Here is a 288,358-nt window from a genome sequence, read left to right on the forward strand (position 1 = left end):
TAATAGGTTATGTCTCTCATAACAAGAACAAAAACAAAAGTTCTGTTGGTCCCGTAAGAATGTGACTCCTAAGTGAGCAGATGGTGAAGAGAACGTCATATGTAGCACCACGCTGGAAAAAAATTTGCTGTATTTCAACGAATACAGCAAAAAGGAAGAAATTTTACACCAACTTGCTTTTCAAATACCATATTTTCCGGCGTATAAGACAACTTTTTAACCTAGGAAAATCTTCTATATGCCCAGTCGTCTTATACACCAGAAAATACGGTATTTTATTTTACCCTGTTCTCCCCTGTTTTTAATCAGCTTACAAATCAGTGGTCTTGACTGTTTTAGTAACTTTTAGATATGGGACCCCACAGTATTTTGGCCAGTATGTCAGAAAACAGGGTCAAAACAAAATGTTTGTGTCACAGCATAGTTCCTCATCCATCAACTCTTCTGTAATTGCGTATTACTTTATGTACCATGAAATAAAACCTTTGTGGCATATTGGCTTCCTATTCCTGAGATATATATACAATCAAATGAAGGTTGAAAGTAGGTATTTTACAGAGTTAATGTTTTAACAGACCAGACTAATTTGATATTGCTAGGTGAAATTTGACAACCCCTTTATGTATACATATATATATATATATATATATATATATATATATATATATATATCCTATATAATAAGAGTCTAATATGCTAAGTGTCTGATCATCCAGTGAGCCGTTCAACCAATCAAAGTGTAATATGTTAATGATATGCTAAGGCCACTTAACTGCTCATTATGACGTGCACTGACCACCAGAGGGCAGACGCTCTGACCATTAAGTTAGCTTGCTGCTGGGGTCTGGCCAATCAGGACTGAGTGAGATGGCCAGACACGCCCTGGAGCCCTCCCATGGTCCCTCCCCGACTGGCCAACCTCCCGCATCCCTCCCCAGCCCCGATTGTGCACCAGTGGGGTCCCTCTGCCTGGCTTAAGCCCTCTCACAATCCAGGACCCCCTCGGGGGATGTCAGAGAATCAGTTTTGGCCCAATCCCACAGACCAGGCCAAGGGAACCCATTGGTGCACAATTCGTGCACCGGACCTCTAGCAATATATATATATATAAATTGATTTCAGAGAGGAAAGGAGAGGGAGAGAGATAGAAACATCAATGATCAGCTGCCTCCCGCACACCCCACACTGGAAATTGAGCCACAACCCAGGCATGTTCGCTGACCGGGAATGGAACTGTGACCTCCTGGTTCATAGGTCTATGCTCAATCACTGAGCCATGCTGGCCAGGCTGACAACCTCTTTAAACACAACAGAGTCAGGAATCTACAACATTCATTCAATTATCTAGTTGGGGCTGCTTATATTGGAAAGAAAGTAGGCAACTGTGTTAATTTTTTAATTAGCTTAACAATTCATTAATAAATCCCTATTAGGAATAGAATTGCATTGAATCTATAGATTGGTTTAAGAAAGATTGTCAGGTTAACAAAATTGAATATTATAAGTCATAAAAAATGGTCTTGCAATTCATGAAAATATCCCCCCTCATTTGTTTAGGTCATCTTTATTTCATAAAGTTTATTTTTCAGTTATTGAGATTCCATTTGGTTCTGCTTAAGGTTTTCATTTCTTTGCTGAATTTCCATTTCTCCACTGAGACTTTTATTCATTGAAGCATGTCTTCTGGCTTTATCTTTTTTTGTTTGTTTTTTTCACATTATTGAGGATAATTATAATATCACTTTAAAATCCTGGTCTCATAGTTTCAACATGTAATTAATCTTAGGTTGAGACTGAATTTTCTTTTCTCTTGAGAATGTGTTGTGTGTGTGTTTTTTCCATATTTTGGGTAATCGGGTAATTTTGGGTAATCTTCATATTTTGGGTAATCTTGTCTTATATCCTAGATATCATAAATTTTAAGTTGTGAAGATTCTGTTACTTTTCTCTGACCATTGTTTCTTTTGTTTTAGCAAGTAATTTTCTCAATAGATCTTGAAATTCAAACTTTCTGGATTTCTCTGGAGTCTCAATTCAGTTATTTTGCCTTTAGCTGGACTGTTCTGAATCTGCTTTATGTATGCATGGTTCAGGGATCAGTAAAAAATGTGGGCAGACAAAATTCAGGGCTCCCATTTTTTTGGCTTTTACCCTTGTGAGGTTTACTCTCTTTTGTTAGTGGGCCAGGTTTTGTGGCTACATGTTTCTAGTTTCCCCGGCCAGGAAATCTGGGTCTTTCTCTGTGAAGCACCCTCTGTGAGTAGCCCCTGGACTGCATTCAACCCAGAATAAATCCATGGAAAGGCGAATTTACTTGAAAAGAGCCCCCAATGTTCCCTACTCCAAGTGAGCATGAACTCCCCACTAGGTCTGTCTGCTGTTTACTGCCCACTAACTTCAAGTACTTGTTTTATGTGTTACTTACTTACATTATTATTTTATAATAATGATCTACCAAACTACAAAAATATCATTGAGTCTATGAATTCAACTTGGACTTGAAATATCTTCCTTTTATTTTTAAATTTATCTTTATTGTGGAAAATATTAGATGCCCACTTTTTTTTTTTTCCATTGACTCCCCTCCTCCTTATTTCTGCCTCCTCCCCCAGGCTGCCTGTGTGCATGGGTTATGCATATATGCATATAGGTTCTTTAGTAAATCTCACCTCTCACCCCCACTCTTTTCCCTCTGAGATTCGTCAGTCTGTTGCATGCTTCCATGTCTCTGGATCTATTTTGTTTGTTAGTTTATTTTGTCATTAGCTTCCACATAAAGATCATGTGATATTTGTCTTACCCTGACTGGCTTGTTTCGCTTAATATAATGATCTCCAGGTCCCAACCCACTGTATGGGAGAACATATTTGCCAATGATACATCTGATAAAGGATTAATGTCCATAATATGTACTCATACAACTCAACAAAAGAAAGACAAACAATCCAAATCAAAAAATGGGCAGAGGACCTGTATAGACTCTTCTGCAAAGAGGACATACAAATGGCCAAGAGACATATGAAAAAATGCTCAATGTCACTAATCATCAGAGAGATTCAGATTAAAACGGCAATGAGGTTCCATTTCACTCCTGCCAGAATAGCTACCATCAATAAACCAATAAACAACAAGTGCTGGTGAGGATGTGTAGAAAAAGAAACCTTAGTACAGTGGTGGTGGGAAAGCAGACTGGTGCAGCCACTATGGAAAACAGTATGGAGTTTCCTCAACAAATTAAAAATGAAACTTCCATTTGACCCAGTGATCCCACTTCTAGGAATATACCCTAAGAAGCTTAAAGCACCAATCAGAAAGAATAAATGCACCCTATGTTCATAGCAGCTTTATTTATAGTAGCTAAGATCTAGAAACAGCCCAAGTGCCCATCAGTAGATGAATGGATAAAAAGGCTGTTGTACATTTACATCATGGACTTGAAATATCTTCTGTACCCAACTAGAGACAACTCCCGTTATTATTAGTGAGTCCAACACTACTAGACTCTCTCAATTAGTCAGTGTTGGCCAGTCTTGAACATCTAGATTCCAAGAATTCCTTATGTTGCCATTATACCATATTCTTGCCTTCATCAGTATGGCCATTAACCTACATCAAATGGTAACATTGAAAAAATAAACTCCTAGTCATTGCTTTTTTAAAAAAATAGAGAAACTGGGCAGTTTTGACTGTGGTAAGATTTAGAAAATTCCATAGGATCTGTTTTACCATAGTAAAACTTGCCCCTGTCCCTGTTTTAGGGAGTACAACTTTCTCCCAAGTTTTCTCTTGAAACTGACTTTAATCTATTTTATTTGGTGAATTCATCAATTTACTCATTGTATATTTGCTAAACTCTTACTTCTTCTCAATTGCAGTTTTTCTCTGCTACTTATCACTGTTTCCCATGTTTACTTCTCTCCTAATGGACCACCCACTGAGCCTGTGGCCTACCCTTAATATAACTTCTTAACTGAGCAATTCTTGTATCTTTCTTTTATTCTCAAATTTCTACACATTTATGGTAGAAATAGGTTACCAAAGCTTAAATTTCTTTTCTTCCTTGACATGGTCTATTTTCACATAACAACTGACTGACTTAGAATTTTCTTGAAATAGTATAAATATTTGCTTAGGATTACATCCTCATACCCCACTCAGTGAGACATCAGTGCTAATAAAACAGCAGGGACATGTCACTGAGCATTTTCTACATTCTACAACTTAACTACTAAAGGGAATCTTTATCTAATTAAAATTTTATATCTGTCTTATTTCCGCTTATAAACAACACTAAATTTCTCAGGGTCCTTATTTGCATTTTCCATTTCCTTTATGTTAATGATGTCTTGAATTTTTTGCTAGACCTCATCAGAAAAGTCATTTTCCCTTGAGTTGAGTAACAAATGGAGTATACCTCATAGACATACACTAGATTTCCCAACAGTTTCAGAATGAAGCAGGTCACTGCCAGGGCCATTATGTAGACGTATCTAAAATCCCACAGGTCTAGACATCTAATCAGAGAAGTCAGGCAAGATACAAATAAGTTGTCAATTTAAAAAAATTTTTTTTTACCTGCAGGTTAAAAGAAAAAATAATTTGGTTTTCTATGTGGATATAAACTAGTTCCATAATACTTATTCTGTGTCAAACACTGTTCAAGCACTTTATCCACATTTACTCAACTGTGGTGGTTTCTGTTATTATCCTCCTCCTGCCAAAGTTCAGGAACTTGTATATACTTTATCATATATCTAGATTTAGGCTGTGTGGGGATTTGAACCCTAGGGTCTGTGCCCTCAAGCACAATACAACACTGTGCTCTCTTAGCATTTAGGTCCTAACAGAGAAGAGGACTCAAGAAAGGACTCACCCCCAACAATAAATACAATAGAGATACCAGCCTGAAATAAGCTGCTTCAAATATCTTAGACTGTGTAGTTAAATACAAATGAATGATAAATAAAGTGCATGGAAATGCATCATATATTAGATTAAACCATATAAAATTGCTATTTTGTATATAAAAGTATCTTTAGATCAATTTCAAATGGTTCAATCAAATATTAAATAAAAATACTTGAAAATAGATACTTAAAGGGAAACCCTAATAGTAGGTTGAAATGAAAACCATTAACTGGTTTAGTACGATCTATACATTAGTGAGATGTGGCCGGGTGAGAGGCATGAAGAATATTCTTACAGGTCTCCTCTGTTAGTGAGGAGCCTGGGAAGTAAACATGTGCTATAGGTCTTATCTTAGTGAGGAGGCACACAGCTGGATACAAGAATGCCTTAGAGCGGTGGGCAGTGGGTCAGTGTCTTATTTTTGTAGAAGAGTGGAGAAATATGTGTTTGATTACAAACTTCAAAAAAGGAAGTCTTTCTGGGAAACTGACCTTCACTGCAGGCATGTAGCCAGAGTCTACAGAGCGGGCAGGTCAGGAAGGGTGGTGGGTGTTCAGGATCCCACCCTGTACAAACCCCTTTGGGAATGGCGAAAAGGAATTTCTCACACCTGGTCAGAGCTTCACTCTCTGTGGGTGGTATCATTCACAGCTGTACATAATCTAAATATGCGAGTGTCTTTTATGAGCTGCCTCTGGTGGAAAATAGCATAAAAATATTGTGACCTGCCCTAGCTGATTTTGCTCAGTGGATAGAGCGTCAGCCTGCGGACTGAGGGGTCCCGGGTTCGATTCCGGTCAAGGGCACATGCCTGGGTTGCGGGCTCCATCCCCAGTGGGGAGGTGTGCAGGAGGCAGCAAATCAATGATTCTCTCTCATCATTGATGTTTCTATCTCTCTCTCCCTCTCCCTTCCTCTCTGAAATCAATCCTATCTAATAAAAGAGAAATATTCAAATTGACTGTACCTCTGCTACACCCACAAGCCATGCCCAATAGCCAATCAGGAGCGAGTATGCAAATTAACCCAACAAATATGGCAGCGGCCAGGGAGCTGGAGCAAGCAGGAGGCTTGGGTTGCCCCCGGCAATGGAGGAAGCCAAGCTTCCCACTCATGCTGGCCGGCCCTGGCCTCCGCTCAAGGCTCAAGGCTACAAAGTTTCAATTTTAGAAGATAAATAAATCCCCCAAAAAATGGTGCCATCCACAGAGCTGGAGAGAGCAGGAGGCTTGGGTTGCCTCTGACAATGGAGGAAATCAATCTTTCTGACCTCCCTGGCCTGCCCTTGCCTCCGCTCAAGGCTACAAAGTTTCAATTTTAGAAGATAAATAAATCCCAGATCCCAGGGCATCCGCTTGGGTTGCCGGGGTGTGTGGTCAGCCTGCAAACCACCACAGGCCCCTCGCCCAGGCTGCCTCATACCCCAAGGGAACCCCCACCCTGTTCCGGGACACCCTTCAGGGCAAACCAGCTGGCCCCCACCCATGCACCAGGCCTCTATCTTATCTAATAAAAGAGTAATATGCAAATTGACCGTCACTCCAACACAAGATGGCTGCCCCCATGTGGACACATGATGGTCTCCCCAAGATGGCCAGCAGGGGAGGGCAGTTGGGAGGGACCAGGCCTGCAAGGGAGGGCAGTTGGGAGGGACAAGGCCTGCAAAGGAGGGCAGTTGGGAGCAATCCAGCCTGCAGGGGAGGACAGTTAGGGGTGACCAGCCCAGGAGAGAAGGGAAGTTGGGGGCAACCAGGCCTGCAAGGAAGGGTAGTTGGGGGGGACCCAGGCCTGCAGGGTAGAGCAGTTGGGGGGGGGGGGACCAGGCCTGCAGGGGAGTGGTAAGGGGGTGATCAGGCTGGCAGGCAGAAGCGGTTAGGGGCAATCAGGAAAGCAGGCAGGTGAGCAGTTGGGATCCAGCAGTCCTGGATTGTGAGAGGGATGTGCACTGGGCCTCTAGTAAAAATATATTTTAAAATATATATATATATATATATATATATATATATATATATATATATATATATATATATATTGTGACCTAAAGAAATTGCCCTAGTATGAACTCTAGGCAATGTTGTAAATGTTGCTGACATTTCTTGATGTCAATTTGATTGTAGTTTCTGGCATTCTTTCTTAATTGGTTTTGCCTGTACCAAGTCATACTTATGATTAAAGTATTCTTAATAATTACATCTACAATTGTCCAAAAGTTTTTAAGAAACTAGAGCACACTACTAAACTGCTTGAGATAAAATTGACTTTGATGTTCATGAATATGAATAATTAGAAGAGAGGCTTAGGTAAAATCTGAAGAACTGTATTTTCTATGGTGTCCATTTTATTTCTTTTGTCTATTGAGCAGGGTGCTCTCTGAGCTATTGGGAATTTTATGCTTGTGTAGTATTTGGAGTGTGCTTGGAGAGGCCTGGGATTTCCTCCCCCACCCCCCAGCCCCCACCACACACACACATAATTAGCATATTGCATGGCACACCTAGTTACAACTCCAGGGTTATTGAAAAGTGAAATTTAGAAGGATTCAAAATTAGGGAAAACACTAATTTGAACATATTGTTTGCTAGGTTTATTTTAGCATGATATACCAAATTTAGTGAAAAGAGGGGAAATGTGTGAACGCCTATATTAGAGCAAAATGGAAAAGAAACTTCCTTGAATTGGAAATAGCAACATGACATTGGAATCAATTGATCCTGTGATGGGCTACCTGTGCATGAGGCTGCTTGAAAAAGACAAAAAATACAAAGTATGCGAGAGTTAAGTCATACCTACCGCTGGGAGTCAAGGGATCAGTGCCCAATTTTTACTAAAGATAGAGGGCAGTTCAAATCATTCAATTATAACAATGTTGAAATACTTTGTTGGAGATGTTTAATTGATGACATCATCCTCCCTATACTCTTGGCAAGATGTAAAAAAAAATGTTGAGGAAACAAAGAGAAATATAATAAGGAAGAAAAGGGTTACTGAGTTGATACAGGTGGAATTTGGGGCCCTGGAATGAGCATAGAAAGGTCACAATCCATATAAACCCCCCCAAAATAGCAGATAAATATGCAAAACATAAATATATGTAGAATTTAATAAAAATGAACTTAGAGTGACAGAATTCACACATCTCTTTCAGGATCATATATAACTAGTAGAATACAAAAAAAAATGAATGGTATAAAATAATTTTTTTAAATACCAACCTAATTGACTTAATATGTGTGTGTGTGTGTGTGTAGCATGAGCATGAGAAAGGGAGAGGGAAAAAATGTTGCTTCCTGATATTAGACGATTTCATTTTTAAATTTTACTGATATAAATACAAAATCAATTTATTTTGAATTTATTTTGCCACAATGGAAGTCTAGATAAAATCAAAATAGTAGAGTTTTTTACAGGCTCCATCTTCTGATCATAAATCAATAAAATTTAACCCTTTGCACTTGCTTGCTTTTTTCTCGATTCCTTTATTCTACTCGGGATTTAATTTTTTAAATACCCCAGATTTTACAAAGCGCGGCAGTAGAATAAAAAACTGGAGTTTCTTTTCATACAAACTTATTTATTTGGATTTTTTATATTTCAAATTATTGATACATTCAAAGAGTAATTTTAATCTCGACATCCGAGTGCAAAAGGTTAAAAAGGTAATGAGGATGATTAGTGACTTTGAGCATGTTTTCATATGTCTCTTGTCCTTCCTTATGTCTTCTTTTGAAAAGTATCTATTTAGGTCCCTTGCCCATTTTTTGACTGGGTTGTTTATATTCCTTTTGTTGAGTTGTATGAGTTCCCTGTAAATGTTGGAGATTAAACCCTTATCGGTGATAACATTGGCAAATATGTTCTCCCATGCAGTGGACTTTCTTGTTGTTTTGTTTATGGTTTCTCTTGCTGTGAAAAAGCTTTTTATTTTGATGTAGTCCCATTTGCTTATTTTCTTTTTAGCTTCCATTGCCCTAGGAGCGGTATTAGTGAAGAAATTGCTTCAGCATATTTCTGAGATTTTGCTGCCTTTGGATTCCTCTAGTATTTTTATGGTTTCCCCGTAAATCAAAACGACAATGCCATCTCAGACCTGTCAGAAAGGCTATCATCAACAAATCAACAAACGACAAATGCTGGCAAGGATGCGGAGAAAAAGGAACCCTCTTGCACTGCTGGTGGGAATGCAAACTGTTGCAGCAATGTGGAGAACAGTATGGAGTTTCCTCAGAAAACTAAAAATGGAACTCCCATTTGACCCAGTGATCCCACTTCTAGGAATATATCCCAAGAAACTAGAAACATCAGAAAGGATATATGCACCCCTATGTTCATAGCAACACAATTCACCATAGCTAAGATTTAGAAACAGCCTAAGTGTCCATCATCAGATGAGTGGATTAGAAAACTGTGGTATATCTACACAATGGAATACTACGCTGCGGTAAAAAAGAAGGAATTCTTACCATTTGCAGCAGCATGGATGGAACTGGTGAGCATTATGGTAAGTGAAATAAGCCAGTCAGAGAAAGATAAATATCGCATGATCTCACTCATTTATGGAATACTAGAGGCCTGGTGCACAAAATTTGTGCACTGGGGGGTGGGGGTTGTCTCTCAGCCTAGCCTGCACCCTCTCAAATCTGAAACCCCTTGGGGGATGTCCAACTACCGGATTGGGCCAACCGGCAGTTGAACATCCCTCACACAATCTGGGACTGCTGGCTCATAACCACTCACCTGCCTGCCAGCCTGATAACCCCCTAACCGCTCCCCTGATGGCCTGATTGACACCTAACTGCTCCCCTGCTGGCCCGATCACCCCCAACTTCCCTCCCCTGCTGGCCATCTTGTGACAACATGGAGGCGGCCATCTTGTGATGATGTGGGGGTGGCCATTTTATGACAATGTGGGGTGGCCATCTTGTGATGACGTGGGGGCAGCCATCTTGTGATGACTTGGGGATGGCCATCTTGTGACTATGTGGGGGCAGCCATCTTGTGAGGGTGTGAGGGTCAATTTGCATATTACCTCTTTATTACATAGGATAATGAACAACATAAACTGATGAACAAAAATAGATCTAGAGACAGAGAAGCATTGATCAGACCATCAAACCTCAGAAGCAAGGTAGGGGCAGGGTGGGGTTAAGAGGGAGAGATCAACCAAAGGACTTGTATGCATGCATAGAAGCCTAACCAATGGACACAGACAACAGGGGTGTAAGGGCATGAGTGGGAGGGTGGGAGGAAATTGGGGGATAAGGACACATATGTAATACCTTAATCAATAAAGGAAAAAAAATACGTAAAATAAATAAATAAATAGGAATGAAAAGAAAAGAAAGAAAAAAAAGGTAATGGGGAAACAATTATGGAACTATCTAGAAATTCAGAAGTAATCTTTCACCCTAGCCAGTGTGGCTAAATGGTTAGAGTGTTGGCCCATTAACTGAAGGGTTGTAGGCTTGATTCCTAGCTGTACCTGGGTTGCGAGTTGATCCCTGGCCCTAGTGGGGTTCCTGGGCAAGAGGCAACCAATCACTGTGTCTCTCACATCCATGTTTCTCCCTCTTCCTCTCTCTTTGTCTCTCTCTCTCTCTTTACCTCCCTCCCTCCCATTCTTTCTAAAAATCAATAGAAAAAATATCCTCAGGGGAGGATTAACAAAACAAAAAAAGAATTAATCTTCCTAAAGAACCTTTAAATCACATGCTAAAGGCTAAAATTATAAAACTATGTATATTACAAAGAGAGAACATTATACCAAAATCTGTAGGAAATAACTAAAGCTAGAATACCTCCAAATTTAAAGAAGGAATATGGTGTAAACAGTAGAAAAAGACCAGCAAAATCTACCAAAAGAAATTACATAAACAAAATTAATAACATTTTTGGATAAATAGAAACAAAACATTTATTAAAATATAGATATGCCCAAATTGCATTGTTTGAAATGCCAAGAAGAAAACAAGAAATCCTAGCAAGCTTGATTTAGGGAAAACTACAAAAAGAAAAATGATACAAGTTTAGAAATGAGAAGACATAATGCAGTTGGTAATATAGGAAAATATAAAATAATGCCAGCTCTAATTTAAATATAAAATAATGCCAGCTCTAATTTATGGTTGGCATTTCTAAGACCCAGAGAAAATTGATTATTTCTATGCAAAATATAAACATTTACCCAAGAAGGAGTAGAATGGTTGCTTAAACTAATTTAAAAAGAATGGGTTTAAAATGTGATGTAGCTTCCTCATGCTACATATACCCACACCCTGGTCATTGTGTACTTCTTCACCACTTGACTTTGAGCTTAGCCATAGGACTTTCTTTAGCCAATAAAACATGGGTGAAGGGAGAGGGTGGTGCTCTGAGCCTTGACTTTGAGAGGCTTCAGGTGTTTCTCTGTTCCTTCTCTTTGCTTCTGACACAACCATGAAAAAAGTATGCCCTGGCTCACCACCTGCCTAAGGAGACGTGACACAGGTCCAGCGGAGCCCAGCAGACCTCAGGGATCCCCAACAAATGTGTAGATGAATGAGCAGATCCACTGAGATAAGCAGAGCTGCCCCAGATGATCCGCAGACCTGTGAGAGAGAACTGTTTTCTTTTAAATTTCTTTACTGATTAAGGTATTACATATGTGTCCTTATCCCCCCATTGCCCCCCACCCCCCACCATGCCCTCACCCCCCTGTTGTCTGTGTCCATTGGTTAGGCTTCTATGCATGCATACAAGTCCTTTGGTTGATCTCTCCCCCTTACCTCCACCCTCCCCTACCTTTCCTCTGAGGTTTGAAGGTCTGATCGATGCTTCTCTGTCTCTGGATCTGTTTTTGTTCATCAGTTTATGTAATCTCTGTTACCTATGAGATGAAGAGCCCTTGGTTCTTGTCTTCTTGAGGGAAAAATTTTCAATTAAGAGACAAAGTGCAGAAAAGCAAGCGAGAATTTATTGACCATAACAAAAATACCATGGGGTCCCTTAAAGGTTAGGGGACACATTCCTGTGGGGGTAGGAGAGGAGGAAGAGAATGACACAGGCATGCTCCCTGGCGGGGGAGCACACTGGGGCTTTTATTTTCAGGAGTTTTAAAGGCTGGGCATTTAAGAAAGGTCTTAGGGGAGAATCAATAGAATATTCATCAGCTTTATGCTGAGGTACCAAAATGAGATTTGATCCTCTAATTTGTATGTCCTTGGGTGTGTTTTGTAAATGGCACTAATTGGATTTCTGTTATATCTCCCAGAGTAGGGTGATTTAAGCTATTTACCCTCTGGTTGGGGAGGAGAAGTACAAAACATTTACTCTTAAGTGTCCTTAGTTTAGGGAAGATAGGATTTACTAGGTGGCTGCAAACTGTTGTTTAACTATCTGTCTTGGTTTTTCTATTCTGCTTGTCCTGGAATTTTCCTAGCTTCCTATTATTCTATAACATAAATATGGGGTTAGTTTGTTATTTAAGAAGAAAGAGATATACAGACATGGAGATAGTGAGAGAGATAGAAATAGAGATAAAGAGAGGAAGCGAGGGAGAGGCAGAGAAAGAAAGGGAAAGCAGAGAGAAAAAACTATAGGCCAATCTCATGTTTTAATACAGAGCAGAATTTGTAAATAATTTAGTTTTAAAAATCTGATTAGTAGCTGAAAGTATTAACATTTTATGCCCAAGAACAGTTTGTTAAGGAATGCACATTAGTTTCATTCTTTCTCTCTTCTTCTGACAGACTGGTTCTATGTTTCTTGGATTAGTATTGTCCTACAGCTTTTGGGAGTGTTCTGTTGTATTCTTTTTGTTCCTTGTTCTCATTGTGTAGCAGTTTGGGTAATGTGTTTTGACCTATCTTCAAGTCACCAATGCTTTCCTTCACTTGTTGAGTCTACCACCGGGTGCCCATCGGAGGCATTCTTCTTTTTCCTGATCATGCTTTCTATTTCTAGCATTTCCATTTGATTTGATTTTGATAAATTTCCCATGTATACTTGGAAAAAAATGTGATTATGTTGTTGTTAGATGTTGTCTTCTATGCATGTAAACTACATTTTCTGTGCCTTCTGTATCTAATTGAGAAAGGTGTGTTATGGTCTCCCACTAAGATTGCAAATTTGTTTGTTCATATTTGAAACTATGTGATTGCATGCATACATATTTATGATTGAGATCTTTCTGCTTGTAAGACATCATTCTGAAATGTTCTTCTTAATCTCCTATATATTTTGTGCCTTAAAGTTAACATTTTCTAGGACAAGGGTAGTCATATCAGCTTTTTCGGTAGAGTTTGTGTGATACAGTTTTTCCCATCATTTTCTTTTTAACTTTCAGTATACTTATATTTAAGAGTTCTCTTGTAAGCTCCCTATAATTGTTCGGCTCTTTATCCAGTCTGACAATCTTAATCTTTTACTTGGACTACTTAGTCCATTTACTGGTAGACAGGAACATGTATTTTTCAGATCTTTAAGAAAGGCCTTGTTGCCCTGCTGTGGGGAGTGTTATCAGCAGACAGCCTGATAACAGGGTCTGCCCCCACTTCAGAGAAGCAGTTCATCCAAAGTCTTCTGCAGCTTCTAGGGCAGCATGCATGTGGTTATTGAGCACTTCTGTAGGCCTAGCCACTTCAACTGGCACAAGACAACTCTGATGGCAATACCTGCTCCCGAGCTCCCTGCCAGGTTAGCAGAGAATTTACTGGACCTGAATTTCAGCCTCTTCTTCTGCCCATGCAGTCTACCTCCGGGTCTCCCGTATTTCTAAGAATTACCCTATGATGGAAGCCTAACAAGTCTGTCACCTCAACCCTGACTATTGAAGACCATGCTCTGCTGTTCAGAGTTTGCAGCCCCCTACTCAAAGCAGCTTCAAAATCTGTCAGACGCAAGAGGGAGGCCTGTGGAATGGTTTAAAGCAGGTCTTCGTTTCCTGAGCACTAGGATATCATAAGATATTCATTCTGCCCTTAGGACTGTAGGACCAGCTCCTGGCCTCCTGAACAGAGCAGAATTCAACAAATATGCCCTCTGCTTGGATAAACCCTCAGTTTGCCTATAGCCATGTTCAGAATCAGCAAAACTCCTAGTAGAAACAAAGAAAATAGCTAGAGATCTCACTTCAGGAAGTTTCTTTCTCTTTCACATTTTAGTTGTTCTAATAATCCTTACTTATATAGCTGTCCGATGCTTTTAAAATAGGATTTTAAAAAATCATCCAGCTTTTCTAGTTGTTTCAGTAGGAGCATTGGTGTACTGTGACCTCCTGCATCCTACTCAAAGTAGAAGTCTGTTTCCTATTAATCCTCCCTTTATTTTTCTTCATCCATTCAGCTGCCAAGTCCCATTGATTCTATTTCCGAAAGGTTGCTTGGACCTTGTTCTGTCTTTTTCTTTCCATGCCACTTTCCCCCACTTTAGTTTGGTTGTTTTGGGATCATAACAATTGCAGTAGTCTCTCTCCTTCACATCCCACTAGACTCTGTGGACTAACCATTATTAGGCACTGTTCTAGTGATACTAGTTTCCAGCTAGAATTTTTCTGTGGCTTTTATCAAATTTTGTCCTAAGATATCTCTTGTTTTGTGATTCCTATTACTTATGCTTCACCCAAAGGAGACTATTTAGTGCTCCATTTACATGCTCCACAAATTGCCACTGTGTGCCCCTTGTCCATGCTACTTCCTCTACTTGACAAGTTATATTTAATCATTTTCCCTCTGAACACCTGCTTGTGAAAATCCTACCCATGGTTCAAGTCACCAATTAAATGTCACCTCTCCCATGAAAACTTCATTTATGCTCTAATAAGATCTCATAATTTTGTCTGCCCCTAACTCTGTTGCATAGTTTTATCTTATCTTTTGGTGCTTACTAAATTCTGTCCAATCTTATATTTATTTGTGTATCTCCACTATTAAAAATGCAAGATTTCAAGGTCAGATACCTACTTGTCCTATCCAGTAAAATATACATTTATTAAGCACATTTTGCACAACAAAGAATAAACATTTGTAAATGAACAAAAGAGTGCGTCACATAAATGATAAAAAATAAGCTGCCCTGGCCAGTGTTTCTCAGTGGTTAGAGCATTGGCCTACATACTGTTTGAAGGGCAAGGGTTTGATTTCTGGTCAAAAGTATGTACATGGGTTGCAGGTTCAAACCCTGGCCCCTGTCAGAGTGAGTGCAGGAGGCAACTAATCTGTGTGTCTCTCTCACATCGATGTTCCTATCTCTATTTCTGTCTCTGTCTCTCTCTCTATTGGTCTCTGCCCCCTCCCTCTCACTCGCTTTTTAAAAAATCAGTGGAGCCATAACCAGTTTGGCTCAGTGGATAAAGTGTCAGCCTGCGGACTGAAGGGTCCCAGGTTCGATTCTAGTCAAGGGCATCTACCTTGGTTGCGGGCACATCCCCAGTAGGGTGTGTGCAGGAGGCGGCTAATCGATGTTTCTCTCTCATCAATGTTTCTAACTCTCTATCCCTCTCCCTTCCTCTCTGCAAAAAATCAATAAAATATATATATTTTAAAATCAATAGAAAAATATCCTCAGGCGAGAATGAACAAAAATTAAATAAAATAAATAAGCTGATGTTGAATTGTATGAAGAGATTTTCTAATGGGGGAACCTATTGTCTCCCTTCTCTACTTTGTCTTTCATCCTATTTCTGCAGTGTTGGGGTGGGAGGTATTTAGATTACCGTTATTTTATTTATTTTTTAAATAACAACTTTATTTTACATATTATACAATTAGATGTTTTTAGTATATTTTTTCAATTTTATTCAGACACATAAATTGCCAGTTTTAGAACATTTTCATCACCTGAAAAACAAACAGCCCAGCCAGTGTGGTTCAATGGTAGAGCTTTGACCTATGAACCAGGAGGTCGTGGTTTTTTGTGTGTTTTTTTTTTTAATTTCTTTATTGATTAAGGTTAGATTACCTTTCATAAATGCTGAGGTCCAAGTAAACCTCCTTCTTGTGTTTCCTGTTTTAGCTTGATCACCTTCACAGCCATTGTATAGAGAGACATGATTTGGAGCAAGTACAAAAGACGGCCCTAAGCAGCATAATTTGTTTCTTCATTTACAAGTCCATTTTAAAGTTTAAAAAATAGAGTCCAGAGAGTGCTTTTAGCAACTAAGAAGAACATAATCCAAATACAAAGTGCCATTATGTTCTCTTCAGCTTCTCAGTTTATGGATCACGCTTGTTACTCATGTGGTTGGATACTTTACATTTCTCCAAATCCTTCCCAGAAACAGTCCCGCCCTAAATAAAACTGTTCAAAGTGAAGATCCTCCATTTTAGAGTAAAAATAAATAAATGATGTAACTGGGTAAAATGACCTGTTAAGCCCCATTGGAACAAGAGAGCATCAATAGAAACTATAAATGGTGCAGAGCAACATGTATCTGTTCATCAGTAAACTTTTTTCTCTATCGCCTGCAAATTATCAACTGTCATGTTCTATAAAACTCTGTGAGTCATGAGTTTCCAGCAAGCACTTATCATTGCCCTTCATCGGCCTATGTGGACTTGGAGTTGGGGAAAACCAGTACAAGGATCTCAAGCTTGAAAATATTAATAACATACTTGAAAGTGATTGTATAAGGAGTTCTATCTGCTATCATTGAATAATCTGATATTGTAAATAAAACTACTTAATTCAATAAATCAGGTTTAAAAATGGGTAAACAAATGGGTAATAGAAGCTGTGTAGCCTATATTTCATACATGTAAATAATGTAACCAAAACAACATAGATGTTGTGATATGCATAATTTTAAAACACACATTCTCTATTGCTAAACTCCAGGATTAAATTGAAAAGCAGCTTAAGGTGAAGAGCAGGGTCAAGGTTACAGACTCGAAACCAGAATCCCTAGGTTCAAATCCCCAGCTCAATAATTAGCAAGTTAATTAAAATCAAGATTTCTCTATATTTCTTACTTTAATTGGGTATATTCATTTGTCAAACCTCATTTAATTGAACATTTAAGATCTGTGGATTTTATTTTATACTAGAGGCCCAGTGCACAAAATTCGTGCACTGGGGGTGTGGGGGAGGGCCCTCAGCCCGGCCTGTGCCCTCTCGCAGTCCAGGACCCCTTGGGGGATGTCTGATTACCAGACATCTTGCAGTCTGGACTCTTGTAGTCCAGGACCCCTCGCTCCTTATTGCCCACCTGCAGTGGAGGCGGGAGAGGCTCCTGCCACCACCGCTGCACTTGCCAGCCATGAGCCCAGCTTCTGGCTGAGCAACGCTCCCCCTGTGGGAGTGCACTGACCACCAGGGGGCAGCTCTTGCATTGAGCATCTGCCCCCTGGTGGTCATTGCACATCATAGCAACTGGTTGTTCTCGTTGTTCTGCCTTAATGGTTGCTTAGGCTTTTATTATATAGATACATTTTATTTCAATAAAAAATTGTTTGAAAATCAGCATTCCTACAAGAAGGGAAAAATCACAGTAGTTATTGCATATGTTTGCTGTATGGATGAAATAAGAATGCATATAAAATGCCTCATAAATCTTAAGTATTATCATTTGAATAAGTGATCAAATGATTTGAGTAAGTGATGTTTTTGTTTTAAACCAATGAGGACACAGAGTCTGAGAAATCTGTACTAACTTGCCAAAGATTTGAAGCTGAGCTTTAACCCTGGTCTGTTTAACATCAGAATTTTCTCCACTGTAAGAGAAAACTACAGTGTGGACATTTTAAAGGAAGTTTAGCTGGATTGAATGAATATTTAGTGTAGATGCTGTTTTTTTCTTATAGTTCAACCATGGGAAAAGAGTTCACATGATTCCAATGTATTAGTTTAAAATATTCTATTCACAGAAAATTCAAATTTGAAGATTTACAATTAAAAATTTTACAATGGATACAATAGGGAGGGATAGTAACATTGTGGAAGATGGGAACTCCGTTCTTGCTTTCTGTTAGCTGCTACGGGGATATTTTGTTGTTTCAACTGTGTTTAGAACTGGTGCTGTTCAGACTGAGAGCCTAACGAATATACTACAAAACATAGAGACTTTGTGTACGTCTTCCTCAGGCAGGGTGGGGAAATATATGCATAAATATACTGACGTGGCTAACAACATGTTAGTTATATGGTCCGAATAAAAAGAAACCATCATGAGCTATATAGTTTGTTTTTGTGTACTATTTCCAAATGACATTGTAGGTTATAAAATATTAATCTAACGTTATCATTTCAAATATAAAATATTTTCATTTAAAATGTTTCCAAATTTCTGCTAAGTCACAGTTGAATGTAGTTCCACCTTTTGCCATATGATTAGTGTAATCTTGAGAACTAAGTAACATTTTAAGTAATGAATTATCAGCTTTGATTCTATGTACCTTACAAAGTTATTCATATATATAATTCATTCCCTCTGATTTTTGAAATTATAACATTTTACAGAAATTATATAAAAGGCTGACTGTTCTTTTGGAAACCTCATTTAAAATACTTAAGTAGCCAGCAGCATAGTCATATAAAAAAATCAAGACAGTTTTTATTTATAGGACTAACAATCACATTTAGAAAGAAAAATCCTATAATTGTCAATAATTGCTATACAAAGGCATTGTCAAAAAACTTTCAATTTAGCAAAGTGAAATAAAATTTATGCTGAAGTGATTATTATAGAAGTCAATATTTAAGGACATCTTAAGTATTCTAAGCAGTGGTTCTCAAAGTGTGCTCTAGGGAACCCTGGGGCGGGGGGTGGGGGGGCAACATGAAACTTTCAGAAAGTCCATGAGGTCAAAATATTTTCATAATAATACTAAGACATTAATATCCATTGTTACCCTCATTGTCTCACAGTTTACAGTGGAGTTTTCCACGATGTGTGACATAGCAAAAGATTGAATGCAAAAGCAGATATAAGAAGCCAGGTGTTTTCTCTTAAGCCAGACACTAAAGAGATTTATATCAACATGAACAAATGCCATTCTATACAATAACAATGTCATTGTTTTAGAGAATATAGTTATTTTTCATAAAAATAAGCCGCAACCTTTTGCAGCAAGGATTCGGGATCTGGAAAAGGGGTCAGCACACAAGCGAATGCAATAGACAAGAAATATGAATTTAGAAGGCATGGGGGCCAAGTGGAAACCTTTCTCTAGTGGAGAGGCTCTCCAAAGCCCTGGCCCTGTTAGCTTTTATTTAATTTTAGAATACACATCTTGCCCTCAGTTAGGCAGGCAATCCAGTAGCAGACAGACTATCTTAAAGGTCAGTAAATATTAGTAAAGATTTACTTTGAGACTATTAGGTCAGGAAATTGCTTGAGCCACCACTCTCTCGACAGAACAATCAGTGCATAGCTTTTAGCTCTTTCTAAAGCTCAAGGTTCATCAGCCTTCCTAGTTCCTTGTTGCACTTTCATAATAGTGTTGACAATGGATAGTTTCCAGCAAAAATATATCAACATATTATAGTTATTTCACAATAAATTAATAAATATTTTTAAAGTTTTCCATTTCCTAACACAAAACATAGTATATACAGGTATGGGCAAAAGTAGGTTAAATCACCAGCTATCATTACTTAAAAGATACACCATAAGTAAGGATATGAAATAACAACAATAATAATAAGACAAATAATACATAATACAGTAATTAATAAATAAATAGTAATACAATAATAAACTGTTTTGCCCTAGCTGGATGGCTCAGTTGGTTGGAGTGTGGTCTCATACACCTAAAGGTTGTGGGTTTGATTAGGGGAATATGGGAGGCAACCAATCAATGTTTCTCTCTCTCTCTCTGAAAAAAAAAAAAAAAAAAAAAAAAGTCTTACCATCCACACTTTCCTCCTCAATGAAAGCAGAGTAGTGTTTGATGAATTAAGGTCTCACCAGGGACCCACAACACAAGCACTTTTTCTCTGAAAAAGTTTTCCAAGCCTAGCTTTTCCACCCCTGTATGTATAGCTCTAGTTCTAGCTCTATCTCAGTAGATATAATTTGCCAATGCAAAGCTCTTTGGGGTCTTCATTAATGTTTAAAAGTTTATAGAGATCCCGAAGCCAGGTTTGAGAACTATTTCTTTAATAACAGTTTGGCCTTGTTATAGACTCAATCATGACCTCTTGTGGATACATCCAACAATTTTGTAAACTTGTAGTAGTCAGATTTAACAGGACATCATTTGAAATCCATTCTTTTTGAGACTTCTTTCAAGCTCTCTGTCAGAGGTGCCAAGTTCAGTTTCATCCAGACTGGCTTGGGCCAGGTCTCCCAAGATATCCTGGGCTGCCTGCTGCAGAATCACCTGTGAAGCATCTTCAAAGGAAAATTCTTGGGTCTTACCCAGAACTTCCAATGAGCTTTTGTGGTAGAGCCCATCTGCTTTCTATCAGGAGTCCTGAATTGTTCCTGTGAACACTGCTGTGTAAGTGTCTTGTTTTAGTATATTTGTGGTGTACTTAGAGAAAAGAAGAGACATCATAAAATGGTGGATAAATCTCACACAGAGTCAAACATTTCCACTCAAATGGAATTTCTGTTGCCGCAGACGTAGGTGCTTTTCCATCAGAAGGTATCTTGTTTTCAGGCAAAAATTGAGAGTTTTGTTGTTTATGGAACTTGTCCAGAGAAAAAGTGCTCGTGGGTCCCTGGTGAGACCTTAATTCATCAGACACCACTCTGCTTTCATGGAGGAGGAAAGTGTGTATTGTAAGACTTTAATGTGTAAAGGAATTACCAGAGATTGCAGAGCCTAAAATATTTACTATCTGGTCATTAACAGAAAGGGTTTGCTGACTCCTGTTCTAGATCAGTACTTTTTCAACATTACCAAATTCATCTTCCAAGATCTTGTTAAAATGCAAATTCAGATTCAGTGGATCTGGGGATCCAATTAACTCCCAAGATGCTGCTGACCCACTGGCAGTGAAATGCAGAAGAGTGGGCCCAGCTGTAGTCCCATTGAGTTGGAAGCTATGTTTCACTAGGATCCACAGATGATCTCATGCCCTTTAGTGATTACCCCAGAAGCACTAGTGTAGGCTACAGAAAAAGAGTGTGACTTTAGACAAAGCTGGATTGGAATCCCTCTCTCTCACTTATTAGGCGTGGGGATGTCAGCATGCAATTCAAGCTCTCCAAACCTCTTTATCTCTAAAGTGGGTACAAAAAAGTTTGTTCATTCACCTCATAATTGTTGGGAAAATCAAATGAAACAAGAGAAATAACTTATAAATAATAGCTGATTCATATTGAGGGCTTACTATATGTAAGCAGTTGTGGTGAATAATTTATAAAGAAATTGATGTTCAGCGAGGTGAAACAATTTGTTCAAATTCACGCAACAAGCTAGAGAAGGGTAAAACTGGCCAGTAGTTGCCTGCTCCTGAGCTTTTTATGACCACACTAGAGGCCCGGTGTCCAAATTTCGTGCACGGGTAGGGTCCCTAGGCCTGGCCGGCGATCAGGGCCAGCCGGGGCCTTCCTTCCAGCTGCTGGCCGGGGCCTCCCTTCCCCAGCTGCTGGCTGCCAGCCCGGGGCTTCCTTCATTTGCACTGCCTCCTGATGGTCAGTGCATGTCATAGCGAGCAATCGAACTTTTGGTCAAACTCCTGAGGGGACACTTTGCATATTAGCCTTTTATATATATATATATACTAGAGGCCCAATGCACAAAAATTCATGCAAGAGTAGGCCTTCCTTCCCCCAGCTGCTGGCATCAGCTTCCCTCTGGCACCCGGGACTCGGCTAGTTTCCCTCAGGCAGCCTGCAAGCACCCAGGACATGGACTGGCTTCCCTCCGGCCCTGGCTTCATCAGGAAGAACATCTGGAAGATGTCTGGTCTAATTAGCATATTACCCTTTATATATATCCTAATATATAAAACGTCAGGGGCCATCACGACCAAAACAACTGGATGGACGACCGAACACAGGCTGCGTGGGGCGACCAGGCAAGCGGGGGGAGGTGGTGGGGGGGCAGTTGGGGGTGACCAGGCTGGCGGGGGGGGGGCAGTTAGGAGCAATCAGGCAGGCAGGCAGGTAAGCAGTTAGGAGCCAGCAGTCCTGGATTGTGAGAGGGATGTCTGACTGCCAGTTTTGTGATGTCCAACCCCCTCCTCCTGTGCACAAATTTTGTGCACTGGGCCTCTAGTATATATATATAAAATTGCGCCAACTTGAGGATTTTCAAGCCATATTCAAATGTCTATATTGATGACTTCTATTGTTTTTTTGCAAACATATTCCAAGACACATCTCCATGCATAAATGAGAGAAATGTATAATCTAAACCAATAGGGGAAATGCTGCAAACCATAGTATACACACTTGACCTTGTCAAAAGTCCAAAAGCAATGGAGTAAATCAAAAGTTGTCTAAAGCCATATCCTTTGTTAGGGCAACGTTGTTTACTAGTACTAGTAATTAACATCAAGCTTCCAGAAATCAAAAAATGGTCGACTCCTATGATGACTAAATAATATATTAAAGGAGATAGCAATGTACAAGTGCCTCAATTATATAGTTTCCTTGTCTTTAAAATCACCTTAGAACATTACTCCCAGGACAGTTTTGGCACCAAAGCCTCCATCTGCTTATAATTTCCCCTGCATTTTCATAGCTTTTTCAGTCCTTGCTCTCTTGCTCAACAGGAAGTCAAATTGGGTGAATCATTTCACCAGGCAGTCTTCATCTTTGCAACTCAGTTTCATTTTCCCTTCTTGCCCTTAGTAGAGGGTCACAGCCCTGGGAATCTTTCTTTGAAAGAGCACTTTATAAAAGATGCAACAGCATCCTCTACTGACTGTGGCTCGTAGTGCCAAAGGGGCACCAGCTCATTTAAGTGTCTGAATAAAGTTTGGATCGCCCCTTCTTTAGTGCACTTACCGGTGATTTTTATTTCCTTACGTTATGCTCTTTTGGAGTGGAAAATAAAATGTTTGTGTTTAAGCTAATTTAAAAACCACTTTATTGAAGTAGGACTAACATAAAAAAGTTGTACATTTTTAATGTATACAACTTGATGAGTTTGGTATCTATGAAACCATCGCCACAATTTATTCCATATACATGTCTATCACATTCAAAGCTCTCCTTCCTCCCTCTTTTTTGTTGTTGTTGTTATTATTTGTGGTAAAAATACTTAACATAAGATCTACCCTCTTCGCAAAATTTTAAGTATGCAATACAGTATTGTTAACTATATGCTCTATGCTGTATAGTAGCTCTCTAGGACTTATTCGTCTTATATAACTGACTCTGTATCTTTGACTGATACCTTCCTGCTCCTCTCACCCCACCCCTGGCAATCCCCATTCTATGAGCATGATTATTTTAGCTTCTTCATATAAGTGGTATCATGGAGAATTTGTCCTTCTGTGTCTGACTTATTTTAATTATCATAATGTGCTCCAGGTTTATCCATGAAGTTTGAAGTTATAAATGGCAGAATTTTCTTCTTTTTAAGGCTAATATCCAATTGTATGTATATATCACATTTTCTTTCTCCACTCATCTGTCAATGAACATTTAGGTTGCTTTAATGTCTTAGCTATTGTGAATAATGTTGCAACGAACCAGATGGCTTCACTGGTGAATTCTACCAAACATTTAAAGAAGCATTAATACCAATCCTTAAACTCTTCAAAAAAAAAAAAAAAAAAAGAGGAAACTTTCAAACTCATTTTATGTGGCCAGTATCATTCTGATATCAAAGCCAGAGAAAAAAATCACAAAACTACAGGCTAATATCCCTCATGAACATGTATGCAAAAATCCTCAAGAAAATATTAGCATACTAAATGAAACAGCACATTAAAAGGATCATACACAATGATTAAGTGAGATTTATCCAGGAATGCAAAAATGGTCCAAATAGATCAATCAATGTATGATTTATTGATCATTTCAATAGATGCAGAAAAATCATTTGACAAAATTCAACACTCATGATGAAAACTTTTAACAAATTATGTATAGAAAGAACTTATCTCAACACAACAAAGATCTGGAACAAGACAAGGATGCCTATTCAACATAGAACTGGAAGCCCAAGCCAGAGCAATTAGGCAACAGAAATAAATAAAAGGCATCCAAATTGGAAAGGAAGAAGTAAAATTATGTTTGCAGATGATACTATCTTGTGTAGAGAAAACCCTAAAACTCCACAAAGAAACTAATAGAACTAATAAACAAATTGAGAATATAAAAATCAACACACAAAAATCATCTGCTTTTCTCTACACCAACAACAAACTATTCAAACAGGAAATTAAGTAAATGGCTTTTGCACAGTGAAATATAATGGCTTTCAGCAGAATAGCATACCAGTTGTTTTTTAAAAAAACATACTTCTCTCCAGCTGGCATAGCCTTACTCCAGAATCTCAGAGCCTGGCATTCTGATTCTTCCACTAAGTCTTGTCACAAATTCCTCACATCTTTTTCCACCATTGACCCCTCCAACACCATAGGGTCTGTCAAATCTCATGGTCCAAGTGGCAGGGCTGCTTGCATCCCAGTCCTTTCCTGCCCTGGGCCACATCACAGTATAAGGGCCATTTGTATTTTTACTTGTGGAATATGCTGCCTCCAGAATCCAAAAAGCCCAACTTGCATGTTTACTATAAGGTCACGGGCTTACTTATGGGTTCTCTATTCTGTTCCATTTATCTATATGTCTGTTTTTATGCCAAGCCCTGCTGGGCGGGGGGTGCACCCTCAGGTCCCCTGGCCTGGTGTTAGGTGGGAGGCACAGCCTCAGGTGCCCCAGCCTGGTACAGGGAGGGGGGCGCAGCCTCAGGTCCCCCATCAAGCCCTGCCAGGTGGGGGTACAGCCTCAGGTCCCCTGTCAAGGCCCGCCGGGCTGGGGGTTTAGTCTCAGGTCCCCCAGCGCAGCCTCAGGTCCCTCGCCCCGGCCCAGCGCCACGCAGCCTTAGGTCCCTGCTGATCACTCGTTATGGCTCCTTACGGAACCCTGCCTTCCCTGTGGGTGCAGCCATCTTGTGATCTTGTGATGGCATGAGGGTCAATTTGCATATTACCGCTTTATTATATAGGATTAGTATACAATATTGGATTGACCTTTTCATCCCTATGTACTATTAGCTTGGCTGTGCATTTTGTTGCTGTTCTGTCTTATTCAGCATCTTTGCAAGTCTGTAGTGAGGGAGAAGTCTGTGTTACCCCAGGCCCACAGAGTGGCTATACTCAGAAGTTCTTTCTAATAATGATTGAGCCACTTTGAGTTTTTTTCTTCCATACAAAATACATCCTAATGTATAAAGTTGGCTTTATCTTATGTGGTGAGGATGTGAGCAGGCTTTGTGAACTTTCTCCCACAACACAGCCCTGAGCCCTGAAGAAACTGACTAGTTACTTCTCTTTGCACCCTTGTATCCTGGATCCACTTGAATCACAGCACTGTTAGAAGTCTACTTTGTAACTGGCCAGTTTCCACATTAGAGTGTAAGCATCATGAGGGATAGAGGGTGCCTAATTCAGGTGTGTCCTTAGAACTTTACATAGCACCTAGAGAATAGTAGATATGTAAGCGATGATTCTTAAATGAGAGGATATTGGATAAATGACATGTTTTTAGGGTAGGAAATCTTAGGTCTATTTCTGAAATTTGGTGGTGGTTCAGACAGTTTTCAGACTTTCTTATTAAGGTGGGTAGAATAGAATCTCAATATATTTTTAACTCAATAAAGGGGAGCAATTCATAACCTTCTGTGTAATAATAACAGTAACACCATAACTAACATTGTAGCCCTTCACGAGGAGCATTTATATTTGCATTTGATATGAATCCTCAAATGTAGTTGTAGAACTGCTGTCCTTAGAACTGACAGTATTGGCAGGAGGCATGTCCCACTAAAAATGTACAATCAGATATTAATGTTTTTATTTTTATACAAGACTCTATCTGTTTTTAACTTTGCTAAAACCTACGAGAGACACAGGCTTTTTCTTTTGCATTGTTGTGAAATTCATGTCTTTAACCCCAATTTTTATTTAAGTAAGAGTGTAAAAGACTCAAGAAAACTATGATGACAAAGAAAAGAAATGTAACTATTTTATGTGGATTCTGATTTGCCATAAGATTAGAATTAGAAACAGACCTCTATCTCTAAATTATTGAGAGGACTACCTCTAGCAACATTGAACATAGATTGACATGAACTATGGTTGCCTGCATAGCAACCATTTTTTGTTTCTTTCCTTACTTCAGAAATTGTTCTGGTTCATTAAAGATAAAATAAGGTATCAGAGTGTATCTAGTTGAAGCCAGGGGAAAAGGTCAAAATCACTCCAATAGTTGGTGTGCTGAAGATTTGCTGACATACTAGCAATGCATCGGATGCCTCAGCTTGCTCTGCTGCTGCAGGATGCTGCCAGGAGAGCTCCTGCTGCTGCCCCTGAGTCCTGGATGTAGCCATCAGCAGTATCACCAGCTGTCACTAGTCTGAGTTCCGCACACAACCTCTCCTTGGAAATCACTAACTTCTGACTAAACTCAGAGATGGTCCTTCTGATTGCGGGAGTCGAGGTTATATGCCTGTGTCTTAGCCACAAGGAAGGTCAGGAAAGCAAATATCTGATCTTTTCAGTCTCCATACTGTGAAGCATGGTTCACTTGATAAGTTGGGGTATTCATGAAACATGAGAGGCTGTGCACCAAAATAAATGACAATTGTCCTCCAGTATGTCTCTAACAAGATTTTAAAGCAAACTCTCTTTGCCATAGATTGTCGAGAGCTAATTCCAGCATGACAGCAGGGCTGAATCATCTGGATGTCTGAGGGCATTTCCCCAAACCTGAAAGGGATGCATAAATGATTGCTTGCTGCCAGACAGCTGAGGGCATTTCAATCTACATGTTATTGCCTCCTACTGGCCAAACACCTGAACAGCCAAAGGCAGTTCCCCCAAAATGACAATGGATTCTGTATACTAAACCTTGGCCTTTGATGTGTATATCTACCTTGCCTTAGGACAAATTGTGCTAATAAAGAGCAAGGGGTCCTGAGACAAGGAGAACTTGGTTCCTTTAGCTAAGTCTTCTCTGGCTCCCCAAAATGCCTTCCAAAATTATGTTTTGTCTCTGGACTCTTGATTAATTTACTTGCAGCGCCTTCTCCAGATTCGTGAACCCTTCTAGATGCTGAGAAACACACACCAGCACTAGATTGCATGCAATTCTCAGTTACTCTTTCTCATACCACCTTCTAAATCCCAAGTCTAGGATTTGCCCTCCCTATACCCCAAAGGCACAATGCTTCCTGTGTCGGTCCTAACTAAAATGAAAGAAAACTAAAAAATATCTCCACTAGTAATCACTTCAGTAGTTTCTGAAAAATTATGATCAAACTACATCCTTTGTGATTGCAGGGATGGTGTCTACATTCTCAACTGCTAAGGTGTTGTGTTTGGGCCAGAATTGGTTTCAACAAATATATTTCTAATGACTTTGGAAATTCATCTCTCCCCACCTAATTAGCCCACTAAGCTAGGCTCTGGAGAACTCCATTGTTCCTGGTTTGTTACACCTTTTTGTCAGAGAGAGCAGAGATATATCCCATCATTGGGCAAATGTAATAAAGAGGTAGCAGTTACCTGGGAAACTATACTAAGGACAATTTTGATGATACATTGAACTGATAGCAGGAAATGTCTTTTTTTATTATTTAAATGTAGCTGGTATAAAATATTATGTTAGTTTCAGGTGTATGAATAGTAATTTGATACTTATTCACCTTATAATGTGGTCACCACACTAAGTCTAGTAAGCATCCGTTGCTGTGCAAAGTTATCACAACACTGTTGACTAGATTCCTCTTCTCCGTTTTTACCCATCCTCTGCCACTCTCTAGAAAACATCAGTTAATGTTCTCTGTACCTATGAGTCTGTTTTTGTTTTGTTTTAGATTCTACATACAAGTAAAATAATATTCGTCTTTCTTGGTAGGACTTGTTTCATTTAGCATAAGACACCTATGTTGCTTCCATATCTTGGTTATCCTATCTAATAAAGAAGGAATATGCTAATTGACCATGATGCCCTCACAAAGATGGTGGTGCCCAGTCCCCTCAGCCCCGCAGCCACCCAGGGCTGGCCTGAGGTGCAGGAAAGCCTCAGATGGCGGCTGCCCAGCCGACGCCTAAGGCACAGGCAAACCTCAGATGGTGGCTGCCCAGCTGCCCAGGGCAGGCCCAAGGCGCAAGCAAGCCTTGATGGCAGCTTCCCAGCCACCCAGGGCCGCCCGAGGCTCAGGTAACCAGGGTCGGCTGAGGTGCTGCCGGCAGTGGCAGCAGCAGAGGTGTGATGGGGGTGTCGCCTTGCCCTGATTGCAGGGTCTCCTCCCACCCCTGAGGGCTCACGGACTATGAGAGGGGGCAGGCCAGGCGGAGGGATCCCCCTTCCAAGAGCATGAATTTTCATGCACCAGGCCTCTAGTTGTAAATAATGCTGCAATGAACATAGGAGTGCACATATATTTTCAATTTAGTGTTGTTGTTGTTGTTGTTTTTTAATAAATATCCAGAAATGGGATTGCGGGGTTATATGGCAGTTCTATTTTTAGTTTTTTGATGAATCTCCATACTGTTTTCCATAGTGGCTGCATAAATTTATAGTCCTACCAATAGTACACGAGGATTCCATTTTCTCCACATTCTTGAAACACTTATTTGTTGACTTTTGATAATAGCCACTCTGACCGGTATGAAGTAGTATCTCATTGTGAGTTTGATTTGCATTTCTCTGATGTTTAGTGACATTGAGCATCTTTTCATATATCTATTGGCCATCTGTGTATCCACTTCGGAAAAATGTCTATTCCTGCCCTCTGCTCATTCCTTGATCAGATTGTTTATTTTTTTTATGTTGGCTGTATGAGTTCCTTATATTTTGGATATTAACCCCTTATTGGATATATTATTTGCTAATATATTCTCCCATTTATTAGGTTATCTTTTTGTTTTATTAATGGTACTAGAGGCCCGGTACACGAAATTCGTGCACTGGGGGGTGTGTCCCTCAGCCCAGCCTGCACCCTCTCCAACCTGGGATCCCTCTCACAATCCAGGACTGCTGGCTCCCAACTGCTTGCCTGCCTGCCTTCCTGATTGCCCCTAACTGCTTCTGCCTGCCAGCCTGATCAACCCCTAACCACTCTGATGCCAGCCTGATTGATGCCTAACTGCTCCCTGCCAGCCTGTTTGCCCCTAACTGCCCTCCCCTGCAGGCCTGGTCACCCCTAAATGCCCTCCCCTGCAGGCCTGGTCACCCCTAACTGCCCTCCCCTGTAGGCCTGGTCCCCCCCCAACTGCTCTCCCCTGCAGGCCTGGGTCCCCCCCCCAACTGCCCTTCTCCCTGCAGGCTTGATCGCACTCAACTGCCTTCTCTTGCAGGCCTGGACCCTCCCAACTGCCCTCCCCTGCTGGCCATCTTGTGGTGGCCATCTTGTGTCCACATGGGGGCAGCCATCTTGTGTGTTTGAGTGGCGGTCATTTTGCATATTACTCTTTTATTAGACAGGCTAGAGGCCTTGTGCACGGGTGGGGGCCAGCTGGTTTGCCCTGAAGAGTGTCCTGGATCAGGGTGGGGGTTCCCTTGGGGTGTGGGGTGGCCTGGGCAAGGGGCCTGTGGTGGTTTGCAGGCCAGCCATGCCCCCCGGTGACTCAAGCAGAGGCCATGGGATCTGGGATTTATTTATCTTCTATAATTGAAAATTTGTAGCCTTGAGCAGAGGCCAGGGCCAGTCAGGAATTTTGGCTTCCTCCATTGCCGGGGAAACCCAAGCCTCCTGCTCACTCCATGGCCACAGCTATTTTTGTTGGGATTTATTTTTCTTCTATAATTGAAACTTTGTAGCCTTGAGCGGAGGCCTGGGCCGGCCAGAGTATTCAGGAAGCTTGGCTTCCTCCATTGCCAGAGAAACCCAAGCCTCCTGCTCGCTCTGTGGCCACAGCCATCTTGGTTGGGTTAATTTGCATACTCACTCCTAATTGGCTGGTGGGTGTAGCAGAGGTATGGTCAATTTGCATATTACTCTTTTATTAGATAGGATCCTTCCCTGGGTAGATATTTAGTTTGATGTAGTCCTATTTGTTTAAGTTTGCTTTTGTTTCCCTCATTGGAGGGGAATCTAAAAATATTAAGAGTGATGTCAAGGAGTTTGTGGCCTATGTTTTCTTTCTATGCATTTTATAGTTTCAGGTCTTATATTTAAGTCTTTAATTCAATGGGTTTATTTTTGTATATGGTGTAAGGGCATGGTCCAGTTTTTTGTTTTTGCATGTATCTGTTCAGTTTTCCCAAGACACTGTCATTTCTTCATAGGTTAATTTACTATATAAGTGCGGGTTTATTTCTGGACTCTGTATTCTGTTCCATTGATCTATGTCTGTTTATGTGCTGGTACCATATTGTTTGGATTATTATAGCTTTGTAATATAGTTTGAAATTGCTGTTAATTTTCCCTTTATCTCCATCAATATTTTCTTTACAAGTATTGCTACTTCAGATTTCTTTTTGCTTTTATTTGTTTGAATATCTTTTTCCATGCCTTTCCTTTTGGTGTGTGTGTGTCTTTCAATGAAGTGAGTCTCTTGTAGGCAGCATATACTAGTAGATGGGACTTGTTTTTTCATCCATTCCACCACTCTGTGTCTTTTGCTTGTAGTATTTTGTCCATTGATATTTAAAATAATTATTGATAGGTTATCTATTTATTGATGTTTTGTTGTTTTTCAGTTGTTTTTATATTCTCTATTTTTTTCTTCTTTTGAGTTCTTTCCTTTTGGTTTACTGGTTCTTTTTAGTATTTTGTTTGGGTTCTTTTCTCTTTATTTATTGTGGGATTTTTTTTTTTTTTGTATTTTCTTGCTTTATAGATGCCATGAGGTTCCTATATACCAGTGATGGCGAACCTATGACACGCGTGTCAGCATTGACACGCATAGCCATTTCTGATGACACGCGGCTGCATGCCGAGGATGAAACACTTGCTGCTCCTGAGGATGAAACATTTGCGACTAGAGTCTTGGAGTTAGATTTTTCCTCAAAGTGACACACTACCCGAGTTATGCTCAGTTTTTTGGCGAAGTTTGACACACCAAGCTCAAAAGGTTGCCCATCACTGCTATATACCCATCTATATCTATTGCAGTCTATTTTAAGGTGGTAGGTGTTTGAGTTCAAACACATTATAAAAGCACTATATTTTCACTCCCCCTTCACACTTGGTATTTTTAATGTCACATTTTATATATATATTGTGTGTATCCTCTATTTATTATAGTTATAGTTAATTTTGCTGCTTGTGTCTTTTAACCTTCATCTTAGCTTTTTAAGTTGCTTATTTACTGTGCTAATTCTGTGCTTGCTTTTACCTGCAAGATTTTTCCTTTCGTGTATTTTCTTATTTCTGGTATGGCCTTTTATTTCCTGCGTAAAGAAGACCCTTTAACGTTTCTTCTACAATGTTTTAGTGGTTGGTGAAGAAATCCTTTAGTGTTTGCTTGTCAGAAAGATTAAGTGATTTTTCCTAAGGTCACAACGCTTACATAAGCAATAGACCTAGAATTTAGACCCCCCAGAACCTACCTTCTACTGCCTACATTGCTTTCAAAGCTATTTTCTCTATTTAAAATGAGGAAATGTAACTAATTTGGCACTTTCTACTAAACAGAACATATTTACAAACATTCATTTAACTTCATAATTTTTATTTTGGGAAGGTAAGCAGGGCATTTTTCTTCTACCTATTTAACAATTTGCAATATTGAGGTTCAGGTTGTGTGTTTTGTTATGAGACCCCCACAGCTAGAAAGTGTCAGAGCATGTGAAAAACTCGGGTCTTCTTAACTCTGAAACACCAGGTATTAAACTATGAAAGGAGCATATCTTTGCTTTGTTGGGTAAGCTGAACTCTTTCTGTATGGCAAAATGGAAGTGGAGAGTGGTGTTTTTTGTTGTTTTTTTTTTTTTAACTCAGATTGAATAATAAGTAACTTTATTTCTATAAAAAATAGTAACTGCAAAATAATGCACCAGACACAAATTATACATATAAACTTTTAGAGCTGGAAAATACCTTATAAGTTTTTTCAGATCTCTAATTTTACAGCTGAGGAAACAAACCTGCCTAAAGTTTAATATATCACTATTTAATATTAGTGCTTGGTCTAGAAAGCTGGGTATCCCCAAGCACTTGTTCCCAATCCAAGTTTCCTCTATTTATAGCATAAAGATCATCCCTCCAAAACTATAGCACTAAAGCAACTTTTCTATTTGCTCCTGGAGATCGAGAAAGGTTTTATATTGTCAAGAATATTCGCAGATTGAAGTAGTGAAAAGAACACATGTATGTCTGTATGCTGGAGATATAGCTATGGAGATGACATGGATATATAGGTATTAATGTTTTCAGTTAGATTAAGGAAAACACAAACACAGGTTGCCTGTTGCATTTCATGCAATCACTCCTCAAGCTCTTCAGAAAATTGCAGAGAAAATATTTTTTTTCTTTATCTTACTGAGGAATAGTTAAGAGTGGCCAGCAGATGCCACTATTGTCAGTTTTAAGTAAATTTTCCTGTTTCAAATAAAGATGAGTCATTACAGGGGTAAAAAATGTGGCAGGTAAAGTGTAACAAAAATAGGCATGTTATCTTAAAATAAATGACAAAACTAATGCACAATTTGGTCTTCTTATTTTCCTTTAAACAAAACATTTAAATAGGCAGTTGGCAACTAAAACACAAGCTAAATTATTAGAAAAAAATTGAATAAGAGTCATTTGTGTTTGAAAATAATAATGTTTACAAATCAAAATATGTTGAGTGATAGCTATATTTTCATGGCACAAAATATATCTTATCCTGATGTGTGACATCAAAGAATAAATAAAAATCAATTCTGTTCTTTTTAAATGATTGTGGCAACTTGGAACATTTATATTTATCAAAGCTATACTAAGTTATGAATGAGTTGTCACTGAAAAAATGTGGTTCTGTAGTGTGTTTGAAACAATGTTTGTAGGTGTGAAGTCTTTTAAAGTAATTTAAAATATGTTGACCAATGTCACAACAATAAATTTAATAAATTTTTTTAAAAATAAAGTAGACCTATAAAACTTACTCCTTGAGAAAAAGCATGCATGGTGGCTATTGTTTACTTCCAGTCTGGACTCCCAAATCCTGCTCTGGGGCATGATTGAAATCTTTAGGAATACCTGTATCTTCCTGAACATATTCTTGGGATGACTCTTTATTTTTCAAAAACATCAGTCCCACCAAATATCTCTAAATTATAGTTCATATAGATGTTTTCATATATCTTCTTGTGGAAGTGAATTGCTAACTATTTTAATTTATTCACAATAAAATATTAAATCTCTACTGTATAGACAACACTCTGATAGTTGCCATGAAAGATTCCAAATAAAGTAATATAGTTTCCATCATTAAGCGAAGAATATGATTGAGTAAAAAGTAAGGCTTTGTGTCTTACAGATGTGCACTGTGCTAAAAAGTTTCTGCCATTATATAAAACTAGAGGCCCGGTGCATGAATTTCATGCATGGGATGGGGGGTGTGCCTCAGCCCAGCCTGCTCCCTCTCCAATCTGGGATCCCTTGGGGGATGTCCAACTGCCAGGATCGGGCCTAAACCGGCAGTTGGACATCCCATTCACAATCTGGCACTGCTGGCTCCTAACCACTCGCCTGCCTTCCTGCCTGATTGCCCCTAACCACTCTTCCTGTCAGCCTGATAGCCCCCTAACTGCTCCCCTGGCGGCCTGATTGACACCTAACTGCTCCCCTGCCAGCATGATTGTCCCCAACTGCCCTCCCTTGCTGGCCTGATCACCCCCAACTGCCTTCCCCTGCAGGGCTGAGTGGACTGGGGGACTCCAGCTGGATTAGGCGGATGGTGGCTGCCACCCCCCAGCAGGGCTGAGGGGACTGGGGGACTCTGGCTAGATGAGACAGGGCTGAGGGGACTGGGGGACCGAGGCTGGATGAGACAGGGCTGAGGAGACTGGGGGACTCTGGCTGGATGAGGCAGGGCTGAAGGGATTGGGTGCTACCATCTTGTGGCTGTGGGCATCGCCATCTTGTGAGGGTGTGACAGTCAATTAGCATATTCCCTCTTTATTGGCTGTGGGCATTGCCATCTTGTGAGAGTGTGATGGTCAATTAGCATATTCCCTCTTTATTAGATAGGACTAGAGGCCCTATGCACAAAATTCATGCAAGGGGCTCGGCCCCTACCTCCACAGTGGCTGCCTCAGCCCCTGCTCACCGCAGCTTCATCCGGAAGGACGTCTGGTCTAATTAGCATATTACACTTTTATTATTATAGATGATCTTTAAAATGGTGATGCTTCATAAGGTTGTTGTAAAGATTAAATTACGTCATGATGTAAAGTGCCTCTCCGTATGTGGTATAAAATAGAAACTAAGCAAGTACTAGTTTTTACTCAAATAACCATCTTGGAGAGCAGGTAAGATGGGTGGTCAAAATCATAATCACATACCAGGTAGAAAACAATAAGTGACGTAAGAAAGGAAAACAATACATGAAGAATTTAAAATAAAATATTCCTAACAGAATGGTCCAGGAAATATTTATGGAGGAGGTCACAATGAGCTATTACTTGAGAGAAAGTAAGCATTTATAATGTAGAATAATATAAGGTTGAGAAAGAATGGTATATAGAAGGAGTACTAATTAACCATGACACTCAACCTATCATCTTTTCTACCACTTGCTTATCTGAAATAAACTGTTTCAGAGTCTGTTTAGAAATTAAGTGGTGAAATTTCAGAATTTCAGGATTGTACCATGGTTATGCAAGAGAATATCTTTTTTCTTAAGTACATACTAAAATATTATGGAATAAAAGTTCATGAGATAATCAACAACTCTCAAATTAAGAATAAATATGTGGATAGATATGTCTGTGTATATCTATACTACCCTATATAATAAAAGCCTAATATGCTAAGTGTCTGTTCCTCTGGTGACCTGTTGACTGTTCAACCAATCAAAGTGTAATATTCTAATGAAATGCTAAGGCCACTCAACCACTTGCTATGATGTGCACTGAGCACCAGGGGCAGATGCTCCAACCAGTAGGTTAGCTTGCTGCTGGGGTCCGGCAGATCGGGACTAGAACCCTCCGTGGTCCCTTTCCCACCCCAATCATGCACCGGTGGGGTCCCTTGGCCTGGCCTGGGCCCTCTCACAATCCAGGAACCCTCAGGGGATGTCAGAGAGCTGGTTTTGGCCTGAACCCACAGGCCACTCCACTCATGAGGGTGTCAGACGCAGGGCTCATGCCTGGGGAGTGCTGCAATGTTGTGAGCCTCTCCCAGTCTGGATACTGAGCCTCTCCCACAGCAGGCACAGTGGGGCTGGGATGAGCGGGAGTAGCACGTGGGAGCTGCAGGTAGCATTGGACTGTGGGTTTCAGCCAGATCCCCGCAGGCCCCCCCGAGGGACCCCACGCGTGCACAAATTCGTGCACCAGGCCTCTAGTATACATACAAAAAAAGAGAATGATTTAGCAAATGTGACAAAATGTTAAATTTGTGATTCCAGCTAAAAGACATATGGTAGCTATTTGTACTATTCTTGCAATTTTTTGTAAGCTTTAAATTATGTCAACATTTATAGGTAAAGTTTAAAAATGTGAAGGTGAATTATGGACATTTTGATAAATGAAAGCTGGATTTGTGCCAGCCAACTCACACTATAAGAAATAATAGAAACACAGATCTATAAGAAAGAATAAAGAGGGAAAGAAATTTTAAAAGACACTTGATAAGCAAAAATTTATATGAAAATATATTCGGAGTTTATAACACTTGACATATATTGTGATAGGTTAAGGACACACACACACACACACACACACACACACACACACACATATGAATCCCTGGGGCAAACAAAGAACTATATGTAATATATATATTCTAATATATATATAGTATACTTTCTTGCCCCATTATATATAAATACAGTGGTAAACCTTGTATGAATGGAAGCTTTTGAAGACATTGCAAGTTTTTGTCAACCTCCTGCCCATGTTTCCTTTGCCATCAGAAGGGTGAACAGCTGTTTCCATCCCAACTGCAATAATTTCAATTAAAAATTCCTTAGAATTTCTGAAGTAATTTTAGATTCACAGACATTTTTTAGAGAAGGATTCTTAAAGAAGGAAAATGAAAACATGGTGTTAATGTATAACACAAATATTTTTATTATTTAAATGTTTATAAATTTAAAGATTTTAATTATGAATGAAAACATTTATAGCAAATGTTACACATTTCATATTAATGTTTGTAACTGATTTAGGCACATAGTGCAAAATACTTTATTTCTGATACAGAGATCCCTAAATGTTTAGCCACATTGGCACAAAATTGCTTTAGTACCTTATATGGTACAATATACCTCTAATAAATGTTTGGGGGAAAACTTTGTGGGTAAAATTAATATTCTATTATTAACTGATAAAATTCTATTAGTAGGTTTCCATAGAAAAATATTATTTGTCTATGATTAGTTTAAAACCACATTATTATATAATACACAATTATCCACCTGAAAAAAAATTTCATACCTGAGAATTTGTCCAGGGATAGTTAATTTTTACTATCTTTTATGTTCTGGCTTTGAGAAATCTTGGGTATAAAATAACATGAACATCTCTAATACAAATTTTGCACATGTAAAAATAATTTTGTTTATTGAATCTTCAAAATCTCAATAATTCTCACTTCTGTATTTAATAAAATACAGTATAAACTTTGAGAAAATAGATTTTTAAGAGTAGATATATACACATGTAAGAGTTATAAAGACATAGAGAGCATACACATTAAATTAGAGGTAGGTGTTTTAAAATTCTACTATATTATACCTTCTTTTGTATTATACCCACAAAAGTTATTTAGTATTTAACCCAAGCACACATTTTTAGGATTTTTAAAATTTGAAGCACCATAATTCACAATTAAAGGAATATAAAACAAGGTATCTATGCTGTATCAGTAAGTATAATGGCTATGTACTGTTTCAAAGTAGCTATTGATTTACTACTATTCACCTGACATGAAATAACGTTTATGGTAGTTTTAAATAAGTTCATTTTCCACTTAACAAGCAGAACAAACATTTCATTGTACAGTAGGATACTGAGTAGAGATTTACATGTATGTTTATAGGTTTAACAGTGGTCCAGTCCAAGCTGTTAACTGCAATATTATCTTGGTATAATTCATTCAGACATCCCTGTATATTCTACCATAAATTATGTACTTTTAAAAAAATATCCTGATTAGAGTTATATACCTATTAAGTTGAAGGCCTTGAAAAATTAAGTGGGGATTTGACTCCCTGGTGAGCACCCTAAACAAAGTCACAGACCTTTTGGACACGGAAATCTCAGGAAGGGAAGATGAAAGAAACGAGCACCGGTTATTTGCAGGTTCAAAGACTGTCTCCTCTTTGGGATGTACTTCTCACTTCTGAATGCTCAGATCACTTGAATTGGGAGACCAGTCATCAGGTGAGGAACGCACTTCCCACAAAACCCTCCACATCTGCCGTAGACTTTGGTTCCATCCTGAAAATAGGAAGAGGCAGAAATACAGGAGAATCTAACACATGCACGAGACAGAAAAAGCCAATTAGCCAAGGTTTCCTATGACAGTTACACTTGAGGTAAATGCCATGTCAGGATTGGTGGTTATGGCAATGAGATAACCCACCTGAGATGCATATTAGCTTCTTGATGATTATATACCACTCTATAATTTAGATGATTCATCTCAATCCATATATTTTTCATCCAGGCATCTATTTGCTTTAGTGAGTTTAAGATATTCATAAACTAAATAAAAGATATTTGTAGAAATACAGCCTGAAGAAAAGTATAGAAGGGGGGAAAATTGGACTGAAAGCAATAATTAGAAGAGAATTTTTTTTATTTTTTTTTTTAAGAAAAGCAAAGCCATTCACAGAGGAATGATCAGTAGAGGTAGGTGAAAGGCATGGTCAGGACAAGACAGATGTTCTTTCTAGACTGCCTTCCATCTTTAAGTCCAAAAGTAAAAAAAAACAAAAAACAATTGAAAACATTTTGATTGGATGAGGCAAAAATAGTTTAAACTCCTGCAGTTTTGGGAAAGGTAAAAGTAAAGTTATTTTGTTATTGTTGTTTTTGTGGTTTTTCTTTTAACCTAAAGAGGGAGGTTTCCTGGAACATTTGGGGATGGATTTCAAAGTTGCCTTTTGTTTCAGAAATTTTTTTAACTCTCAAGAATCTGAGTAAGCAGAAAAAAGGGAATGGAAGTAAAAATTCCAATTTACATACGTTCCTATCCCAGATTAAGTAAAAACCTAACCTTGGTTAAATATATTGTGTCTGCATTCCCATAAGTATATTTGGGTTTCAGTTTCACATCAGATTTCAGGAAAAACCTTCATGTGTAACATTTTGATTAAGGTAGAAATTTCAGTTAATTGATCTTTAGAATAGAATTAAATAGAAGCAAAAGGAATGATTGTATGAGATATTCATATCTACTGGTGATGTCAGCCAGAGTTCAGTCTTCACATTTAACCAAAAAAGATTTAAAAGATGGATAAATAAGGTCAGAATATTTCACTGAGCTCTATGAATATACCTGCTCAGAATATATTTTAATTAACTTATTCCCATTCTTCTACCAAAATGGATTAGACCTAAAAATGTCAAATGCAAATAGCTCTTTATTTTAAATATGTTTTAAAGCCTACTGCTTACCAATATGTAGAACAAAAATTTAATTCTTTATTAATTAAAACAATTTCAGTCTTCAGAAATAGACTGTTTAAACTCTATAGTATCAAAAAATTGAATTTCTTTACAAATATTCATAAAAGTAGGAGCATAGCAGAAATCATTTTTATCAAAAGAAAGCAATCAAAACAGTGGGTAGAGGCTATTGGTGGTGTTGATTTATGTACAATAAAGGTGGGAACAGTTATAATGTAGATGCTAGTTTACTATGTAGAGAGTCATGCTAAGACATGGTAACTCTAATAGGAGCCATCTCCTAAAGTGTATGTGCTAGTACATTGTACTAGCAGCAAAATTAAATGGATTCTATTTTAGAGAAAATACAGGGTGGGGTAAAAGTAGGTTTACAGTTGTGGGTACATGAAACAGTTTATTTTTGTATTATTTTCAAACAAACCACTGTAAATCTACTTTTGGCCCATGCTGTATGTGTTAGAGGTGGACGCAAATAACATTGTTTTCTAGATAGAGGAAAATATGTATAAAACCATAAAAATAGACTTAAAGAAAGTCTATAGAGGTTATGTTTTTAAATGACATATGGCTGTAGCACCATCCCGTCACTAAATCAAAGCAGTGAGATAAATAAACTAAAAACTTACTTTTCACTTGGAAATATTAAAACCTACAAACCATTAAAGTTAAAAGCACTACCTCTTTCTGAAGTACCTGCCTTTCAAGTCATTAGCCCTAAACTTGAGGTGGATAAAATCTATATGCCCTGACATTATTATTCATGCTCAGATACCTGTAGCCTGTACAATAATTTGTGTGTATATATAAAACCTACTTATGCACATAAATAAAAATGAACCCTATTCCATAATTTCATAAATTAATGTTATATTCCATTATATGCAATAACGCAGTCACTAACCTCATATAACTCTACATTGAGGTAGATGCCCTTTAATGCAAGTTCACCACACAGATGTATTTCAGAAAGGCTTCCCGGCCCAGCAGGACTTACTTGTGATCTGTGTATGATGACAGAGGTGTAGCTGCCCTGAGCCAGCCACCTTGCAGTGCTGGGTATCTTCATCCCAGTTCCTGCCAAGTTAATGCTGAACCGTCCCTGGGTGTAAACAAAACAAAATAAAAATAGATGGAAGTTATCAAATATTTAAGAATGCTCTTGATTGGAAACACCTGAATGTGAGTTATATAAGAAAGGACTCAAATTGTTTCTTAAGGGTTTTCCTTTATAAAATGAAAGAATATTAACACAATCTTGCTCTAAAGAAAATGAACTAGCTAAAAAACAAATTTAAATTGATGACAAGTCTTCTCATATGAGAGACAAGTGAATTAATACCACATAATGTTGTTTGTGCAAAAGTAAATGCGTCCATCCCTCGGACTCTAAGACGTGACAGCTAGAGCCAGTGTTCCTGTAGCAACAGGCCAGTCCTGACAGTGGGACCTCCTCCAGACTTGGACATTTCTCCAGGTGCGGTTTCTGACCTCTAGTTGCTAACTTCCCCGGTAAGTTACACCTGGTTTGATGAATTTTCTGTTACTGTATACTGGCAAATACTTTCATGAGAACTAATTCTAAGGGTACATTCTATTATTTAGTCAATCAGATATAATTTTGCACTGTATACCTTTGGTGTTGAGAATATCAGGCCCTAATCCACCACACAAAACAACTGAATGTGGTATTATTTATTGTCCCAGCTATTAACGTCCTTTGTAAGTACCACAAGTGTATGTGGAGGTGATGCCACATGATTTACACACGTGGTGTGTGAGCCCCCTAGTGGCTATATGATCTAATTCTTTTCAAGAAACAGAACCAACGAAGTAAAAATATTTCTATCTCCATTGATATTTAAACTTTAACTGAGAAAATGCATAAAATTGGTGTCACATTTACATGATCTTGCAATACAGAATTATACATTGAAAAGTAGTACTTAATGCTAAGTACATCTGCTGCCAATGTTCAATACACATACAGATATTAAGACATTCTGGGATCACATCACAATAACCTGTGGATAAGACTCATGAATTTTGAGCAAGACTAATAAAACACTGGGGGTTATATTATGTGAATGAAAGGCTAAATGCATTTTAAATATATTTATAATATGAATTAATACTATTGCTAAAAAACAAATACATATCAATTTAGTTTATTGATTTTGTTTTCTGAGCAATCTTATATATTTCATATTTAAAAACCAAAATAGAGATTCAAATACATTTTAATACAATGATAACATGGAGGATTTTATCCCTAAAAGAAATGATTTGATTTAGATAAATTCCAAAGAAAACTTATTACATGTATCATTTGGTTATGAAATGTAGAATATGACCTGTATGTTTGCTTCATTGCTGTATTCTCAGAGCCCAGAAGTGGAACTACATTGATACTCAGTAAGTGCTTTTGAATGATGAATTCAAAAGTAAAGATATATACATCTAAAATCTTCATACTCCATAATGAGTGACAATAACACTAGACACATTAATATTTTATCGGCAAATACTTGAATGAGAACTAATTCTAAGGATACATCCTATTATTTAGTCAATCAGATAAAATTTTGCACTATATGCCTCCATCTGATGTTAATAAATAGGCTTCTCACCAAATAACATTTCTTAAATATGGAAATATATTCTGTGAGGTAGGTTTCCTATCACCAGCCACTTACTGAGTGTCCTGGCTGGGCCATGTGATATTTTCAAAACCAAATATTATATTCTTCTATTTATCCTTTACCTCCCTGCTCAAGGTTGCTTGGACGCATTCAAATATATATTCACTGGAAGTGAAAGGAAAATAGCTGACAGGAGACGTCGCTATTTCTAGACCCAACTGATTGTGTTAATGAAATGACAACCTGCTTTTCCATTTCTCTGGACTAATTTTCATAAAATTTACTTACGTCCTTGTTAAAAAGCAATATAATACAATCTGAAAGAAATAGTAAAGCAATTCATCTAAAATTGGGGATGATATTGCTAGAGGTGAAAATACAGTTCACTCAGTCAGAATGGAGTGGCCAACCTGGTGTCAAGTACTGGGGGAGACAGATCTCACTATAAATCTGATGAGTGAAAAACATTGGTGGGGAAATGGACAAGGGTGGTCAAAAGATACAAACTTCCAGTTTTAAGATAAATACATTCTGAGGATGTAATGGTCACTATGATAAGTATAGTTAACAATACTGTATTGTATATTTGAAAGTTGCTAAGAGAACAGATCTTAAAATTTCTCATCACAAGAAAAAAAATTTTGTATCTATGTGAGGTGATAAATGTTGATTAAACATATTGTAGAAATCATTTTACAATATGTAAGTAATCAAATCATTATGCTGTATGCCTTAAAATGTTACATGACAGTTATATTTCAGTAAAACTGGAGAAAAATAAATAAGTGAAATAGTGAAATAGCATATGAGTATAAATAAATGTAATGCAATGTAGAAAATTGTAAGTGTCATGAGAAGGATACTCATAGGTACATTCCTATGGGACTTCAGAAGTAATAAGTGATTGAATAAAATTATTAAGTAATAACTTCCATTCCAAATACTTCATTTAAGATTAAAATGTAAACCTCCTCAAACCTAGTTTTTAACTTGAAAAATTAGTTCAACATAGGAACTGCATAAAAAAATGTTTTTTAAAAGTAGTGTAAGTTTACCTCCTCTTCTACTCAACATTTTTTTAGAGGAGGCCACTATAAGAAGTAAAATTCTTACCATTGTTAAAATGTTCATACTACTCAAAGGAATCTACAGATTCAATGCAATCCCTACCAAATACCAATGACACCTTTTTCACAGAACTAGAACAAATAAACCTAACATTTATATGGAACCAGCTAAAGTATAAATAATTGATTTTAAGAATTTATAAGGAAAGACAAAAATTTAAAGTTACACAAATTTTTTCAAAGAATAAAGTTGAAGGACCACACTGACTTATTTTAATGCTCATTATAAAGGTATCATAACCAAGACAGTGCTGTGTTGGCGAGAAGAGAGATATGTAGATCAATGTAAGATAATAGGGAGTCCAGAAATAGATACTTATTAATATGTCAATTGATTTTTGACAAAGTGGGAAGACAATTAATTGTATTTTCAACAAATGGTGTTAGGACAATTGGATGTCTATATTCAAAAGCCCTCTCAGACTTCAAAATAAATCAATCATAGGTCTAAATGTAAAATGAAACAGGAAAAAAAATCTTTGTAGCTTTGAGTTAATCAAAGAGTTCTTTAATCTGATACTAAGTGCATAACCCATAAAGAAAAAAATAATAAATTTGACTTTATTAAAATTTAAATTTTCCTCTTTGAAAGACACTTAAGAGAAAGAAAATATAAGGCTCAGATTAAGAGAAAATATTTGCAAATGTCCTATCCAACAAAAGACTTGTATCAAGAATTCTAAACACCTCTCAAAACTAAACAGGAAGCAACCTGATTTTTAAAATGAACAAAAGACATGAACACACACTTCACCAAGGAGGATATAAAGATGGCAAGCAAACACAAGAAATATGCTTAACACCATTAGTCATCAAAGAAATGCAAATTAAAACCACAGGGAGATACCACGGAAGATGGGGAAACAAAAAACTTGGCAATACTAAGTGCTGACAAGGAAGCAAAGCAACAGGCACTTTAATCTTTGCTGCTGGGAATATAAAATGGTACAGCTACTCTATAAAACAGTGTTGCAATTTATTTTAAAGTTAAACATACACATACCATATAACCCTACAATCCTACTCATAGGTGTGTATCCTAGAGAAATGAAAATGTATGTTCAAAAACCTGTACACAAATGTGCATATCAGATGTGTTCATAATCTCCAAAACAGTTAACACATTTTCTTCCAATGGATGAGTGGACAAACTGTGGGACAACTATAAGATGTCCATATGATGGAATAGTTCTCAGCAATTAAAGAGGAACAAATTATTGATAACATGCAACAACACAGATGGATATCAAAGACATTATGTTGAGTGAAGGAAACCAATCCCAAAAGGTTACATACTGTATGATTCTATTTCTATGACATTTGTGTGACATTTCAGAAAAGGGAAAACTATAGCAACAGAGTTTACCAGGAGTAAGGTGGGAGGGAACTGTTCTATATTCTGATTATGGTGATGGTAACATGAATCTGTACCTATGTTAAAACTGTATACCAAAAAAGGCAGTTTTATTGCATGTTATTAAAAATGTATTTAATGTGAATGGGTATGACATCTATTTAAAGAAAAATATTTTCCAATTGGATTGCAAACAAAACCCAACTACACACTATGTGATAGAGAGACACTTAAAGCAAAGAGATTCACAAAGGCCATAAGAACAACCTAATAATAGGAAATTTTAATATATCACTTTTAGTAACAAGACAGATCAAGTAGGCAAAAAGAATGAGAAAGATCTAAATAATTGAAAGGTTAGATCTACACTCTGATAATAAAGAATACAGGTTCAAAATACTTTACAGTGGGTTCTGAATACACAAAATGAATGCTGGCCATGATTCACTGGCATTGGCTGAATGTGGTTCTCTTCCTCTTATATAATCAATATTAATTACAAAACAGCTAAAAAGATACACTTTTTAAAATTTTTGTGGTTCTGTAAAAAGAACCACTTTATTTCACTATTGATATATGTATTCTAATGTCACACCACACTCCTTAAACTTCATCTTATATTGCAACGTGGCAAAGTTTATTTTCCCTAAAGAGTGCCATATGTGTCCCTTCTCTTTTTAGCATTCATGTCCTGGGGTACCCTGTCATATGCAAACACAAAGGATGTGGTTTTGATGAATCCCAAACAGAATAACTTCTTTCTGTGACATCAAACATCTGGAGAGTATCCATGCAAATGCTGTGTAACTCAACACAGAATCTGGTTTATATATTTGACAGAACATCTCTAAGAATGTAGGGCAGTGTGTATTTTTTGTAACAGTAACCTCAGGCAGTTGAATAAAGACTGAATGAGTATAGCTCCTTTTGGCAGCTTATATCTTTGCCCAATAATGTCTAATTTTGGAACTGAGTTTTGTATTCCACAAATGGCTAGAGAACTATGTGAGGGTAGCATCTCACCTTGATGGGCAGAGAGTATTTTATTGTACTGGTTTTGCCTCTGACTTACTCAACAACACTGGACAGGTTATTAACATGGAGTGTTGTGTTTCTCCCACTATAAACTAGGATTACGTAGTTTACAACTGAATAACTTTCTCAAGATATTGTAGGGGGGGAATGCAGTTACATGAAAGTTGGAAAAAAAGTATTAGAAATTAATGGGCATTGCTGTCTTATTTTAAAACCTGATTGTGGTAATACCTCTTATTCAGATTCCACGCTCACTGAGAAATATTGTTGATAATAATTAGTTTTCTGTTATTTCCTATAAGGAAAGTTCACTAGTGAGATATAAGGAGTTTTGATTCCACTTGACAGTTATATGATTTACTTGTATATCAGTCTCCTATAAATTGCATTGTCTCATTGACCAGACCTTACTCAATGCAACATGTAATGCAATAACCAGAGTCCCAGAACTTGGTGGTCTTCCCAAAGTAATGGCATCTGTGAGATCTCGTAGCAGACTCTTCACATCTCTAGGTGGCATTCTCAATTGACTTCTTTCTAATTACATCAAGTAAATGACCAAAAGGCATACATTAGAAAGAGGATGAGATGTTGGATAAAGTTAACCAGTCTTGACATGTGTTGCTCATTGGAGAATGAATACTCTCCAGTTAAGAGGGTCACAATGGAAGTGTTATTTTAGAAATCCATATGTGAGGGAAAATATTCTTTAGAATTCTAGACGTTTTATATTACCCTCCTTGACTTTAGAACAGGTGTCCAAAGGACACAGTATCAGACTTCAGAAAGGGGAGTTCAAAGGGGAAGGACAGTCCTGGGAAAAGAACTGACTAGAAGATGTTGATCAGGGAGTCTCCAGCTCCCAGGGAGGTAGACCAATATGACTGAAGTAGGGAAGGAGAAAAATGGACGTGAGTATGGCTAACTAGCCTCAAAGATTAAATGAGATTCCTCTGCAAAATTAGCTACCTTTAAAAAGATAGCCAGTTAAATAATCATAGATGATAAAAATTATAAGATAAATAACCATTTAAAGTCTCTGGAAATTGTCCTAAGGTTATATAATAGAGAAATATTTATGCCTCCCCCCCCCAAAAAATCTATGAACTCTAGATAAGAACAGTGAGGCTCTGTGATATTTGAACAATGACCTGTCATCTCCTCCCCCTACCTCAACAAGGTGAGAGTTATACCCTTGATGGGTGCAGTGAAGAACACAGGACTTTCTCTGACTGGCTTATTTCACTTAGCATACTGCTCTCCAGTTCCATCCATGCTGTTGCAAATGGTAAGAACTCCTTCTTTTTTTACCATAGCATAGTATTCCATTGTGTAGATGTACCACAGTTTTTTAATCTACTCATCTACTGATGGGCACTTAGGCTGTTTCCAAATCTTAGCTATTGTGAATTGTGTGCTCTCACTCATTTATGGAATATAATGAACAACACAAACTGATGAGCAAAAACAGATCCAGAGAAGGGAAGCATCGATCAGACCATCAAACCTTAGAGGAAAGGTAGGGGAGGATGGGGGTAAGGGGAAAAGATCAACCAAAGAACTTGTATGCATGCATATATACCTAACCAATGGACACAGACATCGGGGTGGGGAGGGCGGTGAGGGCATGAGTGGGGGATTGGGGAGGCTAATGGGGGGATGAGGACATGTATGTAATAACTTAATCAATAAAGAAACTTTTTAAAAAGAACAAAAAAAAGAACACAGCACTTTGTTTTCCCCAGATTCCTGTTAGAAGTGCATTTTCTCCCTGGGAAAGCAAGCCACCAGCACTTCTCATATCATCTAGCTCTGTGCTAAAGAAGATATAGTATAGGCAAGAGTGGCTGAGAGTCTGAGCTCCCTTCTGTCACTCAGGCCTTACTCACACAACAGAGAAGCTACCCCAGGCAGGGCAGGCCAAAAGCACAAGGCCTGAGTCATCCCCCCTCAAGTAACTGTTGGGGAAGTAACTGTTAGGGAAGAGGTTCCATGCTGAGAAGGCCAGCTAAGAATATAGGCATTACTGTGACCTAGTAGCATGCTTACTGAGTGGGGATGTTAACTCTGAGAATGGGCCAGATCTCTAGATACACAGAATTGGTCCAAGGCTTCTTCCTTGGGAGAGAATCAAGGTGTAAGAAAAAAAAAGCCTCATTGATTTTTCTAAGGGGACTGAGCTTATTTGGGACAGAGCATGGGGAATTTCAAGCCTAAAGATGCTGTTGTAAACACAATTTTAGTGGTGCACAGTTAGGAGGATGGTGGTAGTTTAGTGGAGCAATAAGCAAAGTGTTAGATCAAATTAAAATTTAAGAGAGAAACAAGGAAAGGGACAGCTAAGATGGGCTCATCTTGAGGTCTGACCTGACCTTAAAGACTGACCTATAAGACTACTCTGGCCAAAGAGCTTGAACTGGATCAACCCATGGAGTAATTTAGCATAGACCAATCATATAGCAGTTAGTGGAGGCTAAGAGCTGAGTGTGATATCCCATAGAGGCAGATAAACTACAAACTTTTAAAGAGGAGTCAGAAAAAGAGACAAAGAGCCCAGCTTAAAAAACAAAAACAAAAACCTGTCATTCCAGGAGAATCATGATGACTGTGTTCATGTTCAGAGCTGCACCCTCTGAGAAGTAATTACAAAGACTGCAAAGGAAATAGATGTCACTGAGACAGTCTAGCCAAAGAACTAAACAAATAAGCAAGCAAACAAAATTAAGTCCTAGAGCAGTGGTCGGCAAACTCATTAGTCAACAGAGCCAAATATCAATGATACAACGATTGAAATTTCTTTTGAGAGCCAAATTTTTTAAACTTAAACTTCTTCTAATGCCACTTCTTCAAAATAGACTCGCCCAGGCTGTGGTATTTTGTGGAAGAGCCACACTCAAGGGGCCAAAGAGCTGCATGTGGCTCGCGAGCCACAGTTTGCCGACCACGGTTCTAGAGGATAGGGGAGACTTAATATATTTTAGCAACTATGGATACTATCTAAAATGCCCAGCTTTCAACAAGCAAACTGGAAAGTATGACTCACATACAGGGCAAAAAGGCAACAGAAACAAATTTTGAGAGGCTTCAGATGTCAGACAGATAAGATTTTAAAGCAGCTAATATAAATATGTTCAACGAACTATAGAAACCCATGTTTAAAAAAAGTAAAGGAAGGTATGATAGTGTCTAATCAAATAGAAAATATTAGTGAAGAGATACAAATTATAAAAAGAGCTGAATTTATGTTTTTAGAGAATGTAAGAGAAGAAATGAAAAAATTACATATTCATAGCTTTTTTAATGAGTTAAAAAGTACAATAACCAAAATAAAAAAATCACTGGACTGACTCAAACAATAGATTGGAGTTGGCAGAAGAAAGAATCAGTATACTTGAAAAAATATCAATAATGATGATACAATCTCAAGAACCGAGAGAAAAAACAAATCAAGAAAAATAAACAGGCTCAGAGAAAAGGGGATATCATTCAGTGCACCAACATATGCATAATAGGAGTGCCAACAGGAGAGGAGAAAAAGGAGGAAAGAATATATTTGAAGAAATAATGGCTAAAAACTTTCCAAATTTGATGAAATGCATTAATCTACACATCCAAGAAGCTCAATAGACTCCAAGTTGGGTAGACACAAAGAGATCCACATCCAAATATCTAGAGAAAAATATCTAGAGAAAGCATCTAAAGAAAAATGACCACATACCTGGAACCCCAAAAAGATAGTTGCCTTCTATTGTTTATCTAGAAGCCAAAGGACAGTGAATGACATATTTAAAGTGCTGAGAAATAAAACTATAAATCACAAATTTTATAACAAGAAAATAAATCTTTCAAGAATAAAGGCATTTAAACAAAAGTGAGATTTGTTACTAGTAGACCTGTCTTACAAGACATAGTGAAGGAAAATTTTTAGGTTGTAATCAAGTGACACCAGGCATTAATACAAATCAACACAAAACAACCAAAGAGTACTGGGAAAGGTAATTATAAAAGATACTATAATTGTATTTTTTTTCTCTTAACTGACTTAAAAAGCAACTATAAACCAATACATACATAATTGTATTATTATCCTGTAATATATTTGATCATAATGGCACAAATGAGGCAGGTGGAAACAAAGCTGTTTTAGAGTAAGAAAATGACACCAGCTGATATCAAATCTATAAGAAGAAATGAAGAGAATCAGAAATGTTAAATAAAAGATTCATTTAAAAAAACTATGGATATGTAATTTTTTCATTTCTTCTCTTACATGCTCTAAAAACATAAATTCATATATAGAGTAATATTATAAAAATGCATTCGATTTGTTACATATGTAGAATGTATATGTTTAACAAACATAACACACAAAATGAAGAAAAAATAGGGCATCTAGAGGACTAATGTTTTTATATTTCACTCAAATTACATAGTATAAATCTGAAGTAGATTCTGCTAAGAGGCATACTGTAAGCCCTTGAGCAACCATTAAGAAATAAATTTAAAATAATGAAAATTATTAAGGAAATGAAAATGTTACACTAGAGAACATTCACTGAATAAAAAAGAAAATGGTCAAGAAGGACCAGAGGAGCAAAAACAAAATAAGATATATAGAAAACAAACATTAAAATGGCAAGTATAAATTCAGACATATCAATAATGACACTGAACAATGCAATCAAAAGGCAGAGATCCAAGAAACTGCTCTCTATAGGAGACAAAGATATAAATAGACTAGAGGTCCAGTGCATGAAATTCGTGCATGGGGGAGTGTGTCCCTCAGCCCAGACTGTACCCTCTCCAATCTGGAACCCCTCGAGGGATGTCCGACTGCCCGTTTAGGCCCGACCCCAGATCGGACATCGCTCTCACAATCCAGGATTGCTGGTTCCCAACTGCTCACCTGCCTGCCTGCCTGATTGCCCCTAACTGCTTCTGCCTGCCAGCCTGATCACCCCCTAACCACTCCCCTGCCAGCCTGATCGACACCTAACTGCTCCCCTCCCAGACCGATTGCCCCTAACTGCCCTCCCCTGCCAGCCTGATCAACCCTAACTGCCCTCCCCTGCAGGCCTGGTTGCCCCCAACTGCCTTCCCCTACCGGCTTGGTCACCCCCAACTGCCCTACCCTGCAGGCCTGGTTAACCCTAACTGACCTCCCCTGCCAGCCTGGTCCCCCCCAACTGCCTTCTCCTGCAGGCCTGGTCCCCCCCAACTGCCCTTCCCTGCAGGCCTGGTCCCCCCAACTACCTTCCCCTGCAGGCCTGGTCCCCCCCAAATGCCCTCCCCTGCAGGCCTGGTCCCCCCAACTGTCCTCCCCTGCCAGCCTAATCAACCCTAACTGCCCTCCCCTGCAGGCCTGGTTGCCCCCAACTGCCTTCCCCTACAGGCTTGGTCACCCCCAACTGCCCTACCCTGCAGTCCTGGTCCCCCCCAACTGCCCTTCCCTGCAGGCCTGGTCCCCCCAACTGCCTTCCCCTGCAGGCCTGGTCCCCCCCAACTGCCCTCCCCTGCAGGCCTGGTCCCCCCAACTGTCCTCCCCTGCCAGCCTAATCACCCCTAACTGCCCTCCCCTGCAGGCCTGGTTGCCCCCAACTGCCTTCCCCTACAGGCTTGGTCACCCCCAACTGCCCTACCCTGCAGGCCTGGTTAACCCTAACTGACCTCCCATGCCAGCCTGGTCACCCCAACTGCCTTCTCCTGCAGGCCTGGTCCCCCCCCAACTGCCCTTCCCTGCAGGCCTGGTCCCCCCAACTGCCTTCCCCTGCAGGCCTGGTCCCCCCCAAATGCCCTCCCCTGAAGGCCTGGTCCCCCCAACTGTCCTCCTCTGTTGGCCTGATCACCCCCAACTGCCCTCCCTTACAGGCCTGGTCCCTCCCAACTGCCCTCCCCTGCCGGCCATCTTGTGGCAGCCATCTTATGTCCACATGAGGGCGGCCATCTTTGACCACATGGGGGCAGCCATCTTGTGTGTTGGTGTGATGGTCAATTTGCATATTGCCTCTTTATTATATAGGATTCTACCCAAAGACAGGTATAAATAGGTTAAAACTAAATGGGATGAAAACGTATATACCATGTACTATAATCAAGCTGAGTGGCCATTCTAATATCAGATAAATTATATTTTAAAACAAAGTTATTACAATTAAAGAGCAACATTTTATGACAAAGGGAAATATATCAGGAATGTATGACAATTATAAACATATAATCATGTACAACAAAACCCCAAGGTAAATGAATCAAATACAAAGTAAGCTAAACAATAAGACTGAAGTGAGAAACAGACAATTCAACAATAATAGTTGCAAAGTTTCAGTGTATAGGACTACTAGGCAGAAGATCAACAAGAAAATGTAAGAGTTAAACAAGACTGTAACTCGGCCTGACAGACTTCACCCAACAACAGAACATACATTCTTTCCAAGCACACATTGAACATTTTCCAGGATAGCCATATGCTATGTCATAAAACCAGTCTCAATAGATTAGAAGGATTAAATATTAGAAAGTGTGTTCCAACAACAGTGGAATGAAAGTGAAAATCAATAACAGAAGGAAATCTGGGAAATTCACAAATAACCAAAGAAGATATAAGTTATAATAGAAAAATTAATGAAAATAAACACACAACATATCAAAACTTCAAGGATGCAGTGAAAGAATTGAAATTGTGTAGCTGTAAATGCCTATATTAAAAGAACTGTCAATTAACAGACTTTATGACGGACTAAATGCTTTCTCCCTAAAATCATAAACAATGTCTACTCTCACCACTTCTATTCAACACAGTATTGGAGTTTTAGTTAGAGCAATAAGGCAAGACAAAGAAATAAAAGGTGTCCAGATTGCAAAGAAAAGAGTAAAACTATCTTCATTTCTTAATAACATTACTGTGTATATAGAAAATCCTAAGGAATCCAATAAAAAACTATTACAATTAAACAATGAGTTCAGCAAGTTTGTAGTATTCCAGATTGATTTATAAAAATATAGGCAAAGATTAGTGATTTGTGCCTCATATTTAGGGGGAGGAGTCTCTTTATGGTAATTCTCCCAGTCAAAAAGCCTTCTTTATCTTGAGCTGGAATTTGCTGCCCTACTAATGTCTCCCGAAGTGACACACACTGACCTGTTTCATGGATCTCTTTAATTATTTAAAGACAGTTATAGCATTCTACTCCTTTCCTAGCCACCCTTTTCATTTTCCTTATGTGACATAATTTAAACCTTCTTTTGCCCCCCTGGTTTCCACCTCTTACTCCTAGATAGAGTAAAAATTTATTTTTCCCAACAGAAATTTAAAAATAAATATAATATTTCATTGTCAAGTACAAATAACATTTTGGTCTCAATATTGTTTTTTGGTACCTTATGATTATATTAGGTTGTTTAGAAATCATTCCATGTTCTACATGTGTTATAATGAACTTACAGTGCTTGAATAAACACCTGTCTTTCATAGGACATTGCCAAGTTCAATTTGCATTTCTGGACCTAAGACATATGTATTTATTATAACCTTATTTGGTTCAGTCCATAGAGCTAGTGTCTTTTTATCTCCTTTAAGTTTTCTTCTCTAACATAGAAAATGCCCTTTTTTTTCTAACATAAGCATACCTTCTGTGTCAATATTGAGAACTGTGAATAGACACTTCCAAGAACAGAGAGCTATGACAAACCATTAGCTACTTTCTTCAATATGGTATATTAAATTATAATTACTACCTCTTGGCATGATTTTTTAAAATTAGCTAGGAATCTACCTAACAATGCTATATTTGTGTAAGCTTTACATCTCTCCATCTATATACACAGTAGGTCCTCGGGTTATGTCAGAAATCCGTTCCTATGGCACGACATAATGCAATTTTCGCCGTAAGTCGGAACCCACCTGCATAAGAACCTATGTCACTCACATGGAGCACATGCACAGCAGTAATGAAGTGAAATGGTAAAAAAAAATTAAAAGAAAGATAACAATTCCTGACCTTTACTTGTGGTAAATAAATAATAAAAAAAACATAAAGCACAGATGTACATATGTTGAAATGATGGAACATTTTTTTATAATTAAATGGGAGATGACAATGTAACCACAAAACGACATACATCGAGTCTGACGTAACCCGAGAACTGTCTGTATTAAAGCTTAAGCCACCATTCGACCATCCAACGGGTAGCTATGACGCTCTGACTAGTAGCTATGATGTGCACTGACCACCAGGGGGCAGACGCTCAATGCAGGAGCTGTGGAGCTGCGGTGACTTGGCAGCTCTGGTTCTCAGGTGACGCACCCAGAACCAGAGAGGAGGGAGCCCAATTCTGGGGTGCATCACCCGAGAACCACCCTCTCGCAATCTGGGACTCCTCGGGGGATGTAGGAGAGCTGGTTTCAGCCTGATCCCCACAGGCCAGGCCAAGGGACCCCATTGGTGCACAAATCCGTGCACTGGGCCTCTAGTCTTATCATAAAAATGTTGTTCACATTTTAAAAAATGAGTATGTTGTTTTCTAGAAAGCATACTCTATTCTGGAAATCACAGATGACATAGAAGGGTGTGTATAGAGAACTTCTGAAATGAAGGCCTAAAAAAGAATAAAGATGTGGAAATGTATTATTCCACAGATGATAGAAAGTTATTCTGGTAAGTTATAGACCCAGGTCACTGTAACTGATGTTAGCAGCGGTGTAGAAAGTCACATGCTTGTGATCCATTCCTTATACTATATGTCCATTCACTTCCATGGACTTAGTGGAAAGAATAAAAATAATAAAGCATCATGGAAGATGAAATAAGATCTGAACAACTTAAAACTCTTGTTTTACACCTTTCAAACAAATCCAACATTGGCAAAAATCCTCCAAAGCTTACTATAACCTTTAAAATCAAGTTCATATAGGAAGCCTGCATTTTCTATTTACTTATGTTTCTTATAATATTATGATCAAGAAAATGAGTTAAGGGAAACAGTATCACTTTCTTTCACAGTTAGGGAGAAACAAACAAATCTAAAATACCTGTGGGCATCTGGCAGCACTGTAGCAATCTCCAGCAGTGGCAAATGGAACTGCTTTTCCAAATATTGTCTGAGTAAATAGAAGGTCTGTAGCTAGAATGCAATATATAAAACTCTTTAGCAATGAGACCCTATATGTTTTCCAATCTTCATTGCAAAACATAGTATTCATATTATCTTCTTAAATGCATTTTATAATTAATTTAAAAATTTAAGCAAAAATGCTATATAATTATAGATTGGGCTCTCAATAAATAATTCTTTTCTTTTCTTTTTTTTAGAGAGAGAGAGAAACATTGATTGGCTTCCTCCTGCACACACCCCAACCAGGGATTGAACCCGCAACCTGGGTATCTGCCATGTCTGGGAATTGAACCAGTGACCATTTGGTGCATAGGACGATGCTCAACCAACTGAGCCACACCAGCCAGGGCAAATAATTTTTCTTTAATACAAAAATGTTTATCCCATAAATTTCCCTAAAAAATGGCAGGCACATCTGTAACTAAGCCAGAAGTGGGTTTTTTTGTTTGTTTGTTTGTTTTATATGTTTCTATTGATTTCAGAGAGGAAGGGAGAGAACAGAAACATCAATGATAAGAATCACAATTGGCTGCCTCCTGCACTCCCCCTACTGGGGATCTTGAAACCTAGGCATGTACCCTGCCGGGGAATTGAAACCTGACCTGATTTATGGTTCAATGCTCAACCAATGCACCACACTGGCTGGGCAGAACCAGAAGTTTTTTAAACTAAGTGAGTACTTTATTATATTGCACATCATAGTGAATATCTAAGATAGATAAAGTGAGGTCAGGAGCAAAATTACAGGTTTTGATTACCACATTTAAAGGTAAATACATTATTATAAAGCAACACATGGGTGTTTATAGACAAAATTATATATACTAGAGGCCTGGTGCACAAAATTCGTGCACTGGGGAGGGCGGGGTGGTCCCTCACCCAGCCTGCACCCTCTCCATTCTAGGACACCTCAGGGGATGTCTGACTGCCAGTTTAGGCCCGATCCCTGTGGGCCTAAACATCCCTCTCACAATCTGGGACTGCTAGCTCCTAACCACTTCTGCCTGCCAGCCTGATCACCCCCTAACTGCTCCCCTGCCAGCCTGATTAACACCTAACTGCTCCCTTGCCAGCCCGATTGCCCCCAGCTGCCCTCCTCTGCCAACCAATTTGGTTCTGATTGGTCGGTTTCTATGCCAGTTAGCGTCAAAAGCTCTGCCTCCTAGGCAGCCATTGGCTCCTCACAGTTGACCCAGATTTGGTTCTGATTGGTCGGTTTCTATGCCAGTCAGCATTTCTGGGCCTATCAACGGGGCCTGATCAGAAAGGCGGGGTTGGTCAGCAGCCCTGGTGGAGGCCTAGAGAGAAATGGAGGCGCGGCTGCTGGAGAGAAAGAGAGAGGCAAGTGCTGATGAACAGCTGCCACAGAGGCTACGGTTTAGCCCCTGCTTCTCTTTTCAGGCCTCTCTCCAGGCCTGATTTGCAGCCCCCTCAGCAGTCAGTGCTGGGTCACCATGCCTGCAGCAGCAGCAGCTGACTGCAGGACTGACTTCTGGTTTGTCGAGCCTCCAGTTGTGATGGACCCAGGGTTTTTATATATTAGGATATATATTTATATGTACGTGTGTGTATATATATATATACACACACGTACATATAAATATATACATATATATACATACATATACACGCACATACGCTAAAGGTCAGCTGATCTAATTGCTTATTCATGCTTGAGTGATTTCGATAATATCCCAACCAATGGTCATCTAGTCAGTGGCTCTCACCTCCACTAATGTATTTTGAATCACTTCACTTTTCAAGAGGACTACAGGATTATTGCATGCTACCATGATGGCAACCCCTAAAGGTAGCATTTATAGAAATATGATCATATCTCCAAGGACAGTTTCCAAAGCAATAAGGCCTACCATGGTGTGCTGGAGTCAGCTGTTACCAAATCTATTGTGTATGAATTTTGGGGGACACAGTTCAATCCACAGCAGCAGGTTTGTTGAAGAGTCACTTGACAGAATTTGATGGATTGCTTGTATGTGTGAGAGAAAGGGAGGATTTAAAGATGTTACTAAGTTTTAGCTAGAATAACTAGAAAATTATAGTTGCTACTTATTGAAATGGCAAATATTTGGGGTAGAATGGTTGGCGAGAAATATTGAAAGTTCAGTTTGAGATTAACATTGAGTCTGAGATGCCTATTAGACAGTCTCATGGATTTGCTGAATAGGCAGTATAATATTGGAATTCAGGGTAGCAGTCCAATTTGGAGATAAATATTTGGGGCTGTCATCTAACAAGTAGTATTTGAAATCTATAAATTGAATGCAATCCCTAAGGGAATGACTGAGTCCTGAAATTCTTTTGTACTTACTATTGTGGCCGATGAAGAATAATTAGCCAAGCTGAGAAATAGTGAGAAAGAGTGGCCAGAAAAAGAACAAAAGAATGAGAGTGCAGTTTCCTAAAAGCTAAATGCTGCTGATGGATCAAGTTAGATAAAAACCAAGAATTTTTCACTGGATTTATGAAATGGATGAAGAATTGGTGATGTAAGAGAGAAAAGAAAGTTTGCTGAAATAATTTTCTTGCATAGATACAAAGTGATGAGCCTAGAACACAAATAGAGAGGGTGGCCTTCCATGGAGTGGGAGTGTTTGTCCACAGTAACCAGGATAGAAGGAAAAGTCTGTAGGTGAACATTTGGGTAGGTTAGTAGATGTGGCAGTGGTAGCTGGTGGAAATTCCCTCTGGCTCTTATTTCTTCAGTGAGATAGGAAGCAAGATCATTAGCAATGAGTGACTACAGAGGAGTATTAGAAGTTGTAGAAGTCTGAAGCTAGAAGAGAAGATGTGAGTTAGATATTTAGGAGAGGGGGGAGGGAATGAACTAGGGAAGTGCAATAGGATTACTCAGCAGCATGAAGTGTCCATGTAAGCTCAGTAGTCATGTGTTTAAAGTGAGTTCATCCATGAGGACAGTGTATTATTTGCCACCCAGAAGATGTGTGGTGCAAGTGCAGAGTAGGTGAAAGGTGTAATTTAGTCAAGACTGGGTTTTTGCCACACAAGTTTGGGGAAGGAAAAGAGAGACCAGGAAGCTAAAAATGTAGACATTTAACATTGTATCCTCAGGGCCCAGCCCACTGCCTGGCAAAATGCATGTTTGTTTGATAAATTAATGAAAACCAGCAGCTTACTAAACAACTAACTTACTGAGTGCCCATTATGTGCTCAGTAATGCTAATTACTGGACACACATACTAGTACATCCTATATAATAAAGAGGCAATATGCAAATTGACCCTCATACCCTCGCATCACAAGATGGCCGCCCCCACATCATCACAAGATGGCCACACCCATGTCGTCACAAGATAGCCACCACAGATGGCTGCCCCCACGTCATCACAAGATGGCCACACCCACATTGTCACAAGATGGCCGCCCCATGTCATCACAAGATGGCCATCACAAGATAGCCACACCCACATTGTCACAAGATGGCCTTCAGGGGAGGGCAGTTGGGGGTGACCAGGCCAGCAGAGGAGCAGTTAGGTGTCAATCATGCCGGCAGGGGAGCAGTTAGGCATCAATCAGGCCAGCAGGGGAGCAGTTAAGGGTTAAGGGCTATCAGGCTGGCAGGCAGGTGAGTTGTTAGGAGTCAACAGCTCCTAACAACTGTGGGATCGGGCCTAAACCGGCAGTCAGACATCCCCCGAGGGGTCCCAGATTGGAGAGGATGCAGGCTGGGCTGAGGGACCCCCCCCCAGGGCATGAATTTTGTGCATCAGGCCTCTGGTCATTAAATAATAATGATTATTTATAGAACATTTACTGTATGCAAGGCTATTTGCTCAGAATTTTACAAGTATTATATCTTAATTCTACTATCTCCCCACATCCCTCAAAAAAGCGGTCAGTGGCAGAAGGAGGGAGAAAAAAAGAAAGGGGGAAAAAAATAACCTAAGAGGGTTTTTCTCACTTTAAGGGAATTTAGGCTTAAAGAGATATGTCCAAGGTCACATAACTGGTAAGTGTATGCAGAGAATTTTCACCCAGTGTAACTCCAGAGTTCATGAGCATAACCATAATAGTATAACACTTCCCCACTGCAGTAATGATGGGTTTTCAGTAAATGCTAGCCATTATTACTACTAATACCAGTCATTATCATCTGACTGTGGCTTAGAGATTATGTATTCATGCATTCACTATCACGAAAAACATTGTTTCTTGCTATGGCTTAGGCACTGTGGAGGCACTGGTGATTCAATTGTGATTTAGTTTCAACTTCTAAAACTAACTAATTTGCCTTTTCCTGTAGGTATGTAACCTCTAGGGTGGCAGGCTGCTCAGTGTCTATTAGGTTTCATTAATCTGTTTGGACTTGACCATACTATAAGTTGCTTCCTAAAAGGCAGCAGTCCACAGTCTGGGATCTGTGAATAGGAATTAATTGCATCACTTGCAACAGTGTGATGCAATTCTGCCTTAACTAATTGTTTAAAAGATTAAATGAGAGAATCTATGGGAAAATGTTTTACAAATTGTAATCTGAAATTACTTTAAGCCCTACAAAAAGTTTATACAATTATGTTAAGATATTAACTTTATCCCTAATGTAATGGGGAATTTGAAGGTAGAGGGTCATATCTTGGAAGGACACTATGTATCTTATCACTATCATTACCACTACATTTTTACTAAGGTCCCTACCGCCCATGTCATTGAAGGCGAAGTTTATGGCTAATAACTTTAAAAAGCAATTTAAGTAACTATCGCCCAATGCTAGGGCGTTCGCTATACCCTAGCTATTCTACATACCAGAATACTGTTGGGCTTTAATTAGCAAAGGGAGGCTCTTCATTTGGCAAATAGAGATCTGGTACTTACTTTTAATTTGCATAGAAGTGAGATCAATTCTTATTTTGCTGAAAACAGTGTGTCCAGCAGCCAGGTAGTCATTTGTACATTCACAGTCTAGCCTCCTGCTTCCATTAAAAGGACATTCGTATGGATTTTGTAGTCTGTAACCACATTAGAATATTTTCATTATTAGATACAGCTATCATCCCACAGGGTAGGTAAACTTTGGAAGTGGAAGGTAAAAGATACACTCTTCAATATGACAATGTCTACAAGTTAAATGAGAAAGAAGTAAAAATCACTCAAGGTTAACATGAAATTATCAATGGGGAAATTCAAGACCGGTGGAAAAATAATCCAGCTCTAGTTCTCTGAGCTTTTGTTACTGGAAGTAATATGACTTCTATGAAAATACACATAGCTCTTAAATTCTCCCCTTCTCTGTTCTCCCACGGCTCACCCACAGTATCCTTCTTAGCCCATCTCTCTGTGAGTACATGTTAATACTCAAGTCTTTGGGCTTGAACAGGCATGGGCAACATTAGATCCTAATATGTCCACCTACTTTTGAATTACTTGTCCCACTTGCAAGCTATTCAAGTATCACTCTGACTGCTAGAACTTCTGATTTTCTTGAAGGACCATAAAAAATGCACTGATAAGCCAAAGACACATCTCATACCTGAAACCATACACTTCAGAAAAGTTGTCTTCTTCACCTTTGACCAACGATATATATTCCTTGGGGTCCTCCAAGTGCATATCTGCACAATAAACCTAAAGGGGAAATGCAAACACCTAGAAAAGCTTTTCCCAACGTCAACGGTCACTGTTAAAGTCAAGTAGTAAACGTGTTCACAATACCTTTATTATTCTTCCCTCAATGTTAAGGTAATAGTCACCATCCTCGGTAATGTTGTTTTCCCCTTGGATTTCTTTGCAGCTGGTAAATGTTTTGCCTTCAAGGATGAGTGAATACAACTTATCAACAATGAACAAATTAAAAACACAGCATGAATTTAACTCAATCATGCAAATATTATGCTAAAAACTAGGCACTTCATTTTGTGCAGCATATGATTACTACAAATATTCATTTTCAGAATTTTAATTAAAACTCTTAGGAACACTAGGTAGATTTTTAAAGTCTGTTACTTACAGTCATTGGTATAACATTTCTTTTGAGCATCTGGCTTTAAACGCTTTAAACATAAGTCACTGGACCAACCGTTTTCAGCCATGCATTCTACTCTTCTCTCCATTATCCCCACTCCACAAGTCACTGAGCACTGTAAACAGAGTAAAATTTGAAAGTAAAGTGTATAATGGGTAATAAGGCCAGTCAATCCACATCTCCTCTCAGACTAGCTCTTTTTGGAACATAATAATGGCTAGACCTAATGCAAATACAAAAATACCCTGTAGACTGGACAGTCACAGATGGGAGGAATTTGTTATTTCTCAGTTACTGGCTTTGTTTCATTTATTTCATATAGTTATATCAATGTTATATTATAAATATTTGATAAACATTATCAATGTTAGTTTTTAAGACTACTTAGTTTGTTCTCATTGTTATATGCTGTTTGGAAAGCAATATTTACTTGCTTTCTATCCATTAAATTTGAAATGGATTATGGTGCAAGTAACTTTTATTACTCACATATTAGATTTATTTATTTCACTTAAAATAGTCATCGGTTAAGTATCTACTCAAAATGCAAGTCACTGTGCAAGACTTTCAGAGGAATAGATATAAGTAGGTTATAGTAGGCATGGAAAAAGAGATAAGATATTTATACAAGTAACTGACAAAGTAAGTGGTTTTTAGACAACAGGGGTATGAAAAAATTCTGGGATCAAGTTAGACATGCAGCTGTACAGGCATCCACACCTAGAAAGTCTCATTCAGAAGGTTTTAAATTCATAATGATATACTGACCTTGCTCCATTTTCCAACTTTCCAAGTGGCCATGTGCAAACAGCTCCTTAGATTGCACTTGTAAGCCTGTGGCGAAGGCAGCACGGGGCATTCTCGATAATCTATAGGCCGAAGCTGACGGAGCTTATATCTGTCAGTAGACTGAAGCTCAACGCAATATGTAATCCTTTGTCGGTAACTAAATCCACAGTTACCAGCACACTGAAAAATAATTGCCAGGGGGAGAAGATATCCTTAAACTTAACCAGGCCTAATACTCATCAGGGGTGTGTGTGCGTGCGTGTGTGTGTGTGTGTGTGTGTGTGTGTACACACATATAAGTATACATGAACACACTATACAATGTTATACCCACAGCAATCCTATTCATTAGCTTCATTTACAGATGAGTTAAAAAAGTTTCAGAGACATTACATAACTTTCCCAGAGTTGTACCAATAAATGGAAAGGATCCATATCCAGGCTAGATTGTCTAGTTGTGGTGTCTGTTTTGGTTTTTTCCCATTGCACTACTAAGACTATCTTAATTGAATGAAAAATTTTCTCCCAATAGGTGCAGCTTTGGAGAAATAAAACGTATGTGAGGGTTCTCACCTGAAATAAAAGACATTAATTAGGGAACAGCAGAGTACTGACCAGTGTGTACACACCTGTGAGGACACCACCTGAAGTCAAGGAATGAACCAATCAAAAGACAGAGAAATGACTATATCTATATAGTCTGGTCCCTCCAGCCAGACTGGCAAATCTTACATACATGTATTCTACAATATGTGGAACACTCAGAAGGGTCTTGGCACAATAGAGGGGAATAAATTAACCCTAAACAATGCACTGGTCTGATGTGACAAAGCTTAATAGTGAGATAAGAAAGGGTCAAACTGCATCCAGACAGAATACATTCTAGAGCCAAGGTCAAAATATATGGATAGGAATAAAAATTACCCAGTAGCTAAAATAGTAAAATTTATAATGTCTGACATGCAATAAAAAGTTAACTGTCAGCCCTAGCTGGTTTGGCTCAGTGGATAGAGCGTCGGCCTGTGGACATAAGGGTCCTGGGTTTAATTCCAGTAAAGGGCACATTCCTGGTTTGCGGGCTTGATCCCCAGTAGGAAGCGTGCAGGAGGCAGCTGATCAATGATTCTCATCATTAGTGTTTCTATCTCTCTCTCCCTCTCCCTTCTACCCTAAAATCAATAAAATAATTTTTAAAAAGTTAACCATCATGCAAAAAGCAAGAAAATATAGCCCATAATAAAGAGAAAAATCCATCTATCAAAACAGACCCAGAGGGAAGAGTAAAAATGCAAAGGAAGGATCTCTGAAAATTCTCTTCTCCATAAAGCCATGAGAAAACTGGCAAAATTTGTCAGAATTAACTTTTCCACAACTCTGGAAAATCACCAAATGCATCAATCCAGGAAGCATTTATTCAATAAACAAGGCTAAATCTCAGAAGAGGGAGCTTTGTGATGTTTTAACTTGCCCTACCCCCATTCTCCCCTCAAGCTCCACAGTAGCCTTGAAAATCAATAGCCCCGCAAACATGGTGGAGCCAGCAGCCTGGCGGCCACAGGGGCAGAACAGGGTTGGGCATCTTTCAAAGACTCTGTTGCAGAGACTTGTTGTTATTTGAACTGTTTGGTGGGTTTTCTAGAAGACTCCACTTACCAGGCTGTCATTATTTAACTTAACTGGAGCTTACCCACTGCTAAAAGAATTTTCCCTCCAGGGGCACTTGTTGAATTGTTTAACTTTGAAGCTTCCAGAAGAGGTAGATCACAGTTAGGGTAAGCAATAGGCTCATAAAAAAAAAAAAACTCTTAAAAGGACAAGAAGAGATGTTCATAGGGCTTTGAAAAGCTTCAATATATCTACAGACTCCAGAAGGCCATGGACATGCACAGGGTTGCTCACATGTCCAGGACTGTGCACATGCTCAGGAAGCATCTGGAAAGCACCTGCACACTCACCTCTGGCCAATGTCAAGGCTCTGTACAAGCAGGACTAAGGTTAAGGAAGAGTTTTCAGCTGCCTGGCTGAGTGTTAAACGTACCCAAACATACACACAGAAGCCCCAGGCAAAGGAGATGATTGTTTCCAGGTAGCTAAGGGAATCACTGTCCAATCATTAATTGAAAACTTAAATGAATCAAGCAGAGACTTCAGTGACTGAATGTGACAGGTAATACAGACTTTACAGTGAATTCTGGAAAGTTACTAAATAAGCAAAAACAAACAGCTACAGCAATGAACCCTGAGGAGGAGGAAGAATCTGAATACACCTATAACAAGTAAAGGGATTGAACTAATAATCCAAAAACTACACACAGGGAAAGCCCAGGACCAGCGGCTTCACTGGTGAAGTCCACCAAATATTTAAAGAACTAGCATCAACTTTTCCAAAATTCTTGCAAAAGAAAGAAGAGTAAGGAGCACTTCTTAATTCATCCTATGGAGCCAGTATTTCCCTCATACCCAAACCAGGCAAAGTCATCACAAGGAAACAACAGACCAAAATCTTTTATGAATGTAGATGCAAAAATTTCCACCAAAATACTAGTAAAAAATTCCAGACATACATAAAAAGGATTATACACAATGACCAAGAGAGATTTATTACAGGAATGTAAGATCGTTTCAATATATGAAAATGAATTAATGGAACACATCTATTCTAATAGAATAATAGACAAAAACCACACAAGAATCTCAAGAAATGAAGAAAAAGCATTTGACAAAATCCAACACATTTCATGATATAAGCCCTAAGCAAAACAGGAATAGAAGAGTACTGGTAAAAGGAATCTATAAAAAAATCTATAGCTAACATATTTAAGTGTGAAATCTGAGAGCTTTCCTCTAACAAGCAGGAACAAGACCATGATATTTGTTTTCACCACTTCTGTTCAACATTGTTCTGGAGGTTCTAGCCTGAAAATTAGACAAGACAAAGTGAAAGGCAACCAGAGTTAAAGGAAGAAATTAGCATTCTCTGTATTTGCAGATGATATATATTTGTGTACAGAAAGCCCTCAATAATCCACACACAAATAAGAATTAGGTCCAATAAATGTGTTCAACATATAAAAATCAATTCTATTTCCACATTAGCAATGGACAATCAGAGAATAAAACTCAGTACGTTTCTATTTATAGAAGCATAAAATATTAATAAAATTTTTAGGAATAAATTTAACAAAAGAAGTGGAAGTTCACATGTACACTTAAAACTAAAACATTCTTGAAAGAAATTAATAATACCTAAATATGTGGAAAGAAATCTCACATTCATGGATTGTAAGACTAGTTTAGATGGTAATATTCCTCATATTGATCAGGGTTCATTGCAATCTCTAACAAAATCCCAGCTGGTTTTTATACAGAATATGACAAGTTGATCCTAAAATTCATAAGGAAATGTAGGGAACACAGAATAACCAAATAATTTTGAAAAGGAAGAACAAAGTTAGTCCCCGCACACTTCCTGGCTTCAAAACTGACTGTAAAACTATAGTAACCAAGACTATGGTTACTATAAGGATAGAGACATAGATTAGGCAATAGAACTGAGTTCAGAAATAAACCGATACATTTATGACCTATATTTTTTTGATAAGTATGCCAAGATAATTCAATGAGGAAAGACCAATCTTTTCCACAAATTGAGTTGGAACAATGGGGTAGCCACATGCAAAGGATTAAGTTGGACCCCACCTCACAACCTATACAAAACTTAATTTGAAATGTATCAAAGAGCTAAAATTACAAAATTCTTAGAATAAAATATAGGCATGAATTGTGGCCTTAGATAGTCAATAGTTTTTTAGGGTTTTTTTAGATATAATACCTAAATACAAGCAACCAAAACAACAGATAAAATTGACTTCATCAAAATGAAGCAAGTTTGTGCACTATCAAGAGAGTGAAACACAACCCACACAGAATGGGAGAAAATATTTGCAAATCATATAACTTATAAAACTTGGTACTCAAAAGTCTATAAAGAATTATAATTCAACAATAAAAAGATGAATCACCCAATTTAAAAATGGGCAAAGGATTTGAATAGATATTTCTCCAAAGAAGATATAGAAATAGCTACAAAGCACAATAAAATGCTCAACATTATTAGTCACTAGAGAAATGAAATTCAAATATGCAATGAGATTCCATTCATACCCACTAGGATGTGTATATTCAAAATGATGGACCATAACAAGTGTTGATGAGGATATGGAGAAATTGGAATCCTCATACATTTCTGGTGGGAATGCAAAATGGTGCAGCAATTGTGGAAAACAGATTGGAATTTCCTCAAAATATTAAACAGAGTTACAATATTCAGGAATTCTACTCCTAGCTATATGCCCAAGAGAATTAAAAACATATGTCCATACAAAAAGTTGTACACAAGTGTTAACAGCATTATTCATCATAGTCAAAAAGTAAGCCAACCTAGGGGGCTGGGAGAGGAAACCAAGATGGCAGCATAGGTAAACACCTGAAATTGCTGCCTCACACAACCAACCACTTCAAAACTACAACTAAAATACAAAACAGATATCATCCAGAACCATGGGAAGGCTAGCTGAGTGGAAATTATACAACTAGAAAGAAAAAGAAAAGCACACTGAGACTCGGAGGAGGTGCAGAGGTATGGAAGTGAAATGCGGAGGTATGGAGGCTTGTGAGGAAAGGGGCTAGCAACTGAGTACGCTGTTGTCTTTTTTGATTGGGAAGGAGACACAAGCTCCTGACTGCTCTCATCTCCAGTTCCAGGTGAGACTCTGGGGACCCAGACTCATACGGGGAGAAATTGGACTGTCTGGCATTGGGCCGGAACACGAGGGCAGATTTCTCTCAGAGGTGCTTGCAGCAATCATTGTTCTTGTATGGTGCCGCAAGACACAGAGACCTGGGAACCTCTTTGGGGCAGGGCTGACGATCAGCCATTGCTGTTTGCTCCGCCCTGGTGATTCCCTGAGACCCCGTCCCACCCAATTTACAACCCCACCCAAGCTGTGCACAGAGGCTTTTGCATATAAATGGCCTGGCCCTTTGCAATCTGAAACCTAACCTACTGAAGCTGGGTCAGAGAGCCCCAGAGCCTCCAAAAGAAGGCCCAAGGCTCGACAGCAGCTTGCATTGCTTCACAACTGGGCCTCATCTGGGCACCTCCAAACCCCAAACAAAGAGGAGGAATCTGCAGATCTCTCTGTAGCTCCTGCTGGGTGGCCTCAGGCAGTGGCTGGCTTTGCACCTCCTTGGAGATCCAAGAGCCAGTGTACCCAGTGGTCAGAGTAAGACCATCCAGATTACAACTTTTCAGATCCATAAGAGACACACTCAGGGGGCAAACTCAGTGATTGCCAAAGCCCAACTGAAGCAAGTCTTGCCCCATAAGGGTGTCTCCAGTACAGAAGTTCTCCCATCGTAGACACAACTGATCCTCACAGCCAATTGGCTTGGAGGTCAATTCCTCCCAGTGATACCAACAACAATCAAGGCTTAACTACAACAAGATTGTGCACACAGCCCACAAAGGGGTGCACCAAGAGTGTCCACCTCAGGTAATTGGGGAGGCTGAGCCACTGGGCCCTATAGCACACCTAGCACACAAAGCCACTCTATCAAAACAGGGAAGCAGCCAAAATGTAGAGACAAAGAAACAGGTCACAAATGAAAGAAATGGAGGAAAGCTAACTACTGGATATAGAGTTCAAAACCACGATTATACGGTTACTCAAGAATCTTCTAGAAACCTCCGAGAAATTTAGTGAGACCCTCATGGATATGAAAAAGGATCAACTAGAAATTAAGCATACACTGACTGAAATAAAGAATAATATACAGAGATCCAACAGCAGACTAGAGGATCCCACGAATCAAGTCAAAGATCTGAAATACAAAGAAGCAAAAAACACACAACCGGAAAAGCAGAAAGAAAAAGAATCCAAAAATATGAAAATAGTGTAAGGAGCCTTTGGGACAACTTCAAGTGTACCAACATCCGAATTATGGGGGTGCCAGAAGAAGAGAGAGAGCAAGATGTTGAAAACCTATTTGAAGAAATAATGACAGAAAATCTACCCTACCTGGTGAAAGAAATAGACTTACAAGTCCAGGAAGCACAGAGAACCACAAACAAGAGGAATCCAAAGAAGACCACACCAAGACACTTCATAATTAAAATGCCAAGGGCAAAAGACAGAGAGAATCTTGAAAGCAGCAAGAGAAAAACAGTTAGTTACCTACAAGGGAGTACCCATACGAATGTCAGTTGATTTCTCAACAGAAACTATGCAGGCCAGAAGGGAGTGGCAAGAAATATTCAAAGTGATGAATAGCAAGAACCTACAACCAAGATTACTCTACTCAGCAAAGCTATCATTTAGAATTGAAGGTCAGATAAAGAGCTTCACAGATAAGAAAAAGCTAAAGGAGTTCATCACCGCCAAACCAGTATTATATGAAATGCTGAAGGGTATTCTTTAGGAAGAAGAAAAAGGTAAAGATAAAAATTATGAACAACAAAGTGACAACAAATACCTATCTATCAACAAGTGAATCTAAAAATCAAGTGAATAAAAAGTCTGATGAACAGAATAAACTGGTGAATATAATAGAATCAGGGGCATAGAAAGGGAGTGGACTGACAATGCTCGGGGGAAGGTGGTGTGGGGGTGCAGGAAGAGACTGGACAAAAATCATACACCTATAGGATGAGGACAGTGGGGGGTGCGGTAAGGGCAGAAGGTGGGGTGGGAACCGGGTGGAGGGGAGCTATGGGGGGAAAAAAGAGGAACAACTGTAATAATGTAATAATATGAACAATAAAGATTTATTTTTAAAAAAAGTAAGCCAACCTAAATGTCCATCACATACTGAATGAATGAACAAAATGTATAATAGTTTTACAATAGCATATTATTCATTCATAAAAAGGAATGAATTACTGATATATGCTAAAACTTAACAATATCATGCTAAGTGAAAGAAGCCAGATACAAAAGGTCACATATTGTATGATTCCATTTATATGAAAGGTACAGAACAGGCAAATCCAGAGAGTAAAAAAACTGGTTGTCTGGGGTTGGGGAAAGGAGAAAATGTGGAGTGACTTCTAATGGGTATGGAGATTCTTTTATGGCTGACAAAATATTCTAGCATTAGACAATGGTAATGGTTTCACAAACTTGTGACTATATTAAAATTCCCTTATAAATGCACACACAAAGATGTTAGAATTAGCAGAAAAAGACATTAAACAATTATTAGTAACTCCAGTATGTTCAAAAGTTAAGTAGACATGGAAGATATAAAAAAAAAAGCTGAAATCAAATTTCTAAAGATGAAGTTTATACTATCTGAGATGAAAAATAGATTTATGGGGAATAATGGCAAATCAGACATCACAGAAGAAAAGTTTAGTGGACATAAAGATAACCATACAGTGAGATATTATTCAATAACAAAATGAAATGAATTATTGATACATACAAACTGACTGAATCTCCAAATACTTATGAGGCATTAGACAAAAACAGTGCGTACTGTATGCTTCCATTATATAAAACTCAAGAATGTAAATTAATATGGTAATGGATAATTTCAATGAAAATAAGATTAGGGATTGGGAAGGGAGAGGAGGAGAGGAGGGAGGAATTGCAAAGCAAAACAAGGAAATTTTGGGTAGTGATGGAGATGCTGTTTATTTTAAATATGGTAATGGCTTTATGGGTGTAGCTGTATCCATACATCAAAACTTATCAAGCTGAACACTTTAAATATATGCAGCTTATTGTTTGTCAGTTATACCATAATAAAGCTATTTTTATGCATTTAAGCATAGCTCATAGACACAGACAACAATGGGGTGAAGGCTGGGATGGGGGGTGAGGGCTGGGTTGAGGAGAAAGGGGAGAAGAAGGGGACATCTGTAATAGTGTCAACAATTCTCTAAAAAGCTGTTTTTAAAAAGCAGGCAACTCTTCTGCCTTCCCTCATAGGTTGGGCAGTCTGTTCAATGCATCTATGACTCTGGTTCTATTTTTGTTAATCAGTTTATGTTGTTCACTATATTCCACAAATGAGTGAGATCATGTGATATTTATCTTTTTCTGACTGGCTTATTCACTTAGCATAATGCTCTCCAGGTCCATCCATGCTGATGCAAATGGTAAGAACTCCCTCTTTTTTTACAGCAGTGTAGAAGGGGTGGGGAGGGTGTGAGGGGGTAAGGGATCAACCAAAGGACTTGTATGCATGCATATGAGTAAGCAATGGACACAGATGGCGGGGGGGTGAGGGCATGTGTGGGGGGTGGGGGTGGCCGGGGAGAGGTCAATGGAGGAAAAAGGAGACTTAGGTAATACTTTAAGCAATAAAGAATTTAAATTTTAAAAAAAAGAAAAGAAAGAAAAAACAAGAAAGAAAGAGAAAGGAAGAAAGGAAGGAAGGAAGGAAGGAAGGAAGGAAGGAAGGAAGGAAGGAAGGAAGGAAGGAAGGAAGGAAGGAAGGAAGGAAGGAAGGAAGGAAAGAAAGAAAGAAAGAAAGAAAGAAAGAAAGAAAGAAAGAAAGAAAGAAAGAAAGAAAGAAAGAAAGAGAGAGAGAAAGAAAATAAAAAAAAATAAAAAGCAGGCAACTCTGCAGGGCAAGTTTGCCAAACTGTTCCTGGTAGTTGATTTCAAGTAGGCACTAATTGACACTGGAACTGCACTGAGTTTAATATCCATATGGCTCTTATTCTATTTGCATATCCAACCGTAGGTGGCTTTATTCTTTAGATTAATATGGATACTGTTATCTGCCCCCATATTCCAATTTAGACTCAGTTTCAATTGCGTCAAATGTTAGACTCAGGTGTTTTTTCCAAGAACAAAATTCTTTGTCTTACCTGAGATGAGTCTCCTGTTACCACAATGTACTTGCAAGGAAGGTTCTTGCACTTTTTGATGGAAAGAGGTCTGGTTGAAGGGTCACAGAAACTTTCATTCACTTGAATGTTTTGTGCGTCGATGCACCACACTTGCCGATGCGTCTCCTTCATTTTACATGATGTCAGACACTAGAAATACAATGACCAAGTGAGTAACACGCCTTTATGCAGTGTCTTTGAAACCTGACTGGTCGATACTCACATCCGACCACTCTCCTGCCACCCACTGGGACTGTATGCAGTCCTGACGCCAGCACTGCCTCTGCGAATGAGGCCGGGTGGACCGGTCACACATTTCTTCAGCCACCGGCCCAATGCCTCTCAGTCTGCAGTACACATCCCTTTGCTCAACGCCAGGGCCACAGGTCACGGAGCACTGCAAAGAAGCCCAAACGACTCGAACAATTCACTAACAAACATTAAACTATGTAAAAAAAGCAAAATGGTGTCATGACATATTTTCTTGTTTCACTTAAACATAGCTTGATGTTATATCATGTATTAGACAGAAAATACATACAGTAAGTATGTTCAAGACTGTCTGGTGTGAAGCATCTATAGAAATAGGCAAATAGATTTTATTTTGCAATACCTACTCAAGTCTTCTGGAAACTATGACAGGTTCTACAAGACACTCCAGCCCAATTAATAACACTCTCTTCCTACTTAAATGTACTTAATATCTATAAAATCACACAAAACTAATCTACATTGTTTTTTCACATCACTTAATTCCTTACACTGTCTGCATAACCTCCCTGAAAGAAACAGTCATTTCCAAGATTGTGTTATATTCATCTTTATAGCTGCAGTACCTTCTATACTTTGGGGATCCAATAATTTGCCAATTTGGTGGTTCATGATTATATTTCAATGGACAGGTTTTGAGAACCTGGCTGTATACACATAAACTGAGACAAACTTGTCATTACCACTCCTGGCCTTATTTTTCTGATCTATACAATGAAGGTTTTGTGTTATTTGTAAAATTTCATAGAACACTTCCCAGACATTTATTCCTGGCAACAGCTCTACAATGGAGGTACCTGGGCTGAGGACGGCAGACACAGAGGTGTTAGGTGTTAGTCACTTGCCTGAACTGCTGCCTCTGGTTATCGGTGAAGCAGGTGCAAGCTCAGTTCTTTCCCAGACTCTGAGCTCTCACTGGGCTGCCCCCAGGAGATAGGGACAGACCTGGTAACCTTTAGGGCTCTTTCAGCTCTAGGATGCCAGTTTATATAACAACAGAGGTGGACCATAACCACACTGGGATGCTAACATTAGTAAAGTGTGGAGAATATCCAGTGATATTTAATTTGTGAGTTTGGATTTTTTTTTATAGCTACTCCTTGTTATTCCAGAAGGGACTGAAAGTCACATTGAGTGATAATTTGGGGACTGAGTAATATTTGGGGACTCATCTGATATTACAAAGGTAAAAAAAACAACAACAGGTTCTTCATTAAATTCTCTATATCTGTAGGGGTTCCAGAGTAAGTAAAATTTCCCACAACAGTAAATATATATCTGCAGTATATGGTTTTACCACGAATGAATATTAAAATCCCACAAAAGCTAAGGATTTAGCTCACCTGGTAAACTCAAATTCCTCTCACAGACTGTGCAGCATTTTTTTATTCTAACGGCTCTTTAAAATTGTTTTCTATCTTGTATGTATAAAGCAGAAACAGACTAGAAAGATAATTTGTAATTTTTAACCTATGGAGAATATGATGCATGTCTACATACTTATATTGACTTTCATTTTATGCTTAGGCAGGCGAATTGTGCCAACTCATTGAATCTTTTCACAAAAAACATACATCTCCTTTCTATGGAGGCAATAGTAAGGAAATCTGTGCTTTGTGCGGGGCCATATCAAGTAGACTAAAAAAATCTGTATGTAGGTTAGCTTATCTGAACCTCTTGTGAAAATGATTCGTCTACAAAATAAGACTCCTGCAAACATTTTCCAGAGATAATTTCAGAAATGGAAATTACATTTGGAAAACTTCCTGCCTCTAAACCTGAAAAAAAAACAAAAACCTGGAAAAAAATAGTTCACAAAACAGCTTAGCAATAAGTCCTATCAGACAATATAATTTTCTATAATTCAACAAACCACAATGATTTATTGCCCCTTCCATCACAGCATGCATTTAGAAAAACCCCCTGCAGACCATGGGTAACTGCTATTGAGAGTCCACTTCCCTGAAAGGAAACAAAATGGACTACTGCTTGGAATAAACAAATAACATTTGTTTTTCAGGGTTTTTTTTAGAGATAGGAGTATAAAAGAGTGAATTGATGCAATTTTAGATTTGAACAGATCACTTAGGGCTTACATGAAATACTGCTTAGCCTGATCTCATCAGTAACCCTAATTGCCAAACCCAATAAGAACTTTTCAAATCTTTCCTTACTCTCCCTGACACTTGCAGCGCCACTGACCACTTTCTGCAGCGCCATGAACCATGCTGGCTTCTGGGATTGAAATCCCTCTGGTCCCAGAGCTCTCTCTCCTCTTCTGAGTTTGCACCTTCTCAGAGTTCTTAACTGACTGTCTTCTCTCTTCAGCCCTGAAACGTTAGCATATTTCAAGGTTCTTTTTATAACTCGCCTCTATACATGCTGAACTCACTCTGAGCAATTTCTTCTATGCACCAACAATTTCTAAGGCTGTTCTCTTCAACCCTGATCATATTCTGAGCTTTACATTTATACTAGTACTAGAGGCCCGGTGCATGAAATTCGTGCACGGAGAGGGGTTGTCCCTCAGCCCAGCCTGTACCTTCTCCAATATGGGACCCCTCGAGGGATGTCCGACTGCCCGTTTAGGCCCGATCCCTAAACGGGCAGTCGGACATCCCTCTAACAATCCAGGACTGCTGGCTCCCAACTGCTTGCCTGCCTGCCTTCCTGATTGCCCCTAACAGCTCTGCCTGCCAGCCTGATCACCCCCTAACCACTCTGCTGCCAGCCTGTTTGCCCCCAACTTCCTTCCTCTGCCGGCCTGGTCACCCCTAACTGCCCTCTCCTGCAGGGTTGATCACCTCCAACTGCCCTCCCTTGCAGGCCTGGTCTTCTCAACTGCCCTCCCTTGCAGGCCGGGTGCCTCCCAACTGCCCTCTCCTGCTGGCCATCTTGTGGTGGCCATCTTGTGTCCACATGGGGGCAGAATCTTTGACCACATAGGGGCAGCTATATTGTGTGTTGCAGTGATGATCAATCTGCATATTACTCTTTTATTAGATAGGATAGAGGCCTGGTACAGGGGTGGGGGCCAGCTGGTTTGCCCTGAAGGGTGTCCCTGATCAGGGTGGGGTTCCCTTGGGGCGTGGAGTGGCCTGATCAAGGAGGGCCTGTGGTGGTTTGCAGGCCGGCCACGCCCCCTGGCAACCCAAGCGGAGGCCCTGGTATCTGGAATTTACTTTCCTTCTACAATTGAAACTTTGTAGCCTGGAGCAGAGCCAAGCCTGGGGCTCCCTCTGCGGCCGGCAGCCATTTCTGTTGGGGTTATAATTGAAACTTTGTTGCCTTAAGCGGGTGGGCCCGGCCAGGGTGTGCGGAAAGCTTTGCAACCCTGGCCTGCTCTCTCAAGCTCCATTCTGCCGCCATTTGTTTGAATTTGTTTACCTTCTATAATTGAAACTTTGTAGCTTGAGTGGACGCTTAGGTCTGGCAAGGGCAGGCAGAAAGCTTGGCTTCCTCTGTTACCTAGGAAACCTTGCTCTCTGTGGCTGTAGCTATCTTGGTTGGGTTAATTTGCATACTCGCTCTGATTGGATAGTGGGTGTGGCTTGTGGGCGTGGCTTGTGGGTGTGTCGGAGGTATGGTCCATTTGCATATTTGTCTATTATTAGGTAGGATGTTCACTAGAGGCCCAATGCACAAAATTCGTGCAAGGGGCTTGGCCTTCACAGCCACAACTTCATCCAGAAGGTCATCTGGGAGGACGTCCGGAAGGTCGTTCGGCTGTCCGGTCTAATTAGCATATTACCCTTTTGTTATAATAGATATGTTTACAAAAACTTTTTATGTATTTACCAGAATTTTCATGTATTTTCTATATGGATATGTCAAAGGCACCTCAAATTCAACATTTCTAAAACACAACTTCCTGCCTTTGCCCAGCCCATTTCACCTGCATCATGCTGGGAAGATAAGATCAGCCACTCTTAAGTCACTTACTAGAAGAACCTCCAAAGGTACATCTCTAACCCCAAAATATGCACCCTTACTCAGTAGCTTTATAAAACTACATATTTATAAGCATTTAACAATTTTTTTAAATCTAGGCAACACATATGAAGCCAGTGTGAGGCTATTGTTACAAGTATAACACAAATAATTGATGGGAATGCACTAACTCACCAACACTGTATAACTAAATTCGGACAGGAAAAACCAGCCAAGTATCCTATTTATACACAGATATACTGTAACATTGCAAATTCTAGCATTTTAAATACTTGACAGTGGAAGTGGAGAAGGTGAATTTTATCCCATCCACAGGTACTGTAGTTAATGTAGCTATATTATAGAGCAGAGGTAAAGAGATGTTAGAACATGCATTGCAAAAACAGACTCATTGAGGCTGACTCACTCTGTTTAATAAGGTTACTTAAAATGCAAATATTTGCTCTTGATACATTATAATTTCTTATTAATGGAATAGGATTTTGGTTTTATTATAGTTGGTTATTTGTAACTATGGCTCATTTTAAATGGATCAATAATGTAGCAGAAGTAGAGCATTTTGAGTTAGAAAAGACTCTAGGAATATCTAATCCTAATTTCTCTTCAATTCTGAAATCCCTTTTATACTTGTAGTGAATAAATGACCATCAAAACCACACATAATTCTATAGCCTCAGTCTGGGTATGTTCACAATATCATGAACGCTGTTATTCCATTTTTGGGTAATTCTAATGTTAACAAATACTCACTTATTGGAGCTAAAATATTCTTTGAACTTTTACCCACTGTCTGGAATCTTTCCCCCTTACCAACAGAACAAATACAGACTTTTAACATGAATAGCATGCAATGAAGTCAGCACAGCACAGAAATTCAATTTCTGTTGAATGCTGTAACAGTCTGCAGTTGTTGACTTCAGGTGCCCTTGTGAGAGGGGCAATATGTTGCCAAGGAAATAAAGAATGAGTTATGTATACTGATAATAATTTAATAATTATGACAGCAACTACAGTAAGGAAAGTTCAAATAGACCTGTGTTTAAATGCGCCCCCCTCCCCCCGCCGCTCCCCCATTTCCTGGCTTGTGACCTGCACAAGCTAGTTAACCTCTTAAGCTGTATTTTCCTCATCTGCATAATGAATGCAAGGATACCTAGGTTGTGAGAAACACAGAAGTTTCTCACACAATGTAAGGAAATGACTGTCCCTTTCTGCTCCATTCTTAGTCCCATTTTTTCCTCTTTCTCATTTCTGCCTTGAACAGTTTCTTGTGACACGCCTCAAGCCAAACAGTGTTAGTCATCTCAGCCCAGTCAAAGAAAGGCCATCTTAAGTTTCAATCAAGATGATAAGGAAAGTTACAGGCAGCATAGAAATGCAAAAACAGAATTGTTGGCACTAGCTAGAAATGACTGAGAGGTACGGGTCATTCACCCAGCCCCTGAGCAAACACACATCCTCCCCATCCTCTGCTGCTGCCTGGGTTCACTGGTAACAACACTAAACCCAGGTGTAGAGATGAAAGGTTCTAAGCTCTTGCTCAGGGGATGTGGGGCTTTAAGAAATATCTACTATCTTTTCAGACTATAAGACACATAATATGTATACATCAGAAATTTTTGAAATATAGGAATTTATATATGTTGGAAGTATAGAAAATATTAAATTACAAAAATACAAAATCACTTAAATATGCTAGCATTTAGCATATAGGTTTTTGTTTTTGTTTTTCAAATGAGGGGCTTTGGGAAAGAAGCACACTGGCCAGCAGATCTGTGAGATTTTAGTTCCAGCTCTGATCTTAAAATACTAGAAAGATAATGATGGGTCTCAGAAGGGGACCCAGGTAAGTGGCTGATGTCATGTGGCTCTAGATTCAGTAGGTTACTTGTTAGGTAGTCAGTGAGATTTTTTTCATGTATCTTTATAGATTTCCAGCAGGTTTGCCATCATCAAGGGGAGGTAGAATTCTGGATTTCTTTTTTACATAAAAAAATTACATTGGATGAAAAAAACAAACAAACTCGTAGACAGACAAAAGTATGGTGATTACCAGAGGAAAATGGGGTGAGGGGAGGTAGAAGGGGGATAATTGTGATGGAAAGAAACATAACATGGGGTGGTGAACACAATACAAAGTACAGATGATATATTATAGAACTATACCCCTGAAACCTATATAATTTTATTAACCAATGTAACACTAATCAATTCAGTTAAAAAGATTACATTGGATGGCACTGAACTAAGTAGATGAGGCATGAGACAATGAAGAATCTAGCACCATTTTAGCCTTAAACACTTAAATTTATAAGTGAAGCTGGTATTCCCAAATAGGTAAAATTAAGTGGGGGAAAATCTGCCAGAAGCCAATTCCAGCATGTCATAATTACAAGAGTTTTATCAAAAGGTTGATGAAGCTTGGGGGCTCAACAAGGGCTAAGTCACATATGTAATCATCTGTTGGAACTGCTAAAAAGCATCTCCCCCAAACCTGAATATGATAATTGTTTGCTGCCAGACCACTCAGGGCATCTTAATCTACATGTTATTGCCTCCTGTTGGCCAAACACCTGAACAGCTGTAGGCTATACCCCAATCTGACAACGCTTCTGTACCCTACCCTTTTAAGTGTATTATCTCCACCTTGCCTTAGGACAAATTGTGTTAATAAAAAGCAAGGGGTCCTGAGACAAGAGAGTCTTTAGCTCCTTTAGCTGAAGCTCCTCTGACCCCCAATGTCTTTCAAAATTATCTTTTGTCTTTGGACTCCTACTTAATCATCTATGCACAGCCTTTCTCCAGATTGCTGAACCCTTTGTAATGCTGGGACAAGAACCCTGGCAAAAATCTTTTTGGTTCCAGAAGGGGTGGGGTATATGTTTAAAAAATAATAATAATTATAGTATTTAATTTTCCTCTAAAGGTATACATCTGGACCCAGAGGACAAATGGCCCTGGGATAGCAATGTTTGTTCCTGTTTAGCAGCAGAGATTAAAGTGTATTACTAAATCCTTTCATTAAAAAAATGATATCAAGCACTGAATAAAGGTGTTACATCAAAACTCATTTGAGCCCATGTCTGGTCACAATTTGCCGAATGAGTCTCTCCATTTGAGGTATAATGTAAAATAGTAATAAAATAAAATTATTTTATAGTGAGCGATTGTATTAAAGCTCTGTTACAATTTATGCAGTCAGAACCAAGTAGCAACCAGTGATTATCTCCTAACTACCTCTGAAATTACACTTCTGTTGGACATTATTATATGTAGTGCAATGACAGCCTGCAATTGTTAATTAGCTTCATGTGGGTGCTTTTTATAGCATAAATCAAAAGCCAGCGGCTTCACAAGTGGTCATTTGTTTCTGGCAGAGATGTGGGGACTGTGTGGGCGTCTGCAGCTAATTTCTGTGGCGAGGAAAACCAACTCAAAGAGAAGAAAGCGGGGTCTGTACAAGACCATCCGTGTCCTATGGTCTCTGACTATTCCTAGCTGTATCTTAGAAACCCCTGAAACATGCTCCTTTAGGGAATCCTACAGAATGTCATACTTGATGCAGGCCAAGGCCAATGTGTTAGCACTGACGATTGATTTACTGTTTCGGGGTTGGAGGTCAAGAGTCAGAAAGGGTCCCTCCTGAGTACCAACCCCAGCAGCTGCAGAATCTGGGAGATCCACAGGAATGCTGGTGGGGAAGAAGAAGCAAAAAGTCTCTCTCACTTCTGCTCCCATCCCCAGCAGCTCCTGCCTGATGTCTGAATTGGGAGGTATCTGCCCCAAGCTGAATTCAGTGCCTTAACTCTGCTCCACCCTCTGTGGGAGCTTCTTTGCCATTATTCTGCCACATCACGGTCCAGATAAAGAAAGGCAAACCCCCACTTCAAGCAAAATCACAATATGACAAATATAACTAATAAATTATGAGTTGGCAAGTCCTTTTTGCAACTAAACTGAGGTATTCAAAGCCAGAGTATTAAGCTAGATACTCAGCGAAGTGCTTAGTGAACAAGATATCCATTGATGTCCAAGGTTCAGTGGCCCAGGATAATGCAGGAGAAGTAAGCATAGGTTACGCTTTAGATTCACCCTCTGAAGACAAGAGTAAGTCATAGACGGTACCAAGTGACATGGTCACATCCGAGTTCTTCTAAAGCTCACACTACATGCAAGTAAATAATGGCAAAGATATGTGCAAGGAGACCATTGTACATTTGGGAATAGATTAGGGTGAACTAGATAGGGGTGGTCACAAGGAAGATACAAGAGTTGCCTGGATAGAATTGAGTGAACCTGTTGAGTGACTAACTGTGGGGTCAAGGGAAAAGGAGGCAGATGGTGTGGTATTTCTTTCTTAAGTCACTAATAGGTAGTAGTGGCATTCACTAAATATAACAGGTTAGTAGAAGATCTTTTAAATCATGGCCTCTGCTAAACCATTAAGAATGGTGTTATTTCCTTTACTAAAGTTACATGTAGAAGCAAATGCTTGAGAATGTATGCTCTGAGGGATTAAAAAATAGAGGTGTGTCTGCCCATACTTTTCAGTCAAATGTTAACCCCATTTCTCAGTGACTGAGGCTGCCTCTCCTACAAAGGAACCTGAGATGCTCACTGCATTTGGGTTGTTGTTTTTTTAATTCAGTGACAACACTTTGACACCGCGGCACTCAAAACCTGGCGTCCTGCGCCAAGGCTCTGAACCCATAGAGTAGATGGTGATGACTTAGAAGTCCAGGGGAACCCCTATTTTTCTAATAGAGTTCCAACATCAGACAGAGACAAGGAAGCTCCATCAGCAGAAAATTGGTTTCTTTTTCCTGTTGCAGGACTAGGCCCTTTAAGGAATGGGCAAGCACCCTAAGGTACCGCTGAGAGCAGCCAGAGGCTGAGTTGAAAGCCTAAACTCATTGGAATCAGACCTCGGACAGTTCTAGTTAAAGTTTCTAACTTCATTCGTGGCCTTGACTCTTACCTTTCCCAAGCTGGTCTTTTCTTGACAACCATGCTGAAAGGTCTGCCTCCCCCAATTTAGATTTTTGAGCTTACTTCCCCGAGTCTGCCAGGGCAGGTATTGCTCATCCTTCTTTTTTAAATTGAGTTCTCAGCCTGGATGCCAGCTGTGTACCAGCTTCATTTTTTGCTGAGTTTTTTTCAAGTGTGTGTGATTCTAGTCTTAGTTAGGGCTGGGCACCCAGTTCTGTCACTTAACTTTCAACCTCCAGTTAAAATTCCTCTGGAACTTAACATTCCCTTTTCCAAGATTCAACATTAGCTCAAACCCAAGACTTTGGTGTGGAAACAAGGCAGTTACTAAATACCTCATCCTATGTATTTCCTGTTAAGGTACCTGGAACAATATTTTGATCATCAGTAACCCCACTAGTATTCAGTAATAGAATTTCTTATAAAGTTTACAGCCACACACACAAAAAATAAATGACTAATTTGTTACTTAACCAGAGTCTTAGCAAATGTGGTTAACACTGTACAGCATTAATTCAGAGATTAGTACAAAAATGTATAACAGAAAAAAGCACATTTTGGTGGAGTAAAACTTCCAAGGTTATTCAAAGCATATTGAATAAATTAAGATATCCTCTTTAAATGCAAAGATATTATCTTTAAATTTATATAATTACAAAAATACATCACATACCTCCTTCCATCTTTTGGCTTTCCATGCAGGGCACCTGCCAGATCTACAAGCTTTGTGAGTTCGAGGTTTCTGGAGATGACTGCAGTATTTTTCTTCTAATTTCCCTTGAACTTCGTCAACACAAAGCACCTCACGGTACTTTAAACCTTTACCACAAGAGGCTGAACACTAGAAGACAGATACGAATGCATTTGATTCATTTTATCTTAACTTAAATTTATCTACAAGAAGTATGTAACATAAAGCAATCAAAACCTCATTGCTTTGATATTTCTAATTAGAATTTAAAAGTTGCCAGTACACCCTGGGTTAATGTTGATATCATAAATTATCCCTTTATTCTATTGAAAATATTGTCTACAATATGCCAAGCACTTTTCTGGCACATAAGTCCTTTTAGATCTTTTAAGATTTAAGACTATCTGAGGTTAACTCCTGTTATCACACATAATCCAACAAAAACTTGCTCTCAGTTTTGTATAGTCACCAGCTCTTCTATTTTTAACCCCATATGCTTTTTCACACTGCAAAGTATGTTTGGGATGTTTAAAAAAACGCAGTGATCTCTTGATGCAGACCACTGTAATTGAGAAAGCTGAAAATGTGTTTTTAAAGAGCAATTCGGTTCTGGCTTGGTTTTTGCATCAACCTGGAAGATGTATCTCTTTACCATCAGCCTTCCAATATACTAGTGTTTAGTACAAAACAAAATGAATAAAATCTCTGTAAAGATATAGATAAACAATGGTTTGAATTTGTTTCAGCCAGTTGCCATTTCATGAATGAGGCCAGGGCAATGTAGTGGAGAGAGCTTGGGCTCGGCATTGAATACCAGCTCTGCCACTTACTAGTCCTAGTGGGGTAACTTTAGGCACATTTAATCACCTGCCCAAGCCTCGGTTTCTTCACTTATAAAATGGGGATAACGCTACCAATATTATAGGTTTATTATGAAGATTAACGTGATACATGAGATAAAGAATATGAAATGTCTAACTCAGACCCATCACCCATGGTGCATCTTCAGGAAATATCAGCTTCCTCTTCTATTGTTTTCCTTTACATAGTCTCAGAGAGGACACTCACATGTGCGAGCATGATATATGCACCAGGGAAAAGTTAAGCAAAGAAGATGCAAATTCCAGACAAGTCCTCTTATAACTCTGAGACAGCTGCTCACATATGGTTTCATTTAGAAACATATCCCAAGTTCTGAGGACCTCAGATAATATATTATACATTTTATGTATATTCTGAGTTCAAAGACTGTTAGACTAATACAGATTATTTGATGCTTAAAACACTGTAAATTAAAAATAGTTTGGGAATAATTTACCTTTTTATATTACCTGCAATACTAAATCCCACTTGTGTAGACAATTAATTTAAATTGTTGTCTTGAGTATTGACTTATTGTTATCATATCTGAGATGTTCTCTTCTCTTCCCATTAACACATACAGCCTTTACATTCCACTAACACACTTAATTTGTGAACATATCTACAGGTCTCCTAAACTGTATTATGTGTACATGCTTTCCTGCGATTGACTATCTTTTTCAGACCTATCTATATGCTCTACTCATTTTGGTCACTTATCTTGGGCACTTCCCTGCTTGTTTCTTTAGTTCACTGTTTATTTTTCAAAGAGTATAACATATTTTATACCCAATACACCATATATCATCAAGTATTAAGCATATACTATCAGGGAGTATACATGCATATTCACACAGAGAAGAGAGTTTTTCTCCTAAGGTGTGTTGTTATTTTTTCTAACTTTAAAATTGTAACCATTTGAACAAAAGAAAATTCATTACTCTCCATGTTAGCCCATCTTTAAAAAGTAGTAATTATTGTGAATATTAATTATGGCAACACAGTAGTACTTGTGAAAAATGAAGAAATATTATTTTATTCATTATAAATATCACTTTCTACAATATACCAAGAATTGCAGATTAGTTAAACACCATCTCTTGCTTTTGCCCTAAATTTGCCCTCAAAGTACTCATAATCTAAATGACACATACACCTATTAAGTTAATAATGGCAGGGTATATCTTAAATATTAAACCCAATAAATATTAGAGAAAGACACAAGACACTAAAGACCATTAAAATGACACAATAAAAATTATAATAGATTTAAGAAATTCACAGGAACTGGTCATTTCTTTCTGGGTTATTTTATAAGTACTAAAGGAGAAAGTAATATTTAAACTCAGTCTTGAAGAAGTAGGTTTGTTGATGAACAAAGATGGATGGTTTTATATATTTTGATATGCCTTATCTAGATATTGCTCCTGTGTGTCTGTTTTTGCAAACTTCTGAGTTCTTTAAACAGTGCCAAGAATCCAAGAATCACTCAGTAAGTGTGCAGTAAACTCTTTATAAGAATAACCAATTCATTTACAAAACTATGTAACATAAGAGGAGACATTAAAGATTTTTCTCTATAGGCAGTATCTGTGAATGGCCTGTAAAGCTGGACACTGCAATACACTATCAAAATTAAGATTATTCTCCACAAAACTGCATATTCTAACTTGAGGCCATCTTTGATTCTTTCTCTTCTTCGTCCCTTAAGAACTGGCAAAGGCTCTTTCTTGTCTTTAATAGTAAAACCCAAAACTTAGTATTCTTCCTTGCTTTCTTCATCCACCAAATTTCAGTTACACCTTTCCAACCTTACTTTCTATCATCTACCTTTGCTCTACTCAGGGATGATATAATCACTTCTCTTTAATGTGACATAGTCAGTCAAGAGCAGTGCCTTATTCAGATACTTCTTTTTACCTCGACTAATCACGTCCCAGCTTTCTAAATCTTATCCTTAAAGCTCTGAGTCAACCCCATTTCTAGGGCAAACACATATCCGTCTTCCATTTCTCTGAACTCTTCTGTCTAAGGCTCACTCTGTTTTTATCACTTAATTTTTTATTTTTGCCACATGCTTCATCTATCCAGGCTTCTGTAGGTCAAGGAACTTTTAGATCACCCACAAAATGTCAAGTACAATAAATATCAGCTGATTAACTGAGGTCAATCCTTGGTATAAACAATTCTTATTTGTTTTTAGTAAACTATAAAATAACTTATTAAAACATTTTAAGTTCCATGAAAAATATTTATTGGTTAATTAACTCAAGTTCCTCTAGAAGAGAGACAAAAAAATAGAAAATTAAAGGATTGCAACATAGGTTATATCTTTGTTTCGCTTTTAAAGCAGAGCTCGCTTTCTCCAATATTAGAAGAAAAATAACTACGTTATCATATCTGACTAAGTCCATGTAGGGATTTAAGAAAAAAAAAGAACATGTTATACCAAGAATGATGTATTCATTGGAATGAGGCAATATTAGTGTAAATAAATAGTGACTTGCTACCTTCCCTCTCTCAAACCATAGTACATTCTGAGCTGTAAAGATTCCACAAAAATATCCCATTTAGTAGGAATACCCAACATGCCAGTTCTTTTTTCTTGTACCCTAGCAATCTTTTGTTTATTTGTTATGCCTCTGAAACCATCCTATTCCCTTGAAGTTTTATTAATACTGTATAATTCATTTAAAGTATTCTTGTGCAAAGAATTTTTCTTAAAAGTCACCTCTATCATTCTTAGTTGACATAATCTTAAATTCTCAGATTTTTTTTCATAACTACTATGGAATAGTAGATATGCTCTTCAGAAGTGGCAACATTAAATGCAAGCAACTTAACATTAACCATTCCTATAAATTAGGTGACGACAACTGTCTACTTATGGAAAACAGGACATTCTAAACAAATACAGAATTTGTAAGCCCTCAGACTATAATAGATTCTGCAGTTATGTAGGTTACTGGCACTTTCAATAACAAGGTGAGAACTGAAATCAATCAGTCCACTCTTAACATGATTAACTTTGAGACAACTCTATTCTTATTTTAAAGTTTAGTTGTATATTACAGAATAAGATTACTTTTGATATTTGAAATGTGGGTTATTGCTTCATTTGTTTACATATAATACTACAGCCTTACCAGTGTGCCTCAGGGGTTGAGTGTCAACCCTTGCACCAAGAGGTCACGGGTTCAATTCCTGGTCAGGGCACATACCCGGGTTGTGGGCTCAATCCCCAGTGGGGGTCATACAGGAGGCAACCATTGATGTTTTTCTCTCATCGGTGTTTCTCTCCCTCCCTTCCTCTCTAAAATCAATAAAACTATTTTTTAAAGGAAAGGAATTAGAAAATAATCACTACAGAAGAGTGAATGAATTGACTTAATTTGTGAGACACTTGATTATCTCTGGAAACTTAAATTGCTAAACAAAATAAGGAAATAAAACTTATCTTCAGGTCTAGAAAATGGAAAACCTTGTGTGTATGTGTGTGTGTGTAGACTATCATAAACTATTATGTTCATCTGATTTCCCACCCTCTCTGACAATAGTGGGAAACACACTAAGAGAATTGGTATATAACTTAATAGGCAATAAAGTAGCCTGACCTTAGTTATGCATAAAATGGCTTTTATAGACTTTACAAGCTGGCTAACCATAGGTAATTTATTTAACCTCACTGAACCTCTATTTTTCATATGTAATTTTGGTAAAATAATATATATTTCATATAAATATTTAGGTAAGGATAAAGAAAACAGCCAAACTCAGAAAACTCTAAAAATAAGAATACCTATTCTCACCACTTTTATTGAACATTGTATTAAATATCCTAGGCACAGCAATCGGATAAGCAAAGGAAATAAAAGTCCCTATTTGAGATAGAATGATACTATATAACCTTAAAGATTCCACTAAAAAACTATTTATAACTCAGTAAAGTTGTAGGATAGAAATTAATATTCAGAAATCTGTTGTATGTTCATATACTAATAACAAATGATCAGAAAGAGAAATTAAGAAAACAATCCCATTTACAATTGCATCAAAAAGAATCATAGCCAAGCAGGTGTGGCTCAGTGGTTGAGCATTGACCTTGAACCAGGAGGTCATGGTTCAATTCTCTGTCAGGGCACATGGGCACATGCCCGGGTTGTGGGCTCGATCCCCAGGAGAGGGCATGCAGGAGGCAGCAGATTGGTGACTCTCCATCGTTGATGTTTCTATCTTTCTCTCCCTCTATGAAATCAATAAAAATATATTTTTAAAAAGAATCACATACCCAAGAATAAATTTAACTAAGGAGGTAAAAGACCTATTCTCTGAAAACTATAAGACATAATGAAAGAAACTGAACAGGAAAACAAATAACTGGAAGGATATACTGTGCTCATAAACTGGAAGAATATTTACCCAAAGCAATCTATAGATTCAATGCAATGCAATCCCTATCAAAATATAAATGGCATTTTTCACAAAATTAGAATAATCCTAAAAATATATGGAACCAAAAAAAAAAAAAAAAACAACCCTGAATAACCAAAGCTATTGAGAAAAAACAAAGTTGGAGCTATAACACTTCCTGATTTCAATCTATACTACAAACTATTATAATCAAACAGTATGGTACATAGATCAATGGAATGAAATAGAGGGCCCAGAAATAAAACCATGCTTATATGGTAAATTAATCTATGAGAAAGGAAGTAAGAAAATACAATTGGGTAAAGGCAATCTCTTCAGTAAATGGTGCTGGGAAAACTAAACAGATACATGCAAAAAAACAAACAAACAAACAAAAAAAAACTGAACAACTGCTTCCTTACACCATACACAATATAAACTTGAAATGGATTAAAGACTTAAATATAAAACCTGAAACCATAAAAGTCTTAGAAAAACATAGGTTATAAACTATTTGACATTGGTCTTAGCAATATATTTTTGGATGTGCCTCTAGGGTAAATGCAACCATGTGAAAATAAAAAATTGGGGGACTACATCAAGCTAAAAAGCTTTTGCACAATGGAATAAAGACAGTCTCTTCAATAAATGGTGTTGGGAAAATTGGGCAGATACATGCAAAAAAATGAAGCTAGATCACCAACTTACGCCATACACAAAAATAAACTCAAAATGGATACTGGACTTAAACATAAGACGGGAAACCATAAAAATACTAGAGGAATCCACAGGCAGCAAAATCTCAGACATATGCCAAAAGAACTTCTTCACCGATACTGCCCCTAGGGCAATGGAAGCTAAAGAGAAAATAAACAAATGGGACTACATCAAAATAAAAAGCTTTTTTTACCGCAAAAGAAACCATCAACAAAACAACAAGAAAGCCCACTGCATGGGAGAACATATTTGCAAATGGTATCACTGATAAAGGTTTAATCTCCAACATCTACAGGCAGCTTATACAACTTAATAAACGGAAGATAAATGATCCAATAAAAAAATGGGCAATGGACCTAAATAGAATCTTTTCAAAAGAAGGCAGAAGGAAGGCCAAGAGACACATGAAAACATGCTCAACGTCACTAATTATCCGAGAGATGCAAATCAAAACAACAATGCGGTACCATCTCACACCTGTCAGAATGGCTATCATCAACAAATCAACAAACGACAAGTGTTGGCGAGGATGCGGAGAAAAAGGAACCCTCGTGCACTGCTGGTGGGAATGCAGACTGGTGCAGCCACTGTGGAGAACAGTATGGAGTTTCCTCAAAAAACTGAAAATGGAACTCCCATTTGACCCAGTAATCCCACTCCAAGGAATATATCCTAAGAAACTGGGAACACCAATAAGAAAGGATATATGCACCCCTATGTTCATAGCAGCACAATTTACAATAGCTAAGATCTGGAAACAGCCTAGGTGCCCATCAGCAGATCATTGGATCAGAAAACTATGGTACATCTACACAATGGAATATTGTGCTGCCATAAAAAAGAAGGAATTCTTACCATTTGCAACAACCTGGATGGAATTGGAGAACATTATGCTGAGTGAAATAAGCCAGTCAATGAAAGAAAAATATCACATGATCTCACTCATTTATGGATAATAAAGAACATTATAAACTTGAACAAAAAGATAGATACAGAGGCAGTAAAGCATCAAACAGTCTGTCAAATTACAGCAGGAAGGTTAGGGAGAGGTGGGGAAGATAAGAGATCAACCAAAGGACTTGTATGCATGCATATAAACATAACCAATGGACGCAAAACTCTGGGGGGTGAGGGCATAAATGGGAGTGGGTGGGGGGGGGCAATGGTAAGATATGTACACATATAATACCTTAATAAAAAAATTGAAAAAAAGCTTTTGCACTGTGAAGAAACCATCGACTAAACAAAAATGAAACCTACTGAATGAAAGAAATTTGCAAATGATATATCCAATAAGGGGCAATCAGCCCAAATACAGGGTGGACAAAAGTAAGTTCATAGTTGTGAGCATGCAAAACACAGAGTTTATACTTCTATTATCATTTATTAATTACTAGAGGCCCGGTGCACAAATTATGAAAAAGCCTCAAAAATTTAAAAATAGGACTACCATATGACCCAGCAAACCCACTTCTGGGTGTTTATCTGAAAAAGTCCCAAAAACCCTATGTTCACTGCAGAATTATTTACAATAGCCAAGATATGGAGGCAACTTAAGTGTCCATCAACAGATGAATGGATAAAGAAATGTGGTATACACAATAGAATACTACTCAGCCATAAAAAGAATAAAATCTTTCCATTTGCGACAACATGGATGGACCTAGAAGGTAAGATGCTAAATAAGTCAGTCCGAGAAAGAGAAATATATGATTTCACATATATGTGGAATCTAAAATAAAAAGTAATGAATAAACAAAAGAGAAACAGATGCACAAAAAACAAATTAATGGTTGTCAGACAGGAGGCGGGTAGAAAATGGGTGGAAAATGTGAAGGGATTAAGAAGTACAAACTGCCAATTATAAAATAAGCCACAGAGATATAAAGTATAGCATAGGGAATATGGTCAATAATATCATAATAACGGTGTAGGATGCCAGGTGGGTGCTAGTCATATTGTGGCAATAACTTTGTAAGGTATATACGTGTCCAATCACTATATTGCACATCTGAAATGAATACAATATTGTATGTCAACTATAATTTAAAAATTGTTAAAATAAATAAAATCAACAGAGGTCAGTTAGTCATTCAAGGTCAATTAATCAGAACTAGAGGTATCTTATAACAATAAAACTACTGCTCCTTTTAACACTCCTATCCATTTGATGATCAGGAAAATATTTAAAGTTAAACAGAATATTTCAAAATGTGACAATACCATTGTAAACATTTTATTCAATCTTGCTTAGTCACAAACCATTTCGTGGATGGTTAAAAATTATGGCATTTAGTTTTTCACCTATCCTAAATAATCTAACTAGACATAAATATAATAAATTTTCTCTCAGTAATTTGCCTTAATTTTAGTTTTCTAATGTTGCTATTAGACAAAAAAAAAAATGACTAACAAGAAAATACTAAACCATATAAAAATAAGTGGTGCATTGCTAATAACTTTCACATTGCTTTTCAAAATATTTGGAATTTTCTAATTGCTTTTTCAAAACATAAACCTCATAAGTCATAAATCATGTAAAGAAACAAATTTTTACTTTATTTCTAGATATGACATCTGTCACAGTCCATAGTCATCTGCCCCCACTGGTTTAGCTCGGTGGTTAGAGCATTGGCCTGCAGACTGAAGGGTCTCAGGTTTGATTCAGGTCAAGGGCACACACCTTGGTTGCAGGCTGGATCTTCCAGCCCCGGTCTGGGTGAATGCGGGAGGCAATCAGTAGATGTGTCTCTCTCACATCAATATTTCTCTCTCCCCCTCCCTTCCACTCTCTAAAAATCCATGGAAAAAATATCCTCAGGTTAGGATAAACAAAAAAGCATAAAAGCTCACAGCATTTTGGCTGGGTGTCACACCTACCCAACTGTTCACTGCATGGCAGATATTAGCTAATTTCTTCAGACAACCAAGGAAAACGTACTACCCCGTGACAAAGAATTCACACGACTTTTGCTTTAAGGGAGCTAAACTCACAGAAATGTAATTATCACACAGTACAAGTCTAACCCTCTCTTTACAAACCATAAATCATTTCTATCAGAACAAATTCATCTGAATAAGAAGCATCAGTTTAAAATGCATAAAATGAAGTGATTCTGACTTAAAAACAAACATATTGGAATAGCTAAAACATAATTAGGTATAGAGTGTCTCTCTTGGAATAACTCGAGGGGATTAGTTAGTGTTTTCCTTCATTTCAAGGACATTCCCTAGTCTTCAGGAAAAGTCCAGAGTATCAATGAATTTCTCAGTATAGGTACATGTAGTATTTATTTTTGTTTTGCACTTTTTCTAAACCTAGCTATTTTATGTTTCTGTAGCAAAGTTGAATTTTTTTAATGGAAAAATAATCGTAGCTATTTTGGTCAAGATTTTATTAAATGATGTTTTGGTGATTATGTTAAATGCCTTTATAATACTACTAGTGGCCCAGTGCACACTAAAAGGGAATTAATTAGAGAAAATATTTTAATATTGCTATTTGCCCTTTCTCTATAATAGAAGTGTCAGAGATGAAAGAAAATTAGTAAAATGTGTATGAAAATAATATATAAATTTATTAAGAAATAAACAATAATAGCGTCACATCCCTGGCCAGCACCGGGTGGGGGATGCAGCCTCATGTCCCCGGGCCTTGCCGCGCACACAGCCCCGCCCACCCATGCCTGCAGCGCACGCAGCCTGCTGCTGATTGGTCGTTACCACATGAGGGTATCACGACCATTTACATATTACCTTTTATTAGTATAGATTATGAAACAAGAGGTATGTCTATGAAATGACAAATTAAATAGGGAATTGATAGAGTTTCAGGTCAATATAGACCAGAAATTAGATATTATGTATTAAAAATTAGATATTATACTGCATGTATGCATCTATGCATATATGTGTTTTTTCTTTCTTTATACTTTTTAAGAAGCCTATAACATTTTCTAAATAAAATAGAGGCTATATCTAAGCCCCAGGAACAACATGGTTTTGAAATCTTTAGGAAACTAATAATACCTACATATCTAAGAGAAAAACCTGTCACTACAGTAAAATCTTAGATAGAAGTTTTATACAATTGCTTCGTAATCAATGGCATTATCTACAGTGGTGGAACACTTTTAAACTGAGCTCCTCAATTATTAGAGAAGTAAGACATTAAAGTAGTTAGACTAGAATAAAACATCCACAGTAGAGTAAGGTATCTCTCTGTTTAAACAAAAACAAACAGAAAAAGATAAAATATGCATATTAAGATAGAGTGTCAAATCTGTAAAATACTGCTGCTACTGTTCCTTTAATTCAACACATATGTGCACTAAGGAGTGAGATACCAAATCTATCAACAGGGACCCCATTCATAGTATTTCCTGAAAGATTATACTTAGAGTTTTAAAGTTTAATAGAGTTTGAAATTTACCTTTTTAACCTGTTACAGACATCCTTTGACTATGCAGCTTTAATAAACCAAGACAGCATTTGGTTTTAAAAATATTCATCACTAAAATATTTTATTCTATTGCATTGCATCTGATTATATGTAAAACTGGCACCTTCAGACATTTAAAAAATTTTAAGGCAGATTCATTTGAAAAAATGTTGAGTTCCAACTTAATGGTCAAAGAAATATATACTTAATAACATCCTGTAAACTTTCATATCTTTATCATACTGGAATTGTAAAATTATCTTCTATTTTATGTTCTAAAATTTTACTTTTGAACATATATGTGTATAGATTTATATTCCCACAATAGATTTAAAGTTTTAAGCTAGTCAGTGCAATATGGCTTATTCAACTGGCAATAATATTTAAAGATATTTTATAATCTAGTTGTTAATATTGTCTAAATTATGACTTTGGAAAAGTTTTGTGATTATTTTCATTTTCAAATATAAAACCTGGGTGAAAGTTGCAATAACTCATGCAAGTACTTTATACAGAAATTTTCACTTATCATACAATATTATTTCCCACACATAAAATAAATCAGCATAAAAAAGTCACACAGTTATCTGATAATTACTCTATTATTAGATTAGTTTTGTCCAATAGTAAGATTTGATAAGCAATCATTATAAACCTGCAAACAGTACTGAATGAAGATTTATTTGCTAGAAGCAACAGAAATTGTGATTCTAATTCAAAATGTTAAGCACCATCTGCAACAAGAAAGACTCAGAAAAAACTGCCATTAGTTTAAAACTTGTAATTTATTCTTTTACCTTTCTAATAGTATGTAGTTTGTTTGTACTACAAAGGGGTAATACACATTTCAAATTCCCCTATAAAATCTGTTTAGCAAGTGGAACTAATCTAAAGAGTTCCTGTTTGGAGTTTTTATTGACTCATTGAATAACACAAATCTTTATAATTATATGATTAAGAGGGAAAAAAATGTTATTGCCCGTATGAGAATAATATAAATCTTGTCTAGTTTTAACTATCCTTTTGGGGCCATTACTGTGAATTTACTCTTTCTGGATGTCTTTATACAAACCACAGCACACGGGACTTGTAAGACCATATGGCACATCCCATGATGGAAACCCCATTCCTGTCTCACCCCCTAGGAGCCTCTGTCAGAATCACGAGCATCTGCCTTCCTGTAGAAAACAGAGCACATCCCTCTATCCAGTGTGGGCAGACTATGGAAAGGTAAAGAGACCAGGAAAATGACTAAAGCATACCTTTTAATTTTTTATTTTATTTTTTTACTTTTAAGGCACTAGTTACTATGGTAACATTTACAAAATTCTTAAAATCAAGTGCCAGCAGAATAGCAGGATTTACCATTCCACATTTCTACAAATGTTTTCGTACTAGCTGTGGGAGTTAACAGAAATAAAGCCAAGAAGTTTGCTTTTAAGTAGGGCTATAAAGATCTGAAAGGAATATGCACAGAGAACTCTCAGATGAGAAATAAAAAGGGAGCTCTATGAATACTTTGACAAAGGAAAAGTCAGAGCTGAAATTAAAATGCGCCATTCCACATAATTGTGTCTCTTTATCATATGCAATAAAAATGTTGAGGCAAGAATGTTTTAGGGATTGATTTAATATTTCAGGGAATTAAAGCTAATTTAAAAATTATCTTAAGATAAATATGAATTATTTGTGTTAAAATTTAAGGTGGGGGTTCATATTATTTACTACTAAGGAGTAGAGGATAGAATAATAAAAGGGGCCTGGAATCTGGAATAAAAAAATTTACATTTGACTCTCAGTTGTCAGTGGCTGAGCAGCCTTGTAGATGCTTATACTTAATTTTGCTGGTCCTCGGTCTTATCTTAAAGTGGCAGTAATAATACATACACCTCAGGGCAGGTGTGAGATTAAAGAGAACATATGACTGAACCTAAAACAGTGCTTGACTCAATATTCCACATGCCTGTGAAACCTCCATTCTCCTTTCTTTTTCTTCCTTTCCCAAATACTGAGGAAATATAAAAGCCATAGTGGAAATATAACTGTGGCATGAATTCCTCTAGTAAACACTTGATTGGAACATGATCAAGACTTTTACAGTGAGACTCATTCTGTGGTGAGATAAGGAGGATAAACACTCCAATGGAATTTCAGTAAGATCCTGTCTGTTTCCCTGGGGGGAAAAACTGTTTACCTAGATGGTGAAAAACACATCAGACATACTTCAAGTTATTTCCAGAGTGTGGAGAAGGTAGAGAAAGTGAAACAGAAGGTGAATAGATATTGGGTTAAAAAACAACAACAAAACAGTTTCAGTTAAAAACAGTGGAGTGACTGACCATACATATTCATTTATTCTCCTCAATTGTTTTCAACCCACAAAGTCAAAGTAAATAAAATAGGTTTCAGTAACCTCAGAAGAAGCAGAAAGGATAACAAGAATAGAGGTCAATGTGAAGCAAGGCCAACTTGTACCCCAAACCCCCCGACAGACTCAGCACCAAGTAGCGCTGCGACTCCTCTACTCTGCAGCCAGATAGAGGCCTGTTTCCTGGAGGACTTAAACTGGTTGGGCTTGCGTTGGGGATGCTGGGGTAAAAAGAAGGGAATGTCTCACACTGAATCTTGACCCATCATCTCTCTGCCTGTACCACCCTTCCTCACAAACAGGGCATTAGGGGTTCTTCTCTGACAAACTGGGTCTCCAAGAAAAAAAGAACTTAAAATATTGATTCGCAGGGAAAATCATCAGTCACTGAACTCGATGCAATTGCAGAGCTTTCAATGAATTCCCTAGCGTTTTACTGTTAAACAAGAATGAGCTGCAGAGGTTCATCAACTTTTGAAGAAAAGCTTTAGTAGGATTACTAGAAAACCACTCACTCACACCCTAAAGAAAGGGTCCCAAGGATGAGGAGGCAAACGAGAGAATTTCCCCTCAAAATAGAACAAAACTGTAATTAACAAGACAGAGAGTAGATGTTGTTTGGATAAAACAAGAATACAATACTGTGACCCCCCCCCAAAAAAAACAAACAAACAATCAGAATGCAAGAAAAATATTTTGATAGTTAAAAATAAAATAAATAATTCAGCAGTTAGTTTAGGCACTGACATTTACCATTAAGTAAAAGCAAGTGACAGGGATATTAAAATGGGGAAATAAAAACAAGAGAATTAGAGAATCAATCCAAGAATACTAATAATTAACCAGAAAGAGTTCAAGAAAGAACAATAAAAATGTTTGCATAGAGCTCAATTAATATCTAACAAAGGAGGCATGAACATACAATGGAGTCAAGACAGTCTCTTCAATAAATGGTGTTGGGAAAACTGGACAGATACATGCAAAATAATGAAACTAGACCATCAACTTATACCATACACAAAAATAAATTCAAAATGGATAAAGGACTTAAACACAAGACAGGAAACCATAAAAATACTAGAAGAATCCATAGGCAGCAAAATCTCAGACATATGTTGAAGCAATTTCTTCACCGATACCGCTTCTAGGGCAATGGAAACTAAAGAGAAAATAAACAAATGGAACTACATTAAAATAAAAAGCTTTTGCACAGCAAAAGAAACCATCAACAAAACAAGAAAGCCCACTGTATGGGAGAACATATTTGCAAATGTTATCACTGATAAAGGTTTAATCTCCAACATTTACAGGGAACTCATACAACTTAATAAAAGGAAGATAAATGATCCAATAAAAAATGGGCAACAGACTTAAATAGAAACTTTTCGAAAGAAGACAGAAGGAAGGCCAAGAGACATATAAAAACATGCTCAAAGTCACTAATTATCCAAGAGATGCAAATCAAAATGACAATGCGGTACCATCTCACACCTGTCAGAATGGCAATCATCAACAAACAAGTGCTGGCAAGGATGCGGAGAAAAAGGAACCCTCGTGCACTGATGGTGGGAATGCAGACTGGTGTAGCCACTGTGGAGAACAGTATGGAGTTTCCTCAAAAAACTAAAAATGGAACTCCCATTTGACCCAGTAATCCCACTTCTAGGATTATATCCCAAGAAACTAGAAACACCAATCAGAAAGGATATATGCACTTCATAGCAGCACAATTCACCATAGCTAAGATTTGGAAACAGCCTAAATGCCCACCAGCAGATGAGTGGATTAGAAAACTATGGTACATCTACACAATGGAATACTATGCTGCTATAAAAAAGAAGGAATTCCTACCATTTGCAGCAGCATGGATGGAACTGGAGAACATTATGCTAAGTGAAATAAGCCAGGCAATGAAAGAAAAATACCACATGAACTCACTCATTTATGGAAAATAAAGAGCATTATAACCTGATGAACAAAAAGATAGATAGAGGCAGTAAAGCATCGAACAGACTGTCAAATTACAGCAGGAAGGCTGGGAAGTGTGTGTGTGGGGGGGGGAAAGAGATCAACCGAAGGACTTGTATGCATGCACATAAGCACAACCAATGGACATAAGACACTGGGGGAGTGGGATGAGGGCATGCGACAGGGGGTAGGTGAGGCTGGGGGAAGGTCAATGGGGGGAAAAAAGGAGATATATGTACTACTATATGTAGTACTTTAAACAATAAAAAAAGGAAAAAGAAAATGTTTGCATAGAAATTATCTAAGAAATAATACAACCAATTTCTCAACACCAGTCTCCTTAATGGAGGGACCTACAGAATGCCTGGCAAACTAAATTTGAAAACATTAAGTCACTTCATCATGAAGTATTAGAACACTAGGGATTAAGAGAAGAAACCAAAGCCTCATTGGCTCAGGTGTAGATAAAAGGTATATACAACAGACTGGGAATTAGATTACCAGATTTCATAATAGCTGAGATTGCTAGAGGATAAAGTAATGCCTTCCTTAGAAATTCTGAAGAAAATTTTCAATCTATAATCATCAAAATTATTAATTAAATGTGAGGGTCTACTAAACACATTTTGAGATTTGCACAAATGGAAAAATGTAACTTTTTAAAAATATATTTTTATTGATTTTAGAGAGGAAGGGAGAGGGGGAGAGATAGAAACATCAATGATGAGAAAGAATCATTGATTGGGCTGCCTTCTACAAGCCCTACATTGGGGATTGAGCCTGCAACCCGGGTATGTGCCCTTGATGGGAATCGAATCTGAGACCCTTCAGTCTACAGGCCAATGCTCTATCCACTGAGCCAAATCGGTTAGGGTTTTACCTTTTTTGGGTTTTTTTTGTTTTGTTTTTTAAGAAACAGGGAAAAGAAGTAGCTATTTCTTTTTAGGAAAACTATATGATTATTGTTCTTCATTTTGAGCTGAAACTGATATACATATATGAAATATTCACCTGTAATTCTTATTCTGCACCTTGAAGTAAGACTACATCCAATTTCACAGGGCAAATATTTGAAAACAGCTGTTTTTCTCTTTTTGTTTCCCTGGTTAAATTTATCTATCTAGTCCAACTCTTTAATTATTCCAATCTCTTTTGTTATGACCCTCTCAAAATGTGGCATCTTGAGTTTCATTCATTAGTAAAAACATGGAAAAGCATGGTCTAACTGGAAAGAACATAGCTGTAAATGGTTTATATCCTTATTATGAACACTGCACCCAACATAATCAAATTGCATTAAATTTCAGTTTTTAGTAGTCACCTAGTTTTCTTAAATGGTCGATTATATATGACAAAGAAGGCAGGAAAATACAATTATATAAAGGCAGTCTATTCAATATATGGTGTTGGACAAATTGGACTGATAGATGCAAAAAAATGAAAGTAGACCACCTTGTTACACCATACATAAGAATAAACTCAAAATGGATTAAAGACTTAAAGCTAAGTCTCAAAACCATAAAACTCCTAAAAGAGAACAAAGGCAGTAAAATCTCAATCATTTCTCTTAGTATTATTTTTTCTGATATATCTCTTTGGGCAAAGAAAACCAAAAAAAAAAAATAGGGCTACATCAAACTAAAAGTCTTTGCACAGCAAAGGAAACCATCATCAAAATGAAAGGACAACTACTGAATGGGAGAACATATTTGCCAATGATACATCTGATATGCAGTTAATTTCCAAAATTTATAAAGAACTTACACAACACAACACCAAAAAAAAAAATCCAATTTAAAAAATGGGCAAAGGATCTGAATAAACACTTCTCCAAAGAAGACATACAGGTGGCTAATAGACATATGAAAAGATGCTCAAAGTCACTAATCATCAGAGAAATGCAAATTAAAACTATAAAGAGATATCACTTCACATCTGTAGAATGGCTACCATCAATAAGTCAACAAACAGCAAGTGTTTGCAAGGATATGGAAATAAGTGAACTCTTAACTGTTGATGGGACTGTAGATTGGTGCAGCCACTGTGGAAAGCAGTATGGAGTTACCTCAAAAAATTAAAAATAGAACTACCTGTGACCCAGTGATCCCACTTCTGGGTATATATCCAAAGAAACCTAAAATACTACTTCAAAGGAATATATGCACCTTTATATTTATTGCAACATCATACATAATAAAAAGGTAATATGCAAATTGCATCACTCCGCTACGCCCACGATTGGGCGGGCTGGAGGCGCGGGGGGCGGGACTCAGGGTGGCCGATTGGCTGACGGGAGGAGTGGGGGGCGGGGACTCGCAAGTCCCCGTCCCCCGCTCCTCTCACCGGCCTAAACGGCCAGCTCTGCGGGAGGACCCATGGGGCCGTTGGAAGGCGCTGGTGGTGGAACTCGGGGTGGCCGATTGCGTGGCTGCTGGCATCAGTTTTCCGACGATACCAGTTTTCCTCTAGCCACCTGCCGATTGGAGCGCCTCCAGCCAGTGCCATTGGCCACCCCGAGTCCCGCCCCCAGCCTTCGGGAGGCGCTCCGATCGGCGGGTGGCCAGAGGCCAGAGGCCAGAGATTGCGCTGGCGGGAGGCGCTCCTATTGGCAGGTGGCTAGAGGAAAACTGGTAGTGGCGGAAAACTGATGCTGGCAGCCAGGTGAAGGAAAGTCTATTGCACGAAACTTCGTGCAACGGGCTTCTAGTTATTTATAATAGCCAAGATATGGAAGCAACCCAAGTGCCTATTAGTAGATGAGCGTATAAAGAAGAAGTACATATATACAATGGAATATTACTCAGCCATAAAAAAGAATGGAATCTTAACATTTGTGACAGCATATATGGTTCTAGAGAGCATTTTGCTAAGTGAAATAAGTCAGACAGAGAAAGGCAAATGCTATATTTTACTTACATGTCGAATCTAAAGAACAATATAAAAAACAAAACAGACCATTAGATTCAGAGAACAAATTGATCGTTGCCAGGAGGAGGGTGTTGTGGGACTGGGTGAAAATGGTGAAGGGTTGGAGAAGTACAGATTGGTAGTTACAAAATAGTCATGGGGATGTAAAGTACAGCATAGGAAATAGAGTAAAAAATGTTGTAATAGCTATGTTTGTGCCAGGAGGATACTGGAAATATTGAGGGGTAACACTTTGTAAAGTATTTGATTGTCTAACTACTATGCTGTACACCTGGAACTAATACAAAATAATATTTAATGTAAACTATAACTATTAAAAAATTAAAATAAAAACTGTGGTACTTCAGTCAAAAAACTTGTTGAAATAGTATATTCTTTTGTAGAAGAAATATTATATTGTTTATTCAAATGAGAAAATGCAGATTTCTGTGTATCTGAATTATGGGGCTTTATTTGGTAGGAGAATATGCCATCGTTTAGTTCTTAAAAATTATCAAATAAATCTGATCATTTTATATTGCTTCTTTTATTGAGATATCAGGTACCTAAATGAAATTCTAAAGTTACTCCCAGACTTTTAAATTTTAGTTTCTGATAAAAGAGATTTCCAAAGAGGAAGCTGCTTTTTGTTTTAACCACAAGCTAAAATCTTTCCAATCAATTTCCCTTTTAAAAAATTCTTTAGACTTCCTAAGAACCAACAAATATATAAGAAAAAATTTCCCAATCTATGAGTATCATTCATAACATGGTTTTCTCCATATTTTGAATTTAAAAGTAACCATAAAAAATCTTCATAGTTTGACAGAAAAACTTAGAGATAATTTTTAATTATATAAAACACAAAAAATATCTCTAAAGCACTCCTCACTATAGACCATACTCTTAACAGTCTACTTTGCCATATCTAAGTAAATAGAATACCTACTAACACAATAAAAATTAGGATATTAGGATGAGTTTCATGTATAAATTACATATCAACTATAGCTAGACTTTCTACTTTTATATGCCCAAATACTACAGTTGGTGAAGTGAATTATAAGTGAGAATTCTAAACTCAATAAAGGCAGAAACCATATCTATAAATGTTTACAAATGAATGAATGAATGAATGAATGAATGCCATGTAGAAAAAATATATGAACAGCCTGGCCAGTGACTCAGTTGGTTGAGTGTAGTCCTATACACTGAAAGGTTGCCAGTTCAATTCCCAGTCAAGGCACATACTTAGGTTGTGGGTTCAATCCCTGGTTGGGCATATACAGAAGGCCCAATTGATGTTTTGATGTTTCTCTCTCCCATTGATGTTCCTCTCTCTCTCTTTCTTTCACTCTCCTGGCCCTTTCTTCCTCTCTCTCTATATATATCCTTGGGTGAGGGTTTCATATATATATATATATATATATATATATATATATATATATATATAATCAAAAATAGCTAGACTTTCTACCTTTATACACACACACACACACACACATCTACACTAATAAAAGATTAGTGTATTAACCATCACTCCACTACACCACTCCATGCCCACCAGCCAATCAGGAGTGAATATGCAAATTAACCCAACTAAGATGGCGGCCGGCCACGGAGCTGGAGCAAACAGGAGGCTTGGGTTTCCCCGGAAATGGAGGAAGCCAAACTACCCACCTGCCCTGGCTGGCCCTGGCCTCCACTCAAGGCTACAAAGTTTCAATTATAGAAGATAAATAAATCCCAACAAAAATGGCAGTGGCCACGGAACTGGAGCAAGCAGGAGGCTTGGGTTGCCCCTGGTGATGTAGAAAGCCAAGCTTCCTGGCCGGCCCTGGCCTCTGCTCAAGGCTACAAAGTTTCAATTATAGAAGACAAATAAATCCTAGATACTTGCTTCCAGCTGGCCCTGGCCTCCGCTCAAGGAGGTGCAAAAAAAAAAAAAAAAAAGGAAAAGAAAAAAAGGAGGGGCTGGGACCTTGGGTCGCTGGGGGTTGATCAGGCCAGGATGGGATGGCAGGGGCCATTGGGGGTAAGCAGACCAGCAGGGGGGCCAGTTGGGGGTGAGCAGGCCATCAGTGGGGGTCAGTTGGAGGTGATCAGGACAGAGGGGGGGCAGTTTGGAGTGAGCAGGCCAGCAGGGGGGCAGTTGGGGGTGAGCAGGCCAGTGGGGAGGGATGGTGGGGGTGAGCAGGCCAGCAGTGGGGGCAATTGGGGTGATCAGGCTGGCGGGGGGGCATTTGGGGGTGAGAAGGCTGGCAGTGGGGGGCAGTTGGGGGCGAGCAGGCTGGCAGGCAGAGTGGTTAGGGGCGATCAGGCAGGCAGGCAGGTGAGTGGCTGGAGCCAGCAGTCCCGGATTGTGAGAGGGATGTCTGACTGCCGGTTTAGGCCCAATCCCTGTAAACCAGCAGTAGGACATCCTTCGAGGAGTCCCAGATTGGAGAAGGTGCAGGCCGGGCTGAGGAACACCCCCCGCCCCCGTGCACAAATTTTGTGCACCAGGCCACTAGTATACATATAAAGATATTTTAAATATACAATCTGTTTTATCTGAATGAGGTAGAGTTGAATGATCTTTAGTTCTACAAAAAGGTAATACAAAACGGAGAGCTTTGTGTAATAGATCTTTCTTCATAGTTTTTGCTGTTGTTGTTCTAATTCTACGTGGCACCCTGTAGAGATAAGAAGGGCCTCCTCCTGGTTTCATCTAAGATTGAGATATTTCCAAGTTTAGCAGAGAAATGCTGACATGGACACAGGATCCCCTATGAACTACTATTTTTGAGCTTCTTTCCTGACTCTGAAGAAATGTCCCAGAGTGAGGGAAGTGCCATGCCTGATTATCTTCCCTATTTCTAGATGTGAAAATTCTTGTAAGGCCCATGAATAAACAGTAAAGAAGTTTCCCTCAGATGGAAGAATGTGAATTCTATCTGGTGGCAGAACAGAGTTAGTTTTTATTGGTGTGGCAATATAAATTTCCTTTTATTCTTTCAGTCTCTTAAAAATATGTTCTCACATTATCATTTATACATTACTAGAGGCCTGGTGCACGAAAATTCATGCACTTGGGGGTGGGGGTCCCTCAGCCCAGCCTGCATCCTCTGGCAGTCTGGGACCCCTTGGGGGATGTCCACCTGCCAGCTTAAGCCTGCACCCTGGGGGGATTGGGCCTAAGCTGGCAGTCAGACCTCCCTCTGGCAGCCCAGGAGCCCTCAGGAGGCCTGCTGACAATTTTAATTATTGCATCCAAGTTTTCCTTCACAGAATTCTGTTTAATACAGTATTTTCAATTATGTTGTTAGTTTAGTTTAGAGTAGTACTTATTGCCATTAATAAATATTTCATTAAAAGAAGGTGGGTAGGTAGGAAGAGATCAACCAAAGAACTTGTATGCATATATGACACAGACAATAGGGTAGTGAAGGCCTGGGGTGGGGGCAGGTTAGAAAAGGTCAATGGGGGAAAACTAGGAACATATATAATACTTTCAACAATAAATATTAAATAAGGAAATGAAACATTAGTTGCAAAAATAATTTGATTGTCATCTGTTTTAATATATCTTAAAAAAAATTTTTTTACCTGCTGTATAATGAACTTTATGTCCTGATTTACTCTCCACACCTAGTAAATATCACTAATACACAGTAACTGCTATATAAATATCTCCTGAATGAATTAAAATAGAAACTCATGAAGATTATAAATTGGGATTTTTAAAAAAAATAATTGGAAAAGAAATTGGCTAATTGTTCTTCTCTTAAAATAGCAAAGTAGGAAGTTGTAACTCTTCAAAAAAATTTGTTATTAAAAATAAACATTCACTATGGACACAAGCCATTAGCCACACTGTTTTCCTCATATTTGTTTATTTTCATTTTCTTTGAATCACTCATCTACCTACTTAATGGCAAGAAGTGGAAACTCCTTTACTATTGCTACTTCTTAGGAGCTATGGCTGAGACTGAATGACAGTAGAAGACTGAAATGTAAGCTATTCTTCAATACATATATCCCACAAGGGACTTATACTCTGAGCAAAAACTTAACTCTTACAAGTCAATAAGATAAAGCAGAAAATTCAATAAAAATACAGACACAGGACTTTAATTGGTACTTCAGAAAAGAAGAATTCCATGGTAATAAATAAGGAGAGGCACTTTAACGGGGCATCACAAAAATACAAATTAAAACCACACAAAAAAATACCACCACACCTCTATTAGAATCACTAAGATTTAAAAGTCTGATAATACCGTGTTGATAAGGATGTGGAACAATTGGAATTCTCATACAACCACCTTAAAAGTTGTCTGATACAATTTACTATACCTAAACATATCCATACATTAAGATCCTGCAATTCAACTGCTGGCTACAGATCCAATAGATCTACATATGCATGTTCACCAAAAGACATTCCTAACAGCATTATTTGTAAGTCCCAAATTAAAAACAATCCCTACTACTTGTCAAGTAAAATAAATATTCATACAAATCATATTCATTCAATTTATACAATAAATACTAGACTGCAATGAAAAACTAAAATTACACACATGAATGAATCTCACAAACCTAACATTGCTACTCTCACTAGCAAATTAAATCCCATTTAGATAAAGTTCAAAGGCAGGCAACTTACCTATGATATTTGATGTCAGAAAAGGGGTTACCTTTTGGGTGACTTTAAGGGGATACATGGATGAATTTCTGGGGCCACTATTTTCCGTTTGGGTGTAGGCTACACATATGTGTTCACTTTGGGAAATTCATTAAACTGTACCTTTATGACTTCAAATTCTGCTGGATATCTTATTTCCATAAAAATTAAAAAAACAAAAACAACTCCAGTTCAAACTGATTTCTCTCATACTAGACTATAACTTGCTTCAGTGGCTCTCGTGTTATTAGCTTTATCTACTATATTTGGATTTTTAGCTCCTGGGTGAATTCCTAGGAAATATCTACTTATTATTGGGTAAGTGATAATGACAAGCAACATATATTGAGCCTTTATGTAGCACGCTCCATGCCAACCACTTTACCTATTGCTCCATTTAACCCTAATAAAATGTCTTCTTTAGGTAGCTACTATTTCTAGCCTATGAAAATAATCTCTAAGAAATGTTAAGTAATTTGTTAAAGGTCACTCAGTTACATAATAGCAGTTGACTCAAGCCTAGGCATTCTAACCCCACAACTCACTCAACTACAAGATCTAGGATAAACTTCATGGTTAACATTTCAGCAGTCTTAAGAATATCTTCAAATTTTTTTAGTAAATGTAAGTTTACATTTCTCTTGGTGAAAGCAAAATTACATCCTCTTACATGAGACTAATATATAAAATCAAGTTACATTCCATCAAATGGGCCCTGAACCTGCAGTTTGTAATCCCAATGCTCTCAAATAAACTCGGCTCGTTGTCCAAGTTTTTTACTCTCTTTAAACACAAACTTGACTGATCTCATAATTATCATGACTTTTCTAATTTTTTCACTACAAAAAGAAGCTTGTTCCACATTTGCTAATTTTTTCCTATGATAGTGACAAAAATGTGATATTTAATAGATAATTTTTTTAAAAGACCCATCTTGTATCCTTTAAGGTAAAGGAGATATTTAAGAGTGAATGAGAAAGCCTCTGCTTTTGGAAAATTTTACTAATTTCTAGTATTATGTGATGTTATCATTAACAGCATGCCAACTATAAAAACTCTCAGAAATGCATATATTTAAAACTTTGAAGGAAAATTTTCTCATCTGTTTAAATAGCTCCCAAATCTTTCAAAGTTGTATGAAACATGAATGCCATTTTTTAAAATACAAAAATATTACTCTTTCCAGTACTTCAAGAACTGAATGACATCAAGGAAAATTGAAAATTTGTGAGACATATTTCAGCAAATGTTTTGAATAATTAGTATACTGGATTTAAAATCACTTATTAGTATATGAAAGGAGCATTAGTGATGAACTTGGCTTTATGAAGGTATGTATTTTAGCAAGGTAATTTTCAGCTATGGAAGCTACTGATATCACATATTGAAACAACCAGATTTTTGAACTGCTATAATAGTGTTGATAAAAGATTTTCAAAATTAATAAAACATTCTATCATTTTCTTAAAAATGAGGTAATTATAATAATACTTCAGTGAGAGAAGTGTTACTCATAAATTAAAAATTATGTTTAATCCTACCTAATAATAGACAAATATGCAAATTGACCGCACCTTTGCCACGCCCACCAGCCAAGCCACGCCCACCGACCAATCAGGACGAGTATGCAAATTACCCCAACCAAGATGGCGGTTGATTTGCATATCATGACAGCGTAGAAAGAAGCCAAGAGCTGCAGAAGGGAGCAAGCTGCAGAGAAGCAAGCAAGCCGGGGGGAGGAGAAGGGATGAGCGGAGGCGGGGCCGGGGAGAAGGAAGGAGAGCAGGCAGGCTGGCGGAGAAGGCGGGGTGGGGGAGAAGGGAGGAGAGCAGGCGGGCTGGAGGAGAAGGGAGAAAAGCAGGCAGGCTGGCGGAGAAGGCGGGGCAGGGGAGAAGGGAGGAGAGCAGGCGGGGCGGGGTAGAGTGCAGCAGGAAACCCTATTGCAGGATTCTTCCTGCAATGGGAATGCTAGTATTACATAGTCACCTAATATTTTTAAATCCACATTTGCATATATTCTACAAATCACAAAATATACTTACATATTAAATATGTTTGCAATGTATAAATATATTATAAAAATATATAAGGGTCAGTCAATTACATAATAGCAGTTAACTCAAGCAGCCTAACCCCTCTTTTCAGATCCTCAATGTTCTTTTGTTACACAAAGCTGTTAAAATCAACAAACTGCAGATTTACTGGGTGTGTGCTGCTACCACTAATCACTTCTGGAAGTACTTTTGTTGCATTCTGTATATATATTTAGTATACACACTATATTTTATATAGAGATTTATATACATATATATATATATATGTATACATATATATATATACAGGTTATATATATATGTATATTATATATATATATATATTACAAAAAGTTACAGAAGTCTATTCTTTAAAAAAAAAAACACTTTGAGGGAAAGTGCCAGAATCAAGAGGGTTCAAGTATTGAGATTTCATTTTTTAAAAACAATTTTCTTATTTTTGTGTGAAAAAAAAAACAATCTTTAATGGAAAAGAATACTCTCTTTACTTCTTCTAGGTCATCACCAATCCCAGAACACACTGAAGTACTCATTATTTGTCTTACCAAATATGATTTCATTCTATGTAGGGAATAAAAACATGTAGGAAAATGAATCACTTAAATGAGACTTAGTGGGAAAATAGAGATTAATATAAATTTATTTAAAGAACATTTGTTGCAACAGTTTGATTATGTTATGTGTAATATTCCATAATATATATATATATATATGAAAAAGGAAAGTAAAACTTCACTTACCTTTTAAAGGCTATCTTGATCATAAGCACATTTATTTTTAATGTACTAAGTAACTTTGTATCATAAATTTTTATTGTTTATAACATATAAAAGGAAATTATAAAATTTCTAGTATTTAAAAATTGATAACTAAACAAATCATATATTTTAATATCAATGTTAGTTTCTAAAATTATCTGAAAAATAGCAGCAGCTTATACATATACTAAGTAAAATTATAAAAACATGTACTATTTAAACAATTAAATGTTTAATTATAGAAATGAAAAGTTGTTATTTAAGGAAAATATAATACCAAAAGAAAAGAGGCATTCGTTACAATAAAAGATTTGTTCAGTGACTTAAAACATTTTGGGTATTAATCCAAGGAGTAAAAATACAACATATACATATGAATTAGGCAAAGCACAAAGCCACAACACATGTTATTAATAACAAGGGTTAAAATACAATCATTTTACATTGACTAATCCAAAAAAATAATCATTAAATTAACAGACATAGGTTAAGACTTATTTATTCCTTTCCTTAATCATAGTTGTAAGTTATTACAAGATTTCCCACAACATGGAGAAAATTTAAATGTACAGTAACAACTTTTCTTCTCAGTTACATTTTAATGATTTAGCATTTCATATTTTTAATTTTGCTTTAAAATGAAAAGTGTTTCTGAAATTTCATGACATTGATATATATGTATATGTATACACATACGTATACACACACATTCTTAATTTTCTAATCTAGTGAACAGGACCTGTTGAAATTAAAATTATCCATGAAAGAATATTAAACTGATATGTTAATAAGAGGTATTTTGAAGTTTGGCTAATATGTAGCAATACTGAAAGAGGTAAAAGGTTATATATAACTTTAACAAAACTTCAGATCCCTTAAACTCTTTTAATATAAAAGGTTAATTTAAGGAGTGAAATTCTTCATATAATAAAAGGAATCCAGGAACTCTAATGACATTATATATATATATATATATATATATATATATATATATATATACACACACACACACACTTTATACATATAAAGGTAAATAAATAAGTTTGTAAAAATTCTGATATAAACATTTGTGATTTTTAAAATTCACCTTCAATTTATCAGAAAAATAAAGATTACATTTCTTCATTAGTGCAAAGACTGAATTATTCAATGAACTCCATTTGGAATAGATATGCAGTAGGCAATGAATTGTGTAATTCTGTCTTACTATTTATAATTTGTGGCTGTTATTGTTTCCTTGTTCATTTATTTTTGTGAGATTGAAGAAGTCATCTATGCACAGGACTTTAGTGAACATTCAAGGTTTTTCTCTTATGATATCATTTACATACAAAAACAAGCATGATACAAATAAATATCTTGGAATATCATATATTCCAACACAATATGTAAATGTGTGATGCTGTTCACATTAAAATTATGTGATGATATAGACCAATTATATGTCATAAAGCTGGAAAAAATTCTGTGAATACCACAGTGAATATATAGAGAAGATTGATAGACCTTAAGTTGTTTTAAAAAATGAAACAAAGAGTTAAAAAATCTAAAACTGACCCCAAATGAACATTAGTAATTCTAATATTCTATAACTATAATTACATTTTATGTTAAATTTTAAAAGCATTTTAAAGTTTACTAAATAAAACAGAAGTCAGCAAACTTTTCCTAGAAAGGGCCAAATAGTAAATATTTCAGCTTTGAGGGCCATACAGTCTCTATTGCAACTAATCATCTCTGCTTTATAGTGCAAAAGCAGCCATAGATAACACATACAAATGTGCTTCACTGTGTTCCAATAAAACTTATTTACGAAAGAGGCCATAGGCCAGATTTAATCCATTGACTGTAGTTTGCTGACCCCTTAAGTAGAAAATCAGACTCCAAAACACTGAATTTTAGTTACTTCAATAACTAGCCCAAAGCAGAAGACATTATGTAAATGTTTAATGCTCTGAGAATTAATGAAGCCATGAATGAGTAGGGAAAATAAAACCTTGTGCTTGGAAACAAATGCCATTACGATTCAATGTCTAATTAGTGGCTAGGAGTCTGCTTTCCTAATTGGGGCAAAATTCCAAGAGGGCAATCCATAGCCTTATTAAGACCTACGCTTGCAAACTAAAACCAATAAAATGAAAGAAAATATAGAGATCTAGAAAAGAGAAAGTGAATTTTCAATCTAAGATGGCTAACAAAAAAAATGATACCTTTCTGTGTTGTTTCTAGAGTATTTTAAATCTCTCCAACTAGATTGTAAACTCCACAGGAGTAAGAAACATCTTTACTATCTCTGTAGCCTAGAGCCTAGGGTATAATAGATGGTCAGTAAACTTTATATGAAGTATACATGTAGATGCTTCCTATGGCAAAATATGTCTTTTGTTAATTCCCACAAAATGATGGTACTCTGATGCACAACTTAACTTTAAGATCCTCCTATGAAGTTAAAATGTTCTGCTGTTTTATATCATCAGTCACACTTTGATTGTAAAGATGAATTTCTGCCTAAATTAGAACATGACCTACTAGTACTTTTCAAATAGCATGAGTGGAAACACCGGTTTACTTATCACTGTAACGCTTTGAATTGGACAAAGAAAAACAACTGTACACATCAAAATTGGTTATAAAACCAGAGTTATAATTGTTTTTCAAATGCAGAACTGTTTAGTTGTATAAAGTTAATTATAAATTATAGACTCAAATCAGTTTTCACCTGAAAGAAGTGTACTTGGTTATTCATGATTTAAAATATCAAAAGTGACCAAAATGCTCATTTCAATATATATATATATGTATATATATATAAATTAATTATTTTTCAAATATTTGAATATTTGAAAAATACTAGAAAAAATAAACCATTCACAAACAATATTTATGAATTTTGTCTATGGCTCCAAAAAATAAACAAAAAATTTAAAACATCCCCCAAACACAGTAACTCCACACAGTGGAAGAAATGAATTTTCATATAAATTACTATATAAAATCATACTTTTCCATGATGTATGTAACAAACTGTAAACAATTAATTTACTTTAGCAATGTAAAATTCTCTATCTTTACTTTTATATAATATTTTCACATTTCAAAGCAAAATACTAAGTTTAACAATGATAAAAAAAAGTTTTAAAGAATGTTATTTGCTTTTGGATCAGTAACTAGACATTGACAGACAAAAGAAAGCCACATACAGTTATGCACTCAAACAACACACTGCCTTAATTTGCCATTGTTACAAGCACAACATTAACATTAGATACAAATGTAAATAGTAAACATTTCTGATTAGAGGGCAAGCGAAAGATGTACCAGAGTAAAAAATTTCAATTAGAATAGGACTATGGTTCAAAATTCACTTGTAAAAAAATAAATACATATAAAACTATTATATATATATATATATTACAGTACTTGAAATTGAATGGATTGTTCTTCCAAACTATCATATTTAATAACACAAGCCAAGATGACCAATGGTCTCCTTAAAAACATAATGAGAAGACATAGTGTGCATCACAATTTATAAAAAAAGGAAGTGAAAGTAAAAGGGATATGGTGAAACAAAACAAAAAGGTTAAGAATAAGAATACTATCGTACCGATTTCCATGGTCCCCGATGCCATGAGACATCATCAGGGCAAGCATGCACATGACATTGTGCCACACTAGGTGGCTTGTTCAAAATTTCACAGTTTTGCTCCTGTGACACTTGGCCGTTGGGAAATTGACATATTACAAATCTTGATTTTATTCCTCCTCCACACGTTTGTGTACACTAAAAATAAGAAGAAAATTTGAAACTATGTGGCTTTAAAGAGAATATTATATTGCTTTATTCAATGTTTAATACATAATTAGTAATGCTACAGTTTAAAGTTTATCATTTCTTCATAATTGTCAACATTTCTTCCTGGGCAAAATGTAAGTAAAAGTATTGCTTCCATAATTTAAAAAAATAGAATTTTGAGAATTAGTACCATAAGATAGTACAATAAAATATGAAGGATCTATAATATAGACTCTTGGTAGATTAAGGGCCTGGCAAAACTGATTTACTTAAGTTTTAACTACATAATGTACAGTGTCTTATCAATAGACTAGAGGACCAGCGCATGAAAATTCATGCACTGGAGAGGGGGTCCCTCAGCCCGGCCTGCCCACTCTGACAGTCCGGGACCCTCAGGGGCGGGAGGTGACCTGGCGATCAGGGGAAGGTGACGCCCCCATCACACCTCTGTTGCTGTCACTGCTGGCAGTGCAAGCGTCGGCCGGCCCTGGTTACCTGAGCCTTGGGTGGCCCTGGGCAGCTGGACAGCTGCCATCTGAGGCTTGTCTGTGCCTTGGGCGTCGGCTGGGCAGCTGACATCCAGCCGAGACTTGCCTGCACCTTGGGCCGGCCCTGGGTAGATGGGGGGCTGAGGGCAGATCTGGCCCCACCATGCGCCTGCTGCCCCCCTGGCTGGGCTGAAAGGACTGGGGGACTCTGGTGGGGCTGAGGGGACTGGGCACTGCCATCTTGTGGCTATGGGTGCCACCATTTTTGTGATGGTGTGATGGTCAATTTGCATATTCACTCTTTATTAGATAGGATTACTCTGTAGCTATGAAAGCTAATAAGGCAGATCTAAATTTATAAACATGGAAAGATGTTCAGTATATATTACATAAAGATAGCAGGTGGCAAAGCAGCATGGGTAATATGACCCTATTTCTAGTCCACTATAAAACAGAAGTCTGGCAGGAAATGTATCAATAGTTAAAAAGTTCTTATCCTATATAATAAATATGCTGTGTCCCATCATCTGTTCAACCAATCAAAGCATAATATGCTAATTATATGCTAAGGAAGCTATGACATGCACTGACCATCAGGGGGCAGACAGTTGACTGGTCAACCAGTCGCTATGATGTGCATTAAACACCAAGGGGCAGACACTCTAACCTGTAGGTTAGTTTGCTGCTGGGGTCTGGCTGATTGGGACTGATCAAGATGGGCCGGACACACCCTGGAGCCCTCCCGTGGTCCCTCCCCAGCTGGCTAACCTCCCGTGTCCCTCCCTGGCCCCAATCGTTCACCGGTGGGGGTCCCTCAGCCTGGCCTGCGCCCTCTCACAATCCGGGCTGAGGGACACCCCCCCCCCCGAGTAAATTTCATGCACCGGGCCTCTAGTCTCTACATAATTTTTCATATTACTTGAATATTCACAATAAACATATCTAAGTTGAGAAATATAAATGTTACTTGATATATATAAGCTATTGGTCAGAAGTGTATCTTTAAAAATAATTTCCAAATTTCCTATGAAGCAAAAACATTTGACTAATTAAATTAGGTGGTTTATTTTATTCATCCAATGCCAATTTCTTTCTCATTCTTCTTACCCATAATACAGGCAAGACTGGTATCATTATAACTATTTTAAAAATTATCTTCAGATTCAAAGTAACTAGAAGAATGCCAGGACAAAAATAAAGTGCTCAATAATCGTCAACTCTCTGTTTAAGAGATTCATCAAATAATGGTTCAGTAATAAGATATAAACATGGCCTATATGTCAATCTAATTTTCTAAGAAATTAAGACAATATATTAATTTTAGAAAGACATTAGATTCATAGACATATTGGCTAGCCTTATTAGATTCTGTTTTAAAATCTGGATTATGTATTTCCTGTCATGAGTGAGTAATATATGCCATCCTATATAATAAAAACCTAATATCCAAAGTGTCTGGTCGTTCAGTCGGCAGTTCAACCAATCAAAGCGTAATCCTATCTAATAAAGAGGGAATATGCAAATTGACCATCACACCATCACAAAAGCTGGCAGCGCCCATAGCCACAAGATGGCAGTGCTCAGTCACTTCAGCCCCACTGGAGTCCCCCAGTCCTTTCAGCCTAGCCAGGGGGCGACTGGCACATGGTGCAGCCGGACCCGCCCTCAGCCCCCAGCCGCCCAGGGCCAGCCTGAGGCACAGGCAAGCCTCGGATGTCGGCTGCCCAGCCAACGCCCGAGGTGCAGGCAAGCCTCGGATGGCGGCTGCCCAGACACGCAGGGCCGCCCGAGACTCAGGTAACTAGGGCCAGCCGAGGCTTGCACTGCCAGCCATGGCAGCAGCAGATGTGTGATGGGGGCGTCGCCTTCCCCTGATCGCCAGGTCACCTCCCGCCCCTGAGGGCTCCCGGACTGTGAGAGTGGGCAGGCCGGGCTGAGGGACCCCCTCTCCAGTGCAGGAATTTTCATTCACCAGACCTCTAGTATGTTAATAATATGCTAAGGCTGCTCACCTGCTCACTATGACATGCACTTGACCACCAGGGGTCAGACAGTCGACTGGTCAACCAGTCACTATGACATGCACTGACCACCAGGGAGCAGATGCTCCAACTGATAGGTTAGCTTGCTGCTGGGGTCCAGCCGATTGGCACTGAGCAAGACAGGCCAGACCCGCCCTGGAGCCCTCCTGCGGTCCCTTCCCGGCTGGCCAACCTCCCATGTCTCTTCCCAGCCCCAATTGTGCATCAGTGGAGTCTCTCAGTCTGGGCTGCTCCCTCTTGCAATCTGGAATCCCTCGGGGGATGTTGGAGAGCAGGTTTTGGCCCAATCCTGCAGGCCAGGCCAAGGGACCCCACTGGTGCACGAAATTGTGCACCGGGCCTCTAGAGATAGAATATCTATGAGTAGAACATGGTTGTAGTAACTCAATAAAAAATAAAAAAAATCTTTCTGCATAGTGTAGTATAGTAAGATTACCCATCAGCTAACAGTGGGAAGTGCTTAACTTCTGGTCTTCAGAGATGTCGTACTATCTACAAGTTTAAGAAATGCTTTGACTTACTTCTCCCCAGCTCCCGTAGTTCCACTGTGGACAGGGTCCTGAGTCACAGTGCTTTGCCTCGGGGGGTTTGGCGGCTACATCACAGTAATGGGCATTCTGTCCGTTTTCATCCTGGCAGACCACAACCCGACGCTGAACGCCGCCAGCACAGCTGCTGGAGCACTGACAAGACAAAACACAACTACAGATCCACATCATGAAGTTATATAGTGAAAAAAATTGTGATTTTGACTCAAATTCAAACTCCCCACCTAAAAACTCCCTTCATTGGAATCATAATTTCAATTGAGAAAATCTGTCAGAACACTTGAGTTTTAGTAGGGGCTGCATTAGAGTTTGTTGATGAAAGGTTGACTGTGTTTTTATGTTTATTTTTTACTATTCTTGACTTTTTAATTTTCATATACATTTCAGAAACAAGTTATCAGTCTCTGTCCCCTACAAGGAGTGAAAGTTTGACTGGTATTTCATGGAGTCTACATGCCAATTTGGGGAGAATTTGCATCTGTATAATGCTGAGTCATCCAATCCGTGAAAAAAGTGGTGTCTTAAAAAAGCTTGCAATAGAAAATTCACCTTCTTCCTAAGTATTAAATAAAAAGGAATTAAAAATTTTAAGGTCTCAATATGAAGAAATAACTAGTGTTAAGTTACTTAACTTTTATATTGTGTGTTTCTTTATTTTGTGTCAATAATTTCATGTTATATATGAAATACAATCGTACCTTCTGTAGTTTATCATATTTTTACACCAGCCTGCTGCACTGCTACCAATTTCTGGGTTTGATTTTTTCATAAACCTTTGTAGTCTTAAAAGATTTTCTTTTTGCTTTTATTAAAATGGACTGTAATCTGATTGTTTTTAAATGCATTCTTCTGTAAGCATAACATCACATTAGTATAATTCAATAAGAACTCTGGGGATTTGTTATCTATATCAAAATTTGCTTAATCCCTTTAAGATTTAAACTATTGATCTTCAGGTAAACCTAGCATTAAAAGCATTTGATTGTCATTACATACATATCCGTTAAAAGGCTATAATATAACAAAATTACAGAATTAATATAACTCAATAAAGATGGCTTACCGATCCCCATGGTCCTGTTCTCCATTGGTTTCCTCTGATTGATGGATGGACCCCCCACTTTTCATTATCTTCTGGTTTGTGAGTTAATGGAAAATTCCTGCCTGGAAAATGGTTTGGCTGCTCAGAGGAACTCGGAAAGTTGCTGTACGAGGGCTGGCAGGCTGCCACATTGCATTCTTGTTCTGCTGAAGGGCGAACTTCAGGGTCACAGTGATTCTCATTAATTGGCTGATGGTACTTGATGCATAAAACTTGTCGATTTGTTTTTCCATGGCCACAGGAAGCTGAACACTGATCACAAATTTAGACAACATTCATAACGTAGTAAACTACAAGATTATACTCAATATTAAATTTTTTTATTTTTCAATTACAGCTAACATTCAATATTATGTTAGTTTCAGGTGTACAGCATAGCGGTTAGACATTTATATAACTTATGAATTTATCCTCCCCTGCCCCCACCCTCATAAGTCTAGTACCCACCTGGCACATTGAGAGTTATTACAATATTATTGACTATATTCCCTATGCTGTATTTTACATCCCCCATCACTATTTTATAACTTCTTAATTATATTTAAATTGCTCATTTCATTTTTTTTCTCATAAAAATACTTACAGGAGACCAATCCCCTGTTTGCCACTCCCCACAAGGGCTAAAACAGATGGAGATTTCAGCAGGTCGAGGTAAATGTGCACAATATGATTCATCTGCTATTCCGTCATGAGCATCGCGGCAGCTTACATAGCGGGCTTGGTTGCCTCTTCCACAAGATGCGGAGCACTTAAAAAATTTAATGATACCCAGGTGTTATGCAGTGCCTCTCCTACTTCCCGCACACATAGCTATCGCTCCAACTTCTAAAACATCAAGTTTCTTGAAAAATCAAATCACAATGCTATCACCTGGCATCCCTTCTGAGTCAATGACAGGGCAGTGAATACCTGAGTCAGTTTAGATCATAAATTTCACAAATTAAACATTTATGGTAATGAGAACAAAACAATCAACTTCCTGGAATACTGATTAATTATTTGCAAATTAGAGATATTAAAAGCATTTTATATAAGAAAACACTAAGATACTTATTTAAAATATCTTGGAAAGCCTAAATAATAGATATGAACCCATCATTGATTCAGAGAATATGCAAAGCTTTAAAATATATACCACATCTGCTTAAAGCAAAGCTTTCAGTTTTGAAAAACATGAAAATGTCAGTAGTTTAAATAAAGGTGGATAAAAAGTTTCATATCCCATCTGCTTCTCCTCACAACCTGTGACATATTACCCCCATTTTGTAGATTAGAAAATAGTCCCAGAAAACTTAAGTTTCTTGCTTAGAGACACAGAGTCCTTGAAGGGCACAGCAGGATTTGGCCATTAAATACCTATTTCTAAATCCCAAACTCCTTCCAACCATCAAAATACCTGAGAATGAATGCATACATTAATTTGGCAAATCTGTAGCAACCACTGTGGCGATGTTTAAAAGCCTCCAATAGTAGAAATACTGTACCTCCTAATAAAATTCACTTACTGGAGTCCAAGAACCATATCGCCACTGTGCTATCTTTCCCATGGGAATAGCTGGTAACGAAGTGGTCCCAATTTTAGGGATAACTGGGCAAGGTGTCACGATGCAGTCCTGTTCAAAAGAAAAATGGATCTTATAAAGCATCAATTAACTAATCAGTCTGATGTATATTAAATCCTATGCTTCATTTCTTCTTGCACATACCTAATTCAAGTACAGTTACTACTCAATTGCAAACAAACACTGTAAAGAGTTGTCCCCCCCTCACCCCCCCAAAAAAAGTATAAAGTACATCAAGGGCTTGAAGTGGATAATATGATTCTGAATCCTAAAGTTTGGGTTGTTTTGTTCTGATGGTTGAAAAAGAAAAGAGCAATAGTCCTTCAAAAATATTGCTGAACTGAAACATTTTGAATGAACACACACTACCTTAAACAGTACCACACACTTCAAAAGTTCATGATATTTATGAACTTTTCTACAATCCCTGCTTCTACAATTCAAAGGATGGAAATATACGTTAAATGAGTGATCCAATGGCAGATAAAGAATTTAAAAAAGCATTACTAAAGCTATAAGGCTGGCAAAACCAACAACAATAAGTTCTCTCTGACGAGTATGCACACACATGTTCATAAGGTATAGAGTGGGGAAAATACACGTGGAAATAATTTTAACACATCAATAATCCTCCTGTATCATAAATCTTTCTTTTCTAAAATCCAGGAAGAGGTGTCCTTTACCTGCCTGTCACTGGGGCGACTAGCTCCATAGCACACTCGGTCATCCAACATGGCACTGAGCAGCTCATCGACACACTTCACAGCTCGCATCTGATACCCATGTCCACAGGTGGCTGTGCACTGAAGGACAGAAGCAGATATCAAACAGCTTCATTATTTAAAAATTACAGAAACTTACATTTTTAATAAATGCAATTAATATACTTTCAGTAGATCTTTTTATTAGTTTTTGATACCAGATTCTAGACTAAATATTAGTAAATTTACTCTCTTTATATATTTATTCAAACTTATATACATACTAGAGGCCCGGTGCATGAAATTCGTGCATGGAGGAGTGTGTCCCTCAGCCCAGCCTGCACCCTTTCCAATCTGGGACCCCTCGAGGGATGTCCGGTAGGATCGGGCCTAAATGGGCAGTCGGACATCCCTCTCACAATCCAGGACTGCTGGCTCCCAACTGCTCACCTGCCTGCCTTCCTGATTGCCCCTAACCACTTCTGCCTGCCAGCCTGATCACCCCCTAACCACTCCCCTGCCAGCCTGATTGATGCCTAACTGCTCCCCTGCCAGACTGCCCCTAACTGCCCTCCCCTGAAGGCCTGGTCACCCCTAACTGCCCTTCCCTGCAGGTCTGGTCACCCCTAACTGCCCTCCCCTGCAGGCCTGGTCCCCCCCAACTGCTCTCCCCTGCAGGCCTGGGTCTCCCCCAAGTGCCCTTCCCTGCAGGCCCAGTAGCCCCCAACTTCCCTCCTCTGCCGGCCTGGTCCCCCCCAACTGCCCTCTCCTGCAGGCTTGATCGCCCCCAACTTCCCTCCCTTGCAGGCCTGGTCCCTCCCAACTGCCCTCCCCTGCTGGCCATCTTGTGGTGGCCATCTTGTGTCCACATGGGGGCAGCCATCTTGTGTATTGGAGTGATGGTCAATTTGCATATTACTCTTTTATTAGATAGGATAGAGGCCTGGTGCATGGGTGGGGGCCAGCTGGTTTGCCCTGAGGGGTGTCCTAGATCAGGGTTAGGGTTCCCTTGGGGCGTGGGGCAGCCTGGGCGAGGGGCCTGTGGTGGTTTGCAGACTGGCCATGCCCCCCGGCGACCCAAGCGAAGGCCCTGGTATCTGGGATTTATTTATCTTCTATAATTGAAACTTTGTAGCAAAGGCCAAGGCAGGCCAGGGCTGCGGAAGCTTGGCTTCCTCCATTGCCGGGGCAACCCAAGCCTCCTGCTCTCTCCAGCTCCATGGCTGTCGCCATTTTTGTTGGGATGTATTTATCTTCTATAACTGAAATTTTATAGCCTTGAGTGGAGGCCTGGGCCCGCCAGGGTGTGCGGAAAGCTTGGCTTCCTCCATTGCTGGGGAAACCCAAGCCTCCTGTTCACACCGTGGCTGCAGACATCTTGGTTGAGTTAATTTGCATACTCGCTCCTGATTGGCTGATGGGCGTAGCAGAGTGATGATTAATTTGCATATTACTATTTTATTAGATAGGATTAATGAAGTATTGACATTTAAGTTGGCAGTTATTGCTGTATCTTTAAAACATAATCATGTGAAAATATCAATAGAGACCTAACACTGTGGAGGCAGAGTCAATAGAATTTAGGTAAACTAAATACTTTTCCCCCAAAATCTAGCTGGTGCATGTATGTCATCTAGTAGGCTAAATTGATTATCCAAAATACAGTGTTGGAGAAGAGGTCTGTGGATATCCTGGGCAAGGTGTCAGAAAGATACACAGGTGGGTCCCTAGAGTAAATTAAGCCTGAACTATCACTAGAGGCAAAATGACAAAACTGAAGCTATATTACTCTGGGCACATCATGAGAGGGCAGGGTTTTTTTTGGAAAAGAATAATGCGGGGAAGAATGGAAGGCAGCAGAAAAAAGTGGAAGACTAAATATCAGATGGGTTGACTCCATAAAGAAGCCATTGATATGTGTCTACAGAGCTGAGCAGGACTGCTAAAGATAGTCCATTGTGGACATCACCCATTCATAGGGTCCTCGGGAGTCCGGGCTGACTCACTAGCATGTAACACACACATGCTGAGTAAATTCCAAAGAGACATAGAAGGAAGAGCATTAAGACAAAGTCAAAGGGAAGATGGGAGAAGGTTTCCCATCAACCGTGGCAACCTGCCACAGGATAATAAAGTGCCTCCCCTCCCCCACCCGCGTCCAGCCTGACTATGCCTCATCCTGCACATTCCTAGCTTCCTTGTTGGCAAACCTTCTAAACAAGGCCTGTTCTAAATACAGTAACGATAGTTAGAAACAACATGAAAATATTTATAAACAAAGCTGATGAAAGCACAAAATTTGTGGCATCTTGGTTAAAAGTAAATTCAAAGCCAAAGCTGAAATAGTTACCAGAACAAATTAATAGCACTACTGAGAAAATTTTGCAGATAAGGGTTTACTGTTGCAGTGGTATTTTTCCAACAAATCAATCAAATTTAGCTGCATCTACTAAAAGAATAAACATACCACATTGTTTGTGCTATTCTGTAAAGATAGATTAAATCAGAAAAACCCTTATCATATACTCACAGAACCCCAGGGTCCGACTTGCCAGGAAGCACATGTATGAAGCTCACATGGTCTCAGGGATTCAGGTTTGGTACTTGGATTACAGAAGCCGTCACTCAAATGATCTTCATTCAGTTCACACCACACCTGCCGCAGCTTTGTTCCTTTTCCACATGTAACAGGACACTGTAAGAACATCACTGACCATTACTTATTTTCAATATTAATCAATACAATGACTTGCAAAACGATACAATGATTCATTTGCATATTAAAATGCAGCTGAAAGACCATTCCTAAGGACGTTTTTTTCTCTTCACTCCTCTAGAGATATTCACTGGGTGAGACCAGCCACCAACACTTGCTGCCCAAATCCCAGTGCAACATCTATTTGGCCTAGAAACAAAGGTACAAAGATAACCTTAGAACACGTAGGTATCTTATGCTACGGTGGACAGCGGGGCTTTCTTAGGAAAATGGCTACAGATTAAACACCAGTTAAGGTTACTGTTAGCCAGATACTGTAAATATTTTGAGAACAAACCAAACCACTTACTAGTTTTTATTGCCATGACAACCATGTTATTTGCAAAGTGAAATAAAGTAAAATTAAGTAGTTCTGAATTACATAAAGCCTTATATTGCAAAGCTTTCCTACACAATATCATAATAATTCTAAGCCTCGTATGTTAAATGTTACCTCACTCCACTCACTGGTAGCCCAACTGGGACAGGGAAATTCATTGCAATTCTCAGTCATCACTTGGGGAAGCTCTTGGCATTCTCTGTCAGCAAGACGGTGGCCAAAGTGATTTATACAATAAGATTCTCGAGACCTTTCCCCTCCTCCACAACTCCTGGAACACTGAAAAACAAACAAAAAAGTGGAGACAAATGGGGGTGGGGGAGACCTTAATAAAAGTATGCTTTAGAGAAACAAATATTTAATTAGGAAAAAAGGAGTAACTTTTCTTAAGTAATACTTTTTCTTTGTACCTGGGACCATTCTGAATAATGCCACCTTGTTAACACGCAGTCGCCATGGCAGGGCTCTCGGGTCGGAGGTTTCAGTTGGTCACTGCAGTAGTGGTCATCTACTGGGACAGTCTGTCCTTTATGAACGGAATACTTCATGCAGTGGACATCCAAGGACCTGTATCCTTGACCACAGTGGGATGAACACTCACTTTTGCCGATGATGTGCCACCTAACAGGAAGGATGCTAATACACTTAGGAGGTGTGACAACTGATGCATCTTAAAAATCAGACTCAGAGAATTGTGTGAAAGTCGATAAGCAAGCCATCTGAAAATATTTTGTATGTCATTGAATTCTAAATAAAAAAATTCTTAGAGATCACACAGCCCAAACTTTCATTTTACAGATGAGAAAATGAGTCCCAGAGGTGTTGTGTATTCAAATGCTATAAGCACTTGAATTTTTTTTTTTTGGTTAGAAATATTACTTTTTTCCCAAGAAAATGAACTTGCTCTCCACTTAGATAAAAATGTAGCTGGCCGGGTGAAAGCTGAAGATAGGAGCCAGCACTATACCTATTGATCCTGGCTCAGGGGGGTGGCTTTGCAACCCCAAGCTTTGCCAGAAACTTTTGAAAAGGACTGATTTAGATCAAGATTACCCAATTATTTTGTAGATTACCCAATTATTTTGTAGCAATAATTGTATGACTAAGTCAATAACTGAATATATTTGACTCATAATCAGGTAGTGTCTTCCTAGGCAACCCTCTGTAGTTGTGATCAGGGGATACTGAGGGTCTGACTATGTAGACAAAGCCTTTAAAAGGTGGTGAACAGGTTTTTGTAGAGCATGCCACATTTCCTTATTAATTCATGTGATCTATTTTTAGACATTTTCAGAGAAAACATTTTTTTTCCACAAGTAAAATCTTCAATTTTTTGCCAAATTATTCCAATTATAGTCCAGCAACCTATCAGGCAATAGTTGCATTCCAATATGACAAAGCATAGAAGACACGAAGTTCATCTCCATCCCCAACAGTATCTCAAGAATGTCTTTGTGCCTCACTTCACTGCAATGCAGAAATGCAACTTACACGCAGTTCTGCCACTAGGCTTTCACTACATGACTTCAAAACCATCATAAACATATAAAAATGTTCATCCTTGCTGAGTGAAGGAGGTTCTGACCATCCCAATGTTAATTGTCACCTACTAGATGGGTTATTGTTCTTAGCTTCATTCTAAGACTAAACACACACACACACACACACACACACACACACACACACACACACAAACACCATACACACCAAAAAAAAAACAAACACAAACCCTATTGATGAGAAATTTAAGTTAGAAATGCAAACTTCTCCACTATGGTCATGTTTCTTAAAGCTTAATGAAAAAAATGCTGACAAAATTGATTTTTTTCTCTATTGATTCTCTAATCCTTAAAAACTTTGAAAGTTCATTGGTTTATCAGTTATATGAGAATTACAGAATCATGCTACAAAATTTATTGTTTCAGATCCTAAACCATGGGTTTTCATATTAGAGTTTATTTGCGTATATTTTAAAGACAAATTTGTTCCTATTTCCTACACACATATTCAGGCCTCTATACTGGTATTCAGCAAATACTATGAACAAAAATTCAAACCAACTGCTGAGTTCCCCATAAGACAGTGAGCCTGAAATTTCATAATGGCATGGCAGGAACAGAAGATAGATATTAACTACATGTCCACTCTGTGCCAATCACTGCATATCTTCTCAATAATTTGATTTACTCTGGTTACATTATACATTGCTTACATTATTGCTCCTTTACCTTAGTTCACAGTCTGTATTGCATCTTTCCGTCACAAACAATGGAAGTGGTAGGTGGTCACATCTTTGATCGGGTGCTACCATAAGATCACTCTTACGTATACAGGTAATTTTTCTTCTATGAAGACCTTGGCCAATGTCAAATGAAAATTAAAGAGAAAACTCATATTAAGAAGATGTTCTGCAATTATTTAATTCTTCTAATAGTCTAAAGGATTCAGCCAAGAAAGCAAAACAATTCCACTCAGTATATAGGACAGACTAGCATATTAATCTAGTCAGGAATGACTTTCTATAATAAACTCAATCCTGAAAGACTGAGGGGTGTGCTTAGTGAAGAGATAAGAAAAGTGGGCATGTATTAATGGAGCAGATAGAAATGTATTATAGCTGGAAGGAGTGTTTGTGAGAGGAGAACTGAATGGCCAGGTTGGTGCTGATGCTATATGGTACACTATATTATTATTCTCCATTATTTGCTCCCCTTTTCCCTGTAATAGAATTACACCTCTCCACTTGCCACAATGTTACTGTAACTTCCTATGGGAGGAGCATACTTCCCTGCCCATTGACATCAGGCTTATGCCAACCTACTGTAAGGGGATGTGGCCTATTCCAGTTCCAGGCAGACGCTCTAAAGCCCTACATGGGTCTGCCTGCTCTTTCTTTCCCCTCCATCTCCAAGTCAGCCTTCCCCAAATGGGCTGAGCTTTCAGCCTGGAGTCATGAATGAAAAAAGCATGGACAGACACCAGAAAGATCAGTGGTTGTCACAGGTTGGAGAGGAGATGGAGGGAGGGATTTCTTAGAGAGTGAAGGTATACTTCATGATACTGTAATAGTGAATACATGTCTCCATACATTTGTCAAAACTCATAGAATGTACAACAAAGACTAAACCCTAATGGAAACTATGGACTTTAGTTAATAATAATGCATTAATTGTACCAATTGTGCCATGCTAATACAAGATGTTAATAACGGGAATGGAGGTGGGGAGTGGAAGAGGAAAGACAGGAAATTTATGCTCTATTTTTCCATAAACCTAAAACAACTCTAAAAATGAAGTCTATTGACTTGTTGTTGTTGGTAATCCTCACCTGATATTTTTCCATTGATTTTTAGAGAGTAGAAGAGAGGAGTGGAAGGGAAGAGAGGGGAGGGGGGGGGGGGAGAGAGAGAGAGAGAGAGAGAGAGAGAGAGAGAGAGAGAGAGAGAGAGAGATGTGAGAGAGATCCATCAATTGGTTGCCTCCCACACATGCACTGACCAGGCCTGGGATGGAGCCTGCACTGGAGGTACTTGCCCTTGACCAGAATTGAAGCAAGGACCCTTCAGTCCACAAGCTGTCTCTCTATCTCCACTGAGCCAAATCATCTAGGGGCCTATTGACTTTTTTTTTAAATGAAGTGGACACAGATACCAAACAAAGAAGAGTCAGCCAATTAAGAGCCAAAACAGTATAAGCAAGAAATAAACCTTTGTTGCTCTAAGCCACTGAGATTTGGCAGGTGCTTGCATGTAGCATAATCACAGCAAAAGTAAACTAAGAGAAGTGGTTGTAACGCGCCAGAGTACATTAAACTTCACACTTTCCACACGGAGGAGACAGGAAAGAGTCTAAGCAGTCAGTGACATGATCAGATTTCTGTTTTATCAAAGTTCAAGGGCATACTTCCAGTTAGCTAAATGTGAACACACATGCTTATCTCCGCTCCTTCCTAAACACTAACTGAAATAACTCTTAAAGGCATTTTGAAAAGGCACAAACCTAAAAGAACACAAAGACTAAAAAAGGAAACACAGTAGTCAGGAAAAGGAAATTCTGAATATGAAAAGTAGATGGAAATAGCTGTTTAACAAAGTCAAGAAAGCTGAAACTTAATCCTGAGTGGAGGGGGTAGGTGAATAAGAAACAAACCATTCATTCCATGGAATCCAAGAAAAGCCCAGGAATAAAAAAGACCAGGTTCCTCTGAGGAGGTGTGTGAGGGGTAGGCCTGAAAAAAAATGCAGAATTGATGGAAAAGTTTTTTTTAAAATATATTTTATTGATTTTTTACAGAGGAAGGGAGAGGAATAGAGAGTTAGAAACATTGATGAGAGAGAAACATCGATCAGCTGCCTCCTGCACACCTCCTACTGGGGATGTGCCTGCAACCAAGGTACATGCCCTTGACTGGAATCGAACCTGGGACTTTTCAGTCCACAGGCCGACGCTCTATCACTGAGCCAAACCAGTTAGGGCGATGGAAAAGTTTTTACAAAGAATGGTTCCACTCCTACCCTTCCAGTTGAAAGCAGCACTGTCCCACAAATACAGAATGTGAGCCACATACGTATTTTTACATTTTCTAGTATTCACATTAAAAAAGTAAAAAGATAAAGGTGAAATTAATATTTATATTTAACCCTTAAATATCCAAGAGATAATTTCAACATCTAACTATATATATAAAAGGCTAAGCAACCAGCCGACTGTCCAACTGCCAACCGGCCGGTAGGTATGACACGCATTGACCACCAAGGGGCAGATGCTCAATGCAGGAGCTGCTGAGCAACAGCAACTTTGCAGAGTGCACTCTCACACTCCAGGATCCCTCAGGGGATATTGGACAGCCAGTTTCGGCCCAACCCCGCAAGCCAGGCCAAGGGATCCCACCTGCTGGAGGGATCCTGCTCACTCCACAGACTCCCTTCGAGCCCCGGTGCTGCCCCAGGTACAGCTGGCTGAGGAGGGATCATGGGAGGCTGGCTCCAGGGCATGTCTGGACTGTCTCACCCAGTCCCACCCTGCCGGCCACCTTCTAATTAATTTCCTTTCAATGTGCACAAATCCGTGCACCAGGCCTCTAGTATCAATATAAAAATTATTGATGATATATTTTACGTTCCTTTTTTATGATAAGTCTTCCAAATCCATTGTGTATTTCATAGAGAGCACATTTCAACAGACTAGCCATGTGTGCCTTGTGGCTATCATAGCTCCAGAGAAGGTGAACTTGAGGGCATAGACCCAGCTGAAGGAAGCTGGGAAGCACTGCACTGAAAATAGGGAGGTAAAAGTCTTCCTTCTGAATGATGAGATCCAGACTGGACTGTCTTCATTTCCTTCTAGCTCCAAGCCAACTTTTATGGTTCCCTGGTCCTCTCATTGACCTTCAGAAGATGGGAGCCCTAGCCAGTTTGGCTCAGTGAATAGAGCGTCGGCCTGTGGACTGAAAGGTCCCAGGTTCAATTCCGGTCAAGGGCACACGCCCAGGCTGCGGGCTCGACCCCCAGTAGGGGGCATGAAGGAGGCAGCCAATCAATGATTCTCTCTCATCCTTGATGTTTCTATCTCTTTCTCTCTCTCAAAAGAAGAAGAAGAAGAAGAAGAAGAAGAAGGAGGAGGAGGAGGAGGAGGAGGAGGAGGAGGAGGAGGAGGAGGAGGAGGAGGAGGAGGGAGAATTTCTCTTTTGGGAGACTCTTCAGCCCAAGAGAAAAGATCCACTGATAATGACACTTGGGAGCATATTCCCAATGACATCTGAAAAGGCTATTTAGTGACCCAATTACTCAATAATGAAGCCCCTACTTGACCTGTCTGACCCACACAAGACTTTCAGCATTTTAGTCTTAATAATGAAAAAGCAAGAAAGGATCAGCAGACATTTTAGGAAAACCAGTTATACAGTAGAAACCAAAATAAAAATGGAACTAAAATGAAACAGGTATGTCCCTTCCATCCCCATCACCTGTGGTCACTGCTTCTGGCCACCCACCTTCTCTCAGCTCATGTCCACACTGTCCTTAGTAGCATCCTCTCCTCTGACCCACTGCTCCCCTAAATCCCAAACATCTCTAGTCCCCACGGGAATCCCTTTTCTGATCTACACACACTTTCCTGTACCTTCAGATGTAATCTCCTCATGGAGTGCTCCCTCTACCTTTTCTGTGGTCCTCTCTGTCTCTACCTGTAGCACTGTATTTACCATTATAAAGTAAGGTCATCTACTCAGACTCTATTTCACCCACTAGACTTTAAAACTTGAACACAGAATCGCGGTCTTATTAACAACCTGAAACAAAGTAGTCTCTCAATAAATGTTTACTGATTTGAACAAACAGTATTACACAAATTACTTACCCTTAATGACAGAGCATTAAAGGCGCCAGTCTTTTTATTTTCTGTCCCTACTGTAAACTTTCCATTTCCCACTATGCTCCTTTCAGTGATTCGTGCTATCAGTACAAACATATATTTCTTGTGGCCACAGAAGGAAAAGAAAAGAATGAAAGAATGTTTGGCACTCTAACACTGAAAGAAGGAGAAGGGGCTGGGAAGTGTGTGGAGGGGGGCTATTTCACTGGGAAACAAGTTAGAGAAACTTTCTGTGACTGTGAGACAGAACCTGTGAGGAGAAAGGAAAGGAATGGTGATGCAGAATGTTCAAATGGGTAGAGATAAGTGAGGCTAAGTATAAAAAAGAATGAGCGAAGAGAAAAATGGGAAGGGGAAAGACGGGGAAGCTTTGTATGACTGTGTGGTGTACATGTGTGTGGACAGTGGGGAGAATTCTGCCAGACCCATACAAGTCAGACTCCAAAGTAACCCAAATTATACCCGCCTGCACAAACTTTTGTCTCTTTTAATGCCAGTGTACCTTGGCACATTTTGGTACAGTCTTGCCATGGTCCATATGGGTCCCAGGTGAACTGGTCTCTCTTCTCTTCCACAGGGATATTGAAGGAATAACGTACATCAGGGTTGTACAAGTTACCCACACACAAAACCTCAATACAAAAGCACAGGAGCATACAATTAATTCATAAAAAGACATATTCCTACAAGATATCATTTTATTTTTAATAATAACCGCAAAGCACTTCATCACCACAGTTTACTAATATGATTAAAGCTGAGCCTTTTTAATGACTACTGAGAATTTACCTGCAAAACAAGTTCTTCTTCTAGCCGATCAGTGCTGTTGATTCGTTCGGTTGAGCTGTTTGAACCACTGTATTCAAAAATGGCTCCCTGTACATGGATTTCTTTCTTTGCCATACTTACAACAAAATTTCCATTCAAAAGAAAGTTCCCTTGAGTGTCAGATAATGCTGTAAAAGAATGGTACTCATGAAACAGCAAAACCAGTCACCAGCGCAGAAAATTTTTTAACTTTTAAAATTCAAATCCTTTCTAAATGAAGAAAGTAAATAACTGAGTCGATAAACTTTGTTACTACAATGTGGTATCCTTTATTTTACTGCATTTAGGGAACCGTCAGCCCTACACTTTTCTATCTGAGGTGGGACCTTCTTCTGCAATCGTGCAGCTTCGGGAGGGACGTACAGAAGTGGGAAAACAGAAAGAAGCCATGAGCCCAGCAGCAAGATCAGCTAAAACCATCCTGGCCATCAGGAAAGGAAGAGCCGCTGGACTGCAGCAACAGTTCATTTACACTTATCTTGGAAAAAATGTACACAGCTTTAAGACTGTAAGGTCAAAAAAAATTATTTTTTTTAACTTTAGGGTCAATGTTCGAAAGGCATGTGATGACTACACGATTCTCTATATAAATGTCTGGATCTTTCTTATGGAGACGCATGCTATTATTGTGATAAATTGCCCTATGCATTTTTAATTTTCAAGAGGGTATATAATTTTTTAAATTTTACACTAATAAAAATGGCATATTTACCAAATCCTTTTTGTGGCTTTACTTATATTATAGTACTCAGTTGAACAATAACCTGTTTGGAAAACGTTTGTTTGGTCTTTCAAGGAATCTCATCTAGGGCATACAAGTTACCTATGGCTAATTTCATAATAAATTCTACACCCCTTGAAAAAGCTACCTAGGTATTTATAAATTTGATATTTCTATGTCTGTATGGACTATGATGAGTGTCTTTATATACTCCACTAAATTCAATGAAGAACCAATAAAGTTCTACATTTATCCTACAAAATGGAAATTGCTCCACATAAGTCTGCACTTTGGCCAAAGTGTGTAGGCCTATTTAAGGGAGTATCAGTTACATTAAAACTAAGGGAAATGAGTAGAACATGATTGATAAATACTGTATACATTTCACCACTTTTAGTTACCAAAGCAAATTTTATAAATACATATGTTTTAGAAATCCCTTCATGTTTGTTTTTGTTCATTTCAATTTAGATTTTGATATTGTCACTAGCAGTTCTCTTGCAAAGCATTTTGCTATTTTACTGGTGAAGATTTCTAATTTTTAAACTTGGGCATTCTTAGGGAAGATACAATATCTAAATTTGGAACCTAAGAGAGAGATATTAACTAAATGTAAAAGGCTAATCAAATTATTTACACTTGATTTTCTTTGAGAATATTTTTGCAGTTTTACAAAAATTTACATAACATAAAATTAACCATTTTAAGTGAACAATGATGCACAACCATCATCTCTATTAGTTCTAAATTTTTTTTTCCTCCCCACCCCAAATATCCTGCATCCACTAAGTTGTTCCCTTTACATTTGATTTTATAATGCCAAATGCAATTCCTGAGATAAGCTGTTCATTATAGATGCAGATCCTCAGTTATAAGCATTGATTACGTGAGCCAGTGTTTCACATTTCATTAATGTGAAGCAGGTACTTTCTGAATTTCAGCTCTACACCACCTACTCTAGCTTGGTGAGTCATACATAAGTCAATATTAAAGAATTTTTCAGGCAGAAGAAAAAGGATTGTACAGCATTCACTTCATCTTTGGGCCTAAATGAAATTCCTTAAACCTAAAAGCTACTTTCTAAAAATAAATAAGAAATGAAATCTATACTCTAGAAATAGCTAAAGGATAATATAGTATAACTAAATATTCATTAACATCTAAAAATAAGAATCCATAGTTCTTTTTCTTTAATGTAAGAACTTTTTAAAAACTGTATATAAATCCTATTACTACATGGCAAAAGAGAACTTAAGAAAATTCTTTAAAACATCAAATCTCAAACAGGTCTCTAATTTTATATTAAAAGATAGAAGATGATTTTATTTTAAATACACATGCAACTTTAAATATAACCTGTATGGTTATTTAAAACACTCTCATGGGGGAAAATTCAAATTTACTTTTCAGAATTTAGTTCCATATTTTTCAAATAGGAATCAGTGTATAGTTCAGAAGAAAACATGTATCTGGAGTCAGATGACTCAGCTCAGTATGAACTGAAATTGCATGTTGTTTCGGGGGTCTCTGCTTGCCTTCCAAGAATTTACATCAACCGCAGACCTCCATGAAATCGCACACGAACCACATATTGGTGCTGTTTACTAGAAATGTTTACCAAGGTAATTGTCATCTGCTGGTGTTCCAGAATAGCTGTGCTGAAGAATATCAATGTTGGTCGCTCCTGCGGGAATCTTTATGACAACATTATAACCTACAATATAATTTTATACATGTTAACTTTCACACACAAAAACAGATGGTCCAGAGGCTATTACTGCTGAATGATTGAAACACTTCAATAGTATAGTCAGACTTAATTTCATTTTATCTTTGATAAATGATACCAGTGCTTACTCGTTTTAAATCAATGCCTTATACAAATTGCTAAGAATTGAGAAAAAGTGGTTGTCATCTAGAAACGTAAGAGAGTTTGGGGTTCTTAAAAAGTACATTTCCTAATTTTTCTTACTTCTAAAATTCTGAGTATAGAATAAGAATGAAGCTAGTATACTAAATGTTATATTTCCTAATGTGTTTTTTTAAAATGCAATATTCCAAATGCTAGCCACAAATCCAAAAGTTATCAAAATAGTTGGGCATTGCTATATGTGTACACAGAGACTTAGTAAAGAGCAAAATAATGTGAGTTAATGAGAAGCATATTTTTTAAACTTTTAGTCTCTAATATAAGCAGAAATCCCTATAGCTACCCCCAACATTTTACATTATTGTCAAGAGAAAAGTAAAAAATTTACTTGAGAGAAATGAAAATAATATTACTATTTTATGAGACTTAATTCACCAACACTGGCACTGCTCAAAAAAAATGAGGAAACACTATATTAAATATATATTAAGAAAGTGGAAAGTTTTCCCTATGCTAAAAGTACTCATGTTACACAGTTCATAGTTGTCCAAACATTCTCATTTGCTCTAGTGATATTAATTCTAAGTTTTTTCTTTTCCTTATAGGATTTTCCTTTCTCTATAACACATGAATAAAAGGAGTTGAAATTTTTCTTGTACACTCACTTTGATAAATATGGAATGAATTTAAGAAGGGGAAGTTTAAAAGAGCTTAAGTCCAACATGAAATTACCTTGCATGTTTTTAGAGCAGCCTTATTTATATCTCTCTAAGGCATCACATTTAAATATAAGGTTTGATGATTCTGTATACACTATATAGATATGGTTGCAGGCCATAAATATAGAAGAATAATTTTAATTCATGATTTTTTACTATAAAATATTCCTATGACCTTCACTATTTGTCTTTGCTATTATATATTTTTCAAGAAGGCAATTCCTAAGCATGGCAAAAGTGACAAGATGAAGGCTACCGCCAGGGGGCAGTGATGTGACAATGCTGTTCAGAGCATACAAATGTATTTAACATCTTTTTCTATTTGCAAACTGATCAATTCATAGTACAATTTGGTGCATGTGGTTTTATACAGAAAAAATGTTTTCCAGTGAATACAGATCAGACTGATAAATATGGGCCATTTATTATAAAAAAGGGATCAAATATGTATGGCTCCCATGAAATAATGAATCATAACTACAAAAGTAAGTCAGGTTATCTAGTAACTAAAATTTATAAGTATCATCATAGTATGAAATGTACTATACTTTTAATATAAATAAAAAAGTAAATTTTGTTTTAAAATATACTGCTTTAAATGAAGCAATTCATACTAAACTGTGCGCAAACATAAGTGAACATAATTTAAAGCTGAACAATAAAACTGTAAAAGTAAATTTTTATTTTGCAAGGAAAGTTTTAAAGGGCTGCTTTTATTACCATAAAAAAGAAAAAAAAATTACCCAGAAATTTTTAGAATAGAAAATATCTGCTATATTCTCTTAACAAATTTGAAGAAAAATGAAATCATGGCCAAATATCAATTACATCTTGTAATACAAATACTTCCTGGAAAACCAAATGTAATAATAATTCAAAATCCACATTTAAGTTAATGTTTTCATCCTTCCACCTTCAATCAACATTTTCAATATGTCATCAATAAGAAGCACAACAGATGGGCCAGGTCATACAAAAAGAAAAATTTTATTCAAATAATGAAAAATAATTAAAAGCAAGTTTCCTGGAAATATTATAAATACAGTGTACATTAGGGATTATAGGAACTGCAATAAGAACACACCGGTAACTAAGGGGACTATTCACACTTCATTGTCAAATAGCAGTGGATTTACTCTGATAAAGGCACCTAATAATTTTTTTTTAAATGCATTTGCCTTTAGCAGGTGAATTCACTAATTCAAGGATAAATCTGGTATAAGATTTAATCTTTTATATTTAGGAAATTTTTTAAATGTCTTTTTTTTTAAAGTTTCATGGCTTGTATTTTATATTTTTAAATTCATCTTTATTGTTGAAAGTATTACAGATGTCCCCTTTTTTTCCTCCATTGACCCTCTCCACTCTGCTCCCACCCCCTAACAATCAATTTTAATTAAGGGTATAGAGTAGACAAAACAATAACAAACCATTACTAGTATACCTTCATCATATATACCATTATTACACTAAATAAAAGGGAAAACTAGAACCAGAAACACAGCTTACCATAATGAGCACTGTTGAAGACCCCTGACATTGTCCTGCATGATGAATTATCCCCACCACACACACCACATTTGTCTCTCCTGGCCTTCGAGTTTAACACATGATCACAACCAGCTTGCTTCAAAATATAATAAATCAAATCAATGTTATAAAAATGACTAATGATAAACATGGTGCTTTACAAAGTTCTTTTCATAAGTATTCTTTCAATTAATAGGTGATTTGATACTGCAGGATTTTTTTTTCATAATATCTACTGATCTTTTCATATGTCAATATTTTCACATATCTGTTCACCGGGTTGAAAAAGCAGTGTTTTTAAAAGAGTCATCCATATACCTCCTGCATCAAAATCACATAGGGTGGCACTTAAAAAGGCCACCCGGGGAAACCTTGAAGGTGAAACTAGGAATCCACATTGTAACAAACAATGACTGATTGCTATATCCCTCATTTGAAAACCTCTCTTTAAATAAATGTCATTCAAAAGGCACAAAAAATATGACTATTTAAGTAACACTTTAAAATAACCCCAGCCCTGGTCAGGTGGCTCAGTTGGTTAGAGCATTATGCTGTACACCTTTAAAAAGGTTGTAGGTTCAATTCCCAGTCAGGGCACATACCCTGATTGTGGGTTCGGTACCAGTTGGGGTGCATACAGGATGCAACCAATCAATGTTTCTCTCTCACATCAATTTTTCTTTCTCTCTCTCCCCCTTTCTCGCTTTCTCTCTAAAATCAATAAAAACATATCCTCAGGTAAGAATTTTAAAAAGTAACTCCAAAAAGATGTCTTTCATGATTCATTTTATTTTTAAACTCACGACATTAGAATTCCTAATAAACTGAGTACAGTTGAAAGAAAGTTTATTTCTCCAAAATTAATATACAGCATAATACACAGGGTTTATGAAAAGAATGAATACATAAGAAAAGGTAAAAGTAAATGGTTTGTTCCAGAGGTTTAAAAGAACAAATGCAGAAGGTGTCTTCTACGTATGCAGCAATAACTTTTAGCTCTCTGGACAAATCCTCTAAATTTGGTGATTGGAAAAGTAAGAAAATTTCATAAACCTCATAATTTTTATATATAGGGCAAATATTTGAATTTTTAAAGTTTCAAGCGGATAGTTTCTAAAAGTAGTATGCATCTATACATGTTCAGGTAATCATATTTTTTTTCATTTTATATGACTTTCTGCTGATAAATTAGATTTTAAAAAACTTCAGGCCACTGAATACCCGTTTTCTAGTATTTAAGGTTTTTCCAATGTGTAAGTTACTTTAAGTTCCTTTGAACATCTCATTAGCACCTTGTGTGCAACCCCTCTGTCACCTGGGTAACTGGTAATAGATGTTTGGTTATAGGGAGAACTTGGTCCTATTAAGTTACACTTAACCAAAAGAATGAGTTCATAAAATTTCACATGTATTCTCTAGACAGCATTCACTATCCTGGTTTTCAAGTTCATCACCATTTTTAAGATCACCATGTGCAGTATGTGTGCTTGAATTCAGGGTCTCATCTGCTCTCACCAAAAATCCTGCTAAATGGCCCACCAATCTCCAATCTTCTCCTAACCCAGTGCATTCTGAAGATTCTGACATGCAAATCAAATCACATCTCTTTCTCAATTCCAAATCCTAAAGATCTCCAAGGACTTTAGGGGAAAAGTGCATAGAACAACCATTAGTTAGCCCCTATCTCACCTTACATCCTCACCTTTCTAAAACCTACATAATTAGCTCAAGCCTCACACCCTCCATGAGCATTCTTCAAAACCTTTACCCACCTTCCCCTAATTAAGACATTCCTTCCCCAATATCCCCAAGCCTCCTTGCAGATGACTCCATCGCAGTGCATTATGATTGTTTGCCTGCCTAGCTCCCTCACAAATCTGTGACCACCTTGGAGGTTAGTACTCTGTTCCATCCTTTTATCTGAAATCTAGTAGGTTCTCAGTAAATGTCTGAAGCATTTACCCAAGAATTAAGAGACAAGAATGGACAGAGGGAGGGAGGATACCACCGCTTCTAACATTGAGGGGATAAAAAAAAAGTCACCACAGCAGGTCACACTTGAAGAATAAAAGGACTTTATAACCCTTGTGTCTTAATATTTTTATTGTTTTAGAAAGTTGACCTCATCTCTTATCTTGATTTTGAGTATCATACACAAAACAAAATTGGCAGACTTACCTTAATGCTTCATGAGTTTCTCTTCATGGCAGAAAATCACCTAGTAAAAAAGTCTCCTAATGATACTCCTACAGATAATGTGATTATCACCAAAGGTTGCAGTATTGGATTCATAAAAATGTGTTCTGAAATAACAGAAGTCATAGTCTCCTGAAAGCCACATTAAACAGAATAAGTTTACGCACCCGACACAGGCCTTGAACACAGATGTCGTTAGTTTCAGTTCCACAAGGGGTACCATCGGCAACCCTATCCTTCAATTGGTAGAAGTTAGTGGTTCCAGCAACCCGACAGTAGAGTTTACAGCGATCTTTTATGGCAACTGTAAGAAAAAAGTCAACGTTTTGGCATACAATAATGCAACTGTTTGTTCCTAGGTTTCAAAAAAGACTCACATCAATAATATTCTAACTACTTACTCCCACTGTACTTTGGAAGCCATCTCACGTTAGGGGAAAGACCATTGATGTTGAAATGTTTACCATCAAAATCAGAGCACTGCTTCTCACGAAAGTCTTGCTTTCCTTTTGGACAGGAATCAGTATTACATGATCGAAATTTCATCCTGCGGCCCACACAGTACTTTCCTCCGTTTCTTGGCCTAGTCAAATTCATTACATTTTAAAGCACATCAGTACAATATTATTTTTGTCGTTTACCTCTAAAATTGTTCTATTCCTTTCCATGAGGTCCCACTAACACTTTGAATATAACACAAGTATGTAACATGGTGTTAAGCAATCCCCTGGCTAATAACCTAAAAATAAACATCTTGGTGGATGCTGTGGCCTAGAGGAGAGAAATGATTCATGATTTGATTAACTAACAAGGAACTATGATGGGGATTTCTTTTAAAATTTCAAAAAATGGTTCGTTGGCCCAGCCAGTGTGGTTCAGTGGTTGAGTTTCCACATAGGAACCAGGAGGTCACACTTTGATTCCTGGTTGGGCACAATCCCCAGTAGGAGGTGTGCAGAAGGCAGACAATAGATGATTCTCTCTCATCATTGATATTTCTATCACTCTCTCCCTCTCCCTTCCTCTCTAAAATCACTAACAATATATTTTTTTAAAATGGTTTGTTCATATTCTGGGGGAAAATGAGCCAAAGATGATTTAAAAAAGATAATACCACGTTAAAAAAAAAAAGAAAAATATATATGTGTCTTTTTCATAGATCTCCTAGTTATCATTTAGTTCAACAAGTTTCATGGTATCACTCTATATCCATCCAACTTATTCTGGAAAACAAAAACTCTTTTCTCAGCACTTTTAAATATGAGGACTTCTAGAATAATTTAGTTATTCTAAAGTTCAAATGAATTCAGATTTTATTCAGAATATGTCATATTTCTGCATTAAAAATTCATGGTAATAGATTTTTTAAGTGAAAAGTGTCATATTGCTTACCAATTTATATATCACATAACAATAGGAAAATTATTTTAAAGTATTTATGGAATCTCTAAGTTCTTTTAAATAATGAGAGGAGATATGTTTCAGTAGTTATTCAAGCTAAAGACATGGATGCATCTATAACATAATAGGTAAAGAAAGAAATAATGGCTTGTTGAATTACACAAATGAGTAAAAAACTGGTAATGGAACTACGTGTCTTGTCCAGGACAGCCAAAACATAGTTAAAATGAGAAAGTAGCTTTCAACAGAAACACTAAATGTAAAAAATGCCATTATATTACTGTCATTATTTATAACTATTTCTCAAATTCACACTAAATCAGGAAAAAAAGGCTCTGTCTCAATTCACATTCCAAAGATTATTTTTATCTATCAGCTTTTTAAAGGTCTGAATCTACCAAGATATAAAGTAATATGGCTTAAGTGTCCCAGAAGTTTTCTGAATCTCAGAAACTTACAGACTGACCTCCAGTTTAGAAGTGAATGAAACTGATGTTTAGTTTCTGGTGCCTTGAGATAATCTTAATTTACAGTGACATAAAAAGGACATACTCGGGGCGATTACAGAGCCTGGTTGTGCTTTTGATTCCACCTCCACATGTTCGTGAACAAGCACTGTAAGGTCCCCATGGTCCCCATTCACCATCTACAGGACGTGTTTCCATTTCTTTGTTTACACACAGCCCATGGTGGCAATGCTATAAAAACAACACAAAGAAAAGTGATTCATGTAGATCTAGTGAGAACACCATAGTAACTATAAGAGCAGCAGAAGATCAATAGAAGAACAACATGTATACAATTTAAAGCAAAATGTTCATTCAGATGTGATTACATTTGATGTCATGTTGTTGAATATTTACTGAATGTCTATCAAGTAACTGTAAGACTTATGGAAAGCAAAAAGAATTTAAAAATTCCCTTGCCTTTAAGATTCAGAGTCTCCTTAGGGTAGGGAAGACCTATACATCTTGGAAAAACTTAGTAAAATTAAAAAAAATTTTAAAGCAAATATTAGATTAATACGGTATATATCCATACTTGTTTTTTACACAGTTATCTATCCCTCACTCTTTGACCTAACTTCCCAGTCTATCTCCTTCAAAGTCTCAATGATCACTTGTTTTTTACTTTCATCAAGAAAATTGAAACTTGCAGAAAAATCTGTCATAATCTCCCAGCAGCCCTTCTACCCACCCATCAGCGTCTGTACCTACTTATATACAAAATCCAGGATCCTAGTCAAAATTAATCCCTCCATTTATCCACTTAATCTCAGCCCTTCTCACTACTCAGAACATGACTCAACAATTATCTCATCTCCCCTATGTCATTGCTGTTCCAATTTCTAGGACATGAAAGCTAATGCGGTTCATGTTCTGATGCTGGTCTATGAATTAGTCACTATCAGCTTGTGAGGAGATGAGCACAGAAATTGTGAGTGAGCATTTAGAAACTTTTGTAAGCATTTTACAGAGTAAGTTTATGTTTATTAAAGTTAATAATTTAAAAATAAGCTTATATTGTGTTTTGTTTATAATTTAATGTTTATTTTTATTATTAAAATAAAGTTTACTATTTTAACCATTTTTAAGTGTACAGTTCAGTGGTATTAACGATCTTCACACTGTTGTACAACCATCCAAAATGAAATCTTCATCTTCCCAAACTGAAACTGTATACCCATTAAATAATAATTCCTCATTCTCTGCTCCTCCCAGCCCCTGGCAACCACCATTCTATTTTTGTTTCTATGAATCTGACTACTCGGGATATCTCATATAATTGAAATCATATTGTGTTTATCTTTTTATGACTTGCTTATTTCACATAGCATAATGTCTTCAAGATTCACACACATGGCATGTGCCAAAATTTCCTTCTTTTACAAAGGCTAAATCTGGATGGTGGGAACACAGTGCAATATACAGATGATGTATCATAGCACTGTATACTTGAAACCTATATAATATTATTAACCAACTAGAGGCCTGGTGCACAAAATTTGTGCATGGGCAGGGGGAGTGTCCCTCAGCCCAGCCTGCACCCTCTCCAATCTGGAACCCCTCGAGGGATGTCCAACTGCCCATTTAGGCCCTGGACTGCTGGTTCCCAACCACTCGCCTGCCTGCCTGATTGCCCCTAACCGCTTCTGCCTGCCAGCCTGATCACCCACTAACTGCCACTCCCCTGCCAGCCTGATCAATGCCTAACCACTTCCCTGCCAGCATGATTGACACCTAACTGCTCCCCTGCTGGCCTGGTTGCCCTTAACTGCCCTCCCCTGTTAGCCTGGTCACCCCTAACTGCCCTCCCCTGCAGGCCTGGTCGCCCCCAACTGCCCTCCCCTGCTGGCCTGGTTACCCCTAACTTCCCTCCCCTGCCAGCCTGGTCACCCCTAACTGTCCTCATGTGCAGGCCTAGTCGCCCCCAACTGTCCTCCCCTGCAGGCCTGGTCACCCTTAACTGTCCTCCCTTGCCAGCCTGGTCACCCCCAACTGCCCTCCCCTGCAGGCCTGGTCCCCCCCCCCAACTGCCCTCCCCTGTAGTCCTGGGTCCCCCTCTCAACTGTCCTCCCCTGCAGGCCTGGTCACCCCCAACTGCCCTCCTCTGCCAGCCTACTCAGTCCTAACTGCCCTCCCCTGCAGGCCTGATAGCCCACAACTGCCTTCCCTTGCAGGCCTGGTCCCTCCCAACTGCCCTCCCCTGCCGGCCATCTTGTGGCGGCCATCTTTGACTACATGATGGCAGCCATCTTATTGTTGGAGTGAGGGTCAATTTGCATATTACCTCTTTATTATATAGGATGTCACCCCAATACATTTTTAAAAGGCTGAATTATATTTCATGGTATGTAAATACCATATATTGTTCATTCATCTCTTGATTGACAGTTGGGTTGTTTCACTTCTTGGCTACTGTAAATAATGCTGCTACAAACATGCATGTGTAAATATCTCTTCAAGACCCTAATCTCAATTCTTTTGGATATGGTATATCCAGCAGTGGTATTTGGGTCTCATAATAATTCCGTTTTTAAATTTTTTTAGAATCCACAATTTTTTTCCAGTAGGAAAATCTGGCTTACATTTTGGAGGTCTTCTTTTGTTTCATTTTCCTAGTCAACCATTTTTATCATTTTGTACAAAAAAAAATCTGAAAATGTTTTATTTTAAAGAAGACTGGTTCTGTAATTGAGACAGTTTGAAAACACTCCACTAGAATATTCTCTTTAACATATAAACATACTCCTTTTCCTCCCACTTTAACAACAATAACCAAAAAACAACAACTTTTCTTAGATCACACTTCCCTAATCAGCTATGGTTCTGTTTATGCTCATTGTCTATCTCTCTCTGCCTATTTTTTCACAATCTCACCTTAGCCAAGCTTTATACCAACTTCCATGGCTCATGTATAGGTCACCAATGGCCTTCTACAATGTATAACCAATGGCTAGGTTTCAGTCTCTGTTTTCCTTGACTCAGCAGTATGTGAATAGCTAATTATGATTCCTGATACATTACTTTTCTGTTAGTTTCCAGAGCTCCACACTCTTGATTTTCTTTCTTCTTTAATGATTAATTTTTCACAGTTTCTTTTACTATTTCTTTTTCTTTCCAACCTCTTAACATTGGAATGTCCCCAGGCTTAGATCTTGGCCCTTTATTCTTCTCTATCAACAATCACTCCCAGTCCAGATCTCTCTCCTGATCTCCTGACTGTATACAACTGTTTCCTTCTCTTCACTTGAATGTCTAATAACCATTTCAAATGTAGAAATCAAACTCCTGCCCTGCCCCTTCAAAACAGCTTGAGTTGATCTAAATTGATCATATAGCAGACCCTTAATAAATCTTTGCTGAATGAGTGAATACTATAAGCAATTTTATTAGGAGAAAAAATACTTTGTACCTTTCATTAGAACAAACCATTCAATATAAAAAAGCCATATTAGGAGTGAACAAAAGCAAAATCTCAGTATAGACTATACTATGTGCATGTAAATTTTGTTGGTATCTTCCAGAAATAGTTCAATAGTCCCTGCATGCATTCTTGTGTGTGTGTGTGTGTGTGTATGATGGGGGGGAGGGAGGGGAGCAGAGAGAGAGAGAGAGAGAGAGAAAGAGAGAGAGAGGTCAGAGAATGGAAAGGATAAAATGTTATACTAGACACCATGTAGTAAAATCAACTCACTGTCAGAGGGGTTCATCATCTATACAAATAAAAGGGTAATATACTAATCAGACCAGGAGACCTTCCGGATGTCCTTCCGGACAAAGCCATGGTGGTGGGGCTGAGGCAGAGGCGGTTAGGGGCGATCAAGCCAGCAGGGGGGGGGGGGGCAGTTGGGGGCAAGCAGGCTGGTGGGGAGGGCAGTTGGGGGTGAGCAGGCCAGCAGGGTGGGGGCAGTTGGGGGTGATCAGGCCAGCAGAGGGGGGGGCAGTTGGGGCAAGCAGGCCAGCAGGGGGGACAGTTGGGGGTGACCAGGCTGGCAGGGGGAGGGGCAGTTGGGGGCAAGAAGGCCGGTGGGGGGGGGGAAGTTGGGGGTGAACAGGCCGGCAGGTAGAGTGATTAGGGGCAATTAAGAAGGCAGGCAGGTGAGCGGTTAGGAGCCAGTGGTCCCAGATTGTGAGAGGGATGTCCAACTGCCAGTTTAGGACCCATCCCATAACTGGCAGTTGGACATCCCCCGAGGGGTCCCAGATTGGAGAGGGTGCAGGCCGGGCTGAGGGACACACACCCCCATGCATGAATTTCATGCACCTGGCCACTAGTCTATAATAATAAAAGCATAATATGCTAATTAGACCAGACATCCTTACGGACAACCTTCCGAACGAAGCTGGGGCTGTAAGGGAAACCCGGGTCCTGGGTGCCTGCCAGCAACTGGAGGGAAGCCTGGGTCCTGGGTGTCAGAGGAAAGCTGGTGCCGGCAGCTGGAGGAAGGAAGGCCTACTCTTGCATGAATTTTGTGCATCGGGTCTCTAGTGTTTTCATAAAAATGAATGTATTAACAGACCATTTCACATGTAAGACAGTCACAGGATAAATGGACTAAAGAAGAGTGTTAAGGCAACACTATAGGACATTTGTTTAAAATTTCCCTTTAATAAATAATCCATTTAATACAGGGCATTGCTAATGCTAATGCAATATAAGGGCTCACTACTTTCAATTAACTAAAAAGGGAATTTATACCTATCATGATCTGCATGTAGTTACCCCAAACACCACCTCTGCTTTCAATCTACATGGGCTTTAAAGCAGGTCCTGGTGTCTCGTCACATTTACCTTAATTCCAACAAATTCATGCCCACCATATCACAGCATAGGGAGATATATTCAAATGGCTAATAAGCACATGAAAAGATTCCTAAGATTGGAAATAATCAGTGAAATATAAATTAAAACCAGAATAAGATTCCATTTTACACCCACTAGAATAGCTAAATTTTTGTTAAAATACTCCTAATATCAAAAATTGGCAAAGAATGCCGAGCAACTAGAACTTTCAGACATTGCTTATGGGTTCTAAAATGGTACACATATTTTGGAAAATTGTTTGGCACTCTCCTGTGAAGTCAAACACACACCTGCCCTATGACCCAGAATTTTTACTCTGGATATTTACCCAAGAGAAATGTAAATATATGCTCATAAGAAAACCTGTATGAGGATGCTCATAGCAGCTTTATTCCTAACAGCCAAAAGCTGGAAATGATCCAAATGTCCATCAACTGGAGACTGGGTAAACAAATTATGGTGCACTTGTACATTTGAATTATACTGCAACATAAAGGAATGAAGGTCTGATGCATACAATAATATGGATGAAATTCAAAAACATTACGTCAAACAAAAGAAACGACCCAATCTCCACCCCAAAGGGGTATATTACATAGTTCCATGTATATTAACTCAAGAACAAACAAACTAATCTATGGAGATAGAAACATGAACAGGAGCTGGTTCTGGAGAGAAGGGAAATTGTCTGCAAAGAGTTAAGACTGAACTTTTTTAATGGGGATGTTGGCTATGTATGCATCTACATTTGATAAAACTTCCAAACTGTACATTTACGATATGCGCACGTGACTCATAAAATGTTTATGCCTGAACTGGATTTAGGCCGTTCAATAAGTTAGTTATACATAGTGTATCTCTTGATATTTATGAATATATCAATTACTATTTTAGCCACATGAAATCGAGCCTGAAGGTCAATGGGATATAGTAACTTTAACATTTGTTAGGGCACTAAGGCTCAATTCCAGATTTGAATCAGGTGAACATCTTAGAGTAAGTTTTCTTTCTGATATCAACAGCCCCATATTCAAACTTTAGAGAGGTCTTTTTCTCATGTTCAGATCATCAGTAACTCTTACAAATGCCACTTCCTCCCCCCAAAAAAGAGCTAGTTATGAATACTGGTCACAAAAAGTGAGAAAAATAGTCATTTTAATAATTCTTACTCTCAAAATATAAATTTTAGATAAAATTCAAATTTTAAAATTTAGTTCCAGTTTAAATCTATAAACTGAAGAATTCCAGTAGAATTTTGATCCTAAGATAATTTGAGTGCAAAACCATTTCATGAGTATTTCAAGGTACTACAAAAATTGCTGAAGTTTCAAGTGAAACTTTAACAATTCACTTGTAATCTAAGTAGTATTCATGGGAAACACATGCCTTTGGATGGCAAAGTGATGCAAGAAAAGGGCAGTAGCTGGTACAAACATTTCACTAAAGCAGCAGGTAGTAAAGACACAAGGTCAGCTAGTGAACTGAACTTAATTTGGAGTTCTTACTTTTGCATAATGTGAGCCTCGGCAGCACTAGCTAACCCATTGCCAAGAAGTGTTCCTTTTGCATGGGGTAGCTCAGAGGAGGCTGACTAAAATTTGTTGAGTACAAACAATATTTGACTTCACACTGGAGCACCAAGTACAATCTGAATTCACCATCACATACAACACGTTTCATGATCATGGTGAGCCCTGTAACTGGACATTATGCTGGCAGATTTACTGATCTTAGAATGGTAAAGATGCGGTATGGTAGGCAGTTTATTGTAGGAATATAATGTATTTCAATATAATTAGAACCAACATAATCCAAAGGAGACACTTATAACTTTCAGTTATACTTAACTGAATTTTATGGGAGAAAAATGTATGAAATGCTAACATCCTTAAATTTGGAGATTTGCTGAAATATTAGGGTCTTCATGCCTATATTCATCCTATATAATAAAAGGGTAATATGCAAATAGACTGAACAGAACAACCAAACAACCAATCAAAGCATAATATGCTAATGATATGCTAAGGTTGCTCAACCACTTGCTATGATGTGCTCTGACCACCAGGAGGCAGACAGTTGACCAGTCAACCAGTCACCATGACGTGCACTGACCACCAGGGGGCAGATGCTCCAACTGGTAGGTTAGCTTGCTGCTGGGGTCTGGCCAATCAGGACTCAGTGAGATGGGCCTGACACACCCTGGAGCCCTCCTGAAGTCCCTCCTGGGCCCGATCGTGCACCAGTGGGGTCCTTCAGCCTGGCCTGCACCCTCTCGCAATCTGGGACCCCTCGGGGGAAGTCAGAGAGCCAGTTTCAGCCTGATCCCACAGGCCACTCCCCTTGGGAGGGTACCAGATGCAGGGCTCATGGCTGGTGAGCACTGCTGCAGCAACAGGAGCCTCTCACAGAGCCTGCGGCAGGCACAGTGGGGCCAGGAGGAGCAGGAGCGGCAGGTAGGAGCTGCAGGCAGCGTTGGACTGCAGGTTTCGGCCAGATCCCTGCAGGCCACCCAGAGGGACCCCAACCATGCACGAATTCATGCACCAGGCCTCTAGTCTTAAATAACAAAACTATAATAAATGTACTTAGATAACTATATGTACACATGAATTTATCTTTATGATAACTATACGTAATTTTAATATTCATCTGCTAGATCAGGTGTCCTCAAACTACGGCCCGCAGGCCACACGCGGGTGTTTTTGCCGTTTTGTTTTTTTACTTCAAAATAAGATATGTGCAGTGTGCATAGGAATTTGTTCATAGTTTTTTTTTAACTATAGTCCGGCCCTCCAACGGTCTGAGGGACAGTGAACTGGTTCCCTTGTTTAAAAAGTTTGAGGACCCCTGTGCTAGATTTTGAAAAACAGGGGAAATTATAATTTTAATTCATTAGACACTATTCTACATAAAAAAAAAAACATGGCAATAATATTAAATCAACTAGCAGGACAAAAGTTGACAGCAAATGATGAACAGTGCGGAAATGCAGAGCAATCACATCCTCGGATAATCTCTCGATACAAGACTCACCCTTGGAGAAAACCTACCATCCCAGGACCACAGTGGGTTCCGTCTGCCAGTGGCATGTGCTGAGTACGACAGCCCTTGTGGACTCCTTCTGCGCTTGTGCACCAGAGGCGCCTGCACTGTTTCTGCAGAGGAACCAAGAGTGAAAATGATGCCACAAGCAAGAGTGAAAATGATGCCACAATTACCCGATCAAGTCAATATAAGGCATCAGTTCACCAACTGATCTTATGCAATTCCTGTTTCATGGTCACAGCTGGAGATAATCAGCAAAACATCTTTACTGCCCAGCCAGTGTGGCTCAGTAGTTGAGCACTGACCTATGAACCTGGAGGTCATGGTTTGATTCCCAGTTGTGGGCTCAATCCCCAGTAGGGGGTGTGCAAGAGGCAGCCTATTGTTACTGATGTTTCTCATCATTGGTGTTTCTCTCTCTCCCTCTCCCTCCTTCTCTGAAATTTATAAAAATATATATTTTTAAAAATCTTTACTAAGTTTTAGCTCTTGATTTTCTTCTAAATATAGAAAACGGCAGCATTTAGTGTCCTTTCTTTAACTTTTAGATTTTCATCATGCATTGAACAATGGGATAGATGAATTGGAGTGGAAATATTCAAAATTATGTGAGGCATTTTTCTCTCTTTGCAAGATATTTTTCTAAAGGACTTTTTGTTGTTAAATGTTATTCACAAAGAGTTTCCAAAAGCCCTCTTTGATCCAATGGAGGAATGTATGAATAATGTGCATAGAAATACTGTATAATGTATACTGGTTTCCTATTTTGTGAATATAATACAGACTTTCAACTTTTAAACAAAGGGTTCTGAAGTTTTCACAAGAAACAAAAATCTATGGAGGCTCACAGGAGCTATACACAAGATAATTCCTTCCTTTTTCTGAATTTAAATTCAAAGTTTGTTTAGTGTCTAAATCAGGTAGGAAGAAAGAAGAAATGTGGCTTCTATGTAAAATATTAAGGTAAATCTTCCCCCTTCCATAGTGAATGTTTAAAGGCTTTTGAAAAACTCTGACTATGAATTTAAGACTTTAGGAACAATATTCACTATGTGGAGTATGCTTGTATGTCCCTACACTCACTATTAAGTAACTTTCATTCATTCATTCAACATTCAACAAGCATTTATTCTATGGCAGCTATTATGTAGCAGATCATTATCTTTACTTAAATGAATGAATATGGTTGCATTTCTGGGTCAATGATTCTCACAACCTAGTACTGTATCTAACTTATGAAAAATCTTAAAAACAACTTATAAATAGTTTAATGAAAACTAAACAACAGACCCCAAATTTCATTTCTTTTGATTCAAATCAACATAAATTAAAATGCAGTCTATTATATTCCTGGGTCTTTTAATACAACTAATCAAAATACAAAAATGTCTCACATAATTTTCTTCCCACATCCGCAAAAATAATATCATTTGAAAGTAAATATTTAAATCCCGTTAATTTTCAAAACCTCTCTGTGGCTTTGTTTCTAAATGAGAATACTTCATAGGATTTTGTGAGAATTAGAGATAACTTTTAAGCACCTAATACAGTACCTGGCTTATAATAATTACTCAATGAGTTTTAGTTTCTCTTTTTTTAAGCCCCTTTCTGACAAACACCAGATTTTTCTAACACTTAAAAATGTTTAAGATAGATTTAATTTACCTTCTGTTCAAGAGAATATACACTTTGAAATATATTCTAACTACAACTTTATGGTAGTTTTCAAACAAAAAGATAAAATTTTTCTTACCAAATAGGGACACACTTGTGATCCAGGACCAAACATGAGTTCACACTGCTTGTTTACATCATACATTAATCCAGGAAGTTGTGAGGACAGATCATATATTCTCCCATTTGGTTTGTCAAGGAGGCAGTCCCCATGACCAGTGCTGTACCAATGACAGAAGATGAAATATTGTGAATATACACAGATGCATGTCAGTATAAGATTCTTCATCACATTTTTTGTAGTTCTTTATTTCCAAAGAGAATATCAGTATTTTTTCATAATTTAAAACCCAGCTCAAATCAAAGTTAGTAAGAAAACCTCAGAGTTTACAAAGGACTTCTGATGTGTTTGTTCTCATTGAAGCCCCACTACTTCTTTAAAGATACAATTAAAAAAAAAAAAAAGATCTCGACCAGCATGGCTCAGTGGTTGAGCATCTATGAACCAGGAGGGCATGGTTCGATTCCCAGTCAGGGAACATGCCAGGGTTGTGGGCTCGATCCCCAGTAGGGGGCATGTGGGAGGCAGCCGATCAATGATTCTCCCTCATCATTAATGTTTCTATCTCTCTCCCTGTCCCTTCCTCTCTGAAATCAATATATATATATTTCTAAAAAGACAAAACCATCAGAATATAATTTATGAAACCAACATTCATATGTTGATCACATGATACTTTTGGTCTACTTTGCCATCCAAAAGTAATGCCTTATATCTAATGCCCCAAAAGTCAAAATGTAAAAATAGAACTAAGCTTTCAAATCATTTGAAAAAATACATTTATAGATCTGAGCAACAAGGAAACAAAGGAATTTCAAACTGAATTATGCCTTCTCCATCTCAAAGGGGTTTTTTAAGAAAGGAGTACAACACAGAGACAGAATGGCAGTTTTGGGAGTTGGCTTTCGATTCCACCACTTCCCAGGATGCATGGCTATGGACAAGCTATTTCATCTCCCTGAGCCCTAAGTCTCCTCATCTGTAAATTGAGAGTGATAATAACTACCTTGCAAATTGTTATTAGAGTACATCATATATTTAGAGGATTTAGGAAAGTGGCAAATGGTAAGGGGAATGCTAGATCTGAATTGTAACTCCTCAAAAAAAAAATGTTAAGACTGAAATACAAACAAAACTTTCCATGTTTTTAAACATCCATTTGTACAATGAATGTAAGTTTGAATTTAAACAATGAAAAACTAAAAATAAATTGAATCTCTTAAAAAGATACAAATTTCAAATTTTATAATCTAATAAATGTGCAATACTTAACTAAAGTAACATAAAACCAGACTTACTCTAGAAATTCAGTGATATATTTCTGACTACATTTTGACCAGGTCCAAGGACTTGTGTGGTAATTTAGAGTTGGAGCCATCACATGATATTGATGTTTAATTCCAGTTTCCTTACATTTAAAACTATCATCATGTGGAACATTAAATCTAAAAATAAAAACAGACACTTAAAAAATACTAAAATATGCATACAACATAAGTAACAAATCTCTTATATCTATGTTATATTATAATGTAAAATGCAGATAAGTCTGATTTCATCATAATTTGTACTCTTGATCTCTCCATAAAGCCTTATAAACTAGGTTACTTTCACCTTAAGAAGCACATAATCTCTGAAAATCACTAGGTTATAACTTTGATAAGATGCAGTCTGTTAATATGATATCTGAATCTACACAATCAAAATATTTGGATTCTGGCTCACCTCCTCACAATAAGGACAAAGCATTCACATAAAAATGCTGGCAGTTTTCAACATGCATATCTTAGATGTGTGGAAAGATTAGGTAAAGGCAATACTACACTAAATTCCAGACCACTGATTATTGGTACAGTACCAAAAGAACTTCTTTGAAATAAGCCAGTCAGAGAACGACAAATACCATATGATTTCACTTATATGTGGAATCTAATGAACAAAATAAACTGACGAACAAAATAGAGACAGAGGCATGGATACATGGAACAGACTAACAGCTGTCAGAGGGGAGGGGAAGAGGGGACTAGATGAGGGGAGGTGAAGGGATTAGCCAAAAAACATATATGCATAACACATAGACACAGACAATAGTGTGGTGATAGCCAGAGGGAAAGGGGCGTGGGGGGTAGGTGGAGGTGGGCAAAGGAGGAGGGGAATGGGGAGGGAAAGAGACTTTGCTTTGGGCGATGGACGCACCATGCAGTGTGCAGATGATGTTTTGTTAAGTTGTACACTTAAAATCTGTATGGTTTTGCAGACCAATGTCACCCAATTCAATTTTTAAAAGGGACTTCTTTAATCACTAATTCCATATTATTCTATAATATCCACCTATTTTATATGAAATAGGCTAAGTTTCTAGTCTATAATTACTAAGTGATGATGAATAGACTAGAATAATAAAACATTCCTAAAAGGCAACAACATTTCACAACAAGAGCAACATTAAATAATTAGCTGGTCAGCAACAGATCCTATGCATTCTTTGAGGACCCAAGTACAAACTCACAATTAAAAGGAACATTGAAACTAACTTGCAGGCTGAAATCTGTACTTAGATCAGTCTTTTAGTTAAACTACTTACCCATATTCTGAAGCCACCTAAAGAGTTTCTCAGGAAAATAAATATCTAAGATGGTGCTCTCTGCAAGAACAGTCTTCTAAACCAGCAAATAGTGCTTTTCTGATGTCACTGCAATGCATCTATGGCCCTCAGTTATATTCCTAATCCTACCCCCCACTTCAGGAAACAATTTTAAAAGATCAGAGTGTGCATCTTGCTGATGCTCATGAGATAGAACCATCCTAAAAGGGAACGGACAAGGTACTAGTTTATTAAAAATGATCTCCACTTGGAATTGTCTCAGCTGAATACTCTAATTATGTCAAAGCATGACCAGGAAAAGAAAATGTAGTTAAACTAAGAGGCAACTTAAGCCTCCATTTCTTATAAACCATTAACCGAGAAATCCCAGGTGTTCTGGGGGTTCATCGGAATCATTTTTCAGAGGATGAGATTGTATAGGGGTTTCTGACTTTCCATGGGAGCTACAAAGGTATCATTAGACATTGCAGCCTCCATTTTTACAGCATAGAACCCTATTAGAATTTTTAATAATGTAGGAACAGATAGGAGAATTCCAAATTTTTACACACGCACACACACACACACACACAACCTAAAACAAAACAACAAAAAACTATGGATCTCAGAGAAAAAGTTTTTCTTTTAATTATTAAGCAATTTCCACATACCATATTCTCTGCTGGAGCTCTGAGCTATAAGGGCAAGAAATGAGTTGGTATTACAAATATTTTTGGGAGTTGCCCATAATCAGCAGCCCTGTAGGCCCTCCCATAGGATGGAAGAGGACAGTACCTGGTCATGTATAAGATAACAAGGGATAGAGGCCAGAAGTGCTTGCCATGTAATCCAATACAGTAAATGAAATAAAAGAATTCACAAGTTCTAGTTCTTTGCTTAGTCTGTTGATCTGTGCAGCCTGTCTGACCTAACATAGATCACAAAAGAGCCAGAGTTAGCATTTCGGGGATAAAAATTACACTAAAATATTTTTAAAGACATAAAGGTGCTAATTATTTAATTGAAGATGGACATTTAGACGCGCAAAGTGGAATGGAGAGAAGGCATATTACTGAGGTGACAGAGGTACTTACACATGTCCCAGCTCGTGGGCTATGGTAAAGGCGGCGCTGAGGCCATTTTCTTCACTAATAGAGCAGCTCCGTAAAGGATCACACAGGGTGCCTAATTCTGCCAAGCCTGAAAAATTTCACATTCGTATTTCATCAAAACAGGAAATACCAAATCATAAAGTAAGAATTCAATTTTAAAGCATTTACCAATGGCATTACTACCTAGAAATGAATGCAGAGTGGCTGTTAACAGTGCATGAACATTTTATAAGGTAAAGAAAGAAAACAATGATTTGTCTCTAGTTTAAGTCTTTTAAAGAAATTCTTGGATTCGTTTACTAAAGAAAATAATCTAAAAATATGGGTGACCAAACTATTTTTCTAAAACAGGAAAAAAAAAAAGAATTATTGTTGTAGGAAGAATAAACTTTTAGACCCACAATAGTGTAGACCATAAGAAAGGCAATGAATGAAATTGATAATAGGATAACTGGTAAAGAAAATAGCATGGGACACAATAATTTATGAATTATCTATAATTTCCTTAAGTTTTCAAGCAGCATACAATTATTCAATTGCCATGATAACTAAATGAGTGAATACAGGGTGGAAAAAAATTGTTTTACAGTTGTTCATATGAAAAACACAATCATTAATAAATAACAATACAAGAATAAACTGTGTTTTTCTGTGTTTAACATATTCACAACTGTAAACCTACCTTTGCCCCACCCAGTATATGTTGCAAGCTTAGAATGGCACCTAGCATTTAATATCTATCTATCTATCTATCTATCTATCTATCTATCTATCTATCTACATCTGTATCTCTATAATAGAGCCAGGATGTAACGACCGATCACGACCAAAGGCTGACCCAGCACTGACTACTGAGTCTGCAGGCCCAGTGACCTAGCAGTGACTGCTGAGGGGGCTTTGAAACAGGCCTGAAAAGAGACCTGAAGAGAGAAGCAGGGGCTGATCTGTAGCATCTGAGGCAGCTTTTGAGCCTCAGATGCATCTCTTTCCCTCTGAGCCTGGCCAGCAGCACATCCATTCCTCTCCAGGCCTCCACCAGGGCTGCTGATCAGCCCTGCCTTTATGATCAGGCCCCGTTGATAGGCCCAGAGACACTGACTGGCATAGAAACTGGCCAATCAGAACCAAATCTGGGTCAACTGTGAGGAGCCAATGGCTGCCTAGGAGGCAGAGCTTTTGACACTGACTGGCATAGAAACTGACCAGTTAGAACCAAATTGGCCAGCAGAGGAGGGCAGTTGGGGGCAACCAAGCCAGCAGGGGAGGGAAGCTGGAGGTGAGATCAGGCCAGAAAGGGAGGGCAGTTAGGGGTGATCAGGCAGGCAGAGGCAGTTAGGGGTGATCAGGCAGGCAGGCAGGTGAGCGGTTAGGAGCCAGCGGTCCAAGATTGCGAGAAGGATGTCCGACTGTTGGTCAGACATCCCCCAAGAGGTCCCCAATTGGAGAGGGTGCAGGCTGGGCTGAGGGAACCGCCCCCTCTGTGCACAAATTTCGTGCACCGGGCCACTAGTCTATATATAAAAGCCTAAGCAACTGTTATGACCAAACAACCAGAACGACTGGTCTACCAGTCACTATGACACACACTGACCACCAGGGGGCAGTACTTAATGCAGGAGCTGCCGTGATGCACACTGGCCATTTACTGAGAAATGGCACCATGGACCTGGTGCCCACAAAGCAACATTCGGCTTCCCCGAAGTGGGACACAGGTCCCACCATCATCCTGGAGTGACACCCCACTAAATAGCAGACGATGCTGCTGAGACCCCATGGCAAAAATGTGGCCCACAGCCCAGCCCAGCCTGGAAACAGTCGCTGTGGGCGCCAGGTAATGACATCACGTAGCAACGCCCGGCTTTCTCTCCCTACTGACTAGCCTCCTTGGAGTTTCTTCAGCTTAGGAACACAACTTGCTTTATAGCCAAGTGCAAACATTTTACACTTTAACCAAATGTCTGTGAAGCATTTTCCTGTGCCTCATCTCATTTGATCCTCACAGAAGTCCTAGAGTAGGTAGATAGGAGACTCGGTGGAATCCTATTTTCTTTTCATTAGCCAGAAAAAGGAGATTTAGAAAGCTTAGGAACTTGACCTGACTGAAAAGAAGTAAGAAGTGGTGGACCTTGAAAATGACTTCAGGTTTTGCCACTGTGCAGAATATAGTCAAATACTGCTGCAGTTAAATATTTTACCCTTTGTTCTCCCTGCGTGATCTATAATAATAATCTGCTTCGTGTTGATATTTACTGCTGTGTTGCTGACAATTAACTGAAAGAGAAGTTGGGGTGCTTCACTGGGCTGGAAAAAGTTTAGCTACATCAGAAAGCAGGTCTAATTAAGCAAGTTTATTCTATATATATAAAAGGCTAAGTTGACTCGCGCATGCACAATACAGATAAAGCTCTCGCTGGTGCCAATCGCACACGTGTGTTTCGATCTGTCATTGTTGATTGTGAATTTGGTTGACACTTCTATTATAGAGAAAAGGCGAATAGCGATATTAAAATAGTTCTTCTGATTAATTTCCTTTCAATGTGCACAAAATTATGTCCCGGGCCACTAGTATGTTAAATAAAACATGATTGCAATAATTATTGCAAGCACTTAATTTTGTAACTATTTCAGCAATGGAAAATGTATCATATATTAGCACCTATTCATGCTTATATAAAGAACTAGAGGCCAGATGCATGAAATTCATGCAAGAGTAGGCCTTCCTTCCCCTGGCTGCTGGCACTGTCTTCCCTCTGGCACCCAGAACCCGGGTTTCCCTCCAGCCACCAGCAGGCACCCGGGCTTCCCTCTGGCCACTGGCAGGCACCCATGGCACAGGCTTCTCCCACAGCCCCAGCTTCGCCCAGAAGGATGTCCAGTCTAATTAGCATATTATGTTTTCATTATCCTCACTAATAAAAGAGAAACATGCTAATTGACTGTACCTTCATGACGCCCACCAGCCAATCAGGAGTGAGTATGCAAATTAACCCAACAAAGATGTAAGGTTAATTTGCATATGCAGGTGCCCCAAGCGGCTGGGAGCAGGGCAGGACGCAGGAGTTCCGCACCACCCCAGCCACTCTGGGCCTCTGGGCAGCATGGGAAGGCAGAAAGGCTGCTCTGGGCTGGAGCGGAAAGGGGGCTCCAGCCAGAGCGAAGGCGGTGCCGGCAGCCAGGGGAAGGAAGGCCCAATCTTGCATGAATCTTCATGCATCGGGCCTCTAGTTATATATAACGTGCAACGAATGTGTTGCTGAAAGATGAAGGTAGATTTGTATTATCTACTGTGTTTAGCTGTCTACTCCTATGTATTCTTTTATTCATAAAAATTCAAAACAGACATTTTCCCAGCATTTAAGGTAAGTATCCCAACAATTAGAATGGCTCTGTTAGGATTTAAAAGAAATAGAGGTTAAACTGAAGAATCTAAAAATGCTGGAAAAATTCAGACTGAGTTCATTCGCCAATACTTTTTTTAACAATAAGGAAAGAGCCCTAGTCAGTTTGGCTCAGTGGACAGAGCATCTGTCTCTCCCTCCCTTCTACTCTCTCTAAAAATCAATGGAAAAATATCCTCAGGTGAGGATTAACAACAACAACAAAACAATAAGAAAAGATCGGCTCTCTTTCTGACCCTTTTCTGGCAGGGAAAAAAACCTACTTGGGCAAAGCCCCTCCCACTCTTCGCTCCCCCACCCCCGCCATCACCAAAGAACTTTTTCTTAATTAGAATCAAGACCAAAAGCAAGAAGAAGAAAAAAAAGAAATAAAATTTCTTTAAAAGTCTTCTGTCCAAAATATGAGGGAAATTAATATTGTATGTGAAATTCTTCAGTCAGTTTTAGTCAATACTATATTTCTTCTTTATAAGTTATAACTGAACAAATTTTTCCATGAATTTCTGCTATTTTCTCTGTCTTTATTAGTATTTTCAATCTGTCAAATGGCTCAAGTTCCAATATGTTTATTTATTTTCAGGGACATGGAGATATTTGGAACATGATATCGTCTCTGTTACCACTCAAACTTTGTTTCATGCTTAAGGATATATTCTTATATGGCCATTTTAGTCACATAATAGACTTGTGAAAATATGCATTGCATGTGAATAGAAACCACATTCAAGTATGCCCATGAACAGTCAAGACCAACAAAAATCAAACTGAATGTATAGCATTGTGATACCAAGCTGCTTGTTGACGGTTTGTGCCTAGATTCACTCAAGCTGGTACTGGGTTCTCTAAAGTGGCCAAAGATAGAATAAAGTAGCATGGACCCAAATTTGATACAGACTCCCTTGTTTGTTAGTGCAATAAGCTACACAGAGCCATCTAATCCAGCCATTTTGAACAATAACCACCATTTTCAACACACTTTGCAAAACATGCTTAGAGACTGGGGCAACAGTACTTGCAAAAGAAGATATAGCAATTATTACCAACATTCTTTATTTGTCTTAAGAACTATCCTTAGTTTGTCATTTTTCCATGTATTTTAGATTAGAACATAAAATACTATATCTTGTGTAAATACAAGATGGGCAACCTTGGGAAAATCATTTATTCTCATCTATAAAATTGGAATAGTTCTTACTTCATAGATTTGTTGTAAAAATTAAGAGTTAAATCATGTAAAACTTTAATATTGGATATAACATATAAAATCCATTCAGATATATCAGTTATCATTATTATCATTACCCTTCCCTCAATAGAATAATAAGAACACTCTCATTTTCAGTTTATGTTTCTAAATGGCACTATGATTTATGTGCATAGGGGAGGCTGGAAACTACCAAAAAAAATGAATGGAGACTAGGAGACCACCCACTTCTACCTGAATAGTCCAGAATATTTAGCATTAAATCATTTAAAAAACAGTAAAATGTGGCAGACATTTTCATATTTAACTTTTAGTATAAAGATGTGAAAATAGGACATAGATAATATAAGAAATTATTTATGGACTCTTGTTAGATTGGCTGATAAAATACTATACCTACCATAGCCAGAGAATAGTTTTCGGAGAGAAGAGAACAGGGTCCTGCTGTAATAATTACAGTAGTGGATGTCTATTTCCACATTTGTAGAAGATTACAGTTTCTAAAGAGTCCTCCTAACACAAAGAAACTAGATCATTAGTAAAAACGACGTGTTAATGAACACTGACTTGACGTGTTTTACAAGAATGATCAAGTCCCAATCTCCAAAATCTAACATATATTGTTCCCCTGCCCCTCTTATACAACATGCATGCATACGCACACACATTTATACCTGAGCTAAATCTTAAGGGGTAAGCAATGAATAGTAAGGATAGAAGATACGCTGAGGGCAAATACTGATGAAAGTAATATGATCCAGAGACTAAGAGGTTGGTAGAAGAAGCCTCAAAGTACAGCAGCTGATCCTGAGTTTTCCACATTAAGTCAAGGACCCTGGTTAGTAACACCCTTTGGGTAACAGCAAAACACCAGAAAATACTCTCTGAAAGAAAGTACATTCTTTTTAAGCAGATCACCTCTAATCTCATGGATTAATATTAAGTAAATATGAGCTCACAATCAAAGATCGCCAAACATACAAACAAGTCAACACAAGAGAAAGCAGAAACCACATATTTGGCCCTCAACTGTTTAAGATATGGAAACTGTCAGAGATGGATATAATATTACTCCAAATGAAATGTTTAAGTAAACATGAAAGGCAATTACAAATATGAACAAATATAAAAAGAATGTAAACAAAATGAACACAGATTTTGAATAAGAGCTAACTAGGATCTATTAAATTGGAAAACATATATTAAAATGGAAAATTCAGAGGATGGTTGAAATATCAAATTAGAAGCAGCCAAAGAGAGAAATACTAAAATGCATGTTAGAGCTGCTTGAATGAAACATGAGGAGAAAAAGAAATGAAAGCATGGGAAACAGTATGAGAAGAGCTAATACAAATGTAATTAGGGCCCCATGAGAGAGCAGATAGAATATAAGGAGACATTTTGAAGAAAAAGAAGGATGGGCATTTTCAGAGTTGAAGATATTAATCAATGGATATAGGAATCACAACATATCCCAAGCAGAATAAATAAAAAGAAAATCATATTAAGAAACAATTTTAATGAAACTGTATCATATCCAAAACAAAGATAAGATCTTATAAGCAGCCAGAATAAAAAACAGATAACCAAAAATCTACAACTAAACACACTACAGATTTCTCAATAGCAAAAGTCAAAAGCGAATGCAATTACATATTAAAAAAACTGACATAAAATAACTGTCAACCTAGAATTGGTACTAGAAATACACATGGGTAAATTAAGGAAACTTCCAGAATAAATAAAATAGAGAATTTTTCACTAATATATCTTCACTAAAGGAACTTTTAAAGTCTATAATTCAGAGAGGTGGATGAAATTATGAAAAAATTGTGAAGGTGGGCACAAATTTTAACAAATATTAAATATAAAACATTATCCTTTAATACACAAAGTTTACAATGTGATAGAAAATAGACAATATCATATAAGATAGGAGAAAGCTGAACAAAGTTTAAGAAATCTAATATATCTGTTTAGGAGAGAGGTTTAGACAACGTTAAATATGCTAGTAAAAAGCCAGAGAAGCCTCAAAAATAATAAAATAGTATATACAATTTCAACCTTCAAAGAGAATAGAATAAAAAAACTGATTTAAAAATGTAATTACCCAAAGGAGGCCAAAAAAAATGAAGGCAGAGAAAGGAAGTATAGTGCAAAATGGAATAAACAGAAAGAAAATCAAAATGGTATATATAAGTCAATATATAACAATAATTACAATTAGTGTAAATGGACTAACTTTGCCAGTTAAACAGAGTATAGATGCTATTTTTATTTTTTTTTATTTTTTTAAAATATATTTTATTGATTTATTACAGTGAGGAAGAGAGAGGGATAGAGAAGGGATAGAGAGTTAGAAACATCAATGAGAGAGAAACATCGACCAGCTGCCTCCTGCACACCCCCTACTGGGGATGTGCCCGCAACCAAGGTACATGCCCTTGACCGGAATCGAACCTGGGACTTTTCAGTTCGCAGGCCGACACTCTATCCACTGAGCCAAACCGGTTTCGGCTAGATGCTATTTTTAAATCCAATTATATGTTGTTTTCGAGAAAAACTCCTAAAGTATAAGGGCACTGGGAAATTGGAGGAACAGATATATCCAGCAAATACTATATAAAAAGTTCGGGTAGCTACATTATTACCAGAAATATCTTAACTATACTGATTTTTTTTATTTAAAAGTATTATTAAGTGTAGAGTCACTATACAATTGTAAAAGGTTCAATTCAAACTTGTATGTACCAAAAACATTAGCCTGAAAATGGTCGAAATGAAAAATTATAATACTATATGGAAAGAGTGACAGATATATATTCATGTTTCAAGTTAGTTACTAACAAGCAAAACATTAGTAAGTATACAATTAAGCAACTTTGATTTAACAGACATAGAGAACCCTGTGTACCACAGTTAGGGAATATACATTCTTTTAAAAAATACATAGAGCATTTTTTTAATTAACTACATAAGAGACCACAAAGGTAATATCAAAAAATTTCAAAGAATATGTTTTATCTAGATCATGTTGTCCAACTACAATGAAATTAAATTAGAATTTAATACGAAGAAAATTTTAAATGCTTTTCTAAATAAGTCAAAGAAATCATGATAGAATTTACACATACTTAGAATTTTTTTAAATTTTGAATGACATGAAAAATATCTACCAAAATGTGTGGGACACAACAACATGATACATTAAGCTAAATTGATAGTTTTAAATAGTAAAATTAGAAAAGAAAATAGCCTGGATGCTAACCAGCTAAGCAGACAATTTGCATTACAAATAGAACAGTAGGAGTAAAATTGGAAAAAAAAAATAGAGCAGAAATTAATGAAGTAAAAACAACAGAACCTTGGCCAGTATTTCTCGGTGGTTAGAACATCAAAAGAGGTTGATTCCCAGTCAAGGACACATACCTAGGTTGCAGGTTCGTTCCCAGGGCATGTGCGGGAGGCAACCAATCAATGAGTGTCTCTCACATTGATGTTTCTCTCCCCCAACCCCCAACCCCCGTCCCCTCCACCTTTCTTTCTCCCTTCTACTCTATCTAAAAATAATGGAAAAATATCAAAATATCCTCAGGTGAGGATTAATAACAACAACAAAACAGATAAAAAGCCAATTATTGGTTTTTTACAAAGACAAGCTCTACAGACAATATTCATTAGTAATCAAGGAAGTGAAAATTATTACTGCAATAGAATATATTCAGATTGGCAAAAATAAGCAATCTGAACATAGCTTGTGTTGATAAGGACATAATCAAAAGGAACGTTCATATACTATTTATAAAGGTCTAAATTAGTAAAACTACTTTAGAAAATAATTTGGTAAATCTTATAACAATTGAACATTAGCACATTTACTGACATAGCAATTCTAATCATAAGACTATACCCTAGCTCTTATAGTGAAGTCTGTAATAGAACACAGTTGGAATCAGGCCAATCCACTAGCAGGTATAGGACAAAATATTATACAGCAGTGAAAAGGCATGAACTACTACTACAAAGCTCAAAACGAAGCAAAACCAATTTCTTTTAGGAACACATTTACATATAAGTTAATAAAACTTTTTCAAAAGATGGGAGGAACGGGCACATACAAAATTCATGTATTGGCTACCTCCTGGGGAATGCAAGGACTTAGAACAGGCCATACAGCAGTATCGAAGAAATGCTAGTTCTTAAATCTGGTGGTGGGTTCATGGCTATTCATTTTATTTATTATTTTGCTTTAAATTTTCATATAGGTTACTAAGTATTATTTTGCATGAATCAAATATTATAGATTAACCAAAGAACTTGTATATGTATATGCATAACCCATGGACACAAACAATAGTACCGTGAAGGCCCGGGGGGCAGGGGAGGAGGGGTACAGGGTAGAAAGGGGTCAATGAGGGAAAGGGAAAGGGGACATCTAATAGTTTCAACAATAAAGATAAATTTAAAAAATATATTATAAATGAAAACACAAAATATGTCAAGCTCTGCACAGCAATTGATATTTAGTAATTGGCATATATTAGTTCTTATTAGTCTTTAAAATTTATAGAAGCAGAATCAAATAATAGTGACAACAATAATCATTAATCAAGATAATTGATCAAAATGATTAAAATGTAAAATAACCTAAACAGCACCTTAAATAATTCAGTAAACAATTATATAGACTATACTTAATTTATAAAATAACTTACCTAATGTGTCACATTTCTCTCTAGCTCCACAAATGTCTTCCCTTAAAAAAAAAAAAAAAGATTTTGAAGCATTTTCAGAAAATATTTTTGCAACAAGCCAAAACAAAGATAAACAAGCTTTTATCTATTAACACAAACCAACTTCTAAAATCCAGTTCTTAATAAGCTCTCAATAAGTTTAAACTTAAGAGCTGTGCATAGCAGTAAGCAATGGGTGCTATATAAAAGTGATGGCTATACTGTAAATAGATGAAGCTTAACCAAGTTTAGGAAAAGCTTTCTAAGTGTATTTTTCACCTCGTTGCCTTTACTTATACAGTATATGTAATATAATTCACTCTTTCCTTGATGTCTCAATGTCATTATGAGCCTCAGCGATTATTCTCTGCTACAAAATAATGATCTTCTCAGATGTGATCTTACTTAGTCCCTACTTAACTGAAAAGTTCCCTTATCTCTTTCCTTATGGTCTCCTCTTATAGCCCTTTCTCCCTGCCATGTTTAAGATGTTATCCACAGTCTTTGTTGCTTGGCCTCTAAAGTATAATCCAGAGCAGAACCATGGACTGATAATAGCCTACCGTGTATAAAATTAAGTCAATTCTGCTTTAGTTTTGCAAAGATATAAAGCACATGAACTATATGTCTCCAATTACATCTCAGGGTTCTCAAAGGTGAGGTTTCTACAAGTCTGACCCTCGAATGAGAGATTTCTTTCCTTTGAACAACCAACCAACAGAAAACACCTAACAGACCTGGGATGTAAATTTTCTGGTGGCATCAGAGGTGCTGAAACAAAGGTGTGATTTAACAATGGATAGTGGTGTTTGAAAATGGATCATCACTTTATAATAGCAGAAGCTGTTTTCCACAGGAGTAAATAAGTTTGAGAAACACCCCAGCAAAAGTAGCCTAGTAATTAAGACATGCACTGAGCATCAAAATGAGAAACCAATTTTTTTTAAGTAAAAGGATCACTTTGATTGGACAAGCAAATAAATTCAAAAGCTCTTCTTTCCAAGTGACTGAATGATCAAGTGGGAAATGAACTAAGCCTGTTCTAAGTGCCCTAAATTAATTTATAAATATTTTTTCTAATTCTCTTCTGCCACTAATAAAATAAGATAATTATTTTGTTTAGGTCATACCATTGCTTAATAACCTAACATTGCTAATTTCCTAAGGAATAACCTTGTGTACTAGTCTGAAAAAAGAGAAGAATGCTTTCATTCAATACCACCTTTTGTAATACAAGTTCTCATAGGACACTGTTGTGTATCAAGAAGTACCAGTGAGCATGCAGGAGAAAAAGGATAAGCAATTACAGTTAAAAGTGTTATATTTCTGAAACTGTACCTTGTGATAAGAACAGCAGTATCGTGGTGGGAAGGGTGAGCATCATCAAGAACATTCTGAGTTTGTTGCCACAAACAAAAGTTACGTAATGTTGTAGCTGCATTAAAACTGATGACTGGTCCTTCCTGTGCAAAAGAATATGCAAACCAGTATTACGCAAAACATTCATGGCCTCTTTATCCTCAAAGCCTATCAGCATCCATGCAATATATCAAAAAACATTTTAATAGGCAAATGAAGTAGCAGTATCTTTCCCTGGTATTCAAACATATGTTGGCAATACTTACAATAGTGTGATCAAAGCAGAATCTAATTAGACCTTCTCAATATAACATCCAGTATTTAGGATCAAAGCACTACCTTCTAAAAACTACCATATTCTAAGTCCTTCAACAAGCCTATCCTATATAGTAAAAGCCCAGTGACCTAACGGCAGAACGACCAGTTGACCAGTCGCTATGACGTGCACTGACCACCAGAGATCAGATGCTCAACGCAGGAACTGCCCCCTGGTGGTCAGTGCGCTCCCACAGTGGGAACGCCTCTTGGGTGACCAGGATGAGTGGTGCTCCCACAGTGGGCCAATCCTTGCAGGCCATGGCCCCACCAGTGTACGAATCCCATGCACCAGGCCTCTAGTAGGATTATAAAAGTGAATACATGGATGCTTTTAAGCTTAAATTTTTTGTTTATTAATGTGTCTTACTCCCTCTGCTATTATTCCATTTTATTTCCATCACAACAGGACAAGTTAATCTCACTCCAAATAAGTTTTTTAAACAAAAATTGTTAAACTATCTCATTTCTAATAAGGTTTGTAATCTATATATATTTATACTAGGAGCCTACTACAACTAAGATTACTAATTTTAGAACTGTTTCTTACCTGTTCATTATGAATTACAATTAATTTTACAATAACTATGTTTATAAGATTTCCAATACTTGAGTCCTTGTAGATTGCTGCAACCTGCAAGAAAAATGATATGTAGGATTAAATGTCTAAAATGAATATTTCTTTTCAAAAGTAAACTGAAACCAGTCCAAGAGCATCAATTCTCCAACTTAGCTGCCCATTGGGAGCTTTTCACAAATTCTGATGCTCAGGCCACAGCCCTTAACAATTAAGTCAGAATCTCTAGGGATGAGACTCAGTTATCAATCTCTCTTAAAATTCCTCAGCATTTATTTTTAATGATTCCAACATGAAGCCAACTTTGAGAACCAGTATCTTAATCCTTGCTGCTGAGATTGGTCCCTGAATCAGCAGTATCTATATCACTTAGAGATGATAAGAAATATAAAACCCGGGCCCCACCCTGGACTATTGAGTCAAAAATCTGCATTTTAACAAGATTTGAACATGTATCAGAGCTTGGAAAATACTGTTCTGGATGATTCAAGAAGAAATTCACTTCATTCTGTGTCATAATCCACAATCTATATGCCATGATACTTCATAATAAATATGTAAGTTTCACCTACTCTTTTACCTGATTTCTTCTGCCATGGTTGAATATTTCCAATTCTGAGCTTATGGTTTTTAATGATTAGCATTACTGGAGTCCACGGAGATGGATTCATCCAGAATAATATAAAGAGCCGTAGGAGAGGTTATGGGTCACAGCCTGGTTCTAATTCTTCAAAACTGAAGAATACAGCCTATGAGGCACTCTGCCTGGGCTCAGTTTGTGGTTCATAATCAAGGTGCTATCCAATTCACTAATTCATATCCTCTCCTTGGAGCCACCATAGAGGTTACCACTGCAGTAAGAGTGTCTTCCATGGCCTATGCCTCTGCTTTGCATTCCTTTAATGACATAACTCTACAGACCTGGACCTCCTGCGCAATAAAAATTGCTTCTGACACCTGGGTCACCATCTCTAGGACCACTGCCCAAACCAAGGCAGCAGTGGCTTCAGGAAGTACTCCATTATTTAGTAAACACTCAGCATCTACTCCTGGCTTTGTTGGCTAGAAGACATGGTCACTGATCTTATGGAGAAAAAAATTTGCTCAAAGTACAGGTAGTGGAGCCCTCACTCCATCAGCACAATGAATAACATAACTGCTTCTGTGGCTTCTAGCGCCACACGGAGCACTACCTGAACAAGAGCCAAAGCATCTCCAGAGATGCCGACAGGGTGGGGTCAGCATGGACTGACACGTTCCAGCACCTTCCCTACTGTTTTTGTGGTGCAGCCACAAACACAGGTTTGCCATCTCTCCCTGAAGTGAGACCTTTAGCTTTGGGGGTGGCATTTTTTGGCAAGAGTGGTGGTTATCCCAGTGGGTTTGAGAGTAAGTTAAGATGGGCCAATCAGATGATTTCTGATTTAAAGGAGGTCTGTTAGCCTTGCAGTATTGCTCCCTTTAAAATGGGAGCTGTGGGAAAACTATAGCTGAATTGATAAATGTTCATTTTCCATGCAACTATTAAAAATATAGCAAAGTAAGCCAGTCAGAGAAAGACAAGTGCCACATGATCTCACTCATATGTGGAATCTAATGAACAAAAACTGATGAACAAAATAGATCCAAAGACATAGAAGAATTGAACAGACTGTCAAACCTCAGAGTGAAGGTGGGGAGGGTAGGTGGGTGGGAAGAGATCAACCAAAGGACTTGTAGACATATAAGCATAACCCATGGACACAGGCAATAGGGTGGTGAAGGCCTGAGGACAGAGCGGGCTAGAAGAGGCCATTGGGGGTGGGGGGGGGGAAGGGGGCATACAATAATACTTTCAACAATAAAGATTTAACTTAAAAAATAAATAAAAATATATCTACTGTAGATAGCAAAGTAGACCCATATTTGTGACTTCAGAGTTATGCTTTAATTCTGTAAGTTTAAAAGTAGTTGCTTTTATAAGTCAAATTACTAGGTAAACAGTGCACCTCAAAGGTATGCACAAAGGCTTCCTTCCTCTCTCATCCCCACCTAAACATAAAATGGTTGTGAAGACTTCTATGTCACAGGGAATCTTCCTTTCACAGTACTCCAGAGAAAAGAGCTGAAGACTCTGAAGTATCGAAATGCCTTCTTTCTCTACTCATTACCCCAAATATGTTGACTACAAATGACAATCTGGATGTTAGAATATTAGCTATAAAATATATAACCACAAAAATGTTTCCGTTTCAGAAGGAAACAGATGCTGCATCTTTACTGAAAAGTGACCAGCCTACTGGCTGGAATTTGAAAACATATTCCCAGTGTTCTGACAGTATTGGTTGCCTCTGGCACCTATCCTGACCAGGACCGGGGACAGAGCAAGTGGGGGTTTTTAGCTGATAAATGCCTCTAAATAACAGTAACAATGTTTTAATAAGTAGGGTTGATTCCGGAGTATCACATGATGCTCCGTAAATTTACATCAAACCTATAACAAGGTGAATTTTGTAAAGTCAAACCTTTGTAAGCACAATGGAGTATGGAGGCTTCTGACATAAATGTTTTCAAGGTTTTTAAATAGTAAGTCATTGAATATCAAAATCAATCTGTTGAAGAAAGTAGTTGCCTTAGTTTATACATACTTTGGTTGCCTTAGTTTATACATAAACTAAGTTGCCTTAGTTTATACATACTTTGGTGGTTTAATAATGCATATGTAAATGCCATTTTAATATGATAATGTCACCTAAATTCTATAAGGATAGAAACTTTGGGATAGCAAATAATTGAACATCTCTGCTCATTTAAAACACTTATTTCATTAGACATACTCTACACCACAATTGTGTTCTTCCCAGCTAATTTTAATGTTAATTCCAAAACCCTTAGAGATCACTAACTTATTTTTACCACATGAGTACACCATTCTAAAAAGTGGATAAAATCACACAGATTATTCCTAAATCACTGATCTCAGACATTTTGTTAAATTGTTGAAAGCAAAGAAAAACTTTAAGATAGCACTATTCTTGACTGTGTGCAGGATGGGTAAGGATAGATAATCTCTTCAAATTATAATCCATTAGCGCAATGCTGAAAGTATTCGGCAATTTCCTCCTTATACGTGGAACTCAACACACAACTCTTTTCATCACTTTGAATTTTAAATGGCTCTCAATCATATTCCAAGTTTAAATCACAATTTCTTGTGTGTTTTTTCCCCTAAATTACTATGACCAAAAACATTACCAATATCCTGAGTATGTTTGAATAAATTCAGTCAGTTGATGCCTTCTTATAAATTAGGACAAAATATGTAAAACTTGAATCGGCCCCTGCCTCAACTGCAGACATCTGGGGACACTTAGGTGGAGACAACATCTCTCTGAACTCTCTAGAGCAATTTTGGAAATGGACTTCACAAGTGGAGATAAAACAATTTGGACTACATTTTGCTATCTCTCCCTAGTTCACCAACTGTCCCAATTTGCCCAGGACTTGAGGGGTTCCCAGGGACACAAGACTTTTAATACTACAACTAAGAAAGTCCCAGGAAAAACAAGTGTCGCTTTTTCTCCAAGTTTACTTTCACCTTTACTTGTTTATATCTACAAATATTTCTGTGATCACAGGTTTTCACTAATAAAAGAACCATGTATGTGCAAAGCCCTAAAGTCTGCTGACTTTCTTGTATCTTTATTGAACATTATTTCAATGAAAGAAAAAAACAAAACACTAAATTCAGGTAATTTAGAATTCACCTGAAATTTGACCTCTGAGGAGGAAAAAAAAAAAAAGCATATAAAAAACTCAAACTATCTCAAACGAGAGACTTAGCCTCCTAAACTTTTTCTGCTACCCCATCTATATTTGGAATGCGCCCTCGTCCTCAATCCTGCTGCAGTATCTATCTCCCTGTGAATGAAAGCTTGATACAAACCGGCTGACCCTGTCTACAAACATCTTGTCTCCAATTGTCATTGGCTTTCCTTCTAATGGGACTAAAACTCTAAGAAATGACCTGTGCAGGCATTGGTCTGTTGCTTCAAGCAATCGCAGAAGCAGATTTATTTTTCATGAAGTCAAAAGGTCTGCTTTTGCCCTTGATAAACTCTGGCTTTAAAACTCCCATGGATGCCCTGGCCAGTGTGGCTCAGTTGGTTGGAGCATCATCCTGCAAGTGAATTCAATTCCCAATCAGGACACATACTCAGGTGGCAGGCTCGATAGAGAGTTTGGGTATATGTGGGAGGCAACCAATTGATGTTTCCCTCTCACACTGATGTTTCTCTCTTTCTCTCCCTCTTCTTATCTCTCTAAAATCAATAAAAGCATGTTCTTGGGTGAGGATTAAGAAAATAATGAAAAGTAAAAACTCCCATGGACAACTTCAGCCATGTACAACTTCAGTTACCTCAAGGTATGCCACAATATCTTCTAAACAGTGATTATATTAATTGATTTTTAATGTAAAATATAGATAATAAGCACTGGCTGGTATGGCTAAGTTGGTTGAGGGTTGCCCCATGCACCAAAAGGTCTTCGGTCAGGGCACATGCCCGGGTTGCCACTTGATCCCCAGTGGGGGGCGTGCAGGAGGCAGCCAATTGATTTCTCTCTCTCTCTCTCTCTATCTCTCTCTCACTCTCTATCCCCTTCCTCTCTCTCTAAATCAATAAAAACATATATTTTTTTAAGAATACAGATAATAAAGCTTTTGGAATATGGCATTATCACCAAAACTGCGTGTAGCTATTCCAAAATTACTCTTTTGTTTGTATACTCCTAATTAGCATTTCCAAAGCACTGATACTGGGGTTATATGTCATTTAACATACTTCAAAACCTGCTGTGTTTACAAAATCTAGTATTTTCCTTCAGTATCACTATCTCCTCCCTAATTTTCTTAATGATTATCATTTTCTTTAAACATTTAAAATGGCAAAGTTTACCCCACTGTGTTCTATATAATTGATACAATTTTCTACATATCAATTGACATCTTACATGTCACTGTTCTCATTAGAACCCTTCATAATGAGCATGCCACACCTACATTTAGATAATAATACATCCAGATAATTACATATCTAGATAATTACTTCAGATTCAGAAGTAAAAATAAAGTGTCATCGGGATAAATTTTTATGTGTAGCTCTGTTGTCATTTTAAAAATTAAATTCAATTAAGCAAAAAAGTAGATGTCTGTATTATATAAATTTCAGAAAATGATTTTGAATCATCTCTTTTGTCTATTATAATGTCACCAGTGGCCTGGTGCATGGATTTGTGCACACTGAAAGGAAATTAATTAGAAGAAAGATTTGTGTGGTAATTACATTACTGCAAAAAATTACATGTCAAAATAGTATATATAATATCTATATATATAAAAGCCTAAGCAACCAGCTGACTGGCCAGTAGCTATGATGCACAATGACCACCAGGGGGAAGATGCTCAACGCACAGGCATGGAAACATGGAACAGACTGATGAATCTCAGAGGGAAGTGGGGTTTGGGGGAGGATGGGAAGAGATTAACCAAAAATCTTATATGCATACTAGAGGCCCAGTACACAGATTCATGCACTGGTGGGGTCCCTCGGCCTGGCATGTAGAAATTGGGCCAAAACTGTCTCTCTGACATCCCCCGAGGGGTCCCGGATTGCAAGAGGGCACAGGACAGGCCAAGGGACCCCACCAGTGCACAAATCCATGCACCAGACCTCTAGTAGTATTGTAAAATTAAAACATGTGTGTGATTGGCACCAGCAAGAGTTTACGCGAGTCAACATTTATTTTTAAACTAGTGGCCCAGTGCAAATTCATGCACATTGAAGTTAATTAGAAGAAATATTTTAATATCGCTATTTGCCCTTTCTCTATAATAGAAGTGTCAACCAAATTCACGATTGACAATGACAGATCAAACACACACGTGGGATTGGTGCCAGAGAGAGCTTTATCTATATTGCGCATGCGTGAGTCAACTTAGCCTTTTATAGATATAGAATAAACTTGCTTAATTAGACCTGCTTTCCAATGTAGCTAAACTTTTCCAGCCCAGTGAAGCACCCCAAACTTCTCTTTCAAGTAATTGTCAGCAACACAGCAGTAAATATCAACATGAAGCAGATTATTATTGTAGATCATGCAGGGAGAACAAAGGGTAAAATATTTAACTGCAGCAGTGTTTGACTATATTCTGCGCAGTGACAAAACCTGAAGTCATTTTCAAGGTCCACCATTTCTTACTTCTTTTCAGTCAGGTCAAGTTCCTAAGCTTTCTAAATCTCCTTTTTCTGGCTAATGAAAAGAAAATAGGATTCCACCGAGTCTCCTATCTACCTACTCCAGGACTTCTGTGAGGATCAAATGAGATGAGGCATGGGAAAACACTTCACAGACATTTGGTTAAAGTGTGAATTGTTTGCACCTGGCTATAAAGCAAGTCGTGTTCCTGGGCTGAAGAAACTGCAAGGAGGCTAGTCCTTGCTAGAGAGAGGAAGCCAGGCATTGCTACTTGATGTCATTACCTGGCGCCCACAGCCACTGTTTCTGGGCTGGGCTGTGAGTTGCATTTTGCACCATGGGGTCTCGGCAGCATCGGCTGCGATTTGGTGGGGTCTTGCTCTGGGGTGGTGGAGGGGCCTGTGTCCCACTTGGGGGAAGCTGAGTGTTGCTTTGTGGGTGCTAGGTTCGCAGTGCTGTTTATTGTTAAATGGCCTGTCACGAGGGAGAGGAAGCCGGGCATTGCTATGTGATGTCATTACCCAGCGCCCACAGCCAGCATTTCCAGGCTGGACTGGGCTGTGGGCTGCATTTTGCACCATGGGGTCTTGGCAGCATCAGCTGCAAACTGGTGGGCTGTCACTCCAGGATGGCAGTGGGGCCTGTCTCCCACTTGAGCGAAGCCAAGTGTTGCTTTGTTGTCACCAGGTCCATGGTGCTGTTATTCTGTAAATGACCAGTGAGCATCACGGCAGCTCCTCCATTGAGTGTCTGCCCCCAGTGGTCAGTGTGCATCATAGCAACTGGTTGGACAGTCGGACACTTAGCATATTAGTCTTTTATATATATATAGATTGCCAGTGCACGTCATATGTACTGGACGGTCGGTTGGACAGTCAATGAATAAATTGCAATATAGTTCATGTTGAATGTCAGGAAAAACAACCAAATTCATGATGGACAATGACAGATTGAAACACACACGTGCAATTGGTGCCAGTGAGAGCTTTATATGTATCGCGCATGCGTGAGTCAACGTTTATTTTTAAATTGCCAGTGTGCCTCATATGTACCTGCCGGTCAGTTGTATGGTTGTATGGTTGATCACTTAGCCTTTTATATATAGAGAGATGCATTGTGGAGGGGAAAGCATTATTTTAATTACCTATTCATTTTTTTTTCAATAATTTTTTATTGAGTGCCCATTTTGTACCAGATAGTGTGTTTAGGCAACGTAGACCATCTATACTTAGCACTTACAAGAATTTAAGATAAAAGATTATATGTAAGAAAAATAACTGGGTCTTATGCTCTTTAAGTCAAAATGAACTTATTTCTAGCAAAGAGAAATTGCCAATGACCTACAAATGTGTTCTGGGCAAATCTCTTCAACCAAGTGGCCTAAATTTCCTGTATGTGAATAAAGGTATTTCCAGCTATGAGATATGTTCAAATACCCTGAATCTGTATAAATATGTGACCATATAAGTCATCAACTAAACCAGGATACTTATGAGCATGTAAAGGGAGTGCTTTTAATAATCACTCCAAAATAGTAGGCCTAAACCTAAAAATGTCTTAAACAGTGGATGTGTGTGTGTGTGTGCGTATATGTGTGTGTATATATACACATATATATATATATACATATATATATATATATATATATATATATATATATATATATGTGTGTGTGTGTGTGTACATATGTAGGATACAGAGCGATGCCACTAACACAGAAATGGTATCTTCACTGGCATTAGAATTTGGGCACCACCGCAGCACAACAGAGATATTAACATTAGATAGGGGATTCTTATAGCTACCGTGGTCTTACATCTCAAAGTTGCTAAAGCAGCTCTATTAGTAATAGCCTACACTTTTAAAATATCATGTATTCTAATTTCTGATTTGGCCAATGTGTCAGTAGTAAAAATAACATACCCTCCCCTCTGTGCAAAAATAGAGTAAAATTTTAAAAATTCAGATTTCAAGGGCAAAAGATCTTCCCTGTCACTAGGGGGCAGAAGACATTCAAGTGATGAAGTAAATGAAGTATTTTCTATAAGTAGCTTCAGAGAATTCTAAATGTTTTAGAAAGCCATCCAGTTAACAGAATGGGATACTTACTATACAGCTAAACTAAATTGAACAAATTATTTTTGCCTTAAACCTAGATACAATTTGTTTGGGAAAACTTTAAAAATCAAATGTGAGAAAATATTACATCAAACATTTTAGGAAACGGAAAAGACTTCAGTTTACTTACAATTGATATCAGAGTCAGTACGTAGTGCTGCAAATTCGGCCCGTGATGATGAACCATTTTAGCGTCAGCTGTCACCATAACTTCCACGTATCTTGGATATGATAAAAACCGTTTTTTCCTGGAATGTAATTGACTTTTTTCATTTTCCAGTGACACATTTTTTGAAGGGTGTCCTAAAACTATTTCTGTTTTAAGATCTTCATTCATGTTGCTGTAGTTATGAAAAGGTAAAGTGGTTTTCTTTATTTGACTTTCTGGGGGAAAAAGAATATAATGTGCAGTCATTAAGTTATGTGACTAAAATATGGAGCAAAATAAAATAGTCAAAAATATGTAATACTTACACATCTGCTTCCAATGTGAAACAATAAAAGAACATAACTTACTATTTAAAACAATGTTCTACAGCATTATTATGAGCATTACTGCTCACAGTAAAAAAATGTTCATATTTTCATGGATTGCACTATGAAAACTGTGACTAAGTCTTACTAAAACTTATCTAAACCTATGAGTATTCAAAAATATTTTGAGAACATTATGCTAAGTGAAATAACTCAATCAAAAAAAGCTAAGAACTATGTTATTTCACTCATATGTGGGATATTCGTGAACACAAATGAGGCGCAGGCAAGCCTCGGATGGCAGCTGCCCAGACACCCAGGGCCGCCCGAGGCTCAGGTAACCAGGGCCGGCCAAGGCTTGCGCTGCTGGCAGTAGCAGCAGCAGAGGTGTGATGGGGTGTCACCTTCCCCTGATCACCGGGTTGTCTCCGTCCCTGAGGGCTCCTGGACTATGAGAGGAGGCAGGCTGAGGGACCCTCCCAGTCCAGTGCATAAATTTTCATGCACCAGGCCTCTAGTATATTTATAACATTTTATATAATGAGCAAACAAGTTAAGGAAGCACACACCTCAAAGTTTTTTAGCTGTATTAGACAGGTGTAATTGAAGAGGGGGATAGTAAAACTATCAAACTATTGCCCGGGCCGGTGTGGCTCAGTTGGTTGAAACACTGTCTCATGCACTGAAGGGTCTTGGGTTTAATTCCCGGTCAGATACACAGGTTACAGATTCAGTTCCCAGAGATCCAGTCTCTCTCTCTCTCTCTCTCTCTCTCTCTCTCTCTCTCTCTCTCTTTTCCACTCTCACATCCTCTCTCTCTCGAATCAACGAAAAACATATCCTGGAGTGAGGACTTAAAAAAAAACAACTATCAAACTCTTTTTCAGTGCCCTTTAAATCATTGTAATGAACTTGTTTTATTACTGTAATTTTTAATTATAATATTTTTAAAACAGCATCTATAACTATTTTACAAGCTAAACATTTAATTTCATTACCTTTTTTATGTTTATACTTAAGCAGAGTAACAAATGCTGAAGTGACCTTTCCAAATACCCTAAATAAATGTGCATATTCAAAGCTCATTTGCCAATTCAATTACATCATCTTATGCAATGGTTGTCTATTTATGTTCCATCAAGTCAAATGCTAAAATGATTTCTTATCTTTTTTAATAACAACTGTCAAATAAACCAAAACTAATTTAGACCAAAATAAATAATGAACATCATGCAACAACAATAATCAGTGAATATAATCCTCATTATAGCATACTGTATTCTGAAATGCAAGGAGTTTGTTAAAAGTTAATAATCCATAAGAATATAAATTACTAAAAATTGTTAAACAATAATGTAATTAGAAACATGTAATTCTACTTAAATTTCCCACACCTTAGAGGGAAAAAAATGCTGTAATACATGTCATTCAATAGAATTTAAAAATACCTCTGCATTTATTTAAGAAAAAAATAAATTGGACATTCTGATCAACTTAGTTTCGGGAATTTGTGCTCCTCGACATATGCTGTTCAAAAGTGATTTATTCAATGTACCATTAAGTTCAGTCGACAATCCTTCCATAGCAAGACTTTCTTGATAATGAGGGCAGTATGTTGATTTACATTCTGGCATGATCTCCTTGTCTCATTGCCGATGGGCTCTTGGATGAGCACGCGTCTAGCATACCATACCATTAACATGAAACAGCTACCAGCCACTTTCCTAGACCAAGAATCTGATTGGCATGCTTGAACAAATTTCTTTAAGCTACAATAGGATCCTGTGCCAACTTTGAGAATTACAATGCATGAAATGAGGCTCTTAATTATATTCTGTCACAGAGTGGTACTCGAAACTTGGCCTTAATTCTCCATCAGTGGCCTGGAACTGAGCTAGAATTGACATTAGAACTGAACATGATATAAATCTAACTATCTCTGTGCTTATGGCTTAAGGATTTAATGACAATATAAATACCTAACATAACTGGTTACTTATTTTAGATGTAGGTAACTGTTATAGTTTTCTCCTGCATCCCTTCATTCATTTCTCACCATCATGGGAAGAAATTATCATTAACATATTTACTTTATAGATGGGAGAAAATATAAAAAGGGAATCCCTGCTTTGTGGAAAAAAATATTATAGAATATAATTAGAAGCCCATAATTCCACTTGAAAATCCTACCAGCACCTCATACTCAAAATTGATAAAACTCAATATATCATTTTCTTCTCCTATTCCCAGTTTCCCTATTTCTACAACTATGAGCAATAATCTCCTAATATCCATAACTAATACTAAACTGTATATTACCATGGGGTTCTTCTTTACTCTTTGTATATGGTCACCAAGTTTTTTTCCATTTCTCCTTCAAAACATCCCTAATATTGCACCTGTTGTCAACAATGCCCTTGCCTCTAAATTCATTCAGGTCTTTTTCACCTATTATTAGAATCATGAGTGCAAAATTAGACATAAAGTCTCCCAAATAGTCTCACCATCTTCAGTCTCTTATCCCTCCTGTTCATCCTATGTTTACGTCCAGAAAAGATTAATTTTTAAGAATATATCTTTTATCTCACCTTAATTTCCATGGATTCTCATTGCCCGTAAGATGAAGTTCAAACCCCTGACCACCACCAGCTCACCACTAAACATGCTCATCACCACCACTACCATCAAGCAATAAACCCTCTAAAGACTGAGAGCACTGTTGGACAATGTGTTCTGCCCTAGTAAGTGCTGAATAAATGTTCATGAAAAGGAGCAAAAAGGATTAAGAGGAAGAAAGAAAGAATGATGAAAGTTGGGAAATGGGTAAAAGGAAGAGAGAGAGGGAGACTGAAGAAATGAATATACTGAGGAACAAGGCAAAGGAAAGTTTATCAGACCAGAGCTTCAAGGTAAGTGTAATACTAATTGTAATATACAACCACAGCAATCCAAAGATGAAGAGGTTGCCTTGGATTTTCCTGATATGAAATATAAAATTCATTCTGGTCTCTGTAGAGGCCAGAATTGATACTAATACTCTGTATTTCATCAGATGAGAAAACAGATTTTATACCTGTCCAATAGCATGTAACCACCCATTCTAAACATGAGGGCATTAAATCAAATGAAGCATATTCTAGACCAGGAGTGGGGAACTTTTTCTCTGCCCAGGGCCACTTGGATATTTATTAACATCATTTGCAGGCCATACAAAATTATCAACTTACAAATGTGCTTGCTATATTTGGTCAGATATTTAATTAACTCACCCTTATAGCCTTGGCCATGCTAGACCAAATGATTTTTCGGGCCTTATACGGCCTATGGACTGGATATTCCACACCCCTGTTCTAGACTATCAACATTTCAAACCACTTGTTAAATGCTCAACAAGACTCCCAGCTCAAAGAACTGGCTGTGCTTTGAAATAAAGAACAATCATATCAGATATACTGTGAAACCTAACTTATGTTTTCTTATGATTTAAACTGTTTTCTGTATTTATTATATGCCCTATATTGCCACATTGAATTTTGTTACTAATACTACTATTGCCAATAACAAACACAGTACTTAATGAGTGCTTGCTATGTACCAAGTACTGGTACACTTCATTTAAATTATCTTCTTTACTATTAACAACTCTATAATGTAGATATTATTATTCTCACTTTGTACACGAAGAAAATGAGGAACAGGAAGGTTAAATAAATTGTCCATGGTCACTTAATAAAATATAATTTGGAACCTATTAAGTTTTTAAAACAACAGTATTCTATGGCAAAACTTCTGAAAATCTATAGTCCTCTATGATTGGTCAATATTATTAGAAATCTCAACCACTCTTACAGAATTGTGGCACAGAGCTTATAAAATGCTTCATGTTAAAGACATTCACAAGTTAATAATTAGAACTGCACCTACTGCTACTAATTGTGCAGAAGATTGTGGACTTGCCTGTGGTCAGCTGAAACTTGAAACAACATAAAAGAATCATTACATCATTAGTCCTTATTGCATCCCTGAATCAGTCACTATTACAGTGCAGATTTTGAAACGGACGTGACACAGGTTACATGAAATTTCATCAGCCACCAACTAAGTGGCATAACAAAGAAATGAATTCAGATTTCCTCAATATCAGTTATTACATCTGAATTCCACATTGCATGACTCTTCTAAAGGTCATATGTGGTAATACATGTAGAATGTGAAGAATTTAGTAAGCAGGATCATAATGGAAAATGCTGCCTCCTCCAAAACTAAAAGAGGAACTAGCTACTCATATTCATGAAAATATGGGTCTAGTTCTCATTGCATTACAGAAATATAGAGCTGAGTCAAGATTTGAATATAAATCCATTTATTTTTTCCCCTGCACATTTTTTTCTATTTCTTTTTCCCCCCTTTTTAAAAAATTAATTGGGATAACACTGGTTAAAAAATTATATGGGTATCAAGTGCACAACTCTACGACACATCATCTATACACTGTATTGTTTGTTCACCACCCCAAGTCAAGTCTCCATCCATCACTATTTTCCCCCCATACCCTCCTCCACTTCCCCCAATCACCTCCCCCCGGCAATCACCACACTGTTGTCCATGGATATAAATACATTTAGCTCTACGATGCACAGACTTGAGAAAAATCTGCTACTGTCCTATCACTCTAATGGCCTTAAAAGAAAAAAAAAAGGGAGGGCACTGGAAACCTCCCAAATTACTCCCATTATTCCTACATCCAATAAGAAATTCTAGTTCCTTTTGCAAAGTGTGCTAAAAGGGCAAAGAGCACACTGGTCAAGTATTACAGAGTAAATACCCTTTCTTCCACATTCTCAAGAATCCAACCCATGGGGATTGCTCTAAAGATGTGTAAGATAGATTTGCCTAATAAGCTGAATCAAGGATTCTTGCTCAGATCATGAGTTGAAAATAAGCACACATTCATTAATAAATTCAAAACTGTTAACATTTCTTTCTTAGGTGAGAAGAAATATTCACTAGCTGTCTCTTTCCAGCTTTTGGCTTCCCAACCTCTCCACTGGAAGAGTATAGAAGGGGAACTGTGTATCCCTTTGCACTTTGCAAAGTACTTTCCACATCTTCAAATCCTATCCTTTGACAGAAAATCTAAGCAAAATGAGACTAAGACAAACTAGCCAAATAATAAAAGTTAGGTGACTTTAGATGGACAATTGTACATATAACAATGTGATACTCCAAACTCCCACTCTAGTACTTCTTGAAAAGATGTTTTAAAATCTTATAAGGTAAATTCATTCTTTAAAAAAAAATCAGTTATTCAGAATTCATGCTTAGCACATCTAGTAAGCTTATTTTGCAAGTGTGTGTGGCTGCTAAAGTTAGAGTACAGCATAATGTTATTAAAACTGACAACAGTACAAGACTCTACCTACCTATCTTATCTTGTTACTGGAGGCTCGGTGCATGGATACCTGCACCGGTGGGGTCCCTAAGCCTGGCCTGCGCCCTCTCACAATCCGGGGCCCCTCAGGTCGGACTGCCAGTTTCAGTCCAATCCTAGCCTGCAGGAATCCAGCCGAAACTGGCAGTCTGGCATCCGCCGAGGGATGTAGTAGTGCATGAAGCAGCAGGCAACCAGGGAGGAGCCCGAGCCAGGCACTGTGCTGCTCCCGCTCATCCTGGCCCCACTGCACTCACCAGCTGTGAGCCCAGTGTCTGGCACCCGTCAGTCAGCTGAGCGGCACGCTCTCTGTGGCAGCACACTGACCACCTGGGGGCAGCTTCGGCATTGAGCACCTGCCCCCTAGTGATCAGTGCACATCATAGCGACTGGTCAAATGGTCAACTGGTCGAACAATTGACCAGTTGCTTAGGGTTTTATATATATAGACTAGAGGCCTGGTGCATGAAAATTCATGCACTGGAGGTGGGGGGTCCCTCAGCCCAGCCTGCCCCCTCTCACAGTCCAGGAGCCCTCAAGGATGGGAGGTGACCCAGCGATCAGGGGAAGGCGATGCCCCCATCACACTTCTGCTGCTGCCACTGCCGGCAGTGCAAGCCTCAGCCAGCCCTGGTTACCTGAGCCTTGGGCAGCCCTGGGCGACTGGGCAGCCGACATCTGAGGTTTGCCTGCACCTCGGGCTGGCCCTGGGTGGCTGGGGGGCTGAGAGGACTGGGGGACTCCGGAGGCAGGCGCGCGGGGCCGGCCTGGTCGTGCCGCTGCCTGCTGCCCCAGCGGGGCTGAGGGGACTAGGTGCCACCATCTTGTGGCTGTAGGCACCACCATATTTGAGGGCGTGGCAGCAATTAGCATATTCCCTCCTTATTGACTGTGGGCACTGCCATCTTTGAGGACGGGGCAGTCAATTAGCATATTCCCTCCTTTTTCGCTGTGGGCACTGCCATCTTTGAGGGCGTAGCATTCAATTAGCATATTCCCTCCTTATTGGCTGTAGGCGCCGCCATCTTTGCAACAGCATGAGGGTCAATTAGCATATTCCCTCTTTATTAGATAGGATTTTTGATGAGCCTTCAGGGCAGTGCATTTCTAAAATATATCCACTTACTATGATTTAACAGAAAATATAACTCCCTTTGTTCTCCAGACTTTCACAAGGTTGCTCCTGAGCTAGAAGAGTTCCCACATTATCTGACAATCTGCCTCAGGTATGTGGAATAATTCCCAAAATGCTTTGAGGTCCTTTTAAGTACTAAGCACCCTCAAAATGCAAAGTCAGTTTCAAGTGGGAATTTACAAATATTATAATCTCCCTATTTGCTCTATCAATTCAAGTTTTGGTATAAGATTATTTTTCCACACAAAGTAACTTGTTTAAATCAGTATGAGCATTTCCTATTATGTTATTAACGATAACTTCTGTTATTTTTATTGAATATTTTTAAAACTAAGTTATAACTCATAAAAATCTAAAATGTAATCTAAGCTTAGACTCTAACTCACTCTTTATTCTAATGTTACTCCAGCCATTATAATTGACTCCTCCGGGTTCTGTAATTCCTAAAACAGCTTTTGACTGAAAATAGAATTCTCATGTGAAATACTCTTCTAACTATTAATATTTGCTTAAAAGATTTTAAAAAATAAGAAAAAAGTATTTTCCAAAATAAATTTAACATTGAAAAGCTTAGTTCTAATTAAAAGCCCTCACTAAATGAATATAAAATGTTAAAAATAAAAATACTATGTTATCGTAGTAGCACTAATATCTTTATTATGGAATCAGTTTTTGTCCACATTGCTTTTGTCAGCTTTTATCAAGGCCACTATTTTTTAGTTTTTGACAAAAGTGGGGAAAAAATCAAACTCTAAGATCACTGATAGATTGAACTTTTATTTTCAAGTGGGCATTTTGTTATTTGATTTTATGCTACTACAGCGCAGAATAAAACACCACCTTTTAAAAGAATGTTTTTGTCAATCTTACCACCATGTTCATCTAACATCCAGGCACATTTGTGTATATACAAAAGAAGTTGCAGACTACAGACTCGCAGGTCAGACTGAGGGAGTTTTTCCCCTTCAGAGGTCTGGCTCTCTTCCAAGGAAGAAAAGCCCACGGAAGCAGCCTGCTCGGGGGAGATCCAGAGGTCTGGATGTTCTCCCCATGAAATAGTGTGTCTGTCGCCTGACCTGGCAATGGGCCCGACTCTCACTCCCGCAGTAATGATCTTCCCCAAGTGAGGAATATGGACCATCATCATCCTTGTGCAGCTTTCCCTGGCATGTGTACTCATTGTGAGAGCAGCCCCGTCTGTCTCCGTGTCTTTAAATAGGGCTGCTTTTGAATGCTGCAATACTGAATCAGATTCTAATTGCAAATAATTAAAATCTTTGCTTCCTCTTCAGGAGGAAAGCATCACATGGCTAAGCAGGAGGGAGCCAGAGATTAACATTTACTTCACTAAGCATTTGCAATTAAGTTGTGTTTGCTAGAACAACCAGAGGAAAACTGTAAAATGAACTATATGGCTGATTAATGATCTAATACCTTAGATAGAAAGTTTCACATTTTATTGCTCCTCATAAATATATTGAGTTATTTTTCACTTCTGTTCTTTACCTGACGAGTAAATCTAAAAGGCTATTGAGTGTATAAAATAAAAATAATAACATCCTTATGCAGCCCATATACTATGGCCCATTATTTTAATCAGTCTCTTCCAATAGGCACTAATTTTCTTTGCTCTTTTCCTATACAACCAGAGAAAATTTTAAACCAAATTCACTCATAAACATTGATATACAAATGGTGAGAACCCAAGGTGGACTTGCCATGTGAAAATCAATTGGCTGAACAAAGGGAAAAATACATGTTCGCCTCAGTATATGCAGAGGAAAAGGGTTTTGATAAAATTCAGTATCCATTCATAATAAAAAATATTAACCTAGTAATTTAGGGGAACTTCCTTAATCATCTAAAGGGCACCTAAGAAAAACCAACAGACATTGTTCATATCAGAAAAGGTTGAAAGCTTTCCTTTTAAAATTCATGATGAGGTAAGAATTTTCACTACTGCCATTTTCATTCACTGTTGTTTTAGAAGTCTTAGCCAGTGCAATAAAGAAAAATAAATAAAAGACTGAAAGATTGGAAGGGAAAAAATAACTGTCTACATGATGTTCACATACAAAATCCAAAAGTATCAATAGATAAACTATTAGAATATATGAGCAAAGTTGAACATAAGTTCAATATAAGAAAAATCCCTGCATCTGTATGTAGAAGTAATAATTCAAAAATGCAATCTATATATATAAAAGCCTAAACGACCAAACGACCAGTCGCTATGACACACACTGACCACCAAGGGGCATATGCTCAATACAGAAGCTGCCTCCTGGTGGTCAGTGCACTCCCACAGCGGGAGCGCCGTTCAGCTGATGGACCCGTCCTGGTGGCCCACCAGCCCAGAGCAGCCACTCACTCCCTCAGTAGTCCTATAGGTCCAATCTCCAGAGAACAGGCCAGGTACTGACGGACCAGTGCTGCTAGCACGATCCCAACAGTGTCGCTTGCCTCCTGGAAGTCAGCCTCGGCCAAGGCCGCTTACCCTCCCTAGACACTCCACAAGGAAGAAAGGATATAAAAGCGGCTGCCAGGTGGCTTCTGACAACCAGCTCAAACATCAGTGGGATGGATCCGGATCCTGGGCCGGCAAGGGCATGCCACCACCCACCCGGAGGGCTGATCTTTTCCTGGCCTCCCTCCCCCGCAACCCTCCCAGGGACCCCACCCATGCACGAATTCATGCACTGGGACTCTAGTTTTAAATAACAGATCAATTAAAAACTAACTAAATATCCAGGAAGAAATATAAATAATGTGGGAAATTAAGGCAAAATGGATAATATACCATATTGATGGGTTGGAAGACACATTTTAAAGATGTCATTTCACCAAATTAATCTATTGAGTCAATAAAATTCATTCATATTATTTTCCTTTTATGGAAACCAACAAGCCAATTCTAAAATTTATATGTAAATGCAAAGGTTCAAGAATAACCAAGACAAACTGATGGCTGCCAGATGGGAGTGGGTATTGTGGACTGGGTAAAAAAAGTGAAGGGATTAAGAAGTTCAAATTAATAGTTACAAGATGGTTATGAGGATGTAAAGTACAGCATAGGGAATATAGTCAATACTATTGTAATAACAATGTATGGTGCCAACTGAGCACTTGAATTATCAGGGAGACCACTTTGGAAATTTTAAGGTCTAACCATATGCAATACACTTGAAACTAATATAAAATAATATTGAATGTCAACTGTAATTTTAAAAAAAGAATAACCAATATAATCTTGAAGAACAAAGTCAAGGGCTTCTTCTACTACATTCCAAGACTTACAATCCTACCTAAGAAAAGAGTAATATGCAAATTGACCCTAACTCCACTACACCCACAAGCCACGCCCACCAGCCATGCCCACCAGCCAATCAGGAGCAAATATGCAAATAAACCCAACCAAGATGGCTACACCACAGGGAGCAGGAGGGAGGCTTGGATTTCCCCGGTAACAAAGGAAGCCAAGCTTTCCACCTGCCGTTGTAGGCCTAAGCCTCCACTCAAGGCTACAAAGTTTCAATTATAGAAGGTAAACAAATCCAAACAGAAATGGCGGCAGCCACTGAGCTGGAAAGAGTGGGAGGCTAGGGTTGCCACCCGCAATGGAGGAAGCAAAGTTTCTGCAGCCCTGGCTGGCCTAGGCCTCCGCTCCAGGCTACAAAGTTTCAATTATAGAAAAACACAACCCCCCCAAAAAATGGCTGCCAGCCACGGAGCGAGCAGGAGGCTTGGCTCCGCTCCAGGCTACAAAGTTTCAATTGTAGAAGGTAAATAAATTCCAGATACCAGGGCCCCTGCTTGGGTTGCCAGGGGGCATGGCCGGCCTGCAAACCACCACAGGCCCTTCACCCAGGCCTCCCTACACCCCAAGGGAACCCCCACCCTGATCCGGGATACCATTCAGGGCAAACCAACTGGCCCCCACCCGTGCACCAGGCCTCTATCCTATCTAATAAAAGAGTAATATGCAGATTGACTATCACTCCAACACACAATATGGCTGCCCCCATGTGGTCAAAGATCCTGCCCCCATGTGGACACAAGATGGCCACCACAAGATGGCCGGCAGGGGAGGGCAGTTGTGGGCAATTAGGTCAGCAGGGGAGGGCAGTTGGGAGGGACCAGGCCTGCAAGGGAGGGCAGTTGGGGGCAATCAAGCCTGCAGGGGAGGGCAGTTAGGGGTGACCAGGCCAGCAGAGGAAGGAAGTTGGGGATGACAAGGCCTGCAGGGAAGGGCAGTTGGATGGGACCCAAGCCTGCAGGGGAGAGCAGTTGGGGGAGACCAGGCCTGCAGGGGAGAGCAGTTAGGGGTGACCAGGCCTAAAGGGGAGGGCAGTTAGGGGCAAACACACTGGCAGGGGGGCAGTTAGGCATCAATCAGGCTGGCAGGGGAGTGGTTAGGGGGTGATCAGGCTGGCAGGCAGAAGCGGTTAGGGGCAATCAGGAAGGCAGGCAGGCGAGCAGTTGGGAGCCAGCAGTCCTGGATTGTGAGAGGGATGTCGACTGCCCGTTTAGGCCCGATCCTGTAGGGTCGGGCCTAAACGAGCAGTCGGACATCCCTCAAGGGGTCCCAGATTGGAGAATGTGCAGGCTGGACTGAGGGGTAACCCCCCTCTCCCCCGCCATGCACAAATTTCGTGCACCAGACCTCTAGTAGAGCTATAATATTTTAAGGCAGTTTTGGCACAATGAGTAAAAGTAGGCCAGAGGAAGAAACGACAATGTCTAAATCAGATCTACAGGCAGGGAAACTTTTCTGAATAAATGTTATATACACTAAACATTTTTAATTCCTATGAAATATTTCAATTAACTTTTACAAAATAAGGTTTCATTTACTATGTTTTGATAGTTTTATGAAGTCCACTATTTTTGAATTTTGCAAAAGAAATAAAATTTGAAATTGATACATTGAGTTCCTTTTTCAAACAAGTATTTTATTTCATTTTATTTAATGCTATATCTCAAAGTTTAATATATCGCCTTTTTAAAATGAAGGTTTTCACAACAGGATTAGTCCCAATAAAGAGGCCTAAAGATAGTTCATCTAACTGTCCTTTATAATATCTTAGTTTTATAACTTTTATTCATACAAATATTCTTGAACCTATTCCAAACCACACAACATTTAAGGTCACCAATCGTTCCTAGTTTGCAAACTTCAATAATCAGCTCCAAATCATGGTCTTTGAATTCTCAATACCACTTAGCCAATTAATTAGTCCTACCTTATTGAAAATCTTTCTTCACTAGGCTTTGGAGAATAAATTTCTCAATTGTCTTACTATCCCCCTGGCCTCTACTTTTCAATCTCCTAATTTTCTCCTCATCTCTCCAACTACTAAACATTGATATGCCCCATAGTTAATCCTTGGACATTTTTCTCTTCTATATCTAATCCATTCCCAATAAAATTTCAAACAGCCATCTATCTTTAAATATAATTTATATTCTAACTCCTAAATTGTTATCTCAAGCTCAGACCCCCATAATGACCTTCTAACTCATGTATTCTATGTCTACTTGACTTTTCCTCCCTTTAGATTTCTAATTGGCACCTCAAACTTAAAATGTCCAAAACCTACTCCTGATACTCCTTCCTAAGCTTGTGGTTCCCACAGACTTCCCAATCTCAGTAAATGACAACTCCATCTTTCCAGTTGCCCTGGGAGGAAAGGGAGAACCACCTTCGAATACTCTGTGACAACTCTCTTACTCTCAACCTCAACCCCCAACCTCACCCACCCACCTATCAGTTTGATCATCAAAACGGACAGTGTCAGGCCACTTCTCACTAACTTCATGGCTACCACCCTGATTCAAGACCTCATCATTTCTCAACATGATTATTTCAGTATCCTCCTAACTCTCTTTGCTTATGCCCTTGTTCTTCTAGTCTTTTCTTTATCCAACAAAATGAATAATCCCTTTAAAACATAAGCCTTTCACCTGGCTGGCATGGTTCAGTGGTTGAGCATCAAGAACCAAGAAGTCATGTTTGAATTCCCGGTCAGGACACATGCCCTGGTTTCAGGGTCAATCTCCAGTGAGGGGCATGCAGGAGGCAGCCAATCAATGATTCTTTCTCTCTCTTCCTCTCCGTTCCTCTCTGAAATCAATAAAAATATATATTTTTAAAAAGAATGTGAAAAATGAAATAAAATGTAACCTTTTACTTTACGAAACATGAACACAAAATCTTAAAATTAATAGGAGGGATAGCACAGGCATATTACAAATTTAAAAACAATGCAAGATAGTGTAAATTATATGCAGAAAGAATAAATATGTCCCCTAAGTTGTTAGATAGTCTTTGACCAGTGGTGACAAAGCCTACACTCTTAATATTATTACATTGTGAGCAAGTACATTAACCACAGGAGAATAAGATACTAATTATAAAACAATTGAATAGAATTTTTCAGTAAAGCGTCTGTAATAAGATACAATTGGCAAAAGAGCTAAAAACTAATGACTCCATTCACATTTTAATCTCAGTAAGTGGAGAGTACCTTAAGTATTTAAATAAACACATTTAGAGCAAAGGATTTTTTAAAATTTCTTTATTGATTAAGGTATTACATATGTGGCCTTATTCCCCAATTACCCCCCACCCCCACCCCAAAGCATGCCCTTACCCCCCTGTTGTCTGTTTCCATTGATTAGGCTTATATGCATGCATATAAGTCCTTTGGTTGATCTCTCCCCCTTATCCCAACTGTCCCCTACCTTTCCTGAGGTTTGACGTTCTGATCGATGTTTCTCTGCCTCTGGATCTGTTTTTGTTCATCAGTTTATGTTGTTCATTATATTCCATAAATGAGTGAGATCATGTGATATTCTTTCTCTGCCTGGCTTATTTCACTTAGCATAATGCTCTCCAGTTCCATTCATGTTGTTGCAAATTGTAAGAACTCCTTTTTTACCGTAGCGTAATATTCCATTTTGTAGATGTACCAAAGTTTTTTAATCTAGTCATCTGCTGATAGGCACTTAGCCTGTTTCCAAATCTTAGCTATGGTGAATTGTGCTGCTATGAACACAGGGGTGCATATGTCTTTTCTGATTCGTGTTTCTAGTTTCTTGGGATATATTCCTAGAAGTGGGATCAGTGGGTCAAATGGGAGTTCCATTTTTAGTTTTTTGAGGAAACTCCATACTGTTCTCCACAGTGGCTGCACCAGTCTGCATTCCCACCAGCAGTGCACGAGGGTTCCTTTTTCTCCACATCCTCGCCAACACTTGTCATTTGTTGATTTGTTGATGGTAGCCATTCTGACAGGTGTGAGATGGTACAGCATTGTTGTTTTGATTTTCATCTCTCGAATGATTAGTGACTTTGAGCAGGTTTTCATATGTCTCTTGGCCTTCCTTCTGTCTTCTTTCAAAAAGTATCTATTTAGGTCAGTTGCCCATTTTTTTATTCGGTTGTTTATCTTCCTTTTGTTAAGTTGTATGAGTTCCCTGTAAATGTTGGAGATTAAACAATTATCAGTGATATCATTGGCAAATATGTTCCCCCATGCAGTGGGCTTTCTTGTTGTTTTGTTGATGGTTTCCTTTGCTGTGCAAAAGCTTTTTATTTTGATGTAGTCCCATTTGTTTATTTTCTCTTTAGTTTCCATTGCCATAGGGGAGGTATCAGTGAAGAAATTGCTTCGGCATATGTCTGAGATTTTGCTGCCTGTGGATTCCTCTAGTATTTTTATGGTTTCCCGTCTTATGTTTAAGTCCTTGATCCATTTTGAGTTTATTTTTGTGTATGGTATAAGTTGGTGGTCTAGTTTCATTTTTTTGCATGTATCTGTCCAATTTTCCCAACACCATTTATTAAAGAGACTGTCTTGACTCCATTGTATGTTCATGCCTCCTTTGTCAAATATTAATTGAGCATAGTGGTTCTGGTCGATTTCTGGGTTCTCTATTCTATTCCATTGATCTATATGTCTGTTCTTGTGCCAGTACCAGGCAGTTTTGAGAACAGTGGCTTTGTAATACAGCTTGATATCTGGTATTGATATCCCACCTACTTTATTCTTCCTTCTCAGGATTGCTGTGGCTATTCGGGGTCTTTTTTTTATTCCAGATGAATTTTTGGAAAGTTCATTCTAGGTCTGTGAAATATGCCATTGGTATTTTAATGGGAAGTGCACTGAATTTATAGATTGCTTTGGGTAGTATGGACATTTTGATGATGTTGATTCTACCAATCCATGAACATGGTATGTTCTTCCATCTGTTTATGTCTTCCTCTATCTCTTTTTACAGTGTCCTGTAGTTTTCTGCATATAGGTCTTTTACGTCTTTAGTTAAGTTTATTCCTAGGTATCTTAATTTTTTTGGTGTGATGACAAATGGGATTGCTTTTTTAGTCTCTCTTTCTGTAAGTTCATTATTGGTGTATAGAAATGCCATAGATTTCTTGGCATTAATTTTGTATTCTGCTAACATTGCCAAAATCATTTATTAAGTCTAATAATTTTTTGATGGAGTCTTTAGGGTTTTCTATGTACAGTATCATGTCATCTGCAAATAAGGACAGTTTTACTTCTTCTTTTCCAATGTGGATGCCTTTTATTTCATCTTCTTGTCTAATCGCAATGGCTAGTACTTCCAGCACTATGTCAAACAGGAGTGGTGAGAGTGGGCATCCCTGTCTTGTTCCTGTTCTTAGGGGAAATGGTTTTAGTTTTTGCCCATTGAGTATGATGTTGGCTGTGGGTTTGTCATATATGGCTTTTATTATGTTGAGGTATGATCCTTCTATTCCCACCTTGCTGAGAGTTTTTGTCAAGAAAGGGTGTTGGATTTTGTCAACTGCTTTTTCTGCATCAATTGATATGACTATGTGATTTTTATCTCTCAATTTGTTTATGTGATATATCACGTTTATTGATTTGCGAATATTGTACCATCCTTGCATCCCTGGGATAGATCCTACTTGGTCATGGTGTATGATCTTTCTGATGTACTGCTGGAGCCGATTTGCTAGAATTTTGTTGAGGATTTTGGCATCTATGTTCATGAGGGATATTGGCCTGTAATTCTCTTTCATTGTGTTATCTTTATCTGGTTTTGGTATTAGGGTGATGCTGGCTTCATAGAAGGAGCTTGGAAGTGTTCCTTCCTCTTGAATTTTCTGGAATAGTCTGAGGAGGATAGGTTTAGTTCTTCCTTGAATGTTTGATAAAACTCCCCTGTGAAGCTGTCTGGCCCCGGGCTTTTGTTTGCTGGAAGCTTTTTAATGACTGCTTCAATTTCTTCCATAGTTACTGGCCTATTGAGATTTTAGATTCTTCCTGATTGAGTTTTGGAAGGTTGTATTTTTCTAGGAATATGTCCATTTCCTCCCGGTTGTCCAGTTTGTTGGAATAGAGTTGTTCATAATATTTTTTAACAATCCTTTGTATTTCTGTGGGGTCTGTTGTTATTTCTCCTCTTTCATTTCTGATTTTGTTTATTTGGGTCTTCTCTCTTTGCTTCTTGGTGAGCCTGGCTAGAGGTTCATAAATCTTGTTTATCCTTTCAAAGAACCAACTCTTGGTTTTGTTGATCTTTTGAATTGTTTTTTTGGTCTCTATGTCATTTATCTCCGCTCTGATCTTTATTATTTCCTTCCTTCTGCTTACACTGGGCTTTTCTTGTTGCTCTCTTTCTAACTCTTTGAGTTGTAGTGTTAGATAATTTATTACCATTGTTTCTTGTTTTTTGCAGTAGGCTTGTAGAGCTATGAACTTCCCTCTCAAGACTGCTTTCGCTGTGTCCCATAGATTTTGAATTGTTGTGTTTTCATTGTCATTTGTTGCCATGATGTTTTTTATTTCTTCTTTGATCTCTCTGGTAACCCAGTCATTATTTAATAGCATGCTATTTAGTCTCCAGGTGTTTGATTTTTTTTTGATTGTTTTTATTGTAGTTGATTTCCAGTTTTATGCCATTGTGATCTGAGAAGATGCTTGATATGATTTCTATCTTCTTGAATTTGAAGACACTTTGCCTGTGTCCTAATATGTGGTCTATCCTTGAAAATGTTCCATGTGCACTGGAGAAGAATGTATATTCTGTAGCTTTGGGGTGAAATGTTCTAAAGATGTCAATTAAGTCCATCTGATCTAGTGTATCATTTAGGATTGCTGTTTCTTTGCTGATTTTTTGTTTAGTTGATTTATCCAGTGGTGTCAGTGGGGTATTAAAGTCCCCTACTATGACTGTATTGCTATCAATCTCTCCCTTGATATTTTCCAGAAATTGTTTTATGTATTTGGGTGATCCTGTATTGGGTGCATATATATTTATCAGAGTTATATCCTCTTGTTGAATTGCTCCCTTTAGTATTATGTAGTGGCCTTCCTTATCTCTTATCATGGCCTTTACATTGTGGTCTATTTTATCAGATATAAGTATCGCAACCCCAGCTTTTTTCTCATTTCCATTTGCCTGAAAAATGTTTTTCCATCTCTTCACTCTCAGTCTGTGTGAATCCTTTGCTCTGAGGTGGGTCTCTTGCAGACAGCAAATATATGGGTCATGTGTTCTTATCCATTCAGCTACCCTATGTCTTTTGATTGGTACATTTAATCCATTTACATTTAATGTTATTATTGATAAGTACATGTTTGTTGTCATATTTTTCCTTAATGTTTGTGCTTTTTCTTGCCTTTCTCTTTCTTCTTTTTACATCAGTCCCTTTAGCATTTCTTGCATTGCTGGCTTGGTAGTGATAAACTCTCTTAGCCCTTTTTTGTCTGTGAAGCTCCTGATTCCACCTTCAATTTTGAATGATAGCCTTGCTGGGTATAGTATTCTTGGATTCAGTCCCTTGCTTTGCATCACTTTGTAAATTTCATTCTGGAGTGTTTCTGTTGAGAAATCCATTGATATTCTAATAGGAGAACCCTTGTAGGTAACTTTCTGTCTCTCTCTGGCAGCCTTTAAGAGTCTTACTTTGTTGTTGGTGTTTGCAAGTTTAATTATGATGTGTCTTGGTGTCGGTCTTTTAGGGTTCATCTTGTTTGGGACTCTATGTGCTTTTTGGACTTGCATGGGTTTTTTTCTTGCCAATATCAGGGAAGTTTTCTGTCATTATTTCTTCAAATAGGTTTTCTATTCCTTGCTTCTCTTCCTCTCCTTCTGGTACCCCTATTATGTGGATGTTGTTTTGTTTTGTGTTGTCCCAAAGCTCCCTTAGGCTCTCCTCTTGCTTTTTAAGTCTTCTTTCCAGTTGCTGCTGTGTTTGTGTGTTTTTTCTTACCTTGTCTTCTAATTCACTGATGCGGTCCTCAGCCTCTTCTAGTCTACTGTTTAATCCTTCCATTGTGTTCTTTATTGCAGCAATGTCGTTCTTCATCTCTTCTTGGTTCCTTTTTATGTTGGCGACATTCTCATTCAGCTCCTTATAATTCTCATTGAGTTGTGTGTATTTGTCATCCAGCCATTTGAGCATCCTTAGAACCATTACTCTGAATTCTTTCTCTGGTATGTTGCTAGCCTCAATTTCATTTAACTCCTTTTCTGGTGATTCCTCTTTGTCTTTCCTTTGGGGATTGCTTTTTTGTCTTCCCCTGTTTTCCTGTAATGTTTTAATTGTAGATCCCATTGCTTTGCTACCCAGGTTCTTTTGGAGATGGTGCTACTGGTGTAATCTCTCAGGTCTCCTGGCTTGGTAATCTAGTGTAGCTCCCTACTTGGGCTATTTGGGTTCTGTTGATGTAGGCCTGCGAGCTGGAGAGGCACAACTGTGGTGTCTAGAAGTCAGCAGCCATGGAGAGGGGTGTGCCAATTTTTGCTGTCTTGCACCCTTGATTGAAATCACACGTGCCCAGCAGGGACTCACAGTGGCACCCGGGAACCATCTGTTGGGGTGATGGGGCTCAGGGGGCCTGCACTCTGGAAAGGTGTGACTGTGGTGTCCAGAGTTCTGTAGTTGTGGGGTGGGCAGACTCAGCTTTTGCTGCTGCACCTGTGGTGGCTAGGCGCTCGCTCCCAGTGGCGGCTCACAGGGGCACCCACGGTACATTTGCCAGCGAGGCACACTAAAGCACTCTGAAGGGCCCTGGCAGTGTAGCCGCGTAATTGAGGCGTCTGTGGGCAGGTATCCAGGATGAGTGAATTCAGAATTTCTACTGTCAGGGGAGAGTGCACCCATTTGTCCAAGATCACACCCAGGGAGAGCTCACAGTGGCTCCCACGAACGCCCTGTGGATAGATGGGCTCAGGGTGCCTGCCTGTTGGAAATTCACATCTGTGTAGGTGCATTTGCCGGTGCAGCGCTCTGACGCACTCTGAGGGGCCCTGGCACTGAGGTTGAGCAGCTGGGGTGGCTGTGGGCAGTTATTCAGGAAGAGGGAATTCAGAATTTCTACTGCGGGGCAGAGCACCCTTGTCTGTGCAGAATCACACCCAGCATAGTCTCACAGCTGTTCCCCAGAGCGCGCTGTGGATAGATGGCTCAGGGGGCCTGCTCCCTGACTGCCTGCCACTTCACGCACTACTTCGTGCCATGCGTGATCCACATGAACAGCAAGCTGGAGCCCTATGAGCTGGCAAGTAAGGCTGGGCTGCAGCAGCAGGGAGATCTACTGATCCCTGCAGGCCAGGCCGAGGGACCCTAAGTATAATCATAAATAAAATAGGACTTCAAAGCTCTAGGGCTTTCCAATGACAGAATGACAACACAAAGTAAGGAACATATAGAAAAGATTGATTTTTCTCTTGGAAGTACATTATTAAATACATATACCATTTCATTATCATGTCAAACAGTACAATTGGCAAACTAGGTCAGCTAAGATAAACCTGAATGCATGCAACAAACAACTGTCACACCATCCCTGAGTTTCTTCCCCTCACAGAAAACAAATATAATTTGAGGATGATTTTATCTCACAGTCTTACTCTAGGGATCGATGAGCTATGACTATGAAGAGTGCTTTGAAAATTATAGAGTTTTTCATAATATAGATGAGGTTGTTTTGTTGTTGTTGTTGTTGTTTTGGTTATTTTAGATAAGCATCGATGTGAGAGAGACATAGCAAGGGCCAGGGCTCAAGCCTGCAACCGAGGTATGTGCCCTTGACGGGGAATCAAACTCAAGACCCTTCAGTCCAAGGAATGATGCTTTATCCACTGAACCAAACCAGCCAGAGGGCTATGAGGTAGTTCTAATACCAGAGGATTCACAATCTCAAAACCTTAACAGGTCAAATTTCACATTTAAGATTTTTCTTTGGTTTGGGACAAAATTTAACTTAAGAACATTACTAATACAATAAGACTGAAAATAGCTCCTTAAAAAATAAACTACTCATGCACTTTAGAATACTAATTAACAAATAAAACAAAAGGGTAGACCTGAGTAGTTGAGGCAAATTTGTTATTCAAATCTAAATCAGTCTTCTTTAGTTAATAGAGTAGGATTTTTTTTAAAAAATTAACACTTAAGGTGCTTAATTTAGATAGATATTTGGACACAAAAAGAAGAAAGGCTTCTTTTTAGGGGTATGAGGGAAGAGGAAGGTGAAGAGAGAGAATGTTTCAGATTAGATGTATTAACTCTAGGTGCCACTGGGACATCCAAGAAACATGAGAATCAGACAGTTGTAGACCTGAGATTTAATCTTAAAACAAGCTGAAGTTAAATCATTTTTAAAATATGTAGCATTTAAATGAGCAATTAAATTAGGGAAGTAGAAAAAAATAAATCATGTAGACTCTATATAAAAATGTTGTAAAATGGTGGCTAAGAAGAACACTTAAAAAATGCTTAGAAGATGGGAAAGCAGTAACAACAACCGGGAAGAGAAATGGGAGAAATAGTAAGAAAGAAAAGCAGCAAAGTTGGAAGCAAAGTGTATCAGAGAAGCCAAAAAAAAAAAAAAAAAAAAGGAAAATTGCCCTAAAATGAAGTAACAATAAGAGATATTGCTTTTGGCAAGTAGGTCATAAGTGATCTTTGAGAGAGTAGTTTAACAAAGGGTGGGCAGAAGAGGGAAATCTCTAGAGTCATGTTTGTATGTATTTAGAAGCTTGAGCTGACTCTTAAAATCACCAGTAACAAGTTAATAGTTGAAAATATTGGCCATGGTCATGGCCATATTTATAATCCCCTGTCTCTAGATTAATTGATGGCACCTCTTCCTCTGCCCAAAAATTTTAAAAAAAACTGTTTTTACGTGTCAGAGACCTTAGAAATCATTAAATAAGAGATTGCAAATTGGTAGTTAACAAGCCAAATTCAGCTCTCATGTTTCAAACTTTCCCCCTCCCACACACATTTTTAACTTCTCCATAAAATTCAAAGTTCTGGTAAAACTGATCCCACATTCCCAATGCACCTTTGGCAAGCATACATATTCCGTTGACCTGTGGTTACCTGGATGTCCTAATGACACCCCACTTCACTCATTTCTGATAACTGCCTGGTTCCTATAGCTGTGAGGTATTTAAGTTAGAAACCCATAAATTTGCCATTTCTATAGGAAACATTAAATCCATTAACCATCCACTACCTATGCTTATTAAGGTCAGTATTTTCAGGGCTCCCCTTCCCTTGGGTTTTAATTTTGTTAGTGTGTGCGGGGTTTTTGTTCACTTTTTAGGTTGTGTGTGTGTGTGTGTGTTACCATTTCCACTGGATATTACTTAGAACATGTCTGATATCTACCTGGGAGCCTGGCAACCTCAATGGTAGGTATGGCTACCGAATATTAACTAGTATGGCCTCATGGCACATGGTGAAATCTGATGTTGAATATAATTTGAACTAATTCATCAAAGCTGAGGCCACTATGAGTTACAAAATTTTAGGGTCACAATAAATTAAAACCATCAGCCCTGGCCAGGTATCTCAGTTGGTTAGAGCGTTTTCCTGATATGCCAAGGTTACAGGTTCCATCTCCAGTCAGGGCACATACAAGAAGCAACCAAATCAATGCATGAATAAGTGGAACAACAAATTGATGTTTCTCTCTCTTTCTCTCAAATCAATAAATAAAAATTTTTAAAAAATTTAAGCCATCAATAGAAATATTTTTAAATGACTTTTTCCCCCCACTTAATCCTTTTGATTCATATGCTAATTTTTAAGCCTACCTATTTGAAGAATTCTTCTGAATAAAGGTTTACCTAAGGAATATATAAGATTCTGCAAGTATTTCTGACCGAGACGTGTGAATTAGGGGGGAAAAAAGCCTTTAATAATATTTTACTAAATACATTCAAAACTCTTTATTTTTATGAACAAAATGATGATAAGCAGCTAATTACTTAGACCATTAATTGATTGCCTTTTTTAGTGAGTAAAAATATGTATGTTAGTTATACCCAAAAATGAAGGCAACTTAAGAATCTAAAAGAAGGTTACTACCTTTAACATTTTAGTAGATAAATATTGTGGAAAAATATATTGCGAATAAAAGAAAACTAAATCTGATAGCTTTCTATTTGCTTTTTATTTGTAGTTTCTATAATAAATCTTAAGTATAAAAAATTTTTAAACCAAAGAGCCTGGCCTCTCTTGAACCATTTCTGATAATGAACACTGACTGTGAATGCAAAACCCTGCATATCATTAGGTGAAACATTTATGCATTCAGAGTGTCTACTTGGTGGTTTTCTTCTTAAGGAGCTAAACAGTTCGTTAAACAAGCTGCTCCTGAATGGTAGATCAGAACAAGCATATGCTGCCTTCTGTAGAACTCTATTGTGAGGCTGTGCCCATTTGTGTTTTCTTTGAAACCATGAAAATGAAACCCTTATGCTCATATTAAAAGCATAAGAAAGGCATCTATTATGTCAATAGATTTAAAACACGGCCTGAGACACAGTGAGAACCATTCCAAAATGGCCCTCTTATTATAGCAAAGGTTAAGAAGTGCACTCCCAGGAAAACCTTCAAAGGCCTACGTGTCATTATATCCCCAAACAGATGGCATCTCAGTGCTTGGAACTATAGTTTATGGACACCTACAATCTCAAATAAATCCTTCCTAATCCCACTCTTTTGTCTAGATTTCGTACTTTGATGATAACCGCAGGTGCCTTTCTCCATTCTTCACAGAATGATAGACAATGATATGGTGAAGATTCATGTTCATATGTGGACACAACTCTTAAAATGAATCCTATGCAACATACAAGTAATTTACCAACACCAGATTCTCATTTTAAAGATATCTATGATTCCTAGGTTCTAATTTACTACAAGTCTTCAATAGTCTGAATTTTAGAGGACAAAAGATGAAAACCTAGCTCTTGCGTATATAGCTGAAGTATATATAAATGGATAAAAACCACTTTGCAAAACTCTGGAGAAACTCAAACACAGGAGATGGGGACAAGAATATCATAGCAACATTGTTTATAACAATGAAAAACTGCAAGCAAACAATCCAAAAGTTCAACGGGAAAAATGAACATATGAATCGTGATAGAATCAAATACTGTACAGCAATGAAAATGAATGATGTAGATGAAACTCAGTCACCACACAGAGCAAATGGATAAGTCACAGAAAACATTTCCTTTACATAAACTTAAAAGCCTGCAAAATTGAACATGTGATTATTACTTAGTTCACTTTTAACTATCTAAAATTCTGCTAGAAAAATTAAATCATACTCACCTAACACATTGAAGTAAAAACTTTATACAGTTAGTTGCTACATACCTCATATACTAAATACTTTTTTGAATTTAAATTCAGTCTGCCACAACAAAGTTGCACACGGACATTAAATGATTTCTAATGGGTCAAGAAAATGTGTTTAAAATGTCATATACTTCAATATTTAAAGAAAATATGCAAACTCTAAATTTAACCCAAATATTTTTACTTCATAGTTTACCTGAAACATCACAAGGCTTATGAGGATGCAGAAAATAGTTCCTCTTTAACTCCTGTCTGTATATAAGATGTGGCTTGTTATGATCATCTTCATGTTCACTCCCATCTGCCTTCATTATGGGTTCTAAGAAATATTCACCATCATGTGCTTTAAATGTTCCCATCTGAAAATGTAAAAAAATAAAATAAAAATTAACTATTTTTTTCATCATTAAGAGAAAATAACACAGTGTGCCATAGGTTAAAATTAACACACACAGCAGCAGCAAGACAGCCAGGAGTCTGTCTGTTTACTGAATGTCATCAATTGAACATAAAGTTTCCGTTCTATGGCTCACCTTTTTCTCTCAACTCATATGTATAAAGTCATGAACACTGGACAGTATTCCAATGGGCAGAGTTGAGATGAAAGCTATTCCAGATATAAACAATGGCACAGGCAGCAGCATCAAAATGGCAAAAAAAAAAAAAAAAAATGTCTACCACATTCTAGGAATAAGAAAACCTGTTTGGCTTGGTCTATGTACAGTAGTAGTATGAGACAAGATGTAAAAGGGAGGCTGGGGTCAGAAAAAAAGAGATGTTAAATGTAATGCTAATAGATTTGAATTTGTAAGCAATGGAGAGCCACTGAAATTTTCACAAAAACCTGTCTTCTGAATTTCAGAATCCAATATCCAACTTACTATTTGATATCTCCACTTAGATAACTAGTAGTATTCACAACCTTTACATGTCCAAAGCCAAACTCTTGATTTCTGGTTCAAACATGCTGTTTCTAAAACTCTCTCTTTTTCAGTAAATGGTAACATTATTATTCAGATTGCCCAGGACAAAATTCCTTAGAGAAATATCAAGGATGACTCTTCCTTTCACATCGCACCTTCACTCCACCTTCAAGATCCTGACTGCTCAACCTTTAAACTGAAATCCAGCCACTCCTCCCAAATTTTACCACTACATCTATGATCTCTCTCGAACTAAACCAATAGCCCTTTATAGTCTAGTCTCCACAGAAGAGTCACAGTAATTTCTCTTAAGTCTATATCATGTCATTCTAAAAAAACAAAAAACACTCTAGTGACTTTTCATGTCACTCGGTAAAATTCAAAGTTCTTTCAATGATCTACAATATCCTGTGTGATCTGTCCAACCCTTTTCACCAACCGTCCTTCCGAGTACACAGGTGACTAATAGTTTTGACTTCTTCTCCCGCTTGCACCTTGGCTCATCCTAGTGTCTGCTATTCCTCAAACATGACAAGTATACTCTCCCCTCAACACTTCTGTACTTACTAAACCTTCTGCCTCTCAATGTTTCCCTGATGGCTCTCGCTACATGTCTCTACTCAACATTCATCACCCTATATAAAATGGCACCCAAACTCCTACTTTATCTCTTTTATCCAGTTTCATGTTTCTTCATAGCACTTATCACTAGTGGATATGTTTTTATTTATGTTCATTTGTTCCTTGTTTGACACTATCCACTAAAATATAAACTCCATGAGAGCAGAGCTTTGCCTGCACTCTTTTCTGCATGCCTCTCATGCCGGCCGTGTACCAGATATTGGATAACATATTAAATGAATGAGTAAGACTGTAAGGTATGCAATGTAATCTAGCAACATCGAGTGTTATATATGGTAGCAAAAAAAAAAAAAAAAATACTAGCAGTTATAAGACAAAGGCTATAGCCCAGTAGAGAGGTAACAAACCTTGAATAACAGTGATAGTGACGGGAGGATAGTTGGAACAAAAAAGTTACAAGATGCCAATGCCTGAGGAAAGCAGAAAACCAGGGAGAAAAAGAGTTTATGATAAAGACAATTTCCTTGGAAAATATAATTTACCAAAATAACTCCAGAAAAGTTAAAAATCTCAACAGACCCCTTTTCTACCAAACAATAGAAAAGGTTATCAGAGTTATACCACGAAACCTCTTGGCCTTGATGGTTTCACAGAGAAATTCCACCAAACCTTGAAAGAGCAGATAATTCCACTGTTATTTCAACTGTTCCAAAATATTTTAAAAATAAAACATTCAAGTTAATTTTATGAAGCTAGTGTAAACTTACAGCAAAACATGATAAATATGGCAGCAAAATTAAACAAAAAACATACAGTTAAGATAAGCTCATATATGAATATTAAGATAAAAGTCCTAAATTTTATTAGCAAACAAACTTCAGAAACACATGGAAAGAAAAATACATCACGAGATGGAATTTATCATAAGAATGTAAGTATGATTTAATATTGGACACCTATTAATATAATTCATTCTAATTGTTTATATGAATAGAAAAAATCATCAAGGCATTTATAATAATAATAGTTAACTCCAATATGTCCAGAAGACATCATTTATACATATTTTGCATCTATTTTCAGCTAATAATAACTCTTTGGGGTAAAATCTATTATTGTCCCCACTTTAAAGGTGAAATAAATTAAGAGCAGAGGTTACGTAACTTGCTTACATCTTTTTTCCAGTAAGTGACAGAACCAAGATATGAACCCACATAGCCTGGCTCCACAATTCATGCCTTAATCCATTACACTGGACTAGTTATCATATTCCAATTTTTATAAACCCTGCAAAATAGTTAACAAATATTTAAAGAATACCTATACCATGTACTTGGTACAGTTCTAGAGGCTATATACACACAGGTGACCATGACAAAAATCTCTGCCTTCAAGAATTTAAACTTATATGAGAAAAGATAAACAATAAATAAAAATATAGCATGCCAGGTGATAACAGGTGCAATGGAGAAAATAATTATTTGGAGACGAAGAAGATTTGATTTTGGATGATAGGCCCACAATGCAGTATATACATGATATTTCATAGAATTGTATACTTGAAACCTATATAATCTTATTAACCACTAGAGGCCCAGTGCACGGATTCATGCACCAGTGGGGTCCCTTGGCCTGGCCTGTGGGGATATGGCTGAAACCAGCTCTCTGACATCCCCTGAGGGGCCCCAGATTGCACAAGGGCACAGGCCAGGCCGAGGGACCCCACTGGTGCACGAATCCATGCACTGGGCCTCTAGTATGCATAAAAGATCTTTGGTTAACCTCTTCCCACTCTCCTCCCTCCTCCTCCCCCTCTGAGATTCATCAGTCTGTTCCATGTTTCCATACCTGTGGTTTCCGCTCCTGCATTGAGCGCCTACCCCCTGGTGGTCAGTGCACATCATAGCTACTGGCCAGTCGGTTGGTTGGCTGGTTGCTTAGGCTTTTATATATATATATATATATATATATATATATATATATATATATATATATATATATATATATAGATTGTCACCCCAATAAATGTAATTAAAATTTTTTAAAGAAAAATTAAGGCAAGGAAACAGAATGATAGAGGGTGCTGTGGGGAGGCTGAAACTAGAATAATGAGGAAGTAGCCATGGAAAACTCTGGTAGAACATTCCAAACAGAAGGAGCAGGGACTGAAAGGCCCAGTGATGGGGAAAAACTTGGCAGGTTCAAGTGACAGAGAGAACAGTGAGGCGAAAGCTGTGCCAACAAGCGGATATGCAGTAGGAGCAGGTAGACAGGCAGGCTATGGTTGCACTCACTATGCTTGACATCAAAAAGCACTCATCACACTTCAGAACATACAGATATACATTTATCTGCATCTAAAACCTTGCAATTTTTCACATAGAAAAGCGAATTTCTGTGAAGAACCAATCTAGAAATAAATATGAATTACTGAATTCTAGATGCTATGATAAGCCCCGTTTTGGTGAAGGAGGTTTCACTTCCATTTCCTACTTGCAAATATCTTAAAATTCCTTAAAGATAATAATGTTGAAATCAATGCTTTAAATTCATTGTAAATAATAAACACATTTTAAATCACTTTTAACTGAATAATCACTTAAAGCCATTTATGACTATAACTAGCGTTCCCGTTGCAGGAAAAAATAAATATAGTAGAATATCTGTGTTTTCCCCCACATACCCTTTAGAAACCCCTTTATTTCCTCTAACATTCTTAAGTTATAGTAGCTTGGAAACTTGTCTTGAGATATTTACATAATTTTATCTCAGTGCTAGAAAGTAAAATGTCTAGGCATTCCTGGTTATATAATGTGCTAATATGTTAAATTACACATTTTTTAAAGCTGAAAAATAATTGAAATTCCATCATACTGAAATTATAGTCTTCTATATTTTCGGATTTCATCTAGCATATTTAATTCTACCAGTGCCTGTTTTCTAAACCACTTCTTTCCAAGATTTCAAAATTCAAGCTTTTTCTGCCTTCCCAGAAAGATAAATTCAGCTATGCTTACAAATTACAGACACTGGCTTCGAAATGCCCGTAAATGGACCCAAGGAAAATCACTTTCTGCCTTTTTGGAAAAGCATGCTGAGGATGGGAAATGTGATAGCATCTTGGTAAAAGATACAAATAGACATGAGGCAACTTGTTACTTATCTAAATCCACCTAGAAAACTACTTTGAAATCATGTGACACTTTCCCAAGAATATTGAGAATATTTATACCTGGGGAATTTTCTGTACTCCTTTAAATCAAAACCTGACTATGAAGTACTTTTATTATAATGTTCCAATAAAGCTGCACATGGGTCCAATCTGTAATCCCATGTGGGAAATGAATATAGTTCTACCCAGAGGCCATCAGCATCTCCTTGTAAGTCATGCTAGAGCACCCCAGCCTGCTAAGAATATTGCTTTTACCATTCAAAGGCCTTTTCTCCAACAAATCCTTTATGTTCTAAAATACTAAGTTCAAGAATAAAAAGGGAAAAACTAAAATAAAAAAGAATAAATGGCAACTAATTTGTCCTCCAAGTGATTTCCTTGTATTAATCAGTGAAGGAGTTAAGAGTATTTTACTTCTACCAATTTTTCTGTAATCCACTCCATTGCAGAGAACTTTCTGTTCAAAGAATAAAAATATTAGAGCTCTGCCTAAAGGCTACTGAGGAAGCACTTAATTTTTTTTTAACTTGGAAAAGAACCTGGTAAGGAATTGGAAGACTTAACAAAACAGGTGGTTCATAGAATTATATTTAGATCACACCATATTTTTAGTAACTGCCTATCTACAGATGGGCACTGCAATTTGATTCATAAGAAATGCCAATCAAATACCAAACACTTTCTTTTTATAACTATTAAAAGCAGCAAAACCAGTATTCACTTGGGCAAGGGTTTCCCAATTATTTGGAGCAATGATATTCTATTTGCCAACTGTTTTGAAAGGCAGTAAGTGATTGCACAACTGGTTTTAATTTATTCTCACAGGCCAAAATTTTTATATGTTTAGAGGTTTTTTATACAATTGTTTTTCCAAAATGTTCTTATTTCAGTATTGTGGCATTCAACCCATATATTTTTTCCATTCATCCATATTTTTTTCCCAAATACATGGTGAACACATGTACTATAGCAACAACCAATAATGTACTCTCAGATTTCATTGAGGGATAAAAACAAGTACAAAATATAAACCATTTGGACTCTTTTCCCAAGTCATTTATAGGTATTACATTAGGTAACTAAAGAGCAAGATTCAAAAATAAAATATTGAACAAGACAATTAGAGTCCATACTGAGAAATTATTTTAGTAACAAATTGCTCCCAACTATTACTTAAATTGGATTTGCACTTAAGGGCTAGATCGCTGGTAATTACTACCATGAAGACTAAAATATTTAGTTTTTCAACCTTCAATCGTGTCATGTAGTGAGGATCAGTTTAATGTTATTTGAGAGCCTACGTATGAGTCTTGGGTTTGCACTCATGCAACCTCGAACAAACCACTTTATATATCTTGGACCCTCAAGTTCCATAACTTGTAAAACAAAATAGAAATAATTCTACCCACCTAATTTCCTGAGAAAGGCAGTGTGTGTTAAAATAATGTCAGTAACTGTTTTGAAATTGAATATATTTTGAAATAGGATAAAGAACTCTTCACTAAAAACAGATGTGGTAGCCACCCTTTTTACCCTAGGCAAAGTATAATTGTTATGCAAGAAAGGTCATGAAGATTAACTCTGAGATTCATTTTTATTTTGGGATACTCATTTCAATGCAAAGGGTTTATCACCCTGACAGTTTCTGATTACAGCACCACTGACCACGCCTAGGAAATACTGTAGGGCATATAAGCACACATTGAGTGAATGACTCATTAAAAAAAAAAAAAAAAAGCATAATTGGCTCCAGAAGCAAAAAATTCATTGTAATATTTTTGAAAAGATGAGTCTTCTCTCCTCTAGCAGCATTCTTTACCTCCCCCCCTCCTATTCCATAGCACAGTTCCAGATCTCCAGTATAAAAGTGAGAGACAATAGATGACATGTGTTGCTGATACCTCACCTAAAAAGAGACTGCTCTCTTGTCTGGCCTGTGTGGTTCAGTGGTTGAGCATTGACCCATGAACCAGGAGGTCACTTATCCAAGTTGTGGGGTGGGCTCCATCCCCAGTAGTTGGCATGCAGGAGGCAGCCTATCAATAATTCTCTCATCATTGATGATTCTATCTCTCTCTCCTTCTCCTTCCACTCTCTGATATTAATAAAAATATATTTAAAACAAATAAAAAGAGACTGCTCTCTCACCAAGTCCTTGCCCATGAGGATCAAGAAAATAAGACAAAAACTTGAGACCTGTCTACCAAGATTATGTTGCCAAATGACTCAGGTTCAAATAGTATTCCAGCAACATCAATAACTATATTCTGTATTATCTCTCTTTATTGTAGGCACTGACGTGTTTTTTGAAGTCTTATGAGCTCACTAACAGTGGAGAAAACTGTCAAAAAATGGCCGCGTTCTTGTGAATCCTGGGTAGTGATTCTCAGGACAGCCTCTCCTAACCTCTTACTAAATAAAGTATTTGTGAACACATAAAATATAGTGATCACAACAATTAGAAATTTAACAGTAAACCATTAAGAACTAATTTGCAGGTGTACAATGGAAATATGTTTGTTAAACGTTATAAGCCAATATTACTTGAAAAGATATATATAATATCTATAGAGACACAATGCCAGGTATCTCCCAGACCATCTATCATATTTAGAGCATATATTTTCCTAGTCTATATTTTAATTTAAAGTTATTGTGACATATGATACTCTTCAATTATCATGTAGGCCAACATTTTTCATTTGTTATGTCTCCCTTTGTATTTTTCCCTACCTGTAGGTTATAATATATGTAATGTGGTTCTACATCTTTAAAACAGCTGCTAATTTTATTTGGTTTACTAGTACATGAGAATCCAGTATTTAGTTTTGCCTTATAAGAGATTCTTGGCATTCACTGATTTAACATAAATGCCTTTTAGGCTTTGGCAACTGTCACAGGAAACTAACTTGAAGCAATTATCAAAACTTGATCTACCATCAGAAGTCAATGAGGTTTTTTTTTGATGGATTATACAGAGTGAGGCAAAAGTAGGTTGACAGTTGTTCATATGGAAAATAATACAATCATTAATAAATAATACAAGAATAAACTCAGTTTCTGGTGCTCACAACTATAAACTTACTTTTGCCCCTTCCTGTATTGTCAAAGAAACCAGGAACCTGGACCTAAAAAAGCCTTGACTGCTTTCATTGTAACCTATAGACTCTCAGAATTCCCTCAGCATTTCTGAATTCCCCCAGGATCTATGTTAGATGTGGGCATGGAGGATAGGCAAGACCTTTCCAGAGAACAGAACCAGGGACCTTGGTGACTGGACTTCCCAGAAAGGAGAATCAAGAAAGATAAGAAAGAAACTCTCTTCCTACCAAGTTAGTGGGTCTGCGCAATCCCCAGAAGTCCAGAATTGCTATAAATCAGTGACTACTAAGTGTCTCCCCCGCTATCCATAGGAAGTTAAGATTAGGGTTGCAGTCATGCTGATCGTGCAGTACATTGGCTTGGTGGGAGGTGCAGATGTTGTCCTATTCGTTCATTAGTTGCTAAACTACAAAGAGCCACATCTAAACTTTATGAAGAAGACCAAGTTACCCAGAGATCTTGGAATTTGAGCTGGGCAAGATGAGCATGTTTGATGTATAGGAAGAGAAAGGAAAGGGATATTTGGGGAACAGCCTGTAGTAGAGACTATTGGTAATCACCAGTACCTGTTCTCCTTTCTTCCTCTTGGGCATATCACTGTCCCTGCTTTCCAGCCTTTTGCATCAAGGTAGAACCAGGCAACTAGCTTTCATCAATAGAATGTACATAGAAGTGTGTCTCCTTTGAACTGAGGTAGTCAAGAACTGGTATGCTTTCTCCATGCTTTTACTATGGTAATAAAGGATTTATGTAGATCATGAATATTTTAATTAATAAATTTTATACTGTTGTACTAAGGACATCATGCACCAATATGTAAAGATAGCTGGTACATAAATGACTGAAAAATATTTGTTGAGGGAGTGGGGTGGGGGGGGGGCAATGGTAAGATATGTACACATATAATAGCTTAATTTAAAAAAAATAAATAAAATAAAAATATTTGTTGAAAAAGAATGAACAAATGTGTCTTCCTCTGAATATTTTTTTAAATATATTTTTATTGATTTTAGAGAGGAAGGGAGAGGGAGAGAGTGATAGAAACATCAATGATGAGAGAGAATCATTGATTGGCTGCCTCCTGCATGCCCCCTACTGGGGACCAAGCCCGCAACCCGGTCATGTGCCCCTGACTGGAATAGAACCTGGGACCCTTCAGTCCACAGACAGATGCTCTATTCACTGAGCCAAACCAGCTAGGGCTCTCTGAATATTAATATGAATCAAATAGCTTAATTAACTATATTTTGTAGAAAACAGTAGTTATAAGCAAAACAAGAATAAGCCACAAGTAACAAGAGTGCAATGTGAGCCCATATGAACACAGTTTAGCTATCATCTGAAAAAGATTTAATCTATACCAAATTTTTAGGTCTGTTCAAGGACTTAAACTAAAATTGCTAATATAATTTTCCTGCACTGAATGACTGATGTAAAGAAGAGCTAGCCTAATTATTTGGCACATATTAATAAAATCTGCTTTAACTCATTCTTTCAAATATGTATTGAGAATTTCTTCTATAAGCTGTATTGGATGCTAAAATGAATATCATCCCTACACTTAAATCTACAAATGAGATACAAGTGTAGACAAATAAGTACAATTCAATATATTATGCATAAAATGTCCAGTGGTAGAACAAAGAAAGGCCTGGTCAGCTCTGTCTAGGAAAGAATAAGGTGGGAAGTGGGGGGCAAAGGGCGGGGAGAAAGGCTCAAAATGGATCTGGAAGGATGGGAGGCAGTTAAGGGAAAGACATTCTAGACAAAGAATAAATAGAAATTCAAACAATTATGAAGATTAAAGTAAACCAACAATAGAATCAAACAAATGTTTCTAGAATTATATATTTCTTATCTCCTGTTCCTCTGTCCTTACCTCTCTTGGTTAATAGCCACAGGATCCTCTCTTGGTTAATAGCCACAGGATTCTCTCTTGGTTAATAGCCACAGGATCCATCGGTCATTTAAGTCAGAGTCATTACTTGGTCTCCTCTTATGGTTTAAAATTCTAACAGACCTCCTAAAAGTTAGCTCAGTTCAACACCATTGAAATTTTGATAAATTTTTGTTGTAGATTGTTTGGGGCAGTGGGTTCCCCTCCCCTATCCCTGCAGAACTGTGACACCCAAAAATGTCTCCCAACATTGCCAAATGTCCCCTGGGGGGCAAAACTGTCCCTAGTTTAGAGCCACTGGTCTACACAGTAGTGCACCTTCCATAGGCACCCACTCTTCTTCACCTCTAAAACCACATTACCTTAAGTGGCCTCTCTTCCTTACCCATAGGAGACTACAACAGTGGCTCTCAGTGACTCACTGCCTCCCTTGTATCCTACATGGTATTGCATAAGGAAAGACCCCTTCAAACACATTGAACTTACCTACCATCTTCAGTTTAAGCCCTCATCCTTCACAATGCATTTCAGTCTCTAACAATTGGATTTCAACCTCCCTTTTCACCCTACTTTTTAGCTGCACAGACTCACTATGTTTAGTCATCCTTCAAAGTCCAGTTGAGAAGCCTTCTCCAACACAGGTCTCATAACAATCTCAATCACTCCTTCCCCAAAGTTCACACAGCACTTTTTGTACTCCTCAACTATTTTCATTAAGTGTTTGTGTGCCTGGTGTCACGCTGTGGTGGCCCTCAGAATGCTGGGCATAATTGGTCAGGGGCCCCAGATGCTGGGTTTTGAAATCCATCATTCTAAGAGTCTACAGGTTACAACAAAAGCAGTCAAGGCTTTTTATAGTCCAAGTTACTGGTTTCTTTGACAATATAATCCCTCAAAAAAACCTAGTGTTTGTGCCCCAGCCATGGCTCCTAAGTGCTACACCAAGTCAGTGCCTGAGTATGGCAAGGCTGTAAGGGTAAACTCCTTCTTAGGAGGCATGGGACTCTTCTTCCAGCAAATTTAGCTTGAGGCATGCTTTGTTGAGCCTTACTTAGACTGCCCAGCAGCCTGGGGTGCTTCTAACGAACATTCTCATCATCTTTCTTCATCTGTTTCAGACTTCATCATTCTCTTCTTACTTTCTCTAACACAGGCACGTCCCCTAAATAAAATCCTTTGCATATCTGCTTCTAGAAAGATACAACTAACACTAAACTGTTAAAAGTAGAGGCATAAGAAAGTCTCCCTAATGTTGTTTGACTGAGCACATAAATTACTAAAGGAAGTCCCTATGCATTTTTCCAATAACAAAAAAAATATGAATACACAATGTCATGTGTAATGATCTGGGGCTATATTAATTCTTTGTAAAGAGGAAGGTTTTTAAAAATAAAATTAGAATTTTCCCAGAATAGACAAAAACCAGTAAAGACACTGATAGTTTCCACACAATTATTTCTTGTCTGAACAAGAAGTTACTAGAGCAACTCAATAATCAGTCATCAGAGAGCATTAGTGTATGACACGCTGCAGAATGGTTCACACAAGGAACTTCAAAAAGTACACACAGCCCCTGTGAGCTACTCCGTGAGAATACTGCACAAGCCAGATGCAATGTCTGGTTTTATGACATCTGGAAACTGTTTCTTTCAACCAAAAAGATTGTATTGCTTTAAATCCCACCAAGAAATGGGGACGTTAACTGTCTAGGTGGTCAGCTTCATCCCTGAGGGCCTTTGGAAGAAGGGAACCCACCGGGTAATATGAGAAGAGGGTGAGTAGAGCACAGAGAGTGTGGCCTCTGTACAACATATGCATGCTGTTGTGACAACTATCCACCAAAAACACACCAACTTATTAAATACTGACCTCCACTTTGGCAAGAGTGTACCAGCATTAGGAGATCAATAATATGACCAGGAAAATGAAGTTTATAGCTGAACATAGGAACTATTAAGACCTGGTAACTATGTACCACTGGATATCAATGGACAAAAAACATAAAGTCTCACTAGCCATAACCTTACCGGTAATCCTAGGATTCAGCTCTATTTTCATATATGCTATAGATTTTAGAAATGTGTAAATAAATTTCTATTCAAAAATGTTTAAATTCTGTGATATATACTTATACTCTTAAGAAAAATATAGAGGTTTTAGAAAAGCAAACGTTATGCACACACAAAACAATTTCTGGCAGACTCTTAGCCCCTTCTGGTTCTTGGGCCCAAAATACTTAAGAGAACTAAACAATACTAGTCATGGTTCAGTGATTTAATGACAGAGAAAAACATGTAATTACCAAGACTTCTAAAAGTGGAAAACAATTAACCATATAGAAATCAAAAGAAAACACAGTTCACATGTTTGGGATTAAAGCAACATTAACAACTAAATAGAATATACATATGTGTTGGGGTGTCAATTTTCTAAAATGGTTGCATTAAAGGGATATTTTTAAAATATTAATTTGTTTTTTATTCTTTTCCTCTAAAAGTCACATTCCTCAGCAGCCACCAAAGAAAGGAAAGGTAGATGCTACCTGAAGTAGAAAGCTGGAAAAAGAATGGGCTAATAAATGAGATGTGAAAGAGGAAATGAGCATTTCTGTTCTTACAGCACCAGCCTGGGAGTGCACTAACTCAGACCTCCAACTGCTGGTGACACCACCCTGCCAAGCTCCAGTCCTGCAGAAAGGTCTGTGGGCTGTGCCCAACAGGGACCTTTGGTATACTCTCTGGAGAAACTCTAGGCAGACACTTGGACAGTCATTAAGCCCTGTGGCTTTGGGACAGGGGCCATTTTTTCCCCCCTACTGCAGGATTGGCTGGCACCAGCCCCAAATAGAGACTGTTTTGATCTGTTCTTCCAAGTCCTGGAAGCCCTGCCTTGATCAGCTCAGTTCCATAGGGTTGGGAGGGGAGGGAGTGCTGCTGAGAGCTGGGACCTTTGGAGCGTGTCTCCCTCAGAGGCTCTGGTCGGGACTTGGATGGACACTGGGTTATATGATTGTGGAACAGAGAGGTGGTAAAGTACTTGCCCCACTCTGGCAGGCTTGGCCGGCACCACCCCCAACAGGAGACTATTTTAATCTGTCCTCCCAAGTCCCAATGGCTCTGCCTTGCTGGGTTTGCTGCTGCAATGGGGACATCTGGCTGCACCCAACCTGAACCTGTGGTGTGCTCCTCCTGAGAAAGCTGGAGCTGGAAACTCTGGCAGAGACTGGGTGGTATGGCTTTGGAATAGGAGCCACTTTCCCTTACTGAGTGCCTGACCACACTGCTCCCAAGTAGGGGACCCACTAGTCCCATCCTCCCAAACTAGGTCACCCCGCCCTATCAAGCTCATGCCTTGTGGAAGGATCTGTGGGTCATGGCCAGCCTGCCCACTCTACAGTCTTTCTTTGGACAGTTTTGGGGAAGTCCAGGCAACCTCAAGGGGTGGCGGAGTAGCTGACTGGTGGAGGCAGGTCAGGAAGCCTTGGACCTTTTATTGAACTAGAGGAAGCTGAACTCTGTACATGGCTTGGCCCTTCCCTCTCACACCCAGGCCCAATAGAGACAGCTACAAACAGTGAATAGCGTGGTAGCTCCAGACAGGCAGCCCAAGGCTGGTTATACACAATATCTGACACCGACCTGTTCTAGAACTCTGCCCAAGTAAACCCAGAACCAACACAACCAGTGGTAGGCTTCAGAACACATCAGAGCTTGACACAACCAGCCACACAAGCAGCACACCCAAAGGGGTGATTCTGGCAAGCACCAGACACTGCTGGGAATAACGCTGCCTCACAGGTGCAGCACCCACACAGCGATTCACACATGGTGATCGAGGTCTGTCCTTATAGTCAGCCAGCCTGAGGGTTAACTCCACCCATGAAAGAGCCAACAGCATTCAAGAATCAACTGCAACAGGAGGGTGCACATACGCCACACAAGAAACATTCCTTGGAGAACCTAGCTCGGGTAATCTCGAAGACTGCAGCACCGAGCCCTAAGAGACACCTACATCATAAAGCCATCATAACAAGTTTGAGAGTCATAGCAGATCTACCTAATACACAGAGTCAAACACAAAAAGACGGACAAAATGGGGAGACAAAGAAATATGCCCCAAATTAAAAAACAAGAGAAATCTCCAGAAAAAATAATGAAATGAAATGGAAGCAACGAAGATACCAGATGCAGAGTTTAAAACAATGGTTATATGGATGCTCAAGAACCTTAGGGGAAGAGTGGATGATATCAATGAGAACTTAAAGAGATAGTAAGAATTAAAAAGGACATAGAAACCATAAGAACCAGTCAGAAATGAAGAACACAATATCTTAAATGAAGAATACACTAGAAATAATCAACAGCAGTTTAGATGAAGCAGAGTATTCAATCAGCGATTTAGAGGACTAGATAACAAAAAATACCCAAGCACAGCAACAACAACAAAAAAAGTATTTTTTAAAAATGAGAAAAATCTAAGGGTCCTTTGGAACAACATCAAGCATCACATCCACATCATAGGGGTACCAGAAAGAGAATAGAGTGAGCAAGGAATGGAGAGCCTGTTTGAAGAAACAATGGCTGAAAATGTACCTAGCCTGGTGAAGGAAAATGATACACAAGACCAGGAAGCACAGAGTCCCAAATAATATGAACTCAAAGAGGCCCACACCAACTCATCATAATTAAAATGGCAAAGATTACAGATAAAGAAATTTTTGAGCTGCAAGAGAAAGACAGTTATCTACAAGGGACCTCCCATAAGGCTGTCAGGTGATTTCTCAACAGAAATACTTCAAGCCAGAAGGGAATGGCATGATATATTCAAAGTGATGTAAAGGACCTACAACCAAAATTACTCTATCCAGCAAGGCTATCATTTAAAACTAAAGAAGAAATAAAGAGCTTCCCAAACAAGCAAACAAACAAACAAAAAAGTAAATGAGTTAATTACCACCAAACCAGTATTGCAAGAAATGTTAAGGAGCCTTCTTTAAGAAGAAGAATAAAAAAATGAAAGAGAAGAACATAAGTATAAAATAAAATGGCCATAAGAAAGTACCTCTCAATAATTAGTTAAGATGTAAATGAATTAAATGTTTCAGTGAAAAGACATAGCATAGCTAAATGAACAATAACATGATATATGTGCTGTCTACAAGAGGCCCACCTCAGAACAAAAGATACATACAGACTGAAAGTGAAGCGATAGAAAAAGATATTCCATGAAAATGGAAATGAAAAACAAAAAACTGAGGTATCAATACTAACATTAGACAAAATATACTTTAAAACAAAGGTCTTAACAAGAGACAAAAGAGGTCACTATATAATACTAAAGGAATCAATCCAACAAGAGGATATAACCCTTGTAAACATATACACCCAACATAGGAGCACCTGAATATATAAAGTCTTGGTAGACATTAAGAGAGAGATCAATAGTAATAATATAGTCATAGTGGAGGATTTTAATACTCCATTAACATCAGTGGATAGATCTTCCAGACCATTAAAAAAAAGCACAGCAACCTTAAAAGACACACTAAACCAGATGGATTTAATTGATATTTACAGAATACTTCCTCCCAAAGCAGCAGAATATACATTCTTTTCAAGTCCACATGGAACATTCTCCAGGATAGACCACATGTTAGGACACAAAACAAGTCTTAATAAATTCAAGAAGATTGAAATCATATCAGACATATTCTCCAACCACAATGGTATGAAACCAGAAACCAATTACCATAAAAAAGGAAAAACACTCAAACATATGGGGGCTAAGTAACATGTTATTAAACAATAAATGGGTTAACAATAAGATCAAGAAAGAAACCAAAGGTTACCTTGAGAAAAATGAAAATGAACATACAATAACCCCAAATCTATGGGATACAGCGAAAGCAATCCTAAGAGGGATATTCATAGCATTGCAGGCCTACCTCAAGAAACGAGGAAAATCTCAAATAAGTAATCTACCCCTATACTTAAAACAACTAGAAAAAGAACAACAAACAAAGCCCAGAATAAGTAGAAGGAAGGAAATAATAAAGATCAGAAAGGAAATAAATGAAATAGAGAATTAAAAAAAACACACACAAAAGATCAATAAAACCAAGAGCTGGTTGTTTAAAAAGATAAACAAGATTGCCCTGACCAGTTTGGCTCAGTGGATGGAACGTCAGCCTGCAGACTGAAGGGTCCCAGGTTCGATTCCGGTCAAGGGCATGTACCTTGGTTGCGGGCACATCCCCAGTAGGAGGTGTGCAGGAGGCAGCTGATAGATGTTTCTCGCTCTCTATCCCTCTCCCTTCCTCTCTGTAAAAAATCAATAAAACATATTTTTTAAAAAAGATAAACAAGATTGACTAACCTTTAACCAGTCTCAAAGAAAAAAGAGAGCAGACTCAAATAAATAAAATCGGAAATGAAAAGGAGAAGAAGAAACAACGACATCACAGAATACAAATAAATGTATGAAAATATTATGAACAACTATATGCCAAAAAATTGGACAACCTGGGTGAAATGGATAAATTTATAGAAGCATACAATCTTTCAAAACCGAATCAGAAAAAAAAAATCAGAAACTCTGAATAGACCAATTACAACTAATGGAATCGAAGCAGTAATGAAAAACTCCCCCAAACCAAAAGTTCTGGACCGAATGGCTTCACAGGAGAATTTTATCAAACATTCAAAGAAGAACTAACACTTCTCCTTCTCAAACTATTAAAAAAAATTAAAAATGAAGGAAGACTCCCAAGCTCTTGAAATTAGGATAATGAGGCCAGCATTATCCAAATTTCAAAACCAAATAAAGACACTACAAAAAAAGAAAATTATAGGCCAATATCCTTGGTAAACTTAGTGCTAAATTCTTCAACAACAAATTACCTAATAGGATCCAGCAAGACATTAAAAAGACCCTACACATGATCAAGTGGGATTTTTTTCCAGGGATGCAAGATTGGTACAATATCCACAAATCAATAAGTGTGATACACCACATAAATAAAATGAAGAATAAAAACAACATGATCATATCAATAGATGCAGAAAAAGCATTTGCTAAAATCCAGCACCCATTTTTTATAAATACTCTCAGCAAAGTGGGAAAAGAAGAAAAGTATCTTATCATAACAAAGGCCATATATGACAAATCCACAGCCAGCATCATACTCAATGGGCAAAAACTAAAAGTGTTTCCTTCAAGGTCAAGAATAAGACAAGGATGTCGGCTTTCACCACTCTTATGTGACATAGTACTGGAAGGTCTAGTCACGGCAATCAGACAAAAAGAAGAAATAAAAGGCATCCCAATTGAAAAGGAAGAAGTAAAACTGTCATTACTCACAAATCTTTAGAAAACCCTAAAGATTCCATTAAAAAAACAAACTACTAGAACTGATCAATGAATTCAGTAAATTAGCAGGATACAAAAATTAATATTCAGAAATCAGTGGCATTTTTATACACCAAAAATGAACTATCAGAACGATAAATTAAGAAAACAATCCCATTTACAATTGCAATGACAACAAAAAAATAAAGAAGCCAGAAAAAAAATGTAACCAAGGAGGTAAAAGACCTATACTCAAAATAATAGAATATGAAGAAATTGAGGAAGATATAAATAAGTGGAAGCATATACTGTATTCATGGATAGGAAGAATGAATATCTTAAAAGGTGATACTACCCCCAAATGATCTATAGGTTCAACACAATTCCTATTAAAATGCCAATGGTATATCTCAGAAAACTAGAATTAACATTCCAAAAATTTATATGGAAACACAAAGACACCAAACTAGCCTCAGTAATCTTGAGAAAGAAGAACAAAGTTGGAGATCACAATACTGGATATTAAGCTACAAGGTCATAGTAATCAAAACAGCTTGGTACTGGCATAAAAACAGACATATAGATCCATAGAACAGAATAACCCACACCTTTGAGGTCAATTAATATTTGACAGAGGAGGCAAAAATACACAATGGAGTAAAGACATTCTCTTCAATAAATGGTGTTGGGAAAATTGGACAGACACATGCAAAAAAATGAAACTAGACCACCTTCCTACACCATCCCAAGAATAAAGTAAAAATTGATTAAATACTTAAACGTAAGTTGTAAAACCATAAAAATCATATAAGAAAACATAGGCAGTAAAATCTCCAAACATTTCTTGTAGCAATATTTTTTCTGATATATCTCCTCAAAGGAAACAAAAGAAAAAAATAACTAAATGGGACTACATCAAACTAAACAGTTTTTGCACAGCAAAGGAAACCATCAGCAAAATGAAAAGACAACCCACTGAATGGGAGAGCATATTTGCCAATGATACATATGATAAGGAGGTAATTTCCAAAATGTATAAAGAACTTCTACAACTCAACATCAAGAAAACAAACAATCCAATTAAAAAATGGGCAAGGGACCTAAATAGACACTTGTCCGAAGAGGATATACAGATGACCAACAGACATATGAAAAGATGTTTAATGTCACTAATCATCAGAGAAATGCATGTTGAAACCACAATAAGAGATCACCTCATGACTCAGAATGGTTATCATCAATAAATCAACAAACAAGTGCTGGTGAGGATGTGTAATAAGAAAAACTTTGTGCACTGTTGGTGGGAATGCATATTAGTGCAGGCACTGTATAAAACATTATAGAAGTTTCCTCAAAAAATTCAAAATGGAACTGCCTTATGACACAGCAATTTCACTTCTGGGAATAAACCTGAAGAAATCCAAAACAGTACTTTGAAGAAATATATGCACCCCTATGTTCCTTACAAACTTATTTGGAATAGCCAAGATTTGGAATCAGCTCAAGAGCTTATCAGTAGATGAGTGGATAAAAAAGCTGTGGTTCATTTACACAATGGAATACTTCGTGGCCGTAAAAAAGGAAATCTTACCTTTTGCGGAAGCATGGATGGACCTGAAGAGTATTGTGCTAAGTGAAACAAGCCAGTCAGAGAAAAACGAATATCATATGATATCAGTTACATGTGGAATCTAATGACCAAAATAACAAACAAAATAGAAACAGAATCATAGATACAGAGAACTGACTGACTGCTGTCAGAGGGCAAGAGGGTTGGAAGAGCTGGGTGAAAGAGTTGAAGGGATTAAGCAAAAAGAAAAACCTCATAGACACAGGCAATAGTATGGTGATTGCCAGGGAAAGAGGGGGGGTGAGGGTAAAGAGGGGATAAATGGTAGTGGAAAGAAACTTGAGTTTGGGTGGTGAGTGCACGATACGGTATACTGATGACGTGTTACAGATTGTACACTTGAAACCTGTACAGTTATTTTTTTCAATTCATCTTTATTTTTGAAAGTATTACAGGTATCCCCTTTGGTTTTTGTCCTCATTGACCCCCTTCACCCTGCACCAGCCTCTCCCAGGCATTCACCACACTATTGTGTCCATGGGTTATGCATATATGCATAAGTTCCCAGGTTAATCACTCCCCACCCACCTCTTCACCCCTGCTGCCTTCCTTCTGAAATTCATCAGTCCATTCCATGCTTCTATGTCTCTGGGTCTATTTTGTTCATCAGTTTATTTTGTTCATTAGATTCCACATGAGTGAGATCATGTGAGATCTGTATGGTTTTATTAATCAACTAGAGGCCTGATGCACAAAATTCGTGCAAGAGTAGGCCTTCCTTCCCCCAGCTCTGGCACCCAGGACCCCAGCTTCCCTCGCAGCCCTGGCTTCGTCTGGAAGGTCGCCCAGAAGGATGTCCAGTCTAATTAGCATACTACCCTTTTATTATTATAGATGTCACCTCCAACAAATTCAATTAAGGAAAAAAACACACACATATTGACCATGTCAAATTTATGATAGTAAATATAGAATTTTCTAGAAAAGCTAAACATTAATTTGAAAGGTTCTATGAAAGAGAATATTTTTATTTCCTTTGCTGTATAAGTAGCTATGTAAATATTAGTGTTTCTGCCATTTTTATGTTGCAAGCATTTTACATTTATCCACAGCAGAAAGAAAATTGTTGAAGTCATTCCATGTAAATGTAGCTCAAGAAAACAGCATGAAAAAGACCAAAGAGACTTTCCAAATTTATTTAGTAATGACCTATTCACACCCAGAAAGACATCTTACATCAATTAACCTGAAAGGAAGTATTACATGTGGCCTGGTGAGCACTATTATCCATTCATTTTACTTAATTAAAGAATAAACAGTGTTGATGTTCTACAATTATTCTTTTAAAATTTGTTCCAAAAAAGAAAAAGCTAAACTACTTGTGAAGAACACTAGAATCCTATAATCAAAGTCCTAGTGATTGTCTCTTCTTGAACATGTATTTATTGGAGGAGTTAATGATGAAGTGAGCTCAGATGTTTTAATAGAAGTGTTATTTACCTTGGGTTCCATGAACTCGTCTGGGAAAGTATTACATCTTTATTTTTACTAACCTCTGATACCTAACATTTCCTAAAAGTATGATTGGAGGTTAAAAACCACAGACATTGTTACTTTGTCACCAATAAACCGATACTTCTGTATTACATTAGACTTGATGTAGCTATCTGGATCTTTTATAGTCATCACCACTGGAAAAGAATTGTAGTAAACAGACCCCTCCCAATAGATATTGAATGAATTCTTAAAGAAGTATACATCGCAGCACCACAAATTGTAATAGTTGTAACATTTTGATTACTGTTAGTATTTACAAGGGAGCCAATTAGATCATTTTAACTGTGTAAAATAACATATGAGTTATTATTTTAGGAGAATTTAGAGAAGATGTTTCCCCCAGACTGAAGAAAATCATGGCAAAAAGATTTACAATCTGTTTTAGAGGGAGAGAAACAAAATACTGGGTTCTATGTGTTTCATTTCATTTCCTCTCTCCCCACAATAAGGTTTTTCTTACAAAGTCTCCATCTTTTACTCTTGTCTCACTCTAATGACCATTTGCTGGCACCAGGCCACTGTAGATACTCATATTTTGTTTAATGCAATGTATTTAAACAGTCAGATTCAACCTCTTCCCTATTCTGTACTGCACCGATTAATGAGCATCCACCTACTACTGAAAACGCACTCTTCCTTTCAAACCTTCTCGTTATATGTATACATTCTTTTCCTTCCATCAGCCTAAAACTTAAAGAACAAACTTAAGTCCAGGAGGTTCTGCCTCAACCGATGGTCAGGAATGGATGTGTCGGAGTGAAAACCACACTTCCCTCATAGCAGAGGCCATACGGCCACTCCCTGACTCACTCACTGGGCCTCTCTCTTGTCTGACACTTCCAAGAGTCTTCTCAGCTTTTCACAGTAGAGTTCATTTTTGCCCAGCAGGTAGACATGCTGTTCTTCCAAGCCCCTCACTGCAGGAAGGAGCGGCCTCTGGCTTGGGTTCACTTAGGTGTTAATCCCTCCAGTGACCCCCTCTGATCTCTTGGGTCACCAACCACTAACTCAGAAAAACCCATTACATGGCTGCCTGAATGGAGCCTTTAGACTGGATCTCAAGAAAACGTCAAAGGACCGGAGGGCGCTTACCAGGCCTCCACAGAGGCTGAAGACCGCTACGTGATCCTCCCGGGCATTGACCTGGCCCCGATAGAAGCAGTGGCGCAAGCCGGGGGACACCGCCCGGCGCTCCTCCGCCCCGCGCGCGGGGGCTCCCAAGTGCACCTCCGTGTAGCTTTCGGCCAGGAAGGCCGCGTCCGCGCTCAGGTTCAGCTGGAACAGCTGCCCGTAGGCGCTGATTCGGTAGTGGGTCCTGAACGGCGTGGGCTCGGGCGCCTCTGAGCTGCGCTTCCTCCGACTGAAGTGATGGCTCTGCGGGAACACTTCGCCGAACTCATTGACCCGCGCGGGGGTCACCACTTCGTACGAGGCCAGTGTCCTCACCAGCGCTTCTGCAACCACAGTGAAATGGCCATTGAGCCCTCCACCCCCCACCCCACGTGTTTCCAACTCCAACCCCCAAACTTCTTCAACCAAACGTCCCCACCAAAGGTCCCAGGTCCCAACTCCCCATAACACCCTGGAGCGCGACAAATGCACACAGGATGGCGAGGGCGCGCGCGCGCACAAACACACACGTGTGCTCGGTGAGTGTGAGCCCCCGGCTTTCCCACACCCCCGACTGGCTTCACCCTCCCCAAGCAAAGACCCTGACACTCAAGGCCCTGAGCAGCCCGCCTCCTTCCCCAAGCCTCTCGGCTTTCCCCTCCGCCCCCGCCAACTCGTGCCTGAGGGGCGCACGCGCCCCCCTGCCCCACGCGCCCTCCGGCCCCCACGCGCCCCCGCCGCATGGTCCCTGGAGGGAGTCCCGTCCCCCGCGCACGATTCCTCGAAACCCGACCCAGCGACAACCTCCCGGGATGCTTGGGAGGCCGACTGACCCGGGAGCCTCTGGAGCCCCCGCAGAGCCAGGGTTCCCCCAACGGGCTCAGCCGCTCACTCCCCCCAGCTCCGTCCGGGGGTCCCACTCGGGCCCTCGCCCCCACCTCGCTGCTGGCGGCGCCGCGCGGTGACCTTACCTTGCCTGGGGTGGAAGTGAACTTCCCAAGACCTGGTGATGAAGAGCGAGAGCTGGTAGAGCAGCCCCGTCAGCCACTTGGCCACCCGCATGGTTCCACCCGGGAGATCCCTGCCCGGGAGGCCAACCCCAGCCAGCCGGCTGCCCCCGCGCTCCGGCGCCTCTCCTCCCTCTCGCCCGCCGCTCTCCGCGCCGGCCGCCGCGGCGCCTCAGCAGCCTCCCGAGCAGCAGCCCCGGCCCCGGGCCGGCCCGTCTCGCCACGCCGCCAGCCTCCGCTCCCTGAGCCGCTGCTTCATCGCACTGCAGCCCCGCAGCCCCCGCCTTTTCCTCAGCAGCCTCGCTCCGCTTCCCGCGCCAGCACTGCCCTCAGAAGCCCTCAGCTCAGGTCCAGCTCCGCGCGAGGAAGCGACTCGACCCAGCAGGAACGGTGCCAATATAGCCACCCCGAGCCGGGCCAGCGCGGGGGAGAGCCCGCCCCGGGGGCCGGCCCCGGCCAATCAGCGGGAGGCGCGGCCCGGGCTCGCCCGCAGGCGCGCAGCCCGCCCCCCAGCTCGGAGCTGCACGCGGAGTGCGGTCCCCGCGGGCTCCTGCTGTGGGCGTGCAACGTGGGATTGCCCGAGGTTCCGCTGGACACCATCCCGGTACCTGTAAAACCCAAGACGGATACGAGCTGCGAGGCCGAGGTGGAGAGATGATAAGTGTGTGAGGTTTTTCAGTTCTTGTAATGAAATAAGCATCAGATGGAAAGTTTCTGTTATTTATGTTTCACGGTCATTTTAGGCTTCTCAAGCAAGATAAAATAAGCTATAGTTCTTGTAGGCAGAGGATGCTACCCATGAAGCTTACTTAATAGCCTAGGTCTAGGAGATGTTGGAAATTTAAGAGTGTTGTAAGTGCCGAGGAGAAGCTAAGGTTGCAATCAACAAACACTTCTGAGTGGGAATTTCTGGAAATGGTTTAAAGAAACTCAAAAAGAAAAGGCTCTCAGTCTCCAAAGTCCCAGACAAGTTATTGTGATTTTGTTCTTTTAATATTCATTGTTTGTACTTAATGGGTATACAAAGGGGCCCAAAATTATAAAAACGTCAAGTCCCACAAAATTTGGATCTGCCCCTGCCTATGAGTCAATATTTTTATGAAACTTTCTGATGATCATTTTACTTTTTAAAAACTGGTCGTATTTTCTTATATTTAAAATATCTAAATGACCCTCAGTATCCACAATGACCTTTCTAAAGAATTACTGTAGCTCTGCATCCAGTTGTGTCACCTGGTGTGTGTGGAATCGGATGGACCTCAGGGGCAGCAGAAAGCAATCGTCATTTCAGAATTGCTTTCTCATTTCCCAGGTCCACCCGTTTGATATGCAGGTTCCATAACTGCTTCTCTGTATAACCAGTATGAAAACAAAAGGGAAGAGAGTAGTCAGATTGCCTTGAAATCCAACCAAAGGAGAGAAAGAATGTGAAAGAAAAAGGATGTGTGGGTAAATCTCCACAAACACAAAGGAATACCCTCTCAATTTAGTCCCTGGCTGTCCTTCCTCCTCTGAGCTCTCAACAATGAGATTTCTGTTTGCTTTGAATTGACCTCTTGTGGCATACCTCTTTACTTTTACATCATACACTTTGGTCCATCTGTTATTCACAAATGCGGAACAATCTTATTCAGGGAAGGAGAGTTTCATCTTACTTTTGCCAAGGAAATTACCCAGCTTCGATGGTAATTCTTCCACAATCAATCCCCTTCTTTTGTACCCCTTCCTCACAAGTGTCATTTTATTCATCACAGAATTATAGACTTCTGGTGTTTTTATAAGTTAAGCGTACTGTTACTCTAAACCAGTGGTTCTCAACCTTTCTAATGCCGCGACCCTTTAATAGAGTTCCTCATGTTGTGGTGACCCCCAACCATAAAATTATTTTCGTTGCTACTTCATAACTGTAATTTTGCTACTGTTATGAATCGTAATGTAAATATCTGTGTTTTCCGATGGTCTTAGCCTCTACAGCAGCGGTTCTCAACCTGTGGGTCGCGACAGACCATCGTATTAGAGGGTCGCGGCATTAGAAAGGTTGAGAACCACTGCTCTAAACAAACAAACAAACAAACAAAAAAATGGAATTCACCTACTCCTGTCTATTTAGTGGTTACCTTCAGGACATTAGAGTTAGAGTCATTTTAATTACATTGCAGTTCTGAATGCATCTTTACAGTAGAGCCATGCCTTCCCCCCACAAATAACAGAAAATAGAACTGCACCTGTTTAATTGGCTATCTGACTGCTGGCTTCAGGCAAAATAGATATTTCATTTCCATCACTGGATGTCACTCCAAGTAGTGTTTGTAATGGAGTATTTGATTTTCAACCTGCTCTATTTGAAAACACTGTTCTAAGAATAGGGCTTTTTTTATTTTTTTTGCTTTTTTTTTTTTTTTTTGCTTTTTTAAAGAAATGGGAAAATGTATGGAATGTGTATTCTATGCCATTATAATCTTTACAATCTATAATAATAAAAGCATAATATGCTAATTAGGCCAGACGACCTTCTGGATATAGCGGGGCTGCGAGGGAAGCCCGGGTCCCGGGTGCCAAAGGGAAGCCAGTGCCAGCAGCCGGGGGAAGGAAGGCTTACTCTTGCATGAATTTCATGCATCGGGCCTCTAATGTTTAATGAAAAGCATTATTTCCCTCATTTAATAGAAGATAAATGTTACATTTTCATATAGTATCTAAGGTGGAGTTACACAAATCCTTTTAATCCAATTCCTTTTCCTTATTCTAGACCAGTGGTCGGCAAACTCATTAGTCAACAGAGCCAAATATCAACAGTACAAGATTGAAATTTCTTTTGAGAGCCAAATTTTTTAAACTGAAACTTCTTCTAACGCCGCTTCTTCAAAATAGACTCGCCCAGGCCGTGGTATTTTGTGGAAGAGCCACACTCAAGGGTCCAAAGAGCTGCATGTGGCTCGCGAGCCGCAGTTTGCCGACCACGGTACTAGACTATAACTGTTAGGATATTCACATTGTTTGTCTCTCTTCCCACCTTCTCCCCTACTAATGAATATGTCATCCATAAGCTAATCTATGCCATTTAAATCAAGCAATTTCCTCACACTGATCATTATAGCTACCACTTATGAAATATCATTAACAGACTAAGCACTATACATGGGACTTCAGAAAGATTAAACCATTTAAATTGCACATTCCCTCTATAGTACCAAGAGAAATTAAATAATTCACTCAGATCACATATCCAGTTAGACTCCAATATCTTTGATTTTAATTTCTATACTTAAAAAAAAGATTGTATACTTCATGCAGGCTCAACTCTGATGCAGCGCTGTTGTAACCAGCAACTCAGAAAATGAAAGCTATTCTTATAAAAAATGTAATTTTGTTTGATTTGTTATTCTGAAGTTGTCATTATAATTACAAACTATGCTATGAGGTTGGCACAGTGTAGAAAAAAATATTTTCAATCTTGCAAGGCAGGAATATGTTAACTTTAGTCACCATACACAAGATAGATCTTCTTTTGTAATCCTAATTCTAACATAGCTAGATGTGTAAATTCAACAATTTACCTAAACTCTATAAGCTTACATTTTATTAGTTGTAAATGGAGGTAATAATCATAATCTCATGATTAAAAGGGATTATACAGGTAACATACATGGCCTAATACTGGATAAAATATGTGCTCAATTCATATTCATGCTGATTATGATTGTTATTACAATAGGGGAGTGAATGTCCTTACCAAAAGGAACAACTATTTGAATACAGACTGCTTTTCTCATATTAGCAGGTAGGAGAGAGGATGATCAGTCTTCACTGTTTACGTGAGAGGAGGGAGTTTCCTGAGATGCTAGACATTCAGTGTTAAAACTTGGGAAGTTCTAGGCAAACTAGATGAATTGGGTCACCAAGTTCAGGGTTTCTCAATCAAGGCACTACTAGTATATTGACTTTTTGAGCTAGGTGATTTGTTTTTTCTGGGGGAGGGGGACTGCCCTATGAATAGTAGAATGTTAAGCAGCATCCCTGGCCTCTACTCACTGAATGCCAGCAGTACCCCACCCCAACATTTTCACATTGTCAAATGTCCCCTGGGAGCAAAATTGACCCAAGTTAAGACTCATTGACTTAATAGAGGGAGAGAATTGGGAAATGAGAAATGCACACAAATAAGTTTGGAAAGAGACCTCAGAGATGCTGCTCCATTCTTAATTACAAATGGCCAATTGTTTAGTAAAAAAAAAGTTTATATATTGTAGCAGGAGTGGGAAATTATTCATCATTGTAATTAAAATGATACAAGCTGTGGTCATTGTGTTAATAATTTTTAAAGCATTTTTGTTTCCAAGTATACAGGAAAGAATCAAATTCTTGTGCCCAAGCACTTATTATACTCTGTTCTAATTTTTATTTGCTTATCTGGATTTAACACCAGATTGTAAGAATCATGTGAGGAGGACCTATAGCTAGTCTGTTTGAGGCAGTATCCCTAGCACCAGATGCCATGTCCTCATTGAACAAAAATAAATTAAATATTCATTGGATAAATAAGTACTAATATCAAAATTTATATAACCAAGGAGAATTAAACAGTTTACCAATCTTACCATCTCTGTCTTTTAATTAAGATATCTATACCATTTATATTTAATATAATAATATGTTTTCATTCAACTCTATTATCTTGCTATTTGTTTTCTATTTTTCCTGTTGGTTCTATTTATTCATTTTTTTCCTTTTTCTGCCTCCTTCTGGATCAACTGAATGTGTTTTATCATTCTATTTAATCTCTGTGGTTAATTAGAACTCTTTCTTTTGTTATTTAGATGGTTACCCTGGAATTTATAGTGTAATTCTTTAACTTATCTCTGTCTACCTTCAAGTAATAGTGTGCCAGTTCAATTTCTTTCCTTCTAACCTTGTGTTGTTGTAACCATACATTTAACTTGCATAGGTTATAAATCCCATATTGCATTGTTGCTATTTTTATTTAAGCAATTATTTTCATCTGATATCATTTTCCTTCTGCATTCAAGGCTTCCTTTAAGATTTCTTATAAAATAAGATGATGAGTTCTTTTAACTTGTATATGGTTTTTAAAGTCTTTATTTGACCATTATTTTTTAAAACCTTTTTTTTTTCTGGGTATAGAATTCTTTCAATACTTTAAGATTTTGATCTACTCTCTTCTTGTATGGGTTTTCTAACAAAAATAATATGTCATTCGTATCTTCTGTACATAGGGTATCTCTTGTAACTGTTTTTAAGATTTGATCTTCATGATTAGTATTGTGCAATTGTTTTTTATGGTGGGCCTTGATGTGATTTTTCTTGTGTTTCTTATTTATGGAGTACATTGAGTTTTGGGGGACTGTGAATTATTATTTTTAACAAATTTACAAAGTTTGGAATCATTATTTTTTAAAATATATCTTTTGTTCTCTCCTATCCTTCAAGGACTCCAGTTATATAAATAAAAATTCTTTATTTCTTTCTGTGTTTTATTTTGGATAATTTTTATTGTTGGCTTTAAATTCACTAATCTTTCTTTCTGCCATGTCTAATTTACAATTAATCCTATTCAATGTAGCTTTAATCTCATGTTATAAGTTTATCTCTAGAACTTTATTTTGGGTCTTATTTGTATCTTACATGCCTCTACTTAACTTTTTAAACTTATGCAATGCAGTTATAATAATTCTTTTAATATTTATTCTAACATATGGGTCATTTCTTAGTCAGTTTTGATTGTGTTTGGGGTTTTTTTCCTATTTGTATTGGTCATATTTTCTTCCTTCTTTGAATCCCTGATAATTTTTGGCTAGATGTCATGCATTGTCAATTTTGCCCTTTTGGGTGCTGGTTATTTTTGTGTTCTTATACATCTTCTCTATCTTTGTTCTGGGGTGCAATTAGGTTGCTTAGAAACAGTTAGAGCTTTTCTGGTCTGCTTTTAAGAGAGAGTAAAGCAGTGCTCAGTCTAAAGATAATTATTTCCTACTATTGAGGCAAGACCTTTCTGTGTACTTTACCCAATGCTTGTGCATCAAAAGGTTTTCCAGTCTGGTTAATGGGAACAGACTCTATTCCTAGCTCCATAAGAGCCTGTAGCATGTTACTTCTAATCTTTTTAGGTAGTTGTTTCCCTTTTCTTGTAGAATTTTAGACTGAAATATTACATATTATTCAAATATGCCAAGAAAATCAACACAAAAGATTAATATTGCTATATACATTGGGATAATTCACCTTCTCCTCCTGGAAATTGCTTTAAAAAAAAAAAAAGAAAGAAAGGGGGGGCGGGGGGAGTGCCTAGCCAGTGTGGCTCAGTAGTTGAGCATCAACCTATGAACCGGGAGGTCAGAGTTCGATTCCAAGTCAGGGCACATGCCGGGGTTGCAGGCTTGACCCCTGGTGGGAATCATACAGAAGGCAGTTGATCTATGATTCTCTCTCATCATTGATGTTTCTATCTCTCTCTCCCTCTCCCTTCCTTTATGAAATAAATAAAAATATATGCTAAAGCAAATAAAATTAAAAATTGAAGAATGATAACTCCCAGATCATATAACAGCTACCATAAACAAATGAGTTAGGAGCCATGTGAAAAAAAGTAAAGAAAATATTCAAAAAGGAGCAATAAGGCTCAGCAGGGTAGGTATCAAGTAATACCAGAAAAATATATATATATTTTGAAGTTGAGTGTTCACCGTGTTTTGTGGAAGTTATGGTTCTCTTGTAGAACATCAGAGATTGAGTACCTGAGCAGTTCTGTTAGCAGCAGTCCTCCTGGACTGTGTTTTTCCAGAGAAGCAGAAGTGGGCTATGCAGATAATAATAAAGAGGAGCCAGAGCGACAAGCAGCATCTGTCTCTGTGACAGCAGACAAAGAGAGCAGCTAGGAGGCTACTCTGAACCTCTCAGCCCCAATAAATAGCTAGTCCAGGAAAATCTAACTAATTAAAGGATGAGTTTTGGCTTTTTATTAAAGGATTGCATACAATAAATGCAAATATACTATAAGAAACACATGTGGGAAAGAGCATCAAAACTTACCTACAGGTAAAGAAAAATACTAGAAACATGTTGCCATGGAGAGGACAAACATTTTGGATTAAAGAAAAAATGAAGAGATTATTTTTTTTTTAATCCTCACCCAAGGATATTTTTCCCATTGATTTTCAGACAGAGTGAAAGGGGGGAAGGAGGAGAGAGGGAGAGAGAGAGAGAGAGAAACATCAATGTGAGAGAGACATATTGATTGGTTGCTTCCCACAAGGGACTGACCAACTGGGCCAGGGGATCAAACCAGCAACCTAGGTATGTGCCCTTGACTGGAAATTGGACCGGTGACCCTTCGGTCCTCAAGCCAATGCTCTGAAAATTGAGCCAAACCAGCCAGGGCTGAAGAGATTATTTTGGAAGTAAGACCTCAAGGCAGAAATAAGAACTCATGGAATATATGGAAAAGTAATGAGAAGAAATAAAATATGATCTAGCAGAACTCAGGAAAGAAGTACAGGAGAAGAAGTCACCTCAACACAATAAAAACAAAATTGAAAAGAGCATGAGGAAGAATAAAAAATATTAATAAAACAATAAAGAATGAGGGAAATGACCACATTGAAATGGAAGTAAAGAATGAACAAAAGCAAAAGAAGGGAGAAGGAAGGAAGGAAGGAAGGAAGGAAGGAAGGAAGGAAGGAAGGAAGGAAGGCCAGAATAGAGAGAAAACAATAAATAGAAAAGATATGCATTGGGGATCCACATAGACATATCTGGAGTTGCTCCTGAGGGAAAAAGAATCAAACAAGTGAACAGAAAAAAAATGTGAAGTTATAATTCAATAATGCTTTTGTTGAATAAAAGACCTGAATCTACATATTGGAAAGACTCAAAAGAATTGACCAAGAATGATCAACATCAAGACATTTCCTAGTAAAGCTATTGGGCTTTAAAATAAAGAATTTTTAAGCAGTCAGACAAAATAAATGTTATTTATAAAGATAAAATAATTAGGTTATTTCATATTTCTCCACAGCGACATTCAACATCAAAAAGCAGTGAAATAACATCCTTAATATACACAGAGTGGGGCAGAAGTAGGTTTACAGGTGGTATACATATGGAAAATAATACAATAATTAATTTAAAATAATACAACAATAAACTGTGTTTCCCATACTCACAACTGTAAAATGCCTTTTGCCCTACCCTGTATACTCAAGGAAAAAATCTGAGCCAGGGATTATATTCAGCCAAGCTGCCCTTCAGGTTTAGACTATCCACAGTTCTGAATCTGCAAAACTCAGAGAATATTTTTCTGAAGAATTTTAACTTAGAGCTAATACTAAAATAAATGCTGAGTAACAGAAGAGAATGCCATTTTATAGAGTAAGATGAAAAATCAAGATATAAATATATGGCAGTTATAAATATATTACTGCATAACATAACAACTACCTACATGTTGCAGAAATTTTATTATAAGTAGGTATGGGAAAGAACAGATTAGTAGTGGGATTTTAAATTCACATCTATCAATCAGTTCATGAGAGAGGAAAAAAGCAATAACATAAGTGAGAATATAAAAGACCTAAATAACATAATTAATAAAATAGTTGTATCTTAAAAACAAATCTTATTAGTCTTTGTGTAACATTCAAGACTCAGAAGAAAATCTCTAACCTTAAAATTTTAGATCACTTTTAAAAAGGAATGAAAATTTAATTTAGCAAATAATTCAGATATTGGGGGAAAAGTAAAGGAAAGCAGAATACAGGAATTAATAAAGATATAGTCAAAATGAAAGAGTTAGAAACTATGGGCCCTCAAATTATCTACACTAATAAAAGAGTAAGATGCAAATTTATTGTACCTTCGTGACACCCACCAGCCAATCAGGAGTGAGTATGCAAATTAACCCAACAAAGATGGTGGGTTAATTTGCATATATGCAGGCACCGAGTGGCTGGGGGCAGGGCGGGGAGCTTGCATTGTTGCCATGGCGATGATGCAGGCATTCCACACTGCCCCAGGCGCTCCAGGCCTCTGGGCAGTGTGGAAGATGGAAAGGCAGTTCTGGCAAGAGCAAAGGTGGTGCTGGCAGCTAGGGGAAGGAAGGCCTGTTCTTGCACGAATCTTCATGCATTGGGCCTCTAGTAGTAAAGATAATATGTTTAACTGACTTTGGTGGAAAAATTTGCCACAAGAGAAGGAAAATTCAAAACTCAATGAAAAGTTGGACTGTAATATCTGAAGCTTAAAATAAGAAAGTGCTCACATTATTCTGGGGATATTTGTTTTGTTTTTAGTCATTGGTGGTGAGGGTGAGCTTCTAAGAGAAATAACTAGACATCTTATCCACAGCTTACATAACTGAGAAAAGTGAAAAATAATAACTTTTACAACAATACCACTAAGTAATAAAACTAATAAATAATAACAAAAGCAGTGTTTAGAAAGATACATACCACAGTGTTAGTGATGATATCCTTGGATAATAGTAATACCTATTCTCCACTTTTCAATGAGCCTGTATTCCTTAAGTAATAATAATTAAATGGTGATCTAATGATAAATATTAGTAACTATAGCCCTGCACATGAATCTGTGCGCCAGTAGCTCTCTGCGGGGCCTGGCTGCTCTGCACCTGCTGCCCAGAGGCTCTCTGCAGCCCAGAGGCCCATCCGCGGCCGGGCACGGAACACTTGCAGTGTCGCCACGGGGACGAAGCAAGCATTCCGCCAGGCGCTCACGCTGCCCACTCTCAGCGGCGACCCCCCAGGACTGGGGGAATCCGGAAGGGCTGAGAGGACTGGGCACCACCATCTTGTGGCTATGAGCACCGCCAACTTTGTGACAGAGTGATGGTTAATTTGCATATTACCATTTTATTAGATAGGATAATAATATTTATATAAATATAAAATATTTATATAACCTATATCATACACAATATTTAATATTGCTGTTTAATAATATATTTAGTACATTTGATAAAATTTAATAAAACATAATAATAAATTAAATGTTATTCCCTACTTCACAACATACCCCAAAATCAATTCCAGATGAATGCAGATCTAAAAGCAAAAGATAAAGCAGTAGACCTTTTAAAGAAACATAGGATAACATATTTATGGCCTGGGATTAAACAAAACTTTCTTTAAAAAGATACAAAAGTATCAACAAAAATGATAAATGATTGTAGTAAAACTAGGAATTTTCATTAATCAAAATATACTATTAGCAGAATAAAGAATGTGAAAGAAATTATATGCAATTCATATATATTACAAAGAGCTTGTTCATAAAATACACAGATATAAATGATACTTTGAAATTATGGTAAAATTAAGAACTTCTATTCAAGATCCTATTAAGAGAATAAAAATAGTTGGAAAAATTATCTGTAATACATTTATCTCACAAAAATTTGTATCAAGAATATAATAGAAAAAAAACTTCTTCCCAACGAAGTGTCAGAAGATTTAAAAATATATTTGGTAAAAGAAAATATCAAAATAGCTAATAAACATAGGAAACATGCTCAACATCACTAGTCAGCAAGGAAATGCAAATAAAATTTTAAATTTATCTCCTCTACCAGTCACCCACAGAATGAATAAACTTGAATGAAGGAAAATACCAAATGATGACAAGGACAGTGCTGTGGGAGCTCTCAGACACTGTTGGTAGGGAAGCAAATTGCTACAACTGCTTTGGAAACTGCTGAACATATGCATAGTGTGTAACTCCTGAGTATACCTTCACAAGAAATGCACCTATAGCTTTAAGAAGAGACATGTACAAGAATGTTCACAGCAGCACTATTTTGTAATAGCCAAAACTAGAAACTGACCTAAAGCCAATGTACAGTGAAATAGAGCAACAAATTATGGTATATGCACACAATGGAATTCTAGACAAAAGGAGAATGTATAACCTACAACTATATATATGCAACAACACAAATGAATCTCACAAAAATATTATTTGGAGAAAGACTCAGACACCGCACCAAAAACAAACAAACAAAAAAGGCTACATACTTTGATTCAATTCTATATGCAATGTACAAAAGCAGACAAAACTACTCAATGTCATCAGGAGAGAGTGGCTAACCCTTAGGGTGGACAGAATAAAGACTGAAATAAAGATAAGTGGGCTTCTAAGATGCTGATAACCTTCTGTTTCTTAATCTGGGTTCTGGTTGTACAGTGGGTTTGATTTGTGAACGTTTATACATCTGCACTCATGTATTTTCATATCATAGTATATATTATTTTTCTATGTATATGTGTGTCTAATACCATAATAAACAGTTTTTAAATGTAAATATCTTACTATAAAAACACTTTTCTTTTTACTATATGGAAAAAGTTTAAAAGTAGTTCAAGTTATTAAGCATTAAGTAATCTGTTGGGATAAATATTTATTTCCAGATCCAATTTAATTAAATAACCAGAGTCCATAACTAGAATCTCACAAGCCAAAACAATCAGGAAAATTCTGGCAAAAATATTTTCCATGGTCCATGGCTTTTATCAGTCATTTAACCGTATATTCTATTTTTATTTTTTAAATGAAAAGGGAAGAGACATATATATTCTTCCAAAGAACATACTTATATTTAATTAAAATACATTGCTAACTATGTGGTATTTAACCCATAAGTTAGAAAAGGAAGGTAGGGAAAATGAGAGAGAGGGGGGGGAGGGGGGGAAGGAGAGAGGGAGGGATAAAAAGGAAATCTAGTAACTTTTTCTTGATCTCTTGAGGGATTCATGACTAATTCATTGGTTTTCTTTTAAACTATATAGTGCTAAGTTTATCCAAGAGAATGCAGAATTTTGATGGGTCTAATCATAATTTTATATTTCATTTGTAACTTTTTGACCTTTTATACTCTACTGCATATTAAGGTCTATAACCTGTTGGTCATACAAATATAGAATTAGTTTATGGCATTTTGTGACACAGTGCATTCACCCTGAATAGATCAATTGACTTTCTATACAAAGTAATGTTAGCAGTCCATAAAAGTGAAATGTAATTGGAAGAGTCAATTACTTTAAAAGAAAACAAGTTTTTCTAAACAATTACACAATTGTTTCTATTAAAATGATCTTATACTGGAATTCTGTAAAATTTAATGGACTGACGTCGCTTGTTCCTGAAAATTGGTCTTTTGGACATACATTTTTGATAGTTTATGACCTAAGACCCATACAAATAAAATGCTTCCCCCCACACAATGTATTTACTAATAATAAGTAACATAGTATGCATTTCATTTTCCCAGTGCAAAAATTCTAGCAATCTATAAGGCATAGAAAAGAACAAAAGAATTATTACCACTAAGATTTTTTTAAATCCTGTATTAAGACCATTTACTATATTTAGGAAAAGCAAAAATACCTTTCTTTTAAGAAGGGGTTACATTAAAAATGGACTCTGGCATTTAACCAGTAGAGCTTTTAACCAAAAATGGCAAAAGATCAGAGAACATGGGAACCAAGCTTAAGTTACCCCAGTGACATGATTGAATGCCAAATAAGGTGGAATACCACCAGGATGGGGTGAAAATGAGGCAAGGAGCCTTTAGCAAGTCAATGAAGGGAAGGATGGCATCCTCCCAAGGGCAGAAGAAAGAAATGCTCTCTCCCTGTCCAGCTTAAATGATAAAACCCTGGAAGCAATAGGAGGAGCAAAATAACATGTCTTCTCTAGCTGGGAAGGTACCTGGAAATTTATCTGGCTAACATGATGGTCGAATGATTTAAATATAAGACTGTAGTCATGTTTGCAAAAAGCCAAATAAATATCTGCACTCAGAAGAATGTGACAATGAGCAAAAATTTATCTCGGCTTTATTATTCCAATATGATTTACCACATATTTCAAAACTATAAACATTTAGCCCTGGCCAGTATAGTTAAGTAACTAGAGTGTCGGCCCACACACGGAAGGGTCGCAGGTTCAATTCCCAGTCAAGGGCACATACCTGAGTTGCAGGTTCTAGCCCCGAACCAATCTCTCTCTATCTATCTCTATCTCTATCTCTATCTCTATCTCTATCTCTATCTCTATCTCTATCTCTATCTCTATCTCTATCTCTATCATCTCTATCTCTATCTCTATCTCTATCTCTATCTCTATCTCTATCTCTATGTCTCCTTCCTTCCCTCCCTTCCACTCTAAAAATCAATGGAAAAAAATATCCTTAATGAGGATTAACAACAACAACAAAACTATATAACCATTTTTTATAATTAGCTTTTCTTCACTCACATGGTTTTAGATAAATACAAATTTAAAAGTTAGCTATTCTAACTTTTCCTTCCTTTTGAGATGATACTATGCACAAAGATTGTGGTATCCAAAATAGAAATGTTGCTGAAATATAGACTAGATATTATCATCTCTTAACAACTTTTCCTATTCTTCCAGAAAAAAAATAAAAATTCTAACATGCACACTGAGCTTGTGCTATATGGACTTGGTAATCTGAAAATATCTAGATTTCCATTTCCTTCAATAAATATAAAATAAGAAATGATAGGCTAAGTTATCTGTTTTTGACAATGGTTTCCCAGGATCCAGACCAGAATTTACAACATTGAAATATTTATTAATTATTCTTGTTTATGCTTTGATTTGTTTAATGTAAGCTATAGTGAAGGTAGGAGGAGCAAGGTTGGGAGTGTGAGCTATGTATAAAATCACCATGGAAACCACATCTATGACTAATCAGTGAGAATTGGCAGGCATGATTCTGCAATTATTATTACAAAGCCCCACATGTGAACTTGTTTAAATCCCCTCTCACTGTGCCTCCTTTTGATTTAATATAATGCCCAGGGTTTTAATTTTTCCAGAGTAGTTTCTAAGTGCTATGTAACCACAAATCCCTACTGGCCATTCTCTGAATGTTGAAATATGAGACAAAAATAAATTAATTAAGAGAGGTTTTCTAGAAGGACGCATATAGTCAATTAAGGAGGGAGAGAAGTCAAATAAAATGAGGAGTGATAAGTATCTATTGGATTTTACAGAAAGGAAATTACTGATGACCTTGGTGGAACCACTGGTAGAATGGAAGTGGACCAGGGTGTGAGAAGGTGTAATGCGCTCAGGCACCTCTTTCAAGTAACTTCATTATGTAGAGAATAATCTCTGAGAGATACATGGTTGAACAGGCTTGTGTTTTATAAACTTTTTAAAGGCAAAGGTGTCTTGAGCATATTCAAAAGCTGATGGAACAAAGCCAGTCAACAACAAGCAGTTGAAGACTGAGAGGAAAAGGGAGCAGATTGGGCTCCTGGGAAGTGGTGAATGGATTGGTCTTGGAATAAAAGAGATATCCAACTGGTAAAAGGGTGGGTTATAATTTAAGTAAGTATGTCTGTGTAGTAGCAGGACATTGAGGGAATTCCCCTTTCAGACTTCTATTTTCTGTGATGCATGTAACCAAATTACCTTCTAAAAATGAAGGTCAGGGAAGGGGGTAAGAGGTTTCAGGTAAATGGAGAAAGTTTAAAAGGTCTTTTGGTTCTGATGATGATACAGAGGGAGATAATGTGGGAAACATTTAGGATAACCAAGAAGTATAAAGAAGGCACCAAAGGTGGAAAGAATTTATAATGGCACCAGACTCATGTTTAAGCTATTGTCTTCAGTACAAAAGATACTAAGGGAAAAAATGGCCTTCTAAGGATTCCTAAAATTATACCACTTAATGGAAACTGCATAGCTTTGCCAGCCTTTAAGACCAATTTAAATACATGAATACTGAAGCTTCCAAATGGCACCCAAGATTTCTCATATTTCCAGATATTATCAGTATAAGCCTAATGAGGCCACAGATCATGTCTTTCTGACATTGTATCTCAAGGACCCAACCAGGGCCAAGCACATGGCAGACAATAAATGTTGATGAATATTTCTTGAAATCAGTGCTAAGTGGATGGACGCGAAAATGAAACACTGGTGTCTTGTTCAGGATAAAAGAAATAAGTATACAGTATCAGTATAAAGTAAAAGGAAGGTAGATTACTTACTGGTAAATTGCATGTGGAAAGAATAAAAATATGCTTTCAGTGTGTTACTTTTTCAGGAGAATATATACTTAAAAGAGACCCAGTTCTCTTTTAAAAGATCATTGTATTTCATTCATGTATCAGAGGAGCAGTAGAAAGAAGCAGGAGGCAAATGACAGAAGGCTGGCCTCAGGAAATTAAGTCAGTACCAATACAGATTTTCTTAATTGATGGTCAATTGACTTAACCATGAAACCAAAAATAATGTCAATTATTTATTATTAAAATAACATTCTGGGGTGCTTATTGGGTGCCATGTTCTGGGCTAAGTACTTAGATGAATTCTCCAATCTTTACACCCAACCCTAAGAGACAGGTATTACCTTTGTTAACATTCTCTTTTTGCACATAAGGAAATGATACTTAGACAGGTGAAATATCTTGTTCATGATTACAGATCTGGTAAGGCACAGAGCTACTATGGACCCAGTTCTCTCTGTGAACAGAGATCACACTCTTCACCACAGTGTCTTCCCGTCCATTTGTCAAACACCTTCTTTTGTCAAATGTGGAAAATGAGGCCCAGGGAATAAAGTGAGTTGTCTATACTAGTAATCACACACTCTGTTAATTGTCAAACCATAAATTGAACCCAGGCTTCTTCATCCCCAGCCCAGTAATATCTTATCTATTCTTGAAAACCATAAGCCCAGATATATTAATTCCTAATATTTGAAACTTTACCCAACTCCAATTCATTGACTCAATGAACAAAATTCACCCTTAAGTTAACATCTTATAACTTTTGACCAAACTGAAGTGGATCTATTTTAATTCATCACTGAAGTGGAGATTATAATTTTTAACTCAGATATTTGAGAAAAATTGTCTTAATATTCTTCACTGTTTCCCCAATATCATACTGTGAGAGGAGCAACAAGCAAAGAACACTATAAGAAGAATTTGGGTGAAGAGGATGAAGAAGGAGAAGGAGAAGGAGGAGGAGGAGGAGGAGGAGGAGGAGGAGGAGGCGAAGAAGAAGAAGAAGAAGAAGAAGAAGAAGAAGAAGAAGAAGAAGAAGAAGAAGAAGAAGAGGAGGAGGAGGAGGAGGAGGAGGAGGAGGAGGAGGAGGAAAGGAGGGAAGGAGGGAGATGGAGAAGTGAGGGCGAAAGAGGAAGAGGAAGTAGAATTTAGGAGAATACTAAACTTAAAAAACTAATAGTATCTAGATATAAGTATGGTCAAGCAATACATAAACTCATTAAATTTATTAATTCCTTTAATGCTCATAGTATTTTATCACAGAAAACATGTTTAATTAACATCCCATTTTTCCATTTGAGAAAAATGGCAGACTCTGAAATAGATTGCAGCCATCTGGCTCCATAGTCCACAATCCTAGTGAGAACCTTTCTATTCATATTCACACCTAGGAATATAAGAGATGTTAAACAGGACTTCTCTGGTTTCCCTGCATCTTTAACTGAGGCCACAGATCTGAAGTCAATGGGTAAAGAGTGCCACGTCTATCATCTAAAGGGCACACCATCATAGGACTTACTAAGAGGCTTCTAACTGTGCCAGAAGCCATCACCTCTAACAGTCTATGGAAGATAAAGGTTAGAGATTCATTAGAGTTCCTTCTAGGGGAATTACTAATATGAATTCATAGTGATAGAGGGCAAGGGGGAATCTTTTGATAGATTGGTGAGGATGGCCTACACATCGGGAAAGTCAGCTGGCACCTCATTCCAGAACTGGATGCTTCCTAATCTACATAAACCCCTTGACTCATCCTGGGCTAATACAAGAGTGAAGTATGAGTCCTTGAGAGAACCTAAGGAATCCGTGGAGTTTGGAGGGCAGAGCGTCTAAATAGGTAACTCACCTGGAGGAGTTTGGAAGTGATGAGTGGCTGCTAGGTGAGTAGAGAGAAGAGGAAAGAGGGCAGTAGTGGGGAAAGGCCAGCTTTCATTTCCAGAGTTTGGCAGGACCTGAATGCCTGAGTTCTGGTGGACCAAATGAGTACCAATGAAGTAAGCCATATTCTAGCCTAAGAGAGTTGTCTGTCTAACCCCTGCCTAAAATGGGATAAGGGGATCTGACTGAAGAACACCGGGTGGGGTCTACTTTCAGGATGGAAGCCTGAGAAGCTGAAGGCTGCCCTGAAAGGTAAGCTGGAAAGAGTATCTATCACCCATGACAGGGAATGGCACAATGTGCAGGTCCTCGGGCCTGTGGGGGTGGGTCTGCGAGGCAGCCTCAAAAGAGCTTCCATGAGAGGAAGAGCAAGTACTTGGGCACATGTCTTACAGGAGGCACCAGCAGCCAGGCAACAGCAGCAGGATCAGTCCTCAGTCAAAGAAGAGCAGCCCTTTCCTTCCTCCTGACCTCCAAAACCATATCCTGATCCATTTCCTCTGAACCCGAACAGGTTCATAAATTGGTTACTCTCAACCCGTGGTAGTTTCTTAGTGGGTCACTTTATCCTCAGTCTAGCAGTTCTTTATCCAATATTGACATTGCTGTCAATAGTTTTCTTTAAAAATATTACTTTGCTCAGGCTGTTTCATGATACCTACTCCCTCCCAATTAAGACTGAACTCTTCAGTATTCAGGGATGGGATTTAATTATCCTTTCTCTGTATTCACTTTCCAACACATAAATGTTTTGACTCATATTTGGGCCCACTACAAAGGGGAAATCTTTAATGGGTCTCTGAGAATATATTGTGGTCCCACAATCTTCTGTGGCCGTGTATTTTATTTCCCAAACTACTATGGATGTCGCAACTCTCTGCCTTATGCCAGCCTTTTAATCTGAAATGTTCCATGCCCCCAATCAAAATCCAACCCACCCTTCAAAGCTCAGCTCAAATATCACCTCTTCTTAAAATTGTTACCTGATTCCCCCAGTTGGAATCAGTTAGTCCTTTGCCTGTATTCCCCTGACCTTTTCTGTATTCTTTTGGTTTTGATCTTATTTCATTCTGTTTCATATTATAGTTAGTCATGTAGCAAAAGGGTACAAGACAAAAGCCCCAAATCTACATTCACTATAAATTTCCGACATATCAAAAAAAAAATTTTTAGTTGCATGCAAGCTCAAAGTGTCTTCTTGGAAGAACAGAGACTGAGACCCTTGAACAAGTCCAGGGTCAAGCAAATCTCCTGACCTATGAGAAGTAAGGTCTTGAGGTGAACCTGCAGGATCAATGTGGAGATATTAGGACTTAGTCCTGGGGCACTAGCAGATGTGTCCGAGCTATAGAACATGAGGGATCAGTAGTAAGCAATACTGGCTACCTCTAAAATTGGGTTCAGAGGCCTCAGGTGAAGAATTTTAAGAAATTAAGCCTATTAAAGGGATTTTATCTCTAGGCCTCGGGCACTGCAAAAGGAGCTATTTGGGTTCCAGGAAAGAGTGATTTCATTGGAGAAAAGAAGACTATTTCTTACCTCAGCTGGCTAGTAAAGTGATGGGAAAAATAAAGTATTATCAAGCATGAGACTTTGTGCATAATATTCAAGGGAAGTCGACAAACCCCAAGTCACGATTCGGCCAACCAATATGAACGAGGTGAGAGGCCGAGCAGCGAAGTGTGGGTCAGTGTGTGCACAGACACAGAGGAAATGGAATCAACGGGGCAGCCCTGACTTTGAACTCTCAGCAGCAGCGGCCTCTGATGAATTACAGAATTAATTAAGAATTACAGAAACAGCCTCTTGTGGCTGCAGGGGGACACGCTATAAGTCACAGGAAACATGTATAAACAACACTAGGAAAGGGGGTTTGGATTTGACTTTCCCCTACTTCTTACTCCTATATCCCAGCGCAGGAGAAACTGCATGTTAAGGGTTACAGTGGTAGACACTTAAGAAATGCCTATTGAATAACCAATGAATACATTGTCATCTTCTATAGAATATCTCATTACCAGTTCTTGCAAAACAGCATATCTGACAATTTTCACTATATCCTTAATTGTTCATATAGTGGCCATAGATATCTTTGCTGAACATCCCCTTCTGCCCTTCCTCTAGTAAATGCAGCCTCTTCTTTGGGGGTCTGATCTTCCCCTGCTCTAATTTTTTGACACTAGTGAGGCTGCCTGTCACAGACACATGAACCTGACTTGCCACTCAAAGGGTCCCATTGTCTTAGCAACAGGGGTTGGCACAAGCCTCAAACATGGTTAATCAGCACTATTCCATGGAAGTGTTATATACAGAAGCAGGGCGAGAGAAGCCCTGTCTTTTCTCAAAGTCATGAAGCTATCATGTTTACATTGGAGCTGCTGCTCCCAGCCATGTTCACCAGCATGTGGAGAAAACCAGTTTGTAGGAATGAAGGCAAAGAGAAGCTTAGCTTGTGTGTGTGTGTGTGTGTGTGTGTGTGTGTGTGTGTGTGTGTGTGTTTGTGAGAGAGAGAGAGAGAGAGAGAGAGAGAGAGAGAGAGAGAGAGAGAGAAGCAGAAAAAGAAAAGTTTTATTAGGAAGTAGTAATTATATTTTCCAGTTTACATTTTCTTTATTAACATGTTCATGCTGTTTGAACAAAAACTATTTTCTTAAATCAGAAGAAAACACAAACATATGTAATAGAACACACATTGAGAAGACACATGTGAATGTTTACCTTCTCTGAGCCTCTCCAGGCTTGCCTCTATAGACTGTTTATTTCCACTCTAGCACCATGTGCGAACCTAATGAAGACTCCAGCCTCGTAGCCCATATGCTGGGAGCTGCATTGCTTTCTGCAACACTGTGGAGTCCCACTCTCAATGTTTAAAGCATGTCAGCTTGTCATCTACAAAGGAGATTCCCGGCAAGAGAGCATTAAAGCTCTCCTAGAATAGTAGAGAGGGGTAAGAGAGTCGTTATAAAATCATAAAGCTTGGTCAACTTCAGGCTGACTTCTTATTTTAGAAGTTGTTTTTTTTTCATATATCTTTCTCTGTGTATCTTGTTTCTGCCTAGTCCTGCATAATAATTTCTAAAGGAGATCATCACTCTGATTCTTAAAACCAAAGAATTTTAGGCAGTGGAGGGGGGAGGAGAGTGAGGGGTGGTGAACTAGTGATGAGAACTAGGCAAAGAATAAAATGTTAAAGAAAAGTAAATCACAATTGTCATGAACCACCAACAGATTTGAAAGTTGAATTATTCAAGGCGGCAAATTTTCTGGATTCCAGCTCTATGCTGCAAGAATTGGAAACAGATAACAGAGGCATTGTTATATTTTTTCACTGCCAGCCTTCTGCTGCCACCACAAAGCACCCCAGTCTCTGTTCCTATTGCCAGTGGGCAAGAACCTTGCATGGAAAATAATGAGCAGAGGCCTGTTTTTTTCGTTAAGTAATAAAGATGCACCTTTAGACTTTCACAGAGAAGGTACTCCATCCACTTTTACCTAGTCAATATGTCTAATAATGCATCAGGTAAGACTTGCTTTCATAATTGTTTTCACAGGTAGGCACAATTGCATATATAAAGACTAGATATAACCAGGCAGATAATTTTTGAAAAATGCTTGTGATTCCCGTCTTTTTCTCTGACTTGTAATCTTTAAATTGGCATTGTCCACATTTATTCTAAGTTTATCAAATGATAGACCCTCTCCAACTTTAACTTTATACAAAGTTTGATGCCTCCTAAATTGCTCCCTTTTTTAAAAAATTGAGACTTAAACCATGGACACAGACAATAGGGCAGTAAAGGCCTGGGTCAGGGGGCAGGGGCAGGCAGGAGGGAGTCAAGGGGTGAAAAAGGGGTACATATGTAATACTTTCAACAATAAAGATTTATTTTTAAAATAAATAAATAAATAAATAATTGAGACTTAAACCAAAATCGAATTAATTCTTCTTTTAAAGAAACTTTTTTTTTTTAATTTTTGAAAGCATCTACCCCTCACTTCAATCGGACTATCCAGGGGATTTATTTATTTTTTAATATATTTTTATTGATTTCAGAGAGGAAAGGAGAGGGAGAAAGAGACTGAAACATCAATGATGAGAGAGAATCATTGATTGGCTCCTGCACACTCCACACTGGGGATCGAGCCCACTACCCAGGCATGTGCCCTGACAGGGAATCAAATCGTGACCTCCTGGTTCACAGGTCAACAACGCTCAATCACTGTGCCATGCCGGCTAGGCCTGGGATTTATTTCTTACATGAAGGTGGAACTAGTCTCTGTGTGACTTGAGGAGCCCTGCCCCCAATACTTCCTTTTTCTCTCCTCAGACAACTTGTATTAAGTCCTGCATCTGTAAGAAGCCACAGTCATGCTGCAGGGAAATGCCTGAGAGAAGAGAAAGGGGCTGGAGGGGCCAGTCACTGTCAAAAATGCAGACCCAAAGAGGGCATATCAAAGAGAGCAAAGGTGAGCTTTTCTTCAGACTTAAGTGGTGTGCCATGGGAGAAAGCACTACTACTGGACCTGGCATAACTAGCTCTTGTCCAAGTGACTCCTTCCTTTCTTCCCTCCTGCCATCTCCGTATAACAGAGAACAAGACTGAGGTGGGATGCCACAGAGACCCCAAAAGACACACAAATGCCCACCATTCCAACAATAGATTGACCTTACGCAAACTCAGTACTCTGCTTGCAGCAAACTTGTTTCTAGACAATGCATGTCTAATGAAATAAGTTTGGAAGGACTGAAAGTTCCCACTCTATCTCTCAGCTAAAATTACATACAGATGCTGCTCAGTGCCTGTATTAACTTGTAACTGTGAACAAATTATAAGGTTTTAAGATCACAGAAAAGTTTTTGAAGTCGAAAATAACCACCATTACAGACAAAATAACCTGTCACTTCTTTTAGAGTTCATGGAAATAAAATGTTGGTAAGAAAAATAAAACATTCTGGCTCCGCGCCAGAACATAACATTACGCTCTCTAATACACTTCTAAAGTGCTTATCTTAAGTGTCAGCAAGTGGCTGTTTGTTTAAATCTATCTCCCTTAGAAATTGTATTTAAGATCTTTTTGATTGACAAAACAGAGTGTCTGTTATATATAAGTTTATATGTTAACTTTGCTCTAAAGGAATAGCATCCAAACCTTTATTTCATCTGAACCAAACTTACGTACATTGCGAAACTCATCCACAAATCATGGAAAGAAATATATTTCATATATTTAATGAAAGAAGTGATAACTATGTGCATTTTCATTCTGCAATTATAATTTTCCTGACTCTCATTATTTGAAGTAAACAATAAACAGAGTTTAGAATCATTGTATGTCTTATAATAATAAGGTTTCTAAGAAATATGTAAGTTCAGAAAAATTAGGCCTAATTATAATTTTATCCTGTGGTTTTGAAAGTAATGGTTTAATCTTAAAGAATTAATAACTGACATAAAATGTGAAGGGAAGTTCCTTTCACCAACACTGATTAGTCAGAAAATATGCTTTATTACCTCTCAAAGGGGAAGAGGGGGTAGAAACACAGTTCTCTTGAGATTTCTCATCTGCAGCTGTATTCTACAGAGGTCTAAAAATCAGAAATGAACTGCCCCAAGGTTCAACCCAAGCTTTTTCTTTGAAGGGCACATGGAGGGTAAATTTTTGAGCCTAATTATTATGCCACTTCAAATACGCTCCTTCTGCAAGATTGGTGGAACAGAGCCATCTGCACCCAGGTTCAGCATCTCAAACGCCTGCCCTCCCGACCCTCCTCCGTTCCTCTTCCTGCATGCCAAGCCACTCTGGCTTTTATTTTCTTTATTCAAACTTTCCCTCTCTCATAGAGGAAGAACTAATGTGAAAGAAACTGAACCATGGCACCAAATGCTTAGCATATACTGATAAGCAGATAGATAGAATCTATCACACATAGATTCTAAATGGTGCATTGTTTATTTCAAAGAATGAAAATTGGGGAAATAATTTTTAACTTTTCATAGTAATATAGGCCCAATACGATATGTCAAATATGCCAGAAAATTCAAAGTCTAAGAAGACTTCTGAAGAATAGAAATATAGCATACCATTTAGCATACACATTATAACTTAATTTTGCCTTTGTCTTAATAGGTCTAATGCTTTTGGCTATTTTGGAATTGTGCTAATTGGTCTAAAGGTCAGGAGTTCTAGGTTCTACCCTGCTCTTGAACTCTGTGTAACCTTGAGCAATTTATGTAAATGACCTGTTCCAGATCACTTGTTCCCTCATCTGTAAAGCAAGGAAGTTGAATCAAATCTATTTCTAACCTGTGGGTCAAAAACCTATTCACTGAGATTTTCTGTTTTTCACACCTCCCAAATCTCAGATCCCTGGTTCCTCTGAGCAGCATTGAGAATGCAGAAACTTACCTTCTATCACTATTCTGATTTCTTTCAGGTGAAGTTTGTGTTGTGCCAGTGAAACCACCCATTTCCCATTCCTGATTGATTCCGGGTCACTCCCTATTCAAATCCATTCTACTCTGCCATGGCAGTGGTTTTTATGGGATACTTATTTATATTAACAACCTCACCCAAGCCTTTTTTAAAATCTTAAATTGCTCCCAGTTATCTTCAAGAAAAGTTTCACCCTACTTAATATAGCTTACAACATTTCACAACCTTTTACATCCTTGTAAACCTGCCTTTTTAGCTTCATCTCCAACCAGCTATATCTTACTTGAATACACGAAGTCATTATCTTTGCTTCTGCTATTGTGTTTAGATTATTCCCACTCCAAAGCCTCCCTACTCCTGAACCTATTCCTATTAAGCTTTTACTTATTCTTCAAGATCCAGTTTAATATCCCCTTCTATATTTAGCTTTCTCTTACTCCTTTCTCCATGATAGAATTGTGTGAATCTTTTGTGCAACCTTAACTGCATATCTGTGTATGATAACATGCTAGATACAAAGGTACAATGTGTCTAAGAAGTTTTTGCCCTCAGTGAACTTTCTGACTAGTAAAAAAATACAGTCCTGCAAATCAAAAAATGCCACTTAGTTATGTTAGCTCTATGACAGAAATCTGTACCCAGTGCAGTCGAGAACAAAGAAGAGAGAGAGGATGGTCAGTTCTACCAGAGAAGAGGGGGAAATGGATCAAGAAAAGCATCAGAGAGGAAATAATCCTTGAGATGAATCTTGAAAGACCAATAGATATACAACAGGGCATAAATAATAATCAAGAGGGAGAGAGAGTCTATTCAGTCATTTAATTATTCATTCAACCAACATTTATTGAGTGCCATGATATGTCAGGCACTGCACTAGGTGTTGAGAACATAAAGGTAAGTAAAATACATACTTTATTTTGTCAAGTACAGACAAGTTAACAAGCAATTTTAATACAATGGATATAGTAGACAGCTGATAAAATAGCCCCTGTAATAAGGAATCTGACTCCAACTGCATTTTTGATGTTTGATCCCTGACAGCTTTCATGCCCCAATTTTCCCCACCCAACCACCTTTCCTTTTTGACCATATGAGGGCAAAATGTTAAGAAAGCCTTAGAGTCCCATCCATTCTTGCTGGTAGGAAAGTTCAAACCACCCAAACCCCATTTCCACAGGAGCCCTCACTGAGACCCTAACCCCTCACCACAATAAAAACTAAAGCCATCAGATTATCAAGATACATTAGACTTTCTTTTGTTCTTGTCCTTCTTTCTTTAAAAAGTTTCATTATGTGAGTGATAATTATTTCCATCTTGGCATCATCAGTCTCGACATGTGAACCAATTGTGGGAGGGGTTAGCTTGCCTTCCACAGGGTAACAGACCTCAGTGATCCCAGCCTCCTGGTGTTCATGGCCTTATATAATCCCCTCTGTTTGAATGTGGGTTGAGCCAAGTGACTTGCTTCTAACAAACAGAATACAGCAAAAGTGATGTATGTCATCACTTTTAAAATATAAGAGTAAAGTAATCCTCTGTGATTAGATTGCAAAAAGACTCTGATTTCTCTCTTTCATGTTCTCTATTGCTCTCTTCCTTGCTTTGATGGAAACCAGCTACCATGTTGTGAGACACCTTCTGAGGTCCACACAGCAACAAATTGAGGGAGGCCTGTGAGTTAGCCACTGAGGAACTGAGGTCCTCAGGCCATGAGCGTATCAGTGAGTTTCCCAGTGGATCCACTACCAAAGGCGTATCAGTGAGTTTCCCAGTGGAACCACTACCAGTTGAACCTTCATATGAGACCATTGTCCTGACCAACACCTTGATTGTAGCCTTGTAAGAGACCCTGAGAAAGAGGACCCAGTTAAGCCATGCCCAAATTCTTGTCTCACAGAAACTGTGATGTAATAAATATTTGTTGTTTGAAGCCACTATGTTTGGAGGTAATTTGTTAAGCATCAATAGATAACTAACACCACGGAGAGTTGCAGTGGTGAAAATACACAAAAATATTATTAGCCTTTGGGATAGGTGGCTAAGCTAACCTAGATAAGAGACATGAGAAGCCAGGCAAATTCATGAAATGTAGGTGCTTAAAATAATCCCATGTGGCTCTATTAGAGAGTCTCAGGAGGGTTGGTCTCCAGATGGGGCTGGAGAGATACACCACAGAAGGATTGGAGTTGTACAAAGGAGGCATTGAAGAATTTGAAACAGCACAACAGCATGACCCTATTTATGCAGCTTAAGTCTGTGCTCTGTCCTCCCTCAGATTTAGACATGTCTGGACAGGTAATGAGAACTAGAGGCCCAGGCCCTCAGTAGTATGTTTGCACAAGTAGTCAAAAAAATATCCTGGAAAATAAGTCAATCTGTAAGAAGCAAGAGTTCTAGGCTTCTTGGGTCACTGACAGAAAAGCAGTGGCTCTGGCCTTAGCATGCAGTGACTGCCCCTGTGATTATCCTTCTTCCCAGTCCCTACAGATGAATGCCTGAGCCCCATGAAGAAAGAACTACAGTAACAAGCAAGTAATCTACAAGGACTATTTCACAAAATTCCCATGAGACTTTCACATCCCAAGGCAGTATCATCAAGTCGACAGCAGTGGAGTCAGTAGCTTTGGCAGCAAGAAAGGTCCTGGCTGCTCTGCAAGGAAATCGGTACCTTAAACATTGGCCATCGGCATTGGCATCAGTGCCCTGGCAAGGACTCCAGGTATTTCAGAAGACAACATTATTCCTTTTTTTCTATAGGAGCCAGAACAAAAGAGAAGAAAAACAGTGGACAACAAAAAAACCACTTCAGAGCACACACGTGCCACATCCCCAGCCCCTGGCCCCATATTTGGAGAAGAATTTGAGAAATCCAGACAGAAAGCAGTAAAACAAAAAAAGGAATACTAGGCCCAGCCAGCATGGCTCAGTGGTTGAGTGCCAACCTATGAACCAGCAGGTGACAGTTAGATTCCCAGTCAGAGCACATGCCCAGGTTGTGGGCTTGATCCTCAGGCGGGGGGCATGCAGGAGGTAGCTGATCAATGATTATTTCTCATCATTGATGTTTCAATCTCTCTCTCTCTCTCTCTCTCTCTCTCTCTCTCTCTCTCTCTCCCTTCCTCTCTGAAATCAATACATATATATTTTTATAAATGAATACTACATTTTATTAATAAACTAGAAGCATTAATATGGTACATTTGTTGCAATCAATGAACCAATATTGATACATAATTATTAACTAAAGTTCATAGTTTGTTCATATTTCCCTAGTAATTACCTAATGTCCTTTCTCTACTCTGGCATCTCCTCAAGGACACCACATTACAACTAGTTGCCCTGTCTCCTTAGGTTCCTCTTAGCTGTGACATTATCTCAGTCTCTTTATTTTCAATGATCTTGACAGTTTTGAGGAGCGTATTGTAGGAGTCCTCTCTACTGGAACTTTTCTGATTTTTTCTTCTCTTATTAGACTAGGTTATGAGTTTGGAGAGGAGAAATACTATTTTAATACTGATACAGAGCTCACTTTTATCTCCTCACTTTGGCCTGGGAAATTTATAATGTATTACACTTGTATTTTGGAGCCATCTCTACTGTAGAGAAAATACAGAGTGAAGGCAAACACAAAACAGTGTGACCAACTTGAAGACTATTGCAATGATTCAAATGATAGATAAGGATCTGGGCTAAGACAACTATGGTGTGAAAAGAATGGAAGGGAAAGAAAAAAGATATGTTAAGGACTTATAAAGAGCAGAACTCTATAATCAATTTTATATGGATGGGAGAAATCTGCAAACATGACTGAGAAAAAATGGTTGAAAATGTGGAAGAAGAACCAGAAAGAGCAGTGTGCCAATGCCAAAGGAAGAGAGAATGCTGTAGTAAGTCAAATAAAAGAGGATAAAAATGATCTTTGAACTTGGAAATTAATAAGGTTACTAGTCAGGAGCAGCAGCATAATTGGAAAGGCTGGAAAGTGAATATAATGTAAGCAAAATAAAAATAGTGAATGTCAATATTTCTGAGCATTCTTATTATAAAGAAAAAGAAAATGGTCAGTATAGAGGCTAGAGAGATATATAGAATTGGGGGTATTCAATAATATATGAGACATGAGCATATATTTGTAGACTACATGGGGTGATAGGAACCAGTAAAGAAAGATTGAAAATATGGCAAAATGAAAAAATTGTCTTAGAGGAGATGAAAAGATGCTAATAATAGTTACACACACTGAATATTTACCTAACCTTCCAGGCACTGGAGTAGGGCTTTGATGCATTCTTTGCCTTAACCTTAACACTCCTATAAAGTAAATGTTGTGATTACCCTTATATTTTAATGACGAAACTAAGACATATAGCAGTGTGAGTCAAGGTTTGAACCCAGGCAGGTTAGCTCCACTTGCTTAATCACTACTACACAGTATATTGCTGCTCCAAAGCCTGGGTGGTAGCCTGCAACAGCAGAGGAGACATCTGTAAGATGGACGGAAAGCAATATGTGTGGGTGGCACATGGTGGTTGCATAATAAATATTTGTAGAATGAATGAAAGAATAACTGAGTGCAGATACAGATATGTAGCTCTACGGGCAGGAAGTTGATGGAGGTCACACTTTATGGAGCTGATTACATCACCCTCTATGAATGTGTAGCACTTCATACATGAACAGTGTAGCACTTGTTTCATTATATTACAATTCTGTCTCTTCACTTATCTGAATTCCACTCCTTCAGCAAGGAGAGAGTCTGGGACAGACCTACCTTTTGAATTCATTGAGCCCGAACTGGAAAAGCCTTCAGAACGTGTCAGAGGCAAAGAACAAGGAAAGCTCAATGAAAAGTTGAAATCCAATAAGCTGAAAATCAAAGGTCCCCAAGCAGATGGGAGGAGCAGAAGCAGGTTTGGAATTCAAGAGTGTGGAGCCAGGGATTTGAAATCCTGGGAGTCAAGAGCCAGAGCAGAGGCATGGAAAATGCTCTCAACAGATGTCGCTTTCTGCATCTTCTTTTTAGCTATCAGTCACAGTGATGAATGGCCACACTGGCTAGCTTAAAGGATTGTGAGGGGTCACTACCTCCAGGTAGTGAACATCTTGGGGTCAGGAACTAGAACTATACCTTTTTTTTTTACCTATAATTATGTCCCTAGCATCTGACACAGTTCCTGGCACAGAAAATATGTTAAAAACATTGAAGATCTTTGGTTGGCCTCTTCCCACCCACCCACATACTCCTGCCTTCCCTCTGAGATTCCATACTTTCAACAATAAAGATTAAAAAATGTTTTGAAGGGAACGAAACACTAATCATCTGTGGCTTTGAACTACATTCTTTAGTGGGAATGATTGGTGACTATTTAAATTATAACGTATCTGAATTTGACCTTGATAATTATGTTATATGTCACTTGAATTTGCAGCATGTCCCTGACTTATCATTGGATGTTACTGACACATAATATATAGTCCTATTTAAGATGATAGAAGATTACCCTTCAAAGGAAACAATAATAGAATCATGATTCATAAATTTATTAATCATTCTTTCTAATTGCAGACAGTCGCTATATTTCTAAACATTTTTACTGAATACATATGCAACCCAGATGCCTCTCTCTAGGTTTCCCCAAGGGTAAGGATTTGGTCCGGGAAGTAGAAATGATTGGGATTACACCTTATAAAGTTGTACGAGCTGATGAAGCTTTTGGAAAGCCATTGTTTCTGCCTCTGGTGTCAGGCCTGAAGTCACTGTAGGTCAACAGTGCAGACCGTCTGGGTGTGAAGTGGGAATGTCTGAGGACAAACTGGTGCCTGAAAGGGCAAACTGGAAATCACAAGTACACACTAGATCCCACATCGGTCTCTCACTGTCTCCAAACTTGAGATGAAGGTGACCTGAGGAAAGGGCTCCTCCCCTCCCATGGAGCTGCACAGCTGCCTGGCCCAGGACTCTAAGAAACTGAAAGGAGACATGGGGGGAGCTGGAGGAGCTGCGGGCCAGCTGGCCCCACACCAACAAACTGGGCAAATGGATCAGCAAAAATGCACACAAGCTTCGCCAGTGCCTGGTACCCTCCACTGACCTTCAGCACAGAGTTGCAGCTGCTTCACTTATGCCTTCCAAAACTCACACAAATTTCTCCTTGGGCACTCCTAACCTGGAACCATACAGAAAAGTGAATTCTGGGAAATGCTATTTTAGATTGGCTGAGTTGACACAATATAAAACCATCCTACCAGGTAATGCTTACATGCGCTGAAATCTGTGTTTGCCCCTCACTCAGACCTTCTCTGCTCCAGAGCGTTGCAGATCACCCCCTCCTTCCTAAGTGCTTTGCCAGGTTGTTGGCAAAGTGCTCACAGTATCCTGCGTCCACTCAAGGGTAGGCACATGCTAAGATTCTCAGTACCTTGGGTTAGTGGAAATATGCCAACAGGCCTCCTTTTACTTCCACCTACCAACAGGAAGCTCTAGATGTCAGGGTCACGTTCAGTTCCTAGATCAACCACCCACAGTACCAGAGAAAGGAGAGGGATTTTAAATTCCTCGCTCCATACCCAACTTCCATACCTGCATCTGCCCCCACACTCAGAGCCGCATGGGAACATCACAGTGGGAACACACATTTCTCCAGGGGGAAAACCTCCTCCTGTACCTGCCAAGTGTGGTTTGGCCCCCCATGGCCCAGACAAAGAAATAACAGTGCTCAGCCCAGCCCGTTTCCCAAAGCCAACTAAATTAGTCTGAAATAACACCCTTTGTGGGATGCCAAAGTGAAGACAAGGTAGTATTGTGCAGTGTGTAGCCTGGTTACTTTGTTAGTGTTTCCTAAGTAAGATATAAAAATCAAGTGTGCATTTCTTCTCTGCTGCAGTCTAGTCTCATGACCACCTAACAGCAATGCTTGGGCAAAAGGAAATAATCTTTCTCCTCCTCCTCCTCTGCTCACGTTCTCTCTCTCTCTCTCTCTCTCTCTCTCTCTCTCTCTCTCTCTCTCACACACACACACACACACACACACACACACACACACACACAACTCCCAAGAATAATCAATGCTTTTAGGCATTTGGCAGCTTAAGCCAGATTTGGTGGGAGGGAGGAAAGATTCTCTGTCTTCGGTGTGGAGTGGTCCTGCTAAAAATTACCAAATACTTATTACTAAATGAAGGTCTAACATATCATCCAAAGCATTTGCTTTCAACTTCATGGTTGTTTTGTGGTTTTCCCTGAGAACAATAGGCCAATATTGTTTTATACTTGTGTAATCTAAGCTCCACTTCCGGTGATTCGCACAACCAAATCACACTCTTCCACTGGAGACAACGCCACCTCCAGATACATAACACTGTAAGCAACTTCTAAAGGATTTTTCTGTAGTTTAAAATTGTTTAAGTTCAACCAGACATTCCACTGCCAATGCAATGCACCTCCCCATGGAGATTATATAGCATCCCAGTTAATGAAATGGGGATACTGCCTTTCTTGAAGGGTATCATAAAAAATCAACGGAATTTAGTATGAGTCTCTTGTCACAAACTTTAGCATATATTAAGTACTCAATAAATAGAAGCTATTATTCTTACATATTCCTTATAACATTCAATTCTCAGACATATATATGTACAAACATATGTGTGTTTGAATGCATATCCTTATACATCATCTCTTACATATGTCAGGAAAAATAATTACTATTTCCATATTGAGCACATATGTGAAAGAGAAAGAAATTCATCTATATAACAGGGAGTGGGAAGTGGAGGAAAGACAGAGAGGTATTGAGTGAGGAAAAGTTCAGTGAAATAAAACAGACATTCTCTAAATTAACTGTAGCAAAATCTCATTCACCTTCCAATTTTGGATCTACCAACAAATACACTTGAATAGACTATATGATGTCAAGTAAACTGAAAATAACTATCTTGACCTTTATTCTTACTATGTAAACAATACTAAAACTTTTGAGAACAGAGAATTCTAACAATTTTCCACGATTTCTCATGAAAACAAATAGTTGTATGCTGTCTAATTTCTACCTTATTTTAAGCTACTAAATTATAGCATGTGTTTATTATGCTTAAGTATGCAAAATTGGGACAATTTTAATTTTTTATGACATTTCATATTCCTCAAAGATTTTTATTGATTTTCTAAATAATGCTATTTAAATTGCATAACAAGAATCTCTGTACTTACCATGCTTTTCTCACTTAGTAAATTAATACAAATAAATCATTTGTTAAGGAATTCCCTCATGAACCCACACTCGCTAAATAATAATTATTGAGGTACTACTCTGTGCCAGGTATTATTCTAGACACTGGAGAAACAGAAACAAGTCTCAGTTTCTGATCCTAATACATTTATTGAAATCTACCACCAGGGCAGACATACATACGTGTTTTTTCATCTCTACACAGTGTGGTCAGAGATAAGTGGAAAGTACTATGTGGTGTGGGGAGCAGAGAATAGTTAGAAAATAGTGGAATAATGGTGCTGATAGTTCCATTAGGTATTAAAAGATAAATAAGAGTGGCTCACAGAAATAGTAGGAGATATTAAGCAGTGGAAATAGCTTGAACAGTGGCAGAGATTGTGAAAAGACCATAAGATGTGATGGATTAAGGCAAATGACACCCCTGGATGGCTACACAAGGAGCAAAAAGAAGAAACACAGCAGCAAATGAGCTTCGAAAGGCACTTGGAAGAATTTAGATTTTGTCCTGTTAGCATACGACCCTTCAAGGATTTATTTTTAAAATATTGTCTTAGTTCCAATATTCAAAAAGTGAAAATCAAATAAAATGGTATAGAATTCATATTTTCCTGTCTATTTCTTCTTGAACCTAGACACCACAATATTTTACAAAGTTTCCAGCCAATTTGGAATATATTTAAAAGGTCTGCTAATGAACTATATAACAAGGTTCAAAGTAAAGAAAGTTTAACTGATCCAAGCCTGGAAGGAAGCTCAGAATAGACTCTCACTTCCAGTTGAAATCTCACTGTCATCTCACTGTGGAAAAGGTTAGGCCTGAAAGGTTCACGAGTCTTTTCCTTCCATGTTACCTACCATTGGTGACGATATCTGTAAGATAATGTATTTAATGATTTATTCCTGGAAAAATGTAAATGAACATTTTAAAAATATGTAAGAAAAATATATTTCTCAGTTGGGGTGGTGTGGCAGAGGGTGACATCTGCATAGAAAGCATGGAAATAACAGACTTGAAATATCAAAGAGGACAAGGACTGATTTTTCCGAAGATAAGAGGAGCAGATTTGTATGTGGACGTTTATATTGTGGTGTGAAGCCTTTGAATAAATAAAAAACCATTTCAAACATACTTCAAACAATTCTAGAAGCTACACTCTCTTAAAAAAAGTAACAGTGACAGAAGGACTACATATCTGAATTAGATTGATTCTCAAAATATCCTCAACAGATCAGGGAGGAAGAGGAGATAGAAGAGATCATGGATTTTTGAAATTTCAATGTCAGAACTTCTAAGAGTTCAAATAAAAATTATCTTTTATTAATTTTAATTTTATAGAAAAAACTCTAATATATTTCTACTTATAATTATTTACATCCACTGGTTCCTATCAATTGAAATAGATATGTTTTGCATAGTTATTAGGCTGTATTTAAATTTGTATTTTTATTCACTATTTCTCCATATACTTATATTCATGCACAGTCATTTTTAATTCTATAATGTATTCTAATTAGGACCTCTAGTGGGACCAATGATATATGTGAGGAGGAATTTCTACAATCTGCAAATCAAATATCACTGCTTTTCATAATCAAGTTGAATTGCATCTGAAATAATATTAGAGCAGGAATTAAAAGACCATATTTTAGTCCCAGCTGTATCTTTAATATCCCAAGTAGCTTGCTGCAAACAATGTTACAGGTATCCACCCCAGCTTTTCAAAAGTTCACTTTTATGAAATACCTACATCACTGTGTACCTGTTTTTGCTGACCAATAGAAATCTGAAGAGGATTTTCACTTTGATTAAATAAATGAATAGCAAAAATAGCTATCGGTCTTTGTTTCGCAGTGAGCCATAGAGGGGCAGGGAAGCTACAGTGGCCCCACTGAGACCCTCCCTGGAAACTATGCTTAGCATCTCAGCATCAAGCCACCAGAGTTATGAACTATGCCTGTGAGCATGTGTGCTTTACCTCGAGTCATTGTGTGCATCCATTAGCAAGATGTGTCCTAAGGCATCAGAAAAGCCTAACAGCACATAAGGGTGCTGTCCTTAGTATAAAACTGGACATAATTAAGCTTTTTGATCATAGGGAATCAAATAAAGACATTGTGCATGCATTGGACTTGCCTGTGTTTACTATTCATGCTACCTACACTTGGAGAGAAAGAATCTTGAAAGCTGCCCGTTACTATTGGATCTGTGGTCTCATAGATGGAATCAGTAATGGATAAAATGGAAGCTTTATTGCTTGAGTAGACTAATGGGTATACAAAGCTTAGTATGCATTTATTACATCATTCCTGCTTTTACTATATGTTAGTGTTATTTTAGATTTTATGTGTTAGCTAGTATGATTTGGTAGGTTATTTTGGAGGTCTGGGAATGCTCAAAAATTTCCCATGTAAATAATGGTAACTGCTTCTTTGCTTTAATTCCATTTATGTTTACAAAAGGTTTCATAGAAATGCTTTGCCTTTGGATAGCACAGAAACCTATACTTTCTCATATTCCATATTTCCAACTGTACAATAAAATGGTTAGAAGGAAGATCTAGCTATCTTCTAAGCCCCAAATGCTGAGATCCCAAGAAGTAGCATTCATTTATTTATCCACTCACTCATTTATGCATTTATCTATTCAACTGACATTTACTAGTATCTTGTCTGGGTCAGGTGATAGAGGGATAACTCCTGGGGATATAGCTGTGAACAAGATAATCAGAAGTTCCTGCTCTCAGTAATTTACATATTCATGATAAGAGAAAACAATAACCCAACAAGTAGAGGATATATTTTCAGATAGTTATAAATACTGGCAATATGATTAATAATATCGGTGAAGAATAAGAACTTGGTTTTGATACATGGTTTTGGTATGCAAATTAATGTAGAATGCAGAATGTACTTCGCCCTGGAGTGCTTTTATATTTGACTGATGTATCCTGCAATCAAATTACCCAGTGGCACAAATAGCAAAAATAAGATGCTTATATAAGTGTACATATATTAATATAAGCTTATATTATATATAATACTAGTAGCCCTGAACACGAATCCGTGTGCCAGTTGCTCGCCAGTAGCTCGCTGCCGCCCTCCAGTAGCTCTCTGCCCGCTGCCCCGCCCTCTTGTAGCTCCCTCCGCCCTCCCCCACCCCCCTCATAGCTTGCTGCCCTGCCTCTTCCTGTAGCTCTCCACTGCCTGCTTATAGCTCACTGCCCTACCCTCCTGCTGATCTGTGATCTGGTCATTACAGGGTCAGTCATTACACTTCACAGCGTAATGACCATTTGCATATTACATCTTTATTATATAGGATGTTTATTGATGTTTATATTAAATATATTTCATTAATTACTCTTTATAGATTAGCTGATGAACTTAGGTAAAAATCCCTTTTAAAATATAATTTTAATCTGGAGCAAGATAATATTAATATGAAAGTAAAAAGATATTTAAGTGAAAAGCAGATGAGGATAGAGTCATTCAGTTATTCCTTGATAGATCAAGGGTATCATGATAGATCAGAAAATGGGTAACATTTGAGGATTCCAGAGGGTAACTCAAAGGTAGAATCAAGAAGACTGAACTCTAGATTTTCCTATGTCATTTCCCCTTGATTATGAACATCTATCATTCAATTTTTCTTTTATTCAATGACAACACTATTTGTCTTTTTGTATTCCAGAGGACATAAAGACAAATTTATAATTTCTCTGAATTTGAGACACTACTTGCTGCCATGTGCCTATTGAGTTTACAGAAGGAATATTCACCACTAAATCTGCATATGCATTAACAGTCAAGTAGAGCTTTGTTAGGATGCATTTTGGAAGCAGGCATAACTTCACTATAGAGTGATTGTCATTTTTTAAAATTAAAATCATTTTTCTCTTCATGGTTTTGGTGCACAAGTTCTATAGCTTCCAAACATCTCAGCTGTAAGGTATTTCGAATAATACTATGCAAAATGTAGCAGATTTATAAAATTATGAAGAAATAGGTCAAACTGTTGGTGACGTTGGATGTCTACTTCATTGATATACTTGTTCACATAGGAGATTTGGAAAACAATGTTAAATACACCCCTCTCTACCAGAGTTTGAGGGAGGGGTGAATGAGAATCTTCCCTTTACATGGACTTCATTTCAAATGTAAAAAAATGAAAACAAAAAACACCAACATTTTTAATAGGCCAAACCTCCCCTAAAACATGAGTGGCTTGTCCCCCAAGAATGATAATCACACCAGTAGATAGCAGAACAGCTGCTGCCTCATCCAGGAGCTCTGGGCAGTGTATAAGTTGACCTCAGCCAAAGAGCCTGTAACTGTAGAAAAATTTCACCCAATTCTCAAAAGTAATGGGGTACTCTGAGAAAGCCCTTCAAAGTCAGAGTTAAAGTCACTACCACTACTTATTTAGATCTAAAATTTCTCTTTCACAATGTGGAAACTAAGTGATAATGTTGTTAACAATCCATTCCTGTATAAGAACATTATATATGAACCAGCCTTACTGACATAACTGGGAGCTGTTAAGAATGCAGAAGCAAGGGCTCCATCACAGACATTCTGTGTGGTAACAAGGTCTTAGATGATTCTAATGCATTTTAAAGTTTGAGAAGTTTTGTATTATATTAAGCAATAAATTATCAAATAAAGATTGATCAATAATAAAGTATTTGAGAAATAATAGAAGAAAATGATAAGTCTAGTCCAGGATAGGTTAGAGGAAAGAAAGTCAGTCTTAAAGTATGTGCACGGACAAAGCCATTGGAGCTACTGGAGCTCATCCCACATAAGCATTTCTCTAAAGAGTTCCTTCCTAAAGAGGTGGAGCAATGAGGAATCATAGACCCATTTATGACCAAAAGACACTTGGGGACCAGATAAGAGCATCTTCCAGAGTTGGTTAAGGTGCATGAGTTCTCTGTTCACTCTATAAGGGTTATTTTAGAAAAGCTCTTATGCCAGCCCCTTTATCCTTATGGACTCAGGAGTCTCATTTGATAATCTAATGAAACTGTGCTCCAATTCTGAGCTCCTTTGTTAGTTTATACAAATCTTATATGGCTCTATATGCCCATAGAACTTGTCATCCTGGTTATATATAGATTAGGAAAAACTCAAGCCTGTAGCAATTTATGGTATTTAGGCTTTCAGTGGCTTGATTTCTCACTCTCTTTCTTCCTCCTTATGTAGTCATCCTTCTTTCCTATGAATTTTTTCATCCTTCTTTCTTTCCTTCCTCTCTCCCTCCCTCCCTCCTTTCCTCCCTTCCTTCCATTACTTATAAACCATTAATACAGTATCCCACAAATGTCTCTTTGTTCGAACCATTGTGCAACCTACATACTTAGGAAGTACAATATAAGAAATTCCCTTGTGTATTCTTTAGGATTGGCAACCAGTATCCTGAGAAAGCATGATTACAGTTTTCCTTGTATCTTATGAGTCAGGATTAACGAATGTCAGGATCAGGGATAGAATATCCATTTGCCAAAGTCATTGTAGGAGTTTTAAATAGGGCAAATCTTTGTGTTGGACCCAGTGTCCATTCATCAGTAACAGTAGATCTCTTTTGATGGTCTAATGGTGGAAATTCCCTGCATCCTGGCCAGCAATGGAAAAAAATGTTGCTTCAAGCATAAATACTGATGTCTTTCAATCATACCATGTAAGGTTGCTTATGTAAAGAACTAGTTCAAATAACAACAAAAAAAAGGAGCAGTCATGTGTCTTGAGAGCAAGTAGGGTATGACACAAAGAGCAAAACTACAAGTTGGGGACTCGGGAGGTAGCCCTGGGCTCTGCCACTATGTAGCAATAATAGGTGAGTTACTTCATGTCTCAGACTCTCATTTATTCAACCAAAATGAGAATATTGGATTAGCTGATCTTAAAGTCCCTTCCAACTCTAACATCCTTTGTTCTATTTTTCATCACAAAAAATTATTTTCAAAAGAAAAATAACAGTGGGGTTTAAATGAAATAAAGAGTAGACAAAAGAGGAATAGGAAGGAGGGTGGGGTGAAGAATCAGATGAAATAGTTCCAAACTGCTTGATTGAATAAATACAGCCATTTCTTTATGAACAAATGAGAACAATTTAACTGACAAATTTCCTGCCTTGGCTGTGGTCTAGGAGTGGTCTAAGTGAGGCAGTATTTCCCCACTGGCAGATCAGAACCCCCTCCAGTAGCGAGGCTGAGTTTCAGCAGTGAGTGTGGGACTCCACAGAATATACTAGTAAAGGGTATGTTTTCAGGAGATTCCGTGGACTCCTAGGAGCCCTCACTAGACAGGGGAGAGTTCTCTTCTGTGTCACAGAAGCTAGTTGGCAGCAAGTTCACAAGCACTGAGCATGTTATTTGCATTTTCTCATACTTCCTACACAAATGAAGGGAGTGGAGAAAATAGAATAGAAAATAATAACTCCAGACTAGATGTTTAAAGATTGATAGGAAAATTGAGTTTTCAATTTTATAATCTTATTTTTAGAATCTTGGAAGAATGGGAATTGAATAGGAAGAGTGTCCCTTCTCTCTTCTTTTTTTTTTTTTCTTCTTTCAGTGTGATTATTTTAGGAAAAATTACTTTGCAATGCTGATTTTAAAACGTTCCCACTTAACTGCTCTTTCATTTCTACAGAGCCTGAGCAACCCCCAAAGTTCAAAGATCACAGTCTTTACAAGGCAGCCCAGTATAGCATGACTGTGTTCACACAGAGCAATGAACGGCAGCATTTCATGCTCTTTCGGAGTGGTAACTGTTGGCAGGGCAAAGCCATTGGTAATCCTTTCCACAGCTGCAAAATAGCCTCTGTGTATCGTATCGCTAGACCTAATGGCAGTCAGAATATGGAATACCTTAACAAATCTACACTTCACTGAATCTTTGAGACTCGAAAAGTCAACATGTCCAAAGTTTCACAGGCTAACATCAAGTGATCTTATTTATAGAAGATGCATATTTAATTTGTTTGCAACCTTGCATGAAATAGGCATTAAATGTAACTAATTTCATCTGACAGTGGTTTTTTTGGCTAGGATGCACAGTGCTAAGTATGTGCCAGGAAGATTGCTGTTTAATAAGCAGAAATAAATGGAGCTTATAAATGTTTGTGGAGGACTGGAATGTTCTACTCCAAGACTAGATTTCAGTGACGTGTTATTTAAAAATTATAACAACACTTTGGAATTTGAAGTGTCTGATGTACTGTGCATCGTGAAGCTGTATACAAATACCCTCTGTTTTGAGACAAACCCAGTAGATTCAGCCTCTCCACTGCCACCCAGAGGAGTTAAAAATCAACAAACAACAAGGACATTTTCTCCAGAGTTAGTATCAGCAAGAAATTGTTCTTCTCTAGGGTTTCTTCAGGAGTTTATGTAGGGACCATCAGCGAAAGGATAACAACAAAAAATTGAAGAGGAAACATCAAGTGATTAAGAGATCCCCAACTGACATTCAAACTTAGTTGGGGGTAGAGTTTTGCCTAACAGTGTAACACAGATTTTCTTGGCATAGGGCAGAAAATGGAGCATCTCTAAGCATGCCCCATTACTTAAATGCATGGAAGTACTGACTGGAACAGCTGGGTTTTTTCAAAGCTTTTACCCTTCTGTTAGTCTGGATAAAGTAACTTGTTCTAAAGTTAATTGTAGGTTGCTTTTAAATACAGTGTAAGGGGTCTCCAATTTATGATTCTCTTTTTCGTTTATTGCAAAGATAAAAGTGATGTGCTTGTGTGTGTGTGTGTGTGTGTGTGTGTGTGTGTGTAGTGTGTGTTTCAGTTGAAGGGCTATTATAAGTTTACATCCTGAGAGTATATTGATGGTCTTCTTAGCAAAGAAATTTAGTTCTATTCATATGTTTCTGGGTAGTTCCCCATTCTTTCTTTATCTTAACCTTTTGCACTCGGATGTCGAGTGTGACTCGACACGGTTAGCATTAGAATAAAGGAATTGAGAAAAAAGCAAGCGAGTGCAAAGGGTTAATATATATTTTATGCATTTTTCTTTTTAAAACAATCTTCAGCAGAGCTTAAACAGAAAAGGTAGGAGAATCTGCCCCAACTTTTTATAATGCAATAGAAGATGCTTTCTTAAAAATGCATTGAGCCCATTACTGTCACTGTAGAAGGCCAGTTTAAGATAAAGGTGCAAAGGTTATGTTCCTTATCTCCCAGGAGGCTTATAATTTAATTAGAGGCCCGGTGCATGAAATTCGTGCACGGGGGGGGGGGTGTCCCTCAGCCCAGCATGCACCCTCTCCAATCTGGGACCCCTTGAGGGATGTCCGACTGTCCTTTAGGCCCGATCAGGCCTAAACGGGTGGTTGGACATCCCTCTCACAATCCAGGACTGCGGGCTCCCAACTGCTTGCCTGCCTCTGCTTGATTGCCCCTAACCGCTTCTGCCTGACAGCCTGATCACCCCCTAACCACTCTCCTGCCAGCCTGATCAATGCCTAACTGCTCCCCGGCTGGCCCAATTGCCCCTAACTGCCCTCCCCTGCTGGCCTGGTCACCCCTAACTGCCCTCCCCTGCCAGTCTGGTCTCCCCTAACTGTCCTCCCGTACAGGCCTGGTCGCCCCCAACTGCCCTCCCCTGCAGGCCTCTTCACCCCCAACTGCCCTCTTCTGCTGGCCCAGTCACCCCTAACTGCCCTTCCTGCTGGCCCAGTCACTCCTAACTGCCCTTCCTGCTGGCCTGATCACCCACAACTGCCCTCCACTGCAGGCCTGGTTCCCTCCAACTGCCCTCCCCTGCAGGCCTGGGTCCTCCCAACTGTCCTTCACTACAGGCCTGGTCCCCCCCAACTTCCCTTCCCTGCAGTCCTGGTCCCTCCCAACTGTCCTCTCCTGCTGACCTGATCTCCCCCAACTGCCCTCCTCTGCTGGACCGGTCACCCCTAACTGCCTTCCATGCTTGCCTGATCGCCCACAACTGCCCTCCCCTGCAGGCCTGGACCGGTCACCCCTAACTGCCCTCCCTTGTTGGCCTGGTCTCCCCCAACTGCTCTGCTCTGCCAGCCTGGTCACCTCCAACTGCCATCCTCTGCTGGCCTGGTCACCCCTAACTGCCCACAACTGCCCTCCCCTGCAAGCCATCTTGTGGTGACCATCTTGTGTCCACATGGGGGCAGCCATCTTGTGTCTTGGAGTGATGGTCAATTTGCATATTACTCTTTTATTAGATAGGATGGATAAGATAAACATTAAAAATATATTTGTATTATTGAGAAATATATATATTATTTTAGGGGAGGAAATTAAAATTAATATTTTATGTCAAGTTATATTTCATGTCCCAAGGGAGAAACCAGGTTTTGCTTTCACTTACTAGTAGTGTAGAACTATAGGTAATGTCCATCCATATTGCTTTATTTTATAATTATATTAAGGTACAAGTGAGATATACGAACTTCACATATTAAAAGCTTATCATTTGATTAACTTTGACATAAGTATACAGCTTTGAAACACTTACCACAATCAAGACAAACATTTCCATCATTTATAAAAGTTTCCGCGTTCCCCTTGTAATTTATCCGCCCTTTACCTCCTCCCCAGGCTATCATTGATCTTTCTGTCTCTACAGATTTGTTAGCATTTTCTAGGATTTTATATAAATGGGATCATAGAGTTGTCTAGTTTTTTTCACTCAGCATAATGATTTGTGATTCATCAATGTTACCGTGTATTAATAATAGTTATTTTTTATTGCTGAGTAGTATCCATTGTCTGGCTATACAAAAATTTATTGATCCATTATTTTGATGGACATATGGGTTGTTTCTAGTTTAGGGCTTTTACAAATAAAGCTGCCATGAATAGTCATGCAAAATCTTTATATGGATATACACATTTTATTAGCACCTACTTTATAGGATATGGCTAAATTTTTTTTTAAAACTCACCCAGGATATGTTAATTAACTTTTTTAGAGAGAGAGGTAAGGAGAGAGGAAAGATGATTTTTCTTATTTAGTTAAAACTATTTTTAATTCCTCTTTAGAGTTCTTTTAGAAATGTGTTATTCAATGTCCATGTGTTCGGAGATTTTCCTGCTATATTTCTGTTATTTTTTTCTATTAATTTCATTGATATTCTTTTAAATTTGTTAGTCTATTTTATGGCCCAGAATATGGTGTATCTTGGTGAATATTGTGCTTGGAAGAATGTACATTCTTCTGTTGTTCATTCACATATTAAAAGTTTATCATTTGATTAACTTTGACATAAGTTAGATGACTTATGTCAAAGTTAATCAAAGTTAATCAAATGACTCCTTTAGATGTAAAAAATGTGAAGTAATCTTTAGATGTCAATAATTCTCAGTTGATTGATATTGTTGAGCTCAACTATGTCCTTAGTAATTTTCTGCCTACTGGATCTGTCCATTTCTGATAAAAGGGTATTAATTTTCCAACTATTATAGTGAATTCATTTCTTTATCATTGCAGTTCTATCAGTTTTTGCCTCACATATTTTGATATTCTGTTGTTAGGTAAATATATATTAAGGACTGTTATATCTTCTTGGAGAATTGACCCCTTAGTCACTATGTAATTTCTATTTGTTGCCCTTTGTTCCTATTTTTTTCTTCCACACTTTTTCTACCATTTTTTTGTTTTAATTAAGCATTTTATATGATTCAATGTTTCTCCTTTCTTAGCATATCAATTTTTTTTCTTGGTGGTTATCTACAGTTTGCAGTACACATTTACAACTAATCCATTTTAAATTGTACTGAGTACCTCTTCACAGATAGACCAAGTATTTTATAAAAACAAAATAATATCAGTTCCTCCTTTTTATGCCTTATATTATTGCTGTCATTCATTTCACTTATAAAATGCAAACTTAAGCATATATATGATAAATACATACCTCGCATACTAGAAGACCTCATTTATTATTATTATTTTGAACAAATTATGTGTTACATCAATTAAGATTAAGAAAAATAAAAATGTATATTTTACTTTCACTTCTACCTTCTTTGATGTTCTGCATTTCTTTTAAAGTACTGAGTTTCTGACCTATATAATTTTCCTTCTCTCTAAAGAACTTCTTTTAACATTTCTTGCAAGGCATGACTACTTGTAATAAATTCTCTCAAATTTTGTTTGGCTGAGAAAGTTTTTCTCCTTCACTTTTGAAGGATAGTTTTGTAGGTTACAGAATTCTAGGTTGGTGGGGTTTTTTCTCTTAATACTTTAAATATTTCACTTCCCTCTCTTCTTGCTTGCATGATTTCTGAAGAAAATTTGGATGTTATACTTATTTTCACTCCTCTATAGCTATGTTTTTCCTCTGATTTTTTTCAAGAGTTTTTCATCTTTCATTTTCTGGAATTTGAATATGATATGCCTAGGTATAGGATTATTTGTATGTTTGCTTGCTTTGACATTTATCCAACCTTGTGTTCTCTGAGCTTCCTGGATGTGTGGTTTAGGGTCTTACATTAATTTAGGAGAAATTCTCAGTCATTAATGCTTCATAACTTGCTTCTGTTCCTATTTTATTTCTCCTGGAATTTCCATTACACATATGTTACATCTTTTGTAATTGTCCCAAAGTTCTTAGGTATCCTGTTCTTTTATTTTTTTTAGGTTTATTTTGTCTTTATTTTTCAGTTTTGTAAATTTCTATTGTCATGTTATAAATATCAGAAATTATTTCCTCAGCTGTGTCTAGTGTACTAATAAGGCCATCAAAGGAAATTTTCATTTCTGTTCCAGTGTTTTTCATCTTGAGCATTTCTTTTATAATCTTTCTCAGAATTTCTATCTCTGCTTTCATTGTTTATCTATTCTTGCATGTTGTCTACTTTTTTTCCATTAAAGTCTTTAACATATTAATCCTACTGTAAAAATATTTCTGTTCTGATAATTGCAACATGCCTGCTGTATCTGACTCTAGTTTAGTCACTTCAACTGTATTTTTTACTTTTAAAATGCCTTGTAATTTTTTTTGTTGAAATGTGGACATGATGTACTGAATTAAAGGAATTCTGGTAAATATGTCTTTAGTAATGTGCTGTCAATGTATGGGGGAAGGGAAAGAATTCTATAGTCTTGTGATTAGATTTCAGCCTTTTAATGAATCTGTGCCCCTGAACTCTGAACTTTACCAGTACTGCTCAATTTCCCCACCCCCTTAGATGGTACAGGATGGTTAGAGAGGTCAGGAGTTGGGTTTTTAAATTATCCCACTTTATAAGATAGTGTAAGTTGAAATAGGGTATTTCCCTTCTCTCAAATGGAAAGCTGGCTGACTAGACTTGTGTATTTTCCTTCTCTCCGCTAGGTTAGATTCTGTTAAAATCCATGTAAGTAGGGCTCTAGTAAAATAGATTCTTTTAGAGCAGACATTACTAAAAAGAACAGAGTACTCTGACATATTTCAAAATGGTTTCTTTTCTTCTTCTCCTGCTGGAAGCACCAGAAAATTTTTCTCCAGTACTTACTGTGCAGATCTGGTAGAGTTCCTAGAGATAAAACTCTCAAAAGTATGTGACTAGGTCCTCACCGACCTTTTAAATCTCAGACTTGTTCACACTGAGATTGCAGCAATTCATCAATTACAGTTCAAGTTTTCTTACCTTGGCACTGATTCCTGAGGAGGTTTCTGCTCATGGCTTTCTACTCTAGTATATTGTGATTCTGTACATCTGCCTGTCTGTCTCCACAATTTTGAGGATAGCCATTTATCCTGTAACCTCACTTCTCTGATGGAGCTAAGAAACGCTGTTATTTTTTCAGTTTATTCTGTTTTTATTTGTTAGAACAGAGTGGCACTTCTAAGTTCCTTACATGCCAGATCAGAAATTGAAGTCTCCTATTTTATCAGTATTTTTAAAGGATGTTGTCATTGGATATAAAAGCCTACATTGGCAGTTCTTTCAGCACTTGAAGGATGGTTCACTGTTTTCTAACCTCATGATTTTTTATGAGAGACTAGTCATCACTCAAAGCATTGTTCCCTATATGAAATGTATCATTTTTTTTTGTCCAGCCACTTATAAGATTTTTAAAAAAATCTTTGGTTTCCTGAAGTCTGAGTATGATTTGTATAAATTTGATTTTCTTTTATTTTATCTTGTTTAGGGGTTTTCTGAACTTATTAAATATGTTCACTTTATCTTCTCCCAAATTTGGAAATTTTCAAGCCATGTGGATGGAAGTAAAATCTTTTGATAAAATAATGGCTTGAAATTTTCCAATCACATTTATGATTGACCTTTTGATATTGTCACACATGTTTTCTTTTATTTTCTTTCTTTTTGTTCTTCAGGTTGCATAATATTTACTTAATCATTGTTAACTTCCTCTGTCATCTACATACTATAATGGAGCCCACCCAGTAAATTTTTTATTTTCCATGTTCTATTCTATTCCATTTTGGTTTTTTATAGTTTCTAGTTCTCTGCTGTCAAACTTTATATTTATTTCAAGTATGTTTTCCTTTCTTCATAAAACAGTTTAAAACTTTTTCTAATAATTCTAATATCTTAGCATCTGTTGATTGTTTCCCATGGATAATTATCCAGATTTTCCTGGGGGTATGATGAATAATTTTGGATTATACACTGGACATTGTAGATGCTGTCTAGACTCTAGTTCCTGTTATAATCCTCTGGTGCATGTTGATTTTTATTTAGCAGGCAACCAACATGGTTAGGTTTAAACCACAGATTCTCTCTTGTCTTTTGTATATGGTGGTTCAAATCTTGGTTCTGTTTTAAAAACATTTTCTCTGCTTGTTTGAGCCTGTCCACAATAAAAAATGAGCCAGAGATATCTGCGGATTATACACAGACTTAAGGGATCTTCTTTTCTGGCTCCCTCTGCTCTGAGAATCTCTTCTCACTCACTAGCCCCCAGAAGCTCCTTTGCTGTTTCTCTGATTGTAAAGATGGGCTTTCCACTGAAGTCTTAGCCCCTCATGCATCCACCGTTGATATGCTGCCTTGTGGCTGGGGCCCATACTTGGGGCAAAGTACATAAGAAGAAGGAAAAAAGGAAAATACACCCTGTGCATTTACTTTTGACTCCCTTGCTCCTACTTTGTTTACTTTGCAGAGTCCTCAGGTAGCCTTCTCCCTCCCACCCCCCGCTCCCACCCCGCCAGATATTTTAGTTATAATTAGTAGGAAATATGGGCCATAGTCTGTTTACATGATCATGTAGAACCCAGAACTCTTATCCTTACTATTTAAAGTGTTTCTCAAACTATGGGTCATGACCACTGATGGGTCATATAATCAAGTTAATGAATTGTGATTCACATTTTTAAAATTAACTGTGTTAGTGACTAGACTATATTATTATATCAGATTGTACTAGTATAACATGTTAAAAAAAGTAACTTGTTTTATAAAATTTTTATTTATTTTTTTATTCAGCACATTTTTGAATACCTGTTATGTGTCAAAGGCTATTTTAGATTATGGGAATATAGTAATGAACATGCATACTTTAAGAAAAATGATTGTGAGAACAAAAATATTTTTAAAAATTAATACTACATATAGTATGTTAGACAAATAAAAGAAAAAGAGTTTTCCATATCTGTATAATCTTATGTGTAGGATTTCTGTGGAGAATATTGGGAAAGTATGACCTCCCTAAGTTTACCACTCTACTGACATTCAGGTGGTGACACTTGCACCATATCACAAGAATCAGAAATCTAAGTTTTCTAGGCAGTGATCAGCAGCAAAGTGAATGGTAGACCAAATTAGAACTAACAGCAAACAAAAAATAGGTACATCATGGGGTTTATTACAGACCTTATGTAAACAAATTTCTTTCCCTCAAAAAATGTACTGGGTGGGCTCCATTATAGTATGTAGAGATTATTACTGAAGATGATGATGTAGAGAGTTTATATCACATCATAGAATGAAAAGTAGAATTGCTAAAAATTCTTCTTTCACCCCCACAATCAGGAATTCTCTATTGATTACATTTAACTTTATGATGCAGGCCCCTTACATGATGCTTGGTCTCTCTCTTTCCTCTCTGCCCTGTTCTCTTTTTTGCTTCCTCCCCCACCTAATCACATTCCTGTGTATTTCTTATGCAAGACAGTACTGGTTTTCCTTTCTTCAACTGCTTGCCCGAGAGCTGATACAGAAACATTAGGACCCATTCTCTAGCCATCCATCACTCCACCCTCCCCTTTTCCTTTGCATTTAGAGTCAGATCAAATTTGGGGTCTAGGTAGGCTATGAGGAGTCCTATTTGGATCCCTGCACTTGAGAAAGGAGTAGAGCAAGGCCCGATGACCCTCATGTCCACATTGTGCCCAGGAGTAGAGGTAAGAGACATGAGGGGGTTTTTCTCACTTCAAATGCCTCTGGCAACTTGTTGGATAGCCAATGACTAAATGGAACAGAGAATTACATATGGTCACACAGGAGATTCCATATAGTCAGACATGTTTTTTCCTATTCTACATTTCATGTGTTACAGACATGCTTGTTTTTAGTAGAAATGCTACTCACCTATTTCTGAAATGGCATTAATATTGGGATGAAGGTCACACAGCACTGTTTCCCATTCCATGCATACAGCAGAGATCATTACCTGAATACCTCCTTGGAAACCATTTCCTCCACCCTCAAATTTTTTTTAACAAGGCCTTAAGGCAGCCACTGCCAATTAATCAGTATTGAAATAGGAGATGAATTGTATTTGCCCTCTCTACTTTTGGTCATGGCAAAAACTTTCCCAGAAGGCTGTGTTTTTGCCAATTTTCACAAATAAATTTGCTGACTGAGAACGCAATGTCCATTCTAAGTCTTTCAAGTTTCTCTAGGCACCATTTTCAGCCATAGAAAAAATTAACTGAACATATGTAGCTTTAAAAAGAATGTACATTTAGGCAAACACAAAGATTCTTTTTAAAGAACAAATATTACTTCCTAGTCTGCATCTATTTTTTTAAGGCAGATCTGGAAGCAATTTAGTAAATTTACTGCATGTAAATTATAATTAACTTTAGACAGAAATCATTTGGTGTGTTTTTTAAAGAGGTAGATAAACTCAAGGACAAGGAGATCAGGTTCAAATCTTAATCCCAAAGTTAAGTGAGGCAGAAAGAGACCCAATATGTGATGCCAACTATAAATACATGCTAGGCTATTTGAATTGCTATGTTACTGTCCACAATGCTACCTTACTATTTTGCAGTAACAAAATTTTACACATTTATGGCTTTGATTACATAGAGATTTTATGAATATAATTCTAAATAAATCTGCTCTGTATGTAAAATTGAGATGAATTAGAATTTATACACCATAAGCACCAAGCCTGAAAATGCAATATCATATTTAATCAGCTTGTTATATATGAGTATTAGTGAAATTTGTTAAATAAAAATAACTATTTATAGAGTGAAATGGATAAGTTGAAGCAGAAATTATAATTCTGCTTTTAGCCCTGGCCAGGTGGCTCAGTTGATTGGAGTACTGTCCCATACCCCAAAATACTGCAGGTTCAATTCTCAGTCAGGGAACATACCTAGGTTTTGGGTTTGATCCCTGGTGAGGGCAAACACTGAAGGCAACCGATTGATGTTTCTCTCCCACATTGATGTTTCTCTCTTTCTCTCCCCCCTTTTCCTCTCTCACTAAAATCAATAAAAACATATTCTCAGGTGAGGATTTTAAAAATCTGCTTTTATAAATGGAGCTTTGGAATATCTATTCATACTCCCTGGCAAAATCTTCTGTAGCTCACAGATTTTGCTGACTGAACAATAGACCCTATGCTTCTATCTCCCCACCCTATAGATGGCAAGAAGCATCAGAGGGTTGTTTTGACAAATGAAGTGGGTTATCACAGAGAATACCAAGGTATGTAGGTTCTGCGTGTTTGTCTAGACTTTCTTTCCTGCTCTATGACTCAGGCTCACAGAACGGCCCTGAAGCACTCACAATTCAAAATGATCCCTCAGCAAATATGACATGCCATGGACTTTGAAGGTTCCTTCCAAATCCTCAGATGCCAAGAGTTTGCCCTACACAAATGGACACTATTGAAACAAGAAGGAGGGATTCGGGGGCAAGGGGGGAGATCATTACATCTGCTTGAGTTAGAAGACACTGTGTTAAACAAAATTAAATAGCCTACTCATACAAAAATTTCAGAATTTTTAATATGTGAATGTGAATCATGAATATTAAAAACAACAACAACAACAACAAAAATCTTGCCCTGGTTGGCATGGCTCAGTTGGTTGAGCATCATCCCGTACACTGAAAGGTTGCTGGTTCGATTCCTGGTCAGGGCACATGTCTGAGTTGCAGACGTGATCCCTGATAGGGAGTTGATCAATGTTTCCTCTCACATCCATGTATCTCTCTCCTTCTCCCTTCCTCTTTCTCTAAATATCAATAAAAATAATTTTTAAAACAATAAACCACTCATAGACAGACAACAGTATGGTGATTACCAGAGAGAAAAGGGAGGTGGGGGGAGGTAGAAGAGGGGATAAGTGGTGATGGGAAGAGACTTAACTTGAAATGGTGAACAAATAATATACAGATGATGTATTACAGAATTGTACATCTGAAACTTATATAATTTTATTAACCAATTTCAGTCTAATAAATTCAATAAGAAAGGAGGGTTCTAGTATTGTAGAATTGTCCCAATTTATGGATCACAAAGATACTTTCTCACAGAAGATAACTACTGATGGGATGCTATTGCTCAAAGAACTCAGCCTGGGAATTCTTGCTTCCAAAATAAATGCTAAACTCCTGAGCTCAAAAACCTTCCCAGCATTGCTCAGTTCTATCTTTCTGTGATTCCCTGGTATCATCTTCCCTTTTAGTCATCTTCACCCTAGGTTTGTAACCGGCTCTGTATGCCCTGTCCTCTTCTCCCCACCACATCTGTATGTTGTTTGTTCACATCATCTCTTCCCAGCACACAAGAAACTATAGCTTATCACTCAAGACACTGGAAAAAAATCATACTTTTCTTCTCTGAAGACCTTCTGTAATTATTTCTTGTTCTTTCGTCTATACCATAATTGAACATTGAACCTATCTACATTCTAATACATTTCACGTGTAGAAAATTATTCATTTGTGGCTATTTTCCTTACTAGATTGTGACCTTCTCAGAGGCAAGAATTGCATCTAATTCCTCTTTCAATAGCTAGCACTCAGGAAAGTTGCTGGCCAACATGGTTTCTTCTAATTAAATGAAAGAATAACATAATTGAAGTTAAACAGCACAAATACATAGAATTCGTCAGTCAAATTTTGACTATCAGTGATTGACATCTGGAGAGTGGAAACTGCAGAAAGGAAATGGGAAGGATTTTAGAGAAGTTGTAAATGTCTCCCTGAAATAGCTGGCCATTGGAAGCATGCTGAATAGAGAAAGAAATAATGAAAGACATGATGAAATGAGAGAAGTAAGGGAAGTCAAAGGACTCATGAATCAGTAAGTACTCAGAGAAGGTTCAGTAGGTCCCAAAATTATAAAGATAAAGCACTTGGGGTCAGAAATGTTATTTTAGGGTTTGAATTTTAGAAATAATGGTAGGAATGCAACAGACCTGTATAAAAATTTGGAGCAGCCATGGAAATTAGTCCTAATCAGTGAGAATTGGAGGAGAGGCAAATTCCAGCTCAGTTCAAATAAGAATTATTCAGGCTGTATGTAGCTAGATGAAATGCAGGGAATATGTAAAGCATTGGAGTTGTGAGACTCCAATGTAAGAAAAAAAATGTACATATATAATGAAGAAGAGAAGTACATTGAGATCTAAATATTTAAATTACTATGGAAGGAAAGAGATGGTCCTAGACATCAATAGATAATGTTACTGACAATAGGAAGACAATCGTATAAATCTCTAAGAGAGTTGTTTATCAATGGTGGCAAGGAGAATGCTTTATGCTGTTTTCTTCAGGCCTGATGAATTAGATGAAAGAGGAAAATAATTCAATTAGAGGACTTTCTTAGTCCAGGTGAAAAGAGGCTTAATTAGTGAAGCTTCTTTGAGAGGTGGGAAGAGAGACATGGAAATAACATGCAAAAACCATAAAATCTTAGCAAGTTTGTGTGACAATTACAGGTTTACTTAGGTCAAATTGAAAATACTTCATTCTGAATGAGAATGAAGAATTCACAAGTTAATAATTTTGTCTATAAAAGTATGATGTAGAATATCAGAAAAAGTATTTATTCAAATACTTAATTATTTTAACTTGATAATTATTAATAAATTTTGTTTATAAGCTATTTTAATTTGTATATTGCTTTAAAGCTGAAGCACTTAGGTTCTTTGAAATATCTGAGTTTATAAAAAAAAAACAGGTATAAAAAGCTTTTATCATAAATATAGGAGGGACATTGACAAATTAGGAAATGTCCTGGGTAAATATAATTAGAGTTGGGAAGATCCAGAAATCAATGGTATGTAAAAATAGTTTTGAAGTATGTATGCATAATGTCAAAGAGAAAAGTCTTAAGAGGGGGCATAATATGTATCATCACATATTTAAAGAACTTTTCTGGGAGAGAGATTTTAATTCTGCAGACTCCCAGAGGTAAAACAAGAATTGGTCTTTGGTAGCCTCATTCCTGTAGGCAGATTGTGGCTTGATAAAAAGACAACTTTTAGCAAGTAACACTGAATAACAAATTGGCTGTCTTGTGAGGTAACTGGCTTTCTGAAGGGAGAATTGTCTAATAATACTGTCAAAATATGAGGATTTCATGATTATATATGATTCTTGGATTGGAATATGATTAGACTGCTAAAGTCCTTTCAAATTCAAGTTCTAGGTTCAATGGTAGAATATGTTTAGAACTCTGTTTTTTATTTTAAACAAAATTTAATCAAGTCAATGATGTTAAGGAACAAAGTACATATTTTATAAGGCCCATTTTATTTTTAGTGACATGTTTAAGCAGGTTGAAGTATAAATAAGTTTTTTGAAAAATACTTGACTTTTAAAAGATTGGTTTTCTCAGCCATCCCTAATTCTTAAAAGGATAAAAAATATTAGTTACTGAGGTTTGTTAAATGAATTTGGAGGAAATCAACTTATGATTCATTTAAATGAAGTTGGAGGAGGTTGACTAATGTTTTTATACCTTCTGTCTAGACTAGAAGCTTAAAAAGCACACCTGTGACTCTCCAACCTTCTGATAAATCATGTCTGGTAAGACAGTTTTGCACAAAGAATAAAAAAAGTCATCACCCACAATACCCACAACTATGAACATAGAGACTGGGGATGCTGAGAGTCATCATTGTGTTAGGAGACCAAGTGCTATTTCCATGTGACTCCAACAGATCCTCCAAAGAGCTTTTGGCCTTTGTGCCAGTACAGAATGTATATTCCAGAAGTGATTGAGGGAGGGGTAATTGTGGGAAGGAAAAAAAGTGTGAGCCATCTGCTAGTTTCCACGCCATAAAACCTCACCACCCTTGTCCATAAATCAATCCCAGGGGCCCTGATTTTTTCTCTTCTCCCCTGCCATTCTCCTGCCACCAACATTTGAGGTTCTGTTATTCTTCACTTTAATGTTTGGAAATACTGGCATTCAAGCAGTAATTATATATATATTCATTGTGTTTTAAGCTACAATGCAATCAGTTATTTTAACATCTCATATACAGTTATTTTAACATCAGTAAGTACTGATTTATTCATTTACTAGAAAACCGTTCATTGCAATGTTGCCACAATATAGAAATTAACAAAATAATCCATTCAGTAATTTAAAATGGTGGATGTGATCTTTAAACTTTGTTTTTTAGCAGTTTAACAATTGCATCAAAGAAATTGTTTTAGTTATTACCAATATATTACCAAATCTGAGGATCTGTGGTTAAAATAGCAATAAGGGGTGTGAATTTTACCCATTCCATCTCCCCATAGCTCTGCCTTTGTATCGCCCATTAGTTCTAGAGACAGTTCTGTGACTTAACTGATGAGACAGATATGTAAATAACTAATACAATTCAAGGCAGAAATTAGGAATAGACGCAGAGGAGTAGGGTAGGCAGAGAGGGAATAGGGGATAAACGGTGACTTGACTTAGGGTGGTGAATACACAATACAATACACAGATAATGTATTATAGAATTGTATACCTGAAACCTATATAATTTTATTGACCCATGTCACCCCAATAAATTCAATAAAAAATGTAACATAACAAATGAATAAATAAATAATCTACCAGGAGTATTTGGAGAGACATTGCAGAAGAATTGACATTTGCCTTGTACACTTAAAAACAAGTAGAGTTGTGACTGATAATTTGAAAGAAAAAAGTGGGGAAAATGTAAGTGAAGGAAAAGTTGGAGGAAAATTCACAAAAGCATAGAAGTAGAAGTGTGTTCTACAACCAAGTCACAAAAGGTAGACTCTTGGTTCTTATTTCCTTAAAGGTCTTTATTTCTCCCTCACTCTATAATGGATGTTTGGCTGGGAATGAGTTAGCACTGCACAGAGTAGGTTCACAGGTTGCAAAAAAAAAAAAAAAGTCTGTACCTCAGCTCTGAGTAAGCTTGTCATCCCAAGAAGAAGATGAGACAAGTGTATTAAATACAGGCAATGGTACTATAAATACACAGGCACTGATAGCTAAATTTCAAGAGTCATGCAGAGGTAAAAATTATATTAGCCTCCCCATTTGCTTTGCTCATTCTTCTTTTACCATTGGTACTCTAATAGTCACTGAAACTTTCCCAGGTTGATAAATCCAAGAGGATAAAAGATAATCAGATCACAAACCACTCTGGAGCTTTTTGCCTCCTGTATAAAATGAAGAAAAAAAGTTATAACATTTGTTTACTCTATTTACATAAATGTAGTCTGCACAATTCTCTCTCATCTTGTCTCTCTCCTTTCCCCCTTCCCTCTTGTTCTCTCTTTCATATATATATATATATAAAATATAATATATATCCTATCTAATAATAGAGTAACATGTAAATTACCATCACTCCACTACGCCCACGATTGGGCGGCGGGAGGCTGGGGGGCAGGACTCGGGGTGCCCTATCTGGCCATTGAGAGGCACGGATCCGCTGCCACTGAGGGGGGCTACCCTACAGTTGAGAGGCGCAGGGGGCGGGACTCCCGCCCCCTGCGCCTCTCAATGGCAAGATCCGCGGCCGCTAAGGGGGCCTGCCGCGGACACCCAGCTGCGCCTCTCAACGGCAGGGTAGCCAGGTGTCCGAGGCAGCCCCCCTCAGCGGCCGCGGACCATCAAAAGTGGGGGAGCTGAGTGCCTGTCTGCTCCGGCACCAGCGGACAGGCACCCAGCTCCACCGCGAAAAGTGAAAGCGTGTAGGGGACCCTACACGTGCATGATTCAATCATGCACTGGGCCTCTAGTATATATATATAAAATGACATTTTTAACAACAATTTTAAAAACTACCTAAACCTTAGACTAGTCTGACATTTTTTATCCAAAGATATTTTGTCTCTAAGTGAATATCCTTATGGTATATTTCCATATAGTCTACTAATTAAACTAAAAATACATGTCATATGTATGTATGTGTATCATTGTACCATATGATGTGATTATGAAGAGTTTATAATTTAAAATGGCTGTCAAATGTGAGTCAACATCACTATGCAACCTGGAAAAAATAGCAAAGACTGCAGGAGAAAGAGAAGTCTGATAGATCAGTTAGGTCAGTAGCCTTCTTAAAGCTCATCAGAACGCTCCTTGCCTCCAGTGTTCAGATTCAAAGTAGTGGTTAAGCCGAGTCTAGGGAATTCATTCTCATAAATACAGACTACTCATAACACTTCCTCGGGCCACACAGAAAAACAAGGTAAGTTCTCACCTCCCTTGAAGAAGTGGTGATCCTGAACCCAGAGTTCATAAGGGTCACATAGGACTGTCAGGACTGGTTTTAGGGTGGTTGGGACCCTTTAGGACCAGTCTTGGCCCCGGCCCCAGATAGAATACTTCCACTTAGAACTCTATCAATCTGAATACTCACTCTCCTGGTAGGTTGGACCCCAGGCACTCACAAAACATTCTATTTTATACTTCTTCTTAATGCTGAATGTTTGGAAGGAAAGTGAGAGTTGAACTATCCAGAAGCATGCGGATATGCTGATTTAACCCATTAATTAGAAAGTCCTGGAAAGTTAGCAAAGCACAAGGGAATAATCAGTTAAACAATCCATATAAATTGAATCTCAAATAATTTTGTATTTCATGCACATAAGGACTATTTGTCTTCTCTCAAACATGTTAACTGTTAACTCATTAAAACTATTTGGAGAATATCATAATGGGAATAAAAATAAATAACTTGACCTAAATTGATAGCAGTTGGCTGGACTGTTATACCATAGGCCCTTACAAAAAGGCATTGGATACTCTGTTTATAGAAAATGTCATATATTTCAGAAAAACCTTATGTAGTAATGTTTGTACCTCTATAGAAAGAAAGCGGTCATATAGAAATTTTCATTCAGCAAATCTCAGTGGTCAAAATACTTGTAAATATCTCTAATTTTCTGACTCTGCAGGTTTTAACAAACTTTGCCTTATGTTCTGACATCTTGGACATTGGTAATGATATATATTCCTGGGAGAGATATTTAAATTGCACTGCAGCAAAACAAAGAAAGCCTTTCTAATCAGACAAACCACACTATAAACATGCTCTTGGAATTAAACTAAGCAAATTTTATAGAATTGTTGGATTAAACTAGTCTTTAATTATACCAGAACTATTAGTTCTGCGATCATTAAATTGTGGGTTGTCAACATTTCCTTTTAACTCCTTACATTTAGTAATTAATAACTTGATCAGAAAATTTTACTTTCAGCTAAGGCTTGATATGGAATGACCATAATTTAATTATGAAAGCAGTAACAACCTCAACTAAAACATGAAGAGCCAAATAGAATTTTCTAGGAATTCAGCTTTTATACCTTTTTCATTGGTTAATCTTAGATTGTTAGTACTTAATACAGATTGTGCTCATGTGTCATTCCCATGAAATCAAATTTAAAATCACTTCATAAATAAGAATTTTCTGTTTCTTTTCACATTTTTATACAGAAATGGTAAGTTAGTCATAGAGTAAAAATTTCACACACAGTGATTATAGAGAAAAATAGATGATCAATTAGTTATTTTAAAGTCACAACCAATGCACTGTTTAATTGATTAAGAAATTGGTTTTGAAGCTTTTGTGTGTGTTTTTTAAAAAGGCAATCATTTAAAGAAGACAACATGATATTTAGAACAGATTACTATAATTTTTAAAGCAAAACCAATTTTAAATAACAGAATTCTTTCAAACTATTGTGGCTTTCTAGACAATATATATATTTTATTTCTTGTGAATACATGAATAAATTACATATTCTCCCAATTAGAGTGAAGTATTGACTGTATATATATTTTTCATTTTTATTTTTAATTTATCTGTATTGTTGCAAGTATTACATATGTCCCCTTTCCCCCCACTGACCCCCGCACTCTCCCCCAGGCCTTCATCCCACTATTGTCCAAGTGCTATGCATATATGCCTATAAGTTCCCCAGTTAATATTGACTATATATTTTAAACTGTCTTTAATAAGCATTAGATTAAATATTGAATAACAGAAGAATGCAACTATGTCTGAAGGCAAGGGAAATTATTTTTTAACTTTTCTTCTTTATTGCCACAATGATAAAGAATGTCTTATGTACTGACTTACAGAAATATTAACTGTCTTTCAGTATTTATATACTCTCCTACTGTAACTATATATATAGATAGTGACTTAAATATCTAAATCTTATAAATGTTGTGGTTAAATTTTAAGTGTGGCTGCCCTAAATTCTGAAACTACATAGTTAATTCAGAAAATTGAGTGAACTGCCCTAAATCATGCATTGAATGTCCCCTGTATATGGATATGAGGTGCGCAGTTTGTGCTCTCTTCCCAAAGTCTGCCAAAGTTTCGTGATTGTTTAGTTCAATTACTCAGCAATTTGGGGGAATTAATTAAAGATGGTAAAGAGAAACCCCCAGGAAGATATTGTAAAATATCCCATGCTAAAAAGATTACGAGGTTTAGGCTTGACAAATGTGAAGTGACATCTGCCAGGTCCTTTTGTAGAAACAGATAAAGGAACTGGCTCATCAAGGAAAAAAAAAGAATCCTCACCAGGAACCAGTGCGAGGAAAGACACAGCCACACATCGACTCAAAAGAAGCAAAGCGAAGCAAATGATTCACACTTATTGCTCTTAGGAGATGAAAGGAAGTGGTTTTTAATTCATTTTATGTAGACCACAGATAAGGAATCTTCTAGATCAAAGCCTAGCAACATAATGGAAACTAGCTGAATACAACTTAGATCTAAAGACATCTGTCAAGGGTTTAATGTGCAAAAGTGAAATACTCTGGCTGTACTAGATGATCTTTAAAGACTCTTTCAGCTCTATTGTTATATAATACTATATTATGAAACAAGAACTAAAAGGACCTATATCTCTTCATGTTGGTAATTTCTAATTTCGGGGGGGAAGAAGGGGCGGGGAGATTGTGCCCTGCCTAGCTATGGAAAACTGGGCTATGGCAAATGGCTGGAGTATTAGTATTTTAAAAATTATATGAGAATTTCCAATGCTATATCATTTAAGGCAAGAATTCATGAGTTTTAATGATCAAAGGTGATCATTACTGGAAAAACATTCACTATGTTAATATTCATTGGGTGATTGAGTCTATTAAAATTTGTTAACTAAATTTCAACTACTAGGCTCGTATCTTTATAATATTTTCCTTATTGTATTTCAGTTGTTTTGTGTGTATTTTTTGTGTGTTTTTTACACATGCAGAAAGGAATCCTAATAGAGGTGTTACCCACCAGAAAACAAATTGGCAGCTTTGTTTTGTGAAGACTCCTTTGAATGGTCTCCTACAGTGATGAAAGTGTAGGGCCCCATGGCCCCATTATTCTAATCAAAGAATAAATAACCTTGAAGAGACAGATCTTCCTTATTCTGTGAAGACTCACTTAAATGTTCACCTAGCAGTGCCATGGTCCTGCCAGAAGCCTATAACAGAAGCAATTTTGGTTTTGAGGGATTTCTTGAAAAGCTGCCCCACTCGAGTATGGAGTAAGTTAGATACTTGGGAAGATCTGGGGGCAAGGAAGCCCCAGGATGTTTTTTAGACGAGGAATGATACGAGGGAAAAGCTGGAACCTCAGAGGGACAGACTGGAGCTTTGGACTTCCTGCTTAAATAAAAGGGCTTACATGCTGGGGCTCGGGGACAGCTGGAAAGTGGTGCACAGGAAGGGCAGAGTAGGTGTTACAACTCAGAAGCCCAAAGATGCTAGAGAGATAATTACCTGAGCGATGGCCACTTATTTAAAAGGGGAAGCTGCTTATTTTTTGCCATGAAAAAGTATTTTCACCTTGAATTACCAGAAATTTTCATGGGAAAACTGTTTTTACATGAAGCCAATGAATTTAATTAAAACACTATGAAGGCCATACCAAGCAAATGTACAGGGGTGGATTCAGCCCAGAGAGGTTTGTATGCAATGTCTACTGTGAAGGACACTTTGGTTGCAAATGGACTATCTCTTCAACTAGACTGTGAGCTCCTGGAGGGAAGAATCTTGTCTTCAATAGCCAAAAAAAAAAAAGTGCCTATTATCATAGCAGGTACTTAACACAGAGTTTCAATTTACACAAGTGTATTTTCATACATACGTTGACACTACTAAACAGTTCCCTTGTAGGGGAATTACAAAGGCATGTTTAGCAGCAGGGACATGCTAGTTTCCTGATTTTTAATGGCCCACGGGGTCTTATGTTTTGCTTGCTCACTTGAAGACTTGGATGCAAGTTCAAGTCCTCCGCCCCAGTCAGAGTTCCTTTCTACCCCATTTCTGTCCTTATCTTCATTCACATTCACCCCGCAGCTGTGGGAGGTGATGGGTTGTAGGCTTGACAGAAAACAAATTAGGGAGCCTCAATGGGGTGGGGTAAGAGAGGGAGGGAGGTCATATGTCTTAGGTGAGCCCCTTCCTTAGCTTTCATTGGATTCAAAATCGAAATAAAAAATCTTTTCCAAATGCTATTCTAGTTCTCTGGAGTCCATGCTTTGAAGTCTTGCTACCAATTGTTAATGGTCACCTGTCCTGACTAAGGAAGTTAGGAGGGAAAATGCCTGGACCACATCTTGCCTGGAGCCTGTGAACAATCTCTCTCACAAACTATTGTGCACGGGGTCTAACACATGATAAATGCTAAATAAGTGTCTATTAAGTAAGTGTTGTGGTGCTTAGAAATATTACTTTGTTTTTTATCAGGACTGATTTATTGTTCTTAACATATCTCATATATTTAGAAGACTTTAGTCAGTTTATGTTGTTTGGGCTCATCTGGGGATAGAATGAAGGAATAATAGAAGAGAGAAATAATTTTTATATCATTGCCTTTTCTCACATCAGCAGAATGAAAATCTCCTGAGGATGCAGACCTTCTGGCTCCAGGGAAACAGTAAAGCACACTGAAGCTGCTTCAGGCCACAGAAAGTCACTGCAAGCATTTCAGGAACTCTTAGCCAGTAGGTGAGGAAATTAAAGTCCAGGTGACAAAGGAGAAAGTAAGAATCAAGATACACAATAATTATGGCCATCCCTGAGGTATTTACAAAAGCAGTTGGGCTTTGCTGATTTCACTTGAAGGCACTAGAAAATGCTGTGATAAATAAGTTCTCAGAAATTCTGAGCAAAATAAACAGGTTAATTTCTACATTACCTATTTTAAAATATAAGGATAAATAAAAATTTTAGATATGTGCAAAGGACCTGAATAGGGAAAGAATAACAAATTAAATCCAAAGAAAGTAGAAGACAGGAAATAGTAAAGATAAGAGAAGAAATCAATGAAGTAAAAAATAAATCTATAATAGAAAAAGAAAAACAAAGCCAAAAGTTCATTCTTTGAAAAGACTAATAAAACTTCTAAATCTCCAAAAATATTGACCAAGGAAAAATAGAAAAACATATAAATTACAAATATCATCACAAATGATTTATAGTCCCTACCAGTATTTAAAGTTAAGAAAAATTAGCAAATATTTTTGCCAATTAATTTAAATTTTTAAGTTAAATAGACACATTCCTAGAAAAACACAACTTACCAACACTGACAGAGAAGAAACAGAAACTTTGAATAGTTCTATATTTATAAATATACTAGAGGCCCGATGCACGAAATTCGTGCACAGGGGTTGGGGGGTCCCCTCAACCCAGCCTGCACCTCTCCAATTGGGACCCCTCAGACATCCCTCTCACAATCTGGGACCACTGGCTCCTAACTGCTCACCTGCCTGCCAGCTTGATCACCCCTAACCACCTCTGCCTGCCAGCCTGATCACCCCTCACTGCCCCCCTCTGACAGCCTGGTCTCCCCTAACACCCCCCCCCCCCCGCCGCTGGCCTGGTTGCCCCCAACTGCCCCCCCCCCCCCCGCAGGCCTGGTTGCCCCTCACTGCCCCCCTCTGCTGGCCTGGTTGCCCCACGCAGCCTGCTGTTCAGTCGTTCAGTCGTCCCTCACTAACCCCCCTGCCAGCCTGGTTGCCCCACACAGCCTGCTGTTTGGTCATTACTGTGAGGGTATCCTGACTAATTTTCATATTACCCTTTTAATAGTATGGATAGCTTCATCTATTAAATAAAATAAATAATAATGAAAAATCCTCCCACAAATAAAAAAATCTAGTCACAAGTGGTTATTGGTAAATTTTATTAAACATTTAAGAAATAATATTAATTTTACCTTAATTCTCCCCCAAAATAGGAAATAGGAGATACTTCCCAACTATATGAAATTTGATAAGGAAAAAGAATTATGAAAGTAGATATTTGCAATAGCTTGGGGCAGTATGCATCATCAACAAGCTTCAGACACAAATACAATTTTGTGACTTTCATAAAATCTTTTTCCCTTATCCTGATTTTGAACTTTAAACAAAGTTCAAAAAAAGGGCCTTATTGGTGTAACTCTATTTGTACTAATAAGTTAAAGGAATTCACACATTCAATACTATTTATTGATCATCTCTCTTCTCCCTGATTTTTACCTGCTCTCCTGACCCTGTGCTTTACCCTCTATGTATATACAAACACAAACTCATTTGAGCCTTCTTTCCTCAAAACTACTCCTTAGCCCTGTAATTTCCTCTGCCACCCTACTGCTTTCCTTAACCATTCTTGAAAAATTAACCTGATCTTTCTCTCTAATTTTTCACATCCCATTTTGTCATCAACCTCAGCAATCTGATTTCCAGCTGTATCTCCATTTAACTTCTCTCAGGTCACCCATGAACTCCAAGTTTCCAAATGCAATGTCATCTTCTCAGTCTTTATTTTACTGGACCTTGCTGCTGCATTAACACTTAGAATGCACTGCTTGTTGAAACTTGGCTCCTTTGACAACCTTGACAATAATCCCTTTTGGTTTTCTAACCATGTTTCTGCCTCTTTGGAGTCTTCCTCCTCTGATTAATTCATATTTTTCCTTCATGAACCAAAGGGATATCCAAACTATAGAAGTACAGTTCAAAACAGCCTTCAGAAATACTTAAAGGAATGCAAATGTATTGCATATATATATGAGGTGGAACTGCTTAAATATATTTCTAAATAGATGCTCTGTTCAACTTTTAACATGTGCAATATTTTCATTTAACAGAATAATTTGAATGTCCATAATTACTACACTAAAGATTTAAAGAAACTGTATTTTTTGAGTTGGTTTAATATCACTTACTATTTTACTGTAAATTGGCATACTACCAAAAATCTGAGGGATTTAAAAATAAAAGTCTAAAAAGTTAATACTATCCTAGTATATTATCAGAAATTCTAACTTAATGAATTTGCCTGAAAATGAGTTAATTGGAATTGCTTCCAACTTTACTTTCCATTGAACTGAAACATTCTTAATGATTTTAAATGCATAATAATGAGTTGTATTACTATTGTTAAAATACATAATGTTCAAAAGAGAAAATATATACAAGTTTAACTTCTATCTTGCTGTCTTTTGAAAATTTAGGTTCATCTTTTATGTTGGCAAGATAAATCACAATTTTCAGAGTTTAGGAAAATAAGTGACAAGGCAAATAAAATATACTACCATTTTTCAAACCCTTCAAAGCAAAGCTCCAACACACAGAGACTGGGACAGAGTCTTCCTAGAAGCACTTCACAGTTGGCTCTTTATATGCCCAAAGTAAAAGCACAATTGTAATCTCCACCTCATAGCCCAAAGCCTTTCCCTAATAGTCACTTTGGCCTGAATTAAACTACACATGAATATACAAGTCAATAATTAAAGAAAGAGTACAGAATACGGACCATAAGAGTCCTACTGAGATGCTAGAAAATTATGAGTTTTCTCAGGACCAGAAAAGTATTTAAATTAAGTTGCCCTTTGGAGGAAAAAAAGCTGAGCAGTTTCTGCATTTGTTGAACACTTATCTTGGATCAGAAGAGTAAGTGTTAATCACCTCATTATAACCTCCTAGTATCTTTTAAAGCCCAAATGTGTCCTCAGATTAAGAAGCAAATGTATGAAAATAACCATCTGTAAAGTTAATATATAGGTTCCTGGTAGATTCCCTGAAAGCAGTATTTACAATCAAGCTGTAGAAATTTACAAAATAGTAAAATATATGTTTAATTCAGCCAAGCAAATAATTTCAGTTTATTTGTCTGCAGATTACAATCTCACATAGGTGGTCATTGAACTCATCTCATAATTTATATTCTCCTGATTAATGATTAGGTAATCCCAAAAATCAGAGACCATCAAACACCTAAATTTAGAATATTTATATTAAATCTCCAAATCTTTCTAAAAATATTTTAAAACATTATTTAATAAAAATTAGATTCTTTATTCTTTAATTTGACTTTATCTCTAGTTCTTATATAGTCCACTCATCAAGTGAATGTAAATTATTAAGGAATGGAAATTTTCTAAGTAGGAAAGAACTCTATGAACAAGGAGGCACTTATGTGGAAAGGTTTAGCTTGGGTTTTTAAATAAATGTTCATGTTTTAAAGGGTATTTAGTTATTAAATTGAAAAGAGAATCTGTAACTCCTTCACTGTATTTCAGTGTAAGAAAAATGTCTTCACCAAACATGAGGCCATTCTTATAAAGAATTCTCTCTTCCTATATAAAATGCCCAGCTGCCCTTTGGGTCACTGTAAAGAGGGGGACTGTGAAAGGCAAATATGTGCACTGCCATGTAACCTGATCCTAAGAAGGAGCTCACTAATTCCCATTCAGATAAGTCTTCCCAGAATGAAGCATGTTGTAAAACTGCTGGTGCCCTCTTGGAATGGGTGGGCACACTCATAGTTTCAAGACCACATAAAGGATACCCCCCTAGTGCCCATCGTGTCTGATTGAGGTAGCTTTGAGCACTTACAGGAGGTGTTTGGACTGTCTGTTTCCCATTAATGATAGAACAAAGCACAAGAGGCAGCTCCTGCCTCTGCCTCCCCACCCACCTCAGCTCACCCCTGTCAATCTTAACCGCAACAGACAGTTCTCTCAACTGACAGGAGCAGAAGTGCTCCACCATGAAACTCTATCTTTTGACAATGTCTTTCTGAAAATCTAGCAGAACCAGGATGAGATGAATGAGGCAGGAAAGAAAGCTGAATCCAAGTTTCACCTTGCTAACCCTAGTCTTGCCTTACTTCATCCCATGCCTGGCCCTGAGCACAGAAGAGAATGGGCTAAATTTGTCTAGAGTTCCCTTTCCCACCCTTTCAACTCCCACACTCCTCTCTCCCCATCTTCCAGGTCACAGCACCACAACCACCTTCAAAGCAGATCCCTGTTTCCTATTAAAATTTACTTTCTCAGTTCTCAACTGAAAAAAAAAAACACACACAAAAAAAAAACTCCAGTTCTTTCAAAATGGATAACTTGAAGCAGCAACTGTAATAAGTTAATCCATTTTAATGAAGATGGATAGAAAAGTCTGAAACAACCCTTCATTCCCCACCCCCAAATAAATACATTTCAGCAATAATTTGGAATAGTAAAAGCTATTTTCTGGCCAAATAAAAAAGGGAAAAAAACTGGAAGATTAGGTGAAACCTGACTATCTTCTCCCTTTTCTCCTCTAGTAACATAAGGTAGCTTCTCTGTTAACTCCTAATGTAGCATGCTGTCATAGAAAAAGTCAGGCACCAGAGTTTGAGGCCCTCTCTGGAACTCACTAAGTGTATTTTCTAGAACAACTCATTAATCTCCCCAAGCCTTATTCCCATCAATTATAAATGGAGTTTATAAAAATATCTAAGTCATAAAGTTGTGTGGATCAGATTGGCTTTTATATAAACCTGGAAGGCAATAAAAAATGTTGCTTTTGTTATCTAATAGTCCTATCACAAACCCCAACAATCCCATTAACTAACTCTAAGTAATGATTAGTTTGTAGTTTTAATTAGTAAGCAATCAGATTCTTTGCTACCACACTTCAAAATTTATTACAGTTTTAGCTCTTTACAATTGATAACATTTTCCTAATAAACTACATGTGATTCACTCTTCAGAATAAATAACTAGGCAAAAAATAACTAAAGCAAGACCTTGGCCTATGGCCAAGCTGTTGTCATTGAAGCTGAGTTTGGCTTGTGTGAAGGAAAGATGGTTGAATTTTCGGACAGTTCAAGAGCTGAAATATAGCAACTTTTGGCATAGTTGCAGGAAATAAGGAAGAAGTGGAGCAGATCCATCAATTTCCAGGAAAGTTATTACAAAAGAGGAGTTGAACAGTAAAGTTGGAAAGTCATGAAAAGAAAAGGTAAAATCAAAAGTAGTGACCAAATCTCTAAGTAGTCATAACAGTAGCTACGATTAGTCTTGATGTGTAACTTTTAAGACAATGGTCACAGGTTAACCTACCCAGCAGCACTTACTAACAATATAATTACACATTGTATTGCAAAGGTTCCATGAGTCTTTTCTTCACTGATTATAAATCTAAATTATGTTTTTGGCAATAAGAAGTACAATGGCTGGCTAGCTCAAGGTCACACAGTCCTAGAAAAGCCTAAAGAACAGATTTCTTACAACCATTTTGATGCTGCTAAAAAAATGTTTTATCACAAAAATGTTATTCCATTCAAATGTCAAAATAGGTGAAAGTTTGTTTTTGAAATAGAATTTCTTTCAGTATTTCTTTGTTCCATAATAAAATCACTTATCTTGAAGGGTCATGAACTCATTTTATAAGAAAATACTTCATGAGGATTCATATCATCATCTGTGACCCATTCTCTTTCTGAAAACATGCTATAAATGGAATAATACACTGACAACATTGCATTGACTATGGGGCATAATTTCAACTATTTTAAAAGGAGATACAGTATAGAGTTGGATTAATGAAAAATGTGCATGCATGAGTTTCCTACAGCTTTTTATAAAAATGACCTCATTGTTTAAATAATATAAGTTTTATTTGTATGATATGTTTTATCCAACAACTTCATTATTAAAAGTTATTGGTTTGATTTTCTTTTTATTTCAAACTTCAAGTGAAATTTTTTTTAACTGAGACCCAAGGATTTCTTCTGTATTTATTTCTCCTCTTTGGGTTATGAATACCATCATACTTTTTATGGAAAATGGTCATGTTCTTTAACTACAAATTTTAGATTAATGGTTCAGGATTCCATTAACAAACTAATGACCTACCAAAACTAGTGATTTTTCTCCCAATAAGTAAGAAATATATCTCTTTAATTCTTGAAAACATATAATAAATTTGCAGATGTTTCAGGGAGAGAAGGGAGCTGACTTGGGTGATGAAAAAAAAATAGAACATCTGTAAGATTTTGGCTATGATGACAGAGTTTAAAAAAAAAGATTTGAACCAAGAAAATAAATAATGATACCAAATAGAGTGAATATGTATTATCCAAGAATTCCCAGGCTATTAGGACAGTGCAAATGTGGCCAGATAAGAACTCTGTTATGAGGTAGTAAACCTTTTGTCCTCTTTTCAGGTCCAGGATAAAAATACATCTAAGGCCAAAAAGAAAAAAACCCCACAAATTACAGTTACACTATATGTTATTAAAGAAACTCCAGTATATCTGAAGTATGACCTTATCATTGTGTATTGATAATAAAAACTGTCAAGAAAAGGTGGCAGAGTGGATCAGATGCAGAAATGTCTAAAGACATTTTAATAGTCGTTGTTATATCACAATGATGATATTATAGGTAACTTGTTTCTCTGCTTATTTTCCCAAATAAATTTCTAGATGATTTTTATAACATACATACTTTTTAAAGTATAAGAACATGGAGTTTTCTCGAGCAAAATGTTGGTAGTATGGTAGATTTATTTTTTTACAAACTGCCCTCTCTAAACTCATTTTCTAATCTAAATTTGAGGCCTAATATATCATTTTTCTGCAGTCATTAGCTATACTAATTTACATCTTGGAAATAAAGTCTGATAAATATATCATCAAGAGCTGTGATATGTGAGAAGTTGTACTCTGCTTGCAAGCTAACAAGTTAGCCTGTCATAGTTTCCTGTGTGCTTATAAAATACACTAGAGGCCCAGTGCACGAAATTCGTGCATGGGTAGGGTCCCTAGGCCTGGCCAGTGATCAGGGCTGATCGGGGCCTTCTGACTGCCGGCCTGGGCCTTCCTTCCCTGGCTGCAGGCTGCCAGCAGGGGCCTTCCTGCATTCTGTGCTACCCCTTGGTGGTCAGTGCACATCATAGCAAGCAATAGAACTCCTGGTTTCCCGGTCAAATTCCTGCTGGGGACACTTTGCGTATTAGTCTTTTATATATAAAGATGGGTCTCTGGAGTTAGAGACAAGGGACAGTTTATTGATCATGGCAATAACAGCAGCCTGAATGTCCATATGTGTGCTCTTTCCCTGAGTTCCACTTCCCATGGGGTGCCATACAGGGAGCCAGTGATGTCTGCACATGCGTGTAGTAGGCTGCATTACAGGAGTAGAATTCTTAGCTTAGGGGACTTGGACCTTTCATAATGGGCAGTAACCCTGCTTGACTTTGTACCAAAGAATGACATCCTATATAACAAAAGCCTAATATGCAAATCGACCAAATGGGGGAACCACCGTGGAACAACCGGTCACTATGATGCGCACTGACCAACAGGGGGCAGACGTTCAAGACAGGAGCTGCCCCTAGCCCACAGGCCCCAGGCCAGCCAAGGGAGGTGCCAGTGGGGGTCCCCCTGATTGCCCCACCAGTCGCCCCACAGAGGGAGGTGAACAGTGGCGGTGTAGAGGTGGGGCAATCAGGGAGCAGGGACATCCAGTGATTGGGCCAGCGCTGCCCCCCGATCACCCTGCAGGTCACCTCCCGCAGAGGAAGGCAGGGCTGATGGCGGGGGGAGGGACCAGCAAGTGGGCAATGCCAGGCCAGCCAAGGTGGGTGCCAGCAGGGGCCCCCTGATCACCCCGCCAGTCACCCCACAGATTGGCCCTGATCACTGGTCAGGCCTAGGGACCCTACACATGCACAAATTTTGTGTACTGGGCCTCTAGTTTATTATACTGGATAATAAACTATCCTGCCCTTTGTTCTGGAAGGAGATACTATATCTATCTTCCAAGAATATTTGCTATACTAGGGGTCAGCAAAATTTTTTGTAAAGGGACACACATTACTGTTAGGCTTTGTGGGCCATATGGTCTCTGCCACAACTGTGTGATATTGTGTGAAAGTAGAAATAGATATTTAAATGAATGGATGTGGCAAGTTCCAATAAATCTTTTTTTTTTTTAAGTTCCAATAAATCTTTATCCATAATCACAGATGGCAAGCTAAATTGACCCATGGGCAATAAAAACATCCTTAAAAGTATAGTATGAAGCAAAGGCACTCAGTGTCTCAGTTCACAGGATATGTAGAAATATGAGGGACCCATAACGAACTGTCTCCTAACATTATGAAATAGTTTTCAGCTCTATTTAAAGGCTAGATATTTTAACTAAATTATGTACCTAGTGAGAGAGAGAGAGAGAGAGAGAGAGAGAGAGAGAGAGAGAGAAAGGTAATACTATATTAGAGAAAATGTCACTTAAAATGATTGCATAAGCTGGCCAATTAAAAACTGCATTAATTCAATAAATGTTTATTGAACATCTACTATGCACCAGATATTATTCTATATTCTGGGGATACAAAAGTGAACAAATTAATAGAGTTTATAGTATAGTGGTAGGAAAGAAATCATGAACAAATGAGCAAGTATAAACAACTGCTATGGAGAAAGTGAAATAGCCTGACTTATAAAAATACTAGAGGCCCAGTGCACAAAATTCGTGCATGGGGGGTGTCCCTCAGCCTGGCCTGCACCCTCTCCAATCTGGGACCTCTTGGAGGATGTTTGACTGTCGGTTTAGGCCTGATCCCACAGGTATTGGGCCTAAATTGGCAGTCGGACATCCCTCTCACAACCCAGGACTGCTGGCTCCTAACCACTCGCCTGCCTGCCTGCCTGATTGCTCCTAACCTCTTCTGCCTGCCAGCCTGATCACCCCCAACTGCCCTCCCCTGCTGGCCTGTTTGCCCCCAATTGCCCCCCCCCCCTGCTGACCCGGTCACCCCACGCAGCCTTCTGTTCAGTCGTTTGGTCGTCCCTCACTAACCCCCCTGTCGGCCTGGTCACCCCATGCAGCCTGCTTTTCAGTTGTTTGGTCGTCCCTCACTAACCCCCCTGCTGGCCTTGTCACCCCAAGCAGCATGCTGTTTGGTCATTACTGTTACTGTGATGGCATCCTGGACAATTTGCATATTCCTATATTATTAGTATAGATTTTATAGTACAGAATAAAGACAATGATAAACAGTCTTATGCATATAAGTTAACCAGCTACATGACAAATAATACAAAATAGGAAAGTTCAATAAATAATGTTTAAAAATTGGCTGATAAAATGGAAAAAAATAAAATTATAACTTGATCTCACATAATACACACAAATAAAGTATAGATGAATTAATAATCTGAACAATACTAAAATATTTGAGAACATGAAATATAGGTCAAGTTCTGGAGAAAGTTTTTCATCCACTCTTTCAACAGCACACATCTGTATAGAAGGATGACTGCACCAGCATATTGTTTATAATGCCAAAAAATTAGAAATTCCTTAAACATCCATAAACAAGAGAATAGATAAAATGTGGTATATATTTAAGGTAAAATGCTGTAATTTTTTAAAAATAATATATATTTAAGTGATCATTTTTCTAAAAATATTTTTAGTAAAAAGAAGCCAAGTTGCAAAATGACAAGTGTACTGTGAATATTTGGGGGGCTTACACACAAACACACACACACACACACACACACACACACACACATTTTAAAATGCTAGAATGACAACAAACTAAACATGGAGGTGACCACTAGGAAGTGTAGAGTGGGCCAGAATAGGGAGCAGAGGTCAAGTGGGATTTTAGCTTTATCTGTAACATCCTAAATTTTAATGTAAGTAGACTATATATTCATATGTGGTAGGCTAAAATACCCACCTGGATTCTAGAACCTATAAATATAACCTTGTAAGACAAAGACTATGCAGATGTGATTAAATTTAGGATTTTGAGATCAGATTATCTGGATTATCCAGATTAGTCCTAATGCAATCAAAAGCATGCTTATCACAGAGAGGTAAGAGGTCGACACAGACCCAGAGAAGAAGGTAATGTGAAGATAAAACAGAGAAAGGTTTGAAGATGTTGGCATTGAAGACTGAAGTGATGCAGCCACAAGCCAAAGAATGTCAGCAGCCATGAGAAGCTTGAAGAAGCAAGAATGGATTCTCCCCTAGAGCATCCAAAGGGACCACAGCCCTGCCAACACCTTCTATTCCAGCCCAATGAAACTGATTTCAGACTTGGGTCCTCCAGAACTGTGAGAAAATAAATTTCTATTGTTTCAAGTTACCCAATATGTAGTAATTTGTTATAACAAACACAGGAAAATGCTGTATGTTACTTACATAATGTTTTTAAAGGATACACACAGAAAAAATATTTTAAAAAAAGAAACAGGAAAAACAAAATATTAATAGTTATTAGTTCTGGGTCATCAGATGTGTGTAATTATTAATTTCTGCCTTTAATGAATTTTTCAAATTAAAAAGAAATAAGCAAAGGAGAATATCAAATTTCAGGAAAAGGAGATTGCAAAGGAGATTTACTCTGAGAAATTGTCAGAGAATTAGAGCAGTTAGTTCTACTTTGGAATTAAATTTCTCAATTAGGGTAATAACTATAGAAAATGTTTAAAGATTATATACTTCTCTAAAATGGACTAATCTCATTAAAGCAAATGGCCATTCTCTTTAAATTAATTTGGTTCCCACACAATTGAGCATCCTACTTTGTGCCAGTTATTATTCTATGTGTTGAGGATACAAAAATGAACAAATCAATAGAGTTTATATTATAGTGGTAGGAAAGAAATCATGAACAAATGGGCAAGTTAAGTGTAGATAAGTGCTATGGAAAAAAAAGTAAATAGAATAAAATAGAAAGGTATATATACCTCGAAGAAAATCTGTATACTCTTGGTCTCCTTGTTGTTTCTGGATACCTCGGAATTAACATTCCACACTGCCCTCAGTTTGGACTAAGGGTTCTCTAGCACAGAAAGTCCTTAGCCTCTATTAGAGAACCTGAGGCTTGGGCTAGGCTTATAGCCACAAAGGAGTGACCTGTGACTTTATGCTTATCTAGTTATATACCTCCCACCTATTCTGATGATTGCTGCCATTCCTTGGTTTGTGGCTGCATCACTCCAATCTTCATAGATATTCTTAAAGTAATCCATTTTCAAAAGCATTCTGAAATGTCCCAGGACTCTTTCTGAGAAAGTGTCTTTGATAAAGAGACAAGTTTTCCTTTGCCATATCCCCTTTCATAATTGTCATTTTCCTTATGAGAAAAGACAAGATTGTCATCCATCCTGAATCTTACTATGGTGTATTGCCTCAGGAAATACTCTAGCATAGCCTGGCCAGTGTTGCTCAGTGGTTGAGTGTTGATCTATGAGTCATGAGGTCATAGTTCAATTTTGAGTCAGGGCATATGCCTGGGTTGCAGGTTCAAACCCCAGTAGGGAGCATGTAGGAAGCAGCTGAACAAGATTCTCTCTCATCATTGATGTTTCTCTCTCTCTCTCTCTTTCTCCCTTCCACTCTGAAATCAATAACAATATATTTTTCAAAAAAGAAAATACTCCAGCATAAATAATTGTCCCTGGATACATAAATTAATTAGAGAAAATAGACTTACTTCCCTCTCATTAAGAGATGTATCACCAATAAAAGTTATTATTATTATATTAACCAATCATTATCAAAATGTATAGTGCATATTTATGTTTTTATCATTTTTGTATTCATAAAATATAATCATAATTATAATTTAATTCAGAAACTTTTGTTACTTAAAGCTTTATTGTCACAGGACATAGGACTTAAAAAAAGAAATCCAGCCCTGGAGTGTGGCTCAGTTAGTTAGAAGATCATTCTCATACCAAAAGATTGTGGGTTCCATCCCTGGTCTGGGTGCATTTGGGAGGCAACCAATCAATGTTTCTTCCTCACATTGCTGTTCCTCTCTCTCTCTCTCTCTCTCTCTCTCTCTCTCTCTCACTCTCTCTCTCTTACTCACTTTCTCTCTTTCAAGTCAATCTATAATAATAAAAGCGTAATATGCTAATTAGACCGGACATCCTTCCAGGACAAAGGTGGAGCTACAGCCCCAGGATGGAGACAGCTGCCACTGCTTCGAGGGAGGGATTGAGGCAGCCGCAGCTGCGAAGGCCTACTCTTGCACGAATTTCGTGCGGGCCTCTAGTAATAACATACCTTCGGATGAGGATTAAAAAAAAAAAGAAAGAAATCCCAATTTATATACACATTTTTATAGCAAATGAGTGTGAGAGCGTGCTTGTTTTAGTTTGGATCTGCAAACAAGAAGCCTAAAGTGAAAGTTATGACTTTAATGAGGACTGCAAACCCAGGTAACCAAGAATAAAGAAAAAGGAAAGGGAGACAGAGAAGGAGGGTGACAAATATAAATGAAGGACAGATTTGTTGCACCCAATACCAAGGAGAGACAGGATGGGAAAGGAAAGCTATTTAATCTAACAATCTTGAGCACATCAAAGCAAAAGTCTATGTGTACTGGCAAGGGTGTACTCTATGTGTACTCTTCCCAGTGCCAAGAGGCTTGGCCTTGAGACTTTTTAGCCAATCACTTCAAATTTTTCTATCACCTAAAGATACAAAATTTTCTGCTTTGTCTTTCTTATTTAATGTATTTGCTATTCTAAAAATATATATATTCTAAGAAAAAAATGTAGATCTAGTTTTACTCTTACAAAACAATTCCTTCTCCCAACTTTACATTTTGATACCATAACCAAACTTCTCAGTTCCTAAAGGAAAAAAAAAACACACCTAAATATATAGCCTTACAGATGTTTAATCTAAGGATTTTGGAACACCAACTGTTTCATTAATCCTAGACTCCATTCAAGTATCCAAAGCTCTTGAGTTATGAAGGGCATTTTCAACAGGAAGACAAATAATTACATTACCTTTCGTCTGGGCATCTGATCAAGGAGTTTCCTGTCACCTTTGAATTTCTATTTAGATTAACAGTCAGATAGATGCCCTATCATCTTTTTAATCAAGCTAAACAACTCTTCCATCAAGGTTACAATGAAATCAAAAGAAATACAGGAACACACATTTTATAGGCAGGAAAGATTCAGGTCATGACAAAGTACAAGTAACTATTAACTCTTAAACTAAAGGCTCTCATTTCTTTAACAAAATTTTAAAAAATAAATTAAAAAAAACACTAAAATTTATTTCAGGTATATCTTTCAGGCCTATAGCGATATGATGCCAGTTTATAACTTAATTCACAACCTATATTAGGTTATAAAGCTCCATAAACAGTTTTGTGTTTATTATCTGATACCCACCTAGCCTTCTTCGGCTACATCTAGGAAATGTTATGTTATTTTTACTGAAGTGCTACATCTAGGAAATTTATGTTCAAAAATAAATTACATGAGTCAAGTCTCTCTAGCAGTTCCTAGTTAAAACAACTACTCTTTTAGTTCTTGCATTGCTAGACCATGGCAATAATTATAGAAAAGGGCCTTCCCCTCAAAATTGTCTCTAGTCTCAAAAAGCTGAATTTGGAATTTGAAACAGGAGTAGCATGAAGGTAAATAGGATGGTTGGAATAAGGCAAATTTTGGTGTTTCTCTAAATCTACAGCAGCAGTTCTCAACCTGAGAACCGCTAGCAGGGTCGCCTAAGACCATCGGAAAAGACAGACATTTACATTACAATTCATAACAGTAGCAAAATTACAGTTATGAAGTAGCAACGAAAATAATTTTATGGTTGGGGGTCACCACAACATGAGGAACTGTATTAAAGGGTCGCGGCATTAGAAAGGTTGAGAACCACTGCTCTAAATGTTTCAACATTCTAGTGTCAGAAGATAAGCCAAGAATCTTTGTTTCTCTACCTCTTAACCCTTAACTAATTTTTCATGCCAAAGGTCCTGTGGCCTGGTTCTTATTGAAAGGTTGTTTAAAACCCCAGAGATGAAATATTTTCTTGAAATTGTACCTAGTTCCAAGAAGCTGAACTTGAAAATTATTTGTTGAAAAACTGAACAATTTTCTACTGTGTTTCCTGTTAAGTGGAGGCCTCGCAATAATGTTCAACCCTCAGTAAGAAAAGTCTGGGTAGACACATCAGCTCTGGGTACATCATTATTTTTCAGGATGATTGGTGATTAACAAATGCATTAAATCATCAACTTGCATTTATTAAGTGCCCAAATGAACATAATGTTATGCTGCATTCTGTATGAGGCAAGTTAAATAGGCACAGTCTCTACCCTGTAGGAGAAAATTATTCTTATTTATAAGAGAGCAGCATGATGTAATCCATGGACCATTGAATGAGAGCACATTTTATTCATCAGAATATCACTAACTTGATACATATCCTTTAGATATTCTCAAGAAAAGAAAAATCAAGAACTGGAGAAATTAATCTTGTCTTTTGTCTAAGTATTTCAATCAAGGCTTTAAATCACTGCTTCATGTCACTAAGATATAACCCAGCTACCATAAAATAAATTTTAGGGAAATATCTATTTCATCAGTAAATTGTGCTCATTATAGCAGAGAATCCCAAAGAGTAGTAAACTTACGATGATCTAAAAATACTATTAGATGGTACATGAAAGAACATTTTAATAATAACATATGTAGAGTAAAGCACATATTAGGAGTGATTTATGCATTTAATCCCTAAATCTTTGATATAAAATTTTCTTTCAGATAAATTTACTAAAGTTTAAAAAGTGATCATATTTTTTTAAAATATATTAAACTAGAGGCCCGGTGCACGAAATTCATGCACTGGAGGGTGTGTCCCTCAGCCCAGCCTGCACCCTCTCCAATCTGGGACCCCTCGAGGGATGTCTGACTGCCCGTTTAGGCCTGATCCCAGTATGAAGGTAAATAGGATGTTTGGAAGACAAATAATTACATTACCTTTTGTCTGAGCACAATCCAGGACTGCTGGCTCCCAATGGCTCACCTGCCTGCCTTCCTGATTGGCCCTAACCACTTCTGCCTGCCAGCCTGATCACACCCTAACCACTCCCCTGCCAGCCTGATTGATGCCTAACTGCTCCCCTGCCAGCCTGATTGCCCCTAACTGCCCTCCCCTGCCAGCCTGGTCCCCCCCAACTGCCCTCCCCTGGAAACCCCATCACCCATAACTGCCCTCCCTGCAAGCCTCACCACCCCTAACTGCTCTCCCCTGCTGGTCTAGTCCCCCCCAACTTCCCTCCCCTGCAGGCCTGGTCCCCCCAAACTACCCTCCCCTGCAGGCCAGGTCCCCCCAAACTACCCTCCCCTGTAGGCCTGGGTCCCCCCCAACTGCCCTCCCCTGTAAGCCTGGTCCCCCCCAATTGCTCTCCCCTACAGGCCTGGGCCCCCCACAACTGACCTTCCCTGCAGGCCCGGTCGCCCCCAACTTCCCTCCTCTGCTGGCCTCATCACCCCTAACTGCCCTCCCCTGCAGGCCTGGTCCCTCCCAACTGCCCTCCCCTGCTGGCCATCTTGTGGCAGCCATCTTGTGTCCACATGGGAGCCACCATCTTTGACCACATG

General features: G+C 38.0%; 1 protein-coding gene across 3 annotated transcripts; it reads right to left on the reverse strand.

The window, feature by feature from the left end:
- Positions 1-36,316: 36,316 nt before the first annotated feature.
- On the reverse strand, positions 36,317-213,615 carry ADAMTS20 (ADAM metallopeptidase with thrombospondin type 1 motif 20). 3 transcript variants are annotated; one of them, XM_079775341.1, is made up of 39 exons: positions 213,378-213,615; positions 212,389-212,750; positions 191,343-191,505; positions 167,574-167,827; positions 159,062-159,145; positions 158,176-158,300; positions 156,820-156,860; positions 147,485-147,590; positions 145,105-145,251; positions 143,825-143,966; positions 142,077-142,181; positions 134,272-134,417; positions 132,783-132,901; positions 132,486-132,622; positions 130,102-130,219; positions 127,622-127,717; positions 125,244-125,410; positions 124,957-125,086; positions 120,312-120,438; positions 118,494-118,704; positions 118,198-118,362; positions 117,519-117,683; positions 114,971-115,090; positions 114,231-114,338; positions 113,309-113,473; positions 112,687-112,977; positions 111,597-111,758; positions 108,357-108,533; positions 79,579-79,746; positions 69,919-70,092; positions 69,675-69,845; positions 60,773-60,973; positions 59,990-60,119; positions 59,695-59,789; positions 59,513-59,607; positions 58,858-58,991; positions 53,924-54,015; positions 39,735-39,839; positions 36,317-37,546 (listed from the first exon to the last, which is right to left on the reverse strand). In XM_079775341.1, exons 1-39 carry the CDS (start codon positions 213,466-213,468, stop codon positions 37,457-37,459), a joined length of 5,679 nt encoding a protein of 1,892 aa, XP_079631467.1. In that variant the 5' UTR covers positions 213,469-213,615; the 3' UTR covers positions 36,317-37,456. The 3 variants fall into 3 exon arrangements, 2 of the variants coding, with proteins under 2 accessions (XP_079631467.1, XP_079631466.1); XM_079775340.1 differs by having other exon boundaries at positions 132,720-132,901; XR_013813714.1 differs by lacking the exons at positions 36,317-37,546; positions 39,735-39,839; positions 53,924-54,015; ... (21 more) ...; positions 130,102-130,219; positions 132,486-132,622 and having other exon boundaries at positions 132,787-132,901; positions 142,060-142,181; positions 213,378-213,614.
- Between the last annotated feature and the right edge of the window lie 74,743 nt (positions 213,616-288,358).

Source organism: Cnephaeus nilssonii, assembly GCF_951640355.1.
Source record: "Cnephaeus nilssonii genome assembly, chromosome: 6".
Classification (NCBI taxonomy): domain Eukaryota; kingdom Metazoa; phylum Chordata; class Mammalia; order Chiroptera; family Vespertilionidae; genus Cnephaeus; species Cnephaeus nilssonii.

Excerpts from the sequence above, each read along its gene's own strand:
- ADAMTS20 (XM_079775340.1), bottom strand. The coding sequence starts at position 213,468 with ATGCGGGTGGCCAAGTGGCTGACGGGGCTGCTCTACCAGCTCTCGCTC. Across the intron at positions 191,506-212,388 it reads TCAGCCTCTGTGGAGGCCTG|ATGGGAACATTTAAAGCACA; the intron begins GTAAGCGCCCTC and ends TTACATTTTCAG. Across the intron at positions 156,861-158,175 it reads ACTGCTGTTCTTATCACAAG|GGAAGACATTTGTGGAGCTA; the intron begins GTACAGTTTCAG and ends TTTTTTTTTAAG.